Genomic DNA, 288,358 nt, shown 5'->3' on the forward strand with positions numbered 1-288,358 from the left:
CAAAAAAGATAAGCTGTACCTAATGACTAGCCAGGAATTAGTAGGGAAAGAGATGAATGGAGGCAAGTAGTAGTAATTTGTATCTTTATCTTTGGCACATTGTGACAACTGTGTACAATAAAGAACTTTACCAAACACTACGTATTTAGTGATGAGAGAGAAGTAATTTGGCTATTTAGTGTTTGGATTAAATGTGCCAAGTTTGCTGATCAGTTTGAGATGCTTCTGATATCTTTCATTGGTGGGTGCATTTTGGCCCGTTTTGACCTCCTTTTGCATTTGACCACTTAAAGGATCACTAAAGGAATTTATTTATTTTTTGCTGAAATTACTGTTTACAGGGTATAGAGACATAATAGTTAACTGATTCCTTTTAAAAATGATTAAAAATAAATAGATAAAAACTAATCATATAATGTACCTGCAGTTTAGTTTCATTTTTGCTGTTGTTTCCTGGTTCTCTGATGTACAGAGACAAAAAGCCAATAGAGGGCAGTGATGCTTTGTAAAACGAAACTGGATTGGTGCTGACACACAGTAATCACACCTCCTTGGTTAGTCACCACAGTGAGAAATCTCCCAGTACTGTGGTGATCAGGAAACAGACAACCAGGAAGTGTCCAGAACACAGAGGAATTACAGCAACATCAAAGCAAAAACGAACAATGAGGGCATGAAACCAGGACTGCAGTAAGGTAAAGAAAGCCATTTAGCTAAAAAAAAATTCCTTTAGTGACCCTTTAAGCTGTACCAATGCTGATCAATGCATTGACTTGTATGGGCAGAGCAGCAAATCTGACACAAGCAAAATCCCATCACCAGTCAAGTCCACCAGTTAAAGCCCACCACAAGTCTTAAAGGTGTCAAAAATGATTCACCATAAAGCTAAACAGTTAGGGGTAGAGTTCTTAAGTAAATTAAGTATTTATTCATTACTGGGGCTTTGATTTTCCTTTAAATGGGCATCATAAAACCTATAGAAAATCACGTTAGGAGACACAAAAGTAGACTATGATTCGGCTGCCAACAATACAAATCCTACCGGTTCTTTCTTTGGAGTCCAGCAGATAGTAATAAAGATTGATTGAAATAGATGTACATCACACTATGTAGTGTCATAATTTAACACCACATTCCTAGTTATTTACACACCTTCAAGCAGAGCAGTATGGAAAGATTAGTACAAAGTGCTATATATTCAATCAAACTTGAAATAGAAAAATAACACTTTTAATCCAGTTTTCTTTACACATTTGCAGCGATACATAAATGAGCGTGTTACTGAAAAATACATTTTAATTTCTACAATGGCATGGGAGGATTCACTCCTGATAAAATAAAAATCTGTGTGAATCTGTAAAGACTCTGTTCAATTTTGTGAAAAAAAATAAAATAGTTCTTGGGACAGGAGTCATGGTCGGAGTGTTAGATTTCCTTAGGTCAGAACACAATAAAACACAAATGCATTTTTAATGTTTTCATATTATACTAAGATGTTTGCAATTACATATGCAGTAAAGTAGAAAAGGACTCTGAAGTCCTTATTTAATAGGGCAATAAAAAATGTTCTCACAGTGCAGTAACCCACAGCAACCAATCAGTATCTTTCACTACTGGCTGTATTAATGGGATCAAAAACAAAATTAGACTGGATGCTTGCTATAGATTACTGCACATCATTGACCTTTTCCTACTACACAAACCAGCTTACTACTTCTTTAGCCTTACTGCACATCACAGCTGACCATATTTATACGATCTTGTTTAAAAAAAAGTCAGCTCTCTGTACGCTTGTATAAAAGCAAACACGGCAAGGCAATTTTATTCCATGTCATGGATCCATGTATGGCAAGGAGCACTCTTACAGATCTAGAAATTCTACTTAGCTAGTGAAGCTAGATTGTTATGAAAGCATGGATAGTAATATTAATTGGATGTTTACTGGTTGTTACTGAAAAGAAAATATAATCATTCCACTATACATGAATTCCAACAAGGGCTCTTTGAAAACAACATGTCAACGGATATTTGTGTTAATTAAAAAAAAAAAAATTGGCAAAAAACTGCCAACTAGATTGTGTTCTGTATGGACTACAGCACACAGGGCCACATTTAGTATTCCTACATGTGGCCCTGTAACTTTATTGATTTGACTTGATTCATGGTTCTCTAACTGGCCACTTAATTTCCACGTTCCAGTGGCAGGATTATTGAACATAAGCACAATTTTCCCTGAGCTTGTGTAGGGTTTCCATTCATGTGAGTGTAATATGAAGAATCTGTTACAGAAAATCAAAGAACAAGGAAACTGACAATAAATACACCCCAATGCAGTTTGTGTACAGTCACAAACTGAACATTATTATACTGACAGCAGGCTCAACAAGTGTAAGTAAGCCATTGAAATAATTTGTCTGCATTAAGAAACTTCTACTGGAGCAAGATGGGAGGGGAAGATAGATGGCAAGCCGACCTCAAACATACACATGGGTGCATACACTCAGAAATCTCAATCATTAACATATAAAACAAAGACTCATCCAAAGATCTGGATAATAAATAAACTTGCGTTTCCTAAGAAACCTTTTGCCTTATTAAATAGGCTGTTCCAAGCTTGGACAGGATAAAAGCAGTTTGATCAGACTGTTCAAAGAATAGATATCATTTCTAAAGATGGAGGAAATGAAAGAGCATAAAACTACAAAGTTATTTTTTTTTTCTCTTTTAGAATGGCGATGTGATGTCTATCAGCAGCTGTCATGGTACCGATGATGCTTCTCTTCGTGCGCCTGGCATTATGTGGAGTGGAGTGTAAGGGTATTCCATTAGACACTTGAATGGCTTGTAAACAGAGTATGTAAGGAATTCTAAGGCTGGTTGTGTTTAGACTGTAAGGAGTACTCGCCTCCCCAATAAGCTGCAGCTCTGTGAGTCATCCAGCACAAACAAGGACCAAAAATGTCTCTTGTTTTAGGGACCAAAGTCCTTTCTTCCCTCAAACGTTTCCACTTTCCACAAAATTCACCAACTCAAGTCAACTGAGATTAGGTCATCAACAATCTCCATCTGTTGTCATGACTAGCATCATTTCGCTCTTGCCCATCTCTTCCAAGGCACTGGCAAGAGTGTTGAGATCACCGTCATCTTGGTGTAAGGCTTCCCATAAGTCCAAGATTACCCCCGTTGGACTGGCTTTGGTGGCAAAATAGTTTAGATATCTAGGAATGGAGAAAAAATACCAAAAATCATAACTCTTTTTAAGGCCATTTACAGAATTTTTGCATAGATTTATATTGATTTATAACATTAAGGAATAAAGAAAATATTATTTTCATCCCCTTTTAACCAGGTATATATGAAATAATTCATATGAATATTTTATATTCACCACATGCTGTCAGAAGGTGGTGAGTGAGGAAACTCCCTAATCACCCAGCTGACTTGCTACTATGTTGTAAATAGCATGAGTTGTAAATAGACCTATGCAATAAAGTATCAGATTACAGAGACATTGTCAAATGGACCATTTGAAGCAGGGGTAGGCAACCTCGGCCCTCCAGCTGTGGTGAAACTACAAGTCCCATGAGACATTGCAAGACCCTGACAATAACATGACTCCAAGGGGCAGAGGTATGATGGGATGTGTAGTTTCACCACAGCTGGAGTGCTGAGGCTGCCTACCCTGCCTTAAAACCTAGTACACATGTGCATAGTGCAGCTGGTTGGACAGAAGCTGGCCGTTGGGCAGGCTTCTTTGAATGGGGCATGACCCAAAAAAGTCTGCCGATCGGCTCCCGATCAGCACTCTCAATGGCTGAGAGCGCTGACCGGAGTGTTCTGGTGCCGTGCGTCCCCCTGTCAGAACACAATAGCACAGCAGGGGAGATTGTTGTACTAATATCGCATGGTTAGTACAGCGGCTCCTCCTGAGCTGTCAGTTTTTTTTCATTCACCCTGCTGGGTAAAAAAAAAAAAAAAAAAAGAAGATTAGCGTGTACTAAGCTTAAGGGACACACTTATGGTCTAGGGGCATACATTTCCAATAGTCAACAAGAGCAGAGCTAGTTCTGGGGTTTCTTAATATAACTTAAATGTATTAGAAGCACGAATACAGGAAATACAGTGCTTTGAAAAAGTATTCATACCCCTTGAAATGTTCCACATTTTGTTACAACCAAAAACGTAAATGTATTTTTATTGGGATTTTATCTGATAGACCAGCATAAAGCGGTCTGTCTCCCGGAAATTGGGAAGGGGACCTGTCATAAATGGGTCCCCGATCCCCCCTGAAAGGTGCCAAGTGTGACACCGGAGGGGGGGGGGGGAAGCATATAAGCGGAAGTTCCACTTTTGGGTGTAAAACAACTGCTATTTAAAACACATTTATAATTCCATAGCAGTTCACAAATGAATTTTTTCGAAACAAACATTTTTCATTTGTATTTTAATGGTCAAGTCTATAGACTACAATATAAATTTCCATTTATGATAGACAAAAAAATGAAATGTGAAAAGGAAAATGACAGACTTACCGATCCATGCTGAGCTTTTGTGCTAGAAGCCTCCAGTCATTTCCTCTAGTATTTGGGGCATCCAGGCTATTGCAAATTTTCTGCCGGATGGTTAAGGGAATCTTAAAGGCATATGGTCCTAACTGGGTTGTCACATTACTTCCGGGATGTGAACAGAAAGGATCAAATGATTTGGCATTCTGTTAAAACATAATAAAAATTATAATGTTGGATGAAATTTTGTGACAAATTGTATATGTATACACAATAACGTTCAGCTTCCTGAAAGATTAAATACCCTAAACGGTGGTAAGCCTCATCCTTCTCACTTGCAGCTGTTTCTATAACTATAACTATGGAAATTGGAGGATAAGTGTGGGAAGCCACGTTTTATACCCTTGTTCTTTTTTCCTGGTGTTCAGAAAAGAAAGACAGCTATAAGGCAGGAAGCTGAACTGAGGAAACTGCCTCTGTGTTAAGTAAAAATAACAAATGATTCTGTGTACACAGGCAATTTTGTTTTTATATTAAGTGTTCTTTAAAATGGAGTTCCACCCACTCTTACAACTTGGTCTTAAAAGGAAAGACCGTCCCCCCCCCCCCCTCCTTTTTTTATATACATTTTTTTTTTGTACTTCCATCCTAGCTCGGCTGCTGCCCAGTGCGTAATTTCCTCCTGCCCCCCCCCCCCCGCTGCCTTCTGGGACCTCTGCACGACTCTCGCATGCACAGTAGGAAACTGGCTGTGAAGCCGGAAAGCTCCACTGCTGGTTTCCCTTAGTTACAGTGGCGTTGCCTGCACCCGATCAGATGGACCGATCGGCTTCGGGCGGCTGACATTGTGGGCTCCCTGGATAGGTAAATGTCCTTATTAAAAGTCGACAACTACATTGTTTGTAGTTGCGGACTTAAAAAAAATAGCGTCTGGAAGTCCGCTTTAATGTATACTGACAGAGTACCAACAATAAACATAGGGCCAGATTCACAGAAGAAATACGCCGGAGTATCTACTGATACTCCGGCGTATTTTCAAATTTGCCACGTCGTATCTTTAGTTTGAATCCTCAAACCAAGATACGACGGCTTCTGGCTTCGATCCGACAGGCGTACGGCTTCGTATGCCTTCGGATTGTAGGTGCAATACTTCGGCGCCCACTGGGTGGAGTTCGCGTCGTTTTCCGCGTCGGGTATGCTAATTAGCTGTTTACGGCGATTCACAAAGGTACGCACGGCCGACACATTCTCTTACGTCGTCGCTAGACGGCTTTTCCCGGCGTATAGTTAGTGCTGCTATTTTGTGGCCTATCTTTAGACTTGCCATGTTGGTATGGTCGTCGTTCCCACGTCGAATTTAAATTTTTTTTTTTTTTGCGCAAGTCGTCCGTGAATAGAAAAAGGACATAACTCACGTCGACGTTCAAAAAATGACGCCGGTGCGACGTCATTTCATGCGAAGCACGGCGGGAAATTTCAAAACGGAGCATGCGCAGTACGTTCGGCGCGGGAACGCGCCTAATTTAAATGATCCACGCCCCATTTGAATTAGGCGGGCTTGCGCCGGAGGGATTTCTGCTACGCCGCCGCAACTTTACAGGCAAGTGCTTTGTGAATCAAGCACTTGCCCATAAAACTTGCGGCGGTGTAACGTAAACGCGATACATTACGCCGCCGTAAATGTCTGTGAATCTGGCCCATACTGTATAACAGTTGTCCTCTACTTTGTCTATAATATTTTACTACTGTACAATATTTTACATCAAACAGTTAGTCCACTGAAAACCCTTCAATGACTTTTCCATAGATGCTCACAAGGTGAATTACCCATTAGCCTACAATATCTCTCAGGAATATTTGTGCTGGGATCTCCCATAATAGTTTCTGTGTCTACCTCTCCCATCCCAAAGACACACACAAACCCTATAATAAAAATCTAACAGGGAAAGCGTGATTTTACTACAATTGATGCGACACTGGTCTTCATCAATTGCACTAGTATGGCCTATATCAGGGGTGTCAAACTTATTTTCATCACGGCACTATAGTCGCCCTAAAAGGGCCGGTTGCATCTGTAAGACTATATAAAGTTATCCAAGGGTTTGTTTGATCGTAAAGGGGAAATAAGTACCAGAAGTGTGTTATGTGTGGAGTTCAGAGTGCAATTTCAGGGGTGCCCTATGCACACACAGCTTTGACCTCTGCACCACTCTCCCTTATTCCCCACCTCTGCACACATCTCCCTCCACAGCAATCACATTATCCCCCTCTCCCCCCCAAAAAAACTTCCTTTTACCTCACCCACCTAAGGCCTGGCTACCTCCCAACAGTGTAGGCATCTCTGTCTCTCTCTCTCTCACTTGTATGTAGATCATTGGACGGCATCTATGCACCCGATGGAATCTCCCTTGTCCCCGCTGTGGGTGGAGGGCAGGCAGGGATTTGTGAGAGCTTCCGAGAGAGTAATTGTCCTTGTAAACACAGAAGGCTTCTCTGTTTACAAGTGACAATGGAGACCGGAGGGCGTGAGCCAAAAGTGGTGAAAAGGAGTATTGCCACATTCGAACTGAAAAAAAGCACTGGGTGCAAAGGCCACATGAAATATCCTGGCGGGCCACATTTGACCCACAGGCCATGTGTTTGACTCATGTGGCCCATATTAATAGAGACAATGAGATGGTAGAGATCTATCATAAGGTATTTTAAAGTGCAAGGAATAAAAATATTTCACCTTGAGTGGATTTTCCCCATTAAATCTGGGCTTCACTTTAACACCCCGTTAAAATCACTATTAGGAGCTTACAGTTTTCAATGTACTTATTCTTTAAATCAGTTCCTACATGCTATGCTGGCTAAAACTGGTTTATTGTTACGGGAAATAGGAGGATCAGTAATAGCACATTTACAAATCTACATTAAGGAAGGAGTATGTTTTATAGCACAATGAGTGGTTGCACGCTTTACGTCATGTTTTATGGAGATGTTGGTTTTAAAAAAGCCAAGATTTTGTTCTTCTGCAATGCTTACTGTTTCAGAATAGGCATTTGATGTTCACACACTAGAGAATGGCCAGCCACTTAAATATTTCCACAGCTAGGCAAATCCTGAATAAATTATATTTTCTGCTCATTACTCTATCCAAATATCATTAAACATCTATAGATAGAATTGTCATTAAAGAAACATCAACACTCAAAATATAAAAAAGCTAAAAAAATAAAAAGCTTAACACTGAATGTCTGTTTGAAATCTTTACCACAGAGTGTCTATAAATGGAATTTTATGATAAAGAAGTTTCTCTGATTTACATACACCAGTAAAAGTTTAAAATGCCTTTCTTTGACTTCTACTTTTTTTTTTTTATAAAAATATATTTGGAAATAAACTGCAAAATAAATGTTGAAATACAATATTTAAATAACATGGTACAGAGATATAATACAAGTTACAAATATAACAAAGCAAAAACATACAATAGAGGAAAATACAAGGAAACATTTTGGAGCTTGCACTGGCAAGCAATATATAATTAAGCCTTGGCTGAAAAAATAAATGACTAGTGTATTTAAAATGTTAAAAAAAATTGGCAAAGTAGGTTTTCAAAAAACAGTAACTTGTAGCAACTAATCAGAATGCATTCTTCATTACTCATTCTATTACATGTTGCTGTAAGCTTGAATTAGGTTGGGGCTTACAGCTTACATTTGGGGCCTTGCTTAACCTCTTCCATACCGGGCAGTTATACACACTTCCATACCAGGCCTATTCCGGCACTTCTCTCCTACATGTACAAATCATAATTTTTTTGCTAGAAAATTACGCAGAACCCCCAAACATTATATATGTTTTTTTAGCAGACACCCTAGGGAATAAAACGACGGTCATTGAAACCTTTTATCTTGCACGGTATTTGCGCAATAATTTTTCAAGCGCCTTTTTTTTGGGAACCGCCGCTATGATCGTTCTTACGTTGTGCAGAATCGCCGACACAAGAAAAGGATATCTGAATGATGCCTCTATCTGCAGGCATCATTCAGATATCCACCCCACAAACCCAGGACGTCATATGACGTCCACTCTGAACGGCAGAGGTTCTTTGTGGACGTCATTTCACTATGGGCCGGTAGGGAAGTGGTTAAAAAAAAATGGGCCCTGCAAAGATGATATCAAAGGCCACGGTTTTCTTCTTTATTTATAAGAAAAACTTCCATTTAAGACTCCTCTGAATTCAAATTCAACACTTATGAAAGTGTTAAATTCCTGGTCACTCACCACCCACTGTGGTTCCTCCCACAAGAAAGTGTTAAATTCCTGGTCACCCAGGAGTACAACGCCCTCACTTCCTGTCCTAGTGATTATGGTTACAAACTATTTTTTTATCATGTCGTCTATTTTTTTATTGTGCTTTGCATTACTGTTTGGTGACTGGAATTACTGGAGTCCCATAAACAGAAAAAAAAAACAGCCATTTTAAGTGTTCCTCACTTTATTCACAATTTTAAAAGTGGAGTTATACTTTAAAAACCATTGATATGTGATTTCATACTTGTCATTCAAAAATGTTATGACAGTGTGCTAAATTCTTAAGGGGGATTTCAAACTATTTAGCATTCCTCATATAATTGAGGCCAGATAGACAAGACCTCACCCTTCTGTAATTCAGCCATCTAGGAATAAACGCAAGCCCTGGTATACATAGAAAGCTAGCACATATGTGAAAAACAGAATACGGGGTACAGCTAATGCTTTCAGGGGCGCACCCCCTTCGTCAGAGCCAGCCTAGCTCTGAGGAAAGGAGTTCACCCCCGAAACACGTTAGTGTACCCCGTGTTCTATACATGGTCATGCACTGTGTTTATGGCATATTGTCAGTTGCATTTTGTGAGTACACACTTGTATACAACATTTTTTTATTATTAAATCATCTCTGGTAATGCACTAGGTGTGCGCGCTATTTCTGTTTTTCTTGTAGTTCCTTTCGGATTACCGCATCTGAGGAAGGCAGCATCCACCTAGTTTTGGGATACCATATATACCTTTCACACCACCATTTGATCTGACATCTGTTACGTCACACCTTGGAAAACCTATCAGCGCTGAAAGTGACTGTGTTTTTTGTATAGCTAGCACATACATGCTTGTGGAGCTGAAATGCCTCTGAATTCATGTTGATGTACACTCAGAATATCTTGGGCAAATTGTATTATCTACAGGTTGCAGAGAGTTTTTTTTTATATATTAAATTGTGAGGTAAAACAACCCATCAATGCTTGCTTATTTCCAAATGCATTTAGGGGTTGGTGCATGATTGGTACCATTTTCTGCTGTTCTTCAAGGCCCCCAGAAAAAACGAGGTCCACTTAAACAGCAGCAAATGTCATTAAAATGTCCAAAAACAATGTTAAGAGAATCATCTGACCATCAGAATGAGACTACTAGATTTATTAATGCTATTAGGATGGGGCTGTGATTAATTAATTTAAGTACATGGCATTCATGGGTGAAGTTTTACAAGGAAAACAAAAACTCTAAAGCCCCGTACACACGATCGGAATTTTTCCATCGGAAATTCAGACCGTCTTTATGCCCCCTCGGAGTAATTCCTTTGGAAATTCCGATTAATTCCATTGGAGTTTAGATAGAAAACATGTTCTCTTTTACTCCGATGGAATTCCGTCGGAATTCCGATGTGATTTTGGTCAAACAAAGGTCCGATCGTGTGTACGGGGCTTAAGTATTACACACTTATGGTTATTCAGACATGTAAATCCTTAAAATGGACCTGAACTCATGTTATAGGGGGCATGTAGGACTATTACTTTTGTCTAAGCAGCACCAAACAAAAATCTATCTTTTTGTTTAGAATTACTCATGAATTATATCACTTCCTAGTTACATCTGTCCCTACAGCTTCATAAATGTGTCTCTGCAGAGTGAGATCTATGGCACTGCCACATCTGACTGCTAGTCTCAGGAGAGTTGGAGTGAGATTTGGTCACTATTGTGCTCCTCACTGTTCTGCTTGCTAGAGGCTCTGACATGAAGAAACAAAGCCCTGGCTCTGCTAAGATGGCCACCACCACACAGAGACACAGGACAGAACAGGGCATGGCAAGTCAGCATCAGGGAAAAGATCAGCTGCAGGGAGACCACAAAGCTTTTTCTGGGCACAACTCCCAGGTTTAATTTCCTCTTTAAAGCCCTGTTCCAAATAATGCACCAATTATTTGTGTCCGTGCTTCAGTACTAGTTTACAGACTGATGAGGGGAGAAAACAAAGAAAACTTTTGAGATTAAAGAATGGGGTGCAGGAAAGACAGTCTGAAGAAATGAAACATAAAGAACACATTTCAATCCTTAACAGTAACTCCATACCTCTTCCAGCATTGTGTGCAACTGGAAAATCTGTCCTTCTCCTTCCACCTGCCTTACGCAGATTTTGCATGTTAGTTCTGTTGAAGCTAGGCTGTACCGCTCCATAGTGAATGTACAATGCAGCGCCCTCTGGCTTCCACTCCAGATATGATAAAAAGGAATCTCCTAAAAAGGCACAACACATATACTTTCAGACAATAATAAAATGTCCCCTTGCAGTGAGTGGCACACAGTAGTACCCAGACATTTCAGAAATAGTAGTTCAAATATGTTTGCAAAATATAGCCAAAACATGCAAAACCACAGTGATCAGGGTTGTGGCATCAGGGGAAACGGGTACAGGCAAGTTTGACATAATTGTATATAGCCAAAACATGTTTTCCATAGAATGGGTAAGAGTCAGAACATCTTTCAATTTTATTGTTGTCTGTATCATTACTGGGAAAAATTTCCCTTACTTCCTGTTTCTGTGGTACATGCTCAAGGAATGGGATGTGCGGGTGACACAGGGACAGAAAAAGCACAGACAGCAATAAAAAACAGTGTTAGAAGTTCTATCCTTATCTCACTCACTAAAAATGTGTTTCTGTTTGTGTCTCCATTGGAGAGATTTACTATATTGTAGCTTCCAGTCCTGACAGGAATTGAAGGGAAACCTCTCTAATAGGGAAATAGATATCAGAGGTTCTGACCCTCCCTTGCTCAGCCCAAAACAAACTAAAAGGTTTTGGCTGGAGTTGGATTAATAAATGAATACTCCAGCAAACATGACAGGAAATGACAGTGGAAGTCTGCCTAAAGGGAAGAGAAGTCCAAATCTTAAGCAGGTCTCTGTATCATCACATGTCAGATTAAACCTACTGACCTGAAATTTGGCGAGTAATTTGCTCCTCCACAGCGAATGAGGAATATCATGGATAGACAGACGCAGGTTGTGATAGCTGTCTTTAAACATCAGTGGCTTTGGTTCCTCTATGAGATAGCCTCCTAACGTCTTCTCCAGTTCCAGAACTTCCTGAAAACAAGACAAAGCAAACACGATTTAGGTTATGTCTTCATTATGAAAAGGACTTGTCAACTTGATACAGTGCATATTTGTAGACATGGTTTTACAGCTTTAAGAAAACTTATTTTTATCAAAATCACTTGATTTTCATATATCTCTAAAGTATTTCAAAGTTACTAAAATATATTAAAAGGACATTTTTGGTAAACTTCATACACAGGAAACATCAGTCCAAACTTTGACTACCATCTTCATATTGTAAGTGTCAAACTTCCCCCTTGGCCTTACAGCTTTGTAATTGGTTGTCTCTACTGTCTGTCAGCAGAGCCCATCCAAGCATAAGGATGGAGGAAAAAAAAAGAAAAACACAACTGTGCAGATGTCTCCATGCACTTTGCTTATCGCATAAGCCAACATAAACCTAACTTTAACTCAAACTTTTTTTTCCCTTGTATCATTTTCCTCTTGTTATTCCTTCCCTCCGTTTTTCCTTTGAGAGAGAGAGAGAGAGGAGAGGGGAAAGGAGAAAAGTAAAAAAAAAAACAAAAAAAATAATAGAGATGTTTGCGCTTTATGTAGATGATAATGTATGTTACATGCATGTTTGATACATGACCATACCAAAAGTAAATGTTGGTTTTGTGAGCTACATGTTTAAAAGAGGTGTGATTTACTATGGGGATAGAATAGATAATAAATAAGTATTAAAAAAAGAAACATTAACTTAATAGTCAACAAACCAAGACAGTTAACATATCAGTTTGCACAAGATAAACTTTCTTTAGTACAATTATACTGGATTGGACTATTACCATCGTTAATTGCAACTACTTAGAAGGAGATGGGCCTGTTGAGAGGTTCTAGAGTATCTAAAGCACAGGAAGCTACAAAACACAGCCTGAATTTTTAACTAATTATTATGTAACGTCCCAGTTAGTTTGTTTTCTGAAATTATCTGTTGAGATAATGAGGTATTTAGGAAGACATTCGCTCACTTGCGTGCACAACTGAGAAATAGTAAAAATAATTACTTTATTTTGCCCTTTAAACACTGAGGAAGCTCTCTGAGTACATTAATTACCTGAGCGCTATAAGGTTAGACAAGTATATGTTGCCTTAATGTGAATCATTTGAATATTTAAAACGGTAAAATAGGAAACAGTTTTCTACTTTTAATTAGCTTGCTCTTTTTAAGACTGAAAGACTGTTTCAGCTTCTGCATTACAGAAAGGTCTGCTAATTAATGTTCCAGAATAAACCCAATTTTGAGACCGATTTATGCAGTTAATAGCTAGATTTCCAGGTTACACAGGTTTAGGCTAACAGCTGAAAAAACACCTTTATTTTATTAACCAGAAGTGCCACAAAATCGTCTCAAGTTAATGTAATTTGCAGATAATGTAAAGTCCATCATCAACAAGCATTACAAATGTTTAGTCTCTACAGTACAAGTCTACTTTAAAAAGTAGTTTGAGAAAAAATATCAACATAAATAAAAAAATAGCTCATTAAAATATAAAATAACAAAACCAGCGTTTGCTGTAATATTTAGTAACATGAGATGCCCTCAGTTTGATGGTCAGCATCGCTAAGCCTACTTCCGCTAAACTCAGGTTGTCCTGAACACACCCCAAATTTGTGACTTGACAGTGAAGAAAGAAGCAGCACAGTGATGAGTTCATCTCGCTGTCACTCTGTTTTTCCTCCCTATTAGCATGCTTTTTGTCAGAACATGAATATATTGGGTTTTTGAGCTGCTTCTTCCTTTTACTCTCCCTGCCCTGTTGTACAGAGACTGCAAAGGCTTACATTAGGTTTCATTTGTGTAACTACAATCCTTTAATTTAAAAATACATTTATTGATGTACAGTATTAATGATTATAGAGCTGCATCAATTTATGTATTTTATATTAGCCTAAAGTTCAGATTTAATCCCATGTAATGCTCCCTCTAAAGTTTTTTTTTTTTTGGCAACAACAGTTAAACTAGGGAAGGGCTGGTAGCTAGCATAAAAAAAAACATTTGGAAAATTATCCCAAATTTAACAGTTTTACCAGACAGTACTAAGAATAAGAAATGCTACTTAACAGCTACCTATCCTTGAACTGTCCACCAGGGGCATTTACAGGATGGTCTCCCAGGAGGTCCCCTTGGGGCTATTTTGACATAAGAAAACATCCATTTAATCTACCCATATGCTTACTTACTGCAAATTAACTTACAGCTACCCACAATTGATTGAATATATCCACACACGGTGGTGCCTTGGACTGTATAGACCAGATGATTTTATCCTGTTGTACAAATGCATTTTCGATTTGTATATAAAAAATATTATTTACTGGAATCTTAATTGCTGCAACAAAGGTCAATGGGAGATACTTATTTGTTTGTGGATAAGCTATCCCTTCAAAAATTATACCTGGGAGATGGATACATTTCCTCTAGAGATCCAAGACCCACCAAAAATTGCTGTGAAACTAAGGCCCCGTACACACGACCCAGTTTCTCGGCAGAATTCAGCCAGAAACTCGATTGGAGCTGAATTCTGCCGAGAAACCCGGCGTGTGTACACTTTCGGCCGAGGAAGCCAACGAGTTCCTCGTCGAGCCAAATAGAGAACATGTTCTCTATTTCCTCGTTGTTCAATGAGGAAAGTTGGCTCGCCGAGATCCTCGGCGGCTTCACACAGAACTCGACGAGCAAAACGATGAGTTTTGCCCGTCGAGTTCCTCGGACGTGTGTACGAGGCCTAAAGCAGACCATATAAGGAGCAAGTTTCTTTTCTGCTCGATTTCCCCATCAACGGTGTTACCAGGCAAATCCCTCCCACCGAGCCATTGTATTCTCACAGTGGGGGAACAGGGGAAGCTGTCCCTGTCGGAAGAAGATGGTGATTATTGCAAGCAGCTATAGCAGCCACTAGTAATAATTGTATGTAAAGGCTAGTTGTACCCAAGTTGATTGATTAACTTGGGTACATTCAGCCTGTCCATACATACTTCGAATCTCAGACGATTCCTGCTGAACCGGCCAAGATTTGAACCATCTATGGCCAGCCTAAGCTGATAGGGTCAATAAAGAGCAATACGTTCTCTTTTTTTGCTGTAAATAATAATGTGATTTGGTTATTCTAATAAACTCTCTATTGATTCAGATCAAGTTGAAATGTTATTGATTTGAACATACACTTACACTTGAACCTAGCTCTTAACACATACATGTGCCTTGTGATGTTGTTATGGTTAGCAAATCAGAACAAAGAAAAGCCCAAGAAAAACAAAACTGATTTTTAGCCTTCTACCTTTAATGCATCTGGTGTATCCTCTAAGCAGTAAACTTTGAGGTTGTATTCCAGCGAAGTGCAAAGAAGAGGTGCAAATATTGCCAGCTGAAGCCGCTTTATAGCAGATCTGGAGTAAGACTCTCCGACAAAGGCATAGGTACCCAGCTGGTCAAGTAAAATATGGCAGGACTGACATTCCAGCTGACAATAACATGGTGTGTTAAGAGTCTCTTCATTTATTGTCACAACTTCCTGAAAAACAGTAAAAAAAACAATAGTTTAGCAAACAAGTAGGCTAATGTTAAATTGATATTTACATATATTCAACTACAGCACACTGTGAGATTTATCATTATCTTGATTGTGAAGTCTCAAGGTTTTTCACTTTAATGAATTCTATGCTGCAGCTGCCCCCAGACCCCCCCCCCCTTTCTTACCTGAGCCAAATTCAATCCAGCAACAGGCACATGCTCAGTGGCTCCAGCCCTGTCTATCTCCTCATTGGACAGATTAATAGCAGCAGGAGCCATCGGCTCCCACTGCTGACAATCAAATCTAGTGATACGAGCACGGGGGTCTGGGCCGAGCCCTGCTGTCTGTGTAAATGGGCCAGGAGCAAGCCCCCATGGGTGCCCCCATGAAAAGTATCTTTCTGTGGGGGCACCCGATATAAAGGGGAGGTGCCAGGAGTGCCAGCGGGAACCCCAAAAGAGGATTGGGGCTGCTCTGTGAAAAACCCTTCCACAGAGGAGGTAAGTGTAACATGTTTGCTATTTAAAAAAAAAAAAAATTACCTTTACAACCCCTTTAAATAGAGGGATTGCCAGTCCACACCCTAGAGTGTTTTAGGGCTTCCTGTTCATTTTTATTCATAAGGCCCCTTTCACACTAGGGCGGGAGGTGCGGTGGCTCCGCTAAAAACACTCACCCGCTTGAGAACGTTGACAATGCTTAAATAGACTATATATATATATATATATATATTCTATTTATTTATTGTTTTTGGACTTACCACATTTTCATGGTGACAAATGTTTTTTCTGTCATAATACATAGTATAGCTAGTTTTATCATTTTACCACCAGAAAGGAAGTAGGGGGTATATAATAGAAAACATTTAAAGGAAACATCGCCTTTGGATGGATTTTGAACTAGAGAAAACCTGGTGTCTAAAAGTAATGTTCAGTATTTATTATTTCCCAAATAAAAAAAATAGTTTTTAAGGGCAATAATCAAGGTGTTGTGCACTCCAAGAGCTGCAGGAAAGTTACAACTGAACATTTTTTTGCCATTATCTTACCTCCCAGCTTCCTTGATGAGACTGAGTCTTCAACTGTAAAATCCAGTCAGATGTGGTGACATCAGCACAATGAGGAATAGTCAGAATGACTGGTCGACACAACAGAAGTCCAGTGGGGCCACAAGTTACAATGGGACTTAAAATTGTCTGTGTACCTTCCGAAGGTGGTCTACAAGAGAAGTTGCAAGAATATTACTTTTAGGTTTGACAAGGCATAAATAATTTCAGCAGTTTATAACCATAAGATGTACAATCATTGCCTTTTCATAGCAGGTAAAGCCATTATAGACCCAATCTACCACCACGGATTAAACATTAAGCATTAAATTAAAATGAAATGCTATGAAAAACAAATGAAGTCATGCATTTGTAAGCGTGTGTGGCACACAACGATTACATGGCCACTTTCCACAAATTAATCTCAGTGTGCAGCTTTAATCCTGAACATCTAACTCCTTCAGATTTAAAACTGCTATAATGCATCAGAAATACGTTTTATTTCTTCAAAGTATCCTTTTCAAAGCAAAAATACACACTCAACTGAATATAGGCCATACGCAAATATGTGAATAATGCTTAAAAACATGGACACAGCAGAAAAAAGCAACATATCTACAAATGCAACTAATATTACTAAGCCATTGTTAGTCCACAGGAGGGATTGTTTACTTACACAGTGTTTTCTCTTTTGTTTATCATCAAATACATTTCATAGTATTTTCCTTGTGGAATGGCTCCATGTGGTATCAGTAAACTCACCCCTGAAAAAATTAATATATTAGTATCAAGTTTCAAGCATGTAACATTGCAGACATTTTGAACTGTATAACACTTAAAGTAGAACTATAGGCAAATCTTTTGTTTGTCCATTTTGGATAGAGTAAGGGAAGGTTAACCCATGTCAGTTTATTTTTTTGCCATCTATGTCCCATTGGGGAGATTTCCCTTGACTTCCTGTTCCATAGCCAAACAGGAAGTTAGAGGAAATTGTTAAAACTAAGGGAAATTCCTCGGACTAGTGTCCCCATTGGAATATTTCCCCTATATTACTTTTCTGGGGACAACAATGTGTAATTTTACTTTACTTTCAATGATAATGGTAAAGAGAACAAATAGAGAGGGTGAATCTCTCTAACAGGGGTACAGACAGCAATACATAATTGAAAGGTGTTATAATCCATCTCCACTCCATCCAAAACTAAAAATAGGTTTTGCCTTTAGCTGTACTTTAAAGACTTTTAGGATGATTATAAAATGTAACATATTCAAGGTGTTATGGCATCAGATTTCATAGATTTTAAAACTGAAATTAAATGTGATGATTCAAACTAAGCAAACAATAACAAAAAAAAGCACAAGCATAGGTTTTCCACTGTGAAAACTATACAAGAAGATCCAGAGATACAGGTATGACCTCTCCCCTCCTACTGGTCCTATTGGTTGTTTAATAAGATGGATGGCCTCACTGATCAATCAGGAAGCTCAGGAGGTGGGACCAAATTCAACATTTAATGGTAAAGTCAAGATTTGTATTAATGTGGTTGTAAAAGCAGTTTTTTTTTTCAACCTTAATGCATTCTCTAAAATACGTACCTAAGCCCAGTTGCAATGCCTTGCTGTGTCTGAGAGCACCGTCTCTTTCTCTTTCCTAACTGGACATAGAGGCAGCAGCAGGAGCAATTGGCTCCTGTTGCTGTTTGTGAGGAGAAAGTGGGGGCAGGGCCGAGACAGACAGTAGGTATCAATGGACACACAGAGCATGGCTTGGGATCAAGCGCGCACAAGTACCCTCATAGGAAACGTCAGGTAACTAGAACATGTTTTTTTATAAAATATATATATATATATATATATATATATATATATATACACCTTTACAATGACTTTAAGCATATCTCTGAATCTACTGATATTTTGGCTGTGTGGTTTTTACAAAAAGGTTATCTATTTTGTAATTTACTTATATCGTCTTAGTTTGTACTTTTGTGATAGGTTTAAAAGAGACACTGAATGCAATTTATGTTATTTTTATAAACTGTTATATTCCAAAAAGATTGTAATAATATTCATGGATTAGTATGTGATCTTAAAGGCAAAAATGTTTAAAAAAAATAAAAATGATATACTTAGCTACTATGTACAATTGTTTTGCACAGAGCATCCCCGATCCTCTTTTTTTTGGGTCCCTTGCTGGCACTCCTGGCCCTCCATCCTTTCGAGTGCCCCCAGAGCAAGCAGCTGGCAATGGGGGTACCCAAGCAAGCTCTCCCCTGAGCTGCTGCTCTGCATGTCTATTCAGACATGGAGGCGTGTTAGTAGAGGCTGCCTCCTCTCTACAAATACTCACCTTCCCTGTGCTCCACAGCTACCCTAATCACTGCAGCCCCATGTAGAAAGTCCTGTGTAAGCCTCATATCAGAGAGCATTAGCAAGTGGCGGTTGGCCACTTAGACGCTGTGCATTGCACGGCAGCAGGAAGGTAAGAAATTCATATGTCCCCCCTTACCCCACCTGGAAGTACTTAATATTTGAAAGGTTTTGGGTTGGTAAAGAGGGTGAATAGGAAGTGCATGTTAATAGTAGTTCACATAATATAACACATTTATGTTAGCTTTCTTCTGATTTGCAAAAATGTAGTAGAATATAATTTTAGACCACTATCGTTTGAGCTGTTTTTTGCAGTGGTTGGGTCTATTGGTATAATTTACCAGCAGTTACTGTATCACCACATGTAGCTGTTGAACTCTAAATGTGCAAGAGAAGACTAAAATTATGACTGCATGCAATTAACCAACATTCCGGGTTATTAGGAGCCATAATTGCAGTTTTTAGTCAATGCGTGTTATTTTCAGTCCTAATTGTGTTGAAGTGCATAATATCAAATCAACAATATTGCTACAGCATTTAATATAATTTCATGCACAAATATGTACCCGAATCATATTTTAGATATGAATGAAATTCATTTGAAAGGCTTTTGTCTGGGAAACATAAACATCCGCTCTCTAGTTATACAACAAGGAAAAGAGCACAACAGTAATTACAATGTTTATTTAAAATAATAACTTTAATTAGATATTGATGTAACCTGGAAAATGTAAGCTTAGGCAACATATAAATGTTTTTGGTATTTTGTTGTCTATTGTACATTATTTCAGTAGTGGCTTGCTTCAAAAAAAATATTATTTGTTGCATTACACAGATTCAAGTTTTACTTCAGCTGTCCAGGGGATGTGTAAAAATTTTTGATAAGGTATGGCGAGCCTGGATTGACTCAACATCCACTGTGGGGTAGGGAGATCTTTTGTCCTCTAAAATGTTCAGGGAATCCTGGATGGGAGTCCTTCTGGTCCTGAATGGTCAAAACATTAGATGGCTACATATCTGATGCATATATTATCCTGGTATAGAAATGTATTGGATGCTGGTTGTGCTGCTGGTTGGGGGCTTGAGGGGGGAACTGGGGGATGGGGAATTGTAGTGGTTTTCTTTTAGCACAGTCAGTTGAACTATGTTAGTTCTGTTAGCTATGTTTTAGATTTACTGGCCCTGTGCGGCTATCTGGGCGAAGCTGGTGTTGTGCTGGCGCCATCCTATTGTTTATTGTTTGTTCTGTGTTTAAAATCAATAAAAATAATTAACAAAAAAAAAAACATCTCTCTCTAGTTAGTCTAGATAGAGTGAAGAGTATAGCTTCAGTCTGGTTTTTATTGCTTGAGAAACAAGCAGGGTTGTGAAGTGATGAGCTAGGTAGGTGGCCAGTTGGATATGCCTTCTGTGGTCACATATGGTCCTGATATGGTTGACATCATTAGGAACATTTCATTAATAACTAATAATTCTAATTACCGTATTTATCGGCATATAACACGCACAGGCGTATAACACGCACCCTAACTTTAAGAGGGAAGTTTCGGGAAAAAAAAAAACTTTCCACAGCCCCCTGTGTATAACACGCAGGCACAGTTTACCCTCTATTTTCAGGGTAAAAAAGTGAGTGTTATATGCCAATAAATACAGTATATGGAAGCAGTTAGGATTCACCATCACAGTACAGATATGAATTTACGAATCATAAGAAATGGGTCATGGTTACACTCGGTTTTGTATGGATATATTATTTTAATTAAATTTCCTAATAAATGTTGTAAATCTAATGAAAGTTGCCATTTTTTTTGATGCACCCTTTAAAGTACCATGAAATCCCCTTTTTCATTTTCTGTTGTGCAAAGCTTTTGGAAGGCTGCTCTCTGGTATAAAATAGAAAAAGCTCTGGGGCAAATTCCCATGCAAAATTAACAGCCTATCTGCGTTTATTAAATCACCACAGTGTGTTTCAGGCTTTCTAAGGCTAGAAGGCTAGAAAATGACAGTTGTCACCCATACCTGAGTAGAGGAAAAGATCTCCTACTGTTAACTGCCAAATATGGATTTCCCCTCGCTTTGGGGATATTTTTTTTCAATTCTTCTGCTATGCTATGTGTGCAGAGAAAAAAAGGCGGAAAACTCCCAATAGAGGACTTAGGCAGCAATACAAATTCTTCACCTTTAATCATATGGTGTTACTTCAAATACAGAAATAATTAAGCAACTTAGAAATGAAGAAATCACCTGTGTTTGGAAATGTTAGTCTTCCACCTAGAGCTCCGAATGTGCCCGTCACACTGTTACTGGAGTCTCGGGGTAAAGTCAGCAAGTGTTGGCTACTCATGGTTTTATTCCTTGCATTAATGAGGTTAGTGTCTGAAGGATATGATACTACAGATTTTGGACCAAGCAGGTCGTCTTGTATACCAGGAGATGATCCCACCGGAGATGAATTGTAGACTTTAATCTTTAGGTTTGGAAGGGGATCCAGCAATGGAGAATTGGTCATGGGGATTTTGTCAGCAGAGTCTTGCAAGGCGTACATGTGCCCTCGATATATGCCAGCATTGGCTGTCAGATCTGGCTGCATCGATGGATGTAGTAAATGAGAATTGTCTGGAAAAAAAAGCATGTTTTGATTAATTTGCATTAAAGCATGAGGCTTGCCTAAAAAATGTTAAGGAGGCATGATCCTGTTATTTTGTGTGTTTATATTGGATAGTGTATATTTTTTCCAGAGAGGTAACAAAATTACACAAAATGAGCATGTCTGGAAATAAAAAGACCATAATGTTCAGTCAGTAGTAATTTACAGCACTAAACATGCTATAAAAATTTCAGATGATTCTTGCTTTTTGCCTGGGTGCATAGGTGGCTAACACATTACATATGTTACATTTCATTCTTCTACGGAGGGAGAATATCTATCCTAACATTAAATTTTTTCTTTCTTTTACATGTATGTCACAGATCTGTATACTGTAATTACAAAAATATAAAAGGTGTAATTTATACTCCCCAAATGGAATACTGTCATTATAAGCCTCATCTGTTTTGTTATTGTGACCATCTGGCAGCATCTCAGAAGACAACAGTTAATGAGCGTGCACGGTAATGCATAGGTGAGGGTGTCAAGCACATTAGCCATACCGTGCCTGGAAGTCTTAAAGTTCACCGGATGAAAGCCTCCTGTAAGGGCTGCTGAGGAATCTGTGATGTCCGTGTCGAAATCTCGGCAGTTGCGTCTGTACACAACTATGCCAACAGCCATGAGTATAACAATGAAGATGAAAATGGCAACAACCAGTCCAGCATAGAGAGCAACGTCTCCCGTTGAGTCCAACACTAAGAAAGAGAAAACAAGAAATTAGTGAACAATCAAAATTATTTGTGAGCAACTGGACATGCGTACAAAATCTTATCTTGCCAGCTAACAGAGTTAAGCATAAATATGGGTCATCCAAGCATTCAGGTTTATAATATGGGGCAAAAGGTAAAGAAACATGCAAGAATAGTTGGTAAAGGCCTACATCACAGCAAGCCATCAGACAAGCTTCTCCAAACAGTCCCATCACTAGATTATTGAAGACTTATTGGCCAGCAGTGTACACAGTTTGCTATAAGCCTTGGATCATTGCACTGGCCAATTTTATCTGATCAGTTGATAGCCAACAGAGGGTTTGCCATTGGCATACAATTACATTTCAGAAATCACAAGTCACTTTCCTAGATTTGGTTAGGCTCCCACCCGAATATTAGCATAAGGTAACATTCATTTTCCTAAATCAATAATAATAAAGATAAAAAAAACGGCTGCATAAAAAAGAACACTAGATGGTGTTCTTTGTTAAACAACAAATAGCGCATACACAGAAATAAAAAAGTAACACTGACCAAGGCTGAATGTGCCGATATTGTATAAAAAATAACTGGATCAACACAACAGTGCTAACATTAAAACAATCAAATTTGATCCCTTCTTTGTACTGTATAAAACGAAAGGAAAACTATTATACTGATACTAAACACAGTGTTAATTAAAACCAGAACTTAAATTCAAATCTTCTATAGGCTAAATACATACAGTATGTTTTTTTATTACAAAGATCATCAATTTATTTTATGACTTCTGGCATTATGCAATAAGTGCTTAATTTCTCCCTCTCTCTCTATATATACACACACATACACAATATATATATATATATATATATATATATATATATATATATTACCCATTCTATCAGTGTTCAATTTTCATATTCTACAACACAAAATTCCCACATCTGTCATTCACAAATCATCCTTCTTTATTGTACTACCTTGAATCCTCAGTCTATAGCATTCCCTATGGTCAGGTTCAAGAACTTAGCAAAAAGCATCTGCTTGATCAACATATGGCTACTTCCCTTTCTAAAAGAAGCTTCAAGGACAATTGTTCCCACAGTAAATGAGGCATGGATTTATTTTGTGTACAATTTTATAAATGTTTATCTTAATTGTAATATGCAACTATATACAATTTTTTGGGTTATATGGAAGTGATTAGTAAATGTATTTTGTACTTCTAAAGAACATAGCTTGTCGTTTACAGAACGCTATAAAATGTAATTATGGGAGCTGCCATGGCACAACTTATTTTAAAACCTTTAGACTTCTACGTTGTCGTGTTCATTCTTCTTGAATTAAGTACAGAGCCACTGAAGTTGTAAGGTTATGCTATATAATTTAAAAAAAAATAAAATAACAGTATGCAGTACATATTCTATTTCCCCAAATGTGTCCTACAGGTACAATTTCATCATTTATTCATAAATCTAGCCCGTTACTTTCCAAATCCTACTCCACAGAAAACAATTTATATAACTTGCACTAGTGATAACCAGAAAGCTTAAAAACAACTGTATCCAAGATGTTAGACTGCATCTTTGTTATAAAATCATGAATCCAGATGTGTGTTTGTTATTCATTTGTTTTTTAGCACAGATATTTTATTGCAGGTGTTCACTTTTCGTTACGTTTAGGCATTGAGGTGCAAGTTATGTTAAATTATTAGGTTTAGGATTAAGCTACTAGCATAAGTATTAAGTGTTAGAGCAAATGGATGTTTGTCCCCTAGCGGTTAATCTGCTCATGATGTATTCCCCAGATACAAAACTTCCCAGCGTTTTCCCGTGCCCAGGAAGTAGCATGTGGAGTGTATAGCTGGCTTTTACTTGTAAACACAGAAGTTTTGCACTTGGGAAATACTTCATACCAACATGCATGGGTAAACGTTTATGAAAAAGAGCATTGGTGCATGAACCCTTAGGGTTTACATAGAGGGAGGGTTTGAGGAGAGGGGTGGTTAACTACTAGGGCTGGAGTTGAGGGAGGCTTAAAAGCTAGGGTTTGAGTAGAGGGAAAGATAAGTGTTACAGTTTGACTAAAGCAAGAGTAAGGCTCCTTTCACACGGGCAGACTGTTGAGGTCAGTTTTTTAGGCGGACCTGAACGGACGTTCCATGCACTTCTATAGAGCCACGGATGTCAGCGGTGATATACCTGCTGACATCCGACCCGCCAAAGTGTGACAGATGGAAACCCTGTTTTCCATCCATCTGGCGGATCGGATCGGATGAAGGCAGACTCTACAGTCAGTCTTTATCTGATCCCCCATAGGGGAGAGTGGCTCTCTGACAGGTCAGTCCCTGCACAGTGTGCAGAGACTGACCTGTCATCTGCCTGCTCAGTGGGGATCGCGAGCAAAGCAGAGCCCGTACACAGACACATCCGTGTGAAAGGGCCCTAAAGGATTAGGCCCCGTACACATGGGCCCAATGTCGGGCGTCATCAGCCAGTTCAATAGAAATCAACCGACATTGTGCCCATGTGTACTGCAGCTGCTCTGACAGAAGCCATCCATTCAGATGGCTTCTGTCACAGGGGCGTGACCAAAAAAGGTCTGCCAATTGGCTCCCGATCAGCACTCTTAGCCAATAGCTGGGAGCGCTGACCAGTGTGTTCTGGAGGGGGGAGCCAGGCAACACACTGATCAGCCCACATTGCTCAAAAAGAAACTAAAACACCTTGTGTAAAGGGAACAACATACATAAGTATAAAGATAGGCTCCCTTTTTTTACAGTTATTTTTATACTAGTGAAGGTCACAGATCAGTGGTCATGCAAAATATGGTAACAGAACTCAAAAGATGAAATAAAATGAGTGATGAAATGAAACTTACAATGACTTTTTGGTTCACCTAAAACTCTTTTGTCTGTTAGAAACAAAAACCAAAATGAAATTAGTTACTCTGGTAAAAAATGGTAATAAATACAATGGATGACAATAAAAACAAGAAATTAAAAGCAAATGCGTTGATTACATGGTAATGGATTGTGATTGAAACTGTCATGGAATGAGACCGTGAAAATCTGTCAGCTGGCATTCACTACAAAAAATATAACCAGCAATCTCTCCCCTGCATCATTCATATTATTAACTTTGTATTTTGTCGACATCTCATCAGCATGCAAATGAAAATATGACTGTAGTTCATGTGCAAAATTTATGTTTGGCATAACATAATAATAATGTCACACCAGCCAAAATTCACAGAACGGTTGTGGGGACCAAGTGGGATCAATCATGGAACTGCAAATGCTCTTTAGGAATTCCTGTATTTGTTGTAAACGCTAATCGTCCACTGAATTTACCAAATTCACTGAAACCATATTTTAGCGATGCACCGATACCTGTATTGGTATCAGTGCCGATACTAAGCATTTGCACGTGTACAAGTACTCATGCAAATGCTCTGATACTAAAATTGATACCTTCAAGTCCCCAGACTGTAACCTTTGCCTTTAAAATGGGTTCACATATATGTGGTGCCGGTTTTAGTGCGATTTATAAAGGAATCCTGGTAGAATTTAGTTCAGCGGTTCAGGTACAAATTTTTTAAATGTATAACACTGAAAATCGTACCTGACTCTTTTTAAAATCACATTGTGGCCGGCCTGCACATATGTAAGCCAGCACCATAGAAAGCCGGTTTGGTTCACAGGTCAAGCGAATAGGATGCGGTTCAAAACGCAATATAGAATAATAATTTAATAATAAAATAAACAGAACCACATAACATGTATTTAGTATTACATTAATATACAAGCTCATTTAATGAGTCTCAAGACACTAAAAATAGGTATTAGTAATTGGTATCTGCGAATACTTGAGAAAAAGTATCGTTACTCTTCTTAAAAAAAACTGGTGCCTCTGTACTGTATGAAACAGGTGTGTGGGTCCCCTTCCTGCATCTTTACTGTGAAACTCTCTCAACTTTAATGCTTCATGCACACAGGATACTTAAAAAATGCCAGCGCTGCTGCCAGGAAAAAGCAGCGTTAAAAACGCGCTGTTAGCAGCGTTTTTGAATAGCGTTTATGGGATTTTTTTCTGCATTTTTTGGGGGTTAGCGTTTTTTGCCTTTTTTTCAGTAAAAACACTCCATATAACGTAAAAAAAGCCTAAAACTGGCAAATGTGGCTAACAGCTTGTTATAGTGTTTAGGGGCATTTTCGTTTTTACAGCTCAACAGTCTCTGCTCCTGGATGCACAGGCTATTGTTCTTTTCTACTGCTCCTAAACACCTCTGACAGTTTATGTGTGCATGTACACATAGGCTAACATAGAGGCAGTTAAAAAAAAAAAACGTCAGATGCCCCTAAGACCCGGTTCACACTGGGGCGACTCGTCAGGCGACGCAGCCGCCTGACAAGTCGCGTCCCATTCTAGTGAATAGAACCGTTGTAATAGGAGCGACGCAAGTCGCTCCGACTTAGAAAAAGGTTCTTGTACTACTTCGGGGGCGACTCGGGGCGACCTGCATTGACTTCTATACAGAAGTCATTTTGCAAGTCGCCTTAGATGTCGTCTTCATGTCGCCTGGCCGAGTCGCCCCCGAAGTCGTGCCGCCCCTGTGTGAACCGGCTCTAACAGCAGCTGTAAAAACATTCTGTGTGCCAGAGCCCCAAGTGTCACCAATAATATTTAAACATCTGTTACAATGAAAACCTAATTGTAAATGATATAACATTTCTTATAATTAATGAGTTTGGAAATAGGACTTCTACATTCAAAATAGGGGTTCCCAGAACACCAACAAAACACTGGGTGGACTGGTGCACTACTACAATGCCTGAATGATAAATAGAAGCCCATAGCAAGCATACAGGGTTCTCTGAAAGCATATTAAGGCTTTACTTCTCAGTGTGACTTAAAGCAGAGTTCCAACCACAATTAGCATTTTTTAAATGTATGTCCTTTCATCCTGCGTTTTTATAATATAAATCCGGTCACTTACTAGTTTACAATCCGCCGCCGATCCGCATAGATATTCAAAAAAGATAGTTTATAAAACTATATCTACAACGTTGTCATTTTGCTTGTGGGCAATGTAAAGCCTACAGGCACTTACTTCCTGGAAGTCTTGGATGGGGAGTGATAATTGGACAGCGCACTGCATCCTGGGAAATGATGACACACATTTCCCAGGAGCATTAGAGGGAGATGTCAGAATCCTAGGTGCTTTCAAAGGCAGATTTCGTGGGACCGCATAGCAACAGGCATTTCCAGATGAGTAAAAAAACATTTTTTTTTCTTTTTTAGTCATAAGCTACAGTTTAAAGAAAATTGTTTTTTTTTAATGGAACCTCCACAAGAAAAATCAACAGAAAATCTACAATCACAAAAGGAATTATCAAGATTAATCCTAATATAAAAGCTAAATTTGTCAGAGCTAATAAATCCAAAAACTAAGAAGGTCTATTTTAGGAGGCTGCTGACACATATAAAATAATGACATTTCTTTCCAGTCCACCCTATCAATCCTCCTGAAACACACTAGTGACAGCATCTGCTTGGTTCAAATTACTGGTAATTTGAGTCAATATGCTGTACTCAAGAAATGGAAGCTTTTATATACTGTACATTACTACAACTTAGGACATGGCAGCTTGTTTTATTTAAAGTGGTATGTTAAAAAAGGTATATTAGAGTGCTGACAATTATCATCAATGATATATTATTACTGTATTGTAATGTTGGATATACTATACGTGAAACTTTAAAGTACAGGTGTATCTAAACTTCGCCTCTCAGGCTGAACTACACTAACTCTCCTCCACCACTGCATACTTACCATAGTCCAAGAGTTGTGGCCTCCACCATTGTTTACAGTCCAATTAACAGAAATCTCTTTAGCACTGTCCCTACCTACCCACTAAGTCCCAATAGGCTTGAATGGAACCATATATCAAGTCTTGATATAAAGCCTATTCAACTCAAGTCATTCAAATTGTCAAAATATTTTCTATATATGTGTATTTCTACCTCACTTCATCTTCTTATCTGTACTGTGATAGTCCAATTGCCTGCCTCCCCCTTGTTTTTTCGGAGTGTTGATTTGGGGACCAACCTTCCGATCTCTCTATACTCAAGTCATTCAAAAGTAAGCAGACACGGATGCAGCTGAACAGACTTTCTCTGAAAAAGCGGCAAGCAATCAAGGAGGCCACTTCTCTGGAAAATAAGGAATCATACGCATGTGGGAAAGGGAGGTTAGTGTAGTTTAAATCCAGGAGAGGGTGGCTAGGTAAAAATTTAGGGGTGGCTTAGTAAAAGTTTAGAAAAACATACACATGTCCTTTAATGGAAAGATTTTAATGCTGTTGGTCTTAATTCGAATAATAGGGTACAAGCAGGGGAAGGGAGCCCTCTGGCTAATGTTAAACACCAATAATTTAAATATTCTTTATGGTTTAAAATTTCATTCAACTCCTGAAACTTACTCTGCATACACAAGCCATCCGTGCAGTTTTTGGAATCTAAGGGCACACCATTGCAATCTTTGCCACCATTTTTAGGACTGGGCGCGTTACATTCCCTGCTCCGCCAATGCGTGCATTCAGTGCTGCAAGCTGACCACTTGCTCCACTCAGTCCATCCACCGTCCGCTAAATCCCAAAATATAGCAAAGCAGAAGATTAATACAATAAAGCGAAGTGAAGAAGCCGGTTATGAAAATAGTCTTTACAAAGCAAATAACAAAAACTGTGTACACTGCCTCATAAGTTTAAATCTGTAGTGGAAAACGACAGCTAAAATATGACTGGGCTCTTAAACAGCAACACAGACTATGCAATTTTGTTTCATTCTACTATTGTGAAGGGGAAATCAATTGCTAATTTCTTCAATTAATACAGTCAGTGTTGATAGAGGAATCCCTCCTGCAGTGCTATTGTGTGAAGGCTCCCCGCTGGTAGAACACAATCGTTTGGGAAACAACCGACAGGTTGGTTAGGATAGATTAACTTGTGTACAGCTAGGGTGCCCTAATGCCTAGTACACATGGGCAGAATGTCAGGAAACATCGGCAGCTTCAATAAAAACTGCCCGACATTGGGTCCGTGTGCATGGATGCGCATGCTAAAAAAACAGCAGCTGACCAGCTCCCAATTTGCGCTGTCAGCCAATGGACTGTTATTGCAGTGGCTCCTACCGGAGCTGTCAGTTCTACATGTGTAAACACAGAGATCCACATCCTGTCAGGGAGAGGAGACCGATGGTGTGTCCCTTGTACATAGGGACACAGATCGGTCACCTCCCCCAGTCAGTCCCCTCCCCCTACAGTTAGAATCAGTGACTAGGGTACACATTTAACCCCTTGATCGCCCCCTAGTGTTAACCTCTTGCCTGCCAGTCACATTTACACAGTAACAGTGCATTTTTATAGCACTGTTCGCTGTATAAATGTGAATGGTCCCAAAATAGTGTCAAAAGTGTCCGATGCGTCCACCACAATATTGCAGTCACGATAAAAATCGCAGATTGCCATCATTACTAGTAAAAAAAAAAATGCTACAAATCTATCCCCTATTTTGTAGCAGCTATAGCTTTTGCGCAAACCAATCAATATATGCTTATTGCGATTTAATTTACAAAAAATATGTAGAAGAATACGTATCGGCTAAAACTAAGGAAACATTTTTTTTTTTTTATATATTTTTGGGGGATATTTATTATAGCAAAAAGTAAAAAATATTGTTTTTTTTCCTACATTGTCAGTATTCTTTTGTTTATAGCACAAAACATAAAAACCACAGAGGTGATCAAATACCACCAAAGGAAAGCTCTATTTGTGGGGAAAGAATTATAAACATTTCAGTTCGGTACAGTGTTGCATAATTCATTCATTCAAAGTGTGACAGCGCTGAAAGCTGAAAAATGGCTTGGCCAGGAAGGGGGTGAAAGTGCCCAGTATTGAGGTGGTTAATTACTGTAAGATCATTTGCACCAGACTTGCAAAGTACACAAGACAATACTCCAAGAACATTACACATTACAAATGACAGGTCAGTAAATTAATAGACTGCGCAGAAACTAGAATGCTTTCATACTGCCCAGAATAATGTGAGGCAAGCAAAATCTCTACATGGCTCAATTCAGAATATTGTATTTTAACAGCATACAAAGTATGAGCTGAAAGTATTATTATGAGAGGACAACCTTGAAAAAAAAATCCATACCTGGGCACATAGTTGTGCAAGCGAGTTTCTGAAGTGGTTGACCATCGCAAAAGGCCCCACCATTGAGTGGCGTTGGATTAGTACACATTCGCGTCCTCTTTTGAATACCTCGACCACAGGGGTTGTTACACGATGACCATTCTGACCAAGATGACCAGCCTCCATTGACTACAATAGAAAATGAAAATGCAGTTTACCATAACAAGGAGGCCATTTTGTCTTCCAGTTTCATTAGGAAAAAATGGATGCGGCATGGACTAATGACTTCTGAAACATATCAGAGCTAATGGCATGCAGAGAAGAAAAATCAGCAGCGAAAAATAACAATTGTCTTAACTAATGACTTGAAAATATTTATAACCATCTGGTAAGCCACTGTCCAGCCTGGAAAAATCTATGCCACCCACTGTCGGCTGGGTAGAGTTGGCACACAAACCCCATTAACAGGTGCTATGGTTATTATAAGCAGATGTAATTAATTTAGTATGTTGAGAGTTGCTAAGCGGTACTTAGTTTTATTTTCTAGACATCTGCTACTTGAATTGCAAGCTTTGCTGTGCACAAAAACATTAAACCTCATCAGTCAATGTACTGTAATTACTTTGGCTCTATGACTGGTAATAACTTAGCCCAGATATATTGACTTTTAAGCGGGTTTTTGTTCCAAACTAGCTGTCAAGTGTCATGGTTAATCAACAGGGACCAATTGGTCAACAGAAGAGTACAACATTAGGAGGCAAAATGCAAAACGAAGGAATAGAATTGTTAACCAAACTCACACATTCTTTAATATACGAGAGGGCTGTTAATATAATTTCTTTGCTCAAGTGCTGGAGGGGGGTTATTAGTCTTCAACAGGTAGGTGCAAAGGGCAACAATTAAGTGCAGAAACCAATAGTAACAAGTCATACCAGAATTGAGTCATTCGCTTAAAGCGTTACTAAACCCACAACAGTAAAATCAGTCTGTAATTGCAGTAAAATATGCTTGTTATTCTCACTGTAGAACCTAAGGCCTCGTACACACGACCAAGTTCCTCGGCAAAAACCAGCAAGAAACTTGCTGGGAGATATTTTTTTGCCGAGGAAACCGGTCGTGTGTACATTTTCGTCGAGGAAACTGTCGAGAAACTCGACGAGCCAAAAAGAGAGCATGTTCTCTATTTCCTTGACGGAAATGGAGAAAATTGGCTTGTCGAGTTACTCGACAGCCTAACAAGGAACTCGACGAGAAAAACGATGCGTTTCGCCCGTCAAGTTTCTCGGTCGTGTGCACGAGGCTTAAGGGGTTAATCATCTGCCTAAAAATGCGGTTTGATAGTGTCTTCTCTGATCCTCCTCTTCTTCCACTGTCCCCAAACTATCTCCTGATAGAACAGACGCTAGGGGACAAGCTGCACATGCTCGGTTTGGTCTGTAGTGGGAGAGAGAGTTGTTGTTTTTTTTCTTAGAGGAGAGTGCATGTAATCGGCACTGTCCAGACAGAGGGTCAGGGGTCATGCAGCCTCATAGGACAGTCAAATGAAAATGAATCCTACAAACTTTAACCAGACACTGACAGAAGTCACAAGACTGATATATACTGTTGAGGAGAAAATGTATTTAACAGTTTATATTTAATAAAATAATTGCATTTCCATGTTCTGTGTACTGTGGGAGACCAGATATAGTAAATGCAGGTTCTGGGTTTAGTAACACTTTAACAACTTGCCGACCTGCCGCCGTCATTATACTGCGGCAGGTCTGCACATTCCCGCGAGTTGTCGTAGCTCTACGTCAGCTCCTTTAAGCGGAATAGCAGGCTGGCGCGGGTGCCGATGCTCGTGGCCGGAGGTTGCGATGACCACCGGCCACGCACGATCAAGGGCACGAGAGGAAGAACAGGGAGGTGTGTGTGTAAAAATCCCTGTCCTGTGAGGAGAGAAAAGACAGATCGTGAGTTCCTAATAGCTGGGAACCACGATCTGCCATCTCCTATAGTCAGTCCCCTCCCCCCACAGTTAGAACACACACATACTGAACACAGTTAACCCCTTGACCGCCCCTAGTGTTAACCCCTTCCATGCCAGTGATAGTTACACAGTAATCAGTGTATTTTTATAGCACCGATCGCTGTATAATTGTCAATGGTTTCAAAAATGTGTCAAAAGTGATCCGATTTGTCCGCCATAATGTCGCAGTCCCAATAAAAATCACAGATCACCGCCATTACTAGCCAAAAAAAAAAAAAAATTATAAAAATTTCCTAAATCTATCCCCTATTTTGTAGACGCTTTAACTTGTGCGCAAACCAATTAACACTTATTGTGATTTTTATTACCAAAAATATGTAGAATACGTATCGGCCTAAACTGTGGAAAGCATTTGCTTTTTTTTATAGCATTAACTATAGCAAAAAGTTTATAGCGCAAAAAATAAAAACCGCATAGGTAATCAAATAACACCAAAGGAAAGCTCTATTTGTGGGGAAAAAAAAACGTAAATTTTGATTGGGAAAATCTTCGCACAACCGCGCAATTGTCCGTTAAAGCGACACAGTGCCGTATTGCAAAAAGCGCCTGGTCATTGAGCAGCCAAAATTTCTGAGGCTGAAGTGTTTAAAACAGAAATACGTTTTACTGCTATCGATTCTTGTGCTTTGTACATCACCACTGCTTTTTGTACTGCCTTACTGAACTGTCTATATGACTCACATAAGAAAAGCGCAAGAGTATTACACAGCTCTGCTGTGTTTTTTCCGATATGTACCTGCCAGTAAAAAAATATATCTACTTCTATTCTTATCATATAGCTCTAACACAACAAAACTAGATTATGCTGGAGTTCCTGTTCCTACTTTTTACTCTTTTGTCCCAGAACAATCACGTCTCAGGAAAGCTGAACAACAGTCAGTATAAACTCTTCATGCTGTTCACTTATCTTGGCTGAACGAATATACCTTTTCCTTTTCTCAAATGTTCTGAGATTTGGAGATTGCTGAAAATAGGCACGACTTTGCCAAAATATTGTGCATTTCAGCAGTTACGGATTAGTAAATTCTCATTTTCTAACCCAATTCAAAATAAAGGTAAAACAAACCACGTATTTCACTTTGTATTGTGGCATCGCTTTGAATTAAACTAATATTCCTGCATTCTATTTTTATATTAATGTATTTAACCACTTGCCTACAGGGCACTTTCACTCCCTTCCTGCCCAGGCCAATTTTCAGCTTTTAGCACTGTCACACTTTGAATGACAATTAGGCGGTCATGCAACACTGTACCCAATGAAATTTTAATATTTTTTTCCCCACAAAAAGAGCTTTCTTTTGGTGGTGTTTGATCACCTCTGTGGTTTTTATTTCTTGCGCTATAAACAAAAGAAGAGGGACAAGTTTGAAATAAAACACAATGGCCCAGATTCTCAAAGGACTTACGACGGCGCAGCGCCATGTACGCCGTCGTAAGTACTAATCTGACCCGTCGTATCTATGCGACTGATTCTTAGAATCAGTTACGCATAGATATCCATTAAATCCGACAGGCGCAAGTCTCTTACGCCGTCGGATCTAAACTGCAATTTTTTTTTTGCCCGCTAGGTGGCGCTTCCGTCGAATTCCACGTTGAGTATGCAAATTAGCTAGATACGCAAATTCCCGAACGTACGCGCGGCCGACGCAGTAAAGTTACGACGTTTGCGTTAGGCTTTTTCCGGCGTAATGTTGCCCCTGCTATATGGTGGCATAAGTGCGGCGCAACAATGTTAAGTATGGCCGTCGTTCCCGCGTCAAAATTTTAAAAAGTTACGTCGTTTGCGTAAGTCGTCCGTGAATGGGGCTGGACGTCATTTGGAGCAATGCACATTGGGATATTTTACGGACGGCGCATGCGCCGTTAGTTCGGCGCGGGGACGCGCTTGATTTAAATGATACACGCCCCCTACCCGCCGAATTTGAATTCTGCCGGGTGATTTACGCTACGCCGCCGCAACTTACGGAGCAAGTGCTTAGAGAATACAGCACTTGCCCGTGTAAGTTGCGGAGGCGTAACGTAAATCAGATACGTTACACCCGCACAATTTTGCGCAGCTGTACGTGAATCTGCCCCAATATTTTTTATTTTTAGCTATAATAAATATAAATTTTTTATTTTTTAAAACAAATGTTTTCCTTAGTTTAGGCCGATACGTATTCTTCTACATATTTTTGGTATAAAAAAAAAAATTGCGATAAGCATTTATTGATTGGTTTGCGCAAAAGTTATAGCATCTACAAAATAGGGGATAGATTGATAGCATTTTTATTATTATTTTTTTTACTAGTAATGGCGGCGATCAGCGATTTTTATCGTGACTGCGATATTGCGGCAGACGCATCGGACACTTTTGACACATTTTTGGGACCATTCACATTTATACAGCGATCCCTGCTATAAAAATGCATTGATTACTGTATAAATGTGACTGGCAGGGAAGGGGTCAACACTAGGGGGCGAGGAAGGGGTTAATGTATTCCCTAATTCGTGATTCTTACTGTGGGGGGAGGGGAGTGACTGGGGGAGGTGACCAATGGTTGTCTCTATGTACAAGGGACACACCATCGGTCCCCTCTCCCTGACAAGACGTGGATCTGTGTGTTTACACACACAGATCCACTTTCCTGCTCAGTTGCTGAGCAATCGCGGGTGCCCGGCGGCCATCCCAGCCACCGGGCACGCTCACCGGGTTCTCAGTGACGTGCCGGTGGCGCGCGCACGCCCCCTAGTGGTTTTTAAAGGCGCAATGTCATATGACATCAACCCAGGATAACACAGTCTTTTGACGGCGGGCGGATGACTAGTGGTTAAAGCGGAGTTCCACCCTAAAAACAAACTTTTTATGAACAGCTTGACTTTAATGTAAAAAATAAATAAATTCTTATATATTTTTTTTTTTTACTCACTTTCTATATGGCTGTTACTAGGCAGATTTCGTAATCTGAGTGAGTGAGAAACTTGTATAGCGCAACACATGCGAACTGAATCGCCTCTGGGCGCTTAGTATCCATTTCCTAAGTATAATTAGACAGTATAATTATGACACTCATTTCCCAGGAGTCTCTGGGCATTACTGTGCCTAAAAATCCCAGCATGCACCTCTCTCGGAAAATCCAGGAAGAAACATGAACTGGGCTTCATAATGCCCACAGCTATGATGGAAACGGCCACAAGATCCCTGAGATAATGATAGGTACGTTTTTGCAACCGTTTATGTATCGATCGTGCTTTATTAATATGTTTTAATGATTATTCGAAATAATGTAATTGAGATTGCAAAAAATAAATAAAAAAAAATGTTAAGCCCGGAACCCCGCTTTAATGGGGATTGTGTCTAATTATTAAAAACAAAAGGAAAATATTCAGAAAGTCCTAATCCCAAAAGCTAACCTCAAATGTTTCCAAACTTCTACTATCACACAGTAATAAAAGTCCCTAGTGCAGATATTACGTATTTTTAGCTCAATACCCAGGAAAGCTTATTTTAGAGAAATAGAATTGCTTTGGCAGCTTGTTTTGGGTAATTGCAACACAGAATGAAACTGACTGCAGATTTTAGACATGACAGCTACGGGTTTGAGATTACAGACAAGATATATTTCTGTGCTAGACATTCACAGTTATTTCCCAAGACACAGACGTGGGGCCATCATATTTATGAGAAATTGGTTACCTAAATGTGACGGTCTTTCTCTGAAGACTTTGCATGTGGAAGCATAAGGAAATTCCATAACTGCCTTCCATTGTCTTCGCACAGCTAAATCAAACCAACTCACCTTTACAGACAGATGGTTCACTATGCTGCACTGAAATACCATTAATATTTAAAGGACTGTGTATTGGGTTTACACATATTTGCACATTGCATGTCTCTTCTGCAATAAAAATCCTGCCTGTTCCTAATCTTTTAGTTTTTAACTTAAAATGGTTGTAAAGGCACAAGGTTTTTTACCTTCATGCATTCTGTGCATGAAGGTAAAAAACCTTCTGTGTGGATCAGTCCCCCTAGCCCCCCCTAATGCCTACCAGAGCCCCCTCTCATTCCAGCGTTGTCCACGAGAGCTGTGACTCGCACTCCTGATTGGCTTTTGGCAGCAGCAGGAGCCATTGGCTCCTGTTGCTATAAATAACAGCCAATGAGCCAATCAGGAGATGGAGCCGAGCCGTGGCTTCTTGTGTGAATGGACACACAGAGCCGCTGCTCGGGAGCGCACCAGTTTGGGTGCCCCCATAGCAAGCTGCTTGCTGTGGGGGCAATCGGCAAGAGGGAGGGGCCACGAGCATGTGCGTGGGACCCCAGAAGAGGACCATTGCACAAAGCAGGTAAGTATAACATGTTTGTTATAAAAAAAACAAGACATTAATATCACTTTAAAGTGTTACTAAGCCCACAACAGTAAAATCATTCTGTATATGCAGTAAAGCATGCTTGTTATACCCACTGTGGAACCTAAGGGGTTAATCCTCCGCATTGTATTAAAAGGCTGTTTGATCCTGCTTTTTCTGATCCTCTCCTTTTTTCACGGTCCCCAAACGCATCTCCTGATAGAACAGAGCCTTGAGGGCACTCTGCACATGGTTTGTATTGCTAGAGGTTTTATTTTTGTTGGGAGGGCACATATGATCGGCACGGGGCCAATCAGCACTAACCAGACAGAGGGTCAAGGGTCCTGCCGCCTCATGGAACAGTCAGAGTAGAATGAAAACTACAAGCTTTAATCAAATAATAATTGCATTTCCTTGTTCGGTGTACTGTGAGAGACCAGATATAGTGAATGCCGGGTCCTGGGCTTAGTAACACTTTAAGTTCTGCTTTAAAGGCCATGTAAATAACTGTTGTAAAGGGTGACCAACCGCTGAAGGATTTTGCTTCTGAAGGACCCTGCTTCTAAATTTAGAGGGTGTCTGAGCCAATAGTGGGCTCAGACTTTGTTGAATTTCATTGAAATTAGCCTCTGTTCTGGCTATGGTTGTGCTTGATAGGATTTTCCCCTGTTGCCTGTAGGTGGCGTTACCACCTCAGGCCCATGTTGGAACACAAGCAAACCATAGTGTGTTAAGTGATCCTTCTCGGCAGCAGCCCAGTGGGAGTGGTGCCCCGCTGTGCATGCCAGGAAGGGATACTTAAGGGGCAGACGCCGTTTTTCGGGGTCTTTCGCCTCGTGGCCCTCCTGGCGCGAGGCACGTGTGTGTGTGCTCTCGACCTGGGGACCACTTTGGCCTGAGGTCGCATCTCCATGAAGTAGGCCCAGTTATGCTGGCTGGGGCCTACGATTCAAAAGGGGATCTCAAGCTGTCCATCCAAGTGGGAAGGAAACGAAGGAAACCGGGGGAGGTCATGCCCTGGAGGAGACCAAGCAAAGCAAGCTAAAGTCTCAGGATAGGCCTGGTGACTTTGTTATAAAGGGATCCACTAGTTTATTTGTCTTACAGTCCGCCGGGTCGGCTTTTAAAGCTCTTTTTCTGTAAGGCTGGAAGTTCGGGACTTAAAGCGGGGGTTCACCCTGTTAAAAAAAAAAAAAAAGTTTTTTTTTATTATTCCATTACTTTCGGCATCGTAGCGCGAGCTACGGTATGCCGGTCCTAAATTTTTAATCCCCGTACTCACTGTGCTATCGTTGATTGAAGAATCCGGGGAATGGGCGTTCCTATGGTGAGAGAAGGTGATTGACGGCCGGCCCTGGCACGTCACGCTTCTCCGGAAATAGCCGAAATAGGCTTGGCTATTCACGGCGCCTGCGCATAGCCTGTGCGCAGGCGCTGTGAATAGCCGAGACCTACTCCGGCTGTCTTCGGGGAGCGTGACGTGCCAGAGCCGGCCGTCAATCATCCTCCCTCTCCATAGGCACGCCCATTCCCCGCGGGAGTCGGATTCTTCAATCAACAATAGCACAGTGAGTACGGGGATTAAAAATTTAGGACCGGCATACCGTAGCTCGCGCTACGATGCCGAAAGTAATGGAATAATGGGGTGAAGGAGGGTGAACTACCGCTTTAAATCCAGTGGCAGAGGATCCCTGACTATCCATCTTTTGTTCTCAGACGGTCTGTGGCAAAAACTGTTCCGGCTGCTAGGCCATGAGGGGTCTATCTGGGTGAGCAATACCCACTCAAGAGGGGAGTGGTGACTGACTGATTGGAACTTTTCGATATTTTTGTGCATTCTGTACCGTGAACCTGAACCTTCCCCTTCTCTCTATACTCTCCGCTTTCTTCACAAGTTTGTGCAGCAAAAATAAAACCCAACAGTTGAAGGATTTACATCTTGTCTGGACATTTCAATTTCTACAGACTTTCTTCTCTGGACAACGAACTTAGAGGTAACGTGCAAAACCCCAAATCTAAACCAGCAGCTCCTACGGGGGTAGTGCTACACTCCTGTAATGTTATAAAAACTCACCATAAACGATAACTGTCGCTGTTGTACTTCTGCGCCTAGCAACTATATTCTTAGCAACGCAGGTGTAGTTGGCTGTGTCCGAGAGCCGGGCCTGCTTAATGATGAGATTGTGGTCAATTGTTATGAGGTAATTGGTGTCTTGTGTAGGGTCAATGATGTCTTCATTTTTTAGCCATTCCACCTATTGAGTAAGGAGGGGGAAGAAAAGAGACGGACGTTTAAATGACAAATAATTAAAACGAGAACACATCACTGGCTGAAATATCAACAGCAATTAGTCATCTTTGAACTGCAGAAGCTTGGGGATTATTGCAAATGATTGAAAAGGTTAAACATGTCGCAAAGCAATCCACATTAATTTTCCATTAAGAGCAGCTTTCAATACAGAAGACAAATATGCATATATTGTGTGCAATAACCCTTAAAATAGGAAACTAATGGCTTCTCTAATTCAGTTTTAACAGTTACACACAGGGTTTGGAATCTCTTAAGCAGTTTCGGAGTTTAACATAAAAAGAGAAATACACAGCATAAGATAAGCCAGAGAGAAAGGAAGTACAGTTGAACCTCGGATTACGAGCATATTCCGTTCCAGGAGTATGCTCGTAATCCAAAGTACTCGCATATCAAAGCGAGTTTTCCCATTGAAGTCAAATGGGAACGAAAATAATTTGTTCCGCATTGACTTCAATGGGATGCAATACCGAATGCAGCCAGAGGTGGGGGGCACCAGAGAGCGCCGAAAACAGCCGAAAAGGCCCAAGGACACTTTAGCTCATTTCCTGCGCCCCCATACCTCAGGCCAAATGAGGAACTGCAGGCCAATGTTCAGCTTTTCTCGGCTCCTGCGCCCCCGTACCTCAGGCCAAATGAGGTACTGTAGGCCTATTTTCGTCTCTGCTCCGCTTCTGCGCCCCCGTACCTCAGGCCAAAGAGATACTGCAGGCCTATTTAGCTTGAATTCTGCTCCTCTTGCAAGTCAACACTCGCAAACCGAGTCAGAATTAAAAAAAAAAGGTGTTCGCAAATCAAAACGCTCTCAAACCAAGTTACTCTTAAACCTAAGTTCTACTGTAAGAGGTTCACTTAAAACTCGTACTGTAGTTATGTGATGCAAGTGGACTGAATCAGAAATCACCCTCCTGTATGACTTAGACCCCTTTCACACTGGGGCATTTTTCCGGCGCTTTAGCGCAAAAAAAAAGCGCATGTAAAGCGCCTGAAAGAAGCCTCATCTGCAATCCCAATGTGAAAGCCTGAGTGCTTTTAGAGCCCTTTCACACTGCCAGCGCCCATAAAACGCTGGTAAATTGCTGCTAAAACTAGCATCGCTTTGCCGGCGTTTTTCGAGTGCCCACAAAGCGCCACAGCCAAGGCATTTAGCAGGCGTCTTGCATTGTTTCCAATATGAAAAAAAAAGTAGTAGTTCTACTTAAGGTAATTTGAAGTCATAGACCTGTAACAAGCATGCTGTATTCTTTCAATCAATATGTGTTTGGGGGTCTGTGACTTGGACACTATTGAAGGCATCATGTCAGCCAGGAAACTAGGATAATGTAAAGAAAAGTTCAGCAATTGCAATCTCCCTTATTCTCTCATGACATCTTCTCTTTAGTCATCTTCCGTTTATAGTCCTAACACTCTGTTCCACATCCAGAGGCAATGAGAAATATCTTTTATCTTTTCCTCTTGGTATTGGGGTGGGGGGGGGGGGGCATGAAATTCTTTCTCAGGGGTGACAGCCCTTGTGCTTGGCAACTGGCAGGAGAAAGCTCTTAGCCCTGTGTAAGCTCCAAGCACAGGTTCACTTTAAAGGCAGTTTAGCAGCAAAATGTCTAATGTCTGTTTTCGCTGGAGAACATTGTGTAAACGTCTTCTGTCAAACTCTTAGTAAATGGATAGCTGTGAAAAGTATCAGTGCAATTAGATAAACTCATTAGTGGCTGCATACAAATAATTCTACTGAGCATTAAAAAAAATGGGCTAACATTGAGAATTAATTCATCAAAACTAAAGTAGCTGCTCACCTGGATGTGGCTCATTTATCTTTCTTATCTTTACTGTTATTTATCTACCAAGGCTTTGCAGGTGGCAGCTTCTGTAGGATAGCGACATTATTTCCATCATTTCTGCTTTTAAAATGGGAGTAAACTCCCCATGCATAATTGTTACCTACAGGTAAGCCTATAATAAGGCTTACCTATAGGTAGTGTAAATATCTCCTATATGTGCGCCGTTTAGAAGATATTTACTGCACATGCAGCCAGTGATGTCAGCGGCTCATGCGATCTGAAGGAACGGCCATCCGGGCGATTCCTTCAGAGTCCCATAATAGGTAGCTCATCGCGGCTCCAGCACTCACACACAGCTGGAGTCCGTGAACCCAGAAGGAAGACCGGGTGAAGATGGAAGCCTTGTCAGCGGTGACAGTGTGCCACTCAAAGGCTTTGTTTTAAGGTAGGTTTTACATAATGTGCTAGTATGCTGGCGCATTATTGCTTTACCTTGCAGGATGCAAAAAAACACAATGGCTTACTATCGCTTTAATATAACAGCAAAACTTTCCCATTTGAGAAGCAACTATTGCCAAAATTGCAGCCATTTTATTTTTATTTTTTAGCTATATTTCCTTAAATTTTATATGTTAAAAACATCCTAAATATAGGACCACCAGCAGCTTTCTTATAGACTTAGGCCCCTTTCACACGATCGCACCGTTCAGGTCCGCCTGTCAGTTTTGACAGCGGACCTGAACGGCCGCTCCATGCAGTCCTATGGAGAGTCGGATGTCAGTGGAGACATGTCCGCTGACATCCGACCTGATCCGATCCGCCAAAATCGTATGGATGGCGATACGTCCCCATCCGTCCATGGCGGATCGGATGAGGTCTGATGAAAAACGGACATGCTGTGTGTTTTCATCAGATCTCCCCATAGGAGACAGCGGCGCTGCACAAGCCCCTCCCCGCTCAGTGAGCAGAGAGGGAGTCGTCATCCGCCGGCTCAGCAGAGAGATCTCCACTTCGTAGTGACTGTGTGGAAGAGGCGTTATACGCATTCTATAATGCAAAACAAAACCCAAAGCTATATTACCTTTTGACAAGCTAGTTCCTTTTTTAGAATTGAAAAGGGTAGCAATTATAATTTACAAAACAAAATTAAGACTGCTGGGAGGTCAGCAGAGAAGAAGTTCATGAACAAAGCAAACCATTGTTATATCAGAGCGAAATAAATCTAAAAACACAATAAAACATCAAACCTCAGCAGGCGGAATGCCTTCAGGTGGACGACACTGAAGTAATACTTCTTGTTCAAGAGGTACTTCTTTACCCAACGGTTCCTGGTCGAAGTTCTTTCTCAGATCTGAATATATATAAAAATATATATATATAAATGAACTTATAAGAAATAGCACCTGCTATATAAACCAAGAGTGGAATACTTGTATATAAAAAGAGGAATATTCTATAATCAACCTGTATGAATGAGATGCCATTATATATTTAAACAATATGCAAATATTGTTTAAATATAAGCGATCAATACTATCCTTGGTTATCAGAACTCTTACATTTATAACTTCACTACTGATTTAGAGATGAATCAGCTGCAAGGCTGAACTTTGCAAATATCACCACAAGATGGCAATGTTGTCAACATAGCTGGTAACCGGCATTCAGTGATTGTGCTAGACTTAGACACACCGTTCTCCAGTAGAACTATACATGGATTAAACTTACAGGCTATTCGGACGTAGGACCGACGGCTCTTGGTGGTTCCAGCTGAGCTCCATGCCACGCACTGACACCAGAAATCCTCCAAACCAAACAGTTCTTCTACCTGCTGCCTGGACACTTCGATTTGGACCTCCCGAACCACAAGACCTGGAAGAAGATCTAGAATGTTAACACTTATGCCCCATACACACAATCCGAATATCGTACGACAGATTGTACAACTTTTTTCGCTTAATAGTCACAAGTAGAAATTAAATAGGTTACTAAAGTCACGAAAATTCTCCTACGACAGAAAAAACAAATCGGAAGTGATGTCATGGGTTGTGATGTATTTGTATTGTATTTTCGGACGACAATTATACCGACTAAACGAAAATCGTATGATCTGGCATCCTATGAGGAAAATTTTCATGCTTGTCCGATCGAATAATATCAGATGAACTGTCGTGATCGGCTCTCGAAAGTAGTGTACACACGATCCGGAAATCGTACGATTCTTCCTCGGACGATCGTTTTCGTCCGATATTCGGATCGTGTGTATGGCCCATTAAACTGCTTCCTAATGAGCAGTCAACAAAACACCGTGGGGTAGATTCAGATAGAATTTATGCCGGCGTATCCATAGATACGCCGCGTAAATTCAAATCTGCGCCAGCGTATCTACTTTCTGTATTCAGAAAGCTAGATACGCCGACATTTGCCTAAGATACGACTGGCATAAGTCTCTTACGCCGTCGTATCTTAGGGTGCATTCTCACGCTGGCCGCTAGGTGGCGCTCCCGTAGTTTTCAGCGTAGAGTATGCAAATTACCTACTTACGCCGATTCACAAACGTACGTGCGCCCGGCGGTAGTTTTTTATGTCGTTTGCGTTAAGTCGTTTTCGTCGTAACGTTGCTCCTGCTATTAGGAGGCGCAGCCAGTGTTAAGTATGGACGTCGTTCCCGCGCCGAGTTTTGCATTTTTACGTCATTTGCGCAAGTCGGTCGCGAATATGGATGGACGTAATTTACGTTGACGCCAAAACCAATGACGCCCTAGCGACGTCATTTGGAGCAATGCACGCTGGGAAATTTAGCTGGCGGCGCATGCTTATTTAAATCGGCGCGGGGTCGCGCCTGATTTAAATACTACACTCCCCCTAGCTGCGGAATTTGAATTCCGCCGGGGGATTTCCGATCCGCCGGCGCAAGTTTCGAGGTAAGTGCTTTCTGAATACTGCACTAGCCTCTCAAATTTGCGCCGGCGGATCGTAAATCAGATAGATTACGCGGATCTAAAGATCCGCTAATCTATCTGAATCTACCCCCATGTATGTGGCAATATGTCAAAAGGCAGGAAAAAACACCGATATAAAAAAATATCTACTAACTCCGTTTTAAAGGGTAATGAAAAACAATACATTTCACAAACAGCTTTCCCTAAAATAAAGAGGGTTTGGTAGAAGGTATTTATTAGGTGTCTCAAAGAAAGAGCTGCAGCCCAAAGTCATGTTTGGTGATGTCAGATGGAACAAAAAGGGAAGAATCTACTTAGTGGGGACACAGATTGCATTTAACCACCCGACAGAGGTTCTAACCCTTCCTCACACTATCCAAGTTATTTTGATAGTCCTTTAACATTTAGGATACATTCACACTAGACTGCGCTGTAAAATGCAGCATTTTACATTCAAGCTAGCGCAGTGTCAGCTCTGGCAGAGAGAAGTGTGATGCGTGTTTCAGCTTGTTTTCTTTTCTCAACTTTATCTGAAGTGTCACACGGTGACACTTCATTCGTGTCACTGCACAGGAGTACAGTATGTTATTCTGTTGTGCGGTGATATGGTGCCATCTACTGCGACGCGGAAAAATAAAGACATGTTGGTTTAGACTGGTTTTCTACTTTCAAGAAATGAAAAGAAAAAAAACTCAACATGCTCCCTGCTGCTGGCTGATGGGGGTTCTCCCTGTACATAACCGGAAAGCCTCACTACTGCGCAGCTCCGATACCAAAGCCTTCATCTGCCTGGCTTTCTCCAGCACAATGCAGCCCTGATTTCCAAGGCTGGATTGCCAAGGTGGTAGCTTCAGAAAAGGTGAGCAGTAAGGATGAACTCTGGCGTGTTCGCAAAGACCACGTGCAGTGCCCTCCAGGAAGTCGGCACTGCGCTAATTACAGGCAGTGAGACATTGGGGTTGATTTACTAAAGGCAAATGGACTGTGCACTTTTGAAAGTGCAGTTGCACGCTGCAAGGGTTGTTGCTTAGCTTCGTAAATGATGGAGAGAGCTCTGCTGACTTCCATCATCCAATCACGTGCAAGGAAAATTGCAAAAACAGCATTTTTTCTGACACGTGATTGGATGATGGAAGTCAGCAGAGCTCTCTCCATCATTTACTAAGCTCTGGAGCAACTGCCCTTGCAGAGTGCAACTGCACTTTCAAAAGTGCACAGTCCATTTGCCTTTAGTAAATCAACCCCATTGTCTCGATGCACGGCTCCAGAGATTGGGAAATGTCTCACTGCCTGTGATTAGCGCCTCCACCGATCAGCAGCGGTAGGTAGGTGTAGGTCAATATAATTTCTCCATTTTGTCTCAAAGTGGAAACGTTTTTGAAATCTAGGTTTTTGTCAGATGTAATTATGGGGTCTAAATTATTATATGTATAGTTTTGTCTAAAAGTTGAATTAAAGTAGTTGTAAACCCTTTACAACCACTTTAGCCTACAGGTAAGCCTAGATTAAGGCTTACCTGTAGGTGTTTGCACGGTCTAGGAGATATTTGAAAATCGCGATTTCCCCTGCGCATGCGCCGGAGTTAGAAAGGGCATGCTGTACTGTATCTCTCTCTCATCTCGGGACATGCCGTTAAAGGCGGCTCCCACACGCATGTGCAGGAGCGACGTCACGCGACTCCAGCCAATCTCAGTGCCGGAGTTCGTGGCCCCGGAAGGAAGAGGGGTGAAGAATGGCTGCTCGCTACTAGCGAGGAAGACGGGGACATCGCAGGCTTCTCCTGCAGGTAAGTGTCACATAATGGGCTACTATGCGATGCATAGTAGCCAATTATACTTTACCTTTTCAGGGAAACAAAGAGGAAGTAACACCCATCAGGGTTTACTTCCTCTTTAACATGTTGAGGAGGGAAAGTGGGAGGAACCAACTTTAAGTGGTGAACATTTTAGTTACAGGTGACTTTTTGGATAGAAACAAAACTCGCTAGACATAGCAGTCACAAGTGGGACTATATATCATACCACCAGTTAGCAGTGCCTTAGCATTTGGCACCTTTTTTTTCTTTACAACTGCATGTTTTACTAAACGTTTAGCCACATTAATTGAAGCCATGCACAAATATTCCCTTGAAAGATGTAGATACCTTGGAGACTTGTTTCCTGACATGGACTTTTGTTGCTGTGGATGTTCCAGTTAATCCCAGTGCATGTTTGTTAGATTATATTAACTCTTTGCTTGTTTCATTTAGACAACAATTCTGCTTTTTTTCCCTTTTCAAAGGCAGCGTACAATAACAGAAGTACATTTATATCAAGGTAAAGTTACAGCAATTTGGTAGACGAATGAATGTCACAGATTGGACCTCATGTCCCCCCCCATATTTTTTGTATTAGTAAAATCTGGTATTCTTTTTTGACCAACATCAATAGGAAAATAGACTGCATGGATAGGCCACTGGACGGAGCTGATGATCTCAAAGTGGATGTAAACCCAAAATATATATATTTGTTTTATGTCAGAATGTACAGTATAAGATTTCCTGTCATCTGTGCCCAGTCTTGCCACACAGAGTGAATCCAGCTCTGAGCGATTCTCTTTCATTGTTCAGTGAAATAAAACAGACTTACAGAGAAAAACCTTAGTCCGTTCCGCCCCCTTGCTGTGAGTGACAGGTTATTAACATATCTCATGCACAAGCCTGGAGACAGGCATTATTTTTTAATTCCCACCCTTACTCCTTTTCTGAAGTCATGTGGTTACTTTTCTGGATTTTGACTGGATGTTAGTGATCATAGCAGAATTTAGTGTAAGGAATACTTTGGAAAAAATGCATGTTGACAAGGGGAGTGTAGAGGAGGGCGGGGAGTCTACTGACATCACGACTCCACCCACAGAGCTCCAGACAACAGACCCACCCACAGAATCTGCAGTTTTTATAACAGACAGAGGGGAAACATTTGACAGGTAAGGATACATGCAGGAGGCATCTATATCCCTATAGATCAGCACTATGGCAGGAGTTTATAAAGGATGAGAGTGGCTTTACATCCATTTTAAGAATTCATCTAGTACAGAAAATATTGGGGGAAATTAATTTGCAAAGGTGTGAAATTCGTCCAATTAATGTTTTCATAGATAGACCCCCTATGAGTGTGACAGAGCTTGAATCATTGTGAATATATTTGTTGCTGTACTGAGGCTGAAGAATGTACCTTATGAGGTTGTGACCAACTTTTAAAGCAGGCGAGTAGGGGCATGGGCATTTTAGGGAGTACAAAGGGGGTCAGGCAGCTAAAGGGCCTGGACTTGCAGTAAAAAGGAATGTTCGGCTAACAATTCAGTTTTTTAGCTGCTATTTAGAATGTTTACTTGGGAAAACAGAACATACTCACCAGTTAGATCATCCACCCTCTCCTTAGTAATGTGATCGTTCTGATTGACCCACTCCCCGTTGCATTTAAAGTAGATCTGTATGGCTGGGTTAGCTTTGCACACAAGCTCTACTGGCTTGTTTTTTACTATGTAGGCATCTTCTGGTTCCAAGAGGAAATGCGGTAGCGATTCTGCTGGAGCTGAAGGGAAGGAGTCCGGTAGAACATCACTGTACTCCACTCCTGCAAAGGAAAGAAACCACAGGTAAGAACAAAATACGAAAATGTCAAGATTTATCATTACTATCACAAACTACTAGCAAATTCTATTAATGGTTGTCACCGGTTTACTTAGGCCCCATTCACACCTGAGCATAGCGTTTTCGTGCAGAAAGTGGCGCAAATTTTGCGACTTTTTTTTTACTGCGTTTTTGCCGCGATTTTGTACAGGTCAAAAGGTTACCAATGTAAAAAGCAGAAAAACGTACAAATCTGCCTAAAAAAAAGTCCCAGAACTTGTTTGAGCTTCAGGCGTTTTAGAGCTTCTGGCTTCAGGCGTTTTGAAGTGGAGATGTGAACCATCTCCATAGAGAATAATAGATTTTTTTCCCCTCCAGCGTTTTGTAGCTTCAGGCTTCAAGCTACAAAACGCTCAGGTGTGAATGGGGTCTTGACATTCAGACGATCAGAATTTCCGACAAGAACTTTTCCCATCTGAAAATTTGAGAACCAGCTCTCAAATTTTCCTTGGCGGAAATTCCGACAGAAAAATTCCGATGGAGCCTAAACACGGTCGGAATTTCCGACCAAAAGCTCACATCAGACTTTTCTTTTCGGAATTTCAGATATTGTGTACGCGGCATAACTCCATCAAAACCACCATAATTATGGATGAGGATTCTCTTCAATATTTGTGACCACGGAGGTTCCCAATTCTGTGCCTATCACTGAACAAGACCATATCCTAATCATTCACTGCAAAAAGCTTTTAATATCCCCAGTTAGAGCATTTTCATACAATGGCCAGCCAATACTCAAGGTTTAATAAAAGAAAAACAACAGAAATAAGCCAAAGCAACCAGAAAACGACTTACAAAAGTTTTTTCAAAACCATCTATAGATTTGAGTTCATCAGATGACAATCTCATGTTTAAGGGTGGCCCAAGACCTAGCCAAATGACCACTATCTGGAATTCTCACAGACCTGAAATATCAGCTCTATAGAACTTTATGCAGTGGTCTGGCCTGACGGCAAAGGTGTCATGTCCACATGGCTGACCACTATTTTTGAAGCCTAGAGGGGAGGATTCCTCCATTTACATCAAATGTGTAAATGGCGGAATTGGGCGTGTTTTTTTGTTCAACTCGCTGGTTGAATAAAAAAAAACTGAGCCATGTATAGCCAGCTTTACAGTCCTGGCTCTAGACAAGTTTTCTGAGCAGGTTGATTGCTCTCTGACCTCAGCCACTGATTAAAATGCCATAAGGTGCTCAAGCACCTCCACAGTGGATCACCTTTTAGAGGGGTGAACTTGTGTCAGTGTGAATGATCCCTAAACGGCATAAAGGTATGCAGAGAATACTACAATACCAAAATGTCAACAATTTACATTAAAATTGTTTGTTTTTGAGGTGTAAGCATACTTTTGCAAATATATGTAAAAACCATGCTGTTTTGTCAGGGCCCCTTTGTGAAGTGTGGTCCCTAACTCTATTCTGATAGAGGACTCCCAACTTAGGACATATATAGCAATTATTAAATTGAGGATAGGTATGCCTGGAGGTAGGAGGTAGCCCATTTTTTCTTAAAGCTGAACTCCGGAGAAAACAAAAATCCTCCCTTGCAGTGGGGCTGTTCTTGAATGGCAAGGGTTAATGCTTAATTCTAAGGTACCGCAGGCTCTTTTCCCATATGTTCTGGAGGTCCCAAGTTCTATGATGTCATCAAGTACAATGCAGGACCCATAGCTGTGCACTGGCGATGAGGACAACAGGTGGTGGAATTCCCCCAGAGTGTAGGGGGGAAGAAAATATTGCGGGGGGAAAAGGGGAATTGGGTAAACATAACTGCCTTTTCTGGTACCCTAGACCTAAATGAGCATCTAATCCTGGAAGGTGGGGATTTTTTTTCTTTCCCTAGGATATAGCCTTTAAAAGAAGCAGACCCAAATAATGCCAGTGCAGCTCATTGGCATCTGAAGATTTCCAGAGTGTCTCTGCACCAAATCCAGCAAGTAAAACAAACATTCTAAAGTTTATAATAAACTGATTAAAAAAAAATTGTGGAATTTTAAATCAAATAAACCTACATATTCACCTAGGTCGATTAGATGTTGCATGTGTTCCCAGCTGGCTCTACACCAAGGACTGAGCAATGAAAGACCACTGACTGCTCAGTTTTCGGGTCTGCTCTGAGTACAGAGTGGTGACTAAGTCACTGCTCTCTGCTCTGCCCCTCCAGTGCTCGCTGGAACACCAAACTGAGCATGGGGCAGGAAGCAGCTAGCTCAGGCTTTCAACTGCAAAATTGTCGGACTCCCTGCAGAGCATGGACCGGCTCTGATGTCAGCTGACAGCGGGCTAATCTGAATCTGGGTAATAGGAGTGCAGAAGTAAGTACCCACAGGAGAAGTATGGCCAAAAGAGCTTTGTCCATACTTCTCCTTTAAAGCCTCGTACACACGCCTCCCTAGCAGTTTTCCCATCAGAAAAACAGACGGGAATCCCGATGGGAAAATAGAGAAACCCTGCTCTCTATTTTCACATTGGGCTTCCCGGGCAGAGTGTTTCCTGCCGAGAAAACCGGTCGTCTGTATGCTGTGAAAAACCGTGCATGCTCGATAACACTTAGACGCATGCGTGGTAGCATACAAGGTTAGTGTGGGGTGTAGCAAGGTGGCGGTGACGGCATCGAATGTGACGAGACACCGGCTCGTCGTAGTCAATGACGTCACCGCGTTCTTGTAATTCAAAAGAACGACGGTTCTTTTGAGTGCCAGTTTGTATACACGGCTTTGCAAGGCAAGCTCGACAGGAATCCCGTCAGGAAAACCAACCTTTTTTTTTTCCTAACGGGATTCCCGGCCGTGTGTACAGGGCTTTGCTATGTTGCCATTTTCTATTTACATTTAATCGCACCTCATTACCCTCAACCCCTTACAAAATTATTTGATTGCATTTCAGTTCATGTTTGGTCACTCAGTGCAAAAAAAAAATATAGTAATAAAATGAAATCAGTTCCACTAAAAATACAGTTCAAATAAAACATAGATCTCATAAATAAAGGATATTTTTCTTTTTGTTTCATTGAGGGAGAAAATTGAGGCATCATTAGACCATCTAAATCACATAAAATGGAAAATAATAATGGTACTTGAGCATTGTTTGTTCCTGTTTACAATGAACAGGGAAAAAAAAGGAAAATTTTTACTTTAAAGAATCAAAAAGGATGAGAGCGGAGACGCTTGCTGGCTCGTTTAAAATCCATTTAGGGAAAACTGACTTTTCATTTCCAGTTTTTACACGGCACTAAGAGAAAGCGGCAGGACATTTGTCATAATCCATTAACTGCTCTTTTGGAAATCATGAATTAAACTCCAGGCTAATTTCTTCATCTATCTATGTCTTTCTTTCACTTGCTGTCACCATATCACCCTACCATTGACTGCCAGAGAATATTCAACCTGACTTCATTTTAAGACTGTAATTTTCCCAGCAGCCTCTCAATTGTACGCAATCCTAAAGTAACAAGGGAGTGCAGAGTATCCCACTGTCCCTGACATGTACGTGGGCGAGTTTGGAATAGAAGGTTACCCACAGCGGGACATTTTAATCAAAGGTAGGTACAACACAGGTACCCATTTCTGAAACTTTAAATTACAAATGTGCCAAGATTTTCTCAATACCTGGCAATAAAATTGTAACAATTTAATTACTTCACTCTGTAAACTGTGATTATAAAAAATTCTGGTTTCAAAACTGACTCTATTCTTTTCAAAGTTACAGACTAAATTAGAAGCCATTATACAAATTAAAGTAATACTATTTTCAAGATTTAAAGTCAAACTCCAGTGAATTTTTATTTTTTATATAGTAATAGTTATTGAAATTAAATTCTAACGTTTATCCAGTTTTCCCATCACAGAGTCAACTGCAATATGCACTCTGCTGGGGCAAGGGGTAGGAAGACCCACAAAAGGCATTTCTGCTGGAAAGAATGTCAAAATTCAATGATATAGTTTACGATTGTGTATATTCTCAATGTCATTCGCCCAAAGGAGCCTACAGATATCTAGAGATGTAGACCAGAGACACAGGAATTCCTGGCCAGGATGCAGCACTGGCATTAAGAGCAGGCGATTGAGAAGTGTTAAAAAGGCCCCTCATATTTCTATGCACAAGATACAATAGACAGCACATAGTGCGTTAGCGGCACGTCAAAATTTGAAGCCTTTCAACGCCTCCTATTCAAGTCTACGTTAATGTTTTGCAAATGCTCTGGCATGCAGTTGCACGGCATTGGGATTAGTTCCTTTACTGTAATGGAATAGGCATTTGTGGAGCAGTTTTAACGCTCATCAAATTCTTCAAAACTGCGTTTAGGGAGCATTTTTAACTCTTCATTAATGCTTGTAAAACGCCTGTCTAATGCCCATACTAAAGCTCATTGGGTTTACACATATGCAAATTGGAAGTGGGTTTCCTTGCATCTAATTCACACAGGCAAGTGTGTCCAGCTCACAATGGAACTGGTTTACACATGTCCGGATCGGCGCAGTCCAGACTAAAAAGGGTCCTGTGCGTGCTTGGGTTCGATTCAGGTGCAAATTCAGGCACAAATTTGGACCAGATTTCCACCTAAAACAGACACTCACCAGCCCCCAGGCACGAACCAGGCCTAAAACTTGTTGTTCGGGGGTCTCTTTTTAGCGTACAGAACTTTCTTGAAGTCTTCCACTTTTTTTTGCCAAGTCAGGCACCTCGTACATCTGAGCCATGCATATTTCTACTACATTCCCTAGGGCAGGGGTCTCCAAACTTTTCAAACAAAGGGCCACTTTATTGCCCTTCAGACTTTAGGAGGGCCGAATTGGGGCCAGCAAGGGAAGAAAAAGTCACAGGCCCGGCATCAGTGAGAACATATATGGCCTCAGGGTTGGTGGTCAATAGGAAGAGGAGTATTCCCCCTATTAGTAGGAGGAATAGTATCCCATCATTGGTAGCAGTGGATAATATAGTGCCCCATTGTTGGTGTCAATGGGAGGAATAGTGCCTCATGTCAGTGGGAGGAATAGTGCCTCATGTCAGTGGGAGGAATTGTGCCCCAAGGGCCGGATAAAGGCTAGCAAAGGGCCACATCTGGCCCTCGGGCTGCAGTTTGGAGACCTCTGCCCTAGGGCAAACCCCAACAAGAACTGAAACATGTTGCTCCTTCACCCTGCACAAGCTTCCCCAGCAATTTTTTTTCTTTCTTTTGGACAGAACAGGAAGGGGTTAGGACCACTGATGAGTTTTTACTGCTGTCTGTGAATACATTCGGAAGATCTAAGCTTTCTCCCTGTCCACATGACACTAGGTCAAGGAGCCTGGATAATTTGGTTGACAAGGATTAAGCTCAAGGATAGCCAATAAAAGGAATTAGTCCAGTCACTAGCTTTGTTTACCATTTCTTTGTCCATTTTATTAAAAATGAAAACTCTCTATACATCAGGGTGTCTCCTGTAGTTTTTTTTTCAGCATCACACCAAACAGGAACCCTTTCAGCCTCCTGGCTGTCTAGGTATATTCATGCTATGTGTCTGGTTCCATGCCAAACAAAACTCAGACGTCGGCCTGGTCAATACACAGGCAAACGTACCTCTACTGTGTGTACACACTTGTTGCTTCCTTGTAACCAGAAATACTCCTGGGGGAGGGAAGCCTTGAACAGTAGTCAGTACCCATACTAACCCAAATAGCATGGATTACTTGCCACAAATTTGTGACCGTGTTGAATTGTAAGTCTGTAAACTTGCTGCACATTTTCACTGACAAGTTGTACACTTGCAGAGCACTTTAAGTTGACACTTTTCCAATTTGTAGAAAATTTGACTGGCAAGTCTCTAGCAAGAGCAAAGTTGCAGTTTTGAGTCTACAGCAAGATCTCTGCAAGTCTTCAGCATTAAAATTCAGCCACAGTGACCCCTGTGGCGGGATGACTATTGCACAACATAACTGACCCAGAATTTGCAAAATACTTGCTGAATGTTTGCAAAGCAAATTGATCTGGAGTCATGCAATGCAGACTTGCTGTAATTGTGCAACAAACTTGTGAAGCCTGGCAAGTCTAACAATAGCTTAGCAAGTCATTTTCAAACTTGCAGCACTATTGCTTGCTATCTGGGAAAAGGGCCCTGCACATCAGCACCACCAGAATTATTGGTTGTGGGCAAAATGTGGATACAAAGTAGGAGGGCTTCATCCCACCCAACACTCTACAACGTCTCCAGGCTCCAGGACCCAATCCAAGATTTACTAATCCTGGAGAAATAGGACAATCCTATCTCCTCTATATAAGACAAGCACCTCAGTCTGCCTAGGTAAGAATTCTCTGTGCCAACTAACCCTTCCCAAACCACAAGGAGCAGCACTGTTATGACAGACATTTTTTAAAAACCTGATAAAAATATGAACCAAAAACAAAAACAGATTCCTGCCCCATTGTTTAGCTTGGATTTACCACTGATGCCCAATGTTGTCATCCAAAATGAGAAATCTACTGCTACCAGTATCTGTGGTTCTCCTATTTAGCCTAAAGGAATACACTGAGAATAAACAGTTGTTAGCCAATGGACATTTAAGTATGTTTTTCCCTCGCATACACAGTTAATTTGTTTCCCTGATTTAAGTACCCAGGGACTTCTAAACAGATGGTAGCAATGCATATGAAAACCTATTTAGGCCCGGTGAAGGGGCTGCATTGCCTTTGAGACACTGTGGGGTTTATTTAAACACTGCTTTTGTAGTCACAATGCAAAACACTGTCAAAACTATTAGATTGTAATTGTAGGTCTTTAATTAGCACTAATGAAAATGGCATACACTCCAGTAAGTTAATGGATAAATCAATAGAGACAGATATGTATAGATATCATTTTTCATTTTAAGAACCATCAGCGAGGCTAAGTACTTTAAAGTAAACTTGTTGCATGAAAAAAAAAAAGTATTGAAGCTGACCAAATGCAAGAGCCGTCTGTACATACATTTATCTTCCTGCCTGCCCCCGAAGTCCCATAACGCATGGCACGCAATATGCCACTGCTGATTTCCAGCTAAGAAATAGAATTACCGGCCCACCCTGTCTGCAGTGCTGGATGGCAAGGCTGACTGCAAATGTTTTAAAGAATATAGGGGAGGACGTGCCATCTGCAAAGGAGACCTTTAGTTTTGAGGCTCTCTGAGTGTTCATGCAGACTAAAGGCTCATACACACGGTTAGACATCCAACAAAATTTCCCTTGGATTTTTTTCCTAATTGATTTGTCCGGCCACACCCATAGCATACACACAGTCAGACTTTTCTGCAAACTTTTCTCAAACTTTCCTAACATCATGTGTTTTTTTTGCTCTTTTCTGCTCTTTACTGCCACCCTTTGGTTAACTTCCGCTGTTTGTTGCTTTTAACATTGGTTCTGAGAATGCGTATTTGCACTTTGTCCAAAAGTTGGTTGGATTGCTGTACACACGGTCAGACAAGGAACCATCGGACTTTTGTTGCCGAAAAGTTGGTCCGTTTGCAGACCCAACTTTTTGTCGGATGAAACCCGAAAAAGTTGGTCCGATGGAGCGTACACACGGTCGGACAAATTCGAAAAGTTGCAGATTTTGAAGTTGGTTGGCCAAAAGTCCGACCGTGTGTATGGGGCTTTAGGTAAGTTCAGGTACTTCTTTGCGCCTGCTTTTAAGTTTTGATTTCAGCTTTTATGTGACAGGCTTGCTTTAAATGTAAGCTTTAGTTTTACCCATGTAAATCCAAAGCGCAATGTTAAAACAGTCCTGTCATTACAACAGTTAGTCGTGGTGGTGTTTTAAACAGTGCTCAGCAATGATTATTTGAATAGCTCTAAAATGGCTCATGCTCATAGCCACAAGGGGGTACAGCAAGCATGAGCATTCAGAACCCCCCGAAAATTACCCCGGGAACCACAGCTGCTACAGACAGCCGTCCATAGACAGCAATTACATGATGTGGCTCTATGCACCAGTGGCTCTTGCCTCATACAAATACAGTCTGTGTTTAGGGCATACAATTCTTTTTTATGGAAATACCACCACATGCCCATGTACAGCTACATCTTGTAATTGCTGTCTATGTATGCAAGTTGTATGTAGCAGCTGCGGGTCCTGGAGAAGTTTTTACGGCGGTTCTAGATGCTCATACACACTGTACGGCCCCTTGAGTTCATGTGCATGAACCCTTATGTTATAACATTGTTGACACTGTATGCATGACTTTATTGGTTAAAAAGTGATGCCCCCCACCTAAAGTTTTGCCCAAACCTTAAGATGGGGTTCATTCTCTGGAATGTCTGCTTGTGTGCTGCAAGCAGGTCTCATAAGATGTAATAAGACTAAGGCAGGCCATAGATGTTGCAATTTTCTTCAGCTTGATTCCCCATTAACACACTCAGTGTTGATGGGGGAAACCCTCCCGCAGGGCTGTTTTGTTCTCAACCCCCATCGTAAACAAGTTTGTTACATGTATTTCAATGTATTTCCAATAGCTCCCTGCTATAGCAAGTAAAAAAAATACAATTTGGAACAGTGTTTCTCCAAAGTGAGTAGTTCTCTTCCCTGTCTGGTTCCTATGACAACTCCAGATTTTTTAATTTCCCCTCACTTTTTTATTACCCAATGGCCATCAGGACAAGTAGTGAAGGTTAGGACGGCCATATGCAATTCAAACCATTAATAGGCAGGCTGGAGGGCTGTGTTGATGGGGAAATCGTGCAAATTTGCACCATGTATGGCCGGCCTAAATCTATCCAGCGGGCTAAGACAGCAATAAAAAACAAATAGAAGGTCTAACCCTTCTTTATTATATTCACTAAAAAGAGCGTTTTGACTTTACAAACACTTCCACATGTAAGAATATGGTTTTAACACAATGTCATTCATTTGTATATTTACAAGCAAGCTGGCAACATCCAAAATTTGCATACATTGAAGCTAAGGTACAAAAGGGCATTGCTGCCCACCCAACAGAAAAATGCCTTCTAGAAGAGATGCGCAATGCAAAGCTTTGTCCCATTAAAAAATACCACTTGAATCAGTATATACCACCTGTTTTTATCAGAGACTGTACCTTTCTCATTACAGATCAGTAGTAGGTATCAAAATTAGTACACATCGGCTGCCTGAACCAGGTCATAGCGAAGTTTTGATGTGGGCATGGTGAGGGCTTATAATGCATTGAGCATGCCAGTGTTTGTTCTAAGCCCTCCTTAGCCCTGGACCATATGAACACTGAGTGGGCTAGTATGGCAGTAGTCCCGCCACTGATGGATTGTTGGCAACTGGCAGAGCTGAACTTGAATGCACTCATCGCCTGGCTGTCCACAGCCCAACAGATTAATTAGGGCTGGCAGCAAGGAGACGCTGTCCAGAGTGCAAACAGGATAACTTGAAGAGGGACTCAATATCACACTGGATAAAAAGACAAAACACAAATCTGCGCTCCTTGTGACATTAAAGTAGGAGGCTCATCAAACTCTAGATAAAACAGTTCTCTTTCTGGTACCTCGCTGAAAAACAAGCACAGATCCCATAGTAAAACAGCTCTTGCAGGGTCATCAAGCACAGTGTGTTTTATCTATTTTTTTCTTTCTATTTTACTTTAATTAATTCCATCTGTTGGGAGAACTTGAGAGTCACAAGAATGCAAATTTATGAAATCATCTTTATAATAAAGTCAGGCAAAAAACTGCTTATCTGCACTTGAAAAGATCTCAGGCAATAAATTTGCTTAGAGGACGCTCGACAGGAAAAACAATGCCTTTACTCTGAATAAAATCCAAACTGGCAATGATTCTGTCCCGTTCCACTTCAAGTATAAATCATTTTTATCCTTTTATTTACCATGTTTTGGGGCCAAGCTAAATCTATTCCTAAGCATTTACTATTTTGAAGATATGCCATAAAAGTGGAGGATAAGAGAAATCCTGTTGAAAACAAGTGCCAATCTGTTAAGAAATATTGACAGATAGAATTTGCTGGTTATTGGGGCGTAACATTACCATTGAAATTATTGTAGTAGTTAGCACTACTGCCTTATATTGGAATACATGAGTGCTGGATACCATTAGTTATTATTGGCCAACCACATGTGAAGCCTCATACACACGACCGAGGAACTCGACGGGCGAAACACATCGTTTTCCTCGTCGAGTTCCTTGTTAGGCTGTCGAGGAACTCGACAAGGCAAGTTTCTCCATTCCCGTCGAGAAAATAGAGAACTTGCTCTCTTTTTGGCTCGTCGAGTTTCTCAACAGTTTCCTCAACGAAAATGTACACACGACCGGTTTCCTCGGCAAAAAAATATCTCCCAGCAAGTTTCTTGCTGGTTTTTGCCGAGAAACACAGTCGTGTGTACGAGGCTTATGTCTATACTGAGCCACAGAGGTGTTCACAATTTCATGGAAGTAGCTCAGAGGAGTACTTTAACATGGTCATAAGTGTGCTTTCTTAAGGCACTTTTTAGGGTCTAGTATGCAAGGTCTTAAACCTCAAACCCATCAACTTCTGTACTGCATAGTACACACAACAATCTTGTTAGTTTCATTTCAAATCCATTGTGGTGGTATATAGAGCCAAAAAGATTAGAATTGTGTCAATGTCCCAATATTTATGGACCTGTCTGTATTTCAGTGATAAGGAGATGTTCTAATTAAAAAAAATAACATTTATAAAAAAGAAAAATAGGTGCCAATGTTAGCTATGCAATCTGTCTACTGTGATTTGTCCTACCTGCAATCACACTGCAGTACAAGAGGCCAACATAGGATATGCCTAAAGTACACCAATACAACTGGAAGCATACAATAAGATAATGAGACCATTAGTCTAAAAAAGGAAATCTGTATGCTAAATGGGGCCCCACCACTTCCTAAAATGTTTCAGCGTTCTGCAGAAAATGATTCCCTCAACACTGCCTCGCTTTAGGAACTTGATAAATAAGCCCTGCTGTCTACAGAAATGAGCCATTTTTCATCCCCCGCTCTTTATAAATAAAAATAAGCAGTGAAAAATCGACCTCCCTGAATTACACCTAACTTTGCTTGGCAATAAAGAACTGTTTAGATAAAATAGTGTGAGAGTTGCTATTTTTTCAGTATGGATTTTTATTCCACTGCTGCAGAAAATGATAGAGCAGCCTAGTTAGAAAAGCTTGATAATGATTTTCCCTAGAAACTGGGCCGAGGACGAATGTTTCACCAAATTGGTGTCAAGGTGAGATGGCTGCGGCAGTTCCTGTGTGCTGGGAACCAGTCCTGCTTCAAATTATATGACAAAATGCAGAGCACATCTTACGGCACATGTTTCCTAAACCCCAATTAGAATAGGCTAAACAGAAACCATAGGCTCCTTTTTGAGAGATTTTTTGGAAAATATTAACCGTGGAACACAACTTTAGAGTATAATGTGACTTAAAGCAGCTCTGCCACATGCATGTATCCGCAACTGCCATTTTGGAAAATGCTGGTCTTTTCTATAGGGCAAAGCTTTGGCACTTCCTGTTAGTGTTTGGACTTGCTTGCCACCTCTCACACAATTTTTTGGCCATTGTGTCGGAGAGTGCTGTGCCCTTGCAAAATTTATTATGGCATTACATGTTTCAAAGAGCCCTGAACATTTTTGGTATAGCAGCTAGGGGAATTTTTTTTTTGTATTTTTTTTTTAATACTGTTTATTTAACTTTTTTCCTAAGACAAGTCATAAACAACATACAGAGAAAATAAAATCATAGTAAAAACTAGGGTCCGACAAAAGCATAACATGTTGTACTAGAGTAATACAAATCGTTAACAAAAAAAAATATGGACATCCAAGCAAGCCATATTCAGGTTGACTTTAACGGTAACAATCCAAACAATGTTACAATTTTGTATACATTTTATTTAAGACATATATACACGACGAGACATGGGTATGCAAGTCATCAAACCAATAAAAACAGAATGAATGTGGTAGGTTCCCGTGTGATGATCCAGAAGGCCCAACACGTTTCAGGACAGAGCACGTCCTTTCGTCAGGGAACTTATCACAGAAGGATCACACTATTCTATAATAAATCAGCATATCAGTCAGAAACATGCAATGAAGAATACATTAGAAGTCATTACAACATTTTTAATATCTAAAACATATTGAGTATATACAGCATAGCATACCAAGAGCAACAGTCGTCAATCATGGGGGTTCGCGGTTAAACCAATGGCAGCAGCCACATCATGGAGGGACACCCGGTGTCCCTCATTCATTCTGTTTTTATCGGTTTGATGACTTACATATCCACGTCTTGTTGTATATATATCGTAAATAAAATGTATACAAAATTTTAACATTGTTTGGATTGTTCTTGTTAAAGTCCCAATAGTACTGGGGGGTACTTTTTTCTTTATATACAAATCATTAACATCACAAAATAAAAGTAAATATTTAGATAAAACTTATTAAATTGCTCTCAAAGGGGGGTATGTTTCTCGCTCCAGGGATGCCTCCATGCCAAGCAAGAACTGGTGGCAATCCATGATATTATAGAAGCGTGGATGAAAACATTAAAAAGGGAATCACCAAAAACATATCATGCACATGATAGCTTTTTTTTTTTTTTTTACTAAACCCCCTACTCCCCTGTCTAAACTGTCATTTAGCCTAGGCCAGAATAACGTGTCACTGGTCCTGCAGGATCATCGGGATTTGCCTGCCTGAACCTGAAAGACAGTCAGCTGATAAGGACCAAGATGATGGAGCGGGACAAGAGCTATGTCACCCAAAAAGAGCATCACAGAAGGACAACACCAGATTCACTGTGCACGCGAGTATGTATTTTGAAGATGATCCAGCACAATAAAGGTAAAGGGGGAAGAAAAACATGGGAAGTGTTAAAGGGGTCGTAAAGGTACATTTTTTTTCCTAAATAGCTTCCTTTACCTTAGTGCAGTCCTCCTTCACTTACCTCATCCTTCGATTTTGCTTTTAAATGTCCTTATTTCTTCTGAGAAATCCTCACTTCCTGTTCTTCTGTCTGTAACTCCACACAGTAATGCAAGGCTTTCTCCCTGGTGTGGAGTGTCGTGCTCGCCCCTTCCTGACTCTCCTGTAGTTCAAGGGAGGGGGCGAGCACGACACTCCACACCAGGGAGAAAGCCTTGCATTACTGTGTGGAGTTACAGACAGAAGAACAGGAAGTGAGGATTTCTCAGAAGAAATAAGGACATTTAAAAGCAAAATCAAAGTATGAGGTAAGTGAAGGAGGACTGTACTAAGGTAAAGGAAGCCATTTAGGAAAAAAAAATTGTACCTTTACAACCCCTTTAAGTTCCTCTTTAAGGTTTGCTGAAGAGTGATAATAGGTGCTTGCACACATGAGAAGTGCACACAGATTTTGAAAAAAAACACTAATGTTTTGGTGTCACTAAATGTTGAGATTTCTCTTTTCGAAGAAGAGAAAAGACAAGACTTGTATCACACATGCACTATATGCACACACAGGCTGAGCTGGGGAGAAAATCACAGCTTTTCCAAAAAAAGCATCAAAAGATATCTCACCACACCATAGTCTTAGAAAAACCTCTCTGCAGATTTAGAAGACAGGCAACGCTTCACTTACTGTGACATTCAATTCCAAGCAGTTAGTTGGTGCCACAGGTTACCTCGTATACTTCTTCACTAAGCCATAATTTTGCACCGCGGCTTAACAGACAATGGCGATTCATACCCTTCATTTTTCCCATCCCCGGATACTCCTTGAAACATTCCACGGCCTCTGCAGTATGTCATTATCAGTATAACAAGAACTGACAGACAATCATGCATTTTTAACATATTTATGTCCCATCCCATAAAATTCCTAGACAATGTGAATTCTAGTTATCTGTGTGAAAAGAGTAAAGCGGCTTTTACAGGAAAAGCGTCTACGGTCTTGCCAAGCTTTAGAAAATACAGATTTAGCTTTACTATCCCTTCTTAATTGGCCAAGTCCCTCCTCTTTGGCAACCACAGGGTTAAGCATTAGCTCCATTACTGGATGGAAAAATGGCCTTTCTGGCAGACTGTCCACAGATTTTATATGATACTCTCTAGCTTACAGTGCATAGTCACTACTTCTAGCAACATTGGCTATTCCAAATACATTACCCACTTACTGCTGTGTGATTCAGTACAATTGGTTATATATTGGCAAAAAAAGCAGGGTGGTTGTATTTTGGAAAAAACAAATGGGTGTAAAATGTCGAATTATCCTCTCGGCTCATCCTCCAAAAAAACAAGATACTGCAGTATAGCATTATTAGATTATCAGAGCAGCGTTGATATTCTTGCTAATAACTGTTTTGGTATAAATTAGAACAGTGTTCTTTGTTCCTTGCTTTTATCTGGCCTTTGGGGCACAGTTTCATCCACTAATTTCAACAATAGGACATATTTCCCCCCCACTGACACCAAAGAATAGACACAATTCCTCCAAATTACACAAACGACGGGGCACTATTCTTCCCAATGACACCAACAATGGGGCACAATTTCTACCAATGGGGCCCAGTGACAACAATTACTCCCAGTGACACCAACAATGAGGCACAAGTGGCACAACTCCCACTGATAACAAAGATGGGGCATAATTACTCCTACTGTAAACAAATGGTGGGGCATTATTTTTTCCCCACTGACGTCAGGACCTTTTCTACTCCCAAATGCCCACAGTCCGGGCCCCGTAAAGTCTAAAGAACAGTAAACTAGGCCTTTGTTTAGAAAGTATGAAGCCCCCTGGGTTAGAGAATGAAATAATGACCAGATTTACTGTACAGATATGAAGCTCCAGCAGTTTATTGTAGTCACACAGGATTATTTTTGAAGAAATACTAAAGAGCTATTAGCACCATAATTAACACCAACGCACTTTTTTTTTTTCCGTGACACCTTCAGGTGTTCTCTTAAATTTGTTAGGGTAAAGCTAGTAACAGATGTTGTCCTTTAAGATACACTGGTTCTCTAATGCCTCGTACACACGATCGGGCTTTTGCCCGGCCAAATCACATCGGAATTCCATCGGAAAAAAAATAGAACATGTTCTATATCTAAACTCCGATGGAATTCATCTGAATTTTCAATGAAAAAACTCCGATGGGGCTACACACGATGGGAGAATCTAATGGAAAAAGTCCATTGTGTGTACGTGGCATAAGAGTCATTTTATATATGAAGAAACTTTGCAAGACAGCATCAGCAGCAGGATATCATATTAGTAAAGCCTACAAGGGATGACAAGTGGGACACTCAGCTCGGATTCATACAACCTCAAGAACTTAACCACCATAACGTGCACTTAAGTCACTTAAAGCTTCGACATCTAAGCATACCTTTAGTGTCATTGCAGCTGGATGAATCACAGCCGAGTTGTATTACACATTTTCAAAACCATTTAAAAAATAATAATGTCTGGTTGGGCTTAATTAAAATGGAAATGCAACTATTGTGTAAAAGGTAGTAAACCATGACAAGTAGATTGTATAGTGGCCATACATCAGTAGGACATAGCATCAGCCTTAGTCTTGATTAACTAATGTGTGAAGTGAGGTTCTATACAAAGTACTGTATATGTGAATAACCACAATGAATGTCTCTTATTTACTCCCTTATACCATTGGAAGGTTTGTGTTAGTTCTTTTATTTTTGTGCAAACAAAAAAACCTGCTAATCTTGTCAAAATGTCAGATTTTCAGAGCCCTCCTTCTTATTTTGGACTCCAAAATGATTATCCTTTATAATATGAACATATGAGAGTGGGAGTATTTGGGTGGTTTAGCAAAAAACACTGGGCAGGATCGAACGGGGTGTCCCCGAGTCGATCCCCTCACCCATCCCACTTATACCGAGAGGATCCACGTAGTGAATAGGGGACGTAGTACAAGTAGACAAGGGTTTTGGGTTAGCTGTTGTCCTTAGAAGGACATAGAGGCCTATTGAATGGCTGCAAGTAGATATATTGCCTCTAGATCGATTTACTATGCACCTTCCCTACGAAGTATATGTGGATGAGGTAATTTAAACGGAATATGTCAATGTTCTATGATACTTGTCTCACTTGCTTAATCTGTACCGTTCCCCCCTCATGTGAACACTTTGCTGTGAATCCTCTTGTGAGGACATGTTATGTTTGTTGACGTTAAGGTTGTATATGCAACATTGTCCATACCTTTTTACTCTTAATAAAATCTTTATGGAATAAAAAAAAAAAAAAAACACTGGGCAAGCCTAACACCACTAAAGCCCTGTACACACGGCCGGGAATCCCATCAGGAAAAAAGTCGGTTTTCCTGACGGGATTCCTGGCAAACTTGCCGTGCATACAGACGGCCATTCAAAAGAACTGCCGTTCTTTTAAATGGCAAGAAGGCATGGTGTCATCAAATATGATGAGCCTGCGCTCGTCACATTCGATGCTGTCGCCGCCATCTTGCTACACCCCACACTAACCTTGTATTCTACCGTGCATGCTTCAAAGTCTCATCGAGCGTGCACATGTTTACCTGGGGACAGGTAAGCATATTGACGTACGGTTTTCTCGGCAGGAAACACTCTGCCAAGAATCCCAACAAGAAAATAGAGAGCAGGTTCTCTATTTTTCTCGTCAGGGTTCCTGGCAGTTTTCTCAACGAGAAAACATACACGCACAGTTTTCACGGCAAAAAGCTCTACCAGCAGTTTTCTTGCCTGTGTACGAGGCTTTAGTCTACAAAAATGCTGTGTGTTGTCTGCCCACAACAGGGCAGATGAGAGTATTTTTGGTAGGTCAATGGGTATTGTACTGTACCTGCAGATTCTTTAAAAGGATAGAGCACAAGGAAATGTACATGTTTTCCTTTTGACTTGACATATACTTTCAATCAACTCATCTCGCTCAGGTAAAGAAAAACTGTACCCCGAAAGCTTCTACAAAAACAGAAACGTTGAGTGCTCATCTTTAGGTACCGCTTCACTTGACAATTCTTCCATGTTACTACTGTGTCCTGTAGTGAGATGGAGGTCAGCAGAAGGAACCACAGTGTGCGGAAGGCCCTTCCTGGCCTTTGGGACCTGCCAGAAACCAGTGGCACATCTTCAAACGCACCGAGTTTTCCCATGCATGCACAGGCAACCTGAGATGCAGGACCTCCACAATTTTAGTGTCTTTAAACATGCAAAACCCTAGTGCTTGTGCAGATGTGACAAAAGCTGGACAGAGCTCTTTTGCACATCTGCACAATTGGGGAATTCACCATGAAGAACCAGAATGTCCTTCTCACCATGGCTATGCCCAAGCACAAAACCACAAAAAGCATTACAATAACAAACAATTGTGGGCGAGAAGAGGGCTAGAATTAGAAGAAGGTCCGCTTACTGAAAAAAAAACAAAAGGCTGGTATTTTTTCCCAGAAAAGGTGAAAACCTTAGTTGGTAAAAAGGTACATTTTCGCGCCAAAAGAAAAATAATAATAATAGGTGTATAACCACAAAGAATGAAAACCTTAGTTGCCATAGTAAAACAGACATATTAAATGGACAGCTGAACTGAAGCTCTCTAGCAAAAATACAAAACCTAAATGCACATACATTCTGGGCTGCCAGTTAAGAGGGCAATGTGCAGATACAGAGTCGTAGTAAATTATGGTTCATTGAGTTAGGTTTGCGTGAAACATGTACAACGTAAATGGCAAGGCCATGCTAGATAAATATCTGAGGTAGTAATTTATGTGTTGAGACAAGATCTCTTCACAAAACTGTTATTTTCTTTTTCTTCATGCTGCAGCAAAGTAATTATAGTGTTTTCATTAGTCATTTAGTCATTACCGTACATGATAAGTATTACAATTTTTCTCATAGACTCGAGAATTTCCCACTAATTACCGGGTGTCTGGAAACACAGCCAACTTATGTTAGTGCTGAGTGTTCTGCCATACCTTGCCCACGCTGAGAAAAACTACATCCCCCCCTTTCTACAAGGACAGTCTATATTAAAGGAAAACTCTAATTACAAAGCAATTACATTTAAACTTAAAAACCCTTAAAACACAACCTATCAACACTTGACTTACAGTGGAAGAGCATGCTACAAGGAATTGAAAAGCTCTCTGATAACTATACCCAGCACCAAAAAGCTCATTTTACAGGCATTTGATCTAGTATTTCAGCTTGAAGAAGCTTGTGCTTTTTTGTGCTCTTGTGCACATTTTTATTGAGCTTCTTCAAGCTTGTTCAAGCTCCTTAAGCTTCTTTAAGCTTTGAGTATAAGCGTTTGTTTTTCACAAACCCAAAACAAAAAGCTGGAACAAACATTGTTGAACATTTTTGAGCTTCTTTGAGCTCTTTGGGGCACTAGCTCCTCTCAAAAATGGGTGTTTTGCCGGGATTTTTTCTGCCTATAGGAGCATATGCCTGATAACGCCTGAAAAAGCAATAGCATGCATGGACACATTGGCCAACATGGAGGGGAGTTTCCATGCAGAAAAAACAAGCGCTAAAAGAGCTAAAAAGCCTGTATGAGCCGCTTCTTTGAGCTCTTAAACTGTTTATGGGCATGCCTTCACTATATGGGGCAAAGTTACAGCAGAACTCTGCAAAAAGCACAGTAAATAAAAATTCTCAAGATGCGCGCAACACAAGTAGCCACACAGGGAAACCTAAATGTAAATTTCTGTGCATGGGACTCCAAGGAGAACCCATATATTGTTTTCACCAAAGAGAATTGGAAAAATCTGTATATCACTAGGGATACGTGATCCCTAGTTAGAGGGAAACTGATTTTGCAGTGAACATTTGTCTCCACAGAAAATTACTGAGATTTGCTTGAAAAAAAATTATAATGACTTTTTTTAAATTTATAATTTCTTTACATAGAGGGGTGCATTTAGAGTAGGTTAGTTGTTTCTTTAACTTAATGTTCTCTTTTTACTTTTTTTATTCCCCTTTCTTTTATGTAATTATTTTTGTACTGTTCCTTTTATTTTATATTATTGTCTGTTTTTACTTCTTTTGAAATAAAGAACCCTTCCATATAACCACACAGCACACAGGAACCAGTGTTGCCAACCGCCAGTATTGTTACTGGCAGCCAGTAAAAAATGGGCACTTTTCTGCTGCCAGTAAATGCTAGTTAGGCCTCGTACACAGGACCGGGTTTCTCTGCAAAAAACAGCAAGAAAACTGATTCTTGCCGAGATTCCCGTTCATGTGTACGAGGCATTCAGGTTTCTCGTCAGGAAATCTGGCCAGAAACTCGACGAGAAAAAAAAGAGAACCTGCTCTCTTTTCTCGTCGAGATTCTTGTTGGCCTGTTTCCTGACGAGAAACCCGAGCGTGTCGTACTTACCTGTCGCCGTGAAAACCCGCGCATGCGTCAAAGTAATTTCGAGCATGCGCAGGTTTTCACGGCATAGGTAGGGTGAAGCAAGATGGCGGCGACGGCATCGAATGTGACGAGCGCATGCTCGTCATACGCGATGACGTCACTGCGTTCTTTCCTTTCAAGAGAACCACGGTTCTTTTGAAATGACAGTTAGGACACTCCTTCGGCAAGAGTTTCTTGCCAAGAATCTCGTCGGGGAAAATGACTGTTTTTTCCTGACGAGCTTCTCGGACGAGTGTACTAGGCCTAAGAGGAAAAGGTTGCCAGTAAAAAATATGGCTGTGACGCTCGGCAATGTGCATATGCAGCTTGGGTCCGGGGCCGGTTGAGACCATCAAAGTGCCTTCTACAGTATGTTTGGGCTGTGCCGGCGGGGGGTCTGGTGGAGGCGGTGTCTGAGCGTGTCATATGATGTCATAATGCAAGGGAGCCGAGTGGAATGGCCAGAGCCTCATGTGTGGGTCAGCTGGACGGGAGTAAAGCAAGCCAAAAGCGGGACTGTCAGGACTGGAGGGGACTGTCGGGACCACCTGGCATGGAAAAAGACTGTCACTGTGACAGGAGGGGACGTGTTGTGTTGGTGAGGTGTCAGCATCATCTGTGCTGCTGCACACTGCCGTCAGTATCACTGTAAGAGTCAGTTTCATGAGTGCATCGCTCATTCCAATGTATAATAAAATAAATGAATTTTTACTTGCACATGATTGGATGATGGAAGTCTGCAGCGCTCTCTATCATTTACTAAGCCCTAGAGCGGGGAAATGCAAATAGCGTACCTCCATCTGTTGCAGAACTACAAGTCCTATGAGGCATCGCAAGACTCTGACAGCCACAAGCATGACACCCAGAGGCATGATGGGATTTGTAATTAGCCAATTGAAAATCCCTGCCCTAGAGCAACTGCACTTTGCAAAACGCACAGTCTATTTGCACTTAGTAAATCAACCCCCTAGTGTTCTGGATTGAGACAAGTACACACTATAAAGGGATATGCTTTGTTCATATATTATGTCAGAGGTTTACAACCACTCACTCCAATGCAAGTCCCTAAAATGGTGAAATTTCCCAACTATTTCAGGGAAATAAAAAGAAAGAAAAGAAAGAAACTAAAATTCCATTCTTCCACCACACACTTTGGAATGCAATCTGGTGTATTCAAAAGATTGGCAACCTGCCTGATCCTTATTTGTTTCAATTTTAAAAATAAAAAAAATTAAAATAAAAAAAAGACAACTGAATAGAACTCTCACACTTTTATTTTTCCTCAAAGAAGACCGTAATACGGAACAACAGGATGGATTAAACAATCAGACGGTACCATGCCCGTGTACCCTCATGTCTGGAGAACAATTCCCCCCTAGAGGTGACTAAACTTTCTAATAATTACATACACTGGTGTGGATAAAGATCTATTGCTGTGCTGAAGCTTGTCATAACATTCACCCGCGGTGAGTTTTCAAACTTCTCTTTCTTGTGCAATCATATATTTTTTTACAATAATTATTTTTGTAATCCATGTTTAGCTGGAGGGTTCTACAACAGTTACTAAGCTCTGCACTTCTGACCTTTTTAGAAATAGCTATAGAGGTGAGGCCTGTTTCTTCTAAAGTCTCTGCAATCCAAAACTGTTGGGGAAACAACTTCCATACTGTTAAAGGTTCTAGATAAATTTAGTAAGCATAGAGAGTGTTCATTTTTAAAATTCCTCCAAGAAATTACAGAGGTAAAAAAGGAGCACTTAGAAATGCTAATCCAACAAGGAAAGTTTTACGAAATCACATCCAAGTTTCAGAAGGTTTAGTAGAATCAATAAGGCTCTTCTGTGTGAAAGGCATTAATTTTTTAAACTGCTGATATATGAATGCCATTTGGTTTTACTAAACCCTCAAATGCTTGAATGTGACCAACCGTGCAGACCTTCTTTGCTTAAACTGTGTATTTTTCAGCTGAGCAGAGGTCCTGCAGCACACATCGGTGGACATTAGGGATGAGCCGAACACCCCCCCCCCCCCCCCCCGGTTTGGTTCACACCAGAATCTTCGAACGGACCGAACGTTCGCGAAAACATTTAGAACCCTATTGACGTCTATGGGACTCGAACGTTCGAATTCAAAAGTGCTAATTTTAAAGCCTAATATGCAAGTTATTGTTGTAAAACGTCTTTGAGAACCCGGGTCTTGCCCCAGGGGACATGTATCCCTGGGGCAAAAAAAAACGACAGTTTTTAAAACTTTTTTTCCATTGATACATGTTCCCTCGGGCAAGACCCGGGTTCTCAAAGACGTTTTCACAGCCATACTATAGACACCCAGCAGGTACAATATTTAAAGGAATTTTTCAATTTTTTTTTTTTATTTAAGCATCATTAAAATCTGCTCCTGAATCTTTAGGTGCAAACTACAGAGCACACTGCCAGTACACACCAAGTAGCTTTAGGTGCAAACTACAGAACACACCACCAGTACACACCAAGTAGCTTTAGGTGCAAACTACAGAGGATACAGGCAATAAACCACGTAAGAATACTGCAGCTAGCACAATCACCTGCCTGCCAGTAAATTAGGAAGAACTGATCTAGCTAAACTATACAGTGTATAAATATATGTACAACACCTGGGATGTATATATATCCTCTACACACTGTAACATTAACTGACTAGCCTGCCTGCTCTATCTACATGCAAAAAAATGACACTCTCTCTGTCCTATCTTAGCCACTGCAACACATTACACAAGGCCAAACTGCAGGCGGCCTTTTATAGTGTGGGGGTGTACTTAACCCCCTGAGCCATAATTGGCCAAAGCCACCCTGGCTTTGGCCAATTATGGCTCTCCGTTTTTTGCAAGCTGTGATTGGCCAAGCATGCGACCCGTTTTGTTCGTATTTCGACGAACGATCGAACATACGAAGCTCATCCCTAGTGGACATCATACTATTCCTGCAGTTTATTATTTGTATGTACTACACGGCCCCATAAAACACTACCACATCATCATTAATAACAGATCTACTTCCTACCCCTTAAAATTGTCATTGTACACAGGACCGGTTTTCCCAGCAAAGCATTTGGCCGGGAATCCCAGGCGTGTGTATGCACCATAGCAGTTTTCCCGTCAGGAAAACAGCCGGAAAACCTGACAGGAAAATAGAGAACTTGGCTCTCTATTTTCTTCTCAGTTTCCTGCCGTGAAAGCCGGTCATCTGTATGCTTACCTGTCCATGGTAAACCGTGCATGCTCGATACGACTTTGCCGCATGCGCGGTAGCATATAATGATAGCATGGAGTGGAACAAGATGGTAGCGACGGGATCGAATGTGATGAGCGTCGGCTTGTGGTAGTCGATGACATCACCGCGTTCTTGCCATTCAAAATTTATTTATTCTCTAAATTAAGCCTAATATACACCAATAATTACTCCTATATCCAGAAATTGAAGATCCTTTCTTATTTCTCAATTATATTTAGGAAGGGGAAAAGGAAGAATAAGAAATAACAGCTAGCAATCTTGGTTAGCATCACAGTCAGAAGCTTCCATGTCCCTCCGGCTGTTGAAGGAATAAATGAGCACCATTAACCTATGCTCTTGGACTTTCACAGCTGTAAATCTATTCAGGCTCTGTCTTGGCCTATGGCAGGCACAAAGCTTCTCCGTCCCCTACGTCTCATTACAAAACAAATAAATGACAACTCTCAAAAACAAGACGACAGTTTGGGAATCAAGATTGCCAAAGCTAAAAGTAACCAAAAGAAACATTTCGTACGAGATGCTGTACAAGATATACGCCAAGTAAAACTGAAGCAAGAAGCAAACAAATCCAATGCAAAACAGGCAACAGCCTGACTTGTAGGACTTAAAGTAGTATTAAATTCTCAGCATTTTTAGTTTAACACATTGAGCACAATAAAATAGATATGCCTCAGTGAATTATTTGTTCAAATTCCTATGTCAGCATAGGCCACGTAACGTAAAGGGGCACTGTGATGTAAAGGGGCACTGTGATATAAAGGGGACTGCAATGTAAAGGGGCATTGTAATACCATATTAAAGTGGCCCCCAATCCTGTGGAAAAAAAGTTCTTTTGTTTTTTTTGTACTTACAGTTTTGGTGTCTTGCGCGGCGTCCATCGGCGGCCTCGTCGGGTCCGGCGTCCTTCTGCGGCTTCGGGTGTCGTCTTCGGCGGGTCCGGCGTCCGTCTTCGGCGGGTCCGGCGTCCGTCTTCGGCGGGTCCGGCGTCCGTCTTCGGCGGGTCCGGCGTCCGTCTTCGGCGGGTCCGGCGTCCGTCTTCGGCGGGTCCGGCGTCCGTCTTCGGCGGGTCCGGCGTCCGTCTTCGGCGGGTCCGGCGTCCTCTTCGGCGGGTCGGGCGTCCTCTTCGGCGGGTCGGGCGTCCTCTTCGGCGGGTCGGGCGTCCTCTTCGGCGGGTCGGGCGTCCTCTTCGGCGGGTCGGGCGTCCTTCTGCGGCGTCCTCGCGTCCTCCCCGCTCGTTTCCCGCGCCGAGTTTGAATACTGCGTTGACATATACAGAGCGCAGTACACTCGTGTATTGTCGGCAATGCTCGGCTACCCGCGCTGACATCCTGTACGTCCAGGACGTGAGCGCGGAAGGAGCCGAGACTGCCCGACTATACCCGAGTGTACTGCGCTCGGTATATGTCGGCGCAGTATTTAAAACTCGGCGCGGGAAAGCGGGTATCGGCGTATACCGCGCACCCACGATTTTGCCCTGATTTTCAGGGCAAAAAAGTGCGCGGTATACGCCGATAAATACGGGTAATTACAGTGCCCCTTACTTGCTGTCCTCTTTATAACTAAGTGCCCCTTTACATTACAGTGCAGGGGACAGACTCCATGAATATCCAGTCACCAACTGCGCCTGCGGACACCCGCCCCCCGTTCCCTGGAAAAAATGGCTACTCTGTCTAAAATATGCCCGGGCCTGTCCACCAGCCATGTAACTTCTCTTTGCTCATCACCTGAATGCTGAGATGAGAGACTTTACAGAAGAAATATCATTAATCCCTTCAATTATTTGATGTTTGTGCCTCCAATAGTGAAAACCGGCGACGTTGAAGGAGATCCAACAAAAATGTTTGCACCAGGGCTTCGTGGTTTTTCAATGACATAAGTCATAATACAAACAAATACCTTTGTAAAGGTCTTTCTTGAACTGTTCGTAAAAGAGTAAAGAAAAAATACAAGCAAGTCAAGCATTCCCACAGCTTTTCTGATCTTCTTGCTCCAGTAACAAACAGTGTATGTTGTGGCATGGAATAAGAAGCAGAGGCTGTTGGGTAAGCAGAAGCAATGGCTTACAGATAGCAGGGGCAGGCTACCATGCTGGGCACATTTATCATAAGCAATCAAAACATCCTTTCATACAGGGCCCAACACTTTCCGAATCCATGCCAGACAGGCCCACCCACCGCATGGGAACTAACTTATATTGTCTCTACTCAGCTGATACTCGCAGTGGGGAGAAAGGAAAAATCCATTTAAAGGAAGATCTCTCCTTTTATGTAGAAATTCATTGTGAACAGTAGGATTGATGGGGTTGGTGTTTAAATAATGCTAGGTTGGTGAATTTAAAGAGAAGAAGTTTTTTTTTTTTATAGAAGTAACATGGATACTTGTAGAGTGGCATAGCTTAATATAAATGATGCAGGCACTTTACCATAAGCATATAGCTTAATAGTGGATGACCAGCTCCTACAACATTTAACTCATAATGTGTTTAATAAGGCATTGCAAACAGCAACACTAATGTGCAAGCTTCTGTTATCCGCAACACCCAGATTTCACCTTTCATTACTAAAGGATAATTATTACTGATTGGCTGCTATGTATTATTCTATTATGCACATTGATCTCAGCTGATATTGTTTTTTTATTTACTCATCTGTACTAGGAAAATTACGGCTAAATGCCAATTATTAATATGGGTAACACAATCCAAACCTACACTGAAGACTTAATGTGATTTTTATATAACAAAGTCAGAGGGTCAGCAAGACAGTTGAGCAATATTTTTTTACGTAAAAGTTTATTTTAAATATAATCCTTTGCAATATGCATTAATTCCTTATGTATGCTTAAAGTAACATTTACCAGAACAGAATGCTTTTTGTTGTTTTAAAATTGTTACAAGCTTGTTACCCTATAGTGGCAAATTTGTAAAGTTGGCCATGCCCCTGGCAATCAGCCGTCAATTTGAATCAGCAATATCCCACCTGCTATTTCAAATCGACTCCCGGTATCTGGTTGGTTGTGAAGTGGAAATGGAAAATAGATTGATTTAAGGACAAGCAGCCTACCAATAGATGGATCGAAAATTCAAATTTCAATCCATCTATGGCCAGCTTAAAGAGGAGACCCCCCCCCCATGAAAAAAATTCAAAGTCAGCAGCTACAAATACTGTAGCTGCTGACTTTTAATATTAGGACACTTACCTGTCCAGGGTTCCCTCGATGTCAGCACCCCAGCTGATTTTTGGATTGGTATTGGTTCTCGGGGGCTGCTGCTGCCATTCATGGTAAGGGAAACCGGCAGTGAACTTTCTCCTGTACCCTACAGTGCATGCTATTCTTTCTAACTGGCCTGGCAGCGGAGGAAAGAGGAGGGGGGCCGAACTTTGTTAAGAATAAGCAAAGAAATTCCAAATAAACTTTAGGCCCAGTGTCCCAAAAATCCACCGTTACATGAGAGTCCCTCCTTAGATCAGGATCATCATCTCAGTCTTCCCTTACATCTAAAGCCGAATTAACACAGCCATTTCAAAACAAACCAGCCAACATTTGGGCCGTGTGTAAGGTAGCCAGTCCGACAGAAACCGACCAAACATCCAGCTTCTGTTGAAGGGACATGACCTAAATGTTCTGGTGGAGGGGCTTTCCCCTTGTCAGAAAACAATAGCTTATTGGGGGAGCTCACCTCTTGAGCTCTTCATTTTTTTTTCTCTTCAGCTTGCTTGGTGGAACGAAAAGAAATACTAGTGTGTACCAGGCTTTAGTCCCCATCAGAGTGCCTCCTGGGGAACCTGTGCTGGATATGGGGTTTGGGGATGTTGGGGGGGAAGGGATAACCAAAGGCTGACCTAAGGACCTGTGTAAAAGGCCAATGACCCTAGCTTTGGGCTGGATCTTGACCAGCGGCCAGTAGTTTGGAGACCCCTGTGTTAGATAATACAGAGTTATAGGTGAAATATGGCAGCGTGCTGGACTTGACCCACAGGCTGTAGTTTGGAGACCCCTATGCTAGATAATACAGTTAGAGGCCATGCAGTATGCATACACTATTTCATTCAAAAGTGTATGCCACTGGAATTGAATGTGGCTATGAATCTCTCCATTTCAATAAATGTAGCTTTTGACCAGACCACAGATTTTCAATGACAAGAGTGGAAGAGCCACTCTATATCTATATCTCGATATAGATATATATATATATATATATATATATATATATATATATATATATGCATACACACAGTGGGGAAAATTATTTGATCCCTTAGAGATCTGCCCACCTACAAATAAATGAAGGGTCTGCAGAATATCAACCAAAAACATGTGATTCAAATGTTATAAATTGAGTTGCAGTTCATTGAGAAAAATAAGTATTTAATCCTCTACCAACCAATAATTATTTCTGGCTCCCACAGACTGGCTACAGTATGTGTTCATGTGGTACACAGATTAGTCATGTCAATCTAAGAAGGTGTTCCTAACGGCAATTCATTATGTGTATAAATGACACCTGTTCACAGAATCTTTCTTCTATTCAAACCTCACCATCATGGGCCAAGGAGCTGTCAAAGGATGTCAGGGACAAGACTGTGGGACCTGCACAAGGCTGGAATGGTCCACAAGATCATCAGCAAGAAGCTTGGTGTGAAGATGACAACTGTTGGAGCGATTATTCACAAATGGAAGAAATACAAAAAAAACATCAATTGCCCTTGGTTTGGAGCTCAATGCAAGATTTTGCCTCATTGGGGTCAGGATGATCATGAGAAAAGTAAGGGATGAGACCAGAACTACACGGGAGGCTCTTGAGAATGTTATTAAGGCAGTTGGGACCACAGTCACCAAACAAACTATTGTTAACACAATACGGTGCCATGGATTGAAATCCTGCAGTGCCCGCAAGGTCCCCCTCCTAAAGAAGGCACATGAACAGGTCCATCTGACATTTGACAATGAACATCTAAATAATTCAGAGGAGACCAAAATTAAGCTCTTTGGCATTAACGCGACTCGCCCTGTTTGGAGGAAGAAAAATGCTGACTATGACCCGAAGAACACCAACCCTACAGTCAAGCATGGAGGTGGAAACATTTTGTTTTAGGGCTGTTTCTCTGCTAAAGGTACAGTCCGACTTTGCTGCATTGAGGATGGGCCATGTATTGTAAAATCTTGGATGAGAACCTTCTTTCCTCAGCCAGAACTCTGAAGATGGGTCGTGAAATAGTCTTCCAGCATTATTAAAATGACCCACAACATACCTCCAAGGCAACAAAGGAATGGCTCAAGAAGCAGCACATTAAGGTCATGGAGTGGCCTAGCCAGTCTCCAGACCTTAATCCTTCACAAAATTTATGAAGGGAGCTAAAACTTCAAGTTGCCAAAGCGACACCCCTAGGAAAAAACTTAGAGATTTAGAGAAGATCTGTAAATAAGAAGAGTGGACCAAAATCTCTCCTGAGATGTGTGCAAACCTGGTCACCAACTACAAGAAATGTCTTACCTCTATGCTTGCCAACAAGGGTTTCTCCACCAAGTTGCTTGGGGATCAAATACTTATTTTACTCACTGAACTGCAACTCAATTTATAACATTTGATTTGACATAGTGATTTTTTTTCTGGATTTATGGTTGACATAACTTAAAATACACCTATGATAAAAAAATATAGACCCTTTATTTCTTTGTAAGTGGGCAAACTTACAAAATCTGCAGGGGGTCAAATAATTATTTTTCCCCACTGTATATACACATGTAAATGAGAAAATATGAATTCCCTAAATAGCTTCTGGGACCAGGTTAAAAAATCTCCGTGCAATTATAAGTGCATTACATATATTTCTTCTGACCCTGTACTTATACAGAAAAACAAGCAGTTCATTATTATTCTGCTTTTCTATAAAGCAGCAACTTGTATTCCCAGCACAGCGCAGCCTTAAATGAGAACATTAATATGAAAACAACCTTCTCTTAGCAGCAGTGTCTTATTGCAAATTTAAACATAATCCATCATTAGAAGGGACGCTCCCAATTAAAGAGCTGTTCTTTTATAACCCCTTCCCCATAGCTATGCGATTAGTGGCATTGAAAAGGAAGGTGTAAGAAAAAGGAGCTAAAGCAGGGCAGATCCTGATAATCTACTCTGAGAGTCATGTATAAGCTGGAAAATAGAGGAAACTCCTTTAAACCCATTTTTGCTGTAGGGGCTGCACAGCAATTCTCCTGTCTGATCTCACAATTGTGCTGAACTGAAGCCTTCAAACAATTTACAGTTGCTGATGCTGAGAGACTGGAGGCTGCACCGAACCTATTCATGTACAAGACCTTTTTTTTTCATGGATACTGAAAATGCTGCGCTTGTGCATTTCTCCGGATATTTCAATTGACTTTCTAAACTTGTTTTACGGTCTTCCTTCTTAAATTGAGGGTTAAGTTAGACTATCAGTTTTCTATTGCTCTAAATATGATTGCATAATATCCACTTCTTTGCTGAAGCAAGCAACTGAACCTTTTCGGTTAAAGTGTAATCTAAACCCAAGAACGAAAATGTTATACTGTATATTGGAGCTTACCGGTTCTTCGATGTGGTGGCCGCTTTTCTTTTTTTCACTTGGTGATTCTGACATTGGCAGACTTCCTGTTCTAGAGGGACAACACTCACTTAAAGCGGAGGTTCACCCTAAAAACATGTATATACCATTCCATTCAGCATACTGCCGACATGTACAGTATGCTTTTTTTGGGGCTTTTTCGCTGTACATACCGCCGTATAGCCATTCCCCCCCCCCCCCCCGGCTTCCGGGTAGTGGATCCCGCGGGAGTGGGCGTTCCTATTCAGAGACTAAGTGATTGACATGATGACAAAAGCTTCCCCCCGGCGCATAAGCGCGTCACCAGTTTACGAAAGAAGCCGAACTGCGCCTGCGCACCGACGTTCAGCTTCTTTAAAAAAATGGTGACGTGCATTATGCGCCGGAGGGAAGCTTTTGTCATCATGTCAAAAGCTTCCCGGGGGGGGGGGGGGGAATAGCTATACAGCGAAAAAAAAAACAACAGCATACTGTACATGTCGGCAGTATGCTGGATGGAATGGTATATACATGTTTTTAGGGTGAACCTCCGCTTTAACCCTCCGTTTCTTTAGAAGAGCAGCACACTGGACAGAAGTGTGTAAGGAAGCCTCTCTCAACCTTATTAACATGGAGGAACCCTAAAATAACTTTCCAGGCTCAAGGAACCCCGACAAATAATAATTACTATATCTACAGCTTACATGGAGGAACCCCAAACAGAGAGGAACCCTAAAATAACGTTCCAGGCTCAAGGAACCCCGACAAATAATTACTATATCTACAGCTCACAGTATATTATGTGTGATGGTCAGTGGGAAGGATGCTCCCTACATGTGTGGTCATTGGGGATCTTCCCTCCTTACAGATATATAAAGATATACTTGATGTCAGAGGTTACTTATCTAAGAGGTAGGAATTACCCATAGCTCATGAAACCCCTGACAACCTCTGGAGGAACCCTGGTTAAGAAAGGCTGGTGTAAGGACTACAGAACACCTCACACCCTCCCCCATATGGCCTCATGCACACTTTGGGGTATATTTACTAAAACTGGTGCACCCAGAATCTGGTGCAGTTGTGCATGGTAGCCAATCAGCTTTTAACTTCACCTTTAACAATATAATCCATACACCGTTTAGGAGATATTCACCCTGAGTTAAACCGGTGAAGTCACGAGGGTTTGCATTCTGAGGTACACAGTATGCCGGTGTTCTATCAGAATAGCGCTACCCATCAGAAAATGCGACGGAAGTGATGTTGCGAACAAAATTGATTATTGCACATGCGCTATGCGTTCCAGCATGGTCGCTATGTGTTTCAATAGGTTTCCTAATGTGACAGAACACGGAGCCAGCAGCGGACATCTTCTTACACCCGGGCAAGTCTTCAATTTCACACTTATTTTAGCAGTTTACTCACCTTATATACTTAAATAGAGAGAGTCAAATAGTCTATTTCAGTATATAATCAGTTTGCCGCTGAGCAGTGCGGGGTGTACCAAGATGGTAGTTGCCACCTTCTTCCTGCTTGCCTGGGTGTAAGAAGATGTCCGCTGCTGTTCTAAAAGATTAGGAAACCTATTGGAACGCATAGCGTCCATGTTTAAAGGCATGGCAGTGCGTGGTAAGTATTTTTTGCTTAGAATGTCACTACCATTACAATTTCTGATGGGTAGCGGTATTCTGACAGGACATCGGACCTTCAGAGCTTTGTGCCCATGTCAAGGACTCCCACACACATGCTCATACAGCCAGAGCCCGTGAACCCAGAAGGAAAATGAAAGCCCTGTCAGCGGTGACAGTGGGGGGCTTCAATCTAAAGGTAAGTATTTCATAATATGCTAGTATGAGATACTAGAACATTATGCAATTGCTTTACAGGTGTTTTTGTTTTGTTTTTAAATAAAGAGAATGCATTAAGGTACTAAAACCTTTAGCGTGTACAACCATTTTAAAAACACTTTCAAATACAAAGTAGCAGGGACCCTAAAATATAAATAAAGCCTAAACTTCTCTTTTTATTTTTTTATTTTGGATGCATTAAAAATGATGTCTTTTTTTTTTCTCTTTGTTTTGTTTTTTTCATCTGTGTACCTTTGCTTCCTGTTCTGCAGACGCAACAGGAAGTGAGAGAAAAACTCTTCAAAGACAAGGAAATGCCCTCTTACACAGTTGTCACTGTAACAAGTGCCCCCATTTGGAAGATTTCCCATCCATTACCCTTCTGGTGGCAACCCAAAATGTTGGTTTCTCCCTCACTTTCAGTGCCAGTGGTAGTGGTCAATGGAACAAATCAAGAGTGCATCTCTCAAGAGATATAATTAAAAACCTGACCAGGGTTTTAACCCATCGCTACTCCATCCATATCTAAAATAAATGCTTTGACTTTAGATACACTTTAACTAAGCATGATTGGGGCAATTTCACAACTGGGAGTGATTATGTCTGTATATAGACCACCTCTTGCTCCGTTCCAGGTTTTCCCGATGCAGTAGCCGATGCATCAGGACAGTGTTGTACCTTTCGGGCCAAGTACATGCCATTTCTCAGGCCTCATACACACGACCGAGAAACTTGACGGGCGAAACACATAGTTTTCCTCGTCGAGTTCCTTGTCAGGCTGTCGAGGAACTCGACAAGCCAATTTTCTCCATTCCCGTCTAGGAAATAGAGAACATGCTCTCTTTTTGGCTCGTCGAGTTTCTCGACAGTTTCCTCGACGAAAATGTACACACGACCAGTTTCCTCTGCAAAAAAATATTTCCATTCCCATCTAGGAAATAGAGAACTTGCTCTCTTTTTGGCTCGTCGAGTTTCTCGACAGTTTCCTCTACGAAAATGTACACACGACCAGTTTCCTCGGCAAAAAAATATTTCCCAGCAAGTTTCTTGCTGGTTTTTGCCGAGAAACTTGGTCGTGTGTACAAGGCCATAGAGCACTGGCTCCTGTCGTTCATAAAAAAAGAAAAAAAGCACAATTACAGCTCACAGCTGTCATAAACATGGAAAGACTGTCAACCAATCTGGCTGATTTTGGCCAGATCAAGTGACCTGTTTTAGGTTTCTGGGCACAGAACACATTCCAGGCTATGCCATGGATAAAGATTGATTGGACATGCACCTTCCCCAACTGGTGGACTTGAGGTTGCATGTCAGACTATAATGTAATGTCTATGGTCATATGAATCCCTTTTTCACTAGATATGTGACCAATTTTAGTATGGTTAGGGACAACCAGATAATGGTTAACCAGTTACCAAGAGATCAAATGCCATCAGTTGTAGAAACTATTCAGCATACTGAAAAATAAACTCTTGTAAATATGTCAACATAATGTAAATAAGGATAAAACTTATGGTCGTTTTAGGTGCTCAGCAATTCCTATAAACATGGGCAGATTGTGTTGCCAACAGAAAATTGATTTAGTCATTCCCCAATCAAACCAGCTTCAACCACTTTTGCAATTATATGTTTATGTTTGTAGAAGTCACATTTCAAAACCACTATAAAAGTTTAATAGCAAGGCCTTGCAGCAAGTACTTAGTGCAATTGTTATTATAGCTGATCCAGGACTGCAAACACGGCACGTCTGTTGTAAAAACACTAGAGTACAGCTGGACATTTAGCTTAGGTGATTTTGATCTGATTTTCAAGGCGATTTAGTAGTGCAGCTTTAGTGTGACTGGGTGAATTTTTGATATGTTTTAAAATTTGTGTTTTACTATTGAGATTCATCCTGCTGTCAGAAGCAAGGATGAGTCATCAGTTGCTAAGGAGACAGCACCCGCCTGCATCCTAACAACAATGAGTCATCCCTGCTGTCATGTAAATGTCAATGTAAACAAAAGAGCCAACATAAATAAAACACTTTTTTTTCTTTAAAAACGCTGTGCGGGTCCCCTCAATCCATACCAGGCCCTTCAGTTCTGGTCTGAATTTTAAAGGGGACCCCACACCAAAAAAGATAACGAAAAAATGCATTGGGGCTCCTCCAAAATCTTTACCAGGCCCTTCGGTCTGGTATGGAGTTTAAAAGGAACCACACTCCAAAAAAAAAAACGTGGTCCCACCCAAAATCCATATCAGACACACAAGAAAGAAGGGGAGTGAGCATGCAACCAAACCATACCAGTCCACATGCCCTCAACATGGGGGGGACATTGCCAGGTTGCATACAAGTTGAGGACAAGGGCCTTTTCCCCACAACCCTGGTCTGGTGGTTGTGGAGGTGCGGGGGTTAGCTTATCAGAATCTGAAAGCACAGATCTCGGCACCCGCGTAAAAGAATGAGTATGGCCTAGTCACCCACCAAAAAAAATTCAAAAGTGAATAAAAACACGTTCGAAAAGTAATAAAAAAAAAATGAACCAGATGTAAATTTATTGTTAATCACGATGAATGCAGGCCGCCGACCGTTCGCCAGACCGGCTTCTGTTGGACAGACTGCTGTACACACTGACCAAAAGTCAGACTGTTCCTACTGAAACTGCCAATTTTCTGGCAGTGTGTATGCAGTTTAACCTGCCATTGCAGACCTTGCCTTTTCAGAATGTTGGTTCTCTGGCTCTTTTCACTGATTTGGAACATGCACAGAGATTAGGAATTCTGTCAATCTTTTACATGTTATAACTCAAAACAGACACAGCCAAGCAGCTAGCATTTTTTTCACAGCAAGGCAACAATGGCAGAGATTATACTTCTCTCATGATAGGCTGGATAAGCAAACATCCAACAGTATTTATTGGAGCTGCTAAGTGTGCATAGACCTCCCAATCATCTCTTGATATGACAAAAATCTCATTATCCTCATACGATATCAATTAGATAGAACGTAAGGCAGAGCATAGGTACATGCAATCAGAGGGAAACTGTCAGGCAGGGGCAGACTGACCATTGAGGCACTCGGGCACTGCCCGCGGGCCCCATCAGGGTTGCCAGGCTCAGTAAAACCAGGGACAGTATGTAAAAATCAGTGTTTTTTTTTACATCTGCCCCTGATATGTCCGAAAACCGACATGCTTTTGATGTGAAAATCCCGAGATTTTAGCTGCCCCGCCTCTGCACTGCCTCCTGGCGTGGTGGCCAATCTGTAAGCCCAGGGGCCCCATAATCTTCTATTGCCCGGGGGCCCCATGAGTTGTCAGTCCGCCCCTGCTGTCAGGTGACACACCAAAGAGAGGTTGTGTAAACCTGAAATAAAAATTATTAATGATCCGAATCCAATAGGATACAAAAGGCTGTAAGAAATTTACTTGTATGTAAATATGTATCAATGGCGAGGAAGGGGAAACTTTAGGCAAAAAAAAAAGAAAAATAATAGTTATCCTTCAAATCTGCATCAGTGCTAAAAGATGCTGGAATTAATATTGTGTCTCTCAAATTGCAGTGTAAGAAGCGCACGCTGTAATCTGCTGTGTCTGATTCCAGATTATGGGGAACATCTGCTCTCCAGTAGCCCCTCCGCAGATGTTTGCAGCCAGCAAAACACATCAAGATAGACAACCTCGGAATAATGATCCCTTAATGATTCTTTCAGTGATAATTACCTGTGTGAAGTGGCTGAAAGTGATGGAGAAAAATAGCCGTGAGTGAAATCCCCTTCCAGCATTAACAGTATGTCAGAAATGTCTAATGGCGCTCCTTGCAGAAGAAAACAGATACGCATTCTAGAAATAGTTTGGACAGCTCCACCAATAAAAGGTAAGAAATATACACACACACACACTATTAAAAAAAAATCGCCATCAGGTTAATATATGAAATTTGAGTGTTTTGGTTTGAAACCGAAAAATCTAATTTTCTGACCCTTTATTAATTGTACACTATTTTTTTTTTTAATTAATTATTTATTTAAATGCTATTTAATATATACAAAAAGTATTAACATTATACATTAGATTGCAGTCAAGATGGTAGTTACCAAAGTATATAGGAGAGATACACTTAACTACGATTTTCTAATTAATGTATGATGTTAATGCTTTTTGTATATATTAAATAGCATTAAAAAAAAAAATGCTGTTGATAATTTCCCCTTATTTAGGTATTAAAATGTATTTAAAGTAGTTGTAAAAACTCAAAAAGTTCTATGATGCGCCGTCGTATCTTTGTTTTGTATTAACAAAACAAGATACGCCTGAATGTGGGCTAGATCCGACTGACGTACGTCTTAGTACGCCGTCGGATCTTAGGTGCATATTTACGCTGGCCGCTAGGTGGCGCTTCCATTGATTTCCGCGTAGAGTATGCAAATTAGCTAGATACGCCGATTCTCAAACGTACGTCTGCCCGGTGCATTTTTTTACGTCGTTTACGTAAGGCTTTTTTCGGCGTAACATTACCCCTGCCTCTATGAGGTGTACGCAATGTTAGGTATGGACGTCGGGACAGCGTTGAATTTTCCGGCGTTTACGTAGTTTGCGTAAATCGTTCGCAAATAGGGCTTTGCGCAAGTTACGCTCACGTCGAAAGCATTGACTATTTGCGACGTGATTTCGCGCACTGGGATACGTCCACGGACGGCGCATGCGCCATTCGTAAAAAGCGTCAATTACGTGGGGTCATACCAGATTACCATACAACATGCCCACTCCAAGCCTACTTTAAATTACGCGGGCTTACGCCGGCAGATTTACGTTACGCCGGCCCGCATATGGGAGCAAGTTCTTTGTGGATACCCTAGGAGCCACTCTGATTTACGGCAGGGTAGCGCATATGAGATACGCTACGCCCGCCTAAATATACGCCCGTTTTTGTGGATCTGGCCCAAGGTCTTTTTACCTTCATGCATTCAGTGCATGAAGTTAAAAAACCCTCTGTGTGCAGCAGTCCCCCCAGCTCCCTTATACTTACCTAAGCTTCATTGAGATCCAGCAATGTGCATGAGAGCCTCGGCACTCTGGGGACTCTCCCTCCTCATTGGCTGAGACAGCAGCCGGAACCATTGGCTCCCGTTGCTCTCAATCATAGCCAGTGAGCCAAAGAGAGAGAGGGGGCAGGGCCGAGACGTGCTCCATGTGTGAATGGACACACAGAGCAGTCGCTCTGGAGCAAGCCTCCTTGGGTGCTTAGTAGGATGATTGCTCTGGGGGCAGGAGGGAGGAACCAGAAGCGTCAGCGAGTGACCCAAGAAGAGGAGGATTCGGGCTGTTATGTGCAAAACCACTGCGCAGGGGAGGCAAGTATGGCCTCTTTCACACGGGGCAGATCAGTAATGATCCGCCCCGTGAACCTCCGCTTGCTCAGGGGGGATCGCTCCGTTGATCCCCACTGAGCCGGCGGATGACAAGGCGGTCCCCGCACACTGTGCAGGGACCGCCCTGTCTTTTCTCCGCTCTCCCCTATGGGGGGATCGGATGAACACGGACCGTATGTCCGTGTTCACCCGATCCGATCCGCCAGACGGATGGAAAAGTAGGTTTTTCCTCCGTCACACTTTGGCGGATCGGAGTGGGTCGGATGTCAGCAGGCATGTCACCGCTGACATCCGCGGCTCCATAGAGGAGCACGGAGCGCCCGTTCAGGTCCGCCTAAAAAACTGGCAGGCGGACCTGAATGGGCCGCCCATGTGAAAGAGCCCCATGAATTTTTTTCCCAGAGAGGTTAGTGTTCTAATCAGGTTTTTGAAAGCGAGGGTCAGTCACTCCAGTAGAGGTGCAAACAACAATAAAACCTTTTTTATACATAAAGGAAAATGTTTAGCAATCTAATGGAAACACAAATCATTTTAAACATAGTGGAAAAGTTCATTGTCCCATGCTGGGTTATTATTGCTCTGTGTAACTACTGAGCAAGTTTTCCCAGTTTATGATCTGGTGTCCTCACAGCAAGTAAGAGGGAAGGATGCAGATAACAATAAAAATAAAATAAAAAAAAGTTACACAAAAAAAAAAAAAATGCTTTTACTCTAAAACGGCTATAAATTCTCTTTCATGAAAAAGACATAAATCTGAAAATGGAATGTTAGGATTGTCCAGGCATTATCACAAAGAGTGACATATGGCGGGATCTGAAGCAGAGATCGCTTTACCTTTCTAAATAGAGTGCTTTGATGAGAGCCTCTAAGTAAACAGAAGGGATATGAAATCATATTTAATGTGTACAATTGTTTCAAAGTGTAGACAAGCAAATGTTTACACGCCCTTAACAAGTGAAGACTTTCCCTGGATCATCTAACAACACCCATAAAGAAACACCTATTAAAATAACAGGTTTATGGCACGACACTGATAGGAATGTAGGCTGGAAACTATTTATTGTGATGTAAAGAGAACCTAAGGTACATGCTTTGAGTTATTAGATTATATATATTAAAGTCATTTTAAACTGATTTCCAGGTATATAGCGACTTATACATAGTTTGGAGCAATGTTGTATGTGCCATAGCTGTGGAAGCTGGAAATCACTGTATTAGACACACCACTACTATACTGATTGCAGCTGCCTTCCATACTCAGCATGCACTGCTGCTTAATGAACACAGGAGGTCGCCCACTTGGTATGGATCCCATTTCAAAGAGCATTTTCCATTTCCTCAATGAATGCAAAGGCCCAGATTCTCATAGAATGGCGTAAATGTCGGCGGGCGTAGCGTATCTCATTTACGGTACGCCGCCGCAAGTTTTACAGGCAAGTGCTTTATTCACGTGTAAAGTTGCGGCGGCATAGCGTAAATCACCAGGCGCAAGCCCGCCTAATTCAAATTAGGCGGGTAGGGGGCGTGTAACATTTAAATTAAGCGGGTTCCCGCGCCGAAAATATCCCAGGGTGCATTGCTCCAAATGACGTCGCAAGGACGCCATTGGTTTCGACGTGAACGTAAATGGCGTCCAGCCCCATTCACGGACGACTTACGCAAACTACGCAAATTTATAAATTTTGACGTGGGAACGACGGCAATACATAACATTGGTTGCCCCTCATATAGCAGGGGCAACTTTACGCCGGAAAAACCTAACGTAAACGTCGTAACTTCACTGCGTCGGTCGCGCGTACGTTCGGGAATTCGCGTATCTAGCTAATTTACATACTCGAGGGGGAAAACGACGGAGGCGACACCTAGCGGACAAAAAAAAAAATTGCATTTAAGATCCGACAGCGTAAGAGCCTTACGCCTGTCGGATCTAATGGATATCTATGCGTAACTGATTCTAAGAATCAGTCGCATAGATTTGACGGCCCAGATTAGGACTTACGACGGCGTACATTGCGATTGTCCCTGTGCTGATCACATGCATCCTCCAAAAAAAAAAAAAAACATCTCTAGCAATACACACCAAACTGAGCATGTGCAGCCTGACTCCATAGACTCTGTGTTATCAGGAAATTATTAGGAGTCAGTGAAAGAAGGGGAGGATCAGAGAAGCCTTTTTACACAAGGCGGAGGATTAAAGTGGTTGTAAACCCTAGGACAAAAGAAAAAAAACCCTGCAAGACAAAGGTATAATGAGCTAGTATGCATAGTAGCTCATTATGAATTACTTACCTGAGATCGAAGACCCCACAGCGCTCCTCGTACACCGCTCCGGCGGCTGACATCGCTCCCGGAGTTAGGCATCGTACACACGCACGGTTTTCTCGGCCAGAAACAGCAAGAAAACTGCTGGCAGATCCTTCTTGCCGAGTAAACTGAACGTGTGTACGAGGCTTTGAGATTTCTCGTCGAGAAAACTGCCCGTTATCATCGGACATGTTCGAGCGTGTGTACATGGCCTTAGGTTTCACTGTGAGTATAACAAGCATGCTTTACTGCATATGTCCCCTGTAAGACATTTCTTTTGTATATCCATGTCAATATTCCATATATTGTCATCCAATCCAAAAATCCAGATATTACCTTGTAAAAGAAGCAGTGCTGTACATAGCATGTGAAGACAGCAGAGCTGTGGAAGGGGACAGCAGGCCCCATCCACTGCCAGCTATCTGCATAAATCTATGCGGGGGGCGGAGACAAGACCAGTCACCCTGCACAAGGAGAGAGAGCACCAGTGACCTGTCTTTATCACAGGGAGCTCCTGCATGGGGACAATGTTTCACACTGGTTTACTTCAAATAAAAATATGCAGGATTCTTGAATTTAGACAATATTTACTTATCATGGAGTTCACCTTTAAATTTGATGTGCAGCAATTAAATGTTTTAGAAACCTTTAAATAAAAGTGACATTCCCCTTTAAATGAAAAGCACGAAGCCTGGGCCAAGGCCAAGCAAATACGCCGAGGTAGTGTGCGAGGAGCAGCACAGAGGACCTTATTTGTTTGTGTGACACTCGGGGGAATGCAGAATTTCGCTGTATCTCTGCTCTCTGGCTTCAAGGATCTCCACCCATCTGAGCACATCTCCAGGGGAGCGATCGGCAGACAGCAACGCGGCTACAATGATCTGAACTGCACATCATGTAGACGAAGACACATGAAATCGAACATATTGTAGCTGAGCAATTACAAAATAAAAAAACTGTCAAGACAATTTGTGCATCATGTCTTGGCATAAGAAATAATTAAAAATTGTGCCGAACGTTTGAACGCGCAGACAAAAGAGGCTGAACATCCGTTGACTCATCCCGACAGTTCCAGAGAAAGCAGACATTGAGTGCGCAGCTGAAACCTCATCACACGTTCTAAACAAAACCATTCTGTCATTAACAACTTCCTGTTTGTGTCAGGACTGCGATGAAACATGAGGAACGCGAGTCATGTGACCCGCATCGCTAACTCCACTGAACGATGGCTTGCATCAGATGCAATGTAGGGGTTTGCCTCTCGTTTCCCAAATAATAAATAATTAGTAGACTCGGGAGGGTACACAGGCTTCAATAGACAGCGAGCAGCCATACACTTAAAGCGGTAGTATTTCACTTTGTTATTTTTTTGTTGTTAAACCTGCAAGTCATAATGTGCTAGTATGCATCGCATCGCATACCAGCACACTATGTGAAACTTACCCTAAAATTAAGCCTTCCAGCCGAAAGCACTTAAATGTTCACCCAGTCTTCCTTCTGAGTTCACGGACTACGGCTGTGTGCAGGGCCGCCATCAGGGGGGTACAGGCATTACACCTATAAGGGGCCCGATGGTCCCCCGGCGCCCCTCCATTTTTTTTCCGTCTGACTTTAGCAACTCGTGGCAGGGGAGAAGAGAAGACTTGACTTGACTTTGTTCGTCAGTGATGGCTGCCCTGGCTGTGTAATTGGCCGGAGCCGCAATTACATCATTTCCGTGTGCGCAGGGGGCGCTGACGTTTATGGCACAGGACTATAAACGGCATGGTATGTGGCTCCTTTACAGCACCTGGACCGGTGACGGCCCCTGGCTTCATCCACAGTAAATACAGTGCACATTTAGGAGATATTTACAGTACCTATAGGTAAGCCTTATTTTAGGCGTACAAATGGGTAAAATTCATGCATGGGAGTTTACTCCCACTTAAATAGCCAGCCAATCATAATGCCTGGAACTGACAATAACGCTGTAGATGGTCACTAGTTCCTCATACACTGATTGGCTGCGCAGGTAAGAACATGTCACAATGTACTTAAAGGGTAACTCCACTTTTGTGGGTGGAAATAATATTATAGCTACACAAGTCATATTGTAGGCACTGATGTTGGACAAGAAGCTCCGGCTCGCAGTCTGCATCTCAAAGGTGTTCTATTGGGTTGAGATCAGGACTCTGTGCAGGCCATTCAAGTTCCTCTACCCCAAACTCGCTCATCCATGTCTTTATGGACCTTGTTTTGTGCACTGGTCCAAATCATTTGGTGGAAGGGGGATTATAGTGTGGGGTTGTTTTGGCCCCTTAGTTCCAGTGAAATCTTAAAGCGGAGCTCCACCCAAAAATGTTGCTTCCGCTTTTCATAACCCCACCCTCCGGTGTCACATTTGGCACCTTTCAGGGGGGAGGGGGTGCAGATACCTGTCTAAGAAAGGTATTTGCACCCACTTCTGGGAACAACTCGTACGGCAGACACGTCCCTACCCACACACACACCCCCCCCCCCCCCCCGTCTCCTGGGAAATACACTGTTCCCAGGAGAGAGCGGGACCAGTGTTGGTGCGGCGCGCAAAATAGAACGTGCGCAGTAGGGAACCCGGCAGTGACGCTTCAGGATGACAGCAGGTGCAGCCGAGGGACGAGCGGTTGCTCGTCCTTGGCTGACGACATCGCGGGCACGCTGGACAGGTAAGTGTCCATTTTCTAAAAGTCAGCAGCTGCAGGATTTATAGCTGCTGGCTTTTAAAAAAAAAATGGCGGAACCTCTGCTTTAAGGCATCAGCATACCAAGACATTTTGGACAATTCCATACTTTGTGGAAAACAGTTTGAGGATGGCTCCTTCCTGTTCCAACGTGACTGCGCACAGGCGTTTGACTGTTTTTTTTTTTTTTTCCAGCCTGTAAGACGCCTCTCTCTACTTCCCAGCAACATATAAACTTTCTACACCAGGTACTTCTGGGTACGGAGGATCATGTGGCATCACCTGGCCAATGAGCACTCTGCTGTAATGAATACAGCCCAATTTGTAAAAAAGAAAACGCTGTGTCCATCTTTTTTCAGAGCAGTTAAAAGTTCTTTTTAGCAATGCAAGCAACTATGAAGTTCAGGGTCTGCTACTGGGAATAACTCTTTTCTACAAACAACAAGCAAGCACATTATAGGGATACAAGGTTACAGATCATCAAGTTTATGGCTTTGTTTCCGCTCCTGGAATAGTTTTATTAAAACTTTTGCAACTCATTTCGGAGATGTTCCTTAGAGAGCCGGCACTGGCAAGCTACAGTACTTATCGGCACCCCCCCTCCCCACTTCTGTAAACATTTCCAGGTAATTATATAAGGTTTCGGCTCCTGTGTTTATTGACTCTTATGCAGGTTTTTGCTTACCCACAGATCAACACAGCTTGTCGCATTCAGTCAGAGGATGATTACAATCAATTGGCTTAGTTCAATAAACTGGCTAGCTCTTCCTACCCCACTAGGTTTTTTTTTTCCTATTAAATATCAACAGTCGGTAAACACAGAACATTGCATTGGGGCTCTTGCACCCATTTAGATGAAGTTCAAATTACTTTGAAACATGACAGTTCGATTTGTAACTGTTTCATTCTGCCAAATGTCTGTAGAAGCTTCTATAAAGCTGGCCATAGACCAGTAGTGTCCCCCCTTCCCCCCCCAAACTAAGAAATCCCCCCATCAACACAAACTAGGTGGATGGAAGAATCCCCCCAGCCGGGACATTGTATTCTGACAGCGGGGCTTGCCACTGATTGACAAAGGTTTCCCAGGATGTCCCTTCAACAGAAGTCGGTCAAGGGATCATCTTGAGCCAAGCTGAGACGGCCACACGCTGATCGAAATTTGGATGGTTTCTGATGAACCGCCCAAATTTCAATCACTGACCAGCTTAAGGCAGCCAGGTCAGGATAGAAGGAAGAATGAATAGGGGGAAAAATACCATGAAATTCTTGAGGAAAATCTGCTGCCCTCTTCCAGAAAGTGGTCAATGGGAAGAAGGTTTACCTTCCAACATGACAAAGACCCAAAGCACATCGCAATGACCACACAGTGGTTGAAGGAACAGAAGGTGAATGTCTTTGCATGGCCTAGTCAGAACCTAGACTTAAACCCCATTGTAAATCTGTGGAATGACTTGAAGGCTCCAGTCCACAAACGGTCACTATCAAATTTAACTGAACTTGTGAAGTTCTGCAAAGAAGAGAGCGCAAATATTGCAAAGTCTAGATTTGCAAAGTTAGTAGAGACAGATATAAAATAAAAAAAGGAGGTAGGGGGCAAAAGTAGCCCACAGGTTGGAATTTAAGGGCACAAAGAACAGTGAAAAATATACAAAATTAATTCAATATTTATTTATAATAATACATGATACAAAAAAGTTTAAAGAGTAAGAGCCGGTTCACACAGGGGCAACCCGACTTACAGCGCGACAATGCAAGACAACTTTTGCGCAACTTACAACGCGACTTAAAGTTGCCTCCAGGACAGGCGACTTTGGCCAATCACAGAATAATCAGCTCTGTGGGAGGGAGGGGTTTTCCTGAGTAAACTATTTTCTCTTCCTGTAAAGTTGCTTCAGTTAAGATGGTGATCTGACTTTGGAGGCAACTTCCATTGAAATCAATGGATACAAGTCGCCTAGAAGTCGGATTGAAGTAGTACAGGAACCTTTTCTGAAGTCGGAGCGACTTCAGTAGTGTACATTAAGACGGCTCTCATTCACTTCAATTGAATTTCTCATGCCGCGCGACTGCGGGCCAAACAAGTTGGATCCCAAGTCGCGGTAGTGTGAACCGGCACTTAAAAAAGCTTGTGAGCACAAGGGCTCACTTTCTGTCATATATTTTTATATATGCATTTTAAACTCTTAAAACATTTTTGTATCATGTATTGTTATAAATAATATTTTATTACTTTTGTATATTTTTCACTGTTCATTGTGCCCTGAAAGTCTGACCTGTGGCCTACTTTTGCCCCCCCCCTTTTTTCTTTCTTTCCAAACTTTCATACGGATGTAGGCTATAGGAGTGTTTTTCCTGTATTTTCATTAGTAGAGACAGAGTAGAAGACTGTAATTAAAGCAAAATGTGGTCCAACAAAATACTGACACAAGGGGGTGATCCTTTTTCCAACTCAGTGATTCTTTATTTTATTTTTCTGACATGGTGTTATATCTTTCGCTTGGGTGTTATAAGTTGCACTAGTAAATACAGCTGGATAAAATAAAAACTGTGTCTGTCTTCATTTAAGGCTGCAAAAGCATCAAAAATGTATTATTTTAAGGGTTATTTTCTATAGCCACTGTACATACTCTGTTGTGCTCTCCTTAAGCCCTGGTTCACATTGTGATTTCAGATGCGTCCAAGAATGCACGGGAGAGCAGGACACATGAAATAATATCCTAATGCGATGCGATGTTAAAAAGGGTCCTGTGCATGTTTGGTGTGGTGCGATTTTAGGGGCCATATAGTTTAATGGAAACTGCATGCAGAACAGAGAGACCCCAAGCCATTAATCCAATGTGCATGCTGTGGGGTCAATGTATTTTATATAAATCCAATCAAATTTACCGCTTTAGATAGATGTAGCTATGATGATGGGTGCTGTAGCTATGATTTCAGGCATTCTGGAGCCAACAGAGGGAGATAGTATCTATCAATTAACAGAATGATCACATTAGGCCAGGCTTCTTCCAGTCCTATTATGAGGGGACAGTAGTCATGTCATTGATATAAAACATAAATAGAAAGTTTGCCAATTGCCAATTCCTTTACAAAAGAACTGTCAAGAGATCGCACGCCTCCTCGTCACAGAAAACATTGCATTCACCCAGGTCCATTTTTCAGACAGATATTTTCATCTGTGTGGCACAGAGCGCCATTGTTCTCTCCGTCTACCCTCTTAGGTCTGTCAGATTGTGAACTGGGAAACGTCAACAAAAGGAAACCAGAAGGACAGATGCCATACAGGGAAATATCATATTTCTGTCTGAGTGCGTTAATGGCTTGCTTTTTTTTTTGTTTAAGCATCTGTGTTGCAATTACAAAATACAGGTCGGAAAAGAATGACTAATTTAAAATAAACTAGCTGTACATGTTCTTGTGTTTCCTCTGTGTCCATGGCTTCCCTCACACAACAAAAAATAAATAAAAAAATTATGTTTTAAATACCTAATCCATACGATCTTTCTATGGATGTGAATAGCTAAAGTGTATGTAAAGCCAAACTTTTGTTTTCAGTTTTAAGTACATTGTGTTTCAATTGAAAGATTTTATTTCACTTCCTGTCTTGGAGACACAACAGGAAATGAGCCAAAAACTCAAAAGCATGTAGAATGTTAAACCCAAACTAGCAGGAGAAAAGTTCAAAACGAATCTTAGGAAGTATTATTTTACCAAAAGGGTAGTTGATGCTTGGAATAGACTTTCAGCAGAGGTGGTGAGCCAGTTAACAGTAAGTGGATTCAAATAGGCTTGGGACAAACATAAATCTGTACTCACACAAAAAAAGTTTATATATATATATATATATATATATATATATATATATATATATATATAAAAAAAATATATATATATATATATATATATATATATATATATATATATATATATATATATTTTTTTTTTTTTTTTTTTTTCTTTCCTGTTGTTACTCTAATTCTGATCTAAGAAGGAACATTTCCCCATTGCAAGGTTTTCTCGTACTTCTTGCTCTGGTGACAACTCAAAATTGCTGCTCAATTTATATCTCAGTAATAATGGCCACCATGACAAGTAAGTAGAGTTGCACTGATACTAAGCATTTGCACGAATGTCGGTACTCGTGCAAACGCTCCAATGCCTAAAACTGATACTTTCTGTCCCAGGTGCGGCCCCTTACAACTGACCCTCCTGCCTTGGTGGCCTCTCCGGGGTGTGCAGGGGAAAAGTCAATCCGCCGCGATCCTGGGAAAAGACCGCGAGGCCGCCCTTCGGGGACTAGGCCGAAGCCGCGGCCTCGCCTAAAAAATCCTGCCTGCAGCTCCTTAGGACCGGCACTAGAGTCCTCTGGGTACTACTGGGTTCGAACCCTCACAACTGACCCTCCTGTGTCCCTCCTGCCTTGGTGGCCTCTCCAGGGTGTAGAGGGGAGAAGTCAATCTGCCGCGATCTTGGGAAAAGGCTGCAAGTCCGGACACTGTGGACTAGGCCGAGGCCGTGGCCTCGCCTAAAAACTCCTGCCTGCAGCTCCTCAGGACCGGCACGGTGTCCATCAAAAAAAATTGTTTAGAATCTTAAATTGAGTTTTTTATAAAAAATAAAATAAAATAAATCGCAGATTTTTTTTTAGGGGAGAAAAAAAATCGCCCAGCTCTTTATTTATATATATATATATATATATATATATATATATATATATATATATATATATATATACACACACACACACACACACACACACACACACACACACACACACACACACACATATATATATGTATATATATATATATATATATATATATATATATATATATATATATATATATATATATATATATATATATATATACTTCTTCAGCTGTTTTTTTTTTTTCTCTTTCAACCAGAGTTCACCATACTTTAACAATCACAAAAATATCTTAACCAACAGTAATGTATTTTAAAGGGGCAAAGATCACTTACTAATGCATTAAAGATAAATATGTCCCTTAGCACCGATTCTTAGTCTCCATGTCCTTTTAGCATTACTATGAATAAATCAGGATGTCCCTTTTCTTTAAGCTGCCACCAATATGTGGCACTGCCATTATCCGCCAGGTGCAATGCTCCTTACACTTCTTGAATAAAATATGTGGTGTAGGGTTTCTCAGTCATTGATGCTGATCCCCTCTGTCACTGGCTGGTATCGGAGACAGTGATGTGACAACAGATGTTGCCTGTCACAGATCAACAGAAGGAAAGATGTAAAGGAAAAATGTTAAGATACAAAAAACAGACCCTTGGGGTATAATGCGAGCAGACCTTTGAGCCCCAGCTGAGAGCAACAGCAAAATGCCTTCAGAAGAGGGTCCGTCAAATACACCAGGAAACTTGTCATTTTCAAACACTGGAAGATATTTTTATATCAGCACCTAAAAATTGGAAGATATGTCCAAAACAACATATGAAGCAATGACTTTCTGAACAGTATAAAGAGTTATAAATGGCCTTATTCATTAAAAAATTATAATTCTTGAAGTTGTTCAAGCCAAAAATAACACAATAAAAAACGAATAGCCCATTATAACATAAGAGGGTCAAAGAGATAAATACTGCGTGAATTTTTGTGTTAAATGCGGTATTTATCAAAAAAATAGTAAATTTAAAAATAAAAAAAGTCGCTATTTACGTTAAACATTTATGTTTTGCGATAGCACTTACATTTTGTGTTATTTTTTTATGTTTTTTCACAATTATTTTTTTTGCAGGCTAACACTGCACTAGAAGGCACACAACAATATTGTGAAACTATGAAAACATTTTAATGTGCTTTCATTAACAAAACAATCTCCCATTGAAGAAATGTTACAATTTATTTTCATTGCTGAGCTCAGGGTAGAACATGTTCACTGAAAATTGGGGGTTATATACGAAAGGCAAATCCACACTGCACTGGAAGTGCAAAGTGCATTTGAAAGTGCACTTGGAAGTGCAGTCGCTGTAAATCTGAGGGGTAGATCTGAAATGAGGGGAAGCTCTGCTGATTTTATCATCCAATCATGTGCAAGCTAAAATGCTGTTTTTGATTTTCCTTGCATGTCCCCCTCGGATCTACAGGGACTTCCCTTCCAAGTGCACTTTGCACTTGTAGTGCAAAGTGGATTTGCCTTTCATAAATAGCCCCCATTGTATACTGGCCTAGCCAGTGCAGAGTTCTTCTCATTGGTATTTTGTACATTTATAAAAAAAAAAAACACCAGCGAACACCAGGTGATAAATAACAAATGTGTGCGTTTTTTAGTGAATTGAATTGAATAATTAATCCCTTTTTTTTTTTTGCGGTTGTTATCTCACTATTTTAACAAATGTGCGGTATTTACCTCACATTCGATATTTGATTTTGATGAATTAGTGACCTTCATATGGCATGAAGCAACCTTTAATGAATTGACTCCAATGTAACAAAACCAGCTTTTGCTTTTACCTGGTCTCCCACAGTACACAGAACATGGAAATGCAATTATTTTAGTAAATAGAAACTGCTATGGTAATAACTTTTCTTATCATATAGTCTTGTGACTATCAGTATCCAGCCAAGCACTGGTTTAAGCTTGTAGGAAGAGTTTTTCTTCTGCGCTGACTGTCCTATGAGGCTGCATGACTTCTGCCTTTCTGTCTGGACAGTGCTGATTGGCCCTGTGCTGATCACATGCACTCTCCAAAAAAATAAAATCTCTAGCCACACACACCAAACTGAGCATGTGCAGATTGCCCCCAAGGCTCTGTACTATCAGATTAATTTGGGACAGTGGAAGCAGGGGGAGGATCAGAGAAGACAGGATCAAATAGCCTTTTTACACAATGTGGAGGAATAACCCCCTTAGGTTCCACAGTGAGTATGGCAAGCATGAGAAAATTGAGACTCCCGACGAGAAAAAAGAGAACTTGTTCTCTTTTTTTCTCGTCGAGGACCACAACAGTTTTCTCGCCGAAAAACATACACACGACCATTTTCCTCTGCCACCAAGTTTTTTAATGGATTTTGTCGAGGAAAATGGTCGTGTGTACGAGGCCTCAGTTGTCCATATCTTTACGCTTTCTCCAGGTCAGGGACTCATAGTATTAGAGCAAAAGGGTCAGAAGGACAGCCAGGTAACTAGCAATTTCAGAAGGAGAGCACAGCCTCCATGGTTCTAATGTGACATGTTTCCTTGAATAATTAGCACTCTTCATCAAATAAGGTTAGTCTGTAAATGTATGCAATATTCGATGACGGTCCTAGCTTTGTTCACCAATGGCTGATTTGTGTGTAAAAAAAAAATGTCCATAGAAAATGTCACTAGGTCAGTGAAACAGATACAGCACCTAGAATGGGCACCTCAGAAACTTCTGATTCTTTAAATCCTAAAAGCCCATTAAAATGTTAGTAATATGTTATGTAAAAGTTTACCCCATTGTGCAAGAGGTAAAAACGAGCCAAGAAGCAGCTAATTACTTCTCTCCAGGAAGTGAGGCCAGAGGTTAAACAGTTCTTGGCTTCCCGTCTAGTCACAGTGGAGAACCTACAAATCATGTTGGGTGAACAAGATATATACATTCCATACATAAACATACATGTTACTCTGCACTGCTTACATTGTACTATTATTATGAAAATGTTACAAGAACTGCCATACACCCCCCCTGGGGACTACAGCTAATGGGAAAAAAATCAGAGGTTCCGAAGTCTATTGAACTAGCCTGATGGAGAAGAGGAAGCTGTGAACATATGCTCCAAAGCTTTTTACAAAGAGCGTAATTGAGACCTGAGGAACTCGACCTCGACACAGATGGCTCCAGTCCGTACTTCTAGAGACTCCCCCTACTGAAGACAGTTCAAAATATATGAACTGAAAGCAGACCTTCATTCCTACACATTACAATCTGACCAATCTCTGTGCAATCAACTTTATCGATCCAAACTATCTGATCAAACCGAATCCAATCAGGCCAGCCCTTGCGTTACATACCTGTTGATGGATCTAAAGAAGATTGTACAATGAGATTTCAATGCGTGGGATGAGCTTTAAGCCTCGTACACACAATGAGATTATCGGACGAACGACCGTCAGTTTTATTTATTTTTGCATACTAGTCTCATATCAAAAATGAAGAGATTACTAGTAGAATTCACGCACAACAGAATACAATTTCAAAATTGATATATTGTATTGGAATGTATTCTTTCATTTCCAATAGGGTTGTCCCCATACCGATACTAGTATTTGTGCGAGTACTTATACTCACACAAATTCTCCCGATGCCTGACCCGATACTTGGTCGGCAGCGAGCGGACTCAGTGGGCGGGTGATGCCACTTAGGCGGATCGGGTGGCCTCAGTGGGTGGAGAGGACGAGCGGATTCAGTGGGCAGAGAGGGCAGACGGCGTCAGTAGGCGGGCGGCCTAAGTGGGCGGAGCAGTCGCCGTCAGCTTGGACATCCCGACGCCCATCTTGGTACACACTGCACTTGGCCACAGCAAGCCAGCAGCTGACATCTTGTTACACCCAGCCCATATAATTCTCTGCAAAGAAACTCACAACTGTAAAATCCCTAGCTGAACTGGGGACATGGACAGAGGGGGGAAACAGCAGGATCAACCAGGTTTTTTACAGAATACAAATCTCAGTGACTGGGTAAATATGAACAGCATGTAACACAGCATTTATTGATAGCTTACTATGACAGTGTTTCTCAACTCCAGTCATCAAGGTGCCCCAACAGGTCATATTTTCAGGATTTCCCTCCGATGAAAGAGCTGTGGTAATTACTAAGCCAGAGAAACAAATCAAATCACCTGTGCAAAATAATGGAAAGCCTGAAAACATGACCTGTTGGAGCCAGTAGTGTATTTAGGGTTTGTACTGCCCTAGGCCTGACTAAACTCGTGCACCCCCCCCAATTTAAATATGACCCACCCCTTCCTGCCAAGGCCACACCCCTTTCTGTAAAAGACCCATCCTGAATTTTTTTGAGTGGGGACACAAGTTCTTAGGACCTAGGGGGAGCATTGGATTTCCTTAATTTGCATAGATTTCCTCTAACTTCCTGTTTGGCTATGGGGCAGGAAGTGAAGGAAAATCTCTGCAATGGGACAGGGATGTTTTCTATAGGAATTGTTGTCTATAGTTCTACTTTAAGCACACATTTCTGATAATTTTATGGAGAGGACTAAGAAGATATTACCATGCCAATGGTGCAGCAGAAAACATAGCACAGTGAGGAAGGTTTGTGGTCCAGGAGGATAGGACAGTCAAAATTAGAAGCAGCTTATGTTAAACGAACAGGGTATCGCAAACCGGCGGGGACTCTTTTCGTGCTGCCCACCTGCAAAGTTCTGCCCTAGGCCTGGGCTTGTTGGCCTAGGCCAGGATTCAGCGTTGGTTGGAGCACCTTGAGGACTGGAGTTAAGAAACACTGCTCTATGATGTGGGTTCAGTGACACTTTAACAGACCGAAAGGGAGCAAATAAATGTATTGTTGGAGTTTAAATACACGTTGAGGGCCCAATCACACTAGTACGGTCAGTTGCAGTGCATATAGATATATAGCACAAGAAAACTGGGTGAGATCACTTTCACTTTACAAATTCATGTTGTTGCTGCTGAGTAACCAGCAGTGGAAAACTGGCAGTTGTGTTTGTTTAACCCATTAAAACCTTTGCAGAAAGAAACCTGCATACAGGCAGCTCGCATTATGTAACATTGAGAGCCAATTTTGTATTACATAGCAACTTTACACAGACTTGCTGAAAAGAATTTCCCAGACTTGATTGCTAGTAGAGAAGATCCCGGGTATCTTGCAGAATCCTGATGAAATGATGACAAGTAGATTTCTGTACTGGAGAAGTTTGTTCTAGGACGGAGGAGCCTGTCGGCCCGCTGATGACACAAAGGTGCAAAAAAATAAAAAAAGGCTGATGCAAGCTGGAAAGAGCCAGTGAAATAGAGCAATGGAGATTATGGGAGCAAGCTTAACTTGTCATTGGCTTCCCCAGAGAGTGATGGCTTCCTACAGCAGACAGTTTACAGGCTGCTGATGTAACGAATAAACCTCATTAAATCAGTGGATGCATTAACATTTATCATAGAAGCAGAGCAAAAAAAGCCTCAACTGTATAAGCAGTTCTACCCACATGACTGAGAATAGAGATCTACTACAAAGAGAGTCATTGCTGCATGCCACCCATCAACCTAAGCAGCTAAAAGGGCACCTCTGCCTACGGGGTTAAAACGAGAGACCGATTATAGAAAAAAATAAAAAAAATAAGGGAAAATAAATCTATCTATACCTATAGATATATCTATAAACAAATAAATGTTATATATATATATATATATATATATATATATATATATATATATATATATATATATATATATATATACATATATATAAATAAATAAATCTATATATATATATATATATATATATATATATATATATATATATATATATATATATATAAATCTATAAATAAATAAATCTATATCTATCTATCCACACACATACATACATACATACATACACACACACACATACATACATACACACACACATACATACATACATACATGCATACATACATATACACACACACATACATGCATGCATACATACATACATACATACACACACACACACACACATACATATACACACATGCATACATACATACATGCATACATATACACACACACCTACATACATACATATACACACACACACACACACACATACATATACACACATGCATACATATACACACACACCTACATACATACATATACACACACACACACACACACATACATACATACATATACACACACACACATATACATATATATACACACACATACATACACACACACACACACACACACACTGGCATCTAAAAGCATCTCTGGTGCAAAAATCACACTTTAAAAAATAAAAATAAATTGTGGTAACACTTTTATGTTATAAAAAAAATTGTAATAAATAATAAAGATGACCACATTAACAGGCAACCAGCCATGATTTATATAACACAATTCAAATCTCTCTACATTGCAGCTAAAGATGGAGTAGTGAAAAAGGATCCCTAGACTTTTCGCCCTTCCAATCCTATTAATGGCTGCAAACCCTTACATATACTCTGTGAAGTGACTGACCTCAAGTGATACACAGAGATAAAACAAATCCTCCTACAGAAGTTGTATCTGTTTATCTGCGGTCTTCTCTTCTTTACATCTATTCAATATCCAGAATCTATAAAGCTTGTCTGAGCTGTCAGGAAACGGGATGGAGAGCTAAAATCAAACTCTGCAGGGCTCAGTGAGGAGAGCTGATTGGAGAGAAAAGACACACCCCCTCCCAAAACAGGAACAGAGCCGAGGCTATCACTCACAGGCTGAGTGCTGGAGCTCCCTTCCCAGTCACTTTTTCTGTCTTGGTGTCAGGAAAACTTGAAGATAGCAGAGGAACAAGGCAGCAGATAGAAATGATACCAAGTACTCTGGATTGAGACAAGTACACACTATAGAGTGACATGCTTACTCAAGGTTGGTGCAAGGATTTTTGACACCCTAGGCAAAATCTCATTTTGACACCCCCCCCCCCCCCGGCTCCACCACCTTTGCCCTGCCCATGTATACCCAAAATTTTTATTGAAGCGCCCATCAAATGCAGCTTCACCATGCCCATCAAATGCAGTCTGACCAGTGCCCATCAAATGCAGCCTCACCAGTGCCCATCAAATACAGCCTCACCAGCGCCCATCAAATACAGCCTCACCAGCGCCCATCAAATACAGCCTTACCAGCGCCCATCAAATACAGCCTACCAGCGCCCATCAAATACAGCCTACCAGCGCCCATCAAATACAGCCTACCAGCGCCCATCAAATACAGCCTACCAGCGCCCATCAAATACAGCCTACCAGCGCCCATCAAATACAGCCTACCAGCGCCCATCAAATACAGCCTACCAGCGCCCATCAAATACAGCCTACCAGCGCCCATCAAATACAGCCTACCAGCGCCCATCAAATACAGCCTACCAGCGCCCATCAAATACAGCCTACCAGCGCCCATCAAATACAGCCTACCAGCGCCCATCAAATACAGCCTACCAGCGCCCATCAAATACAGCCTACCAGCGCCCATCAAATACAGCCTACCAGCGCCCATCAAATACAGCCTACCAGCGCCCATCAGTAAATGTTTGCTTTCTTCCATTGATTCGGGAGTCAGGACAACGACACAGTCCTCCACCGCCGCTGCGCCTCTGACACTATGTGCGAACAGAGCAGCGACTGCCTGCTGATGAGTAGGAACACCAGTGGCCATGCGCCCTAGGCAGCAGTGCGCCCTAGGCGGCTACCTAGTTTGCCCTAGTGGTAACACCGGCCCTGTGCTTACTTCATATTTCATGTCTAAACTCTACAACCACTTTAACAGAAAATTATTAAGCCCCATTAAAACCTTTGAATTTCAGGAAGTCCAGTAGCAAAAAGTGAATCAGAGAGGCTTCGAAAAAGAAGGTCATATGTTATAATGATTAAAAGAGATGGCCATCCAATTGCGAACGCCCAAAACAGGATGTCGCTTTGTGTGAATCCACAATTGTGCGTTTCTAAAGCCATCTATGTAATCAGCTCCAACAACAGAACTAATATTACAGCTTGTCCTCCATCCATGTATACTGGAAGCACATACTGTACCCGCTTCAACTTTGGATAAATCATCAGTGACAACTCTGATAATTCCCTCGCTATTGCTGCCTTAACAAGACTACAAATGACGCTTAGCAGTATGCGCCTAAACCCACCTGGGCCCCTCTTGTTATTGGCTGTGCTAGGCTGCTGCTGGCCTCGGGAACATTTAGTTCTGCCACAACACAATCCTCGGAGAAAGACTTCCATTATCTGAACAATCACAGCGACTGAAAACCTTTAAAACTAAGATTTGCATCTTTTTACATCAAGCACAAAATAAATTAGAGTCCTTTTGAATGATTTGGGAGATAAAAAATTGGGCATAAAGGAGTTGGGAGAATTTTTTTTTTTATATCGGTCTGCAAAACAAATTAAATGGCTGCTGTCACCTTGCTTATTCAGGGCAAATTGACAAGGTCTATGCAAAGCCCCCCTCCAATCTACCAATACTCATGTGGCCGGCACTTTATTGCCACACTGATCAAAGTATGATCAAAGTATGCAATAAAAAAATAAAAGGATACACATTCTACTTCAATGGACCATTCGTAAGGCAAAAGCTACTGAAGTCATCTTCTCCAAACTCATTCAAATCAAATCTAAAAACATTTTTCTTTGGACAGGCTTTCATTTAAAGCGGAGTTCCTCCCAAAAATGGAAGTTCCGCTTTAAGGACTCCTGACCCCCTGACAAGCCACTTTTGGCAAGTCCTTTTTTTTGGGGGGGAGAAGAGGGTAACCTGTTTTTACAGGTGTTCCGTCAGTTTAGGCGACCTGTCAGAGTGTGTAACGGAATTGACATTCCATCGCCGCCATCTTGCTACACCCAGCACCCGTCCATAGTCAGGATACACTGAGAAGGGGGCAACTGGACATCTTGTTACCCCCACCGGAGTTTTGCATTTTACACTTATTTATAATAGTAAACTGAGGTTATATAGTAAAATACTGTACTTAGAACTCCGTCTGACTGCTTTGCTGTTGAATCAGGTCCCAGAAAACTGCAGGAATATTCACAATGTGCAGCGCGGCACGCCAGGCAAGGCAGAGTGGACAGCCAGCTGTGAAGCTGAAAGCTGTCACAGTCGGTTGCCCACAGTTAAGCATTGTACACACGATCAGTCCATCCGATGAGAACGGTCTGATGGACAGTTTTCATTGGTTAACCGATGAAGCTGATTGATGGTCCGTCGTTAAAAAAAACGATTGTGTCAGAACGCGGTGACGTAAAACACAACGTGCTGAAAAAAACGAAGTTCAATGCTTCCAAGCATGCGTTGACTTGATTCTGAGCATGCGTGGATTTTTAAAGGGGTGGTTCCCCCTAAAACAAATTTCTAACAATACATTCGTAGGACTGCTTACACTGCGGGTAGGCTGGCTTTGGTTTTGTTTTTTTAGTACATACCTCGATATCGTCGTTACGTCCCTTGGCGTTGGGCGTTCCTAGTTGATTGACGTTCCTCCGACGGGCGCATACTGCGCGTCACGACTTTCCGACAGAAGCCGAACGTCATTGCGCAGGCGCCGTATAGAGTCGGCTCTATACGGCGCCTGCGCAGCGACGTTCTGCTTCTTTCGGAAAGTCGTGACGTCACGTATGTGCCCGTCGGAGGAACGTCAATCAACTAGGAACGCCCAACGCCAAGGGACGTAACGACGATATCGAGGTATGTACTAAAAAAACAAAACAAAAGCCAGCCTACCCGCAGTGTAAGCAGTCCTACGAATGTATTGTTAGAAATTTGTTTTAGGGGGAACCACCCCTTTAACCGATGGTTGTGCCTACCAACGATCGGTTTTGACCTATCGGTTAAATTTAAAGCAAGTTGGCTTTTTTTTAACCGATGGTTAAATAACCTATGGGTCCCACACACGATCGGTTTTGACCGATGAAAACGGTCCATCAGACCGTTGTCCTCTGTTTAACCTATTGTGTGTACAAGGCCTTATGATGCTAGGGATCTGAAGACCGGTAAAGAATGTGGCCAGGTGAGGTCGGTGGGTGTAACAAGATGTCTGATTGCCCCTTTCTCATTGAATCCTTACTGTGGAGTAGTGCGGTGAGTAGCAAGATGGCGGCGAGGAAACGTTACTTCCCTTACAGATTCTGATGGGTCACGTAATCTTCCAGGAACCCAGGCACCCAGCTCCCACTTCCTCCCCTGGCTCCGCGGCACAGAAAGTAAGTTCCCCTCTCCCCCCTCCCTCCCTGCAATCTTCTGTGACACGTCACAGGTCCCAGAAGATTGCCCGTCATTTACAGCGCGGCTCGCAAATGCCCAGTTCACGCCCAGCTGTGAAGCCACAGACGGGCTTCACCAAAGCATGCTAGGTATACGACAAATGTAGAAAAAGCTAAAAGTAGGTTCTACCAGGAAGAAGAATAAAAAAAATGCCAAAAACTTGTCTTTAGATGGCATTTGAGCAAGCAAACGGTAATCATTAAATAAAAGTAGTGGTAGCTTTCATGACATCATAGCCCCTAGCAGATGTGACAAGTTCCAGCACTATTCACCCAGCCAGCTGGCAAGCTCAGTAGGACTACAGACTGAATTAGCAAGTAAAATGAGCTCCTTTCTCACTTCCACGGCCTCGCCACAATACAACTGGAGCGGTGCCGTGTGGATACAGGAAGGATTGGGTTTCCCATATGCATTTCACAACCCAAATTTACAACAATGCACACAATGGAATAATAAAGCAGACTGTCGTGTGTTTCTGAAAGGAGGATGCATTGTTTATAACAGTCACGTTAAGTCTGTAATAGACCGTTCAGCCAAGTTCAATGTCAATCTGTCTTGCGAGCAGGTTTTGTACAGGAGTTAACCTCTGTGCGCCATTATTTGGCTACGTAATTCAAGTTAAAAGGCTTCAATAGGGGTTACGATGAATTAAAGCTTCTAATCAATCACCCGTTTCACTGTGCTTTCATACATCGTCTACATAAGTGCACATAATTTCCCACAGGAACTGTACTGAAGTATTGTGCTAGACTTTTTCCAGATACATTAGAAGAATATTCTTATGTATGCCCCTGCTTCATGGGTACTTGTTTCATCTGCAGTGCTTGGAAACATTTGCATAGCATAAAAGGTTCGGGGACTGCAAGTATGGTAGCTTCAGTCAGCTTGTGGTGCCTGCTTTTCAGAAAAAACTTGTTCCTTTGCCTAATAAAGCGCTAGCAAACCGCTGTGTTTTTGTTTTTTGCAACTTGCAAGGTAACAAAGTCTTCCAGCGGCGCGCTGTCACCGCTGACAAGGCTTCCATCTTCACCTAGTCTTCCTTCCAGGTTCCGCATGTGCGTGTTTACAGCACAGGACTCTGAAGGAATTGCCCGGGTGGTCGTTCCTTCAGAGCACATGCATCAGTGATGTCACCGGCTGCATGTACAGGAAAAATCCCCTAAACAGTGCATGTTTAGGAGATATTTACAGCAGTGGTGGGCATCCAATCATAGCAGAGGACTGGAAGAGAGTACGGGAGAAGACATAGAGAAGCGTGGAGGACATTGTCGTGACCCGCTGCCCCACCGAGACAAGGTAAGTGCCTGGCGGGCGGGGGATGCACACTGGTAGCAATTGATGGGCACAGTAGCGGCAATTGATGGGCACACTGGCAGCAATTGGTGGGCACACTGGCAGCAATTGGTCGGAACAGTAGCGGCAATTGATGGGCACACTGGCAGCAGTTGATGTGCACAGTAGAGGCAGTTGATGGGAACACTGGCAGCAGTTGATGGGCACAGTAGCAGCAGTTGATGGACACACTGGCACAAGTTGATGGGCACACTGGCAGCAGTTGATGGGCACACTGGCAGCAGTTGATGGGCACACTGGCAGCAGTTGATGGGCACACTGGCAGCAGTTGATGGGCACACTGGCAGCAGTTGATGGGCACACTGGCAGCAGTTGATGGGCACACTGGCAGCAGTTGATGGGCACACTGGCGGCAGTTGATGGGCACACTGGCGGCAGTTGATGGGCACACTGGCGGCAGTTGATGGGCACACTGGCGGCAGTTGATGGGCACACTGGCGGCAGTTGATGGGCACACTGGCGGCAGTTGATGGGCACACTGGCGGCAGTTGATGGGCACACTGGCGGCAGTTGATAGGCACAGTAGCGGCAGTTGATGGGCACACTGGCAGCAATTGATGGGCACACTGGCAGCAATTGATGGGCACAGTAGCTGCCTTTGATGGGCACAGTGGTTGCAATTTATGGGTACAGTGGCTGTGTTTGATAGGTACAGTGACTGTGTTTGATGGGCACAGTAGGTGCAATTAATGTTTTTTTTTTTTTTCCCCCCCATTTCATTTTTTTGCACCCATTTTGAGTACCAGCCACCACTGATTTACAGTACCTATAGGTAAGCCTTATTATAGGTTACCTATAGGTAAACATTATGCCTGGGAGTTTACTAGCACTTTAATTATTAATTTCAGGTTCATATTTAGGCCTCATACACACTGGACATTACAAAAAAACACTAGTATTTTTAGCTGTAGAATGGTGCGTTAATGCAAGTTTTGCCACGTTTTGCAGCATTTTTGCATTGGCGCTTTTTAGCATTTTTTTTTTTTAGCAAAACTATACCCCCCATCAAAGCTTATAGGCCAAAAATGCACATAAACACCAAATAGCAGCGTTTTTCAGAGTTAGACTTTTTTCTACAGCTAAAAAACTCCTCTTCACTAGTTGGGTTTTTCTTTTCCAGCCTGAATATGCCTCTGCCAAAAAACGTTGATAAAGGCCTATGTGTGCATGGACACATACAGCCAAAAACAGCATACAGCTAAAAACGTCCAGTGTGCATGAGGCCTAAAGTGGAACTTCACTCTCCCAAACATTGATTATTTTTAATCCTCATGCTGCTAGCATTAGGCCCCTTTCACATCAGTGGACCGATTGAGTGCCTGTCCATTTTTCAGGTGGGCCCGAAAACAGGGACACATCGGACCCCTGATACGAGCCACATCCGGCAGCAGTGTGAACCCAGACTGAAAAATGTATTATATTGTATTTTTGGTTTGTGGTGTTCAGATGCAGTGAAAATCCGCTTTAAGCAATGCAGTTGGATCAAGGACCTGTTCCAGCCTGTGACTGGATAATGCACCTATTGATGAGGTCACCCATTTGCTCCCTCCTTCTGAAAGAATGTTCAATGTATTAGACTGACAGAAATGTATGTAGCACTACCCCTGAAGGAGCTGCTGGTTTGTTTTGGGTGGCACGTTACCTCTGTATATCCGCCGTCTAGGGTACTTGATGAGAGCTGTAATAAAGGGAAGGTAGTTTTGGTCAAATTCGCAAATGAGAGGCGACCAACATCCAGCCTCTCAGAACCAAGGTAGTCCTCCGATGAATAGACAGGCCTCTCCTGGAACACCAGCCTCGTGCTTGGTATCCTTCAGACAGCTCAGGAGCAACTTCAGATTGGGGACCCAGTCGATCACTGGATCCGCACAGCATATCAATCGCTCCGGGCCAATGTGGTCCCGGAACCAAAAACACTGCGACACACGCACACCCCGGCCAGGAGGGCCATTTGTGGGGGTGTCGTGGCACGGCTACCCCAATGGTGGACGCCACACAAGGAAGAACCCAGAGGAAATGGCGTCTACCCCCTAAATACCCCTCCCCAGCATGCTCAGCGAGGTGGCCCACTCTCCTGATAGGCTGCTGAGTGATACTCAAACACACTTGAATAAGGAAGGAAGTAAGGAAGGAATAATACCATGTCATTGCTGTTAGCAGGAGGAATAGTGCCCTGTCATTGCTGTTAGCGGTTGGAATAGTGTCCCATCATTGATAATAGTTGGAGGAATAGTGCCCCGTCATTGGTGTTAGTTGGAGAAATTGTGCCCCGTCACTGATGCTGTCTGGAGGAAAAGTACCCCATCATTGGTGTCAGTAGAAGGACTAGTGCCCCATTGTTGATATCCGTGGGAGGAATAGTGTCCCATCATTGGCATTAGTGGGAGCAATAGTGACCTAAGGGCCAAATAAAGGCTAGCAAAGGACCATCTGGCTTGTGGGCCACATTTTGGAGACCACCACACTAGACCAATGTCTTACTAGCAGGAGCTTGTCCAGCTTTAGTTAGTTAGTTACCATTAGTTAGTTTAGCTGGTTTTCAAGACTAGGCAGTGGGAAGAAAGTCGAGAAGAGGTTGGACAGCAGTGGCCTCCATGGTACACACATTTGCAATCCTCACTTACTTCATGCAGATCTTAAAAATCAAACAGCTGCCTGGCATTTTACAATTGTGCTTTCCTCCAAGTATAACTAACCCTACAGCAGTATATAACACTTCTTTCAAACACAAACCATTCACGTTCATAGGCTACAAACCAAGGTTTCTGAAATATTATCTTGCACATTATAGCATGTCAAGCCATAAACATTTAATATTTATAGTGCACTTTTGTTACCAGACATACTTCTCGCCCGAGGGAAAAATAAGCTGGCAGTTTAGCAAAGAGCCGTGTCACAACACAAATTCGACATGCTCCATCATTTTAAATGTTTCTCTCTATCGTCACCTGGAACGGCAGTCATTAGTATTTGTAACTTTTAAAAAGCCAGAAAAACTGTCTGAGGCCCCCGACGAGAAGTCAATCAGTGCCGAAAAACTGGTTCTCGGGCTTAGTCGGTGAGGCTCAAATAAGACATGAGCATGGATGGGCATGCGTGCACAAATTAAAAAATACCACGATAATAAGCTTTTCAAGTAACAATTACATCAAAAGACTCATCCCTGCTCCACATAATCACTTTTCAAGAACACTTAATTCCAAATACTGCGGATATTTAATTCTCAACAAATATTTAACCCATTCCTGAGCACAGCCAGTGATGTCAGTATGACTATGTCTATATAGAAGCTGTGCTTTCTCAGGCTTTTATGTTGGCATACTAAAACTGAGCAGATATTTGTTACTTTTTTCTTTTTTGCACTTTATAATAGCTTTTTTGTTTTTCTTGCTTTTATCTGTTTAAAGTGCATCTGAAACAAATTTGTTTTTAGTTTGAAATAGAATAATTAATATGAAAAACTCGTATTTGTTATTTTTTATTTGCCAATCTCCCCCCTGAACTATTGTGTTCTGACAGGAGGATCGCTCCTACCCCCAATAGAACACAACGCTCAGCGCTCAACGCTCGCAGCCATTAGCTGTGAGCGCTGATCGGATGGCCATCAGCAGATGGTTTTATGGCATGCACTTTCTACAAAAGCCAGATTAACGGCTGGCTTCTGTCAGACAGGCTGTGGTACACACCATTGAACCAGCCAATACAAGCTGATATTCGGTCCTTGAGTACCAGACAGTTCTCACCAGAGCATGTTACTAGATTTATTTTCCTGTTCCGACAACTCCTCAAAATTGTGGATTTCACTTTCATTTCAATCCCGAAGCCAATGGTAATCAGGGTGGAGTTGCACTTAAGGGTGGGATATGTAGTTAGCCATTAAAGCGGACCTCCACCCAAAAAGGGAAGCTCCGCTTGCTCATACCCTCACCCCCTCCACTGCCACATTTGGCACTTTTTGGGGGGTAGGGGGAAGCGGGTTTTGACAGGTACCTGCTTCCATTTCTAGGTAAGATCGCCATACAGCCATCTGTGTCCTGTCCCTCCTACTCCCCCCGGCAGCCTTCTAGGACCTGTAAAAAAATGACTGCGCTAACTGAATAAAAGGAACACAGCAGCAGCTCTGTTCATGTGATAAACATAAATAGATAAATAAAGAAACAATAGAGCTGTGCTTCAGCGTGAAGGACCAATGATGTGGCCAGTCCATCATAAACCAAGTGCATATACAACAAATAAACCATATGACCCTAAAAAAATTGATAATGGGATCAAATTTAAAACACTATAGAAGGCTAACAATGAAACTATTGAGAGAAAGCAAAAAGAATGTAAGCACATCCAATAGATAAGAAATGACAAACAGTCCCAATTTCTCAAAATCAAAAGAAATCTGTGATAAAAGTGAATCCTTGGTAAAAGTATTGATGAAATTATTGAGGGATGAAACTCCAAATAATCATGCAAACACCCGTGGTCCACCACCAGCCGAAAAAAACGCTTACCAGAGGCAAGAGGATAACAAGCCTGTCATGCAGTCTGTAACCCTTCAATGGATATGCGAAGTACAATTCAATGGCAAACAATGCATATCAACTCCCGGGGAGCCTCAAAAAGTAAGAACACTCAATAGTGTATTACCGTACAAAGAGTTTTATTTAAAAGGTATATGGTACACTTACAAAAAAGAAGATATTCGTCTCCATAAAAAGCCAGCCGGCCTGCCTGCAGACGCCTGTCTCTTGGTGATGACATCAGTACATTCACTTCCCGACGTACGTTTCGTGTCAAGTACACGTCGTCAATGGGGAAACCTTCTAGGACCTGTGTATGTCCCCAAAGATTATGGGACCATTCAGAAAGTGCAGCGATTCGCGGATTTACAGTGGGAGATTGGCTGTGAAGCCTTCACTGCCGGATCCCCTTACTTGCAATGCCGGTGCCTGCAACCAAAGCCGATGGATGAATTGGCTTGGAGTGCCGACATTGTGGGATCCCTAGACAAGTGTCCTTATAGTAAAAGTTAGCAGCTACAGTATTTGTAGCTGCTGACTTTTCTTTCATTTTTTTTTTTTTTTTTACGGGCTGGAACTTCACTTTAATTTAATATTCCCATTAAAGTGGTCCTACACCCTCCACACCCACTTTCTCTTTTTCCCCTCCAACTCTCCTCCTTTCACGTGAGTGGATACTTTTATTTACTTTGTTTTGTTTTTTTAGGGAAAAACATCCTGGCGCTTCATTGTTTCTCACCTAGGCAAATATGATGTATTTATTTCCTGCAGCCTCCACGTCACATATTCCAGAAGGCTTTGAAGTACTGCACAGTGGCTAAGTGGTTAGCACTTCCGCCTAGTAGCAATAGAGTTGTTGGTTTGAATCCCAAACATGGCACAACCTGCTTGGAGTTTGTATGTTCTCGCAGTCCCTGTGCCTGTGTGGGTTTCCTTCGGGTACTTTGGTTTCCCACTCCCCAAAGACATGCTGGTCGGTTAATTCCTGTCTCCTGTTTTAAATTGGCCCTAGTCTGTGTACTGTATGTATGAATGCGATTCAGGGATCTTAGATTGTAAGCTCCTTGAGGACAGGAACTGATGTGAATGTACAATATACTGTATATGTAAAGGGTTGCGTAGATTGTCAGTGTAATCCAAGTACCTGTAACAAATACATTTTCTACTGTCATCAGAGGGGCCAGCTGTCTGTTTTTTGCTGCCAGACCCCTGATGATACATCGCCACATCTTCGCAGACCCATCCGAAAGAACCTGGAAGAGACAGCTGCCTCTCCAATGATGTCATAAGAAGATGGCGGTGTTGGACAAGGTGTATGGTGGCAGATCCCTAGTGAACACTACTGGATCACTGAGTGTGCAGAATCCAACTATAGAGGTAAGAGGGCTAAAAAAATAAAAAATAAAAAGGTAGGGAGGGAGTGAAGTTCCTCCAAGTACTGAAAAAACTTTACCATTCATAGACAGAAATGGTTTCTATTCTAGACATGCCCACAGGCTGTGCCCAGGAAAAACAAACACATAATTTAAAGGCTCGCGAGTACAAGCCCAACAATTCTTCTATTAATGCTCCAGGATGCTGTGGTGTGGCAATGCATGCATGCCATTTGTGGCATTTGCATTCCCTGAGGGATGGTAGGCTGACTTTATACTACAGGCTGAATATAAATACTGCCATACTCATTAGGGGAAGGAGACTCTAGATGCTGCGACCCAATTCGGAAGTAGGCCGATATACACCACTCCAGACCTGAACCTACATGACTTGCCTGACTTACTAAAACTTAGTCAAATATATTTCCTAAAAGATTCTTTTGCCTGTGAGCCCAAACATTGCTTAGGCTAGAGAAACATGAGAAAAATATCCTGGCAGCCTCACGTCCGCATTCCTATACAGTACTTTCTTGCCACAGCTCTCTCATTAATGGTTGCGGGTTCCTCAATAGTCCAGCTTTTCCAGCCTAAAAGGCCTATATGATTGCATGGGAATGTGAAGCCCTAAAACCACATTTGTGACAACTGAAAACATATGCAAGTCTGTAAAACGTACAGCTATCCTTCTCCCTCCCGTCTCACCTCACCACAAATACCACCCTCTGTAATTATACTTCTGGAAGATGCAGCATTCTTTCCAGTCACTGATAATGAGAGGGTGCTGCAAGCCAGAAAGTAATTACAAACTTTAAAATATGTAGGCGCCTTCTCCGAGCAAAATTAAAGGGCTGTTGTATGCTGGTCTCCTGCACCATACACCTTATTAAAGAGGGAGACTCCGACGGATGGCACGTCAAGATGAAAAGGTCTGAGGAATACTGTGCTATTAAAGACAGTGGCAGGAGGGGCTGGTGCCCATGGGCATCTTGTTATTTTCCTAGCATTTATAAAGACCTCCCACGCTTTCCCAGAAAAACAATGCACGGACTGTATATTCAGGAAGCTGACAAATGCCCCATAATCCTTTGCTGTCACCATGAAATGCAAAATGACAACATATTCTGTATTTCAGGTCCAAGCACAGACACTCGCTAATAGCCATTTAAATGGGAAAATGTATCTTCAGAAAAGTTTGTTGTATTTATATTTGATTCGTAAAAGTAAGACCTGACAACATGGGGGACGCAGTGACAGCCGTCATTGAGTTTGCCATATTGTAAGCTGCGTGCATGCTTGTTTGCAGTAATGTAACTTCCAGCTGTGTTTAAAATGAAACCCTGAGACACCAATATTTGAGTGTGTGCATTTCCCTATAATATAAAAATAAACTGTGCTTCTGCCAATAAGAAAAAAATAAAAAACAAGGGGCGCAGAAGCAGGAGATGATCACTGATAACATACTGTGAAAAAGCTGGGATAGTAAATAATGCCCCTTTAAAGTAAAACCCAATCACTGAAATCTCATACCAATTAAGTTATGTCATTTTGAATCTTTTTAAATTTTCAGCTTCTCTGTCATGAATGGTTTTGGTCAGGAATTTCCTGTTCTAGGGTGTCCCCATCTCTCCTGGATTGTAGCATGAACTTCCAAAGGACATTACAAAGGGTCACATCAACACACACGCAAAGGCATGGTCCACTGTTGCCCCGAAGAAATGCCTTGCAGGGATTAAAGTGATTATTAATGTTTGCTTTTTTTTTTTTTTTTAAACAACAAACATATCATACTTCCCTGCTTTGTGCAAGGGTTTTGCACAGAGTGTCCCCAATCCTCTTTTTCTGGGGTTCCCCCGGCGATGCTCCTGGCTAATCCTCCCCATCGAGTGCCCCCACGGTGAGAAAAAATGTCAAAGCTTCTGGAAGCAAAAGCTGCAGAATGCTCATAGTGGCTTGTATTACACAAGTGTGTATGTGAGTTTATGGGCATTGCTTTTATAAGCGTTTACCAAAACCTTCTGCTCTTTTCACTATAAGCAATGTACACTAAACGCTGAACGTCCTGAATGCCGCAAATATGCCTGTAAACTCCCTAAGGTGCATGGACAAATAGACAAACATAGAGCTGCTTATACAGGCTGAGGAAAAAGTGTAGAGAGCCTGTATAATCAGTATTTTTTATGCCCAGTGTGCATGAACAGTTTTTGTAGCCACTGACTTAGTTTTTACAGAACTGACACTCCTCTTTAAATGCCATTTAGTTTGGGCTTACATCTATTTTAACAGCAGGCATCCTGTTTTTGACAGCATTGTATATATATATTGGGACATTTTTGTCTCACATTTTTCTCACAAAGGAACCCTGAAATAATTTTTAGGTCTCGGGAAGCCCCTGCTAAAATCAATTTATTTGGGGTCAGTGGGAAAAATGTACCTTACATTGGTAGTCAGAAGTAAGAATATCCATCACATTGGGGGCTAGTGGGAGGAATGCTTGTTACATTGGTGGCCAGTGGGAAGAAAGCCCATTACGTTGGTGGCCAGTGGGAAGAATGTCCCTTACATTGGTGGCCAGCGGAAAGAATGTCCCTTACATTGGTGGCCAGTGGAAAGAATGCCCATTACTTTGGTGGCCAGCGGAAAGAATGCCCATTACGTTGGTGGCCAGTGAGAAGAATGTCCCTTACATTGGTGGCCAGTGGAAATAATGCCCATTACTTTGGTGGCCAGTGGGAAGAGTACCCGTTATATTGGTGGCCATTAGGAAGAATGCCAATAACATTGGAGACCACGCTGAAGAATTTCTGTTACATTGGTGGCCAGTTGGGAAAATGTCAATTCCACTGGTGGGCAGTGGGAAAAAAATCCTGTTACATTGGTGGCCAATGGGAAGAATTCCCCTTTACAGCGATAGTCAGAATGCTACCCTTACAGATAATTGGTTTGATCCAGCTGGCTCAGCCAAATGGAATAGGCCCCAGAACTATGCAGACACCATCCAATGCAAGGTCAATTAGCCCTTAGCTCAATGAACCCCTAACAACCTCTGGAGGAACCCTAAGGTTCCACAGAATTCTATTTGAGAATAGCTGATCTATAGGTACCTTCTCAATTCACTAGATGTAAATATGTACATAACATCCATTTTGTATACTAGAAAAAAAAGGCACCCACCCACTTGGAGCTCATGACTCACTAAAAAGAAGTCTGAGAACACAAAAGTCACCAACAAATCAAGCCCAGATAAAGATAAGGATCCTGGCAAACCTGTCCTATAATTTTCATGATTACGAGCACACTTTTTAATTGATTTACAACAGCATTCCTTGAAAGGTTATACTACTTACAATTCCTTTACAGCAGCGGTGCTTTACCGCAGCATAATCCTGCAAAGAAAATGTATGCCAATCCATCAAGATGAGATTCTCTAACTTTGTATTAATTACTTTCTCTAATTAAATACATTGTAAAAGTTAAATGTCAGCTAAAGTCTCCCCACAGAGACCTGGTGACAGAAACATCATTGGATTGCAGTAACATGCAAATTAGAGCAAAAGGACATAATTAATGGCAAAGTTCTTAAAGTTCTACTCCAGCCAAAACCTTTTCTTTTGTTTATGCTGCCTGAGACCTCCAGGGGGAGACAGGACAAGAGAGGAGTAGAGAGACTGCTATGTTGTTGGCCGGTTATTTTGTGTTCTACTATCTGGTAATCACTGTACCTTATTGTCAAAAAAATAAATAAAAAAAGTTTGCATGGTTAACTTCATGGTTGTGTATGCTCAGTCAATGTTCTACCTGAACAAAACACAACTATTAATCTCAACTACTGAATCACTTAGGGCAGTGATAGCGAACCTTGGCATCCCCGAGGTTTTGGAACTACATGTCCCATGTTGCTCATGCACTCTGCAGTGTAGTTAAACATCATGGGAATCGTAGTTCCAAAACACCTGGGGTGCCAAGGTTTGCCATCACACTAGGCATGTTTGTCTTGCACCGTGCCCAAGTTTGATTGTCCCCGCTGGCCTGTGTTTGCATTGTGCTGGGTCCGAGTATGCTTACTATGCTCACATTGTGTTGAGCCTGATTACTCTTAAGCCCTGTATACAAGGAAATAATATTGGGCGGTATCGGCCAGTTTCTACTGAACCGGCCCATGTGTAAGGCAGCCGGTTCGACAGAAGCCGACCGAACGTCTATTTTCTGTCGAAGGGGCATGAACGAAAAAGGTCCGACAATCGTCATGCGATCAGTGCTCTCAGCCAATGGCTCACAGGAAGTGTACTCTGACCAGGCACAATGTGTTTACAGGAAGTGTACTCTGACCAGGCACAATGTGATCACAGGAAGTGTACTCTGGCCAGGCACAATGTGATCACAGGAAGTGTACTCTGGCCAGGCACAATGTGATCACAGGAAGTGTACTCTGACCAGGCACAATGTGTTTACAGGAAGGAAGTGTACTCTGGCCAGGCACAATATGATCACAGGAAGTGTACTCTGGCCAGGCACAATGTGATCACAGGAAGTGTACTCTGGCCAGGCACAATGTGATCACAGGAAGTTTCCTCAGGCCAGGCACACAAAGTGATCACAGGAAGTGTACTCTGGTCAGGCACACAAAGTGATCACAGGAAGTGTGCTCAGGCCAGGCACACAAAGTGATCACAGGAAGTGTACTCTGGTCAGGCACACAAAGTGATCACAGGAAGTGTACTCTGGCCAGGCACACAAAGTGATCACAGGAAGTGTACTCTGGTCAGGCACAATGTGATCACAGCAAATGTACTCTGGCAGGCACAGGAAGTGATCACAGGAAGTGTACTCTGACCAGGCAAAATATATGCACATGCCAGCAAGGAAGGACTTTCATGCGCAGATACAGTACAAGCAAACTGCGCTGTAAGTGACAGCAGACACCTCTGATTGGAAAGGAGGATAGTCTGCCAGTTGGGACAATAGTATTTGCACACTGGAGCACATATTTTTTTTCAGATTAAAACAGAAAAAAAAAAATCCTGATACTGTGTATTGCATTTTTACATCATCATACTAACGTGACACTCCTTTACAGCCTTTTAGTTTACTGACCTAGCTGATAGGCATATATTAAGGAGACAAAACAAACATGTCGTATGATAAAATGCTATATCATTATAGCAATATCAATACAAAGTTGGCGGGTTGGAATGTACCTTTGATCCGTCTGACCGCATATACAGCTTCTCCACAATAGTGAATCTTCTGTTTGATTCAACAACTATTAATGCACACATTGATCAGGTCTGATCAATGGCTGCCCTTTGATTTTCGCTCTCTGTCTCAGAATCCCAAGTCATTATCTGTTATTGTATTGTGCAAGGACGCCGTCAGCCTTTGCTTTCTTCAAGACACAGTTAGTCTGCCTCCATCGCCTCTCTGTACTGTCTAGGTCACCATTCATTCTACAGATTTAAGACACATCTTACAAGCAGGGTCAAGAAAGGCTTTAGTGTTCATTTGACATTATTTACTCTGAACTAATCAATCAGCAAAGAATGAATGTTCAATACCTGGAGTGATGGGAGAGTTTAAACAACCTGCACAGTGCTTGCCGCTGTAAATCTGTGTCCAATACAGCTGACTAGGTGTCTCAAACAGACAAAACAGATTGCTGTATGTTGCTTGGGAGCTATAAATGTCTTAAAGGAAAACTCCTAAAGTAATATTTAGGTCTTCCTATAAAATTCAGTACCGCCTAAAGTGAAAAGGTGATTTATTTGGGTTTGCCTTTATATTTTCTCTCCAGGTGTCTGCACATACCACTAGTTTGATGAAAAATTGCTGCACTGAAACTGAATTTTAAGGGTATGTCTGGTAAGAAAAAAACATATGCAGTACAACACACCTACCAGACATGCACATCACCTAAATTTCATCTATTAATAAACCTGCAGGTACAGTAAAATACCTATAGAACTAAGGCCTCTTGCACACATATGTAATCATTTACTGATGCAGGCTCTTGCATGAAAAAAGTTATGTTCCATAAATCATATAAACATGCATAAATAAAACATACACCATATATACCCGAATATAAGCCGAGGCCCTAATTTTACCACAAAAAATGGGAAAACGCATTGACTCGAGTATAAGCCTAGGGTGAGAATGCAAAAGCTATGGTAAGCGGAAAAGAGGGTCAACAATGCCCATTTGCAGCTTCACTGTGCCCATTTGCATGCCTTACTGTGCCCATTTGAAACCTTACTGTGCCCATTGCAGCCTTACTGTGACCATTCTGACTGTGCCCATTCTCACTGTGCCCATTGCAGCCTTACTGTGACCATTCTGACTGTGCCCATTCTCACTGTGCCCATTGCAGCCTCAGTGTACCTGTATTCTTGACAGGCTGCGGGCATCCATTTTGCAAAAGTCGCGGCTTCCTCCTGGTTCTGTTCCGTGATAGTCAGTGTACCTCTCGGGTCGCGGGCGTCCATTTTTCAAAAGTCACTGCTTCCTCCTGGTCCGTGATAGGCGTTTGACACTGTGTTCTGCTACCGCCTATCACGGAGGTCCTCTCATCCTCAGACTCAGTTTCCCAGCAGACAGTGTGTTCAGTGTTCCGTCAATCATGGACCTTCTTTGATCCTTGGACAAGAGGACGTCCATGATAGGCGGAAGACTGAACGCAGTGTCTGCTGGGAAAGTCCAAGGATGAGAGGACCTCCGTGATAGGCGGTAGCAGAACACAGTGTCAAACGCCTATCACGGACCAGGAGGAAGCCGTGACTTTTGAAAAATGGATGCCCGCGACCCGAGAGGTACACCAACTCGAGTATAATGCGAGGGGGGCATTTTCAGCCCTAAAAAAAGGGCTGAAAAACTTGGCTTATACTCGAGTATATAACACACACAGGCACGCAAACAGGCGTGTGTGCATATACACGTGTAAAATTATTTTTCACCCTAACAGTGTTTAAATTTACAGTAAAAGATTGCGTGTACTTGTGTTCAAAACTTTACATGTTCTCTTTTTTTTTTTTCTTCTAAAACTCATAATGCAGTGCTGCAATCCAGATCTTTACATGTGGCACCACATCCATAGACATACAAAAATAACAAGAATAAAGAAAAAAACTTTAAGGTGCCATTGTTAATCCCCACAAAATGGATGCTCAGTTAGTTAAAATACAAAAACAATTTGATTAACCTACAAAAATTCCTTAAAGATATCCATAAAAACATTTCAGTTCCGTTACATATGCCTCTGCAGAGGCGCATTGCGGGCGGTATTACCGCTGTTTCCCATTGTTTTAAATGGGAAGGAGCGGTGAAGGAGTTCCTCTCACCACTCCAAAGATGCTGCTTGCAGGAGATTTTTTTCTCTCCCGTCCTGCTGGGCAGGAGTTTTTCAGGTGGTATTTAGGTGCTAGTTTTAGCGCTAAACCCCCTAAAAAACTCCTCAGTGTGAAAGGGGCCTAAATCCACTATTGCCTGTTTTACAAGAGTCATTTGTATTCTTCTTTGAATCTTGGAATGCTTTGTGTACTTCTTCCCGGGTAATTCAGTTTGAAACATCCCTCTGTGCCTCCTGCAGTAAAGACTGGTCACTGCTGCTCTGTCTTTGTGCAGAGTGACTGGTCATGTCTACGCCCCCTGCTGTAGTGGGTGGGGCCTGCTGGGTCTCTCCCTCAACTCTCGTCTCCGCATAGGCTATATCCAGCACAGTGATGATGTCACGTGAAATATTCTTTAGTAAATGCAGATATATTATTACTGCAGAACAATACCCATTAGCAGTCATCCTTCAAGTTAAGAGTCATGGCAGCTCAATGGTTAAAAGACACCACTTTTCTAAATAATGAGTCTCTCTAAAATCCTTTACAGTGAGATCCCGGGGTTGTCTTGTATTAGAAACTGACAGTGAACTTTCCAGATATGATCTCAAAGTCAAACCGCCATGTTTACAAGACTGCTTTCTGCTCTGATTCTGGAATGCTTTAAAGCAGACAGTTACTGGTTTATCGCATATTAAAAAGACAAGAACTACTTAAAGAGACAGCCGGGCTTAAGAGCCTTTATCTCAAACTTCAATTTCAATCTATAAGGATCCACATTTTATACAAATCAGAAGCCTGCAAAAACAAACCTTCGTTTCCTGGAGGTATAATATGCCATGCTGCCCAGACATTTCATTAGGTTTACTTAAAGGATAAGCTCACCTTTTAGAAATAATAAATGCACATCTCTTTGTAGGTAAAAAATTTTCATTTATAAAGTTTTTTACACCGAAGCCTGTAAAGCATTTCACCCGCGATCAGCAGATCATGGGTGTAATGCCAGGAACCCGCAAACAGTACACGGTCTGCCCACACTGCCGATACGGGCAGGCAGTTACTGGGTTGCAGGAAAAATCGATGAACTATGAGAGCGCTCAACAGCACCCTTGCAGCTTAGTGAGAACATACAGTGTCCATATATACACTATATTGTCAAAATATGGCATCCCAATCTTAGTCTGTAGGGTTCAATATTGAGTTGGCCCTCCCTTTGTAGCTATAACGGCTTCAGCTCTTCTGCAAAGTCTGTCCTCAAGGTTTAGGAGTGTATCTATGGGAATGTTTGGCCATGGCCCATTTCCTGTTCCAACATGACTGCGCACCAGTGCACAAAGCAAGGTCCATAAAGACATGGAAGAGCGAGTTTGGGGTGGAGGAACTTGACTGGCCTGCACACACAGAGTCCTGACCTCAACCAGATTGAACACCTTTGGGATGAATTAGAGCAGAAACTGTGAGCCAGGGCTTCTCGTCCAACATCAGTGCCTGACCTCACAAATGCGCTTCTGGAAGAATGGTCAAACATTCCCATAGACACTCCTAAACCTTGTGGACAGCCTTCCCAGAACAGTTGAAGCTGTTATAGCTGCAAAGGGTGGGCCAACTCAATACTATACCGTGCAGACATGGGATGCCATTAAGGTTCATGTGCATGTAAAGGCAGACGTCCCAATACTTTTGAATAGTGCCATAAATTTACGCAGCGCTTTACATATACATTGCACATTCACATCAGTCCCTGCCCTCATGCAGCCTACAATCCAAGGTCCTTAACTCATTCATACATACACATACTAGGGTCAATTTAAACAGGAACCAATTAACCTACAAGCATGTATATGGCGTGTGGAAGGAAACTGGAGTAACCCAGAGAAAACCCAGGAAGGCACAGGGAGAACATGCAAGCTCCAGGCAGGTAGTGTCATGGATAGATATATATCTATCTATGTGTATGTGTATGTGTATGTGTATATATATATATATATATTGCAGCTAATCCTTAGATTTGGTAACTGCATTACTTTATTTTTTTCAAGCTTCTTTTATTGTTATCTGTGATCCTGCCAGGAACACGCTTCCTGTCCTAGGATGACACTGAGTACTGTATCTATAGAGGAGCAGTGTTGTCATCCAAAGACAGCAAATGTATTAGACTACAGAATGAACAGATCCCCTTGTCTTTAGAACAGGGCTCGACAAAATCCGGGCACCCGGTCGCAATTGCGACAAGAGATTGTGACCTGGCGCCGCCGGTAATTGAGGCCGCGGCTTTGCGGCCTTGTAGGCCGCAAAGCCGCAGCCTCAATTACCGGCCGTTGGGGGCCCGCCGCGATCGTGCGGCGGGGGAGGTGGGGGCGCACGGAGGCATGACGGCCTGTAATTGAGGCCGCGGCTTTGCAGCCCTGTGAAGGCCCAAGCTTACTTCTGTGACCTGGCGCCATCTGGTGGTGGCCGTTGGCATTACAAGTAAAACAACAGTTCTTAAAGTGTTTTTTCACTGTCTTCACTGCCATCTCCTTCCCTATAATTAGAACCCCTAAACTTTATATATATATTTTTTTATTCTAACACACTAGAGAATAAAATGGCGATCGTTGCAATACTTTGACACACCGTATTTGCGCAGCGGTCTTACAAGCGCACTTTTTTTGGGAAAAAATACACTTTTTTATTAAAAAATAAGACAACAGTAAAAGTCATCCCAATTTTTTTTTACATTGTGAAAGATAATGTTACGCCGAGTAAATTGATACCCAACATGTCACGCTTTAAAATTGCGTCTGCTCGTGGAATGCCGTCAAACTTTTACCCTTTAAAATCTCCATTGGCGACATTTAAAAAATTCTACAGGTTGCATGTTTTGAGTTACAGAGGAGGTCTAGGGCTAGAATTATTTCTCTTGCTCTAACGATCGCGGTGATACCTCACATGTGTGGTTTGAATACAGTTTACATATGCGGGCGCTACTCAAGTATGTGTTTGCTTCTGCGCGCGAGCTCGGCAGGACGGGCGCGTTTTCTGGCTCCTAACTATTTTAGCTGGCTCCTAGATTCCAAGCAAACTCTGCTTTAGAACATAGTGAGAGGGTTTTCTCTAGTTTACAGTGATAATTGGAAATAATACTATAGGCTGAGTGCACAGAAAGTAATCAGCTGGATTTCTGGCAGGATCAACAGTTATTTATTTTTTAACTTATAGAACAGATTCAAATAAAACCCATTTAACGGTACACTGTATATTAGCAGAACAAAAAAGGGACCCAACAAGGGAAGTTCATTGTTAGGGTTTACAAATACGTAAATTAATACCAATTGTGAAAAACAATTACGTACAAGTGGTACACCAGAATCCAAGAAATCAGGATGTACTGCTGAGGTAAATACAAGCTAATAAACCAAACAGGAAGTGATGCCACTTCCATTCTGCTATCTATGTATGCCATGTAAACTTGTTCACCGAGTCCACCTGTTGACAGCTCCCAGCCTGTATATTGTTTGTGTGGGAATTCTGAGGACAGATCTGGATACGGCACTCCGACGGCAAAGGAAGCATAACAATCAAACCGCACAGCCTAGTAAAACAAAGCATAGAAAAGCTTGTCGCTTGCTGTTTTTCCAATCAATTGTAAACCATCTAATCATTCCCTCTTTTATTTTTATTAGTTTAAAACTCTCTCTTCCATTTTCACAATTCACAGCGGCTGCCTATTGTCTGCTTCCTCTGGGAGTTTCCATGAATTGTTTGCATGGAGGAGCCGATCTTTTAGCTAAAGTCCAGAATCTTTCAATCTTCGGTACCCATACATTTTTTACCAGCAGCACCAGCCTACACATTTACAGAACAGGAACTCAACCCAGGTGACGCAACTACCTCACAATAAAGACTATGAAGTGGCTGTATGGAAACTATCTCTACTGCAGGGTGTTGTCAACGTCCTGCACTGCAGGGTGCTGCTAATGTCCTGCACTGCAGGGTGCTGCCAATGTCCTGCACTGCAGGGTGCTGCCAATGTCCTGCACTGCAGGGTGCTGCCAATGTCCTGCACTGCAGGGTGCTGCCAATGTCCTGCACTGCAGGGTGCTGCCAATGTCCTGCACTGCAGGGTGCTGCCAATGTCCTGCACTGCAGGGTGCTGCCAATGTCCTGCACTGCAGGGTGCTGCCAATGTCCTGCACTGCAGGGTGCTGCCAATGTCCTGCACTGCAGGGTGCTGCCAATGTCCTGCACTGCAGGGTGCTGCCAATGTCCTGCACTGCAGGGTGCTGCCAATGTCCTGCACTGAAGGGTGCTGCCAATGTCCTGCACTGCAGGGTGCTGCCAATGTCCTACACTACTTGGTGCTGCCAATGTCCTGCACTGCAGGGTGCTGCCAATGTCCTACACTACTTGGTGCTGCCAATGTCCTACACTACTTGGTGCTGCCAATGTCCTACACTACTTGGTGCTGCCAATGTCCTACACTACTTGGTGCTGCCAATGTCCTACACTACTTGGTGCTGCCAATGTCCTACACTACTTGGTGCTGCCAATGTCCTACACTACTTGGTGCTGCCAATGTCCTACACTACTTGGTGCTGCCAATGTCCTACACTACTTGGTGCTGCCAATGTCCTACACTACGTGGTGCTGCCAATGTCCTGCACTGCAGTGGTGCTGCCAATGTCCTGCACTGCAGTGGTGCTGCCAATGTCCTGCACTGCAGTGGTGCTGCCAATGTCCTGCACTGCAGTGGTGCTGCCAATGACCTGCGCTGCTGGGTGCTGCCAATGTCCTGCGCTGCTGGGTGCTGCCAATGTCCTGCGCTGCTGCCAATGTCCTGCGCTGCTGGGTGCTGCCAATGTCCTCTAGTTTTCTTTAATATTTGTAAGTAATCCCGGCACTTCTCGCTATAGTACAAAGCAATGGGAAGTTATTTATACAGCATGGGAAAGGAAGTAGGGGGAAATAAACCTAACAATAATAATTCATTAGACTGATATAAGGACAACCATCCAATTCCCACAGTCCATAAATTTCAAGACTATCTTACGACTATCCACATACATTTCCTTTATTTTGTTGCCAAGTTTAAATAAATAAAAAAGGCTTTGTTTTCTTTTGTTTTTGTGTTTACATTTACATAAAACCATTCCTTCCAAGGACACAATTTAAGATAGATACATTTGGTGTTATAAAAGCAACTCATTTAAGCAAGTAAATAAAATGAGAACTATTGTCTGAACGGTTAATGCCGCGTACACACGGTCGTTTTTCGGCATGAAAAAAAAAACGAAATATTTTAAAATGTCATTTAAAATGATTGTGTGTGGGCTTCACATCGTTTTTCGGGTTCTAAAAAACGACAAAAAAAAATTCAAACATGCTGCATTTTTTAATGTTGTTTTTTAAAATGTCGTTTTTTGTGATGTAAAAAATTATCGTGTGTGGGCAAAAACAATGTTTTAAACCCACGCATGCCCAGAAGCAAGTTATGAGACAGGAGCACTCGTTCTGGTAAAACTACCATTCATAATGGAGTAAGCACATTCATCACGCTGTAATAGACAAAAAAGCGCGAATCGTCTTTTGCTAACAAGGAATCAGCTAAAAGCAGCCCAAAGGCGAATAGAACTCCCCCTTTAGAGTTCCGTCGTACGTGTTGTACGCCACTGTTCGCTTTGTTCATCATTTTTTTTAAAACGATGGTGTGTGGGCAACGTCGTTTTTAATGATGAAGTTGGGAAAACGTCGTTTTTTTTCATGATGAAAAACGACCGTGTGTACGCGGCATTAGAGCTCCAGTTGTGCTAAAACCAATCCACATCCATGTCTATCCAGAAATTCAGCTTGATGTTTGTTGCACTATACACAATTTTTTTACTTTTATAAACTGTGGTTAATATCCAGGGGTCTCCAAACTGCGGGCCAGATGTGGCCCTTTGCTTGCCTTTATCCGGCCCTAGGGGCACAATTTTTTCCTCCTTTAAAAAGACCATTACTATTCCTCCCACTGACACTATCAAGGGGGTGCTATTCCTCCCACTGACACCAGAGATGGGGAACTAATATTCGATTACTCCCACTAAAACCAATGATGCAATTTTTTTTTTTATTACCACTGACCACCAAGCTTATAGCATTCTGTACTACCACTGATGCCACTGCATTTTCTACTCCCTTTGGCAACAGTCCGGCCTGCCTAAAGTTTGAAGGGCAGTAAATTGGCCCTTTGTTTTAGGCCGAGTACTCACGAGCAGACATGTCCGATGAAACCGGTCCGCGGACCGTTTTCATCGGACATGTCTGCCCGGGGACTTCTGTTCGATGGCTGTACACACCATCGAACAGAAGTCCACGCGTAAACAATACGTGGGGCGTGTCCGCGGTGTCGCCGCGTCGATGACGCGGCGTCGCCGCGACAATGACACGGCGACGTGGGCGGCCTGCCTTTAAAATGCTTCCACGCATGCGTCAAAGTCATTCGACGCATGCGAGGGATGGCGGGCGGCAGGACATGTACGGTAGGTCTGTACAGACGTCCGGGCGGACAGGTTTCCAGCAGACTGTTTTAAAGCAAGTCCAGGAAACAGTTGTCCGCTGGAAACCTGTCCGATCCGCCCGAAAATGGTCCGCTCGGGCCTACACACGGCCAAACATGTCTGCTGAAACTGGTCTGCGGACCAGTTTCAGCAGACATGTTTGGTCGTGAGTACGGGGCCTTCAAAGTTTGGAGACCCCCCCCGGAATGGACAAAGGAAAGTCATCTATAAACCCCAATCTTACATAATAAAAATTGGATTGGCTGCATTTAATGGACATACCTATCAGCTACTCCAAGGATAAAGCATAAAGAAATATATGTCAATACAACAATACAGGCTGTGGTTCTCCAATCTCCTAAGAAAGAACAGGTCAAAGCATGCATAGTTAAGCAGTCTGCCTTTTCCGTAACAACAATATAATGAGTCAACAGCGTCGGGCAATTACATTAGCGATCTAGGCCCCTCTGTTGGCTCAGGATTATTCAGCGACTAACTAGTCTCTGTACTGTAACTCATTCCAGAACTAGAACAGAACTAGACAGGACTACCAAGACGTGCCAAAAGCATAAAGCAGTCTTAATGGGACTTCTTTAAATCAGGACAGACGACACTAAATTTCCTAGTAAACACAGGAAGCAGGTGGATTGGAAAGGTAGGCCTTGTACTTGGTTGTTCCAATGTTGATGGTTTACATCAGTCCTAGGAGGCGTCATGCTTCAAAGGTAGGCAAGTGTACATCTCCAATCTATCAAATGCACCCATAGCAGAGTGCAAGGGTAGCTTCAGTATACAAACTTATTACCAGGAGGCAGCAGGCCATAGTGCTACGCCGTGCTTATCACAAACAGAACTTCTTTTCTATTCAGCAGAATTTTTGCTAAAAATCACATTGGGGTTAAGATAGTACTGTGTGTCCACATACAGCATCTGTATTATCATATCACTGCTAGCCATTGAAACAATTAAAGCGATATTAAACCCAAAACAAAAAAATTTAATATATTGCAGCTTACCAATCATTAGATGTGGCAGCTGCATTTGTTTGCTTTATTTTTTTGTCTTTTTTCCCCTCTGTTTTCACATGATGACCTGGCCAGTAACACACCTTCTGTATTACAGTGCCTACACTCTGGATGAGGGAGCGACAGAGACATCTTTGGATAGCAGCAATGTCAGTCTGGGGGGAGAGTAGTGTCAGTAGTGTTAGGTTGGTCATAGACGGTTCGAATCTTAGCTAGTTCAGCAGGAAAAGGCTGAGATGTGAACCGTGTGGGCAAGCTGAATATACCAAGTTGATTGATCAGTCAACTTGGATACAACCAGCCTGTCGGATGCACTTGCGATTATCGCTAGTGGCTGCTATAGCTGCTAGCAATAATCACTGTCTTCTCCCGGCAGGGATGGCTTCCCCCACCCCGCTGCCGGGAGCCGACAATTGCTTGGCAGGATGGATGAAGGAATTGTACACATTTCTTTTCTGCAACCCTGTGGCATTTATGGCCTGCCTTAGACAGAATAGCAGATTTTGATACATTAAAAAAATTGAAGCCAAACTCCAATTAACACTTTATATTCCGTTAGAGCAAACAACTTTTCTCCTTTAGGGAGAGAGGTTTTGTCTCATTCTTCTAACTGCTACACTTGCAGGACAGCTTGTTCTGTTGAAAAACAGACTTACTGGCTAGGTAAAAATAAAAGAAAGAAAAAGCCTAAAAAAGAAACTGTAATATAATAAAAGTTAATTTTTTTGGCTTAATACCATTTTAAGCAACACAGGCTCGGCTGTCATTTCCCATCACTGTGATACCAAAAGCTTTAAATTACAACACCAAACAGGACCAGGACCCACCTTCCCTGTGTATCTCCTTTAAAGCACATTCATTTAATCTCAACAACCTTCTGACAGCTAATTCTGCTGAATCCAGGCACTGGACTGGTTGCCATTGGCCCATGAAGCGTGTGGAAGAACCCTATAACTGTACTTTCCTGCCGTCCTATTCAATGGAACCACTCAGACATCCTGCTATTGACAGCCCCAGACAATAGTAGGCTACACTAGACCATTGTTAGAGTGGGGTCTCACAAAGTTTCTTTCTTGCAGTGTTTTTTTTTTTTTTTCAACAGGAAAATCATTTTACTTTTCTAAATTTACTTGAAAACAATGATTTAATACAGAATATTTTACCGAACATCAAATCTTCATGATGTTAAACTGCATTATTCCCTCTCTGAAAACACAAACTCTGTTGAATACAATACTGACAATCACTTATAGCTGACAATAGTTTAAAATGCATTTAAATGTCTAAAATTGCAACGCGGATAAAAGTGATAAAATATTGCACCTGGAGGGAATTTAGTTTGTAAAGAAAACAAGCTGGAGATTTTTAACTTAATACATATGGGATGCCATGTCTCCAGGGCAATAGCAGGTGTTCAGCGATAATGTGATGCGAGATGTACAAGAAATTGGCAATTTTATTTTACTTCCACTTGCAATATTGATGTAAGCACTGGATAAAATACAAATTTGAAGATCGAATGGTAACCGTTTATGCATCCAGGTATTCCTAACTAAATATGTTCCCTAGATAAAACTGCACTATACACTCGGGAACCTAGATACAAATATGGCTTTAAGGTTCCAAAAAGGGTTTAGTTAGGCCCCTTTTACACTGTGGTGGGAGGTGCACTGACGGTATAGCGGCGCTATTTTTAGCGGCGCTATACCGTCGGAATTGCGGCAGTATTTGGCCGCTAGCGGTATGGTTTTAACCCCCGCTAGCGGACAAAAAAGGGTTAAAACCGCCCACAATGTGCCTCTGCAGAGGCGCATTGACGGCGGTATAGCCACGGTGTCCCATTGTTTTCAATGGGAAGGAGCGGTGGAGGAGCGGTAAACACACCGCTCCAAAGATGCGGCTAGCAGGACTTTTGGAGCGGTCCTGCTAGCGCACTGCCTCAGTGTGAAAGCACTCGGCTTTCACACTGAGACTGCAGGGCAGGAGTTTTTAGGCGCTATTTTTAGCGCTAAGCCGCCTCAGTGTGAAAGGGGTCTTAGGGCAAGTTAAATTATATCTGGTCTCAAATATTAGCATAATGCAATAAAAAATGGAAGGAGCAAAAAACCCCTCCTGGAAAAAAAAATCTTTGATCAGCGTTCATTCAGTTCTTCACCTGTGTGATGGCCTAGGCATTCTGACTTCATCATGTAATCTCTTCTGGAGGGCAATATAAACACTAAGGCTCCGTACACACGAGGACATGTCTCCTGGGAGATTTTGGTCTGATGTGTGTACACACCATCAGACCAAAATCCCCGCGGACAGAGAACGCGGTGACGTAGAAGACACCGACGTTCGCAAAAACGGAAATGCAATGTTTCCACGCATGCGTCGAATCAATTCGACGCATGCGCGGGATTTCGGGACGCTGGTTACACGTTATAACCAGCGGACATGTCCGATTAGGTGTACTAACCATCGGACATGTCCGACGGACATGTTTCCAGCGGACAAGTTTCTGAGCTTGCTAAGAAACTTTTGTCCGCTGGAAACCTGTCCGCTAGGCCGTACACACGGTCGCACATGTCTGCGGAAACTGGTCCGTGGACAAGTTTCAGCGGACATGTTCGACCGTGTGTACGCGGCCTTAGATTTACTGATCCTTGCAGTGGTTAGTTATATCAGTAGATGCCATAGAGGCAGGCCATAGATACATTTTTTTTCCTTCCACCCCTGAAAATGCTCAATTCCCCCATCAACACAGTAAGTGTTGATGGGGAAATACCTCCCATGGAGCTATTGTGTTTTTGTGAATCTTCCCTGCCAGCAGAACATAATGATTTATGCTGGTGGCTATCGCAGCTGGCAGTAATCGCATGCTAAAAATCCGTTTGTACTGAAGTCGATCAATGGATTGACTTCAGTACAACCAGCCTGCCTATAGATGGATCGGATCTCAGGTGGTCCCTGCTGAACCAGCTAAGAACCATCCATCTATGGCCGGCTTTATACACGTCAATGCTGCCTCTCAAGCTGCACTTGACAGCCGGACCTTTACGATGTTCAGGTCCCAAACAAACCTTAACAGGATCTTTACTCAAACATAAGTCCTGAAGAAGGGGGAGTCCCTTGGTTCCCCAAAACGCATTGGCTTTGTTCTTATTACCTGTACCCTCAATAAAGCGGTTTATTTCTCAACTATTGCACTTTGGCCGCTCCTTTACCTCCTCTGATCACTATGGGAGCGACCATCTGACGGCATCCTGAGGTAGCAGCCCAGGCCCACAACAGGGCCCAATATTTTTGCACAACAGCCAGGCATCAAACTCTGGAAATACATTTTTCCTATTCTGCCCATCTGACCCTCTGTCTACAACCAGTGACCAATAAAGTCAGTCCAGCGCGATCCTGACCATCCAAAAACAAGGCTTTATACACGTGGCCACTACTAAAAGGAACCTGAATCAGCATTTTCTCTATTTTTTTTTTATAATGTATTCATCGGGTGTCACTAATCTGATCATAGTAATAATAAATTAATCTAGAGATTAAAAAAAAAAAAAACACGCTATATTCGCATAACTGTAAAAAGCAAAGAAAGGTAATAACATTTATTAAGCAATAATTTTAATATACTCCTTGAAACTAGTCATGGGCAGTACATATGTATGTCTACTATCAATCCCGACGAAGCTGACTATACCCAACTTCTACATCTTGAAATATGTGACCTTTAAAACAGAAACCCTCATTTATTCAATTGTACTGACTATTGCCATAACAGACACCATAAGCTTTCACTTATTGTATTTGTTTTACCTTGGAGAGACGCTGCGGTTTTATCTATGGATTATAGTGCTGTCAGCGGCTCATTTTTCTCCTAGGAGGGGCTGCACCATTAGTCTGTCATATAGCATTGCGGGGAGTGTTAAAAAGCACAGTCTAGCAGGCCGCAGTATGGCTTAGGCAGCACTCGTGTGGAGTTCCTTACTGGAATGGAACGACAAAGCACCAGGGACCATTCTCCTACCAGGCTGCCTCTTCATCAGCAAGGAAAAACACTTTTGCGCACCATATGTGCCTCTAGGGCACAGGCAGATCTACGTGTATATTTGTAGAGGATCGCACTCTTGAGAGCGAGACAGAATGAGAAATACACACAGCAGCTCCCGCCTTGAAGACTTATAATCAGCATCTGTAAGGATAATAATATAGCTGGACCATAAATCTCACATTTCTAAAGCTCACTGAGTATTTGATGGAGAGTGCAGAGACTGTGGACCGTGCTGGTAGCAATGTCAGCACTGCTGTATGTAGAAAACCAGCTACGGTTAAAACGATCGCCCCCGTCCCACCCACCGCAAAACAAAAACATATGTTGTTAGTATAAACAGTCTCTGCTTCATAATTGGTAAAGTTCCGTTTACTTAGGAGGAAAAAAACAATCACACGTTGCATCCTGCACATTATTATTTTGTTTCGAAAGATTCCCTTTGAAAGCAACCTTTGGAAATTGGGGAAACCGCATTTTTCATAAATAAGGAAAATGTTTTGGTAGCAACAATTAAAGCCCTGTACACACGGCCCAGAATCTCGTCAGGGAAAAAAACGTTGTTTTTCCTGACGAGATTCTTGGCAAGAATCTCTTGCCGGCCGAGTGTACAGACACTCCATTCAAAAGAACCGCCGTTCTTTTGAATGGCACGAACGCGGTGACGTCATCGACTACGACGAGCATGCGCTTGTCACATTCGATGCCGTCGCCGCCATCTTGCTACACCCTACCTATGCCTTGGAAGCTACCGCGCATGCGTCAAAGTCATTTCGAGCATTGCGCGGGCTTCCATGGAGAGGTAAGTATACAGACGCTCGAGTTTCTCGGCAGGAAATCTCACAACGAGAAAATAGAGAGCAGGTTCTCTATTTTTCTCGTCTAGATTCTGGGCAGTTTTCTTGATGAGAAACCTTTTAAGCCTCGTACACTCAGGCCCCGTACACACGACCGAGTTTCTCGGCAGAATTCAGCCAGAAACTCGATCGGAGCCGTATTCTGCCGAGAAACCCGGTCGTGTGTACACTTTTGGCCGAGGAAGCCGACGAGGATCTCGTCGGGCCGAATAGAGAACATGTTCTTTATTTCCTCGTTGTGCAATGGGAAATTTCGGCTCGCCGAGACCCTCGGCGGCTTCACTAGGAACTCGACGAGCAAAACGATGTGTTTTGCCCGTCGAGTTTCTCGGACGTGTGTACGGGGCCTCACTCGGTTTACTCGGCAAGAAAGCTCTGCCAGCAGTTTTCTTGCGGTTTCTTGCCGAGAAAATCGAACGTGTGTACGAGGCTTTAAGACCTTATTTTTGACAAACAAGGAATCTGGTCAATGCAGGCAAGTTCTCTACTTTTTGTGGTGGTAGGCTTGCATGGGCTGCAAAAAAAAAATTGTCTTTGAAAGCTACCTTTAAATATTGGGGAAACCAAACTGTTCATAAAGAAGGAAACTTTTTTGGTAGCAACTAATAAGACCTCTTTTAGGTAATAAAGGCAAATTCTCTACTTTTTGTGGTGGTAGGCTTGCATGGGCTGCCAAAAAAGGCAGAAAAAATAGAAGAAATACGAGGGACTAAAGCCGGCCATAGATGGTACGAAAACCGTCCGAGATTCAACCAATGTATGGTCCTTTTCGGTAACTCTGGAGTATCTACTGAATGGAATTGTGTTTATAATAATGGTATAATAATGGTATGCAATTTAAAGTGTATGTAAACCCGCAGTCTGTATTTTAGTATGTTTGGCATCAGTTTATAGAGCTTTCTTAGAAAAATGATGTTTGTGAAACTCTTGGATGGAGATCCAGCGAGTAAAAGCCATGCAAGCTCTTTTAGTTGGCTGATGGTCTGCCTCCTATCGAACTGACAGGCATCCCAATGGCCAACTAAAGGGGTAGGCAAGATAGGCTAACAACGGCACTGTTAATTGCAAGGCAGTGGCTTAGTGCCATCAGAGGTTGCAAAGGTACAATTTTTTTCCCTAAATAGCTTCCTTTACCGTAGTGCAGTCCACCTTCACTTACCTCATCCTTCGATTTTGCTTTTTAAATGTCCTTATTTCTTCTGAGAAATCCTCACTTCCTGTTCTTCTGTCTGTAACTACACACGCAGTAATGCAAGGCTTTCTTCCTGGTGTGGAGTGTCGTGCTCGCCCCCTCCCTTGAGGGGGGAGGGGGCGAGCAAGAGAGTGAAAACGCTCTCTACTTCGCAGGTAGAGAAAGGAGCTGTGTGTTAGTGGGCATCCAGGCTCTCCTGCTCGCCCCCTCAAGGGAGGGGGCGAGTACGACACTCCACACAAGGGAGAAAGCCTTGCATTACTGTGTGGAGTTACAGACAGAAGAACAGGAAGTGAGGATTTCTCAGAAGAAATAAGGATATTTAAAAGCAAAATCGAAGGATGAGGTAAGTGAAGGAGAACTGCACTAAGGTAAAGAAAGCTATTTAGGGGGAAAAAAATTACCTTTACAAACCCTTTAAACAGGAAGAGCTGTTACTGGCAGGATCTTCAGGCAAGAAACTCTGCAAAAGAGGGCCAAGTAATGATTTTCATAGGAAATCATTATACAATGAGGCACAATGCCAAGCTTACTTGTGTTAGCATACACTTTAAACATGCCGATTACAGGATACAGATACTGCATATGAAGACAACACAAATCCACAGTGACGTGGAATACTATAGAAGAAAACAATTTGCAGGAATCCAGATTATACATACATCTGAGAATTGTTGATCCATGACAGAATCATGATTTCTACCTTTGAATGCCTCTAGGAAGAACATTTCACACATGACAAGCTCCCATGCTTTCATAGTGTCTGATTTTCAATGAATCGGCCATAAGGAATAAAGGAGAAAGGTCACTTACCTACAAGAAAGAAAAAAAGGAAAGGTTAATACAGCGTTATATGCAAGGAAATCCATATCAGAAAAAAATAGAACCTCAAACAGCAATAGAAATACAATGCAACAAGTCAATATTAATGAGTTCTAACAATGACCGATTCAAATTAGAGATACTGCTATAAAGAATCGGAGCTTTGTGTTAAAGTCAAACGCGTTAGCGTTAAAGATCATCAAATGTGTGCTACATGAGTGGCGAACACAACCATCACAGCCTGTGCTCTTTCTTCTGAATCCATCAACCTCGTTTTGAGGAATGGATCATTTATGAATACAAAGTCTATTTCTTGATCGGTTATCTTTAAATAGGTTTTCTGATATATCAGGGGTAAATATATGAATATGAAGTCCATGGAAAGTCATTACTATTGAGAAGTTTTCAAGTTTGCAATGGTAAGAAGAATAGACTAACAGTGAAATGTGGGATGAGTTTTTAAGGCACATGGGTTAAATGGCCTCCAACCACAACGGACACCATGCAATTTGAAAGGCTGTAGGACATCCCAAACTGTGATGTCAAACTGGAGAGCTCAAAGGGATCACTGCCCCCTTAAGGTGTCCATCCTCTGTTACTACGAGTTGTGTCTTAAGACCTCAAAATGGGCTTTCATTGTATCTCTAACATACCTCAGACTTTAATTTTGCCCATCAATGATACAAACTAGCCTATTATCAGGCCTCGGCACAAATGAGCTTACTGTATCCAGCATGTATAGGCCTAAAGCTCTAAACCTGGAACACTTTATGCCAGAGGTGCCCAACCAGTGGCCAGCGGAGCCCTCTGATGTGGCCCGCGACCTCCTGCTCTGGGATGGCTGGTTGGCAAGCCCAGATAGCAGGTTGCCGACCTGCCATCCAAGAGCATCAGTGTTGTAAATGAAGCCGAAGAAGCAAGCAGCTTTTCAGAAAGTGCTCCGCACCTGCAGGATATAATAGACGTCTATGGCAAAGTGCAGATAACCGGCGGGAAAACTGCAGGTACACTGCACCGCAATAGACTGCAGACCATCAGTGTAAAAGCAGCCTTAGGCCCCTTTCGCACGATCGGTCTGACTCAATCGGACCCTCCATTCACCTCTATGGAGTGGCAGATGTAAACAGACTTTTGTTCTGTTACACCTGCCTACCTCCAATCCGATCTGCTAAAAAAAAGTGGATCTGTCCCCTTCCATCTGATTGGATCAGAGGGCCCGTAGAGTAGATTGGGCTGTGCCTGTGTCTGCTTTGCATATGCAGACTGGACACAGACCTGTCACCTGCCCACTCCGCTCATTGTGGCCCACGACCGGTTACTAAGTCGATTAAGGTTGGGCACCCCTGCTTTATGCTATACATGTTTTCCTGAATACATGCTCATCTATATTACAAGACAACACGCTCAGAAAGCTCTCACTAACACTACACATACAGGCTGTCACATGCAGCAAATCCCCACCACTAATCCAGGTTAGCCATTTGTGTTTGCTTGCCTTTCCTGACAAAGATTTGAATATTGAGATTACTTCTCTAATCTGTGTGTAACATCAGCAAGAGACATAGGCAAATAAGAAAACTATGGCAGCTGAGACTTTGAAAACCCCAAACAAATCAGAAAAGCATCTGGAGAACTAGATCAGCAACAGAGTCTCAAAATCCAATTATAATAGTGAACCCCTTTCACTGGTGGGACATACTACACAATGCAATTATCAGTATCAAGAGCATTGCTCTACTTAAATAGAGACACTACTGAAGATGCTGACCATTACAGATTACGTGAATATAAATCGAAATCTTGGAACAGCCTTGAAAGCACAGTTGGATGTGTGACCGCTCCCAGGACATGTTTTTGCAAGTGCATTCTATTAGCTCCTGACTATGCTTAAAAATATCTGGAGAGGGGAGGAGGGCAGAGTTGGGTGATGATAATGATATCAATCAGGATAGAACCCAAATGACTTCAATCTTTATTCAACAGTGAATGGATGGACACCTTGGGGGATATGATATGAGATCATTGTCGGATCTGGTTGTTTGACTGTTTTCTTATATCTATAAATACCCCAATACCCTTTATCCGGTGCATTGCCATGAAATGAGATTTGCCATGGAATGAGATGGTCCGCCTCCATCTCATCCTATTGGCTCACTCATGTCACGTGACAAAACATCAGTCACAGCTAGGCTATCATAGGGAGAGGATCTCCTCTCCCTGTGATAGCCCGAAAGCACTGTCAGCAGCGTGCCTCCCGCCAGCGCTAAGTACACCCCGCGCCCGCAGCTCTACTCCCCGATTAAGTACACCCCGCGCCCGCAGCTCTACTCCCCTAACCAACGTAGCCAACGCTAGGTCTACGCTAATAGCGTAGACTCGCCCCGTTCCCTGGGCCTTAACGGGGGACGGGGAGTAGAGCTGCGGGCGCGGGGTGTACTTAGCGCTGGCGGGAGGCACGCTGCTGACAGTGCTATCGGGCTATCACAGGGAGAGGAGATCCTCTCCCTATGATAGCCTAGCTGTGACTGATGTTTTGTCACGTGACATGAGTGAGCCAATAGGATGAGATGGAGGCGGACCATCTCATTCCATGGCAAATCTCATTTCATGGCAATGCACCGGCCCTTGGGGCACTATTTCTCCCACTGATATGAGACACTATTCTGACATCTGACATCAAATATGAGGCAGCATGTCTCCCACTGACACCAATAATGGGGCACTATTCTCCCTATAATACCAATAATGGGGCACTATTCTCCCTATAATACCAATGATGGGGCACTATTCCTCCCTCCTAATACCAAATATGCCAATGTTTACTCCCACTGATGCTGGGAAAATTTCCACTCCCGCTGGCCCCCCTAAAACCTGAAGGACAATAAACTGGCCCTTTGTTTAGAAAGTTTGGTGACCCCTGTCCAAATATACAGTATTGCACACACAATTTTTTTTTAGTTTTGGATAGAGGGGAGATGGATTACAAACAGTTTTAATTGCTGTCTGTGTCCTCATTAGGGAGTATCACCCCCTCTATTTGTCCAGTTTACCATCATCATGGAACGTAAAAGTAAAAGAAAATACCCAAACTTGGGTTGTCCCCAGAAACGTAACAGAGGGGAAATCTTCCAATGGGGACACTAGTTTTGGTGACCCCTCAAAAGTTTCCCTTAAAAGAAGTACAGCCAAAGCTCATTTGGCTGTACTTCTCCTGTGACCCATTTTCAGCAGATTGAAGCCCGCAGTCGGTTGATGTCACAGAGCCGGTCCAGGCTCGGGAAGGATCGCGGACATATGCCTGGACCGGCATGCGGCTCAGGCTCTCAGCGAGATTCTGAGAGCCTGAGCAGGTTGCTCCCGCCCCGTCTGCAACACATCGCTCCACTGAGTGTGGGAGGGCAGAGCATAGAGGCAGTGTCACCAGCTCTCTGCTCACAGAGCACCGAGCAATCGCCGGCGTTTGATCTCTCCGTTCTCAGTGTTGAACGGTGGGGGACAGATGCAACATCAGACTGACGCTTCATCCAGCTAGGCAAGTATGATTAAAGACAAATAAAAAATAAATAAAAAAACCTCTTTTAATTTGCAGGGATTTCCTCTGAAGCCCTGTACACACGGCCGGTAACCCCGTCAGGGAAAAAAACATTCTCGAACGGGATTTCTGGCAAGCTTATCGTGCATACAGACGCCATTCCAAAGAACCGCCGTTCTTTTGAATAGCAAAAATGCGGTGATGTCATCGACTACGACGAGCCGCCGCTCGTCACATTCGATGTCGTTGCCGCCATCTTGCTACACCCCACACTAAACTTGTATGCTACCACGCATGCGTCAAACTCGTATCGAGCACACGTGGGTTTCCAATGGAACAGGTAATCCCGACGGGAAAATAGAGAGCAGGTTCTCTATTTTTCCCGGGCAATTTTCCTGTCGGGAAAACGGCTAGGGAGCATACACATGGCCGGGATTCCCGGCCAAATGCTCTCCTGGTAGTTTTCCTGCCGGGAAAACCGGTCGTGTGTACGAGGCTTCACTTTTTGTTTTGGCATCTGGATCTGATCAGGTATGTTGGCTACTCAACTTCTGCAGTTAGTCCTGTTCTCCAGTCTCAATGAAGGGATATCAATTTCTGATGCTGCCTACAAGTTGTTTTCCAAATCAAGTGATTTATTCTTATTTTGTGCAAATGATACAAATATTGTTGACATTTCTATAGGAAAATTATACTTAAAAGGTCAGGGCAACTCGCTAATCTGAGAGGGGCATCCTTTTAAATAAAACACTTTTTTTTTTTTTACATCACTTAGTTCCTTGTGGCACTAGCAAATACGGAAAACGCTTTAAAATGTACTTATTTATGAGAAAAAGTGATCCAGCGCTTAATGGGAAAGCTATTAAACCACTATTAAATCATGAGGAGACGTTGTGAAGTGACAGCGCTGAGTTTGTAGTGAGTGTAACCTGGCTGGTATCCCAGTGTTAGCTCTATATGACAGCAAGTCGCTTAACATAGAAACCGCAATAGATAGCAAAGCCTGCTCAGTTCCTGTAAATTGTTGAAAATACTGCAATGATTTATATATAAAAAAAAAAAATTACCAACTGAAACAATATCTAGGAATGCGTCTTGTCTTCTTAAATACAAAGCAGTCTGCGCTACCTTATATCCAGAAATAAACACATAGACAGGTATAAATACACGTACATGAAAATGAGTGGATAGCCCAACAACAATATCCATGCACTTATTAAAAATGCAGAAGATTAATGTATTTTTTCTATTTTAAGCACTTCAGTTGTGGAAGGTTTTATCCCCTTCCTGACCAGGCCATTTTTTTGCGATACGGCAATTGCACCATCGTGCGGCGCTGTACCAAAATAAAACGTAGGTCCTTTTTTTTCCCACAAATACAACTTTCCTTTGGTGGTATTTTTTGCGCTATAAACAAAAAAAAAAAAGACTTACAATGAAAAAAAAAATATGTTTTACTTTCTGCTATAAAACATTGCGGCGGACAAATCTGACACTAATTGACACTTTTTGGGGACCAGTGACACCAATATAATAATCAGTTCTAAATAAAGTGCACTGGTACTGTATAAATGACACTGGCAAAGAAGGGGTTAACATCAGGTGCAATCAAAGGGTTAAATGTGTTCCCTAGATGTGTTTTCTTACTGTGTGGGGGATGGACTGACTCGAGGAAAAGCAGGAGTCACAGATCTCTCTCCCCCTCACTGACAGAACTATGGTCTGCTTTGTTTACATAGCCAGACCGGCGTTCTGTCAATCCCCCAAACGATTGTGGGTGGCCAGCAGCCATCGTGGCCACCAGTTCCGCTGATTGGCTCCCGCAGTGTCCAATCACAGTGGGAGCGAGGTTCCGGCAGCGCGCATGCTGCCCCCAGAGCCGATGGAGGAGATCACGTACAGGTACCTAATTTTGCGCTAAAGGGCTGCCCTGCCACAGTATGTGTACGTAGGCCGTTCCTTAAGTGGTTAATGTGATCCTTCCTCCCGGCTAGAATTAGTTGTCATTGCAGGACTGTGGGGGATATAAAGTGCCCTATGAAGCTACTTCACTCACATGACTTATGAAGAGCTGCTGCAGGGGTGGGTGACAACTTTGCTGCAAATTGAGACATGGTTTTGCAGCATTGACAGCCCTCCAGAAAGTGATGCAGAAAGGGGCATATTGGCAGGAACAATGGGTAAGAACTGAGGGATCGAAGGGCAACAAAAATCCATAAATTTAAAAAAAAGAAAATTTCACATTGAGGAATACCCTACTGTTTTTGACACATCTCTAGGCCCATGTGAAAGAGGCCTACAGCTTTTCCTAGGCCAGTTTTGAAATATAATCCCAGCAGATTAGCAGGAAAGCCCTTACAGGTAATCCAGAAAAATTAACTAAACACCGGGTACATCTCAGTTTACAGGAGACTCCACTTCAAGGTTCCCACAGAATTCTATTCATTTTCACATTATCATACTTCGTTGTGTAACCTGTAGCTCATGAGCAAAGATGAGAATGGGGACATATTTTGATCGGTAAACATCATTGGAACAGCCGCTGAGGGACCCCAGAAGACGTGGATCGGGGCCACTCTGTGCAAAACGAGCTGCACAGTGGAGGTAAGTATAACATGTTTGTTATTTAGAAATAAAATACAAATTTGCCTTTACAACCCCTTTAAAGACAGATCAACAACATCTACAGATAGCATTAAAGTCACACCAGGACCCCTATACCCATGGGCGTCCGCTCCATAGGGCAAGGGGGGTCAATTGCCCCCCCCTGGAAGTCAGAGTGGACTGCACTTTTCAGGCTCCACATGGATGCATTCCACACACACACACACCACTATACCAGCTGCTCACAACTACAATGTTGATATGCAAACTATGAATATCACAAGTGTGGGTGGATACAAAACCACTTTGATGGAACCCAACCCTTATCTTATATGGATTCAGTTTAATGGTGAGTACACCAAAATCTTATTTCTCTGCTAGTAATTTAGATATACCAGGTGTTCAGCTTCAACCTTAAAGTTCCACCCTAAAAATAAACTATTAACAGCTTGCCTTTAATATAAAAAAAATAAAATAAATTGTACTCACTTCTATCTGGCTGTTACTAGGCAGATTATATAATCTGCCTACTTCCTATTCCTAGGTGGTTCAACTTCCTGTCTTAAGACCCCATTGTGATGACACTCATTTCCCAGGAGTCTCTGGGCATTACTGTGCCTAAAAATCGCCCAACATGCACCTCTCCCTGAAAATCAGGAAGAAAAGGGAACTGGGCTTCACATGCCCACACATATGATGGATACACTTCCAAGTCCTGTCATGGGCTAACAGCATTTTTGTGGACCTAGTGGTGTCAGCCCTGTTTAGTGTCTTTTTTTAAGCTACTGTGCAAACTGTTGGCACTACAGTATATAAATCATAATAGTAATAATAATAATAATAATAATAATAATAATAATAATAATAATATCACTGTAGTCCTAACTGCCTGTTTGAGCTGACAACACATTGCATTTACTGCAGCATAATCACCAACAGCGTTGTCAGCTGTGTCTGCTGGACTTCATAGCTTCACCTATCTCAGCCTCACTTTGCTTCACTCTACATGCATACGCCGATTTATTTCTCAGCAAAACAATGCTGCTTCCTTGACATCAGGATTTATGCTTTGAGTGGGATCTGGACCGGCAGTTATTCCTGGATTCTAATTCTTCGTAAACAGTGGTTAGAAGCTTTCTCAGTTAAATTGTCTGGCAGTCAGACTTCTTTCCTGAGTAAGCTTCTAACCATGGTTTACGGAGAAATAATATCTAGGAAAACCACCCCATATGCACTCAATGGACCACTTGGTCTTTTTCTAATCCTATTTGTTTCTTTCTAAGTTTCTATAATAAATCTAAAGACCTGATGAAGGGGGTTTCGTGTATAATCCCTGAAACTTGTCAACTCTTTTTAGACCCTTTTATTTTGACCCAAAAAAATTAAAATCATAAAAAAAAGGACCTATCCATACAGGTTGATGCTTTAATTTATTTTCACCATACATTATACAGAATATACACTCTTTTCAATGCTTGTTAACCATACATGCAAACGAGATCAACTAGAAGTAAATGATCTATATAACATGTGTTAACGTTTGGTAAAGAATGTACTAATGTTTAAATTGGATGTAAACCCGATTCATGAAATTTGAGCCGGGCACATATATCTGCAGTATTTTGTTATCTCTTTTCAATGAGCCAAGTCTTATAGCTCTCTTCTGAACGGTTCCTCTTTTATCAGCCTGAAAACTCTTGACATATTTTGTTGACTTTTTAGACAAAAGCAGCCAGAATCTTTTGTCAAAGGAGGTTGCTAAAAATAGATTAGCAGAGAGCAGCTCCTATTATAAAACAGCTCTGAGAGTCTCTGCCTATGGGGAGAGGGGGTGTGTGCCTTTCCTCCAATCAGCAATGTTAGCCATCTTGGCTGTACGCCCAGACATCACACTCTGTGTTAACCAGGAAGATAAAATCTCCTAGCAAGATCTCAACTTTCTAAACAGTATATAAAATGTGAACACAGCAGATATACATATAAAAGGGAGATTTGGTTAATCTCTGTATCATCTGAGGCTGTTCACCTCACTGGGTGTTGGGAGGGTTTACATCCACTTTAATTTGTAAGTACTGTACATATGTACTTTGGGGAGCTATATTTGCCCAAATGTGGTGGTATCAGGTCTTAAACATTGTTAGGCAGGGAGGATGAATGAATGCAGTGAATTACAGTGCTCCCTCTAGTGGCTAACCTGCAAATGCCCACAGTCTATACAATAAATACTGTATAGAGAAGAGCAAGTGTGTACAATTGTAGCAGCCACGTCACAAATTATTTGAAGGAAAAGACTGAAATTATACTGGATTTTCCTTTTTAAAAATAATTTCTATTTCAAGAGTACACATGCTTGGAAACCAAATTCTCATTGCAACAAAGTTATAAAATAATACAAGTGAATTTCAAGTGCCATTATAAATTAAAACGTGTGATCGCGCCCCTTTTCAGCAGTTCCAGGCAATCAAGCTCATGGCTCATTTCTTAACTGGGCAACTATTTAGTGTCCCATAAGGTCATTATGAATATATGATCCTTAACTTTATGAGCATTACAGTAATGTGCTCGGAATGTTTAGGTTACAGATAAAAAGTCAATCGTGGTAAGGCACAAGACATCCCTACCCAACCATGAAACCCAACTGAATACATACAGTATATTAATTAGCAATGTGAATGAAGGGCAGACACATGGTATGTGCAGCACAATATCGATCATTCCTCGAAACGAAAGAATGTACAACCTGTGATGTGAGAACTATACAGGCTACCACTGCTAACCGCCTTCCGAAAATGCTAGTTTTCTGTCATGCTATATCTTTGACTGCAATCAATTCTCTGTCACTGACCTAGAACACCGTTTGCAACAAATTAAGTTAGAACTATTTATGATCATGTTGGTTTTCCAGGTCAGTGGCTTAGAAAGCACTGAAGAAGTTAAATCTGTATGACAGCCAGGCAGCTAGAATTTTAAGTAGTCTCTATATTTCTTTTTTCATAGGTTTCTTTCTGAAATACAGAACAAAGTAAAAGTGCCTCCTAATAGCATACAGGGTGCACCTGTGACAAAGGATCTCCAGAGCACTGTGGATCGATGCAAGCTTGGACCAATGTAAGCATGCATATACTAGAAAACTCCTCTATTGGTTGGCGCTACTACATCGTTAGCCCCAATCTTTTAGGTCCTGTGCCAAGCAGTTTTTCTGCACACTGACCACAAGGGGGTCACTCACTACTGCTGCCATTCAACTAAATGTATTTTTCCAATGAGTACAAGGTGTTGTCTAAATGGATGAGCTGTATAGCAGGGCGTTTTATGAATGGTGTTAGTGGAAAGCAAGCGAACCCCTCTGGTCAATGTACAGAGGGGAAGCCACTTGACACCGGACCCAGATAATCACGGCTGTCGCTGTAGTAGCGCTAACTACTCCCTACTATGGCGATTGTCAGCTTCACGGTGGTCCCTCAGCTATAAAATCTGCATACTTATATTGGTCCAAGGTGGACCAATGCAACTATATAAATGTATACCATGCCTGGAATTCTTCTTTAACCATAAAAGGTAGATAAATCACTACACATGCTCCCTTTAACTTGAAATGGGCATCATAAAAGAAAAAAAAAAAACTGGCGGTGAAGGAGCAAACGGAATATTACAGCTGTCCAATTTTACAAAAAGTAGCTTAGTTCCTTTGAGGAGAGCGAACAGGAAAGATTGGCAAAGCTACAGACAGCAGGCAGAGAAGAACAGAGGAAACCTGTGTGACAAAGAGTTCTATGTGTGAGCCTTGGCTGAATGATGTGTGGCCAACTATTCATCTCATATATCTTCATACATGGTTTCCTTCTAACGTTCCTTGGGTAAAATTTAATCCAATTCTTACATATTACTAGAAGTTAGAGGAGCTCTGTCCAGCCATCACAGTATGTCAAATTGCAAGGTCATTAATGTCAATTTTATGTACTTTGTCTAAGGTATGCCAATGCTATCAGAACCTAATCAGGAAAAATATGCCCATTTTAATGCACAGCATAAGCACGGGCTCAGCATGCTTTTTTCCTGAGCCTGATGGCTTCAGATTATTAAAATAAACTATATTGTTCATCCATAAAAAAAAAAGGTACATGCAAGCCTTGTATCCAAAGCAGCAGTGATTACTAGGAGCACTCATTCCTCCTATAAAAAAGGCTTTCAAATCCCGAGAACACGGTTTAGGTATGAAAGGTAACCAATATTTTTAGCCGTGGTGGATCATTAGGATAACAAAAATATCTGTCATAGGTACAACCCACACAAACATTATTTTGTGCCTGCTGCACTATGCTTGGCATCCATATTTATACTAATTGCTGATGTCTGCATTGCTTCACTAATCCGGATGCCAATGTAGTCGCTGGTCTTTCTCCACAACACAGGCCGTCTGATCTGGTCTGCTAGCTAGGAACAGCTCAATGAAAGCAAGCCATATAGAGCTTTAAGCCCCTCACACATACGCCGAATGTCGGGCGGTTCAATAGAAACTGCCCGACATTCGGCCCGTGTGTACTGCAGCCGGTCCGACAGACGTCGAAGGGCCATGACCGAAAAATGTCTGCCCCATGAGCGCGCTCAACCAATGGCTGAAAGGGCTGACCATAGTGTTCTTGTGGGGGCCATCCTGGACAGCAGGGGAGATCGCTTTACTAACATCGGCTTGTCAGTTTATTCCTTTTATTCAGCCCGCTAGCGTTGATTGAAAAAAGTAGTAGTGTGTAATAGCCTTTAGTATAGGTACTTCCTGTCATTTTTGGCCCACCATCAATGGCCACCCTATGCTCCATCATTGGCCTGATTGTCGTCAGATTAATTATCATCAAATGTGTACAACAAAATTGCATTCACAAGGTACTCAGATACCGTATTTATCGGCGTATACCGTGCACTTTTTTCCCCTTAAAATCAGCAGAAAACCGTGGGTGCGCGATATACGCCGATACCCGCGCTGAGATTGAACCGGCCGCCGACATATACTGAGCACAGTACACTCGGGTACACTCGGCCAGGCTCGGCTACGCTCGCGGTCACACCCTGTGCCGCCTCCTAGCCTTTATGCGAGAGGCGGCGTTCAAACACAGCGCGGGGATCGGCTCAACAACAGCGCGGGAGAAGCGGGGAGGACACCACCAGGGCCGCAGACAGACGCCGGACCGGAGAAGGCCGCCGATGGACACCGGACAAGACACCAAAACTGTAAGTAATTACATTTTTTTTTCAGGAATTTCCCTTCTACATTAGGGGGTACGTGCTATACGCCAGTGCACGCTATAGGCAGATAAATACAGTAATTGGATGTCAAATGACAGTAGTATAATTTAAAGGGGTTGTAAAGGTTAGTTTTTTATTTTCTAAATAGGTTCCTTTAAGCCAGTGCATTGTTGGTCCACTTACCTTTTCCTTACATTTCCCTTCTAAATGTTTTTTTTCTTTGTTTGAATTTCTCACTTCCTGTTCCTCCTCAGTAAGCTTGCCCCCATCATCCGAGCCGTTCTGGCAGGGGGTTAGTCAGCGTGCTCGCCCCCTCCCTTGGTGTCTACATCCCTGCGGGGAGACCCTGTGAACGTTCACAGCATCTCCCCACACAGATGTAGTCCCAAGGGAGGGGGCAAGCACGCTGACTAACCCCCCGCCAGAACGGCTCGGATGATGGGGGCAAGCTTACTGAGGGTAAACAGGAAGTGAGAAATTCAAACAAAGAAAAAAAACATTTAGAAGGTAAATCGAAGGAAAAGGTAAGTGAACCAACAATGCGCTAGCTTAAAGGAACCTATTTAGAAAATAAAAAACAAACCTTTACAACCCCTTTAAAGGGGTATAAGTGAACAAGGGCCATAGTGGTAAGCGGTAGTAAAAGAGTGGGGTTGATTTACTAAAACTGAAATGCACAGAATCGGGTGCAGCCGACATAGAAACCAGCTTCCAGATTTTATTGTCAAAGCTTAATCGAACAAGCCGAAGTTAGAAGCTGATTGGTTACGGTGCACAGCTGCTCCAAATTCTGTGTGCTCCAGTTTTATTAAATCTCTCCCAATATGTCATGCTGATCTTCTTTTCAACTTCTCTTCAACATCTATTATATCTCAGAATCCAATCCTGTTAAGTACTTCACATGTACATACTTCACTTTCACAAATAATTACCATGTCCCTTTCCTAAAGGAGCAATCTAAGAAAGAATATTGTTCATTTATTCCGAGCTCTTAAAAATACAGAAAAGTTTTTTTTTTTAAATAAAATGTTACATGGGTAAAATTGGGCTTCGGGAAAAGAGGCTACAAAGCTGAAATACACATGCATGAATTATTATACCTGCCTAAAGATTTGCAGGTGAAGGACTTTACGTCTGTAATGCAGTTGATCAATACAGCGTGGTCACCAAACTGTCACCACACATGAAGGAGAAGCAGCACACTGACAAGATCATCACTCACACTTTCCTCCTCTAAGGCCGCGTACACACGATAGGATCGCCAGAGGAGAACGGTCTGAAGGACCGTTTACATCAGTCCAAACCGATCGTGTGTAGGCCCCATAGGTTATTTCAACTTCAGTCAAAAAAAAGAGAACTTGCTTTAAAATTGAACCGATGGACTGGTAACCGATAGGTCAAAACCGATCGTTAGTATGCAAAAGCATCGGTTAAAAACCCGCACATGCTCAGAATCAAGTCGACGCATGCTTGGAAGCATCGAACTTTGTTTTTTTTCAGCACATCGTTGTGTTTTACGTCACCACGTTCTGACACGATCGTTTTTTTAACCGATGGTGTGTAGGCGCGACGGACCATCAGTCAGGTTCATCGGACCGCTCTCATCGGATGGACTGATCGTGTGTACGCGGCCTAAGTTCCATCTGTTGACTGACAGCACCATGCAAAGCAACAGAATCTTGATGGTGGACCGGTTTACACCACAAAAACGCACACAAGATGTGTTTTTGCTTACAGTTCACAACACAAAAACGCACTCTGAATATGTATCTGCGTGTGCATTTTTGATACATTTTCAATGCACTCCAGTGTATTTGTTTCCCCTCTTGTTGGCTTCCCTTGGGTTTTGGCGTAACGTAACGTTTTACATTATACAAAAAAATTGGGCTAACTTTACTGTTTTTTTTTTGTTTTTTTTATTCATTGAAGTGTATTTTTGCCCCAAAAATTGCTTTTGAAGGACCACTGCACACATACAGTGTGACATAAAATATTGCACCGACCGCTATTTTATTCTCTAGGGCAGGGGTCTTAAACTGGTGGCCCTCCAGCTGTTGCAATGCCTCATAGGACTTGGCAGCCCTCCAGCTGTTGGAAACTACAATTTGTGACCCCTGCTCCAGGGTCTTTGCTAAAATTATATATATATATATATATATATATATATATATATATATATATATATATAATGTAATTTTCTAGCAAAAAATCTAGATGTTTAACTTGTAAGCAACAAGTGTCAGAAAAAGGCTAAGGTTAAAGCGGAGTTCCACCCAAAAGTGAAGCTTCCGCTTTAAGGACTCCTGACCCCCTGGCATGCCACATTTTTTTTTGGGGGGGGGCAGGTACTCAGCTCCCACTTCCGTTTCGGCCGTCTGGGTGGCTGGAGTGGAAATTTTCCTCTCCCCCGCCCTCCCTGCAATCTTCTGGGATACGTCTTAGGTCACAAAAAAATGCTCGGTCACTGGCAGCACGACTAACGAGCCAGGTGCCCACAGTGATGCTGGCGGAGAGGCGAGGGAAAGAACCGAGGCTTCGGGCGGCTGCATCACTGGATCGTGGGACAGGTGAGTGTGTGTTTAAAGTCAGCAGCTACACTTTTTGTAGCTGCTGACTTTTAATAAACACGTAAACGTCTCGAACTCTGCTTTAAAGGAGTTGTAAATAAAAAAAAAAAGTTTTTTTTGAAAATAACAAACATGTTATACTTACCTCCACTGTGCAGTTAGTTTTGCACACAGTGGCCCCGATCCACGTCTTCTGGGGTCCCTCGGCGGCTGTCGCGGCTCCTCCCCGCAACAACTGCACACAGACATGCGAGCTCGCATTGTGTGTAGCTGTTGCGGGCGCGCTTCCATAATACAACGCCGCATCATTGGATGTGATTGACAGCAGCGCCAGCCAATGGCTGCGCTGCTCTCAATCCATCCACTGCAGCCAATCAACGGCCGGGCTTCAGCTCGTGGACGATGACGGGGGCAAACGCGGGACATTCGAAGGATCAGGTAAGTAAAACAGGGGCTCGGGCGGGGGGTGGCACCATCTGATTTATTTTTTCAATTTTTTTTTACCTTTACAACCCCTTTAAACTCCCCTCATTTGCAGACCGAAGTTCATCCCTTTGATCTAAAAGAACCAAATGCTACTTTTTTTTTATCTCAGCGCTGAGCAATGTTTTGATAAACGTTGCCAGTTGCCTTTTTTATTTATTTTTCGACAGCTCTGAGCAGAGAACGGCTCTGCACTTGTTACATGAATCGTGGAAATGCTGGATTAAGGACGTGAGGGGGTGTTAAATTGAGATCGTAATTTTTTAACGATTAATCGTGCAGTTCTAGTGTGTATATCTATTTATATAGATATGCGTACACACACACACACACACACATATATAATTTGTGTATTTTGTGTATAGTGTGTGTGTATATATATATATATATATATATATATATATATATATATATATATATATATATATATATATATATATATATATATATATATATATATATACACACATACATATATACACACACACACACACACACACACACACACTCACACATTAAACATACACACATATACACACACACACACATCCACCCTAAATGTGCCTACAGTTCCGCTTTAAATGTAAAAAATTAAATCTTTTTTCAGCAAGCTCCTGACAGTACCTTTCTTCCTTCACAGCAACTACACTCCAGACAGTATTTGTTGCTACTCAGCAGACTCTCGACTCACTATAAATAGATATTTTGACAGATTAAGACAGATCTGTGAATAGAATTCATACAGTTCATTGATACTGTTGATAAATGAATAGATACTGTGCTGAGAATTATAAAAGAGTTTCTGTACTGGAAGACAGAAAACACAGCAAAGCATCTCTAAAAATCAATTTTTGTTTGCGTTATTATCAGTTCTTGACTTCCCACAGGCGAGCCGGAGCCCATATTAATGGGTGCCCTTGTATAACTGACATGAGATAAACTTCTCAATTCATACATATGAACATTTTTGTCATTTGGTAGAATTGCTAGTGCATGATGCATAGGTAACTTCTACTTTAAAATCAATGTGGTATACTTTAATCTGCGCAGAATACAGAACAAAACTAAATAACCAAAGATGCTTCTAGGAAACAAGATATTAATTCCTTTGTGTGATTGGAGAGTGTGAAGTGCTTTGAAAAAAGTGGCCAAACGTGGCTCATTTTCAGCAAAGGATGGGTCATATTTGAGTATTGGCAGCTATCAGTCATGTTGTGGTTTACTCCAGCGCTTAAGCTATTTGAAGCTATGGTTATGGCACACAGATCAGAGAGAATGGGCAACACCCAAAATGGGAGCAAGACTTTTGTGTCACAGGTGCCAAATTTCTTCATTAGTCAGTTTAAAGAACAAGCTGGGTTTTGGTACTTCAAAAAAGCAATGGTCACCAAGCGCCCAGAGGCGATTCAGTTCGCATGTGCTGTGCTATATAAGTTACTCACTCACTCATTGCAATAGGTTGAGGGCAGAAGTTCATTACTCTAGGAAATGGGTGCTTAACCTGTGGCCCTCCAGCTGTTGCAAAAGTCTCATGTCTTTTCCTTTGGGGGTCATGCCTGTACCCATCCGCCTTGCAATGCTTCATGGGACTTGTAGTTCTGCAACAGCTGGAGGGCCACAGGTTGAGTACCAATGCTCTATAAAAGTGATCTCCAAACTGTGGCTCTTTGCTTGTCTTTATCTGGCACTTGGAACACTTTTCCTTCCACCTAATACAAGACACGATTTCCTTCCACTAACACCAACAATGGAGTATAATTCCTGCTACTGACACCAATGATAGGGCACTATTCCTCCCACTGACACCAACAATAGGGCATAATTCCTACTATCGACACCAATGATGTGGCACTATTCCCCCCACTGGCACCAAGAATAGGGCACTATTCCTCCCACTGACACCATCGATGGGGCACTATTCCTCTCATTGACACCAACGATGGGGCACCATTCTTCCCACTGACTCCAATTATTGGGCACGTTTCCTTCCCCTAATATCGAAGACGCATTGTTTACTTCCACTGACGTCAAGACAACTTCTACTCCCACTGGCCATATTTGCCCACCCTAAAGTCTGAAGGACAGTAAACTGGCTCTATGTTTAGAAAGTTTGGAGACCTCTGCTCTAAGACATCAGGGTTTAAGAGCAGGAGTAGAGACACTACTATTATCTGCATACTTGTTCCAAATCAGTGGTTCATAAATTATTATTACAACAGTTGGGTTAAAGTGGGTCACCATACCAACTCAATTTTTTTGGAGTTCAATAATGGTATCCTCCATGTTTTTACCATGTTTTGATGGTATACTCGTGAAAGGTTTACTTAAATGCAACCAAATCAGTGTAAAATATCATCCTTAAAGTGGAGGTTCCATCAAAAAAACTATTTTGCTTTAAACTGTAGCTTACGACTAAAAAAGAAAGTTTTTTTTTTTACTTATCTGGAAATGCCTGTTGCTATGCGGTCCCACGAAATCTGCCTTTGAATCCACCTAGGATTCTGACATCTCCCTCTAATGCTCCTGGGAAATATGTGTTATCATTTCCCAGGATGCAGTTACCCAATTATCACTCCCCATCCAAGACTTCCAGGAAGTAAGTGCCTGTAGGCTTCACATTGCCCACAAGCAAAATGACAACGGTGTAGATATAGTTTTATAAACTATCTTTTTTGAATATCTATGCGGATCGGCGACGGATTGTAAAATAGTAAGTGACCAGATTTATATTATAAAAACGCAGGATGAAAGGACATACATTTAAAAAATGCTAATTGTGGTTGAAACCCCGCTTTAATCGAACGAACGTGCTCCAAATTAAGATTTTACACCTCTGAGGGGCTTTGATGTTATAATCTTCCCTTTTGACAGGGAGCAGTCCTCTTTGTACCAACTCTTATTGGTTTTACAAATGATGGGAGCCCTCAATGTTATTCATCAACTTTTTAAGCAAAAGTCAAGATAAACATATCAGGGTACCCCCAGAGTAGTGGCTCCTGACGAGCTGAAGATGTTCCAGAAATCTGAAAACAACTGAAGGTTCCTGCACTACTTACATATGCTACTTTAGGTTGGTCTTGGAAAAGAATGGGTTACCTAACTCTGCACATACTTAGAAGAGTAACACCAAGCCAAATAACATCAAAATGATAATCTCTTTCGACTGACCACGCAAGCAGATGGAAGCTGTGAGATTTATGGACAAATTGTGCACTGCTAAATAAGATGCATGCATATCAATATACATTTAGAAACGTAAAACATTATCTGAAACATACAAATCGTAAAACAAAACAAAAATTGAATATTCCAGGAACAGGTCATACCTATGTGGATTTCTCAATTCCACGGGGTGCTGTTGCAATAACTGCATGTCCATTTAGCCTGATGTATAAATTGCTAATGTAAATTAATGGATACGTGAAGTCCTTTTGTCCTAAATATTTAAATTATTAAACAAGCAATTATGAAAAAGTGGCTACAAAGGCGTTGAAGAATGATCAAAGGAGAAATGTACATACATAAAGAAAAGGAAATGTTTGGGTAGGGAATCAACTGGGACTTTTTTTGGCTGGCACCAATTCCTTCTGTTTAGTCATTTTGTCGATGCTTCTGGGCAGCATAGGCCACACTTACTATTCCCCAAAAATGTGGAATAGCACATTACTGGGCAGCCAAACTACCAAAAGAAAAGCGTGAGAGGGAGGTATGAATTACAAAACCATTTTAAACCAACCAGTGCTTTATTAAAACTAATTGGCATCGAAAGAGCACAGGTTGGTATGAAATGGTGTGGACGACAGTTACTACCTCCCCATCTTATTTTTGCAATTTTTTTTAAGTATGATGGCCTAGATTTTTGAAACATTGTCTTAAAACTCTGAACTTTAAGAACAGAGTTGGTAATAAAGAAGTGCCCAACTATCACCTTCAATGATAGAAGTTGTGAAACTTAGTTGGCATCTAGCAATACTTGATGTGGACCATACAAGGCTTTAAGATTTCCAGGACAGTTGAAACATCTATTATTGCCACACCAATGCTTGTCATACATTGTTGGTTCAAAAACAAAAGAAAAAAAAAAGAATGAACTGTAGTGGTGGGAAAAGTGAGCCGAAATTAAAGTTCATCTAAAGTCCAAACTTTTTACTTTGTTTTAGATGTGTATGGAAGGATTTCAATTCTTGTCAGGTTTTAGTTATTGTCTGTGTACCCTCTGGAAACATTCACTCTACTTATGTGTCCTGGTGACTACTGTCATTAGGGCTGAAAGCAATTGAAAATTCAATATTTAATTCAATATTTTGAGTTGTCACTAGGACAGTAATAGAAGGGAAATCTTCAAAGGGGACCACATGTTCTGGAGGCAACTAGAGATAAGTTTAGACATGCTCTGAACTCATCTCTAAATTGAACCTCTGCTTTTTGTACTTCAGTGTGTACAATGAAAGTTCAGAGTTTGGGTTAAATAAGAGTCTGAAGGACATCCAAGCTCATCTCAAGAGACAACTTTTTTTTACAACGGCATTTTACTAAGAGATAATCTCACTTCCTAGTGTGTCTATTGGGCAGGAAATAAAAGGGAAACCTACCCAATGGGACATAAATGACAAAAAAAAAAAAAAAAAACTTAACAGAGGTTTTAGTCATTCTCTTCTCTGTCCAAAAGAAAAAAAAAGTGTTGGTATTATTCTGTGCATCCCTGTCACATAAAACTATCTGCAGAATTAAAAAGACACTTAGAAAGTCAGCAGAAAATTCCTAAAACTTAATTTTAGTCAGTGCCGGCACATAAACTATAGACTTCTTTTTTTTAAAGCCAATATTATGTTCATCCTCTATACTTCTTGTAAAATGGTTGTTTAAAAGCTGAAGTGCTGAAAATATAACTATGCTGAATTTAGGTTCTGCCAACTGAAACATGCTTTTGTATGTATGATCACTGAGGTTGCCTATATCCAGACTCAGGGTATGAATTATGATATTTTTTCAGCTGCAAAAAAATACATTTCAATCTTCAACCATAACTGCTGCTGTAGCCCTTCTTTCCATTTCAACAGCAAGCATTTGTATTTCCAATGTCAGTCTTATCTGAAATATCACGTGTGGCTGAAGACTGGATTTGAAAGTGTAAGTGAAGACAAACCACTAAATTCCCTATTGAAGAAATACATGTGCACTGCCATACCTGCCAAAAAATACTTGTATCTCTGATCAGCCAGTTCTCTCAGATTTCCCAGCCTGAAACTATACAAGGTCCCAACCAGTTAAGCCACATACACACGATCAGTCGATCCGATGAGAACGGTCATCACCGATGAAGCTGACCGATGGTCCGTCGCGCCTACACACCATTGGTTAAAAAAACGATCGTGTCAGAACGCGGTGACGTAAAACACAACGACGTGCTGAAAAAAACTAAGTTCAATGCTTCCAAGCATGCGTTGACTTGATTCTGAGCATGCGTGGATTTTTAACCGATGGTTGTGCCTACCAACGATCGGTTTTGACCTATCGGTTAGGAATCCATTGGTTAAATTTAAAGCAAGTTGGCTTTTTTTTAAACCGATGGTTAAATAACCTATGGGCCCCACACACGATCGGTTTTGACCGATGAAAACGGTCCATCAGACCGTTGTCCTCTGTTTAACATATCCTGTGTATGAGGCCTTACTTTTCTTCACTGCAGTCAAAGCAATATAGGTCAAGACTGTGATTGGATAGTGAAGGAGCAGACGTTTGATGATGACTTCCTCTCTATGCTCTCCCTTCCAATCAGCTATCTCCACTTGCTAGATCAATAGCATTATGTAATGTCTAATTGGCTTACAGTGCTGCTTTCTGAAAAAACAAAATGATGCTTTGAAAAACACATAAGGCTAACACAAAGACAGATTGATATAGCATTTATGTTTTATGAATATATATATATATATATATATATATATATATATATATATATATATATATATATATATATATATATATATATATATATATATATATATATATATATATATATTCCTGCGATTACAGTTAAATTAGGGTGGCCTGTTATGCCACCAAACACTTTTGTTTTTAAATTCATGGCCAAAATGCACACTTTTACACTAGTCCTGGGTATATCAAAGCTCCATATCTGACACAAGGGCATAATCTAGATCAGCCTTTCTCAACCAGTGTGCCGCGGCACACTGGTGTGCCGTCAGAGGTTCTCAGGTGTGCCGCGGGGTCAGTGGAGAGAAGGCTGTCAGATGAGCTCTCCTGCCGAACTGTGAGAAGCTCTGTCGGCTTCAAAAATGAAAGTGAAGTGCAGAGGAGTGTGCTGTGCTCTCTGCTTCCCCCTAGAGTGCAGTACCCGGCTAAAGAGAAATCTGAAAAGGTACTGAGCTAGAAGCTACATTATTTTTTTTAAAAATGGCTTTATACATTTGTCTGTGTGTGTGTGCACATGTGACTGTCTCTGTGTGTGTGTGTGTGTGTGTGCACATGTGACTGTCTGTGTGTGTGTGTGTGTGCACATGTGACTGTCTGTGTGTGTGTGCACATGTGTCTGTATGTGTGTGTGCGTGTGTGTGTGTGCACATGTGTCTGTATGTGTGTGTGTGCACATGTGACTGTCTATATGTGTGTGTGCGTGTGTGTGTGCACATGTGACTGTCTGTCTATATGTGTGTGTGTGCATGTAGACTGTCTGTCTGTATGTTTGTGTGCTCATGTGACTGTCTGTCTGTATGTGTGTGTGTGCGCATGTGACTGTGTCTATATGTGTGTGTGTGTGTGTGTGTGCGCATGCATGTAGTCTGTCTGTCTGTCTGTCTGTATGTGTGTGTGTGTGTGCGCACATGTGACTGTGTGTGTGTGCGCACACACTGTGACTGTGAGACAGACATGTGACTGTGTGTGTGTGCACACATGTGACTGTGTGTGTGTGCACACATGTGACTGTGTGTGTGTGCGCACATGTGACTGTGTGTGTGTGCGCACATGTGACTGTGTGTGTGTGCGCACATGTGACTGTGTGTGTGTGTGTGCGCACATGTGACTGTGTGTGTGTGTGTGCGCACATGTGACTGTGTGTGTGTGTGCGCACATGTGACTGTGTGTGTGTGTGCGCACATGTGACTGTGTGTGTGTGTGCGCGCATGTGACTGTGTCTATGTGTGTGTGTGTGTGTGCGCGCACATGTGACTCTGTCTGTGTGTGTGTGTGTGTGTCTGTCTGTATGTGTGTGTGTGTGCACATGTGACTGTCTGTCTGTGTGCGTGTATGTATCAGGTTTGCCAACTTTCAGTAAATTTACAAAGAGTTTGTAAAATCCATACTTTTTGCATTTGTCCATGAATGTCAGTTACAGACATGCAGCCTACATGTCCGCAATGGACATTCAAGGACAGATGAAAAAAGTACGGATTTTACAAACTTCGTAAATTTACTGAAAGTTGGCAACCCTGGTATGTATGTGTATGCATGTGTAAGCCTGTGTCTGTAGTCTGTATGTATGTTACTTTTAATCCTGCCCCCCCCCCCCCCATTCCTGTACCATGACAATGGATTTTGTAGGGCTTGTTTGATAGCAAGGACTGCTGCTTCTCTGAAAAGCAATCCATGCACAGATCGCTTTTCAGAGGCATTTGACAGGCCGTAAAGAGGCATTATGTTGCCTCTTTACTACCTGTTTTAAGCCCGTAAATGCAGCATCACTACACCGCAACTGTGCAATGCACACAGTTGCGGGGTAGTTGCAGTGGAGACCCATTCACCCTCGGTATACCTCCAGTTGCAGCCACAGCATGTGAACACCCCAGCTGCTGCCTCTGCAGCTAAAGGTAGAGAAGTTGGGGGTGGTAAAAACGTCTCAACCATGTGGTTTTACCGCCCCTTTGACATGTTAACAAGCCCTTGGTTCACATCTGTGCAGCTGCATGTAGGGCAGACCATTCATTTCAATGGGCTTCTGTACCCACAAAAATGCAGGGAAACAAGTCCCCAACCTTCTTCTTTTTTTTTTTTAATTGCACTGCAGCAAAAGCACCCCACATTTTCCAATGTGTGGGTGTACCATTAAGAATTAATGGTACCTCTAAAGAGCAGAGCATTATTCTGTGTGTCAGGAATGAGCGCGATTTTGCGCGTGTTCTGCGACACACCATAATGTGAACCAAGCCTTGGACTGGGGTGCCTCAAGACTGAAAATACTTTTTAAGGGTGCCCCGACTGGAAAAAGGTTGAGAAACACTGATCTAGATGACTGTCATATCCATTTTACCAAAATACTACACTCAAATGAAGTAAATAGCTCTTTATGGTTTATCCTAATTAGAAAAACAAAATAGCAATGATGGTATAATAAACTTGAGAAACAAATAAAACATATTTCGACTTAACAAATCTTCCTATTTATACAATGTATCTACATAGAAGAAAGCCTTCCCTGAAAATTTATTTCGGTTTTATTACGGATCCCTTTGGAATAATATAATCTTCCTTTGTTTAGCAGCAACTCGTAAATCAAAATATTTTATTATACACACCATTATGTGGGAGCTGAGTAATTTGGCCCCAGTTGCTTAGGAAATTTACTAGTTTAATCACCAAAGGAACTTGATTTTTTTTCTTCTATCAAGTTATCAGCATAGAAGCATATAAAAAAATAAGAAAAACTGCCAGCAACTATCACTACCACTGTGATCTTTAAAGCTGCACTCCAAGCAAATAAAAAATAAAAAACAGGATTAAATTCAGTTAGGTTTGCATCACACATATTTGAAGTATCCCTGTTGCTAGCATATAAAATCTCCAGTGGCTTCAAAGCCCTATTGAAGAGTAAGTTATATGCTCGCCAGTCAAGAGAATTCTTTGCTTTTTTGATGAACGTCAGGCACTGTGGCAAACTCTAAGGCCGCGTACACACGACCGGTTCATCGGATGAAAATGGTCCGACGGACCGTTTTCATCGGTTTACCGCTGAAGTGGCCTGATGGTCTGATGTGTGTACACACCATCAGTTCAAAATCCGATCGGGTCAGAACCCGGTGACGTAAAACACACACACGACGTGCTGAAAAAAACGAAGTTCGATGCTTCCAAGCATGCGTCGACTTGATTCTGAGCATGCGCGGGTTTTGAACCAATGCTTTTGTGTACTAACCATCGGTTTGGACCGATCAGTCAGCGGTCCATCGGTTCGATTTTAAAGCAAGTTTTAAAATTTTGGTCCGAATGACCAAAGACTGATGGGCCGTACACACGGTCGGTTTGGACCGATGAAACTGAACTTTGGTCCATTCTCATCGGTTTTGACCGACTGTGTGTACGCGGCCTAAGTGTGTAAGATAGTGTGTCTTACCAGCATTCCATGGTTTCTTCTGCTGACCCCTACTTAACTACAGAATGCAGTAGTGAAGCAGGGGTCAGTGGGTGGAACCACAACACCAAGTGGTGGATTGGGCATCGGAAACACCCAGAAATGTTTGATATCAGTGGTACCTGGAACTCCATCAAGAGTGAAGAATTCCCTAGCTGGTGATTGTGTACTAAAAATAGTGTCACTTTAAATGCAATTGTAAACACCGCTAGTATAAATACATGGTTTGTCTTTGTATTAGCTTACTGTAAACCCCTGTACATCAAGCTAAGTGCAAAGTAGGGTCCATGTACAAATAACCAAAAAAAGGCCTTTTTTAAGTTCTGAAAGGAATGGAGAAGGGTTAGAACTTCTCTTTGGTTATAACTGCTGTCTGTGACTCCAATGGGGAGACTACCCATCACTTTTTAGATCCCAAGACACGAGGCACCAGGAAAATGCACAAAAAGTTTTAGCCTCTCCACTCTCCTAAAATTATACTAGAAAAAAAAAGGGGGGAGTATGGTCGGAAGAGAGATTAGACCGTCATTCCATGTAATGGAAATAGAAAAAGGAAAGAACCCTCCTAAATGGACTTTAAAGGCCAAAAATTGTGTGTCAATCTATAAATAAAGATTTACAATTTGTAATGAAAGTATAAAATCTTACATGTCTGCCGCACCACTATAGGTATATCAGACAAGGAGACCATGGAAACATGCCTGGGGGAGACCGGAGTCACCCAACGGGATACAATTAAGTCCTTAAAGGAGAGTGCCAAATTTTGGGGCCAAAACGGCTTTCCTAGAGCCCAGCTATTGCCCATTGCTTCCAGTCAGTCTGACGCCCTGATACTGGGAACTGCAATAAAGGGAATTTTCCATATGGCTGCACAAACACCACAAAACGTAGAGTTGAGCTTAATATACTTTATTTAGCACATCTAGACACATAGCAGCTCACAAGACATTCATATTTATACTCATCATCCAATCATTGCTGACCCTCATTTGGACAAAATAGGAAAAAAACTTGGAAAACATCATGGCCAGAGGTGACATCACAGCAAAAAGGTGCATACATTTGGTATCAGTGATAGAGGCTGAAGGGGATGTCTTTCCCACTGGCCTCAAAGTCCAAGAATCAAATCAAATATTGAAAAGCAGAATCTATAAACTTCCCCTTTAGTTGCTGTTCATTTACAGACACGTTTACCTCGACATATTTAGATACCACTTGCTTCTCCCACTTGTGTGATCTATGGCTCAGCTGGGATGAAACTACCCAGAAAATGCTCTCTAATATTCAGTCAATATCCAAGGGTGCTTGCCTAATAGCATTATTATGCCAGTAATGTCAACATATTTAGTATATAACATTATGACTGACTCCTGTATTTTCCAATCCTCCAAATGCAAAAGAGTGCCAGAATTTCAAAATAATCCGCTTTTACACAAAGCATCTTATTAGTGAATTATAAGACACTAATTCATTTTTCATCAGTATTCAATGGTAATTACTGCAACAATATTAGAATATTTGCTGCTCTGTACAGGATAGATTTTGGAAATGTATTTTGAGACACAAGAAGAGAATTCAAAATGTTAAATTACATGTGATATGGAAAATAAATAAGCCAATAAATTGCCTTTCAGAGGTATTCTTCCGTGTGCACAAGCTTATCCTGCCTACAAGGCAGAGTTTTTCTAACTAATTACAACTTTAAATACCTTTCCACCAGCCAGAGATTATGTATGTGCTGACACAAGGATTCACTTATCTCAAGAGGAAAACACTTAACATTCATGGGCTTCTTCCACCGAAAACTGCACAGGGCCTATTATGTCATAATCTAACCGACGACTCAAGCCACATTAGAATGCATTGATGTTTGTGGTTGCAAATAAACTAGAGTGCAGGTATCTCAGTAGCTTCATATGATGGGCAGACGGCAACAAAACAGATAAAAAAAAATCTAATTTATGGTAACTAATAGAAAAAGTATTCTAACAAAATAGGTAACCTACATGACTCCTTGTAGAAATGTTATCCTATCGAATTCTCTGCTTACTGAAAAGTCTTGAAAAATACTATATGCAGCCCAATTTTTAAGTTTGAATGAACACATTTACATTTGATTCCAATAAGCAGTAACGGAATTTCAGAGAACCTGCACATAAACATAGTAGTGGAATCTGTTTAGCTAGACCTGCATGCACATACTGTACTAGTGTGAATATCTATGCAGTGAGCAGACACCTTCTTCATCTCAGTTAAACATTAGTGATTGGTACACCATCTCAGAACTAAAAATGATATCAAGGTACCATTAAGCATGGTGACTGTAACCCAGTTCAGATGATTTGACAACCACCAATAAAATATCTATTTGTGGCTAGCGAACTATGGGGCCCATGTGGTGTCCAATAGAGTCTTTATTACATCCTCACATGCTATGCTGGTAACATGAAAGGCACAAACTAAATGCCATATCAACAATGTAAATTTCTCGATTTAGACATTTACATTAAGAGTTTAAAATGCCACTATGAAGGGCAATCACCAAAGGCCAACTTAGATTATCCCTTCAACTCTTTACTTTAGAACGTTTTCTACCCGAGTATATCGGAAATGTTTTGAGTAAAGGCAATATGGTAGCGATATATATATGTATTTACATTTGCTACATCAATAAGAGCTATCACTGTGAAATTTTTCTAGTAACAAACTTTTCTCCATATGTTTCTACCTGCAAATTAAGATTTGTGGAAAGACCCTGGTCTCAACCTTCGGAGGCAACAAACTGTTCCTTATTTAAATTTTTTTTATTTGATATTCTTTGATTCCATATTGCATCTAACTGCAGAATGATCTTAAAACAGTCTTATTTCCTTTTTTAAAACATACAAAGAATTGAGTGGTGTCAAGGAATTGGCATAGAGAGGTGCATAATAAAAATCCATTGTCAAAGGACCCTTCTTTGGAGTCTTGAGAGGACAATAGACAACATTACTTAAAAAAGAAAAAAAAGGAATTCTTCTTTGAAAAAATAATGTACATGGAGCAGAAAGGCTAGTAAATTGCAGTCAAAAATATCTTGTTGCGGTTCAGAGACCATTTCTAGGTAACACCATACATACTGACCTAATCTTGTCTGGGCACCACTTGCACGGCACTCTAGTCGCTGACATGGGCTCTGTTAGGAAAGGGATTAACCTACAAAGCAGGTGCTGTATGAGCAGCAACCATGTAATCTCTCAAGAGCTGTACAATCAATAAACACATAATCCTGAAAAGACACCTTATTATATTTTGCTAGGGCACTTGAAGGAACAAAGCACTGCTTTACGAAAGCCCTCTTTCATTGCACATAAATTCCCATGCTTTGCACATGTATGAATTTCAATAAAGAAGCCATGATTAAATGAAAGCTCATTAAAAATATGGAGTGACTGTAAAAGAGAAAACACAATCCAACCTCTAACAGTATTGCGTCATTTCCATTATAACAGTCACATTAGAATGTTTAATTATGTCATCAACTCTGCTATTACATTCCATGATTCAACCTAGACATGAGATTTTCTCTGAGATGAAAAGGGCACCTTTGGATTTGTTCGGGTGACTTTGTTACTTCACCCAGGCATAGGCTGCCAGTGATCAAATCACACTCACACTCCTGGCCACATTTTAATGCCTGCAGTCAGCTCAAAAGATGTTGAAATTATCCTAAAATCTGCCACTTGCAGAGGGCTTCAGCTCCGGGCTTTCTTGTCAACGTATCTGTTCATTCACAAATCATCTTCAATTGCTAAAAGATTAATATTCTAATTTGTAAAGTATGTTATACAGTCACTGTATCTACATTTAAATGTACCTATAAAAGTGTATGGAGATGCACGTAACACCTGTGCGTCCCCGTGCCAGTAAGACATGGCACTGCACGGGGCACAGATCAAAACAGCCCAAGTGCTGTGAAATGTGGAACAGACTCCCTCCAGAGGTGGTTCTGGCCAGCTCAGTAGATTGCTTTAAGAAAGGCCTGGATATTTTCCTAAATGTACATAATATAACTGGGTACTAAGATTTGTAGGTAAAGTTGATCCAGGGAAAATCCAATTGCCTCTCGGGGGATCAGAAAGGATTTTTTTTCCCCTGCTGTAGCAAATTGGATCGTGCTCTGCTGGGGTTTTTTGCCTTCCTCTGGATCAACTGTGGGTATAGAATTGGGTATATGGGATTGTACAATATTTTTTATTTTACTTATTTTTTTATGGTTGAAACTAGATGGACTTTTTTCAACCTAACTATGTAACTATATATGTGAACGAGGCCTAAAAGCTCAAACTCCGATGTTAAATTCTCAAGCGATGACCTGAAGAAAATTTTTACTCTTGAACACAAATCCGGTGTCTCTGCGGCCATCCAGGAGAGGAATTACAAGATTCTTACACAACAGTATCGCTGTCCTACCTAGCACCACAGAATCTATGTGTCTGTCCCACCTGTATGAAGTGTGGACATTTGCAGGGTTCTATGCTACACATCTGATGGGCATGTACCGGAAAACAACATTTCTGCACAAGCATTTTCCACATATGACTCTGCCACAGACACACCATCTGCCTGTCCCCATTCGTCGCCTTCCTCTCTCTTGTATCAGACTTCATCCCCTCAGCTAAAAATGGCTTACTAGCTGCCAGAAATATAATAGCTAGGCATTGGAAGTCAGTGGATGTCCCAACAATGTTGGAGCAATATCACAATATTTTTTTTTTACATACATGGCTACCTGGTGTATCTGAATATTCTTTTCGGACGCTCCTCAGTTCCAAACCATTTTCTCCTGACTTCAGGAATTCTTTAGCACTATGCTTGAGCGAGGCCTTTCCCAAAGCGAACACCTCCCCTCCCTCCTCTCCTTTTCCTCTCTTCTTTCACATTACACTTTGTTAGCAAGTCCATTTTTTAGTCCAATCAACTTCCCCCTTTGAATTAAAAAAATCAAACAAGGATATTAACCCACAATAGCGACACCCTCATTATGTTTTTCATACAATGCATTGCAAGATGCAGGTGGAGACCCCAGCGACACACCCAACACATGTCATTAGACCTCAAGCTCCAACATGCTTACTCTCCACAGATCCCTGACAAAAGGTCTATGTCAGATACACTTTGATATTTATAAAATCTCTAGATGTTCCCTCCTCCTAGTATTGTTGTCTGGAATTGACATAATGAAGCTTTTCCTGTGTCTTCACTGTATACTTGAAATTAACGAAATCTTATTTTTTAACCACTTCAATACAGGGCTTTAAAACCCACCTCCATACCGGGCCAATTCTGGCACTTCTCTCCTACGTGTACAAATCATCATTCTTTTGCTAGAAAATTACTCAGAACCCCCAAACATTATATATGTTTTTTTAGCAGACACCCCAGGGAATAAAATGGCAGTCATTCTAACTTTTTATCTTGCACGGTATTTGCGCAATAATTTTTCAAACGCCTTTTTTTTGTCAAAAAAATGGTTTCATGAATTAAAAAAATAACAAAACAGTAAAGTTAGCCCAATTGTTTTGTAAAATATGAAAGATGATCTTACGCCGAGTAAATAGATACCCAACATGTCATGCTTTAAAATTGCACACACTCATGCAACGGTGCTAAACTTCGTTACTTAAAAATCTCCATAGGCGACGCTTTAACATTTTTACAGGTTACCAGTTTAGAGTTACAGAGGAGAATTGTTGCACACGCTCTAACGCACGTGGCGACATCTCACATGTGTGGTTTGAAGGACGTTTACATATGTGGGCGGGACTTACGCGTGCCTTCGCTTCTGAGCACGAGCTACTGGGGACAGGGGCGTTTTAATTTAATTTATTTTATTTTTATTTTACTTATTTATTTTTTACACTTTAAATTTACATTTTTTTTTCGATCGCTTTTATTCCTATTACAAGGAATGTAAATATCCGTTGTAATAGGAATAGTGTGTGACAGGTCCTCTTTAAGGAGAGATGCGGGGTCAATAAGACCCCACATCTCTCCTCCAGGCTGGAAAGAATGAGATTGTGAAAAAAATTCACAGATCTCATTCTTACTAGCCGGAATTGCGGTTTGTCTACTTAAGGGTACCCGGGCGTGACGTCATCACATCGCGTCCGGGCCTCCGACGGTCATAAAGATGACTGGTAACCATCTGATCACCAGTCATCTCTATGCCTCCCATCTGGCGCACGGCGATCATCTCTCCGGGCCCCCGATGGCACGGGAGAGCCCGGAGAAGCACCGGATGGCGGCGGGATGTCCCCTCCCGCCGCCTATAAGAACGATCAAGTGGCGGAACCGCCGCTATGATCATTCTTATGGTGCGCAGGATTGCTGCCGGAACAAAATGATATCTGAATGATGCCTCTAGGTGCAGGCATCATTCAGATATGACCGCACAAAGTACAGGACGTCATATGACGTCCACCCGGGATGAGAGATCCCCTTTTTGGACGTCATATGACGGCGTGCGGTTTTGAAGTGGTTAAGAGCTGAACTCCACAAATTCAGCTAATTTATACAATGTGTTGTATTTCTAGGGGGTGAAGTCCAACGAGTTGTGCACCACCTCATGAGCTTGCATGAAGGTGGAAAGTTCTTGTGGTGGAGGGAGCCGAGACTGCCGCCGAGGGACCCCATAAAACCAGGTTCAGGCCACTCTGTGTAAAACGAGCTGCACAGTGGAGGTAAGTATAACATGTTTGTTATTTAAAAAAAAAAAAAAAAAAATCCTCTTTAGTGATCCTTTAATAAAAAAACAGGTATAAAAACTCACACAATCAGTATAAGTATAAGGTCATCAGGGTCAACACTCTGGCCAATCACAGCGCCCGGAGTCTCAATACTCGGAAGTAACCCACAGGAGAGATGTCGGCCAGCCGGATCGGTGTACGAGGACGGCTGCGGGAGCTTCGATCTGAGGGGAGTATTACATAATAAGCTAGTATGCTATGCATACTAGCTCATTATGCCTTTGTGTTGCAGGTGTTTTTTTTTTAAGTGGGTTTACACCCACTTTAACTCATAGTATGCCAGCAAATTGTATAAAGTGGCTGTATTCTTGGAGATTTGTTTTAATCAGAGTTTCTTTTATAAGGAGACTGCTCTTTTGCCTATAAATATGGAGTTGAAACAACATATGGTATGATTCCTAAACCTGTGAAAAATGTTTAACATTACTGAGATTTAACACATACTCATTCACACTCCATGTACCATAACTCACCTTCATCGTTACTGCCTGCTTTTTATTTTAACCAAGTTAGCAGTGCAAAAATTTGTACTTGGAAGACACTGGGACCTAAGCATGTACCATTTGATCCCAACATTAAACATCACCTGGATCTAAATGCATCTCCAGCCAATTATTAAACTCCCTTTCAGACCATCGAACATCTGGTTCTAGGTTGTTCACTTGTTAATGCTGTACATATGGAAGTAAATGTTAGTGCAGCATATTGGCTCCCGTGTAGAGGAGGGAGCACTTAACAGTCAAAACATCTTGCTGCTGAGAGTCGGGTATACATTACAGGGAAGCCTCTTGAGGAAGAAAAGTGATCCTCTTGAAAGCAGCCTAAGTAAAGCCAGAGATTCACCAATAAAAAACGGAAGGGACTTCAAAAGGCAACAGAAACAGCAAGGTTCAGTTTTATGTCTAGGTCTCCTCTGACCTGTAGCCTTAATGAGCAGCTATGAAAAATAGGACTTCATGATCATTTTAATGCCCAATAAAAGTACACAAAAAAAATTTATGGCACTGTCAGAGCAAGAAAAAAAGAGACAAGGAGTGCTGGCTTTATAGATGACCTTTCAGAATTTGACAGCAAGGAATAACGTTATACTGTGGTTTACTTGGGGACAACATAGCAATATTCCCTGATAGCCTTGTTCTCGTGCCTATGGCTTAATCATGGTAATAACTTAAGATTTATGTGGTACGTTTAAAAAGTTGCATCATGTTCTTTTTCGAAATTACTCTTTTTCCAAAATACAGGTTTGTAAATGTTTCCGCTTAGTGATCATCTCTGTATTATTAAATCAGTATTCCCTAATTACAGGGTAACCTACAATTCCTCCATATATTAACCCCTTACTCTTCTGAACAAGCCACAGATGTACTTACCGAAGATATCACTTTCTGTTGATTGCCTCTGTCCACTGGACAGTATAATTTGAAATAATCGTCCTAGCTCTACTGCATCTGCTGAAAATGTATAGCAATCTTATCCAGGGAGACAAGGGATAGTCCTTTTATTTGCACACACAGATGGAGTACAGGTAATCAAGGGAAGGGGCTGTTCTAGAAAAGTATATATATATATATATATATATATATATATATATATATATATATATATTATATTACACACACACACACACACACACACACACACATATATATATATATATACACACACACACACGCGCGACGGACCCGTTTCAGCGGACATGTTCGGTCGTGTGTACAAGGCCTTAGAGTTTGCTAATGTAATCAGTAAAAATGGCTGCCACATATATATTTATCATCCTCCCAGAGAAGAAGAGGTTTTTAAGACATGACTGATCATTGAATTTTTTCCAGTGAACTCATGCCCACATCAGTTGTAAACCAGGTTACAGAGCACAACAGCTCAAGCTGAAATGTGCAGCCACATTGTAATTAAACACAAAAAAAAACTATAAGCTTAAAAAACAAAACAAAAATACAGACCCTCTATAAACCCATCTAGGTTTCACTTTATTTTGGGTATCCTACTTTTTACTAAGTACTGTATTTATTTTCGTATAACACTCACTTTTTTACCCTGAAAATAGAGGGTAAACTGTGCCTGCGTGTTAGGGGGTTGTGGAACGTTTTTTTTCTGAAACTCACCTCTTAAAGTTAGGGTGCGTGTTATACGCCTGTGCGTGTTATACGCCAATAAATACGGTATACTCTTCTATAGGTTAGCAATTGTTCTAATAAGCATTCTACCTACCCTTGTACTTTGTATCTATGGATTGTAAGCTCCTTGAGGGCTCCCCGAGGGCAGGGACTGATGTGAATTGGGTTGCACCGCTTTTTTTACCGGCGAGTACAGATACTTTCTGTCAAGTGCTCACTGATACCGAGCACCATAACCTTTGCAGTGCGATTTGAGCCCATTCAAAATGAATGAACTCACACTGCAAAGTTATCGGATGGGGTATTGGAGCATTTGCATCAGTACAAGTACTTGTGCAAATGCTTAGTATCTAATCTGAATGTACAATAAATAATATGTAATGTGCTGCATAAATTGATGGCACTATATAAGTATCTGTAATAAATAACGGTAAATAAAAATTAATAAATCTATCGTGCATGATATTAATATCTTTAAAAAAAAAAAATTGGACCACTGAACCTTTTCCAGGGGAAAAGGTTTAACATTTGTAGTTGCTCCTCACAACTAATTTGTTTAACTGTCTTTGTCTGAACTCTGTACAGTTCAAAGGACAACCTTTCTGAGGATTGGTGACCAAAGCTGAACTGCATACTGCATACTGAACTGCATACTCAAGATGAGGCTGAACCAGTGGTAGAACTATAGTTTAAAACACTTACGTAAAAACCCTTTGTAATGCATGACAGTAGTCAGTTATTGCCGAACCTGGTATAAAAGGACCCCTGATGCTTTTCCATCTTCGACTCCCCAAAAATGACCCCAGCGAGTACCTTGCATGCATATTTTTAACTCCTGAGTGAATTACTAAAAACATATTTAATTTAAACCTCATTTGTCATATAGCTGCACACCCGTCTATTTTGTCAAGGTATTCTTGTACGGTTGCTATATACAGATGCTAAAGTTTTTGGAATCTTGTTTCCTGCTGCCCCTGGCTTCTTCAAACTGCCCTTATCTCCTAGGTCAATCTAAACGTGCATTGAACTTTTTAATGCGTCATAGCCATCAGAAGCCATCGATACAAATTACGACATGTGGGAGGGGTCAAATGACACAGGTGTCCAAATAGAATATGCCAAATAACTACGGCTCCCATTTCAAACCACAAGTTGAATAATTCTTATTCTAAGCCCCACCTTGTTACATGAATCAGCACTAGACTATCAAAGCAATAAATCCTGACTATGGAAGCTGTGTTGCCGAAGGGATGAGAACAAAAAATAAAATGGTTAAGCAAAATGTTTATGAAAAATATCAAGGCCACAATGTGGTTATCAAATAATTTTTCATTAGCAATTATGGCTTATTTCCTCTTGTGGCCTCTGGCTGTTGGGTGACTTGATGGACAATAGGAACATGCTAGCAAGTATTTCATTTCACACTAGGCTTTTTCTCTGTTGGAAGTGGAACGCATACATTTGTTTCTTTCTCATTTCCTAGTCATCCCACCAGTATTTTCCTTCTCGCAAGATATTAGTTCATACATTGGAGATGGAATTTTACCCTAAGGTGTACTTCAAGTAATATAGCTTTTGGAGAACAGAGCACGTAAACTAATTACAAATGGCTCTGTAGGGGAACATTGGAGTGCAAACCCATAGCCGTAAATGCAGTGTATCCAGATTGTACGAGTTGTCACTGTGAAGTTCCCCCTAACAACAACGTTTGTAAAACAATTTATCAGCTCCCCTACTTCCAAACTGACTTCCCCACCCTCCGCTTGAAACCTTAATTCACAGGAGCAGATTTCTGAGCTGACAGGTGATTTGAATCTTCTCTTAATTCTAAAGGCGGTAGATTAATCTCTGAGAGCCCCCTATGGGGATATTCAAGCTTCAGAGAATAAGGACTTCAAATTCTCCCTAACTGCACAGAGAAAAACTAAATTGAACATTCTTTCCTGGAACAAAAGAAAGCCGTGGAAGACAGGCTTCTGCATTCATATCCTATTCTATTCCTCCACGGCCCAGGGGGTCAGCAGGGATATAAGAAAGGTGACATTATCTCAATGGCCTACAAATCCACTGGTTCATTCCACAATAATTGTTCAGTCAGTCATCGAGCAGGAAACCCATTACAAATGGGGAGATGATACCAGAACTCCCAGTAAATAAAGCGACCTTCAAAGTGAGTAAAACAGAGGCCAGCAGCTTTCCAACTAAGAGGACATCCCCACACGAGACATCAAAACAGATGGCTTTGTCAAAAAACAAATACATAGCGGGGATATTTTATATAATAGCAGACAGGAGCAATTGTGGTGCTGCTTATCCCATAGCAACTAACATACTTTCCATTGGATTAAATATAAAAGTTGAAATTTGATTGGCTATGACAACAAACATTTACGTTTGCTTTCCTTCAAGTACAAGTATTTGTAAGTATTATACTTACTTGTATTTATTATTATACAGGATATATTTAGCGTCAACAGTTTACGTAGTGCCTTACAATATAAGGGCAGACAGTGCTATTGCAATTCAATTTAATAAAGTAGGGCCTTGTTAGAGCTTACAATCTAGGCTGTTAGAAATGTTTAATTAAAAATCATAAAAAAGTGGGGGCATTTTAACACCAGTTTTAAAAGAATATGTAAACTTTATCAATGACCTACTTTTATTTAGTCCTTTTGGTCTCTTATACATACCATTGAAATTTTTTCATTTTATCTGTTTAATACATTTCAAAACATGTCTGTTAATCTTTATCTAAGGCCCGGTTCACACTGGTGCGACATGCACCCCGACTTTGAGAGACTTTGAGAGCACAAATCACACCCAATTAAGTGCAATGGAACCATTCTAATAGAAGCAACTTAGAAAAGGTTCCTGCACTACTTTTGGTCCGACTTCAGCAAGACTTGCATTGACTTCTGTTAAAGAAGTCATATGCAAGTCATGCCGAAGTCGAGCTAGGATGTCGACTTTGTAGTCACTGCAGTATGAACTGGGCCTTAATATGGTTAGCGGATAGCTTCCTGTGCTGATTGTTATCAATTATATTGTTCTCGGAAGATGACAGAACCACACCACACCATGTTATGTAGAATAGGAGAGGGGCAGGGTTACTCAAGCCTTGTTAATGAGTCGTTACTAAGCCAATGTTAGTACAGTGATCTCCTCTGCTGTGCTATTGCGTTCTGGCAGTGGTACAACCCCTTGCCAGAACATTGCGGTCAGTGCTCGCAGCCATTGGCTGAGATCGCTAACCGGGTGCCGGTCGCACAGACCTTTTACGGTTATGACCCTTCGACAGAGGCCAGCCAAATGACCGGATTCTGTTGGAACCAGCTGCCGTACACCCAGGCCAAATGTAAGTCGGTGTCCATTGAACCAGCCAATGCCGCCCAACAATCCGCTCGTGTGGAGGCTTTAGCCATACCTTGTTTCTGTTGTCCCGATACAGAAAGGCAGGTGAGCGGCATCCTCCACAGACTGCAAAAGTGTTACTGCGTGAAAAAAAACCAAATGCAGTATTTTATCAGTCTTGCATACACACTATCAGACTAAATTCTGTTTGTGCCAAAACGCAGTGCCCAAAAAAACGAAGTTCAATGCTTCCGAGCATGCGTCGACTTGATTCTGAGCATGCGTGGATTTTTCTCCGATAGTAAATTCCGATCGTCTGTGTGGAACTCGATCGGTATTTTTTGTCATTGAAAAAATTTAAAACACGTTTTACACCGTTGGAAAAAAGACAGATGGGGCCCACACACGATCGGTTTGTCTGATGAAAAAAGTCCATCGGACTGTTTTCTTTGGATAAACCGATCGTGTGTGCACGGCATTCGTTTCCCTACTAGAAGGTTGCTATTAATGAAAAAGGAGACCTGTTTGCAATGTGGAGCAATAAATATATCTATTAGTGACTGAAGTTTGTAAGATATGAAGCTTACCAAATCAAAAGAAAGACTTTAGAGAGAGTGCTCTTTTAATAAACATATTTAAATAAAAAAATAAATGATCACAAGAGTCATACGAGTTACCTTTTAAAAGAGCAGAAGAGAAATCGTTTGCCTGCACGGAGACAGCAACTCCAGCAGGGTATGCTTAAAGCTCTATAGGAGAAAGCCTTTACATCTGCTAAAGTTAAAACTCTTATCCGTAGCTAAAGAGATGGAGACTTGTGACATCAAACGGCACAAAAAGTGTACCTGGGCTGTGCATTGTCTACAAAAAGCCACACAGAATGTTTTCATAAAACAGAGGCAAGTGTCACTGTTTCCCCCAAAGACAATATGTTACTCTAACACATTTCCCCAAGATAGTCTAAAATGAATTAAAACTTAGTTGGAAATGCTGTTTTAATATTGGAACCCACTTACATTACTGCACACAATGTCCAAAGCACAATTTATTATAGTTAGGTAAACTTCAACAAAATGCAGCTAAATGTCATACTTCTCAAAAGACATTAATTCTGTTCAGTCAGTGTTGCGATTAAGGAATCCCCATCAGACAGCATACAAAGCTGGATTGGCAACTTAATTTATTTTGACTTTTACAGCTTTGTCTCCCAGCCTGCTGATTGGATTTTGGCAATTACTGTGCTCTCCTCCCAAGGATTACTTAGGGCATGGATCTTCAAACTACGGCCCTCCAGTTGTTCGGGAACTACAATTCCCATCATGCTTTGTTATGTCTGTGAATGTCAGAGTTTTACAATGCCTCATGGGATGTGTAGTTCCGCAACAGCTGGAGGGCCGTAGTTTGAGGATCCCTGACTTAGGGTTACTACGAAACTGCTGCCCAATGCAGTAGAGCCTGCAGTGTGGCCCCTTCTCCCAGTCTTACTGTGCAGGGGAGTACAGGAAGGTTTTATAAAGACAGATTCATGTACCATACACTAGCTGAATTTAAAATGCATTTCTTGCCATATTCATAATTGTTCAATTCTGTATCGATCTTTGTACCATACTAACTGCCAGTATAATTCAAACTGGTTATAACAGGATGAAATAAAAACTGTGGAACACTATGTACTATGCAAAAAAAATTGTAATAGCAAATATGCAAGAAGTGGTGATAGCCAGAGAATGTCGTAAAGCTGGAAAAAATATGCCAAACTTGTGCCAAATTTCTTATCCAGCTTTCTCCCACTGAGAACAATGGATAACAGCTGGTAGCCACTAAAGGACTCTTATTGGACAGGGAAAAGGAAACATGGCAGTCACTAAAAATTGAACACTTGGTAACAAAGGGATAGAAGTTTTAAAGTGGCATACATCGTTTGTTGGCTAAAGCTGGCTATACAACAGAAGATTTTTGAATGAGCGGGATACCCATACAACAATTTTTGTACATTTGATGACGTAAGGGAAATGGAATAAGGGAGTAAGGGAAAGTCAGAGTCTAATGTGTCGTTCAATAGTACTCCAAAATTTGTTTTCTTTTAACATTTGATTTTGGAATGAATATAAATTTCCTGAACAAAAAAACAACATACACGGTCAGAAATTAGCTAGCTCACCCTGTTCCATATAACAGGACGCAAAGTTGGCATTATTACATTGCCCGATTCCCAGCTTTTAAGCACCCAAGCAGAAGCTGGCTACTTCTCTTTTTATTTCTGCTAAACGACCATAGCCCAAGGCCTGGTGGACCCCGCGTGTTGCCTTTCAAGGGATGAAGTCACGTATGACTGCTTTAATGCTCAATGAGCATCATGAACAACTCACATCCTAAATTTCTCAAAGTCTGGGAACCATGGATTTCCTATGAGTTTCCCTCACTTCAACCGGCTTGTTCGGGCCTTCTCTCACTGCTTCCGGCGGCGTATCTGAGTCTTAGTTTTTTCCCTTTCTTTTTCGCCTTCCTTCTCTAGACTCTGACTTTCCCTTACTCCATCCTACTTTCTTTCTGGTTCTTCTTTTTTCTTGTTCTTACAGATGCCATGCTTTGGGGTTGGTCTCAGGATTTGGGCCACCCCTGGGATGACCGAGTAGGCTATGGCGTGTGACCTTTGACTTTTTTGTTTGTTCCCCTTTTCTTTCCACTTTGCATTTATTATCCTTCAATATCTTTCCAATTGCATAAATGTTCTTAACTACGATTGTTCTGTCCGTATTCTTTTGGATTCCTCTGTAATACCTGATCATTCTTTAGCCCCTGCGCGGGCGACCTATATGCTTGCTTCTGATTTCTTACGGTGCATCATAAAACCAATAAATACATTGAAACAGAAATGAGTTAGTTCAAGAACATTTTCAATCCTGCTTCTCCTAATTATCTTATCACTGTATTTAAAAAAAAGATTGTCGATTTGACCCTGCAAACTATTAGAAAATCCAATTAAATCTAGTTTAAAATCTTTCATTTTAAAAATGTTAACTAGTAAATAGCCAGCTTAAAAAAAAGTATTAGCAGGAACTTGTGACACTTGTTGTTTAAAAATAAAAACATTATTTAAAGTTTAAAATGAGTGACAGGTACACTTTAAAGAAATTAAACCATTGACTCTTCTATCCTTTCACAATTAAGAGCCTATTAACGTGTGACCCTTTTAAGCAGTGAAACATTTAACTGCCTTGGCTTCTTCTTGAACTGATTTATGCATGGCCTTGGATCTACGAACTGTTACCCACCATAAACCACAGCTTCTCAATCCAAATGGGTAGGAACCACACCCTAACCTGACATGGGCCTTCACATTTCCTCCTCTTCTGCATCAGAGCTTTCAAAGCCCAAGTCTATTTGCAGTTAACTTAATGAGGTGACTAGGAGCTGGAAGCCCTGTCCTTGATGCCTTTCTTCCTTCTCATATCAGATGTTAAATGAGCACTGTGTTTAATTACATAGGAGAACTATAAACATTGGCCTTCTCTAAAATCAGGGTCCCGTTAATAGTGAGATCCTCGCAGTTTGCCCATTACTCGCTCTTTGAAGCTCCAACAGCAATTAGAACATTGCTAATCTAATTTAGGAACTTCCTGGCTATGTCCTACCTGACAAAGGTTAGTTTAGCAAATGATTATGGGGCAAAAAGTCAAAACCGTAGAGCCTTGCTTGTGGTAATTTATAATATATATATATATATATATATATATATATATATATATATATATATATATATATATATATATATATATATATATATATATATATATATATATATATATATATATATATATATATATATCATTTTTAAGCCACAGTTTTAAATGAAGTCCACTGTCCACAAACTGATTGTGTCAAAGTCCAGATTTGTTTTAGGTGCTTAGACATAGCATCTAGAATTAACATTTAAAGAGACCCTCTCACTAAATGTATAAAATGCATGTAAAAGCACAGAGTATCAAATGGTTACTTGCAGCATTTTCCCTTCCCATTATTTAATTTTATTCACTTACCATGTGCCTTTAAACTTGCTAGAATATTACACAACTCCAGGAGAGTCAAATTCACTAGCACAGCCTCTTTCCACCTTGCATGTCATAGCCCTCTTCTCTTCTGAGAGTATCTAATTACTGTCTGTGTTGTCCCAGCTCCTGCACCCCTCCCCTCCCTAAGGATCTATGTAGAAGTTGGGGGGAAGCAAACGAGAACAATATAGCGTGTCATTTGAGTGACAGCTCTGAGTCTGCTGGGGTTGCTAACATCTCATCCAAACTGGCAGCGCCCAGCGGCAGTATCCAGGCTTGTGAATTTCTACACAAGGGAAGATTGTACAGGTAAAACAGTTTGTATAGAATATGTTATATGGACTGATGATCTTATGCAAAGAAATGCATGTAAAAACAAAGAGGGGCTATTTGATCTTAAAGAAAATATTTGTGTACATACATTGAGAAAACACTAAATAAAATATAGACTGATACAAAATATAGACGGATACAGAAAAAGTCACTATAAGCTACTGTGCTTCAACTTCTCTCCTCCGCACCTGCGTGGTACACACCTACCCAAGACTCTTCGCTTGTTAGTTTAATGCCCTCCTTCCCCTTTCGCAACAGCTATGGCTTATATTATTATAAGTCATGGATGAGCACTTCGAGACGAAGAAGACGAAGAAGACGAAGAAGACGAAGCTTATTAAAGTGAGGGGGTGAAAATATGGGCATTTCTCCTACATTCTTTGAAACCAGTACACCCTCAGCTTGTAATATACTACCTTTCAGAAGAGCTCTGTAGTCTTACAAAGTTTTTCAAACAACCCGTCCATTATAGCGGCCTTTCTTAAACTTTTTGGCAAGGAGGATTACTTTAAATAACTTTCTGGTCTCAGGGAAAACACCTGCTTGTGATTACTCTATCTACAGCTCATTGTGGTATTGTCACTTGGAAGGATGCTCTTTACATTTGTGGTCATTGGGAAGAATCCCTCCTTACAGCTAAAAAGATCAATGCTGTTAGTGCTTACTTATCCAAGAGGCAGAAATTGCTTACTGCTCAAGGAACCCCTAACAATCTTTGGAGGAACCCTAGGGTTCTCTACGGAACCCTAGTTGAGAAAGGCTGCATTCTAGTTTTGAACAGCATATGTCTTTGCATTTATACATAAACACTCATCCGAGAAGAGTAAAAATGTATTATGAGTGTTGTGACTAATCCAGCAAAGACATGGGCCACTGAGCTCATTTACATTGGCCATTTTAAAGATCTAATACAAAACTTGGAGCCTGACTTTTATATTTTTTTCCTAACTGTAAGGGCTCCCTGGTGTCTAACCAAAGCAGTTTGAAATCATTCACCTTCACTGAATGTCGGAACAATTACTTTACATTAAAGCAATAGTCTCACCTCCTTCCCAGAGTTAACTCCCCCCAGATTCAGCAGGTGATCATTCTTCTCTCTGAAAGCATTCCTGCTCATACTATACTTTACACGGACATGCACTTTAACCATTAACTCACAAAAACAAACTATTGCACAGTGATCAAACCTTTCAGATTTTTTTTTACAGCAAGTGTTACATTTTACAACCTTAACACATACGCACATGCATGTATGTGTATTTTAATTCAGTTTCCATACACTGTACACATAAAGTACCACACATTTTTTGCAACAATTTTTTAGCATGATAACAATTCATGAACCCCAAAAAAGAACACAACAAGTGAGTGACACAAACAAGTTTGTAGTAAATGAAAGGGTTTGTAAAGGAATTTTTTTTTTATCTTAATAGCTTCCTTTACCCTAATGCAGTGCTGTTTTCATGTCCTCATTGTTCGTTTTTGCTCTCAAGTTGCTGTAATTCTTCTCTGATCTCCACACTTCCTGGTTGTCTGTTTTCTGATAACCACAGTACTGGGAGCTTTCTCTCTGTGGTCACTAACTTCAAGGAGGTGTGATTACTGTGTGTCTAGTTTCGTTTTCCAAACCATCACTGCTCTATGGCTCTGTATAGCACAGAGGCAGGAAATAACATGCAAAAACTAAACTAGATGCAAAAACGAAACTAGAAACTACAGGTACATTATATGATTGATTTGTATCTATTTTTAATCGTTTTTAAAAGGAATCAGTTAACCATTATGTCTCTATACCCTGTAAACAGTCATTTCAGCAAAAAAAAAAAAATTCCTTTACAACTCCTTTAAGTCAGATTTTTGTTACATTTGTACAGCCAAGTACTGAAGGCAAACGATCTGCATGACAGACAGGGAACAAGATTTTTTCGAAAGGTGGGTTACGAATGGCAGTCTGGAAATGTTATCAAACTGTATGTTTGATTTACTGTATAAAAGCTTTAGAAAACCAATCACGGACAAACACTTACTACCCAACATTTCTCAGCCTGAAAGACATGGTCAGAAATATGGTCTTGCAGCTGCAGTTGAATTTTACATTTACTGCAGTGGTCAGTCAAGCACGGTGTTTGTAACCATGCCACTCAATATTTAGTCAAGACGTGCATTACAAACTGCAGATCGGCAGTCTAGAAAACCAGTAAGTTATTCAATATCTGACACCCCCCCCCCACACTCCCAGTCCACCCAAAACCAAGCTATAAGCTTTGGGTAGACCTGGGTGGTATTGAGTAGATTAAATGGTTGAATTTTTGTGGTCTCAGATGTCGACTTTGTATGCATCTTAACTCTAAAATATTGATTGCTCTTACTTATTCTAAGATTTATAGAGGAAGCACTTTGCTACATGTTAATTTTAGGAGACCTTCTACAATTTGGTATATAATAATAAGGTCATAGACTGCCATTCCGTTGGATAGAAGGCAAACAAGATGACACAATTATTCTTCAAGATAATTGTATTTGAGGTTATTGGCCTGTTTTGATTTTGAAAGTCCTAAAAGAAGACCAAATTACATCTGGCGAATCTGAGCTGGAAGGATGAACCTAATTTAAGATATGCTTGTAGCAATCTCCAGCTTTTCCTGATAGCATCCACTGCATCACGCGGTTAATGTGCCTTTTCCTTCAATTACAAGAATCTTAGTATCTGAAATCCCAGCACCCAGCGGTTAGATGGAGAGTTGAAATGTCCGCTAATAGACATTGTTTTTTACGACCTATCCTGGAAGCATTCCGACGGATTTATGCCCTTTGCTTTTCGAAGCTAATGGCTTTATATTTACGATCTGAAAGGGAAGAGATGGAGGCAGACAGCCATGGAGCTGGGCCCACGTTTTCTTGCACCTTCCTCTTCAGCTTGGATACAAGAGCTCCAGGAAGACATAAAAAGCAATCCTATTCAGTGCTTTAGTTTAATGCATACCCAAGGAATACATGAAATATTTATTGTATCTCCCCCACCCTGAATGAAAAACTGAAGGGACGCATAAATACTTATTTCCTGATGGCTGCCTGGTCTTACAGATCTTTGGAAGTGGCCTGTCACTTGCTCATCAAATGTAATTGCTGACCTAAACTCAAACAATATTATCACAAGTTGACTTGTCTTTCAGAATGATGAAGCAAAAGTTGTATTAATTACTATTTTGCAAACTCTTTAAAACTTAGTTATAACACACCAACATTTCCAGTATACCGATACAAGGCAAAATTCCTGTATACTTCTTTAAATTCTAATAAGGCAATTGTACCCTTATAGAGAAAACATTTGAAAGGTTAAATATTTGGCTTCTGTCCAGCCTTGGCCAATGGTTATTTGACAATAGTAAATCATCATGAGAAATGTGTCAACTAAGCTTTTCATATTCCACTGGTATGCACGCTCAAGTACCTAGGCTAAAAAAACAGGTACGTTAAACTCAGGCCTAAAGGATGGGTCACACTTTGATAGATATAATATAAATAGTAACCAGAGATTTTTATATACAAACTTTTATGTACTCAAATTTACTTGAATTCACTATGCAGCTCCTTCTTTAACTCACTGCGCAGTAAACAGTAAATGTGTCTTCTATTTCTGGTTGGGGAAGGAGATGGTATTTCATAAAGCAGCACAGATTCACTCACACCCATGTGCAGGATTCACTCCTTCACCCATGCCTACAGAGTAAACACCTCCCTCTTGATTTTTTGGGCTGGCTTTCTTTCACTGCACTTCTGTTTTTCTCCTCTGCAACAGATAGGCTTGCATAAAGGCCAATAGAAATGCAGAAGGAGAGATCAGCAAACAAAGCGAAGGAAAGATTACCCAGGATGGATCTCCTCTGCCTGCTGAAGGTGTGGGCTGGTAACCCCTCATGTTTGACATCACTAGTCTAGTGTCAGAGCATAGGTTGCGGTCATTGTAGTAGACATTGAGAACCACATCCACTTTTCTGTATTTGGTATCTCAAACTTATCTATCTAACTTGCTATATGTACTACAGGCACCATTCAGTTGATTCCATATTTTTCAGAATTACTGGAAAAGTTAAAAAACTGTATGGCAATCCTTTGAATTAAAATAACAAAGTCGATGGCTCAATTTTTCAAACCCCAGGAGACCTGCATAAGTAGCTGTATTGGGTAAGAAACTGGACTAGATATGCACAAACACTGTAGTTGTGAGGATGACAACCCCTGTGGAATACATTGGCGTAAAATGAAGGATGGATGGCCGCACTCCAAACCAAACAGGTTTTCTTTATTTAAACGAACAGCAAAAACATACCGGATCACAGCAACAGAAACAGGAGGATAACCGACGTTTCGCACTGACTTAGTGCTTATTCATGGCTGGAATCATGGAATACAGGTCCACGCCGGCAGGACTGTGTTTAGAATATGGTCATATAGCATATATTCATTGACCTGGTTAACCAGCAAGTCTGTTTAACCATTATGGTCTCTCAGGTATATTATTTGTAAATTTTTATTCGACAGATTTCTTCTTCATAATCTTAAATCCATATTAGCAATATTTTGTTCCAGTACCTGACAATACAGGTCTATGCCTTTGAATGCTAATTTAGTAACTGTGGCAGCCTTAGGGAGCTGATTTCACAGTTCTTTAGTAGCAGCATATCGACTCCTGAGCTCTTTGCAGTAAGCAGAAGGATAAATAGAAGGAGGCACTAAGGCCTATTCAGCTGTAATAGATTAACTTGTAATTATGAGCAATGGTGGGTAATGTTGTAGATGTGCGACCCAATGTGATAATTTCTAAAGCTTGGATGTACTGCGAAGTCCATTGATTGCAATTAGCTCAACTGCTTTATGGAAAAAAAAAAAAAAAATCACTAGGTGCAATTTCATTACTCCACATTTTAAAGATTTCTGAAACAGATCTTGAAGAATGAAAATACTGATTTAGAACCTCAATAGTTACCCATTTGGATGGATTTCAGGAAGACTAATCATTTTTATTCTGGAAAGAAGTTCACATTAGATAAGGGATGCTAAAGAAAAATTCCTGGCCAAGCCGACTGACTAACATCCCATCTACAACAACTGAGTCGTCGTCTCATATACCGTATTAGAAATTGCCAAGTCTGCCATTTTTTTTTTATTAACTTTGACAACAGATAAAAGTCAAGCTTTAAAAACATCCCCATTAATGATCAACATTAAAGTAGTATGGTCATTTTTATTTATTACCGGTATACTATACTGTATATAGCCCCATCAATTTACACAGCACTTTAAATATATACTGTACAATCACATTGCCCTCAATGAGTTTAGAATCTAAAAAGGTCCCTAACTCACATTCATACACATAATCGGGCCAATTTGGACAGGTGCCAATTAACCTACCAGCATGTCTTTGGAGTGTGGGAGGAAACAGGAGTACCCGCAGGAAACCCACACATTTGTTGTCCTGTTATAGCAGGGGTGCCCAATCTTTTGAAGAGCAAGGGCCACTTAAGCGACTTGGTAAGGAGTCGCGGGCCACAATGAGCGGAGCAGATGGATGGTAGCCCACTCTACTTTCAGCACACCAAACTTGCAGGTAATAGGAGTCTATGGCTCAGTGCAGGTAAACCACAGGTGCACTTCTCTGCACCTGTGGATCAGTTTGAAAGCAGCCCAGTTACCACTGCAGAACAGATATGCCCATATATACACTGTGATTTTAGGTATAAACTTACCTATAATAACAGTATTATATTCAATTTTATTTCATCCCAGAGATGGAGGTCACGGGCCACATCAGAGGGCTCCGCTTGCCACCCCTGCGTTATATAGCTTACAGAACATAATTCTAATATCATTCAGTAAAAAGGCCATGGAACTTTTTAGCGATGCCGTCACATTGTCCATGTAGGGCAAAGTTAGATTGTATCTAGAAAGGGCATCCCACAACCACCATGTGCCAGTGCTGACCAATGCCTGCTCGTTTTTGCGAGCACTATGATGCTACACAGCCTCTGACTATGTACTGCATTTTTCAGATACACCGGCTGGCATGAGTGGCAGAAAATAACCATTCAAGAAGATCAGTGCAATAGGGAGTGAGGGGAGGCTGTAGTGAGTTAGTTCCCCTTTTCAATTTCTGCCTTTAAGGCAATGCTGACTCTGACAGCTAGTTTCGGAAGGTTTTGTTATGTCACTACTGTGTTGCTTTATGGTTTGCCTTGCTGGAGGCTCTGACATGAATAAGTCCTGCCTCTACCAAGATGGCTTCCTCTACACCAGTGGTTCTCAACCTGGGGGTCAAATGAGGATTTGCCAGGGGTCACCGAATCCTGGGCTGTTCCTGAAGCCCACACCGCTCTCCCTGCCTTTTGCGGCCCCCGAGCATGGCTGTCCATGGAGCCTGTGGCTGCCCAGCTGGGCTGTTCCTGTGGCTCCCCACCAAGGAGTAAGTGAAGGAATAAAAATAGAGAATACATGGAAGGGAGAGGAAAAAGGGGAGGAACCAAGAAAAAGGGAGAGAAGGAATAAGAGAAATAACAAGAAAGACGGCTAGAGAGGGATGGGGAAAAAAACTAGGATAGAGATAGATACAAGGGAAAGAAAGGAGAACAAAGAGAAAGAGGGGTATATCCTAAAATGTACCAAAGGGGGTTTTAACACTGTATGAGTGGAAGGTACTCAGGGAGCGCTAAATGTCTGTGGGTTAGGAACGCAAATTTCTTGTCTTGCCACGCAAATAATTTGACTGTTAAAATTTCCCAAGTTGTGGGGACCCCTATCAAGGGGTCATGGCGCCAGAGGGTTGAGAACCACTGCTCTACACAGAGGCATAGCACAGAACAAGGCTTAGTAGGTCAGTAATGAGAAGATCAGCAGCAAGGAGACCACAGGCAATACAGACGACTAATCTTTTGCCATCTACCTGTTTATGGGCACAACTGCCAGAACTCAGTCCCTCGTTAAAACGGATGCTGAGCATCCAAATGCAAAAATCTGTGATAAATAAGGATTTGAGCTGCTTAGTTATTACTGAATCGTATGTTTTGTTTGCAGTTGGTAGAAATTAGCTTTTAAATGTACTATTCTTCAATATCATACATCCCTGGCTATAGACATTAAAACAATCTTTTGGTATATGTTACCAAGCAATTTCCGGGATTTGTGGTAATCTATCCACTTTGTGGTGATGAGGAGCAGTGCTAAGCCGGTCAGACTGGGTATTTTGGGATGGGAGCTAGCCATCAGTCTCTTCCTCTTTACAGAGTAGCCTGGGGCACTGGTAGCAGGGCGTCTGCTGATAATCAGGTAGCAGCTCCGAGTCCCAGGCGCCAGACATGGATTCTTATCAGCCTGTCAGGAGGAATGTTGAATCAGAGCAAGAAGCACAACATTTTGAGAGAAGGAACTCACAATAAACAAAAGAGAAATGAAAGGACACGACGGGGTAGCAGAGGCAGGAGACACAAGTACATGCTTTCTTCTAGAACACAAGGTTAAAATCACTTTGAACTGAGAAAATAAAGACTGACTCTGTGAATCTCAGAAGGAAGATAATAGGAGGGTTTTACTTTTAAACACACTTTTTCATATCGTTATCTCTGCAGGAGCATTATCCTCCCTCCACGCTGCTGTTATTTTGTGACACACTGACCTGGCAGCTAAGAGGCACGCCAAAAGTTGTCCACGTAAATAAGAGAATTGTTGCCTGACCTGCTTAGTTACCGCCATCAAATTGGGAAATCATATTTCTATGAATACTCGGTAAAACTTAGTTTACATTTCCACTAAACCAAGACCCCTTTCACACTGAGGAGTTTTTCAGGCGGTATAGCGATAAAAATAGCGCCTAAATACCACCTAAAAAAAACTCCTGCCCTGCAGTCTCAGTGTGAAAGCCCGAGTGCTTTCACACTGAGGAGATGCGCTGGCGAGCCGCTCCAAAAGTCCTGCCAGCAGCATCTTTGGAGCGGTGAGAGGAGAGGTGTGTTTACCACTCCTCCACCGCTCCTTCCCATTGAAAACAATGCAGAGGTAACTCTGCAGAGGCGCATTTTGGGCGGTATTAACCCTTTTTTGGCCGCTAGCGGGGGTTAAAACCGAACCGCTAGCGGCCGAATATCGCCACAATTCCGCGGCGCCACCGCACCTCCTACCCCGGTGTGAAAGGGGCCTAATGCCGCGTACACACGACCGTTTTTCATGTCATGGAAAAAATTCCTCTCAAGCCTGCCTTGCATACACACACACACGATCATGATAAAAAATGCTCGAGCAAAGCGTGGTGACGTACAACGGCACTATAAAGAGGAAGTTCCATTAGAATAGCGCCACCCTTTGGGCGGATTATGCAAATGTCCCTTCTCATAACTTGCTTCTGAGCATGCGCGTTTTTTCCCCTGTCGTTAAAGCCTACACACGACCATTTTTCACAACGAAAAAAACAACACCGTGAAAAAGGGTCGTAAAAAAAATAGAGCAGGTTGCAGTACTGTAAACTTACAACAGGCAGTGAGGAGGAAACATAACACCACCTCACATGTCAAATGCCCTCGGAAGATCAAGCCAACACAGAGGGCCAATGCAAATGCGTTTGAACGCAAAAAAAACCTCTGCAGATACCGTTTGGTCAACTGATGCCAACTGATCAGTTGCCAAAAGCCGACTATACAGGGCTTAAAATTCAGCTGATTCTTGATGAATCACAAAATTTAAGCCATGGATGACCCTGCTGGTACCACCAAGCTTGACATACAAAAGCCATAATGTGTGAGTGTCCAAAGCAGGTTTTATTCCAAACATACCACAGGTGCTACAGCCAATGCGTTTCGGGGACCACACAAAGTTTAAAGCAGGATCCTAGACAAATAATCTTTTCCCGTGCAGTGGGGTTGTGCCCGCACTGCACAGGTTACTCCTCATTTTGTTAGTGGAGATATACTTACCTGACTTGCCGATCCTCCCCACACAAGACCGGTCCAATACCCATGTGCTCCAGCGGTCTTGAAAATGGACTGTTCCCGACCCAGCATGCTCCATTACAGGACAGTCCACTGATGGACCGTGAGAAGTGCAGTTTTCCAGAAGATTGGTGGATCAGGCGAGTATGAACCTTGTGCTCATCCCTAGAAAAAAGCGAGTAGTTGACCCATGTAGTGCGGGCAAAGCCCAAATGCATAAGGATAAAAAAAAAAAAAAAATGCCTGGAGTTGGGCTTTAAAATGTTACTAAACTCAGGACCCTGAACTATATCTGCCTTCAAGGCTCCTTTCTAGCAGGAGATGGATTGGGGACTGTGGAAGAAGGGGGAGGGGGGTTCAGAGAAGACAGGATCAAACAGCTTTTTTTACACAATGCAGAGGATTAACCTCTTAGGTTCCACAGCGAGTATAACAAGCATGCTTTACTGCATATACAGACATATTTTACTGTCGTGGGTATAGCAACACTTTAGGCACTTTGTGGTAGGGACTGAAAATAATAATTAAAAATCCTGGTTGCACGCACTCAGCACTGGCTCGGCAGCTGATGAGATAAATACATGAAAACAATTTCTGACACAAAGGTTCCTTCATCTATGCCGTTTAGTGTGGATAGAGGAGTCTATTAGGTTTCCTGTAGATTAAAATAGATACATCTATGCATGTATAGCTATCAAAACCCCACACCATAATCCCCCCTCCACCAAATGGTTTGGACCAGTGCACAATGCAAGGTCCATAAAAACATGGATGAGCGAGTTTGGGGTGGAGGAACTTGACTGGCCTGCACAGAGTCCTGTCCTCAACCCGATAGAACACCTTTGGGATTAATTATAGGGGAGTCTGCGAGCCAGGCCTTTTCAGTACCTCAACAATGGTCAAACATTCCCATAGACACACTCCTAAACCTTGTGGAGAGCCTTCCCAGAAGAGTTGAAGCTGTTATAGCTGCAAAGGGAGGGCCAACTCAATATTGAACCCTATGGACTAAGACTGGGGTGCCATTAAAGTTCATGTGTGTGTGTGTAAAGGCAGGTGTCCCAATACTTTTGACAATATAGTGAATCTCTAAAACAAAGCATACCTTTTCCTGGCCTATAAAAAGCATTGGCCCTGCTAAAAGTCAGGACAGGTGTATGGCAGTTCCCAGGATATTCAACAGTCCTTATCAGCCAACAAATCAGTCATGTTTCCTTCATTTAAACAAAAAATTCTTTGTGTCCATACCACTCGACATATTTTTTTTTTTATGTTTATTTTTTGTAGTTCCTAAAAGGGCTGCATGATTATCTCACAGCAAGCAACTGTTTGACTGCAGATCCATTAGAGAAGTATAATATGACTTCCATGAGTAATCAGCAAAATAAACAGAACAACCATGCCGACATTTGCTAATGTGTTTTTCCCCTGCTAGTCCTTTGACCTGAAATGTAGAAATGAAGAGAGGATATTAAAAGACCACAGGCATTGCTAAATCATCGAGTGCTTGCTTCAACTTGTACAGGCAAGACTAGGAGCAGCGCTAAACAGCGGCATGCTGGAGGTTCGGCAGTCAGGAGTGCCATAGTGAAATTCTTCAAGTGGAAGAAGCTGATTAAATGAGGTCTGCATGGTTGAGCTCATTGACTGTGAATATATAAATAAGCGTAAAAAAAAAAAAAAAAAAAAAAGGCGCAGCATGTGTGTCATCGCATGATTGTTCAATTTCTCCGCACTACGCAAGAGAAAATGCTATCAGCCTCTGCACTTTGCAAGCCATCCACTTATATACACATAGGGCTAGATTCAGATAGCCCGCCGTAACTTTGTGCGGGCGTAGCGTATCTCAGATACGCTACGCCGCCGTAACTTAGCGAGGCAGGTTCTGTATTCACCAAGAACCTGCACCCTAAGTTACGGCAGGGTAGTGTAAATCTGCCGGCGTAAGCGTGCCTAATTCAAATTGTGAAGAGGAGGGCGTGTTTTATGTAAATAAAACATGACCCCACGTAAATGACGTCTCTAACGAACGGCGCATGCGCCGTCCGTGAACGTATCCCAGTGCGCATGCTCCTAATCACGTCGCAAATAGTCAATGCTTTCGACGTGAACGTAATTTACGCTAAGCCCTATTCGCGAACGACTTACCCAAACGACGTAAAATTCGACGCTGTCCCGACGTTCATACTTAACATTGGCTATGCCTCATATAGCAGGCATAACTTTACGCCGGAAAATGCCTTACGTAAAAAAATCCGCCGGGCGCACGTACGTTTCTGAATCGGCGTATCTAGCTCATTTGCATATTCTACGCGGAAATCAGCGGAAGCGCCACCTAGCGGCCAGCGTAAATATGCACCCTAAGATACAACGGCGTAGGAGACTTACGCCGGTCGTATCTTAGCAACATTTAAGCGTATCTCAGTTTGAGCATACACTTAAAGTTGCGACAACGTGGATTCGGACTTACGACGGCGTATCAACGGATACGCCCGTCGTAAGTGTTACTGAATCTAGCCCATATTTTTGTTCTGTCCACAGGTTGAGCAAAAATAATTTAGTAGATCCCCCCCAAAAATATCCCGCTTGAGCTATTGTATTCTAGCAGTTAGTACCTATCAAAATTCCCAAACAGCAGCTGCATCTGATTGGTTGTCAGAATCTATATACACACATACAATGAGTGCACAGCCACACAAATAGAAAAGTCTAATTGGACGCAGCGGTTGTTTGGCGGACAATTTTTCCGTCGTTGTCGGTTTTTTTAATCCAAGGATGTCAGGCCCTCCCATGTATTTTTGTGTCCCCCAGCTGTAATGAAATGCTCTACTGCCTTTAGAGCCGATTCACACAGGTGCAACCAGTCTTACAGCGCGACTTTGCAAGGCGACTTCAGCACGACTTAAAGTTGCCTCCAGGACAGGCGACTTTGGCTGTGGCCAATCACAGAATAATCCGCTCTGTGGGAGGGAGGGGTTTGCCTGAGTAAACTAATTTTCCTTTCCTGTAAAGTTGCTTCAGTTAAGACAGTGATCCGACTTTGGAGGCAACTTCCATTGAAATCAATGGGCTAGATTAAGCAAGGATTTACGCCGGCGTATCTATAGATACGCCGCGTAAATTCAAAGCTGCACCGGCGTATCTTCTTTCTGTATTCAGAAAGCAAGATACGCTAAAATTAGGCTTAGATCCGACTGGCGTAAGTCTCTTACTCTGTCATATCTAAGGGTGCATATTTACGCTGGCCGCTAGGTGGCGCTTCCATAGTTTTCAGCGTAGAATATGCAAATGACCTAGATACGCCGATTCACAAACGTACGTGCGCCCGGCGGAATTTTTTACACCGTTTGCAAAAGGCTTTTCCGGCGTAACGTTGCTCTTGCTTCTAAGAGGCGTACGCAATGTTAAGTATGGACGTCGTTCCCGCGTCAAATTTTGAATTTTTTACGTCGTTTGCGTAAGTCGTTCGCGAATAGGGCTGGACGTAATTTACGTTCACGTCGAAAGCAATGACGATTTGTGGCGGAATTTCAAGCATGCGCACTGGGATTCTTTCACGAACGGCGCATGGGGGTCAACAATAATTTAAATAAAATACGCCCACATCATCCCCATTTGATTTAAGGCGGGCTTACGCCGGCCCACATACGTTACGCCGCCGTAACTTAGGGCGCAAGTTCTTTATGAATACGGAACTTGCGCCCTAATTTATGGCGGCCACACTAAATTACGCAGGGCTTCCTGAATCTAGCCCAGAGGGTACAAGTTGCCTAGAAGTTGCCTTAAAGAAGTACAGGAACCTTTTCTGAAGTTGGAGCGACTTCAGTAGTGTACATTAAGACGGCTTCATTCACTTCAATGGACTTTCTCATGTCGCGCAACTTGAGGGCGACACAAGCTGGATCCCAAGTCGCTGTAGTGTGAACCGGCACTCATTGTTCCCCGTAAATGAACATTTTGATGCAATATGCCCATCCCTAATCGTCCTTACATTGATCGATGTACAACCGTTCTGCAGAATGATTGTGGCATAAAGACTTGCGCTTTAATTGCAATGAGGAAGCAGGCATGTTCACGTCCTCCAAAGCTGGCCACGTTGACATCAAAAGCAAAATGCGGAATATTAAACACCAGTTTCCCTTTGAAGTCAAGCAAACAAATGAAATTAATGCTCTGGCTGTTTTTCACCTTTGATGACGGTTATGGATTTTATTATAAAACAATATCTACAAAATGAAATATCAATGTGACATTATTATTTTCGGATGCTTTATAAATCAAATATCCAAGTTTATTAAAACCAAAATGTTGTGTTTGCTTTGGACAAAGCAGAAAACCGTCTGTCACTTTTTTTTGGCGGTGTCCAGTCGGAGACTTTCCTTTTACTTCCTGTCTCAGAGACACGGCAGGAAGAGGAGATCTGTCTATAGTGAAGGGATATCACCTCTAAATGGTTGGCACCTGAAACAGCTTAACCCATTGGCAGATTTCCCCTCAATTCTTGTTCCTGTGGCAATTTAAATTTTTTGGATATCTTTTGACTTTCTGTTGCTGAGACAATGGTTAGCAGGACCAATAAAGAGGGTGAATCCTGCCAGTAAGGACAAAGAGAACAATAAAAACCTGCCCGGGGTTTTAAAGCCTCGTACACACTACTAGTTCTTATCTTTTTCATTTAACCCAGTGGGTGGAATGGAAAAAAAAAAACAGCTCAGTTTGGAGCAGCTGTACTAACAATCTGATGTTGGTACAGTGATCTCCCCTGCTGAGCTATTGTGTTCTGACAGGTGGACCGCCCTCCGCTAGAACACTTCAGTAAGTGCGCTGAGCCAATGGGAGCCGGTTGGCAGACCTTTTTTTCGGTCATGACTTTTTGACAGAAGCCAGGCGAATACACATGGGCCAAATGTCGGACAGTTTCTATTGAACAGGGCAATATTTATATTAGATAGATAGAGATATAGATAGATAGAGATATAGATAGATAGAGATATATATCTATCTCTCTATGTATCTATCTATCTATATATACACACACATGGGAGATATACCGTGTTTCCCCGAAAATAAGCCCGGGTCTTATATTAATTATGCCAACAAAAGACACAGTAGGGCTTATTTTCGGGGTAGGTCTTACCATGTAATGTGCCGTCTTTTCTCTCCCCCTCTCTCTCCCTGCCTGTCAGGAATCCCCAGTGTGAACCGAGTTAAAATGCTTGTACAATCCTATAATCCACTCTATTACAGTATTACATAATGTACAATGTGTGCGTTTCTGTAATATAATTGTGCCAAATACATTTGTTATAGCGCCGCTCTGCACTTCTGTTACCCGCCGGAGCTCTCTTCCCCGCAATTATATTACAGAAACACACAACTTGTACATTATAAACTACTGTAATTTAGTGGATTATAGGATTTTACAAGCATTTTTAACTAGGGCTTATTTTCGGGGTAGGGCTTATATTGCAGCCCTCCTGGAAAATAACCCTAGGTCTTATTTTTAGGGTAGGTCTTATTTTTGGGGAAACGGGGTATATATAAATATATCTATATCTCTCCATTTCTCGATCTATTCTCTCTCTCTCTCTCTCTCTATGACACTGACACACACATTTTGTGTACAGCAGGTATTTTCTTCCCCAAAAAAAACTGCACGCTAAGCTGCGAATGTAATGATTTTTACAAAAGAATTTCAGCAGTTTGCAATGACAATGTGTATCCTCCTTTCCACTCCTGTCCGTCGGCTGGCCATGCATAAGCATCTTATCACACATTGCTTGCTCTTTCGACCCGTCTGGTCCAGCTGACACTCCGCTAAGCTGGAATTACATTAAGCCCCTTACACGGGCAAGCAATATCTATGCAGCATTAGAAATGCCAATATTAGGATATGATTCAAACATTCAGTGCCGCCGATGCTTTCAACTTTAAGTTAACAAAAACTTTGACTAAAGCTCTGTCGGGATCACATGGTTTCATCACTGCCAAACCCCATGCATATTAGGGAGCTCAAATCAGATGTATAAATAATTCATATCCAGATGTGTGGCGAGGAGGACTGCACTGGTACCACCAAGCGACAATGCTCACGTGGGTTTACTTCCGAGCCATAACATTATTAGAACATTGTTTTGTGTGTGCGCTGAATGTGATTATATAACTTCTGGTGAGAACAACAGATGGCTGTTTTGTTCCAAAGCCATTAGCCTCATAGCGGCCTTGTAAAGGGTTCTGGCAGAGCAGTGTGGGAGTCACAGTGGTCTGTGATCTACACTAATAGGCTACAATGTACATCCACTTATGCATTAACCTCCACGTTTACTGGTAAAAACCAATCAAGCATTTACTTTCATTTTAGAAACTGCACTACAAAATAAAATATCATTTTCTGATCTCATGAAGGACCCGTAAATTATAATTAGACCATCTAAGACAATCAAAGGTGGCCATACACAGCCAATAACGATGCTGATCTGCCATTATTCACTAGCTGGAATAGATAATATTCACCTCAAAAAATGGCAACTGGATTTACTGACTTTCAGTGGAGCTCATCATTTTTTTCTTTTTTATCCCACAAAGGAAACAGAAGTACAGTGGCAAAATCATAGACCCTTCCATCCAAGAGGGATTCACAATTTAATTATCACCTTCTTTAACTCAATGGACTATGGCCCAAGGGCCTAAGGGATGATAGGAGTGTCCAGGCACCACACCTATCCCTGCCTCCTTCATCCACACCTCCTTTTGTTTACCTTATGACAACCCTTCTTAATAGCTGTCCCTACCCTTCTTTATTAAAGGTCCAGCATGAGTGTCTCCTCTGGGTCACAGGAGTGAAATTCGTTTTGCACTCCTGTGACCTGTTTTCAGCAAAGAGCGTCACACAGATAAGTCCAGGCACCGCGTCATCCTTACGTCAGAAGTCTGGATGCGCCAGGTGGCTGGACTGATTGGTAGTCTCAGCCTCTCAACAAGCCGATGAGATGGCCGCTTTCCCCCCTCCACAGCTCAGCACTCAGAGCAGAGCAGGAGAGATGCTGACTGACAGGCAGTAGCTCTCCGCTCGGGGAGGTGAGAGAACTTGTAAGCATCAGATGTTTTTTCATAGGATGCATTAAGGTGAAAAAACGCAAAGCTTTACAACCCCTTTAAGGGAAAACCATTTTTTCCCCATTTTGGATAGAACAAGGGAGGATTATAAAACCTGGCAGTTCCTTTTTAGTCATATGCATCCCATTGGGGAGACTTCCTTTAACTTCCCGCCCCATAACCAAAAGAGCAAGTGATAGGTAATCCCTCTAAAGCAGGGGTCTCCAAACTGCGGCCCAGGGGCCAGATACGGTCCCTTGCTTGCATTTATTCGCCCCTTGGGGCATTATTCATCCGACTGATATGAGACCCTATTTTGCCCTCTGACTCCGGAACTGGAGAATAATTCCTGCCACTGACATCACCAATGGGACATTATTTCTCCCCCTAATACCAAAGGTGGGGAACGGTTTACTCCCACTGATGCCGGGGAGAAAAAAATGATATTCCTGCTGGCCACAGTCCGGCCCCCCCTAAAGTCTGAAGGACAGTAAACTGGCCCTTTGTTTAGAAAGTTTGGAGACCCCTGCTCTAAAGCAAGGAAATCCACATTGGAAGATTTTCCCTCTATTCTCGTCTTGGTGACAACCCAAATTTTGAGATTTTCTTTCACTTCTACTCTCAATAATAATTGTAAACAGGACAAATAGAGAAGAGAGGGTGAATCTCCCTAATGGGGGGCACAGGCAGCAATACAAACTCGCATTCTTTTAATCTCTCTCCACACCATCCAAAAATAGCCAGCCATCAGAAGGTGGTCAAACCACTCTCAGGCATCGGAATCTTCTTCCCTAAACAGAAATGGCTGCTATGAAACAGGCCGAGATAATGCATATCAGACTCCTATGGTGCCAGCTTACCAGAGAGTAAACAAAGGCAACTGAACAAAGATTTAATCTGCCCAAAAACTTCTCCCCACCCCTGTCTACCCCTCTGCCCTGACAAGCCTTATCAGGCAACTCTGTTAGTGTTAGGTTGTTACCAGGCTGAAAATGGCTCTTTGAATGTATTCTAATGTCTATGGGCTACAACTATCATGTCAGCTTAGATCAGGATAGGACAAGGAGATTGAAGGTCCACTCACATCGTTATCAGTGCAAGTAAGCAAAGCTTTATCATACAGATAAAAACACATATGCATTAAAAGATTAGCCATTTGCTACCATATCTGGAGTGTAGCATTCCAAACATTAAACAGACATTTTCAGTGACTCCTCTACCTCTGGTGTCCCCAGGAGCTGAACAGATTTACAGTAACTAGTGGAATCTGCAGATATAACTGTCCCCTATTCGTACGATTCAACAGTAACCCAATAAATGCCTCGTACACACAATCGGAATTTCCGATGGAAAAAGTCAGACGGAATTTTTTCATTGGCTATTCCGACCGTGTGTGTGCCCCATCGGACTTTTTCTGTCGGAAATTCCGGCGGAGTTAGAAAGAGAACATGTTCTCTTTTTTTTCCCGATGGAAATTCCGTTCGTCTGTATGAAACTCAGACGGAGAAAAAAATCACGCATGCTCGGAAACAATTCGATGCATGCTTGGAAGCATTTAACTTTTTCTAGGCTCATCGTAGTGTTGTACGTCACCACGTTTTTGACAGTCGGAATTTGATGCGTCTGTGTGTATGCAAGACAGCTTGAATGGAATTCCGTCTGAAAAACCCGTCTGAGTTTATTCCGACGGAAACTCCGATCCTGTGTACGAGGCATAAGAAAGATTTTTCAGAAAGCCTTCTGTAGGAGGTGTTTCAGTTGAACGGTCCATATTTATTGCAATTGGGAATAGTAAATACTTCTGTTAAAGTGGTTCTAAGGCCAGAAGGTTTTTTACGTTAAATGCATTACCTGCCCTAAGGTAAAAAAAAACTTCCACTAGTTGTCCCCCCCCCAAATACTTACCTGAGCCTTGGATTGATTCAGTGTTGTGCCCATCTGAAGCAGCACTGCTTCTCTCTTTCCCCTCTCACAGACTCAGACAGCAGTGGAAGCCATTGGCTCCCGCTGCTGTCAATCAAATGCTGTAAAAAGGGAGTGGGGGGCGGGTTGAGCCACGCTGTGTGTGTCAACAGAGGCACACAGCCAGGCTCAAGAGGTGCACCACCATAGAAAACAGTTTCCTGGGGCGCATCAACATCTTACAGGTTTTAAGTCATCCCTATTTAACTAAAATAAAATAAATCAGAGGATATTAGTCTTCATCAAGCCTTAACACAGGTGCTCAAGCCCTGACAATGGGAAGCTTTTTCCCAAAAATTGCATTGTTTTATTTGATGTTCCTAACCATTAAATGTTTAAAAAGTGAGAGTAACTTTTATACCAGGTGCACCTGTATGCACATTAAAGAATTGACCATCTGGTAAGCACTACCTTTGTCACCATCAGAGAATTAACAGACAAGGAGCATCTATGTTACATTTCATCCATGCATCTGTGTATTTGAAGGAAAAAAAAAATCAGTTTACGGTAGATTAATGGGAGCCAGCTTTCACTTCTATCGGCCCAGCGCCATCACACACATCAGGTATAGACACAAAAAGGAAGTGAGAAGCCAGGGAAATCCTCTTTTAGAGAGTTGTCACCAGAACAAGTGTTCTCATTGGATGGTTTTTACCATCTCCATGTGCTTATAAATTTTGGATTTCCTATTTCTAAAGCCTCATACACACGATCGGTCTATTCAGTACTATGTGTAAATTGATTCCTTTTATGTGAACTAGACTATACAGTTTGCATTTGGAAGCTCACATAACAAGTTGGTGGCCGTGAGGAGGAAGCAAAGATAACAGCCCCGAGGCAGATGGGTCTAATAAGCATTAAACTTCCAAAAATGCGATTCTTCATGGTCCTTCCAGTGTAACAATTCATGTGTCCCTTTCTCATCCAAGGAGCTCTGTGTGTGCTGGGTGGAACAAAGGCTGTCTGGGTGGGGGGTAATGAAGGCTCTTTAAAAACTACACTGGTGACCATTTCACAGCATGCGATGGCACTAAAATTGCTGAACATCTCCTGAAACACTACTGGGGTGTTCATCACTTTGCCTGGCAGGGAAGAGACCAAAGAAATGCTTTTGATGTTAATAGCATTATGTCAAATAGCAGGGTGTTAGAAACGCAACTTGCGTCGGATATCTCTTGAAGTTTATTAACATGACAGTATTGATTTATGGGTTCAAAAAGATATGACTGGTGGAACTTTCACTAAAAGCATACCATGTGCGCAAATCACAAGGCGGGAAAACATAAATTATTTGGAGGTACAACAAATTAATATATCAACATAGCAAACCGTATCTATACCCAAAGCTATAAAATATGCTGGTTACCGAATTGTTTATGTCATTGCCAATATATATCAATGATCTGAGGCCATACATCAGTTACCCCCAAAGTTAGAGCTTGGTGGATTCGCCACCCCCCCCCCCCCTTCCCCCAGAATTCCAGAGTTTTTTGCCACCTTTGAGGTTTGCGTGTTATAACAGTTCCTGTTGTATGGGATAGCAGACAGCAGACTTGACACAAATATTAAAACCACTACTACCTTATTTGTAAAAATGTTTGGCCGCTGACTTTATTATTGGCTTTAATAAATAAATAATAAGTTAAACTTTAATAAACACGTAAATAACAGCTCAGCCACTAAGGCTCAAGCTAAATCATCAAAATAAAGGGAAACTCCCCATATACACACATCATTTTGTTTAACTTATACACAAAAACTGTCCCCCTTTTCAGGTGACACTAGCCACATAGTAAAGTTGAAAGCCTGCGACAAAGGGAGGGCGGGAGGGAGGAAACACCACAGCTGATGCTACTGAGGTGATAGAGCCTTTAGGGCTCTGAATCCCTATTTTTATTTCCAAATTTCTCACAGTATGCCCAATAATAAGTTAGCAATCCCTTGAACTGCCTAGCTACAGATACCCTCATCTCCAGCTGTCCAGGATCCAATGGGAACCTCTCCCTCCATTTCTGATCTGAGAGGAAAATAGAAAACCCTGCTGCCGCAATCCCATGAGGCAAGGGGGGCTTAAACTGTATTCCTCCCTTTTCCTTACATTCCCAGAACAGTGGTTCAAAATTTGATCAGCCTTTTGCTTGCTTTTTTTTAGGCCTTTGGGGCACTAATCCTCCCATTGATATTAGGTCCAATTGCCTTTCACTGATACCAACAATGAGGCCCCATTCCTTCTACGGACACCAAAAGTTGGGCACTATTCTTCCCACCAACACCAAAGATGGCGCACTATTCCCCCCACGGACACCAACGATGGGGTACTATTCCCTCCACTGACACCAACCATGGGGCACTAATCCTTCCACTAAAACCAATGATGAGGAACTTTAACTTCTACTAACCACAGGTGCTATATCATTTTTTTTACTCCCACAGAGACACAGTGTACTCCCACTGACACCGGGGCATTTTCTAGTCCTACTGGTCACAGTCTGCCCATCAAAAGTCTGAAGGACAGTAACCTAGCCCTTTGTTCAGAAAGTTTTGAGACCCCTATTCCATAATTTAAAATACATAAAAAAAAATACCCATCAACACTAGGGCCAGTCACAATGGCCACAGCAGGTGCGTAGACTCAAGAGGCAAGCACAGACATCATACCAACAGACTGGTTCCTGAGAGATATAAGATACTGTGAGAAGGCTTTATCATCTAGCATCTCACTTGGATTAAAGCTTTAAAGCAGTAGTAAACGGCAAAAAAAAAAAAAAAATGGTCCACTGCAGGATAATAGCATAATGTGCATCGCATACTAGCACATTATGAAAGACTTCCTGAGAATGAAGCCCTCCAGCAGTGCGCTGTCACCGTTGACATGGCTTCCATCTTCACGCGGTTTTCCTTCTGGGTTTGCGTGCTTCGGCTTTTTGAATGGCCGAGCCGCGATCATGTCAATCTTGCGCATGCTTGCAGCAGTCACAGCTGCAGCATAGCTCTCTCAATGGATGGCATGCTGTCAATTGAGAGTACTGTGCGCAGGCAGTGGTCAGGTCACCGGCTGCTACTTTGGTAAATGTCTCCGAAATGGTGCACGTTTAGGAGATATTTACTGTACCAACAAGTGAGCCGCCTTATAGGTTTACCTGTAGGTACAACTAAACAAGGGGGGCTTTACTACCATTTTAAAAGGTATAACCAGTTAACTATAATGCCTTTTCACACCTATTAAAGAACAAGATGTCCACTGGTGTTGGAAAACTGTCCGTACACAAAGAAAAATACCTAAAGCTTCATACACAATACTCATTTTTTTAATTCAACCCATTGGCCGAGAGTGCTGATCAGCAGATCTTTTCCGGTCATAAGCCTTCGATAGAAGGCGATTTCTGTTGGACGGGCTACCGTACACATGGCCAAATGTCGGCGGGTTCTATAGAAACCGGACGAAATTGGGCTTGTGTGTACTAGGCTTCAGACTAACGACCCTCTGTTATTGTCTGGAATAAATTCAGCACTGCTGAAAGGCTTGTACATCTTTAGGAGTGGCCATAAATGGGTAGAGAACCCTTTGAGAAGGATGGATGCAGACATATTTGCCTCACTTCAAACAAGTAGTCGTATGGTTACCTGCCACAATCCTCATCCAGTGTAGAGGGTGGCACACAACTGTCAACTATTTCAGGTATTTATATACCAATAAACCTCAGCATGTCTTAAGGGTGACGAAGGAAACCCTACGCAAGCACAGGGAGAACATGCAAACTCCATGCAGGGTTGGGACTGTCCTGGTTGGAACTTGAACCAGGCATTCTAGTGCTGCAAGGCAAAAGTTCTAACCACAAAGCCAAATTTGATTCTTTCCTCTGCTCCACAGCAAAGAAAAGGGCCAAGACAGTGCTTGCTACATGGGTTGCAAGGATCTGTGACGAGTGTGAATATCAAGGTACGGTCTTTTAAATGCAAACTGCCTATAGTTGAGCCCTACTTGAATTTAGGAAAACTGTCTAACGTCCTAAGCAACTAATCAAATTTTTTTAGGGACCACCAGGACAGCTGATGATTAGTTGCTGCTGGCAAAACAGAGCTCTCCTTTCAGATACTACTAAAGTAAAGGTTCTTGCCGTGGTTATGCTATGTACTGATACCCAATCGTATAACATGACTGACACAGCTCTTATTTCCTGCAGTCAGTGGAGGTATTCTCTCGAGATATGGCATTTGCTGAGCTCTCCCCACAGAGGTTTTGTGTTTTCTCTTTTACAGAAGCCAAGAAACTCCCAAAACGAATTACAGCAGAGAGTAAAGCCAGTCCAATGAATCATTTGCTCTTTATTCCTACTAGTGTCAGGGTCAGCACAGCAGGGCAGAAGGTCCCTGCCTGGGCCAGTCTCTAGGAACAGACTTTTGTTCTATTTAACAACCTGGGGGGAAGTTTTTTTTAATGAAGTCTTTGCAAACTCTTCCGCCTTAAAACAGGTCAGCCGAGATACGTATGAAAATCCTACTCATTTGCACATTAAGGAAATCTAAAATTATAGGTGTAAAAATAATTCTTACGTAGGTTATATATTTAGCGTCTCAAAAAGAAGGCAATCACTATGCAGAGACAAAGAAAACCTATCGCCCCCTATAATGACTGAAGAAAGTATTTATTTCGGCAGGACTGGGTGGAGCTGGATGTCTATATGGGCTATAAAGCCATAAGCAGCTGCCCCAGATCATTGATCTTATTAGAAAGGGTTGTTGGTCGGGCTGGTTTCTCGACTCCAGGTGCCATTACTTCCTTTAAGTGGGTCTGGGGAGCTGACTAAGTGCATAGATAAAATTCCATATGACTAGACTGTCATCTTTTTAGGGCCAGTTAGCACCAGGATCGCACAGGATTCAGTGGCTCATTGGATGCGATTCCTGAGCGTTTCTCAACAGTGCAATTTTTATTTGAATGGGCTAAAATTGTACAAAAAGTAGTGTAAGTGCTACTTCTGAAAACGCACCGTATGAAAATGCATTGTACTGCGTTACCATGTACTGTGTTTGCGATCTGCGTTTGGAGTGCCATTAAAGAGGAGTTCCACCCCAAAAATGGACCTCCGCTTAACCCACTCCTCGCCCCCTTACATGCCACATTTGGCATGTAATTTTTTTGGGGGGGGGAGTGGGGGCTTCAGGAGAAGGGGACTTCCTGTCCCACTTCCTCCTTCCGCCGAGGGGCTGGAAAGGCGATTAGCTTAATCACCTTTTCACAGCCCCTCCCTGTAGGCGAGCGCCTGTCCAATCGGACGGCGCCGCGGCGCTCACGCATGCGCACCGCCGTTCGCGCATGCGCAGTGGGTGCCCGGCCGTGAAGCCGAAAGCTGTCACTGCCGGGTGCCCACAGTAAGAATGAAGACGCCGGCCGGCGAGGGGGGGCGAGGAGCGGAGCCACGGCCGGCTCGTCGCTGGAGCCGTGGAGCAGGTAAGTGTCAGTTTATTAAAAGCCAGCAGCTACACTTTTTGTAGCTGCTGACTTTTAATAAACTCAAAAAATGGCTGGAAAACCCCTTTAAGATTGTATTGGCACCTGCAGCAGATTGCAAAGGTAGTGCTTTCTGAATGCATTGCTGGAAATGCACCATGTTCTGGTGTGAACCAGCCGTTGGAGTGCTTGCATGGTAGGGAGCCCAAACACGGATACCAATAATAAAGCATATATTTTGGCAAAAGTAAAAATAACACATTCAGCACATCTCTACAATACATGCGCACTTCCCTGTGTTTTATCAAACAGGTTCAGGTTCATTTTAATGGCAGCTGAATACCCATCTTCACTTCATTCCCTGATGGCCCATTTGGTTGCACACAGCAGTGAAGGCACCATTGACCCACACTCAGGGTTCTCCCAGGGATTCACTAAAATTGGTAGCCCATCATCCTATATCTATGGTCACCATTACATTTTCAGTAACATGTATAATATCCTCTAACAATATGACAGAAATTGTTTATGAAGTGTCAGGGCAACCTTCTAGAACTGTCTGTGATGTTCAATGAAAGTAGTGATAAACAGCAGGCACTGGACTATAGAGCACTTGACTCGAAACATCAAATAGTATGCCAGGAAAGGCCATGTGCATTTCATTACCCACAAACCCCTGCAGCAGAGGAAGCGGTAAAGATAAATTTTCTTGATACATTGCAAAGTAAAGCATTTGTGTTGTAATGAAACATACAAAGTATTGAGTTTCAATGCACAAGGAACAAACAAGAAGTTTTGTTAAAGTGGGAGCAAACCTTATTAGGTAAGCCACTGTTCCTTCAGAGCCATGCCGTACACAGTGACTCTCGCGCGGGAGAAAAAACAAAATAAAAAATGTTGATTTTTGTCAAAATCTGAATCGAGTTGCCCTCGCAACTCGATTCAAGATTCAGATTGATTTTTTCCCAGCCCTAGTTGGCGCTATATAAATCCTGTATAATAATAATAATAATAATAATAATAATAATAATAATAATAATAATAATAATGTACTTTTTGAGCAATAGGCATTTTGCTTCAGGTGACAGAATGCTCTGATGTAAACAGAGGCCATTGAAATGAATAGGGCTTTGCTTGTTGCGTGTTTTAGAGCTACAAGCTGTAGCCTAATACATATGAATCAATCACTAAACGGTTCTGAAGTACAAAGATGGTGTCCATTCTGCAGCAATATGTATGGATAAATCTCTGAATTTATCTGACAAAGTTATACTACAACCTGACTAGCTGCCAGGGGACATTGTACATCATCCCTTCTCTTTATACTGCCTCATACAATAAGTCCTGAAGGGTACACATGGATTCATTACTTTTTTTTGTTTTTCATATCCTTGTTCTCTCAGCCTCATTAAAAAAATATAATCAAAAAAAAAAAAAAAGTGATGGGGGAAAAAAAAAAAAAAATCTAAAGTTAATATTAATAAGCAATGAAGAATGAATTGCTTAAAAGAGCGTTCAGAAGAAATACAAAGTGTGACAAAGAATAAAGGGCTCCTGCTGTGTCCAAAAGAAGGGGAGAGAAAACCACCAACTTTCCATGAATAACCGAAGTGCATTAAATCCACATAGCTAAAGAGATGCTAATGAATCTCCTTTGTTGTCATGAGTCACATATGAGCTTGTACAGGCCTCTGTGCTGTTAAAATGAAGTGTAGTGTGAGGGAGACAACAAAAAACTCTTTACTAGAGAAGTGAAGGGGCCGAGATGACATGAGATAGCTGGGGGAGAGAAGGGCCCATGGTGATTTACTACACCGCCCCCAGTAAATGTTTTCACTCACTTTACCACTGCTGTAATCCAGAGGATGTGGGGGGCTGATAAACAGCAGGGACCCCTGACTTTATAGCCGTAACATCTGCTCTAATGAACTCATCATGGTTGTACTCTGCATTGTAACATGTCTGAGGCTTCATCTGCCTCCTGCAATTCCCATACTCTGCTTGTAAACTGTCTGCCACACCGTGCATCCAGCAGGACGTTTGTCCAAAGCAAGACATTTTATATGTCCCTCCTGAGGGTTGGAGCAGCTTTATGCCCGGTAGTTCATGTTGCGTGATAAAGTAACTAGTGTCCATGTCTTTGAAGACAGCAGAATATGAGCAATGAGAGGCCAAAGTGGTTCAGAGTAATTCCCAAGATACAATTTTCTTGACATTACCATCTATTTTTAAATGCCCCAAACTGCTGGCTTGACCACCTGTGTTCAAGCATTATTGTACTTTCATCTGGCCTTAATTAACCCTGGGGATTTGATTTAAGGACCTAGGAGAAATGCTTGACCTATAGATACTTTAAAATGGCAGAATTCTGCTACTGTAATCAGAAAGTTTATGAGCTGTGGGAAACAAAAATAATAATTAAACAACGGGACAGAGGGACTCCCTATAAAGGAGTGAGAGGATCTAGCCCGCTCAACCAGCCCTGTTAGTCCTTCGCCTCTCTTTTTAGAGAAAAAGGAAAAGTCTTATGCCGCGTACACACGATAATTTTTCAGCATGAAAAAAAAAACATTGTTTTTCAAAAATGCCATTTAAAATGATCATGTGTGGGCTTCATATCATTTTTCAGGTTCTGAAAAAGGACAAAAAAAAATTCGAACATGCTGCATTTTTTAACGTCGTTTTAAACAATGTCGTTTTTCGGGTTGTAAAAAATGATCGTGTGTCGGCTAAAACGACGTAAAAAATCTGTGCATGCTCAGAAGCAAGTTATGAGACGGGAGCGCTCGTTCTGGTAAAACTACCGTTCATAATGGAGTAAGCACATTCATCACGCTGTAACAGACAAAAAAGCGCGAATCGTCTTTTACTAACATGGAATCAGCTAAAGCAGCCCAAAGGCGAATGGAACTTCCCCTTTATAGTGCCGTCGTACGTGTTGTACGTCACCGCGCTTTGCTAGATCATTTTTTTAAAACGATGGTGTGTAGGCAACATCGTTTTAATGATGAAGTTGGGAAAACGTTGTTTTTTCGACATGCTGAAAAAGGATTGTGTGTACGCAGGAAAATAAATGCGAAAATTCACAGAACAATCAAATTTCATTTGAAAGATTTTGTTCGCTTTTAACATTTGATTTTGAAAGGATTGAACTTTATCAAACAAAAACCATATACACTGTTAGAAATTTGTTCATTCAACAAACTTTGTTAAAACTTTTCCTAAGAATTTTTTTTCAAAATTCTACCTATCTATTGCCAGCTTTGGAGTAAGGCCAATTTACAAGTATGGTAAGTTACTGCAGAGGGCCAGATACAATTTAGGGCTTTAAAACACTATAAGGGTCAACTGCTTGTTTTTGTCAAGAGCAGGGGTCTCCAAACTTTCTAAGTAAAGGGCAGTTAACCGTCCTTCAAGCTTTAGGGGAGCAATACTGTGGCCAGTGAGATTAGAAAATGCCCTGGAATCAGTGGGAGTAAACAATTCCCTATAATCTGTTTTAGTGGTAGAAATGTTGCCCCATTGGTGGTATCAGTGGGAGGAATGGTGCTCCATTGTTGCTATTCAGGGGAGGGATAGTTCCCCAATGCTGGCGTCAGTGGAAGAAAAGTGACTTAAGGGCTAGATAACGGCAAGCAATGGGCCACATTTGGCCCATGTGCCACAGTTTTAGAGACTACTGGTGTAGGGGATTGGACAAAATATATATTTACCTGATCCTCCACCCCACCAGCAAAATTGCTCCCAAACTATCCAACAGCGGACTGTTCCTGACACACTCACATCCAGAGCAGGTCTATAGGCATGATGGCATCAGACACAGTCCACTGCACAAGGCCACTAGGCTGTCGGGGGGGGGGCAGGAGAAATAGGGGCTGGTCTTGTGTGGGGAGGATCTTAGGATTAGGTAAGTGTGTCTCCGTTCTCCAATCCCCTAGACCAGTGTTTCTCAACTCCAGTCCTCAAGGCGCACCAACAGGTCATGTTTTCAGGATTTCCCTCAATTGAAACAGCTGTGGTAATTACTAAGGCAGTGAAACTGATCGAATCACCTGTGCAAAATAATGGAAAGCCTGAAAACATGACCTGTTGGGGCGCCTTGAGGACTGGAGTTGAGAAACACTGCCCTAGACAAAAACAAGCAGTTAACCCATGCAGTGTGGACAGACACAGCCCCACTGCAAGAGAAAAGGTTTTTTTTTGCTCGGAATTGGGCTTTAAGCAGCCCGTAGATGATTCTTTTTTTTTTTTCTTTTTTTCAACTAGCGAGTTGCAAAATTACTGTTTTAAAAAAATATTTTTATACATTTTAAATAAAATTTAATAATACATTTTAATATATAAATTTTTATATAACACATTCCTAATAGTATTAGTAACATTTCCATGTGGTGCACCTCTAGCCGATATGATGCAGGAGATGGTCAGAGACTGCAGACATAATACAGGAGATGGTCAGAGACTTGTGACATGGTACAGGAGATGGTCAGAAAATGGGGACATGGTACAGGAGATGGTCAGAAACTGGGGACATGGTACAGGAGATGGTCAGAAACTGGGGACATGGTACAGGAGATGGTCAGAAACTGGGGACATGGTACAGGAGATGGTCAGAAACTGGGGACATGGTACAGGAGATGGTCAGAAACTGGGGACATGGTACAGGAGATGGTCAGAAACTGGGGACATGGTACAGGAGATGGTCAGAAACTGGGGACATGGTACAGGAGATGGTCAGAAACTGGGGACATGGTACAGGAGATGGTCAGAAACTGGGGACATGGTACAGGAGATGGTCAGAAACTGGGGACATGGTACAGGTAAGTATGTAAGCCCAGGGGGACATGGGGTTGTGGTTCAGTGCAAAATAAAGTTGTGAGGGTCACAGGTCAGCACTAGGCACAGCTCACACCCCCCAGGCCGCCTCCCACCGTTTTCTTCCCGGACGCATCCAGCCTCCTCTATTGCTTCACATTGAAAGTGGCACCAACAGGAGCCCAGCCGGTACTGACAGAGCGATGGCCGGATGCCCTCCGGACCTGCCGGGACAGGCTGTATTGGAGGCGCCGCAGGGACAGCATGCTGCCTGATGACACCCGGCTCTGGGTGACCCGCTAGAGGGGAGGAGGAACCGCGGCCATGTGACCAGGGTGAGAGCTGACGTTGTGGTACCATGTGACCTCCGGAGAGAGGGCGGGAATGACGAATGTGTGGTGGGGAGGGAGGACAGGACAGGGTGCACAGACACTCATTGTGATAGTGGAGGAGAAGAGGATTGCCCGAAGGACACTCTTGTAATGGGCGGATGCCCCCTTTTCGGCTCAATTAATCGCCAAGATTTCTTTCAGCAAATTGCCAGAAAGGCAATTTTCGGCCGATATGTTTCGGCGGCCGAAATTTCGGTGCATCCTTAATTGGTAGGTCTAGGCCTTTGTCGGACATGTGTGTGCCTATGTAAACAGCAAGTGTGGGGCAGCACAGTGGCTCAGGAGGTAGCAACTCTGCCTTGCAGCACCAGGGACCTGGTTTGTATCATGGTCAGGACACTACATGGAGTTTGCAGGGTATCCCTGTGCTTACGTGGGTTTCCTACCACACATAAGACATGCTGGTAGGATAACTGGCTCCTGTCTAAATTGGTCCTAGTATATGCGAGCGTGCATGTGAAATAGGGACTTTTGACTGTAAGCTCCTTAAGGGTATAGACTGATGTGATCGTATAGTAGGTAAAGCACTGCATAAATTGTCGGCACTACCTGTAATAAATAAACAAATAATGAATCAATAAATGCATTAGCTGGTTCAAGAAAGTACCAGCACCTGACCTAGAGGTTCAGCAACAAGAGGTATGTGCTGACAGCTTCTGTAGTCAATCATCAGCTACTAATGTTATTTTATTCACAAGTCCATTTCCCTGTAAGCTGTAGTTCTAAGCCTAGTAACATGTCTTCCAAGGTGCTATTGACTCAGCGGTAAAAATAGTTACTGTGATAAATCCATACACCCAAGGTGACTGCGCGTACAGTCATGTCAGCATGGACCATGTCAGAAAAATAAGCTAGCCCTGTGTCTTTCCTCTTTAATTAGAGCGTAGCGAGTCACACTGATGCTGAAAGTCACAGAAGAACGACGAAGAAAAAAAAATAGCAGTACTTAGAAATCAAGCCATAGGGGACTCGGGTCGGTAGGGATCCTGGTATAAACCATCCATCAACAAATCAGTGGAAGTTATGTGATGTCAAGGACAACCTAGATTTTATTTGGCTGCTTTAGTGGAACTTATGCAAGGCTGCCTTTCTATGGCACTTAATGTCGAGTGTGTAAAACTCGTTGTGGTTTTAATAACGCATTTGTGGGCCTCTCCGGCAGTGAGGGGGAATAAAATGAAATGACATCAGTTTAGGTCACCGGGTCTCACCATAGATCTAATCATGGTGCAGTGTTCCACCACCTCATAAAACACTTCATCACTCCGCACCCTGCCACCCGACGCTTAGTAGTGCTGCTCAAATCCTGACAGACGCAAGAAAAGAGAAAAAAAATGCTGTCATACTTCTATAGCACTCAGTATTTAGGATATTTACCGTACAGAAGACTAAAAGAATGCGTATGTCAATCCTAAAGATGTAATGTGCAACAAGCCTTTCAAACGGACATGTTATTTATTTAATGCCACAATATCTTACCAGCATAGAGAAAAGCTTGTTTCTGTTATTGGTTCTTACTAAAGTCCTCGTCGTTTACCGTCTTCTTGCCCATGTAATGCATATGCAGAGCAGCAGAGATGGGCTTAAAGCGGGGGTTCACCCAAAAAAAAAAAAAAAAAAAAAATGTAATATTACATCTAGCAGAGCCAGCATAGTAAGGGTATTTACTTTCGGCGTTTTTTTTTTTTTTTTCGTACATACCTTTATATTCTGTTTTTGTCCAGGGCTTCCATGTTCCGATGACTGCGGGACTGGGCGTTCCTATCCTTCCGTTCGATGATTGAAGGCTTGTGAAACAGGTGACCTGCCGCACAACGTGCGTCACCAGATGTCGGGAAATAGCCAAGCTGCGAGTCGGCACTATATGGCGCCTGCGCAGTCAGCTCTACACGGCGGGCGCAGGCGCCGTATAGTGCCGACTCGCAGCTCGGCTATTTCCAGAAATCTATTGACGCGCGTTGTGCGACAGGTCACCTGTTTCACAAGCCGTCAATCATCGAACCGAAGGATAGGAACGCCTAGTCCCGCAGTTATTGGAACCCTGAGGCAGGGATAGGAACGCCCAGTCCCGGAGTCATGAGAACGCGGAAGCCCTGGACCAAATCAAAATATAAAAAGGTATGTACGGAGAAAAAAAAAAAAAAAAATGCCGAAAGTAAATGCCCTTACTATGCTGGCTCTAATGTTAAAAATTAGTTTTTAGGGTGAACCTCCACTTTAAGACCCCTTTCACACTGAGGAGTTTTTTAGGCGGTTTAGCGATAAAAATAGCGCCTAAATACCACATGAAAAACTCCAGAGGGCTTTCACACTGAGGCGATGCGCTGGCGGGACCGCTCCAAAAGTCCTGCTAGCAGCATCTTTGGAGCAGTGAGAGGAACGGTGTGTTTACCGCTCCTCCACCACTCCTTCCCATAGAAAACAATGGGACACCGCGGCTATACCACCAGCAATGCGCCTCTACAAAGGAGCATTGCCGGCGATATTAATCCTTTTTCGGCCTCTAGCAGGGGTTAAAACTGCACCGCTAGCGGCCGAATACCGCGGCAATTCTGACGGTATACCGCCACCTCACCTCCCGCCCCAGTGTGAAAGGGGCCTAACCACGAGCCATGGGCAGCTGAGGTTTCCATGCCGAAAAGTGCACTCCCAACACAACGACTGACCTAGAATAGACAGCTCCAGGTCCTTCCCATCAGATGACAACCAATCACAGTGATTAGGCAGTCCTCGCCACTTGGGTACTAAATGCACTATGCCATTTAATTTTTGGCATGGCGATGGCATACCGTGGGTATAGAAAAGAATCGCCTCCTTTAACATAATCACATTTTGTTGCTTTGCAACCCGAAATGAAGACAGACAGTTTTTTTTTTATCCAGCTGTACTTACAACACCCAAGTGAAAGATATAAAACGCCAACATGTCAGAAAAAAATAATTAAAAAACAGAATCACTGAGTTGGAAAAAGCTTAACCGCCTGATTTTACCGCCCTCTGGTTAATTCCGTATAATACAGCCCAGGTGGTGCGAGTCGTCTATTAGTGGTGCAATGGAATGCATTTTGACTTTTACATTTTTTTAAATTAAATTCTGTGTGCCGCAGCTAGATGCGATTCACAGTGATGCAGTGATATGTAGTTCCCACAATCAAAACCAATAGAACTTCACTCTAGGGCTAAAAAATAAATAAAAAACACCTAAAAAGCCACTGACACACTACTCTGATACAAAGTATAACAAAATAATAAGTGCAGAGCTTAAAAAAAATAAAAACCTTATATTCTCTCCGGTAATTCCTACACCTACCGCTATCCTTGCTACAAAGTTATTATTTTTATGGTGATATGTAGTTGCACTGCATAAAAATGGTGTGACCAGGGCACATAGAAAATAGTTTATGTGCCTCTGTATTTTTTAATGGAGATTATTGCAGCTCAACAGCGTAGGTCGTTTTTTTCCGGCGTTTTTTTCCGGCATTTTGTTGCACATATTCATGCTTATTTGCGCGTTTGCATACAGCGTCGTCCGACGTTTTTGTACTTCGACGGTTTTTATTTTAGCCAATAGGAAAAATTATCATCTTTTCATCACTTGTTGCTATGTTGGTAGAATTTTTTATCTTCTGCCTGGGTGAAATGTTCTATTGATGATTAAAGCGACAAAACGCCCGTAGCAAACGCTCGTTGTCGCGCTAGTCGCTTGAATCGAGCGTTTCCATTACTTTCTATGGGAAATAGAAATGCTCAAAAACGCCCAAACCGCCCGATTCGCGCAACAAAAAAGGGTCCGGAACTTTTTTTGAGCTTCAGGCGTTCGGCGTCAGGCGTTTGAGTGGAGATGTGAACCATCTCTATAGGGAATAATGTATTTTTTCCCCCTGTAGCGTTTTTGAGCGTCGCGCTTCAGGCAACAAAATGCTCAGGTGTGAACGCAGCCTTAGTGTGAACGAGCCCGAATGCCCTGTACACACGATCGGAATTTACGATGGGATAAAATCCTATGGAATTTTCCGTCGGAATTCCGTTCAAACTGTCTTGCATACACACTGCCAGACCAAATTCCAACCGTCCAAAACGCGGTGATGTAAAACACTACGGCGAGCCGAGAAAAATTAAGTTCAATGCTTCTGAGCATGCGTCGACTTGATTCTGAGCATGCATGTTTTTTTCTCCATCGGAGTTCCACACAGACGATCGGAAAAGAATAAAACATGTTCTATTTCTAAACTCCGAAAGAAAAAAAGTCCGATGGGGCCCACACACGGTCGGAATATCCAATGAAAAAATTTCGTCTGACTTAAATTCCGATCGTATGTACAAGGCATTAGAGAGAGAAAAAAAACAAAAGGATATTTTAAAGAGTTTCCAAGCAAACATCCATCACATATCATAGCATGGAGGGGAACAAAATTATAAACAAAAGAAAAAGATTTGAGATTTAGGTTTGAACATTTTTGGCTACTGTATTAGGCGTCAGCAATAGAGTGGCCATTAGCGCAAGGCATGCAGGTTGATACAGCATTGGGATTGCTTCCAGCATTATCATTGTAAGCACCGCATTAAACTGAATCCATTTCAATTCACGCTGTACATGGATCAATAGAGTACATCTCCGCATTACTGAATCACAGAAAAAAAAAAGGAACTTTGTCTTGCAATGAATTAAAAAAAAAATCCTCTTGAGCTTCTGTAACATTGAAATCTGGACAAAAGATCAGATGGTCTTTTATTGCCAAGAGCACTGTGGATGTTTCAGGTCATTAGAGATTGCAGCGGGTCTACTTTTTTACGCCAGGTACACACGCTGGGTTGCACACACAAAAAAAAAAAACACTTAGGCCCAGATTCACAAAGCACTTACGCCGACGTATAACAAGTTACGCAGATGTAAGTGCAAATGTGCGCCGTCGTATCTGTGCGCCAGACCCACAAACTTGATGCGCCTAAAAACAGGCTTCACCCTACCAACGTAACTTGCCTACGCCGGCGTAGGATGGGCGCACATTTAGGCTGGACGCATGGTGGCGCTCCCATTGATCAGCCATTCAAATATGCAAATGAGGAAAATACGGCGATTCGCGAACGTACGTGCGCCCGACGCAGGCTACGTGAGGTGCGTGTAAGATGTACGTCCGGCGTAAAGTTATGCCCCATAAAGGAGGTGCAACCCAGCAGCAGACATGCAAAGGTCTGCACCAGGGAACACAAGCCGGCGTATTTTACGTTGGACGTGTGTCAGGCTGGGCGTAGGTTACGTTCACGCCGTACACAGTGATCCGGTGTAGTTTAGGCAGTTGTTCCGACGTGGTTGTGAGCAGGCGCAGGGGGATGCGTCCACGTCACGGCGCATGTGCAGTTCGTGATACGTATCTGTCTGACGCTCGGCCCATCATTTGCATGGGATCACGCCCACTTTCCACCTACGCCGGTGTACGCCTTCGAAACCCAGGCCACGCTGGCGCAACGTTGGGAGAACTGGCTTGCTGAATTCCATGCTTGCCCCTCTGCTCTGCGTTGGCGTAGCGTACAGTGATTACTCTACGGCGGCGTAATGTGCGCCGTGCTCTCTGTGAATCTGGGCCTTACAGCTCCGGTCAGAGCCACTGTACTAACCATGCAAGATTAGTCCAGCAATCTCCCCTGCTGAGCTGTTTTATTCTGACTCCCACCCACCAAATTGCTAATCAACCAATCACATGGCAGCAATTTAATGCATTTAGGCATCTAGACGTAGTGAAGATGACTTGCTAAAGTTCAAACCGAGCATCAGAATGCTCGAGACTACAACCCCGAGACTACATTTCCCCCGCCCGCCCTCATATTTTTTTTTTGGGGGGGGGGGGGGTGAGAGAGGGGGATGTGTCCCTGAATGGCAGTTTGAAAATGTGGTCACCCTATTTACAACACCTTGTTGAATCTATGCCATGAAAAATTAAAATGCAGTTCTTAAGACAAAAGGGGTTGTAACCAGGGGCGGACTGACAACTCATGGGGCCCCCGGGCAATAGAAGATTATGGGGCCCCCGGGTTTACAGATGGCCACCATGCCAGGAGGTAGTGCAGAGGCGGGGCAGCTAAAATCTCTGGATTTTCACATCAAAAGCATGTCGGTTTCATACATATCAGGGACAGATGTAAAAAAAAAATTTTTTTACATACTGTCTCTGGTTTTACTGAGCCTGGCAACCGTGATGGGGCCCCCTAGTGGCATGGGGCCCTAGGGCAGTGCCCGAGTGCCTCAATGGTCAGTCCGCCCCTGGGTGTAACCCAGTACTAGCAAGGGGTACCTAATAAAAGTGGCCGGTGAGTTCATATCTTTGTATCCTTTGCAATATTGCAGCATGGGGAACAGTGCACAATAACAAAGCAAATGGCTGTGAGGACACTGACACAAGCTAGGCCCTTGCCCAGGATGGGTAATAAAGCACGGCAATATAAACCAGGTCCAGAAACACTCAGTGAAATGGCCGTGTGTCTGAGGAATGTGTTTCTGTGGAAATAACTAATATTTTCCTCCATACATTATTCACTACAAAACATTACAGTCTCAGAAGTAGGAAAAGGAGGTTGGAGCCAGAAAGTAAAATGTGACTACCGAGGAGAGCCGTATTCTGCTGGACTGGGCAATGCCCGCAGCCTGGCAGAGCACTCATGTTTTATAGTTACTGCTGAGCTATACAGAACACGCAATGCCAACTTCAGCCGTGAAAGCGTAATGGTTCTGAAAGGGAGGCTTGCCCTTCACGTAAATGTAAATCCCTCTGTTTAATAGGTTGCAGAACTTATGTATTACAATATTACACTGGGCTCTGCACCAAGGGCTGCTGGAAATCTCCTCCACCCAGACTATTTACACACACAATAAAAATGGCCATACACAGACACAGCGAGAGAAAAGTAATGTGCCAGGTGATCTTCCCCCGCCAACGTACTGGAATACGCCTTTATCATAGCGCTTACAAGGCTGCTGATATGACTGGATTAAATACGGGAACCATAGGCCAAACGATAAAAAACTTCCAACCCCTTTCACTGGTAGGTATAGCAGTCTTGTGACTTCTATAAGTGTCTAGTTACAGCTTGTAGGAGAAGTTTTCATTGACTGCAGGACCCCCGACCCTTTGTCTGGACACTGCTGATCACATGCACCCTCCCAAAAAAAAAAAATACTTTCTAGCAATACACACCAAACAGAGCATGTGCAGAGTGCATCTAAGACTCTGTTCTATCAGCAGATTGATTGGTGACAGTAAAAGAAGGGGAGGATCAGAAAATACAGAAGAAAACAGCCTTTTTTGCACAATGCAGAGGATTAACCCCCTTAGGCTCTACAGCAGGGATATGCAATTATCGGACCTCCAGCTGTTGCAAAACTACAAATCCCATCATACCTCTGCCTCTGGGTGTCATGCTTGTGGCTGTCAGAGTCTTGCTATGCTTCATGGGACTTGTAGTTCTGCAACAACTGGACGTCCGCCAATTGCATAACCCTGCTCTACAGTGAGCATAACAAACATGCTTTACTGCATATACAGACTGATGTTACTGTTTAGGGTTTAGTAACACTTTAAAGAGACTCCTGTCTTTTTCATGCGGTCTAAAGTTACATTGTCGTTCAAAAATTGCCCCAAACCCCCCCTCACTGTCCCTTTCTTCATCAAAACCAGCTACACTATCCTGCCCTTCCAGGTATGGTGTGTGATCTACTCCTCTGTGACAATTCATGGGCCTAGCAGACAATCACAAGCCTTAGGTGACAACGCTGCTCCTCCATAGAAGCAGTGAGTGAATGTTGTCATCCGAGAACAGTGTGTTACTGGCAGGATCACCATCTGAAAATAAAAGGAAAATTATCCTGAAAAAACAAACAAAAACAAAACCAATGCAGCCACCACATCTAAGAACAGTAAGCTGCATTATGTTAAAGTCTTGTTTTTGGATTTAAATACACTTCTGAAAAGTAGATAATCGGTGAAGCGTGACAAAATATCGCACAACACCCGAGCGTGGTTTATTTATTTATTTATTTTTTCCTGAAATCAGCGCAATAAAATATACGAACGCTCAGACTGAATGTAAATAATGTCACATATATGTCAGCAAAAACACACACACACAGATTTCATGGCTCACAAAGCTCGGCATCATGAATATGATTAATGTATGGGGGCCTGCATTCATTTCCTCTGATGTAAGATTACTGAGCCATACACTGAAGCCAGAATATCACACAGCTGTCACTCCATACAACATAGGACACAAAATTAGAGAAATGCATACACCACCACCTATACAATTCATCATTAGAATGTACGACCCTGGAAGGGCAGCTTAGACCGACAAGTCCGCATTGCTAACAATTTCTAAGCTCTTGATAATACTAAATCCAATGAAGTGACACTAAAGGTTCACTTTTTTTTTTTTTTTAATGACAAACACACTCCACCGTGCAGTTCGTTTTGAACAGAGTGACCCCGATCGTCCTTTTCTGGGGTACCCCGGCGGTTCTCTCGGCTCCTCCCCACAAGAGCTAACCACCTCTGGGAAGCTCTCTCCTGAGGGGGTTACCTTGTAGGCGCGCTTTCGTGTCATACAGTTGGCATCCATAGCCGCCGACTGTATGACTCTGCCCCGCCTCCCATGCAGCCGCGTCATTGGATTTGATTGACAGTAGCAGGAGTCAATGGCAGCGCTGCTATCAATCAATCCAATGAAGAGCCGATCCGCCATGGTGAGAACAACGTGGGATTGCGCCCTCGGAAATTCGGGGCTCAGGTAAGGGGGGGGGGGGCAGACACTGCAAGGTGTTTTCCAGGAAGTACCATATTTATCGGCGTATACCGCGCACTTTTTTGCCCTGAAAATCAGGGCAAAATCATGGGTGCGCGATATACGCCGATACCCGCGCTCAGTTTGAACGCCTGCGCCGACATATACAGAGTGCAGTACACTCGGCTACATTTGGCCAGTCTCGACTTCGCTCGTGCTCACGCATAAACGTCACAGAGCGTGAGCACGAGCGAAGCCGAGCCTGGCCGAATGTAGCCGAGTGTACTGCACTCGGTATATGTCGGTGGAGGCGTTCAAACTGAGCGCGGGAAGCGGCGATTAGACGGGGAGACAGCGCGGGAGAAGCTGGGAGGACACCACCGAAGCCGCAGACGGACGCCGGACCCGACAAGGCCGCCGATGGACGCCGCGCATGACACCAAAACTGTAAGTACTAAAATATTTTTTTTACAGGAATGCGGGTCCACATTAGGGGTGCGCCCTATACGCCGGAGCGTGCAATACCCCGATAAATACGGTACATTCTACATTAATCGCCTGCCCTTATTCAAGATGGGCACGGACAGAAATGCTAGGGGGGGGGGGAGTTTTTCAAAGTGATTTCTCAACAAAATAAAACATGGAGGCATGATTGGATGGAGGCGTTTGAATAGTAAAAATGTATTAAATAGCATTTTTTTGGTTGGTGGCGCTCAGATGAAGTGTAGTTCCACTTTAGGTTTAATAGTATTTTAGCAGCTTACAAGATAATCACCATTTATACAAGAAAACCTCATTCAAAATAAAATTCAGGTGTGATTCGCACCAAGTGGAAAAAGGCATTGCGCCGTATGAGACGTGAATTGGCCCCGTTCTCCATATTGCCATTGAATAATTATTTTCCAAGGCAATAAAGAAAATTGACAGAGACCCAAGTGTTACTGTCAGCATAGAACGCATATAAAATATCTGATCTCTGCAGGTGTAAAACAAAAAGGAACTATTACTGCAAATGTAATATATTACTCAATTCAATTTCTCTACATACACAAATACGCCCCGGCATTATTCAGGGCCTGCTAAGTGCAGCGAGCTTATTTCCGTAATTCCATGTTGTGCTGAACCAGGGAAGGAGGAATTAATGGAACACCACAAGCAGGACACACTGCTTATCATATTATACTGGAATCAACAAACAGATCTGGGTTTTCCCTGGGCCTAATGGGAAAATAATTACATCTCACTGATGGATACGGCGGATCTTGTGAAAAAAAAGGCGCCCAAAGAAGAAACAACTACGTTGCCTACAGCAACCAATTTCCTTTCTCTAACCTCCACTGCCAGCATGACAGGAAGAAAATGACTGGCCGTCATAAATGAGAACACAGCGAAGGCCGGACATACACGGAGCAAATTTCCTTCCTTTCACGATTCTTGGCATAACATCATCTTTCACATTATACAAAAAAAAATTGGGCTAACTTTACCGGTTTATTTTTATTTTTTTAATTCATTGAATTGTATTTTTTCCCCAAAAACTACCCTAATTTTATTCTCTAGGGTCTCTGCTAAAATTATATATATATGTATATATATATATATATATATATATATATATATATATATATATATATATATATATATATATATATATATATATATATATATATATATATATATATATATATATATATATATATATATATATATATATATATATATACATACATATAGAGAGAGAGAGAGATGACTGTTGGTGTTGGTGTCAGTGGGAGGAATAGCACCCCATTGTTGGTGTCAGTGGGAGGAATAGCACCCCATTGTTGGTGTCAGTGGGAGGAATAGCACCCCATTGTTGGTGTCAGTGGGAGGAATAGCACCCCATTGTTGGTGTCAGTGGGAGGAATAGCACCCCATTGTTGGTGTCAGTGGGAGGAATAGCACCCCATTGTTGGTGTCAGTGGGAGGAATAGCACCCCATTGTTGGTGTCAGTGGGAGGAATAGCACCCCATCGTTGGTGTCAGTGGGAGGAATAGCACCCCATCGTTGGTGTCAGTGGGAGAAATAGTGTCTTATTGTTGGTGTCGGTATCAGTGGAAGGAATAGTGCCTCATATTTGTGGGCCAGATAAAGGCCGCGGGCCACAGTTTGGAGACCACTGATCTAGAAAACATTTTACTACTTCGGTAGCCGGTGACAACACAGGCGCATACACACTGCACTCTAAAGGGACAGCATGCCACCCTTTCAGAGCACTGTGCCATGGCTCCCCCATGCACATGGGCAAGCGTAACGTCATCGCAGCTCAGCCTTTAAAACAGCTGGAGCCCGCAAACCCGGGAGGAAAAATGGGTGAAGATGGAAGCGCTGTGAAGATGGAGGGCTTCGTTTTAAGAGAAGTCTTTCATAATGTGCTAGTATGCAATGCATACTAGCACATTATGACATTCATTTTCAGAGGGAAGAGAGATTATATATATATATATATATATATATATATATATATATATATATATATATATATATATATTTTTTTTTTTTAATGACCTTTAGTACCACTTTAATAAGAGGAAACTTTGTCTGGGGACAGACTCACTTTGAAAATGTTTGAAATAGCTAGAGGCCGGCTCCAAAGAAAACATCTAAAAACTAAAATAAAAATCTTGAATTATTTTTGGAAATTCTATTCTGTATGGAAAGAGTAAAAGCAGAGCTTGTCCTAGTACAAGAGAAAAAAGAATAATAATACTCTTGTACAGTGTGACCGACAACTTGTAACAAGCGACTTTCCCAGAGACAGCCATGTACAGAAATTGCTGCAAATATCTATATATGTTTTATTTGGTTCCAACCCTATTATTTCGCCATGAATGAATCTTTGTTCTCAGAATGAGTAATCTTCAGTCCTAGCAGTCAGATTTCTCTATTAAACTTGATTGTATTCTTAGTGTAACCAAAGCATCTCACAGGGGGCAGCCAAGTGAGGGAGATTGGGGCAAACTGTTAGAGGGCACGTCAATGATTGTCTCCCAGCTCAGTAAAAGAACAAAAGAGGTCATTTATGAGTGATCCGGATTGGGATTTTCTAGAATTCCACAATACAACAAAAGGACGACAAGGGACGGCTCCAAACGCAAGTCATACAAGAGGGTCAGTAGTATCCGACGCAATTTGCCACATTTCAAAACATACTAATAGAGAAAAATGATGCGTTTTTGTCCTTCTCAAAACTGCGTTGAATTATCTGCTTGGATAAACTTGTAACAGATTTATTATTATACACGATTTATTTAGCGCCAACAGTTTACACGGCGTTTCACAATGTATAGGGGGGACATCTCACACCTAGTACATCAGAGTAAGGCCCCGTTCACATCTCAGCGTTTCGGAGCTTGAAGCTCCAATACGCTGGAGGAGAAAAAAAAACAAAAAATCGGTTATTCTCTATGGAGTTTGTTCACATCTCCACTCCAAGTCACCTGAAGCCAAATGCCTGAAGCTCCAAAAAGTTCTGGAACTTTTTTTGTAGCTCAAATTGGGCAGATTTGCGCATTTGTATTCCCATGCAAATAAATGGAAACGTGCCATTAGTGCATTCACATGTTTTTTTGGGGCGATTTCCTGCTCAAATGAAAAAAAAAAAAAAAAAAAGTATCTATAATTACATTCACACACACACATAAATATATATAAAATAATTAAAATCATCATAAATAAAATGCATATGTAATAATACATAAATTGTTAATAACCTTAAAAATATATATTAATTATTATTAAAGTGGTTGTAAAGTAGGCTTGTTTTTTTCCTGGGCTTTTGTTGGTATCTTTACAACCACTTTAACCTACAGGTGAGTCTAGATTAAGGCTTACCTGTAGGTGCTTGAAATATCTCCCAGACCTGCACGGTTTAGGAGATATTTGCAAATCGCCGTACAGCGATTTCTTCTGAGCATGCCGTGAGTGGAGGCTCCTGAGCGCATGCGCGGGAATGACGTCACACGATGTCACGCAGCTTTGGCCACCCACAGAGCCAAAGTTTCCGGCCCCGGAAGGAAGAATGGTGAAGAATGGACGCTTGCTACTCGCGAGTTAGACGGGGACATTGCGGGCTTCTCCTGCAGGTAAGTGTGACATAATGGGCTACTATGCGATGCATAGTAACCCATTATGCTTTACCTTTGCAGGGAAACAAAGAGGAAGTAACACCCATCAGGGTTTACTTCCTCTTTAATAATAATAAAAAATATACATAAATACCACCCAAACCCAACCAAGCACATGCGCGGCTTAGTGATTAAAACAGTCGGAGCCTGCAAACCAGGAGGAAGACTGGGTGAAGACGGAAGCACTGTGAAGATGCCGGGCTTCGTTTTAAGGTAAGTCTTTCATAATGTGCTAGTATGCAATGAATACTAGCACATTATGACATAAAAAAAAACAGACCAAAAAAAAAACTATTAGGCGCCTTTCACACTGGGGTGTTTTTCGAGCGTTATTCGAGCGAAGCCTCATCTGCAATCCCAATGTGCTGGTAAAGCACCGCTAAGACCCTAAAGTTTTAGGGTGTTTTGCAGTGCCTCAGTGTGAAAGGGTAAGGTGTTTTGACAGCGCTTTCAATTCATTTCAATGGAGAGGGGCGTTTTTGAAGCTGCTCCAAAGATGCTGCTGGCAGGACTCAGTGTGAAAGGGTCCATTGAGATGCATGGAGAGCATTTTATGAGCGTTTTAACACTAAAACGCTGTAAAAATGCTTCAGTGTGAAAGGGGTCTTAATAATAGAAATAATATTAGTTGATCCCATTGGGGGTGTCGAAGAGGTTGAAGTTTTCCAGAAATGTATCCTTTAATTGATCTCAATAATTAGATCTGGTACACGCATTGTATTTTTTGATGTATTGGGTGGTATTGATAGATCTCGGAATTCCTTAATATAGAAGGTCATTCTTTTTTCTTTTAAACATAACTTATTACTTTAGATTAATTTTTTCTTTATGCTTATTTATACTGCCTTTCTCTTATTACCTGGTAATGAGCATATGGAATTGCTAGATATAAAAGGCAGTTAGTAGGAAAGGAATGTTTAATATGAATTATCTTTAATTGATTATATTTCTGTATGCCAATGACATATATCCCGCTATTTTAATTGAATTGTATATTCTTCTTTTATGAAAAATAAACGTAACATTTGAATAAAAAAAAAAAAAAATATTAATACATGATTGTTATTATTCTTAATAATAATTTATTTATTTTGGGTTAGGGTGTTTAGTGATTTTATTTTGCTAAGGTTAGGGGTTAAATATTATTACATAGTAGTCATGTATTATTTTTGTTATGATTATTTTTATGTATTTGTGTATTTATTTTACAATTAATTAATCATATATTAGTAGTAGTAGTAACACCCTAACAAAAACAAATAAATAAATAACCCCAACAAAATATTAATAATAAACAAATAAAAAGCTGATGGAAAAGCTAAAAAGCGGAAAACTAGCACCAAATGAAGCAACAGATAATAGTTTTCTCTTTTGACTAAAAACGCCCAAAAACTCCACCAGAAAACCGCTCAGATTGGGAATGCACCCTTTTATCACTAGTACTACAACACAGTGCACTCGGACTGCCTTTGACAGATGATGCCACTGAACCACACAAAGTATGTCTGATTAGTTAGGCTGGCCATACACTAGTAGATTTCATAATAAACGTGATGAATCTCATTTAAAAGTACTTTACTTTTAACATTAGATTTTGAAATGAATCGACTGAAAAAAATTGTGAACAACGCAGAGCTCTGAATGCTGACAGGAGATCTTGCTGATTTTTATTCCCTGCAAAGCAGAGAAAAATACAGCAGGATTGCTTAGTAAAAGCACCACATAACACACAGTAAACATTGTTAGGCACACATTTAACCCCTTGATCGCTCCTAGATGTTAACCCCTTCCCAGCCAGAGTCATTGGTACAGTGACAGTGTATAGTGTTAGCACTGATCACTATATATTAGTGTCACTATTGACGATGCTCGTGCCCGGCGACCGCGATGTCCTGTCAGAGGTGAGGAGATCGATGTGTGTTCCCAGTACAGAGGAACACCAATCGGTCTCTTCCCCTTGTGAGTCCCCTCCCCTACAGTTAGAATCAATCATTGGAAACATATTTAACCCCTTCAGCGCCCCCTAGTGTTAACCCCTTTCCTGCCAGTCACATTTATACAGTAAGCAGTGCAGTTTTATAGCACTAATCGCTGTAAAAATGTGAATGGTCCCAAAAATTTGTCAAAGGTGTCCGATATGTCCATCGCAATACAAAATTGCAAATTGCCGCCATTACTAGTAAAAAAAAAAAAAAATGCAATAAGTCTATCCCCTATTTTGTCCACCAAAATACCCCCCTTTTCTAGGCGATTGTTATTGGTTTAGGCGGTACTAGCAGCCGCCACCATACCATCGCCTGGCCCAATTCCCCTATTTTGTAGACGCTATAACTTTTGCGCAAACCAAAAATATGTAGAAGAATACGTATCGGCCTAAACTGAGGAAAATTTTTGATTTTTTTTATAGATTTTTTGGGGTATTTATTAGAGCAACAAAGTTAAAATTATTGCATTTTTTTAAAAATTGTCGCTCTTTTTTTGTTTATAGCGCAAAAAATAAAAATCGCAGAGGTGATCGAATACCAGCAAAAGAAAGCTCTATTTGTGAGGAAAAAGGGACGTAAATTTTGTTTGGGAGCCACGTCGCACGACCGCGCAATTGTCAGTTAAAGCGACACAGTGCCGAAATGCAAAAAGTGCTCTGGTAAGGAAGGGGGTATATTCTTCCGGGGCTGAAGTGGTTAATCAAAACTCCAACACACTAAGGGGGTCAGAAACCCCTTTCTGTGCTGAAGAATGAAAGAACATAAAATTCCATGAAAAAGGTAAAAAAAAAATATACAATCTAATATTAATGTAAAGATTTTAATCATATATACTTGTACGTTATATATACTATATCGTTCATTAAAATGTAGTACATACAAAGCCCGCTCTTGGTCAATGGGCTAACATTCCATTTTACAGATGACAGTTCTCTATGGTGCCCTATTCTGGCTCGTCTCGTTCTCCCATTGCTCATCCTATTGCTGAAAAAAACAAGCCAAGAGGGACAGAGAACAAAATGACCACGAGGACAAACGAGAGTCCCTGTATCAAGAGATTACTCCCTAAAGTAAACGTGTATGTACTCTGGAGATCTCAATCACAATTACAGCCATTTGTCACAGCTAAACCGTGCCATACATTACACAACACCAGCCCCAAGTTAATTGTTTTTACTCCACATCATACTAGTACTAGTTAGAGACAAGCATCAGCAACACTGCTAAATAGCTATAGCAACTAATCCACAATAATTACCAGGTTTACCGTCATGATTTTTTTTTAAACAGCTAATAACTGCCACTGGCCTATTGGGTATTGAACAGAGTGAGTGATAAAGAATGAAAGAATAATCTGCTAGAAAGTAGGAACACCAAAAGTTAAATGAATCATAGGTTTCATTGGAGGGACGCAATGCTGCCCACCGTGCATGATTCATGGATGTTCCGAAATGTTAAAGTGTAACTACAGCTTCTGGGCAGGGACGTACGTAGAATCACAAATGAAATGCCAATGTCAGAAGATAAATTTATTCTCCATCCCTGGTCTGTTTTCTGTTTTAGCCCTCTAGATAAGCCTTTTTCAACCAGGATGCCTTGAGGTTTCTCATGTGGTGCCTTGGCAAAATGCCCAAAAATTCTACACAAGTCAGCCTTTTTCAACCAGGGTGCCTTGGCAAAATGCCCAAAAATTGTATACAAGTCGGCCTATTTCAACCAGGGTGCCTTGATGTTTCTCATTGGGTGCCTTGGCAAAATGCCCAAAAATTGTATACAAGTCGGCCTTTTTCAACCAGGGTGCCTTGAGGTTTCTCATGGGGTGCCTTGGCAAAATGCCCAAAAATTGTATACAAGTCGGTCTTTTTAAACCAGGGTGCCTTGAGGTTTCTCATGTGGTGCCTTGGCAAAATGCCCAAAAATTGTATACAAGTCGGCCTTTTTCAACCAGGGTGCCTTGAGGTTTCTCATGGGGTGCCTTGGCAAAATGCCCAAAAATTGTATACAAGTCGGCCTTTTTCAACCAGGGTGCCTTGAGGTTTCTCATGGGGTGCCTTGGCAAAATGCCCAAAAATTGTATACAAGTCGGCCTTTTTCAACCAGGGTGCCTTGAGGTTTCTCATGGGGTGCCTTGGCAAAATGCCCAAAAATTGTATACAAGTCGGTCTTTTTCAACCAGGGTGCCTTGAGGTTTCTCATGGGGTGCCTTGGCAAAATGCCCAAAAATTGTATACAAGTCGGTCTTTTTAAACCAGGGTGCCTTGAGGTTTCTCATGTGGTGCCTTGGCAAAATGCCCAAAAATTGTATACAAGTCGGCCTTTTTCAACCAGGGTGCCTTGAGGTTTCTCATGGGGTGCCTTGGCAAAATGCCCAAAAATTGTATACAAGTCGGCCTTTTTCAACCAGGGTGCCTTGAGGTTTCTCATGGGGTGCCTTGGCAAAATGCCCAAAAATTGTATACAAGTCGGCCTTTTTCAACCAGGGTGCCTTGAGGTTTCTCATGGGGTGCCTTGGCAAAATGCCCAAAAATTGTATACAAGTCGGTCTTTTTCAACCAGGGTGCCTTGAGGTTTCTCATGGGGTGCCTTGGCAAAATGCCCAAAAATTGTATACAAGTCGGCCTTTTTCAACCAGGGTGCCTTGAGGTTTCTCATGGGGTGCCTTGGCAAAATGCCCAAAAATTGTATACAAGTTGGCCTTTTTCAACAAGGGTGCCTTGAGGTTTCTCATGGGGTGCCTTGGCAAAATGTCCAAAAATTGTATACAAGTCGGCCTTTTTAAACCAGGGTGCCTTGAGGTTTCTCATGGGGTCCCTTGGCAAAATGCCCAAAAATTGTATACAAGTCGGTCTTTTTCAACCAGGCTGCCTTGGCAAAATGCCTAAAAATTAAATACAAGTCGGCATGTGGATGAAGGCTTCCTTTTAGTTACACTAAGCCACATGTTTTCATTGTACACTATTACAACCATCTAAATGCCAGCATCCCAATGACCAAAGGCGTCATCAGTTGATAAGGAGGATGTCAGTTGCCTGCATAGCATCCTTGTTTGACCCTCCCCTGCCTCTCTCCATCAGCTTTGGGGTCACATTAGTTGAGTGATGGAGAAAAACCGAGGAAGAAGAGAAAAAGTATATTTGCTTTGGAAGTATAAGACACCTCCAACGTTGGGTGTCCTACTTGTACTTGTGGATGTTGCTGCATTAGAATAGTTTTTACATTTTAGATGTTGGTGCCTCAAAGCTGTCCATAATTTTTAAAGAGTGCCTCGAAATTGTCCATAATTTTAAAGGGTACCTTGACTTAAAAAAAAGGTTGAAAAACACTGCTCTAGATATCCCTCACCTTCTCCAAACCTCGAACGTAGGTGATCAACATGGCGTCCTGATCAAAACTCTGGCCTATCCCCTGTTTTATCAAACCAACCAAATAGCTTGGAGGCTGCCATCGCTTGGAGCTGCTCAGATCCCATTAGCTGCCCTTGGAAACCCTTTTTCTTTTTTTTTGTGGTTTGCAAGGTCAGACAGAGGCTTAAGACTGTATTGGCAATCAATGCTTTTTTTTTTTTAAGTCAGACTGTTACAAAGATAGCTGGGAAATGTTGCCAAGCTAATGTAGACTCTCTGCCCTGCAGCACTAGTAGGAGAGAAAATAAACTATCTCCAGGCCAATTACATACATGGCAAGGGTTGCAGCACCCATCATAGCAGATTGTTACCTGCATCTGTCTTGTACATAGCCAAAAGTAGGCCATTATAGTGGTTTCCTCAACTCACTGCTAGGTAAAGCAGTAGAAAAGAAGAGGAAGGCATTTAGTGCCGGTTCACACAAGGGCAACCCGTCTTTCAGCGCGACTTGGAGCAACTTACAACGTGACTTAAAGTTGCCTCCAGGACAGGCTGTAGCCAATCACAGAATAATCAGCTCTGTGGGAGGGAGGGGTTTGCCTGAGTAAACTTTTATTTTCCTGTAAAGATGCTTCAGTTAAGACAGTGATCAGACTTTGGTGGCAACTTCCATTGAAATCAATGGGTACAAGTTACCTAGAAGTCGTCTTGAAGTAGTACAAGAGCCTTTAAATATCGCAGCCTAGCGGTCCATCCACTGGGATACAATGTGGCATCTGTACAGTATGTTATGAATACATGCATTATGTGGAACAAACTGTTCCAGAATATATTGTACATAATTTATTCATAACATACTGTACAGATGCCACATTGTAGCCCAGTGGATGGACCGCTAGGCTGCGATATTTGTTGGCTTTTAACTAATATGTTTTACTATTGTCTTAAATAAAATATTGAATGTTTTAAATATACTAATTATAGTGAGCACCTTAAAAGTCCAAGAGGGGTAATCTTTTGAAATGCTAGTTAAAGTAGGCAAAACTTTTATTTTTTGGATAGAGAAACTGAGGGTTAGAACCCCTGTCAGGTTGTTGTTTTTGTTGTTGCCATCTGTGTCCCATTGCACAGATTTTCCTTTACTTCCTGTCCCATAGCCAAATAGAATCTCAAATAGAATGAAAGAATATTTATAAAATGTAAAATCAAAAAGAACGTGAAAGGTTATAGTAAAAGGAATATAAAATGAGTATATGGAAGAGGAGAGGGGGTTATGGGTTTTTCTTTTCTTTTGGGGGGGGGGGGATGTGAGGCTGATGAATGAGAAGGCAAGATAGTAGAATATATGGAGGCACATATGGTAAAAAAATATTGATAAATGTGGTTTATAGATATTGATCAGATTATGTACATTGAATAATGAGTAGGAATAGATATATAATGTGATAGTATCTTGTTTAATTGTACATTTTTTGAATTTAAGAAAAGAAACAATAAAAATAAATTGAAAACAAAGAGTCCACAGTGAACTAATCCACTACAGCAGGGGTCTCCAAACTGCGACCCTGGGGCCGGATGTGGCCCTTTGCGTGCCTTGGGGCATTTTTCCATCCAATTTAAATGGGGCATACTTCTTGTTGCTGACACCAATGGGGCACTATTCCTCCAACTGACACCATCAATTCTTTCCATTAACACCAACGATGGGGCACAAGTCCTCCCACTGTCACCAAAGATATGGTATTATTTACTTCCACTGGACACCTGGACATTTTTTACTCCCAATGGCCCTAGTCTGGCCCCCCTAAAGTCTGAAGGACCGTAAACTGGCCCTTTGTTTAGAAAGTTAGGAGACCCCTGCACTACAGCAATGCTGACATGAAAGGCAATCTACAGGTAGTCTGTATCCAACATAGGTCTTTGAAGGCTTTGTTTTCTAGAGTACCTTAAAAAAAAAAAAAAAAGATTTACACTGCATTTAAATGTGTCCAAACAGTTTTTCCCCTGTCTGTGGTAGTCAGATGAGTTGTCACAGGAAAAGACACCAATTCCTACACTACAGGAATGGATATCCCCTGCAGTAACCTCACCCTTCTGTAGAACCTCTCATTGTAAAGAAAATGTTGCCAATTTCTAGGAAAATGTATCTATTAGAACAGAAGCAGGTTGGAATCAGTAACATTTACTCAACTTTTGCAACATGTGCAGCAGAATTGAGGAGATGCTTTTTACATGGACATTGGGGCTTTTTTCACTTATATTGATTTCAAAGCAGCAGCTCCCTTGTCCTGCATATGGGTAGTAATTATCCAATCAAATACATATTGACAGCAAATGATTAATATGCAGTGAGTCTTTATTATGGCCATGCTCATTAGTCATGTTGGGTGGTTTAGTGCAGCACACACATTGATTATACCACATGATACATACACAGAGCGACATGTCTCTGGAGATTGCATTCCAATGTTTCCAATAGTGCCTTTGTCATATTAGATATTTATGAAGTATGAGATACACTTGGTAGACATGTGTGCAAGATTACCTTGAGACTACTTTGAGTAATGCAGCTCTGTAATCAATATTACATAACTAAAAACATTGGAGAAAATTATTATTTGATCCCCTGCAGATTTTGTAAGTTTGAGGGAAGAAAAATGCCGACGATGACCCTAATGCCGCGTACACACGATAATTTTTCAGCATGAAAAAAAAGTTGTTTTTCAAAAATGTCATTTAAAATGATCGTGTGTGGGCTTCACATAATTTTTTAGGTTCTTAAAAACGAAAAAAAATGTTTTCGAACATGCTGCATTTTTTAACGACGTTTTAAACAATGTCGTTTTTCAGGTTGTAAAAAATTATCGCGTGTGAGCTTTACCGACGTTAAAAACCTGCGCATGTTCAGAAGCAAGTTATGAGACGGGAGCGCTCGTTCTGGTAAAACTACAGTTCGTAATGGAGTAAGCACATTCATCACGCTGTACGAGACAAAAAAGCGCGAATCGTCTTTTACCAACAGGAAATCAGCTAATGCAGCCCCAAGGGTGGCGTCATCCGCATGGATCTTCCCCTTTATAGTGCCGTCGTACGTGTTGTACGTCACCGCGCTTTGCTCAAGCATTTTTTAAAAACGACAGTGTGTGGGCAACGTCGTTTTAATAATGAAGTTGGAAAAAACAAAGTTTTTTCTAAATGCCAAAAAACATTGTTTTTTTCATGCCGAAAAATGATCGTGTATACGCGGCATTAGGGTTTCTTGGCTGTCTCTTGGCAACTCAAAGTTTCAGCTTTCTCCATAAATTTTCTATAGGATTAAGGTCTGGGGACCGAGTAGGACCAGGGGCGGAGGGAAAACTCATGGGGCCCCTGGGAAATAGGAGATTATGGGGCCCCCAGGCAATAGATTATGGGGCCACACAGTACACACACACATACAGTATACATACACAGTATACACACACACAGACACACAATATACACATTCTGCTGCTTCCCCTTTTACCATTTAGTCACAGGCTCAAGAACAGGGGTCTCAAACTGGCGGCACTCCAGCTGTTGTGAAACTACAAGTCCCATCATGCCTCTGCTTATGGAAGTCATGCTTGTAACTGTGAGCCGTGCAATGTCTAGTTTTGTAACAGCTGGAGGGCCGCCAGTTTGAGACCCCTGCTCCAGAACAACCCGGGCTCACAGGAAATGGGTAAAATAATTCTGGCTCTCATACTGAGGCCATCTAGTGGCATAAAACAGTAATGCACTGGAAATCTCTGACTATTGCAGCAAAAGCAGGTTTTGCTGTTTCATATTTTATTGGCAAATTCATATTTTTACATTTTGGCTGCTCTATAACTTGCTGAACATATTTAATCCAATTTACTCACTGTACAGTACCTACACTGGGATACATTTTTCCAGAGACAAGCTTATCTATAAAGGCAAAAAAGGTGCCCATGACATCTAATTTATTAATTAATAAATCTTAATAAATAAATAATATATTTGACTTCAACAAACAAAAATCTGATGCCGTGCTGCACATCAATGGACCAAGAACTGTTTAATTAAATACAGCAAATTTGGGGGAGCCAATATATTGAAAAAAAAAAAAACACATTTCCAGAACGTGAAGTATATACACCTGCTTATCTCATTTGCTTGGAGCCCAAACTAGCAGAAAGTCATTGGTCGATGATTTGCATTGAAAGAAGTTGCAGACGTTTTCCATCCGCTTATGAAAATGCTGCAGGATAAACTAGAAAAATCCCTGAGAGTTCCACAGACAGTCAGTAAATAATATTAATAATAGTAGGGACCCCAAGCTTTCGCGTGGAAGCCGGCGCTTATTTACATCTTATGCAAAGCGATCGTTCTCCTTCCAGAAAGCAGACTCTGTTTTTTGACAGCAGATATTGCATAAAGCGAGTGTCGGGTACGCCGACATGCAAAACATTTGGTAAGTTAAGACGACTGCCAGTCCTGTCCTCATCCCTAAAGTGATCAGAACAGCCAGTTGTGGTCGGGTATATAGGGATCTCTTAAAGGGCGCCTTGCTTGCTTTGCTAATCAATTCTTTTTTTTTTTAAAGCATTTGCATTTCTTTTTAATCATCATCTCTGCCTCGAAACAAAGAACTTATTTTAGAAATAATTTGGTTACTGTATCTTCCAAATGTAATATATGTGATATTATACAGGGCTGTACACATGCCATGGCAATTTGATGGTGCTGTCCAATCCATCAATCTCAATGCAACTGCAAGCCAAGCGCCTGGCTCGTGGCTGAGTCCATAAAAAATTGTTGTCTTAAAAAAAAAAAGCAGCCACGCATTGTAGGTGATAGTACATATGGTAATATGGCCTCTTTCAATACCCCTACAAATAATGAACAATTAACTCTTGCATTGCAGGGGGACCCCAATGCTGTGTTTTTTTTGTAGGGGGACCCCCAATGCTGTGTGTTTTTTGTAGGGGGACCCCCAATGCTGTGTGTTTTTTGTAGGGGGACCCCAATGCTGTTTTTTTGTTGTAGGGGGATCCCAATGCTGCGTTTTTGGTGTTTTAATAGGTTCCTATGTTTAGAGTTAGCGCAATTTAGGTTTTTTTCACATTTTTTCCTTGTACTTGTTTTTTTTTGTTGTAGGGGGACCCCACTGCTGTGTTTTTTTTGTTGTAGGGGGACCCCACTGCTGTGTTTTTTTTTGTAGGGGGACCCCACTGATGTGTTTTTTTTTGTTGTAGGGGGACCCCACTGCTGTGTTTTTTTTTTAATCCCTCTGTTCAGCTTGAAGGGCTCATGAACATGGCCATAAAAAATAACTTTTTTTTTTTTAAATAGAACTTTTTACTTTTAATAGAACTTTTTTTTTCTACCGTCCTGACCATAGTTCTAATATCTTCCACAGGTCAATAAACACAGTGCGTAAAGATCAGTACACTTGAGCTGCATTTAGTGGTTTCATTACAGCCATAAGCATGCACCGTTAAACTGTAAAAAAGTAAAAAAAAAAATAGGTTGTGACGATCGACTTTTAATTTTTCTTTTTTTTTTTTTACAAACCTACTTAGAATTACCAAAAATAGAGCTTAATAAATTAAACTGGAATGATTTGCAATGAAGACATATACACAACTGAGCCTATAGATCTATAGTCAGGTTGAAAAAGACCATCAAGTTTAACCCACAGAGAAAAAAATAAATAAGTAAATAAATAAAATAAAATACACACAGACCTCCATATACACAATCCTATACCCACAGAGAAAAAATAAGTAAATGAATAAATAAAATACACACAGACCTCCATATACACAATCCTATACCCACAGAGAAAAAATAAGTAAATTAATAAATAAAATAAAATACACCCAAACCTCCATATACACAATCCTAAATAAGTAAATAAATTAAAATAAAAAAATAACACACAACACACACAAACCTCCAGTTGATCCAGAGGGTATGTTTAAAGTTCTATCAGAAAACATTAAAACACACTTGAATAGGCAATTTAATTATGTGATGAAATAAAACAGAATACATTTATATTAAATGATATATGGAACCTAAGTCAGAGCAAACCATGCAACTGCATCTGCAGGATTAACACAAAGCACAGAGAAGTGATCAGTAGTCACCCACAGCAACCGGTTTACTTATTAACCATGTGTAGCAATAAGAATAACCAGCCTGAGTGGTTACTATGGGTTACCGCCGCTCGACTCATTAAACTAGCTATCCGATTGGCAGCCATTAGGACTCCAGCCGACGCACAGCTATGTTGTGACAATACCCCACCAGCACAGAGATGCTTGTCGAGCCGGAGGGATAGGCAGGCCTGACAAACTCCAACATAACCACAGTGGGATCCTGATCGTCTCTGCTTTCCACATGACCAGTCAGTGCAGAGCACTGCAGGAACCAGCAATGTGAAGGGCAAATGGCATAATTAGTTCAATTACTGTTTTCCCACCACATAGCAACTTTATTCATCCAGACATACAAAATGAACTCTAATTAGACGCGCCCAGGAGTTTGTAAATCAGGGAAAACTGCCTCATAACGAGAAACAATTCTTACTGCACTTTTTCCAGGGCAACAATTATTTTCCTGTAGCTGAGCAATGAATCAAAAATCTTGAACCAAAAGTATATATATATATATGTATATATATATATATATATATATATATATATACACACACACACATATACACACACACACATACATATATACACACACACACACACACACACACACACACACACACACACACACACACACATATATATATATATATATATATATATATATATATATATATACACACACACATATATATATATATATATATATATATATATATATATATATATATATATATATATATATATACACACACACACACACACACACACACACACACACACACACACACACACACACATATATATATATATATATATATATATATATATATATATATACACACACACACACACACATAATATATATATATATATATATATATATATATATATATATATATATATATATATATATATATATATATATATATATATATATATATATATATATATATATATATATATATATATATATATATATATATATATATATATATATTTATTATAAAAAATAAATAAACAAACACACACACACACACACACACAGTTTAATCCGACGCTCTTCGATTCTATGGGCCAACTCTCTTGGCACCATGACTGATACCCTTGAAAGCCTTTTCCATAGAACTTTCTTGGTGAATCTTTTACGAGGTAGGCCACCAGGTCTTCCCTCCACCCTCTCCAACTACTGACAACATGTGCAAAGCCAAGTAGTACACAGACTAGGGCCAATATACAGGAGATAGGGCCAATCTACCAGCATGTTTTGTTGAGGGTGGAAGGAAACTGGAGCACTCAAAGAAAACCCAAGAGAACATGCAAACTCCATGTAAATGGTGCCTTGTCTTTTTATGCGTTAGGTTGCCATGTCTTTCCTCAACTCTCCCCTCCATTGCTCAACTTGGGCCTGGCCTGCAGAATGTCCTAATACATGAAGAGCCAAGTAGTACACATATACTAGGGCCAATTTAGACATAAGTCAAATAAATTACAGCCAGTCTCCGGGTTACAAACAAGATTCTGAAGGTTTGTTCTCATGTAGAATTTGTATGCAAGTTAGAAAAGATAACATTTTTAAGTGCAAGTCCTGCCAACATTTTTTTTTACTTTTTTTGGATAGCATAGAGAAGGAACCTGTAAGGGCTCTTTCACACGGGCGGACCTGAACGGCGCTCCGTGCTCCTCTATGGAGCCACGGATGTCAGCGGTGACATTCCCGCTGACATCCGACCCTTTCCAATCCGCCAAAGTGTGACGGAGGAAAAATCTACTTTTCCATCCTTCTGGCAGATCGGGTGAACATGGACAGACGGTCCGTGTTCATCCGATCCCTCCATAGGGGAGAGCGGAGAAAAGACAGGGCGGTCCCAGCACAGTGTGTAGGGACCGCCCTGTCATCCGCCGGCTCAGCGGGGATCAACGGAGCGATCCCCGCTGAGCAAGCGGAGGTTCACACCCCGCCCCGTGTGAATGGGGCCTAACACTTCTTTTGCTGTCTCTGCCCCATTTCTGAATATTTCATCTCACTTTCTGTGATAAAGTTTCAATGGAGACACCTTTTTCCCATAACTTACAGGAGTGAATTTCCTTTCCTAGGGGCAGATTTCTTCTCACTCCCTGTTGTCTTTTTCTGTTTGTAAGTATGAGACGGATGTCCTGAATTATGGATGGAAACCCACGTAAACACATGGAGAACATGCAAACTCAATACAGATAATGTCCTTGTCTTGGAGAATAATTCCCCGACCCTCCCCAACTGCTCGGCTTGGGAATGGCATGCAGAATGTGATTAAAGTGGTTGTAAACCCTGTCTGACATGTTTTACCTACAGGTAAGCCTAGATTACACAGTTTAGGAGATATTTGCCAAAAAGAATGCACCGATGTCTACAACGCCACAGGTGCACTGAGAATCCTGGTTTTGTGAATGGCTAATGCCGGCTTTGACGGGTCCCGCACGCATGCGCAGAGTGACGTCTTCGCCGGAGCGCCGATACCCCGAAGTAACCTTTTAGAGAGTTGACTGCGGCTGGAGGGGGAGACGAAGACGGCTTTGTGGGCTTCGATCTAAGGGAAGTAATTCATAATGAGCTAGTAGGCTAGTCATACTAGCTCATTATGCCTTTGTCTTGCAGGTTTTTGCTTTTAATGTTTTGGGTTTACAACCGCTTTAATACATGCATTGAAGTGGTAGTACATGGGTGGGTACCAAGGGCCAGTAAAAAATAGGAGCCAATTAACCTACCAGCATGTCTTTAGAGTGTCAGAGGAAACCCACACAAACACAGAGAGAACATGCAAACTCCATGCAGCATTTTCCTCAACCCTCCCAAATTGCTCCGCTTATAAATGCGATGCAGAATGCAATAACTTGTGTGCATAGACACACACACACACACACACACGTAAATTAAAAGAGAAGTCAATGAATTGACTTGGAGTGTACTTGCTAACACAGGGAGAACATGCAAACTGCATGCAGACAGTGCCTGTCCGAGATTCAAACAATTCAAGGAGCCAAGTGCTGCAAAATGTGAACAAAACCACTGTGCTGCCCAGCCCAACACATATAAGCAACATTAACTCCTTCAATGAGTTTGAAAAGACTTGTGTTCTTCTGACTAGGTCACACATGTAGCTTATCTGTCACCCAGATCATTCCCTGAGCCCTACAGGGAGAAAGCCAGACACTTCCAAACTCCCCATCAATGGCCTTGTTTACACAACACATACTCTGCTATTGTGGATGTTTTAAGTTCACCAAAGACAATCTTGTTTATTTCTAGGCATGATCCCTGTAACCATGAAGAGACAACAGAAACAAACAGACTAGCAAGTGATGTCTATGATGAGCTCTGTAATCCTCTGTGTACACTTGAGCTAGAACGGGCTCACTGCAGCCAAGCATATGCCTCCTGGAGGTCCTCGAGGTATGCTAGGTTATGTGTAGACCCATAGGAGGAGTACAAGGACTCATCTCATACAGCAAAGGGCAATCTGCAACAACCCAGACTGACCAGAAATCATGGAGAAACTTCTATAGAAGATGACAGATAAAAGAGTGATTGGCATCTGGTTTGGACTAAGCCAGGTAGATTCAACTCCATGGATGTAGAGGTAAATCCATAGAAACCCAACCCAGATATCTCCTCACTTCCTAATTTGAGGCCTTCAGAAAGGTAACCCAGATACTTCATCTGCTCCTAACTTCAGACCATGAGGAAGGTACCCCAGATTCTCCATCACCACCCAACTTCAGACCATGAGGAAGGTACACCATATTCTTAATCACCACCCAACTTCATTCCATGAGGAAGGTACCCCAGATTCTCCATCACCACCCAACTTCAGACCATGAGGAAGGTACACCAGATTCTCCATCACCACCCAACTTTAGACCATGAGGAAGGTACCCCAGAGTATCCATCACCTCCTAACCAGATAATGAGGAAGGTACCACGGATACTCCATCGCCTCCTAATCAGATCACAAGGAAAGTACCCCAGATACTTCATCACCCCCGAACTTCAGATCATGAGGAAGGTACCCTAGATTCTCCATCACCCCCTAACTTCAGATTATGAGGAAGGTGCCCCAGATACTCCATCACCCCCTACCTTCAGATCATGAGGAACGTACTCCTAACCAGATAATGAGAAAGGTACCCCAGACCCTCCATTACCATTTGACTTTAGACCATGAGGAAGGTAACCCAGATACTCTATCAGCTCATAATTACAGATAAAGAGAAAGACATCCCAGATACTCCATCACCACCTAACTAAAGATCATCTGAAAAAGGTACCCCAATGTTTCAATATCTCCTAAATTCAGAAAACAAGAAAGGTAACCCAGATACTCCATCACCACCTAACTAAAGATCATGTAAAGGTGACCCAATGTTTCCATTATCTCCTAATTTCAGATAACAAGAAAGGTAACCCAGATACTCCATCACCTCCTAATTTCCGATCATGAGGAAGGTAACCCAGATCATCATCACCTCCTTATTTCAGATCAGTAAAAAAAAAAAGATACCCCCGAAACTCCATCACCTCCTAACCAGGTCATGAGGAAGGTACCCCAGATTTTCCGTCACATCCTAAGTTTAAATCACGAGTAAGGTACCCCAGATACTCCACATCTTATTACTTCAGATCACGGGAAAGGTACTCCAGATACTCCATCACCTCCTAATATGAGATCAGTAGTTGTACCCCAGATACTCCATCACCTCCTAACATCAGATCTGTAGAGGTGTACCCCAGATACTCCATCACCTCCTAACATCAGATCTGTAGAGGTGTACCCCAGATACTCCATCACCTCCTAACATCAGATCTGTAGAGGTGTACCCCAGATACTCCATCACCTAACATCAGATCTGTAGAGGTGTACCCCAGATACTCCATCACCTAATATCAGATCTGTAGAGGTGTACCCCAGATACTCTTATAACTTCAGATCACAACTTCTGCTTGCTGGGGTGTGCTCCTCCAGTCCTTTACCTGCTACAGACGATCCCGAGTCGGAGGCGACCAGCAGAAGGAGGATGGTGGTGATCAGAGTTCTGGGTATCCGTATGGCAGTCATGGTGCCCCGGGCACACTTCGCTATCACCTTCCAGCAATCAGCCGCTCTTCCAGGGTACAAGAGACAAGGATCGGAGCCCTGTGCCCCCCTCCTCGGCTTCTAATCGCCTGCCACAGCTTGGCTACACGGTGCCAGGCGCTGCAGTGCACAGTCCAAGAGCAGCAAGCCGTCCGCTACTTTACACTCTCCTCATCCACTTCCCACGACTTTCCCCGACACGGAGCATGTGAGATCCCGAGAGAGCAGAGAGGCGCCTAGTGGTGTCCGAGCATCCTCCCCCTGCCCTGTCTACTGCCACAATGCCAAGGTGTCCCGACAGCGCCAGCACTGGCAGCCAGCAGGGGGGACAACTGACTCTCTGCAAGGGAAGAGACCGGCCACAGGCGGGGCTGAGGTACGGGAGAGGCGTGGCCGAGGCACTGGAGACGCAGCCTGATAGGCTCTTCTAGCCGACACACCCCTCCCAGAGGCAGCCCGGGGAGTCAGAGCGCAGCTCTGTAGAGAAGATCACAAACAGTGTGCATGTGCTCGGCTATAGAGAGGAGGTGTATGGGATCGGCTCATTGTACTCTCTATATACCTGACTGTCATCTCACTGATACTCCCCGAGGAGGACACCAGCCCCGGGGAAGAGAGAGAGGGAGGGAGCTCTGCTCAACAGTGTGTGTGCTGCCAGCTCCGGGGATTGTGGGCACCCCTACCTACACAACACAGGGCAACCTGCCAGCAGGCGTGCTGGGACATGTAGTGCCACCGCTCATCCTCACACACCTTATTACCTGCTGCTGGGACATGTAGTGCTTCATCTGATCTTCAATTATATTACTTTTCTTAGTTATTTTGGGCCATGTAGATCATCACCTTCCGCATGTAGTGCCTCATTTGAGATTCTGTGCCCATGTATGCTGGGACATGTAGTGCCACTCCTGCTCACTCTGACTTTTTTCTAGTCAATGCCACATCTGTTTTTTTTTTTCATGAACATATAATGCCACATCTGACCATCATCTCCTTCCACATGTAATGCCACATCAGATAGTCATCTCCCTTTCACATGTAATGCCACATCTGACCATCATCCCTTTCCACATGTAATGCCATGCCACAGCTGACCATCATCCCCTTCCACCTGTAATGCCACAGCTGACCATCTTCCCCTTACATGTGTAATGCCACATCTGACCATCATCCCCTTCCACATGTAGTGCCATCTGATCATCATCCCCCTTCCGCATGTAATGCTACAGCTGACCATCTTCCCCTTTCGCATGTAATGCCACATCCGACAATTATCCCCTTCCCCATGTATAGCCACATCTGTCATCCCCTTTAAAATGTAGTGCCACAGCTGGTCATCATCCCCTTCCACATGTAGTGCCACAGATGACTATCATCCCCTTCCACATGTAGTGCCACAGCTGACTATCATCCCCTTTAACATGTAATGCCACAGCTGGCCATCATCCCCCTTCCGCATCTAATGCCACTGCTGACCATCACCCCCTTCCACCTGTAATACCACAGCTGACCATCTTCCCCTTACATGTGTAATGCCACATCTGACCATCATCCCCTTCCACATGTAGTGCCACATCTGACCATCATCCCCCTTCCGCATGTAATGCCACATCTGATCATTATCCCCCTTCCGCATGTAATGCCACAGCTGACCATCATCCCCTTCCACCTGTAATGCCACAGCTGACCATCTTCCCTTACATGTGTAATGCCACAGCTGACTATCATCCCCTTCCACATGTAATTCCACAGTTGACCATCATCCCCTTTAACATGTAATGCCACAGCTGGCGATCATCACCTTCCGCATGTAGTGCCACATCTAGCCATCATCCCCTTTCACATGTAGTGCCACAGCTGGCCATCATCCCCTTCTGCATGTAGTGCCACAGCTGACCATCATCCCCTTCCGCTTGCAGTGCCACAGCTGACTATCATTCCCATCCACATGTACTGCCACATTTGACCATCATCCCTTTTCCCATGTAGTGCCACATTTGACCATCATACCCTTCTGCATTGAGTGCCACATCTGACCATCACTCTCTTCCACATGTAGTGCCACAGCCAATCATAATTCCCTTCCACATGTATTGCCACAGCTGACCCTTATCCCCTTCCGCATGTAGTGCCACAGCTGGCCATCATTTCCTTCTGCATTTAGTGCCACATCTGACCATCATTCCCCTCCACATGTAGTGCCACATCTGACCATCATCCCCTTCCGCATGTAGTGCCACAGCTGACCATTAGGGATGAGCTTCGTGTTGGAGTCGAACTCATGTTCGCCTCGAACATCGTATGTTTGACCATTCGTCGAATTACGAACGTTATGGGCCGTTCGCGCCAAATTGGAGTGGCGTGTCACGGCCCATAATTCAATGCAGCATTGCATTGCTAGCTGATGATTGGCCAAGCATGCACTATGACCCGCATGCTTTGGCCAATCACAGCGTGCAAAAAACGGAGAGCCATAATTGGCCAAACCCAGGGTGGCTTTGGTCAACTTTGTCTCAGGGGGTTTAGTACACGCCCCACACTATATAAGGCCGCCTCCGTGGCAGCCTTGTGTAGTGTGTAGCGGTGGTTTAAGACAGATAGAGTGTCATTTATTTTGAGTTAGAGCAGGCAGGCAGGTGATTCAGTTACAGTTACAATGTGAAGAGGATATATATACATCCCAGGTTTTGTATATATATATTTATACACTGTATTGAGTTTAGATAGATCCGTTGCTGTATGCTCTTCCTAATATAGGCAGGCAGGTGATTGTGCTATCTGCAGTATTTTCACTTGGTGTACTGTGTCCTCTGCACAGTGTGCACCTAAAACTACGCTAATACAATTGCTGGTGTTCTCATATTAATACCACAGGCAGTGACTGATCAGCAAGTATTCTCACTTGGTGTACTGTCCTCTGCACAGTGTGCACCTAAAGCTACGTGAATACAGTTGCTGGTGTTCTCATATTAATACCACAGGCAGTGACTGATCAGCAAGTATTTTCACTTGGTGTACTGCGTCCTCTGCACAGTGTGCACCTAAAGCTACGTGAATACATTTTCTGGTGTTCTCATATGAATACCACAGGCATGGATCTGCAAGTATTTTCACTTGGTGTACTGTGTCCTCTGCACAGTGTGCACCTAAAGCTACATGAATACAATTGCTGGTGTTCTCATATTAATACCACAGGCAGTGACTGATCAGCAAGTATTCTCACTTGGTGTACTGTAAGGGTGCAACGGATCAAAAACTCATGGTTCGGATTGTTCCTCGGATCAGAGTCACGGATCGGATAATTTTTCGGATCAGCAAAAAAAAAAAAAAATCCCCCCCACTGTAATATCCACATCTCCCTCCCCCACTGTTATATCCACATCTCCCCCCCCCCCACTGTAATATCCACATCTCCCTCCCCCACTGTAATATCCACATCCCCCCCCCCACTGTAATATCCACATCTCCCTCCCCCCACCGTAATATCCACATCTCCCTCCCCCCACTGTAATATCCACCTCTCCCTCCCCCACTGTAATATCCAAATACCCCCCCACTGTAATATCCACATCCACATCTCCCCCCCATAATATCCACATCTCCCCCCCCCACTGTAATATCCACATCCCCCCACTGTAATATCCACATCTCCCCCACTGCAGTGACGTCACTAGGGTTGGTGTCACCCGGTGCAAAAAAAAAAAAAAATTGTGCCACCTGCTATGGTCCCCCCTCAGTACAGACCCCCCCCCAGTACAGGAAGTGAGGGGAAATCTACCCCTAGGAAGGGAAATTCTCTTCCGTAAGAGGTGTCTCCTGTCCACTGATGCTTTATCACCAATCCTTGTTTCACTAAAAAACCCACATTTTCAAAAAAACATTCATCATTGGGACAGAAAGTGAATTGCAATCTTCTGAACAGATGCAGACAGACAGCAAAACAAATGTTACAGGGGTGATAACCCTTCTCTATGTTTTCCAAAAAGTTTAAAAATCGATTTTTTGGCTGGAGCCACACTTTAAAAATTGACCATTTCAAAATTACAAACAGATTCTACTTAAAAACAAACCTGCAGCCACTGTCTTGTTTGCACCGGCTGTATACTGCTGTTTAAAGTATATAGGGCCAAAGGGGCTGGTAATGACCTGGGGGGAGAGGGGCCGGGAAACTCATGCTATTTTTCTTAATGATTTTCATCCATATTGCAGGGACCAGACATTACATTAAAGCCGCAAGCAGTTTTAAATGACTTTTTTCCTATATAAATGTCATTTTGTGCAGGGACAGTTCTAAACACGTGCCACTTCACAGGCATACTATAGACACCCAGCAGGTACCATATTAAAAGCAAGATTAAATGTTTTTTTTTCACTTTAAGCATCAATAAAATCACTGCTCCTAAAAAAATGGCCATTTTTAAAACTTTTTTTTTGCATTAATACATGTACCCTGTGCAAGTCCCGGGTCCCCAAACCCGTTTTAGGCTTGAATATTAGCCTTTAAAATGAGCACTTTTGATTTTGAATGTTCGAGTCCCATAGACTTCAATAGTGTTCTAAAGTTCGCACGGATGTTCGCATCGAAGGTTCTGATGCGAACCGAACCCGGGGGTGTTCGGCTCATCCCTACTAGCCATCATAACCTTCCGCATGCAATGCCACAGCTGACCATAATCTCCTTCCACATGTAGTGCCACATTTGACTGTCATCCCCTTCCGCATGTAATGCCACATTTGACCATCATCCCCTTCCGCATGTAGTACCACAGCTCACCATCATCCTTTTCCACATGTAATGCCACAGCTGACTATCTTCCCCTTACACGTGTAATGCCACAGCGCACCACCATCCCCTTCCACATGTAATGCCACAGCTGACCATCATCCCCTTCCACATGTAGTGCCACAGCTGACCATCATCCCCCTTCCACATGTGATGTCACAGCTGACCATCATCCCTTTCTGCATGTAGTGCCACATCTCACAATCATCCCCTTCCGCATGTAATGCCACAGCCGACAATCACCCCCTTCCGCAGATTGTGCCACAGCTCAGTTCTTTCTGGGGTATCCCAGATACTCCACCTCCTAAAGTCAGATCACCAAAAACTTACCCCCTCCCCCACCCCAATATTCCTTTAGATCTGGCATGCATTGTCACATCTGAACTCAAGTCACAGTGCTTCCTTAGTTGCTGGGACATGTAGTGCCATATCTGATTTTCACTCCTTTTCCTTAGTTGCTGGAATATGTAGTGCCTCAGATGACAGTAACTCACTCACACTCCTTATCCTCACATGCTGGGACATGTAGTGCCACAATCTGATAATCATTCCTTTCCTTAGTTGCTGGGACATGTAGTGCCACATCTGATTGTCACTCATTTTCCTTAGTTGCTGGGACATGTAGTGCCATATCTGATGGTCACTCATTTTCCTTATGTAGCGCTACCCCCGCAGGAGCTGCTGATTTGTTGTTGGGATCGGCATATTAAGTTACCTTGGTGTTGTCTAGGGGTGCAGTTGTAGAAACAAGGCAGTGAGCGAATGTCCAGACAGTGAATAAAGGGTTTTCCAATGCTTTATTTCCAGGCCAACACGGCCAACATCAACATCAATTAGGAAAGGACAAGTTGATGAAAAGAGAAAGGAGAACCTTGCGGTATCAGGCCTGGATATGAACAGAGCAGTTCTGCTCTTAGTAGTACCAATTTTGCTATTCGTCGCCACTCTAGCTGGAGTGGGTGAAGTGCCCCCCGGACCTTACGAGCCTGGCAGCCAAGGTGTCACTTTGGATTTTTGGGAGGAACAGGCCTCTCTCACAGACCTGGCTCTAGAGCCTCTGCCACAGGCCAATTACTTTAAGTAAGCTAAATGGTCGAATGGAGCGAATCCTCCCAGTAGATTTCTGCATAGGTCACTGGATGACAGCAAAACGTACCTGTCAGCATTCCGGTCACCAGATCCCCGATTGGTTCGCTCAAGCCCTGTTGGACAACCTGCCTCCGGGTTCTCCTCAAGCTGACCCCCCAATCGAACGGCACCCAGCCTGGGATCCTTTCAATAGAACCGGGGACCCAGTAAGTCACTGGGGTACCCCTGTACCTCCGGATGAGGTTTTGTGTAGCCTGCAATTCTGGCCAGGTGGGCCTCAAAGATTTTAGAACACATGACACCTGTCACAGATATACCCTTCCCCAGCATGCCTTGCGAGGGAGAAACTTCTCTAATTGCCTGCTGGGGAAAACTTGCTCTGCCAGAACCCCTCTAGCGCCAACTGCCTGCCAGGGATGGTACTGCATCCCTGGAGTACAGATTGACCCAGTGGACATTTTTGGAATGACAGAAGTCCCAATTTAGCAAATTGTGAATGGGAGCAAAGTAACTCTCCCATTCCCCACTAACTTTAGCGTAGTGACCATACTGAAAGTAAGGGGGCGCTACACCTAGTTGCTGGGACATGTAGTGCCATATCTGCTGGTCACTCATTTTCCGTAGTTGCTGGGACATGTAGTGCCATATCCGATGGTCAATCCTTTCCTTAGTTGCTGGGACATGTAGTGCCATATCTGATGGTTAGTCCTTTCCTTAGTTGCTGGGACATGTAGTGCCATATCTGCTGGTCACTCATTTTCCGTAGTTGCTGGGACATGTAGTGCCATATCCGATGGTCAATCCTTTCCTTAGTTGCTGGGACATGTAGTGCCATATCTGATGGTTAGTCCTTTCCTTAGTTGCTGGGACATGTAGTGCCATATCTGATGGTCAGTCCTTTCCTCAGTTGCTGGGACATGTAGTGCCATATCTGATGGTCAGTCCTTTCCTCAGTTGCTGGGACATGTAGTGCTATATCTGATGGTCACTCATTTTCCTTAGTTGCTGGGACATGTAGTGCCATATCTGATGGTCACTCATTTTCCTTAGTTGCTGGGACATGTAGTGCCATATCTGATGGTCAATCCTTTCCTTAGTTGCTGGGACATATATTGCTATATCTGATAGTCACTCCTTTTCGTTAGTTGTGCCATATCTGATTGATGGTCACTACTTGGCTGCCGGGGGGTTTGTAGTGCCATATCGGATTGCCACTCCTTTTCCTTAGTTGCTGGGACATGTAGTGCCACATTGGATGGCCACTCCTTTACTTAGCTGCTGGGACATATAGTGCCATATCGGATGGTCACTGCTTTTCCTTAGTTGCTGGGACATGTAGTCTCTCATCTGATGATCACTCCTTTACTAAGTTGCTGGGACATGTAGTGCCACATCTGATGGTCACTCCTTTTCCTTAGTTGCTGGGATATGCAGTGTCACATCTGATGGTCACTCCTTTTCCTTAGTTGCTGTGACATGTAGTGCCATATCCGATGGTCAATCCTTTCCTTAGTTGCTGGGATATATATTGATATATCTGATGGTAACTCATTTTCCTTAGTTGCTGGGACATGTAGTGTCACTTCTGATGTTCACTCCTTTTTCATAGTTGCTGGGACATGTAGTGTCACATCTGATGGTCACTCCTTTTCCTTAGTTGCTGGGACATGTAGTGTCACATCTGATGGTCACTCCTTTTCCTTAGTTGCTGGGACATGTAGTGTCACATCTGATGGTCACTTATTTTTCTTAGTTGCTGGGACATGTAGTGCCACATCTGATGGTCACTCCTTTTCCTTAGTTGCTGGGACATGTAGTGCCACATCTGATGGTCACTCCTTTTCCTTAGTTGCTGGGACATGTAGTGCCACATCTGATGGTCACTCCTTTTCCTTAGTTGCAAGGCATTTTGCAGCCTCAGTCCATTTCTTTCATCAAACTGTCACCGGTGTTGTTTTCTTTTTTTAGTCTAATTGTGTTTCTGAAATCATAAAAACACTTCTAAAGATTGGATTCCTGTCCCCTAATGACACATGTGACACCGTCACTGAAAGAAGAAATGCACCCAGCGTCCACATTGCTAAGTGCATGACTGATATTGATTTGTAAATTATACTCATAACTGCCACCACCCCTCAGCCTCTATGCCAGCAATCAATACAAGCTTTATGTTGGTGATCAACTAGCTGCCTCTTCAGCCTTTATACTCAGTTCCTATTTTATGTCAGATCTTTAAACCATGTCCCTAACAGCTCCTAATTGACTATTCTCCATCCATATACATTACAGCTGCAGCGGAGTTCAGTGCTCAGTGACTGGGACACGACTCCGGTAGGCTTTTTACTCTGAACAATAGTGCTGGCATTTAAGTTGAAAGGGACATAGTTTTTCGTAAAGTGTGTAGAGCGCCTTATACCATGTCATCGTCTTTTACAGGTCGGTGTATTCGGAAAAAAAAAGAAAAAGGAAATGGACGGCTACGAGAATAGCTGTGGGCCATGCGTATGTGATTGGGAGACTGATTGCTGTTTGTATGGATGGTCTGCTACCATTGTACTGCACACCTATAGATATTGCCCAAATTCAAGTAGATTTGCGCTTTATTTGCGCAGGCACAGGGCAACGATTTTGCCCTGCGCCCACGCAAATATTTTACGCTGCCCTCGATTCACGGAGCAGTAGCTCCGTAAATTGCAAGGGCGTGCCGGCAAAATTGCCCGGCGTAAGCGCGCGCAATGTAAATGATCCCGCCGGGGTCGGGAATCATTTAAATTAGGCGCGCTCCCGCGCCGAGCGTAGAGCGCATGCTCCGTCGGGAAACTTTCCCGACGTGCATTGCGGCAAATGACGTCGCAAGGACATCATTTGCTTCAGAGTGAACGTGAATGGCGTCCAGCGCCATTCACGAATCACTTACGCAAACGACGTAGATTTTAAATCTCGCGACGCGGGAACGTGGGTATCCTATAGCATTGGCTGAAACCCGACGTACGCAAACTACGTAATTTGCGTACGCAGGGCTCGCGCAACGTTGTGAATCGGTGTTAGTATGCAATTTGCATACTATACACAGATCACAATGGGAGCGCCCCCTAGCGGTCATCGCTAGAATGCAGCCTAAAATCTGCGTGGCATAAGAGCCTTATGCCACGCAGATTTTAGGCTGCAGTCGGCGTAGCGATGTTCCTGAATCAGGAGCATTCGCTACGCCGGAGCAAGTAAGCAATTGCGCTGTGTAACCTATGGAATCTGGGCCATTGATAACAGACCATTTTTTTTAATAACGTTTAAAAAAATAATAATAATAATAATAATAATAATATATATATATATATATATATATATATATATATATATATATATATATATATATATATATATAATTTTATTAATGTTTTTAACTTTTAAAGTTTTATAATACTTTTACATTTCTGTTTATTTTTGACAAAGCCCCCCCATCTTTTTTTTTTTTTTTTAATCATAATTATCAGTAGTTCAGTAGGCATGCATAAATAAAACTAGTCACAGATCCGATCAAGCTGATAACATTTAATTCAGAAGCATCCAAAGACACATCATCGGATATTTTCCATTTGGGATTAATAAAGTATTCTGAACCTGCACCCCCTGCAGCAGTGCGGTGATTATCTAGTATCCAGGGCGAAGATGCCAATCTGTGCCCACGCTCCCCAAAGATATATGAGCTTTATGTGCCAGCAAAAACCCCCCCACACAATAAAAATGTAAAAAAAAAAACAAGCACAACTTTGCATGCTGACCCCCAAATATTCCCTTTGCCAGCCAACATATTCCCCAAATGAAAACTCCCCCGCATCCCAGCACAAATCTTTGACCCCCCCCCCCCTCCGATCTAAAATCTCTCCGGTCCCCCAAATTTCTCCCAGCACAATTCCCCCCCTCCTTTCTTCTCCCATCATCTATCCTAGCACAAATCCTCTACCCTTCGAGCACAAGCCCCCCCCCCAAAAAAAAAATGCCCTTCCTAGCACAAAGCCCCCCCCAATCCCTCCTCCTGGACCAAACTCTCCTCCCCAAATTTCCCCATGAGAATAAATCTTTCCCGCAACACAAATCCCCCTCCCCCAATTGCTCCTCATAGTACAGATCCCTCTGCCCAAAACAAAGTTCCCCTCCTAGCACAAACCCCCCCCCCCCCAAAACCCCCCTTCCTAACAAAAATACCCCCTCCAAAAATGTTTTCATTACTAGCACAAAAGCTCAGTATATAAGCATACATGTTATGCTGAAATTATTGCGCTTAGTGGCAGTTTGATAACATGATTGTCATCTCCCTTCTTTTTTTTTTTGGACAGACACTATAAAATGCAGGAACTTATAGCAACCATTAAGAGTTTAAAGTTAGACTGACCATAGTAAGGAACATTTTACAGCAAAGTCAAGGCCCACCATTCAGTAAAAAAATGTAAAAAAATAAATAAACATACGAAAAAGTAAAAAAAAAAGTAATAAAGTAAAGCACTGGAAGTAGCACATAGATATACATTTTAAATGGTGCAAACAGCTTGAAAAGACTTCCACCATGGCAAAGGAGCTTTCAAAAGATTTAATGTAAGAGACTTCCCAAAATTATGGACATGATTGTGACCAGCTACATCACACAACATACACTTAAAGCAGAGTTCCAACGACATATAGCTTTTTTTTTCAAAATCCATCTATTATCATCATATTATTGTAATGCTGCACTCACTATTCTTCTTAATTGCACCGCTATAGTTAATATTTTATTTTAAAACTAAGGGCCAGATTCTCGTAGATCAGCATATCTTTGTGCGGGCGTAACGTATCCTATTTATGTTACGCCTCCGCAACTTAGACGGGCAAGTGCTGTATTCTCGCGGGAACGACGGCCATACTTAACATTGGTACGCCGCATGTACGCCTCATATAGCAGGGGCAACTTTACGCCCGGAAAAGCCTAATGTAAACGGCGTATCTGTACTGCATCGGCCGGGCGTACGTTCGTGAATTCGCGTATCTAGCTGTTTTACATATTTCTAGGCGTAAATCAGCGTACACGCCCCTAGCGGCCAGCGTAAATATGCAGTTAAGCTCCGACGGCGTAAGAGACTTACGCCGGTCGGATCTAATACAAATCTATGCATAACTGATTCTAAGAATCAGGCGCATTGATACGACGGCTCTCATTCGGACTTACGACGGCGTACATGGCGCTACGCCGTCGTAAGTCCTTTGAGAATCTGGGCCTAACTTTATATTTCTCCTTGTTGTGCGGTCCCATCTTGCTTGTGGGCAGACAAAGCGCTGCTTTTTTACATGTGTGGGGGTGCCATACAGAGTAAATTGAAGGCCGGCGTGTTTTCTCACAGCAGAGCGTATTTTCTTCGAGTGGTTATGGGTATCGCTGCAATTCCCGCACCCACAGCCACACAAATAGGTGTAAACTACCACATTCATACCTGTTTGACTTTGCCCAACACAGTCCCAATGCATAAACTGTGTAGGTGAGCCAAGGTATCAGTGAGTACACAATCAAAAGACACTTGGGGCCAGATTCACATAGAAGAGCGGCGGCGTAACGTATCGTAGATACGTTACACCGCCGCAATTTTTCATCGCAAGTGCCTGATTCACCAAGCACTTGCGATGAAAACCTCCGGCGCAAGGCGGGCCAATTTAAATGGGCGTGTGCCATTTAAATTAGGCGCGCTCCCGCACCGGACCTACCGCGCATGCTCCGTTTCCGAACTCCCGTCGTGCATTGCGCGCCATGATGTCATTTTTTCGAACGGCGACGCGCGTACCGTAATTCCGTATTCCCGGACGGCTTACGCAAACAACGTTGATTTTTAAATTTTGACGCGGGAACGACGCCCATACTTTAGACAGCAATACGCTTGCTGACTAAAGTTAGGGCACCTAAAACAACAACTAACTTTGCGACGGGAAACTAGACTAGCGGCGACGTAGCGAACGCGAAAATCCGTTGTGAATCGCCGTAACTCCCAATTTGCATACCCGACGCTGGTTTACGACGCAAACTCCCCCCAGCGGCGGCCGCGGTATTGCATCCTAAGATTCGACAGTGTAAAACAATTACACCTGTTGGATCTTCTGGCTATCTATGCGTAACTGATTCTATGAATCAGGCGCATAGATAGAAACAGAGATATGCCGTTGTATCTCCACTGTGAATCTGGCCCTTGGAAACTGTAGGAACACAGATCTAGCAGGCCCAAAGTCACACCAGAATCAAAAGAAACATTTCTGAGGGTTAAAACAAATGTGCTAGTAGATATACAATATCTCACAAAAGTGAGTACATACAGTGGGTTCAGAAAGTATTCAGACCCCCTTACATTTTTCACTCTTTGTTATATTGCAGCCATTTGCTAAGATAATTTAAGTTAATTTTTTTCTGTGACACTGATATATTTGCTATCCTTCGGGGAATGGGCGTTTCTAAGCGAAGAGGAGTTGATTGACGGCTGCTAAGGTGCGTCACTCCTTCCGAAAATACCCGAAGTGACAGTCGGGCGTTTACGGCGCCTGCGCCTGCCGTGTAGAGCTGACTGCACAGGCGCCGTAAACACCCGAGTGTGACTTTGGGTATTTTCGGAAGGCGTGACGCGCTTTAGCAGCCCGTCAATCAACTCCTCTTCGCTTAGGAACGCCTATACCGGGAAAGTAATCCCCGCTCGGAGCCCGATAACAAGGGCTCGTATAACGATAAGTACAAAAAAAAAAAACAGCATACTGCAGATGTTAGCAGTATGCTGGAGGGATGTAGCTATTGTCAGAAAGTTTATTTTTGGGTGAACCCCCGCTTTAATGATCGAGCTGAAAAAAACATAGGGCTAGATTCAGGTAGGGGGACGTAAGTTTGTGCGGGCGTAGCGTATTTTATTTACGCTACGCCGCCACAATTTAGAGAGGCAAGTGCAGTATTCACAAAGCACTTGCTCCGTAAGTTGCGGCGGCGTAGCGTAAATTGAGTAAATAGCGTAAATTGCGCCGAATTCAAATTGTCAAGAGGAGGGCGTGTTTTATGTAAATAAAACATGACCCCACTTAAATGACGTTTCTCAAGAACGGCGCATGCGCCAGCCATGAACGTATCCCAGTGCGCATCACGTCGCAAATAGTCAATGCTTTCGACGTGAACGTAATTTACGCAAAGCCCTATTTGCGAACGACTTACGCAAACAATGTAAAATTTTCGAAATTCGACGCGGGAACGACGTCCATACTTAACATTGGCTATGCTTCATATAGCAGGAGTAACGTTACGCCGGAAAAAGCCTTACGCAAACGACGTAAAAAAATCCGCCGGGCGCACGTACGTTTCTGAATCGACGTTTCCAGCTCATTTGCATATTCTACGCTGAAATCGACGGAAGCGCCACCTAGCGGCCAGCGTAAATATGCAACTAAGATACGACGGCGTAAGAGACTTTTTTGGTGTATCTTGCTTTCTGAATACAGAAAGAAGATACGCCGGCGCAGCTTTAAATTTACGCGGCGTATCAATAGATACACCGTCGTAAATTCTTGCTGAATCTAGCCCATAGTTTTTTCTAGACCCTTAATAACGTCATTTATTAGAACCCGTCGTGTGTATGCGGCATTAGACACGCCATTTATCACACTGAACCTGCGGTGCACTAGACACAAATCACGGCATTTAATACAGGAAAAACCCGCCCGCAATAGCGTTCTCCCTCCGCTTTATGCATAGCGTCGGATAATGCCTTCGACGATGTGCGCATGCGCCTTGTTGACATCACGCCAGCTGATCAATATATCAGCTGGAGTGACGTTTCTTACTGCGCAATCGCAGACCCATCTGATGCATTTTTCGACGGGGGGCATTTCTCGTTAGAACACCGGAAAGCCGAGGCTCCCGTGCACATCGCTGGATCACGATGGGGCTCAGGTAAGTTTTAGGGGGAGCTGCTGCACACAGAAGTTTTTTTTTACTATGCATGCAGGTAAAAAACCTTGAGCCCTTACAACTACTTTAACCGCCTGGCGTCCGCGCTATAGCCGAATGACGGCTACAGCGCAGACCTGAAAATCCAAGTGGATGTCAATTGACGTCCGCCCCTTTGCTCGCTCCCGAGCGCGCAGCGGGGAAACTCTGTGTTGGCCGTGTCCCTTGGACACAGCCAATCACAGATCGCGGCGAACGGCCAATCAGAGTGGCCGTTTGCTATGCGATCTGTGCGGCCAATGAGAGATGATCTCAAATGTAAACATTTGAGATCATCTCTCATTGCCGGCTCACACAGAGACAGCGTCCTGTCTCTGGAGAGGAGACCGATCTGTGTCTCTTGTACATAGGGACACAGATCAGTCACCTCCCCCACCTACAGTTAGAACACTATATAGGGAACATATTTAACCCCTTCCTCACCCCCTAGTGTTAACCCCTTCAATGCCAGTCACATTTATACAGTAATTAGTGCATATTTATAGCAATGATCGCAGTAAAAATGTGAATGGCGCCAAAAATGTGTCCGATGTGTCCGCCATAATGTCACCGTCCCAATAAAAATCGCAGATCGCCGCCATTACTAATAAAAAACAACAAAAAAAAACAAAAAAAATTCTGTCCCCTATTTTGTAGGCGCTCTAACTTTTGCGCAAACCAGTCGCTTATTGCGATTTTTTTTTTTTTTTTACCAAAAATATGTAGAATACGTATCGGCCTAAACTGAGAATTATTTTTTTTTTAAATTGGGCTATTTATTATAGCAACAAGTAAAAAATATTGTATTTTTTTTCAAAATTGTCGCTCTTTTTTGTTTATAGCGCAAAAAATAAAAAACGCACAGGCGATCAAATACCACCGAAAGAAAGCTCTACTTGTGGGGAAAAAAGGACGTCAATTTTGTTTGGGAACAACGTCGCACGACCGCGCAATTGTCAGTTAAAGCGACGCAGTGCCGGAAGCTGAAATTTCACCTGGGCAGGAGGGGGGTATATGTGCCCAGTAAGCAAGTGGTTAAACACCCCGTGTGCGGTTTAGCTCTCAAACTGTTAATCAGTAATAAGATGAACATTGTTTTACTACCACAAAGGAAATTTGACATTCCACACAGATTAAACATTTAAATTGGTCTGTGAGTAAATGTTTCCGAATCCTCCTCTGTATTGGGGCAATGAATTGTGTGTCAGAGGAGCAGCTAAGTAAAAGGATTGTGCTGGCTGTTCTCATGAAAAGTGGGGAGAAGCTCTTGTCTTCTTTCCTTTTTTGTGTCTGCCAATAGAAAGATGAAAGGTAAAGGGAGAAGGATGGGAAGAAAGGGACAGTGACAGACGCTAGTGTCTTCATTGTCATCCCCACCCTGGCAAGATAGCAGAGTTTCTCTTTCGGCCTCTTGTGGCTAGAGTTGTAAACATAAGGTGTAGCAGAAGTGGAGCTTATCAGACATCAGAGTCCTGTCCCTTTTATTGTTTTACTACAAGACACAGTGATAGAGCTGGCGCCTGAGAGGTAGAGACCGAGGACAGGCGGAACTAACTACCCTGAGCTGTGCCAGTCACAGCAAGGTCACAAACTGGGAAAGTTTTACTTTGTAACACAAGTGGCATTACAAGCGGAATTAGGAGCTACTGCTGAACCCATCTTCTGCAGGGGCACACAATGCAAGCTAAGAAACACTGGCCCTCTTTGTTAAAGCAGGAATAAACTCAAAAGCAAGCATTTATTATATTGCAGCTTACCAATTCTTAGATGTATCACGGAGGTATAGAGCAGGGAGATGCTTGTGTAAACAAGCATCTCCTTGCTCTGCCTAGTGACAATGACACTGATCTCGGCTCCGTGTACTCGGAGCGGAGATCAGTGCAGGGTCGGTGCAAGGATTTTTTCCAACTAAGGCGAAGGTGCATTTTGACGCCCCCCCAGCACGCACCATACATTATATCTGTGCTCCATTAACCTTTAAAGGAGTTCTCCAAGCTAAAACTTTTAACCCCCGCTGTGCCCGGGCTGTAAAACTATACAAAATAAACTTTCACTTACCTGCCTACGATCCCCTGTTGTTCCGATATCGCCGTCCCGTTCTCCGGTCCCGGTCTCTTCCACTTCCTGCGGGTCGGTGACTCACAGTGCGCTCAGCCTATCAGCGGCCGCGACGGGACATTGCTGCGGCCGCTGATAGGCTGAGCGCACTGTGAGTCACCGACCCGCAGGAAGTGGAAGAGACCGGGACCGGAGAACGGGACGGCGATATCGGAACAACGGGGGATCGTAGGCAGGTAAGTGAAAGTTTATTTTGTATAGTTTTACAGCCCGGGCACAGCGGGGGTTAAAAGTTTTAGCTTGGAGAACTCCTTTAATGGTTATGATGCTTAAAGTGATTGTTTAACTTATTTATCTTTTACAGAGAAAGATAGCGTAGATGGCGTTATTCTGCATTGCGCTGTATAATGTACTATTGCTGGGATTTGTAGTCTTCTATAGCTGGTGGTATTCTCCATTGCGCTGTATAATGATTATACTGCGCAATGCAGATTACCACTGACCAGTTATAGAGGAACTACAAATCCCAGCAATAATACATTATACAGCGCAATGGAGAATACCAGCAGCTATAGAGGAACAACAAATCCCAGCAATACATTATATAAAACGCAATGCAGAATACCAGCAGTTACAGAGGACTACAAATCCCAGCAATGATACAGTATATAAAACGCAATGCAGAATACCAGCTATAGAGAACTACAAATCCCAGCAATAATACATGATATAAAACGCAATGCAGAATACCAGCAGTTACAGAGGACTACAAATCCCAGCAATAGTACATTATATAAAATGCAATGCAGAATACCAGCAGTTACAGAGGACTACAAATCCCAGCAATAATACATTATACAGGCTGCTTAATATATTATTGCAGGGATTTTTTTTTTTTTTTTAAACAGGAAACTTTAAAACAGGTCCCCCTTACCTGTTTCTGAAGCCTTGCAAGTCGCGGCGGTGGCACTGCGGGCGTGTGTCTGGCCTGTGTGATGAGCGCGGTGTGGTCTGGACTCATCCTTCAGATGCCGCCCCGAAGTGGCAGCCCACACACACTGCTGCCCCCCAGGACAAACCACCCCCCCTCCATTAGTACAGATCCCCCCTCAGGACAAACCTCCCGCTTCAATTAGTACAGAACCCCCTCATAAACCACCCCCCATTAGTAGAGACCCCCCCATCCATTAGTACAGACCCCCGGACAAACCACCCCTCCATTTGTACAGACTCCCACCACAAGCCATCCCCCACAATTAGTACAGAACCCCCCACAATTAGTACAGAGCCCCCCACAAGCCACCCCCCACAATTAGTACAGACCCCCCCCACAATTAGTACAGAGCCCCCCACAAGCCATCCCCCACAATTAGTACAGACCCCCCACAATTAGTACAGAGCCCCCCACAAGCCATCCCCCACAATTTGAACAGAGCACCCCACAATTAGTACAGAGCCCCCCACAAGCCATCCCCCACAATTAGTACATACCCCCCACAATTAGTACAGAGCCCCCCACATGCCATCCCCCACAATTAGTACAGAGACCCCCACAATTAGTACAGAGACCCCCACAAGCCATCCCCCACAATTAGTACAGAGCCCCCCACAATTAGTACAGAGCCCCCCACAAGCCATCCCCCACAATTAGTACAGAGCCCCCCACAAGTCATCCCCCACAATTAGTACAGAGCCCCCCACGGCCACAAGCCATCCCCCACAATTAGTACAGAACCCCCCCCCCCCACAAACCCCTCTATTAGTACTTCCAGACCCCCCCTCAGGAGAAACCCCACCTGGGCGGCAGCTGGAGAGGACAGTATGCAGCTGCGCCGCTGGGGTGGAGAAGATGAAGATCGTGACACAGGACTTAGGAGGGAGGACTTGGAGAAGAAAACACTGTGGCGGTGGGGGAGAGCGGCCTCAGGAAAGGAGAGGAGGAAGGAGAGGCGCGTTCTGACGCCTGAGCGCCTCCACCTCTGTGGCGCCGGGGTGAACTGCACCCCGCGCGGCACACTCAGTCTCAGACGCTTTTTTTGCGCCCTGTTCCTCGACTGGCGCCGTAAGGCAAGTGCCAAAGTTGACTTGCGCTAGCGCCAGGCCCTGGATCAGTGTCATGTGACACAGAGCCCATCCCCCCTACAGTAAGAAACACTATGCAGGGAACATTTAACCCCTACAGCGCCACCTAGTGGTTAACCCCTTCACTGCCAGTGTAATTTTCACAGTAACCAGTGCATTTTTATAGCACTGTTCGCTGTGAAAATGACAATGGTCCCAAAAATGTGTCAAAATGTTTCCATGTGTCTGCCATAATGTCGCAGTCACGAAAAAAATCACTGATCGCCGCCATTACTAGTAAAAAATTTTTTTTTATAAAAATACCATAAAACTATCCCCAATTTTGTAAACACTATAACTTTTGCGCAAACCAATCAATAAAGGATTATTGCGATTTTTTTTTACCAAAAATATGTAGAAGAATACGTATCGGCCTAAACTGAGGAAAACATTTTTTTTTTATATTTTTGGGGAAAATGTATTATAACAAAAAGTAAGAATTATTGCATTATTTTCAAATTTGACGCTCTATTTTTCTTTATAGCGCAAAAAATAAAAACCGCAGAGGTGATCAAATACCACCAAAAAGAAAGCTCTATTTCTGGGGAAAAAAATACGTCAATTTTGTTTGGGAGCCACGTCGCACGACCGCGCAATTTTCAGTTAAAGCAAGGCAGTGCCGAATCGCAAAAAGTGGCCTGGTCTTTGACCACCCAAATGGTCCGGGGCTTAAGTGGTTAAAGGAGAATTGTACAAAACACAAGATTGGTTAAACCCACAAGTTCTTTTTTTACCACTACTATTCCTTTATATTGGCTTTTGGAATTTACAAATCAGATGAAAGGTTTAGCACTGGGAAACACTTTTTGATAATAAGTGAATTTTATATACAACTATATAGATCAGACCAAAATGACACAACACAATGCACGCTCCAGAAAGAAGGCGTAAGGTACCATGTCACTGATGGCGCCCTAGCTGTGACTGACCAGTTTGGTGATCTCATTGGCACCATTGTCGCACACCACTTTACAAACTGTCAAATTGAACGGTGATAGCCACTGATCTGCCTGTGAACGCAAAGCTGAAAGGAGTGCAGGACCAGTGTGGCTCTTGTCTTCCAGGCAAAACAGACACAGCACAGCATGGCAACGTCTCACCTGGCATGTCGAATAGGTTCTGGGGATCTTTGGCGGCGCAGCAGAAGAGACGGTAGCATTGGAAAATAAGGAGTCAGCCGAGGAGGAGAGGGAGGATGGAGTGGGAGGAGGAGGAGAAGAAGAAGAGGCAGGCCTGCATGCAATCCGTGGCGGTAAAACCAAATCTACATGGGTGCCACGGGTCACATGCTTGACGGCCGTCAAAAGGTTCACCCAGTGGGCAGTAAAAGTTATATACCTTTCCTGCCTGTGTTTGCTAGACCACGTGTCTGTGGTCAGATGTATCTTGGCACTGTCACTGTGTGCCAGAGATACATTCACTTGCCGCTGAACATGGCCATATAGCTCTGGGATGCCCTTCTGTGAGAAATATTTCCTTCCTGGGACCTTCCATTGTGGTGTTCCAATGGCCACAAATTTTCGAATGGCCTCCGACTCCACCAGTTTATATGGCAGTAGTAGGCGGGCTATCAGTTCCGACAAGCCAGCGGTCAACCGCTGGGCAAGAGGGTTATCCGACAACATCATTTTTTTACGATCGAACATTTGGGCCACAGAAGCCTGCCTTTTTGCAGAAAAACGTGAGGAAGGCATGATGGAAGGTGGAGTGGAGGACAATTGTGAGCATAGAGGGGAAGGAGAAGGAGAAGGAGAAGAGGCTGGACGGTGAGAGCCTGGAGTGTGGCTTTGTGGGTTCTGATGGCGTTGCTCCCACTGGGCTCGGTGATGGGAGGCCAGGTGCCTTCTTAAGGCGGTCGTCCCTAGGTGAGTGTTGGGCTTACCGCGACTTATGCGTTGACTGCAAAGGCTGCAGATGGCAACACTATTGTCTGTAGCGGACACGTTAAAACAAGCCCACACCGCGGAGCCATGGGCCGGCGTTCTGGGAGCGCCAGATGCGCCAGATGTGACCGTACATGGTTGATGGCGCGCTCCTGATACATTAGTCTGCTTTGTCCCTCCTGTGCAATGTAAGTTCGGCCTGCTTCTCCTCCCTATCTGCTGGTCCACCTATCCCTCTGAACTCCCCTACTCTTCCTCTCTTGTGGGCACCCACGTGATGTCTGTAGACACGTCATCATCGACGTCACCTTCCCCATCACTAACAATAGAGATCTCGGAGTAGGCAGCAACAGCGGGCACCAACCTCCTTGAGCTGATCTGAGTACTGTCGTCAGACTGCTGTTGCCGGCTGTTTCTACCTCCTCTTCCTGATCCAATGCCAAGAATGGCTGTGCATCCGAAATGTCTTCTGATGGATCGGAAAATAATTCCTGTGACTCAAGCGGAGGGTATATGGTGGTGGTGGTGGTGTTGGTGGCGAGCCACTCAACCAATTCTGGTGCGTCCTTTGACATAATCGAACAAACATTGTGCCACTTCCCACTTTGGCTCTGGCCTGGTGCTCCTGCCCTACCCCTACCACCCCTGCTGAAGGGCCTGCCTCTTCCTCTGCCTGTCAATTTTTAAATGACCCTGTGACAACAAAAGAGAAGCGCAGTATATGTGGAAGAAGGTATATAACAAAATCTGTCCTTTTGGGGGGCCGCTGGTTTATCGCACCAGTTTGGGTACAGTGTTGCAACCTGTGGTTGAAGGAAAGAAATCACTCAGTCTATGGCCAACTTTAGAATTAGGGGGAGGATAAATTATGTGGAGGGTTATTGGAAGGGTTATGAAGTAGGGAAGGTAATGTAAATGTAGGATGGTTAGCAGTAATATGGAATTAGGGTAAAGGTGGCTCCCAAATTTCTATAGGTTTCCTTTGACTTGCTAAATGTTATTAAATTAGCAATGCAGTTAAGTGCCTAATAGAGCCAGTTTACTTCTGGTCAATACAAAGCTCAAATGCAAATGGAATTAATGCCAAGAATTTAAAAACAAGCTGGGCTCCCTTTCGGCCATCTTGGAGTTGTGGATTGGATTTTTAATAAAAAAATGCATGCTGACACCCAATAAAAATCTGCAGAAGAAAAGTGACATTCATTTTTACTGCTACTGGTCACTAAAGAATAGGTATATTTTTATATGTGCATTATGTTACTGGGCATCTAAAACAGGTAAACGTATTATGTGGATAATGCTTAAATTAAGAGTTGGGCAGTAAGTTGGGTACAATGAGAGAAGGTTGGTCCAAAATGTGCTCTTTGGCCCATGGAGCTTTAGTCACACCCTCGTTGACACACCTAGGGTTGCCCCTTTTCTATTAAAATACCAGCATTACTAGTTTGAACTGATTTCCCTAATAATAACATTAAAAATTATTTCTATTGTTTCTGGCTGGTACAACATCATCGACAACTCTGATACATTGAAGTATATTCAAGACTGCCTGCCTGGAATTTGATTTTCCCAAAGCTTCCTGCTTCCTTACAGTTCTCTCAATCAGTTGTTATTAATGCAATTGCTTCAATATTCTGATAGGATCTACAGTAAAACCTTGGTTTGAGAGTAACTTGGTTTAAGAGCGTTTTGCAAGAGAAGCAAAATGTTTTAATAAATTTTGCCTTGATATACAAGCAATGTCTTGATATAAGAGTAGCGTCATGTCACAACTGGGTATAAAATAGAAGAGAGGAGCCTCTAAGGCCCTGTACACACGATAGGATAACCAGAGGACACCGGTCTGATGGACCGTTTTCATCGGTCAAAACCGATCGTGTGTGGGCCCCATAGGTTATTTAACCATCGGTTAAAAAAAAGCCAACTTGCTTTAAATTTAACTGATGGATTCCTAACCGATGGGAAAAAAAACGACCGTTAGTAGGCACAACCATCGGTTAAAAATCCACGCATGCTCAGAATCAAGTCGACGCATGCTTGGAAGCATTGAACTTCGCTTTTTTCAGCACGTCGTTGTGTTTTACGTCACCGCGTTCTGACACGATCGTTTTTTTAACCGATGGTGTGTAGGCGCGACGGACCATCAGTCGGCTTCATCGGTTAACCGACGACAACGGTCCATCAGACCGTTCTCATCAGATGGACTGATCGTGTGTACGAGGCTTAAGTGTAGCAATATAGTTACATTTAATGAAGGTACAACATTTAGCAACTCATTTCTACACTTAGAGGTGCCTCTCTTCTCTTTTATACCCTGTAAAAAAAATGCTTTGATATACAAGTGCTTTGGATTACAAGCATGTTTCTGGAACGAATTATGCTCGCAAATCAAGGTTTTACTGTATTTAATAAATAAAAAAATAACAACTTGGGGACATGTTCAGCACCCTTTAATTTAAGCTTTTGTGGCGGAATTGAAAGGGTAGTAACCAGACAAAATATTTTTAGTAATTTTTAAGTTGGGCTATAACAAGGTTGCCCAACATTTTGAAGAGCAAGAGTCACTTATGCGACTTGTTAACCGGTCCAATCCACCCAGACAGAAGGGGACAGATTTTTTTTAGGTAGGCGGGTGTAAACAGACATGTTCATTTACATCTGCCGCTCCATAGAGATGAATGGTGGGTCTAATTTGGTCGAACCGTGTGGAAGGGCCTAAGGCTGCTTTCACACTGATGCTCTGCGATTTACCCATACCGTGTGGAATTCCTGCGAGTTAGCTGCATTTTGCCATAGACGTCCACTATATCCTGCAGGTGTGGTGCACTTTCTGAAAGCACACCAAACCTGCAGGTAATAACAGAAGTCTATGGCTCAGTGGAGGTAACCTTCAGGTGAACTGTGCTGCACCCGTGGATCAGTTTGAAAGCAGCCCAGTAACCACTGCAGAACAGATATGCCCATATATACCCATATATACACTGTGATTTTAGTAATAAACTTACCTTTAATAACAGTCTTCTATTCTGGTATCGCCGGCTCTTGCTGTCCCAGGGGGAATGTATTTGGTATCACTCCGCCTGTGACAGGAGCCGGCGCTATTCCGGAAGCATCGGCTTATGTAGCTCTGCTCCTCATCTGCTTGCTTCCTCCACCGCCTGCTTCATTCACAACACTGCTGCTCTGGGATGGTGGGTCGACAACCCACGATCTGGGCTTGCCAACCTGCCATTGCAGAGCAGGAGGTCGAAGGCCACATCAAAAGGCTCTGTGGGCTACATGTGTACCCTGGGCCACTGGTTGGGAACCCCTAGGCTATAAGATGTGTGGATAATAAATGAGAAATATGTGGCAGTTCAAAAACTTATAAAAAATCAAAATACAATTTTATTTTTATTTATTGTATTGCGAAAAGAAAATGTGTATTTCAAAATTGATAAAAAATTCAGCCAACTAAATATTTTGATTTTAGAGAGAATATTTAATTCTTGTGTGGCCACCATATGGCATATTAACAAAATATTGTGACTTTGCCTCTACGCTCCTTTATATACATTGCTATAAACTCTATATATGTCATCCAGTGCCCTGTAGAACATGAATGTATGTAACAGAGTACGGAGTGCTTCCCTGGATGGAAAATGAAACATACCTAATGTGACCACAAGAGGGCTCCCCTTTAACCACTTCAAGCACATAGGTTGACCACTGTTAAATGTTTGTGAGATTTGAAACCCGTCTATGAAAAGCTTTTTAACCCCTTGTTGTCCATTTTATTTGCAGTATTCTGCTTTTAATCAAGGCATTCAAAATTTTGGGTTAAAATTGAACTCTAGGTCGACATTAGAAAGCACCAATGATTTATTAAGAAAAATAATTAAACGTTGTTTCAAAAGCAAGTAGGGTAAATACCTGAATTTGATTTCAGCTCACCTGTACAACACTCAGACTGGGAAAGCAAGATACAGCACATGGGATCAATCAGGTCTCCTGCATCCACATATTGACAAGAAGGAGAAAGCAGAGACATTGTCAATCTGTTGATGCTCCTTCACTGACCAATCACAGGCTGGCATTAGGGAAGAGACCTAGCTGTGTTTACCTGCAGAAGAGAAAAATCAGGTCTTCAGGCTGGTTGTCTTGTCTATCAAGGCTGTGTAAATCCTAGGAGAAAGTACAAACAGGTATATACTATTTATGTGTTTCAGTTGGCCTGGAGTGCTTCTTTACATATATTAAAATCCTTTCCTTAGGAAAAAGACCCGAGCACCTGATTGGCTGAGAGGCGGGTCAGTGTTAGGAAAGCGATTTATTCGCTTCCCTAACACAACACTAAGTAAACAGCGAACACACAGGCCCAGATTCTCAAAGGAGATACGACGGCGTATCTCCAGATACGCCATCGTATCTCTGAGTCTGAGCGGTCGTATCTATGCGCCTGATTCTTAGAATCAGTTACGCATAGATTTCTATTAGATCCGACAGATGTAAGTCTCTTACGCCGTCGGATCTTAAATGCATATTTACGCTGGCCGCTAGTGGCGTGTACGCTGATTTACGCCTAGAAATATGTAAATCAGCTAGATACGCGAATTCACGAACGTACGCCCGGCCGACGCAGTACAGATACGCCCTTTACGTTAGGCTTTTCCCGGCGTAAAATTACCCCTGCTATATGAGGCGTACATGCGGCGTACCAATGTTAAGTATGGACGTCGTTCCGGCGTCGAATTTTGAATATTTTACGTTGTTTGCGTAAGTCGTCCGTGAATGGGGCTGGACGTCATTTACGTTCACATCGAAACCAATACGTCCTTGCGGCGTACTTTGGAGCAATGCACACTGGGATATTCCACGGACGGCGCATGCGCCGTTCGTGAAAAACGTCAAGCACGTCGGGTCACAAGTTATTTACATAAAATACGCCCCCCTGTTCCAAAATGAATTAGGCGGGCTTACGCCGGCCTATTTACGCTACGCCGACGCAACTTACGGAGCAAGTGCTTTGAGAATACAGCACTTGACCGTCTAAGTTGCGGAGGCGTAACTTAAATAGGATACGTTACGCCCGCACAAAAATACGCCGATCTACGAGAATCTGGCCCACAGAATTGTGCCCACTGTTTACCAATTTGGAAGTGTATTTGAGCCTATGGCTCTAATCAGGCGCTTCCAAAAAAAAAATGCATCTGTAATTCAGATGCCTGGCGCCCCCCAAAAGTAGACGGACACCTGAATAGGGGGTGGCAGCGGCAACAATAGATAGATTGATGCAATGCATGAATCTATCTATTGGTGATAGATATGCGGCAGTAGAGAGGGGGCGGCACTCCTTCACCCTTTATGGACGCACCGCCACTGCTTGTGTCACACCACTCCCTTCTGTACTTCAACGCCATAGGCCAAAAGGAACAACAAAATATAACAATGTCCTTATAGTAAGGGAATTATTAACTATTAAACACTTAAACCCTCTCTTTCAACAAATAGAGTCCTGAGTGTGGGCACTTGTACAGGATATGTTGTAGTTTTTCAGAGAAGAAAGAAGCCTTTGGTCTTCAGCTAGCTCTTTTGAACAAAGTAATTGAGATATCCTGGTTTTTGGGAGAAGGTGAAGTAGCCTGGTGACACCTTAACTGGCAATGTGTAGCAAAGGGTACTTATGGTGTCCTGGGGAAAGGGAGCACTGCTGATGCCCTGCAGGTTGTTAGTATAGAACCAGATCCTAGTGGCTTAGGCAAAGGAACACACAGTGATGTATGCATGCAGTGTGCAGTGTCTCTGTGATAGAAGAATAGGCAAGTGCCCGCTCACCAGTCCCACCAGTCTGAGCAGGGCCGATCCTCCCTATAGGCTCACTATGCAAGGCGCTTAGGGCCCCGCAAAGCTGCGAATGGCCCCCCAAATTACTAGAGGCCCCGCCTGGTGAGAAGTCATTTTCGCCCCCTCACCCCGCTTCTCAACTCGCTGGCTGCATGGGAGAAGAGGTAAGAAGTCAGCACCCCCTGCTTCTCAATTTAATGCAAGATGTAATTTCCGACAGCAGAACACCCCCTCCCCCCGCTTCTCAACTTTCTTTAATGTGACATGTCACTGTCGTCAGCGCCCCCCGCTTCTCATTTTTAATGTGCCATGGCATTTTGAGGGACAGTGAACTGGCCATCTGTTTAAAAAGTTTGAGGGCTCCTGATCTATGGAGTATAGTGATTAGAAATGACATATAATGATTAAAAAGTGCTAAAATCATAGGGCCAGATTCACGTAGAATCGCGGCGGCGTAACGTATCGTAGATGGTTACACCGCCGCAAGTTTTCATCGCAAGTGCCTGATTCACAAAGCACTTGCGATGAAAACTACGCCCGCGGCCTCCGGCGCAAGGCGGGCCAATTCAAATGGGCGTGTGCCATTTAAATTAGGCGCGCTCCCGCGCCGTACCTACTGCGCATGCTCCGTTTCCTAACTCCTGCCGTGCTTTGCACGCCGTGACGTCATTTTTTTGAACGGCGACGCGCGTAGCGTACTTCCGCATTCCCGGACGGCTAACGCAAACGACGTTAAATTTTGAATTTATACACGGGAACGACGGCCATACTTTAGACAGCAATACACTTGCTGACTAAAGTTAGGGCACCAAAAAAACGACTAATTTTGTGACGGGAAACTTGACTACGGACGACGTAGCGAACGCGAAAAACCGTCGTGGATCGGCCGTAACTCCTAATTTGCATACCCGACGCTGGTTTACGACGCGAACTCCCCCCAGTGGCGGCCGCGGTACTGCATCCTAAGATCCGACAGTGTAAGACAATTACACCTGTCGGATCTTAGGGATATCTATGCGTAACTGATTCTATGAATCAGTCGCATAGATAGAAACAGATACGACGGCGTATCAGGAGAAACATCGTTGTATCTCATTTGTGAATCTGGCCCATAGTACTTAACACTTGAAGGTAGTTTTAGAGCTCCGGCAGCTGCTGAACCACGTGCTGCTCCTTTTTATTGAGAGAATAGCAAGGACAAAACAGCAGAACTGATTTCTGTACTGAGCAGTTAAGAGTCAGAAAACAAGAACAACATCTATAAACCCAGGAAAAAATCTTTTTCATTTCACTCTAGAAATATTTTAGATGAAAGCATCAAATAAGAAACTGAAATAACAGAACAAAATAGATAGATGTATTACACCTATGGTGTTTACTTTCAAGAAAATTACAGTCTGTGGTTTATATTCATGTTCAGTTGAGAAAGCAGAGTAAATGGTCAGACAGCAAGCATTGTACTATAAGACAATGACATTCAGGATGCATTCATACAGACACTCTTCTTGTGAATGGGAGTGCAAAGCAGCATGAAGAATGGTGTTTACTTAACTTTCTTTGGCTTCATGCTCAATTGCCTCTAAATTACCCCCAAAAATCTACACGGACAAAGGATATATCCATCTTTAAAACTTATTTTTTGGTTTGTTTCCTGAATTAGACTGTGCATACTTAAACCAGTATGAGAGCAATGTGAATAAGAGTACCCATAGACATGAGTTTTGTATCTCAGTAATATTATTAGTATTATTATCCAGGATTCATGTACTGTAGTACAGTTTGTCCAAAATAAAGGGAGAGAGTACAGTTACAATACAGTTCAGTACTAAAAGGACCTTGCTTGTAGAGTTTACAATCTAAAAGAGTCTTATTGGTCTGTCCTAATAATAATGTTCTCTTTTGAAGCTGGTACCACCCATCTGTATCCCGCTTCATCCCCCATATTACTTAATAGAAAATGCTTGCAAGTTTGGCTAAGCCAAGCTTATACCTTAATGCAATGCTCAGTAGCTATCCAGCAAGGGTTCACCCAATAGGAGATACTGTGGGGGACATAGGTGTGTGCACAGGGTGTGCCAGGTGTGCCTAGGCACACGCTAATCACCTATAGTTGCCAACTGTCTTGAATGAGATGCACATTATTGGGACAAATCTCCCCCCCCAGCAGTTTTAGGTGCTCCTGGCTCTTAGTGAGCCGTAGGAACATCCCTAAGTTGGACCTTATCTCCTCCTTGCTTTATTTTAATACTGCAATTAAGTTTGAGTGGGCAGAATGGGGATGTGCCCAGCCTCCGAGATTGCGCCTGGCCCGTCTTATTCTGGTGGTTTGTCACTGAGCAGAAGAAGTCAGAGGGAATATGTGCTAAAATTATATATATATATATATATATATATATATATATATATATATATATATATATATATATATAGCTCCAAAAATTTAAGGAACACTTTTTAATCAGAGTATAGCATCAAGTCAATTCAACTGGGGTATTGATTGGGTCAGTTAAGTAGCAGAAGGGGTTGTTAATCAGTTTCGGCTGATTTGGTGTTAATAAAATTACCAACAGGTGCACTAGATGGGCAACAATGAGACTTCCTCCAAAACAGGAATGGTTTTACAGGTGGAGGCCACTGTTTTTCCCCCCCTACTTTTCAGACTGTTTTTCACTAGATTTGCATTTGGCTATGGTCAGTATCACTACTAAGGATGAGCTCAGGCGTGTTCGCAAACCCGCACATGCAGAGCCCGCCCTTTTCCCGATTTACGGCTGCAAAGATCGAGAAATTTTCCAGATTTACGGCTGGAGAGATCGAGAAACTTCACACTGCCTGTGGCTAGCACTGTGCAGTGCGGATTTCAAAAATACCTCAGCTCATCCTTAGTCACTACTGGTAGCATGAGGCAAAACCTGGACCCTATAAAATTTGCACAGGCAGTCCAACTTCTCCAGGGGGGCACATCAATATGTATCATTGCATGAAGGTTTTCTGTGTTTACCAGCACAGTCTTAAGAGCATGGAGGAGATTCCAGGAGACAGGTAGTTAGTTACTCTAGGAAAGCTGGACAGGGCCATAGACGGTCCTTAACCCATCAGCAGGAATGATATCTAATCCTTTGTGCAAGAAGGAACAGGATGAGCACTGCCAGAGCCCTACAAAATGACCTCCAGCAGACCACTGATGTGAATGTGTCTGACCAAACAATCAGAAACAGACTTTATGAGGGTGGTCTGAGGGTCCGACGGCTTCCAGTGGGCTCTGTGCCCACTGGCTGGCGATGTGGAGCTTGATTGACATTGGCCATTGAACACCAGAATTGGCAGGTCTGCCACTGGCGCCCTGTGCTTTTCACAGATGAGAGCAGGTTCACCCTGAGCACATGTGACAATCATGAAAGGGTCTGGAGAAGCCATAGAAAATGTTATGCTGCCTGTAACATCGTTCAGCATGACTGGTTTGGTGGTTGGTCAGTGATGGTCTGGGAAGGTATATCCATGGAAGGACACAGACCTCTACAGGCTAGACAATGGCACCCTGACTACCATTAGATATTGGGATGAAATCCTTGGATCCTTTGTCTGACCCTACGCTGGTGCAGTGGGTCATGGGTTCCTCCTGGTGCACGACAATGCCTGGCCTCATGTGGCAAGAGTATGCAGCCAGATCATGGAGGAGGAAGGAATTGATACCATTGAATGGCCCCCACGCTCGCCTGACCTAAATCCAAAAGGGCACCTTTGGGACATTATGTTTCGGTCCATACAACGCCACCAGGTTGCACCTCAGTCTGTTCAGGAGCTCAGTGATGCACTGGTCCAGATCTGGGAGGAAATACGCCAGGACACCATCCGTCGTCTCATTAGGAGCATGCCCTGATGTTGTCAGGCATGCATACAAGCACATGGGGGGGCCATACAAACTACTGAGTACCATTTTGCTTTGCTGCAATGAAATTAAGCAAAATGGATTAGCCTGCTGCATCATTTTTTCACTTTGATTTTCGGGGGAATCTTTGAATTCAGCCCTCTGTAGGTTGATCATTTTAATTTACATATATGTGTACCCCAAAATTGGGGTTGTGTTTCCTCTGTGGGACTTTTAGATTGGGAGACTGGTTGTAAATAAAGTGAAAAATTGATTGGTAAATAATGATATTGTCACAAAGTATCAAATTTTATTCAGTGTTGTTAAGGTCAACAACACATCAAGGCCAAAGTTACAGAATGTAGTAAAAGCATCCAATATGACCAAGAAAAGGGGCAAGCATCAACCAATGTGGGATCCTTTCATTCCTAATGCATTACCCAGTCCATATCAGTATAGATATCCAGCGTGATATGTGTTTTTTAAAGTGTTCCTTTAATTTTTTAGGCAGTTTACAAATATATATATATATATATATATATATATATACACACATACATACACACATATATATATATACACAGTTTTGTTTAGCTTTGGGATGCACACCCTAATAGGCTGAAGCACACAGAATCTGATGCTGCTGTGCATAGTAACCAATCGGCTTCTAGATTTTATTGTCAAAACACAATGAACAAGCTGAAGTTAGAAGCTGATTGGCTACAATGCACAGCTGCACCATATTCTGTGTGCACCAGTTTTAGTAAATCCTCCCTGAGTGGTTGTAGTAAAAAAAACAAAAAAACAAAAACAAAAAGAGAATAATTGAAGCCACCTCTCTTAATGACTGGTAGGATGCAATATATTACATTTTTTTGTGTGTGAGGTTGCAGAGGCAGGGGGCCAGATTCAAGAAGCTATTGCGCCCGCGCAACCATAGTCGCAATGCAATGCAATGCACGTCGGGAAAGTTTCCCGACGGAGCATGCGCTTTTCGCTCGGCGCGGGAGCGCGCCTAATTTAAATGATTCCCGCCCCCGGCGGGATCATTTACATTAGGCGCCCTTACGCCGGGCTATTTAGCATAGCGCCCGCGCAATTTACGGAGCTACTGCTCCGTGAATCGCGGGCATCTCAAAATATTTGCGTGGGCGCAGAGCAAAAATCGTTGCCCTTTGCCCACGCAAATATTGCGCGGATCTACCTGAATCTGGCCCAGGGGGTTTAGAAAGGTGTTAACACCCGCTGACAGTCATTGTTGCCCAGGCTTTTTTTAAGCAATACATGCCAACACAGGTCCCAGTACCTCTGGCAGGCACAGGTTTTGGCTGTATACAATATAAGTACTGGCAGATGGGGTATTTGAGTCTAATAATGTGCCCCTAAAAATTCTCCAAACAGCAGCAACCAAAAAAAATTATTTAACTGCAATACAATTCAACAATACGTGCCATTTCAGTGAAATAGTGGGATTTATTATTGTTGCTGGGAGATTGATTGTTGCTGGTAGGGGACTTATCTTTGCTGGAGGGGGGATTTATTATTGCTGCTAGAGAATTTTTTGTTGCTTGAGGGGGATTTATTGTTGCTGGAGGGGGATTTAAAGTGTTACTAAGCCCAGGACCCGGCATTCACTATATATGGTCTCCCACAGTACACAGGAAATGTAATTATTTTAGTAAATATAAACTGCTAAATACCTTTTCTTATCAGCAGTATATAGCAGTCTTGTGACTTCTATTAGTGTAAAAGGCTTTAACTGAGGGAAACAAGTTAAGGATTCAGTATATTATTGAACTACACAACAATTGTATAGATGTTTTCAAACCAGATTAATTAATTAAATTCATTAATTTTATTCCAATATAGTTGTCTAATGTTTTACTACCAGGGCCGCAGAGTAGTCACATGCGCTGCTGTGGCTGGTGCCTGACAAGGGAGTGCGCATGCCCAGAACCGGATTTGTGCAGATTTAGAAATGCATCGTGATCTCCCTCCCTTCGGTGGCTTCATCTGCACGCGCTGCGGTCCACGCCATGGTCCAGCTTAATCCCCTCTGCTTGGCTTTATACCTGAGGACTTCCGCCTGGCCTCCTCCACGTAGCAGTGGACTCCGGTGGTCAAAATCGTGGATATTCAGCGCTAACATTCTGGACTTCTCTTCCCAATGAACATGTTTTATTTCACTCAATGTGAGTTGCCTCTTGTGTTTTATTGCACCTAATAAACCTGTAAACTATCTGCACTTAGAGGGTTTTTTCTTTACTCCCCTTGATGCTGTGGCTATGTATTACAGCCTTATATTTTTAACATGCTGTTTATTTATTTTTTAAACTTGTAATACAATACAATTTTTACAAAAAGTACGAAAAATATTATAAAATACAAAGGAAACATTACAGTCCATGTTGACTTGGGTGTTATTAGGTGGGTTGTACATGAACATTTGCAAAGGTGCTGCTTTGAATTATGAACAGCACCAAGGTTTTGAAACAATTTGTGTGCAAAAATAGCTCTTTTTTATTTTAGTCTCTAAGTTTATTAAAGTGTCTCAATGATAGTACTTCAAAAAGTACCTGTATTGAAAAAAGTTATATTTTACCATATTTTTCCGTGTATAAGATGCCCCTGTGTATGAGACAACCCCCACTTTTCCAAACCAAAATTAAGAAATTAATATTTTAAACATAAAACAGAATACATTTTTATTTAGTAGTTTGGTAACATTTACAGTACAGGTACATGCCAGTACTATGATATTATGTATCACACTTAGCTTTGAGCATATTTTTTTAGCACACTTTACGCAGTCTCTGTTGCATCACTGCTTTCTTCTTTGTCACTATTAGGTCCAGGCATATCCGTTTCTTCAACTTCTATTGCATCACTGTTGTCTTCTGAGTCACTGTCTATATATGTGAGATAAAAGGAAATAGCCGCTCCAGGTGGGAACCCAGAAGAATATCCTACGCTGCAGACAATTCAGGTGCAGGCAATGCACTTAGCAAAGCAGGAACAAAAATTGTCTCTGGACAGCCGCACTCTGAACAAAACTTGTTCAGAGTGCGGCTGCCCAGAGACAATTTTTGTTCCTATATATGTTAGATCATCCTCATCTGCACACTGCCTACACACTCTCCACATCCATTGGGATGTGTTCCAATTGGTTTGTTCAGCATCAGTTACATAAGGCGTATGATTGGAGGAAGCCTGTTTGCAGAGACAAGCTATCGGCAGTTTCATTCGTGATTGGAGGCTAGCGATTGGAGAAAGCCTGTTTGCAGAGACAAGGTATGGGCAGTTGCACTTGTGATTGGAGGCTAGTGATTGGAGAAAGCCTGTTTGCAGAGACAAGGTATGGGCAGTTTCACTTGTGATTGGAGGCTAGTGATTGGAGAAAGCCTGTTTGCAGAGACAAGGTATGGGCAGTTCCACTCGTGATTGGAGGCTAGTGATTGGAGGAAGCCTGTTTGCAGAGACAAGGTATGGGCAGTTTCACTCATGATTGGAGGCTAGTGATTGGAGGAAGCCTGTTTGCAGAGACAAAGTATGGGCAGTTTCACTCGTGATTGGAGAAAGCCTGTTTGCAAAGACAAGATATGGGCAGTTTCACTTGTGATTGGAGGCTAGTGATTGGAGGAAGCCTGTTTGCAGAGACAAGGTATGGGCAGTTTCGCAACCCTGCGGTTCTCTACTCAGCTTACTTCTGTGTATAGGACGACCCTCAATTTTTAGTCTATTGATTTTAGACAAAAAGCATTGTCTTCTACACGGAAAAACTTGGTATATTTACCTTACCACTGGCTTTTGCGTGTCATGACTAGGTGAGCGGGGACACCACCAGCCTCCCTGCAAAATGTAGAGCAGCCCAATTCTCAGGAGAAGATGCCTTTGCACTAGACTGGAGTGTCTTCTCATGAGACCCAGTCTTCTCTGCATTTCCCAGAAATCTGTCTGGAAGGATATTGATGTCACATCCTGTGTGATTTTTATAGGGGGAGAATACCCGAATATAAAAAATGGACCTTGCATTTTACGGCACTGACCAGGAGAGAATCATCAACTTAAACACTCTACTACTCTTCAAACCATCTCGTGGCATATGTCCAATACTGTAAACACATACATTTACAAAGCAAGGTCAAAGAAGCAAACTGTACGCCAAGAATAACGGCAATTTAAAGAAAGTTATAGAGACTATATAACTGTAGGATAATATTTTCAGTTAAACCACCTGTAACGGATAACCTTCTTAACATGAAGGTCATCATTGTTAGTTAGATGTACTCAGGCATTCCTTCATGAATAGCTGTTTAGTTGTATGATACAAAGTGACAAACTCTCCAGACCAATTAGATCGGGTGATAACCTCTGGGGTTTTAGTAAAAACATTGCGCTCATACAGAATACAGGCATACACAGTACAAAAACAGAACATGGAAAAACAGACAGGATATCAAACCAAAGTTCAGACAAGGTGACTTAAGGGTACTCTCCAAGTAGATTCTGTCACTGCCATGCTTGGCAACTTAGCTTTCTGAATGACCATATTGTTGAAGTAATGGCTATATAAATTTGTCATTTTGTGACTGTAGAAACAGTGTTTAACAGTAAAAAAACAAAAAACAAAAACATTATTAGTCTCATTATTAGGAAGAGGCACAAAAATGATTATATATTGATCATAAGGCACACATTTATAATATATTGTGATAGCTCGCATGTAGTGTTTTCTCAAGTGTCTGTTTTTTTTTAATAGAATGCATATAAAGTGCACAGTTACTATTTGGTAAATTAAATAACCACCAAAATGCATATATACTGTATATATTTAATAGAGCATGCATGTTTTAAATGCTTCAATGTGTTTTAAGTCACTGCTGCTACTTTGACCAGTGTCATATAGGGAAAGCAGAGGGAAAATGGGATATAAAGACTAAATGGAAATCTACTGTATTTGCATGAGATCCCTCTAATATGGAGGTATCCCCCTCCCATGTTCCTGTCACCAACTTAAATTTTTTTAAAGTAAAAACACAGATAAGTCAAGCATTTTACATGCCTATTTTCAGCGTTTTTTTTTTTCTTTCCACAAATTGTACATTTATTTATGTGCCTTTGAATTTGCTAGTAAATTTAACTACTCCAGGACAGTCAATCCACAGCACATCCGTCTCCCTCCATGCTCAACGTAGCCCACTCCCTATGAAGAAGTGCTTAAAGCTGGCCATACACAGATCGAAATTTGGCAATTTAGCATAGACCAGCTGAGATTCCATCTATGTGTAGGCAGGCTGATTGTACCCAAGTTAAAGCGGAGTTCCACCCAAAAATGGAACTTCAGCTTATTCAGTTCCTCCCCCCCCTCTGGTTTCATATTTGCCACCTTACAGGGGGAGGAGGAGCAGATACCTGTCTAATACAGGTATTTGCTCCCACTTCCGGCAAAAGATTGCTGCAGTTTCTGCGGCGATTTACGCCATGTCCAGCCCCTCCTCTGTCCCATCCCCCCTGCAGGCATCCCAATACTTGAAAATATAGTGTATGTGTAAGCCACAGTGCCCACATCAAGGCTCCACTGTGTACCGTGGTCCTAACTATAGTTTTGGTAGTCTCAAAATTGGCGCACATGTTTTTTTGCTACATTGTAAAAAGGTAAAGTTCTCTGGCAGCTGTCTGTTCTAGTGTGGATTAAGGCAAGCAGGTAATTTCCCTCCCCAAGCCTGTGACTTAGCAGTGAAATAAGAGTGAGCAGATCAATTAGCTCATCTCTCTTTAACCACTTCAATACCGGGCCATAGTCATATGACGTCCGCAGATGGGATCTCATCCTGGGCGGGTGTTATATGATATCCTCTGCTTCTCGCCTTACCTGCGGCGATCGGGGACAAGGCATGTCCCTCGGACACAGCCCATCCCAGATCCGTGTAAGCAAGTAAAAAAATGTGTCCAATCACAGCCGGCCACATGCACTAGGGGGTGCACAGAGCGCGATCGGGGATAAGGCTTGTCACCCTGACACAGCCCAACCCCGATCGCGGTAAAGAGCCAATGTAATCACTGGTCACTGAATGTCAACAAAAAAGGGGTAGAGAAAGGAAGCGCCACCTAAGTGCAGTATTAAAGAGGTTCTTTTAATGACACATTGTAAAAAACACACTTACAAGAAGGTAAGGAAAGAAAGCTCATCTGTAACATCCTGTAGTCCTCATCCCGGATCCATGGGCTGCTTTAGAAGTGAAGAAAGCAGATTGTGTGGAGTCTTCAGGCCTGTCCTGTGGCCTTCAGGATGTAGTCTGTTCCAGCCTCACAGGTCACGTGACAGGTCACGTGATTACTTCCCAGGAACACTTCCGGGAGGAGGGTCAAACAGGGAGAACAAAGGCTGATTGGGCTACGCTAACCTCCATTGAAGAGCACAAACATGTTACCTTGGAGGAATTTTTTGCTCTATTCCCTAATAGCTTTTTTAAAATTAACTACCCTATGTCGGGTTCCAAGGTCCCTATCCCTAATCTATGTACACATTTCCGTAAACTTGAAGACCTTATCTCATCCGCTAGCCAACAGTGGTGGGATAAGTTCTTTCTTCAATCATATGTGTCACACAAAATTTCCCCCAGAGGTCTTAGAATCCTAAAACAGTGCGCCTTCCTTGACTCAGATCTCCAGAAAGAATGGACATATATATCTGAGTTCTGCACTGCAAAATGGATGAATATTATCACCCAACAGAGGGATAGGAAATATATAGCTCTAAAAGATAGGATTATTACCCTCTGCAAAACCATTTGCGATAGTATTCCACACCTACCGTCCACCTGGCTTAGTATGCTCAAACGGAACACTATCCGAAATGAGGATAACATTATTGCCAACAAACTTGGCAAATTTAGAAGGGACCTATTTGACTACAACACTAACAGAGTTTTTAATTGGAAACAGACCCATCCTCCCCACTATGGCAACTATCCTGGCCCCCGCCCACTTATGTCTATTCTGCCACATGAGATTCTTCCCAGACCAAGTCAAACATCCAGACCTATGACCCCACGTCCATCTCAGGACACATTCAAGCCGTGGCTGTTGCCCTGGCACACCCCCCAGTCTGCCATGAGATCAAAACCCTTTACTCCCAAACCCAAACGCACTAGGAATAGACCTAGGAAAGCCTCCATGGGCCCTACTAAGGTAACATCTGCCTCCATAGAAGACCATTCCATTCAACCTTCCATGTCTTCCCAGGGAACAGATTCAATAGATACATCCAAATGTATACCAGTATCCGCTTCCACTTCAAATACAGTCATTCTAGATGGCCTAACCAGTACCCTAGTTGAACAGTTTGAATCTACTCAAGTACAGCCATCTTTGGCCTGGATAGATAATCTGCCCCTGATGCAATTGCATAAACCTAAATCTCCCAGAAATATAGTTACTCCAAACAACCCTCTGATCCCAAGCTTAGACAGTGATTTTTTAGGAGCTACCCCCCCACCGATCCTCACCAAAAGAAAGCACGGAGAAGAAGAGGACGGAGGGGGGGCAGAGGTAGAAGTAGGAAGAATGGGGAAAATGCGAAAACTATAAAAATCTATAATCTGTCATGTACTGAACTGACTCCTTATGATATCTCTCTCCTTAGTAAGGGACTTACCTTTGCTCCCACTGTGCAGCCTAATCCGTTTACACTATTTAAGGATCTCAATAAGTTTATTAGAAATCTTACGGTTCAGAGACATTTTAATATACAAGCTTCTAAAAATGTACCACCGTTGGACACAGCTAATTTGACTTCACCCACGATTGACAACTGTACCCTTGATGATACAGATCTGCCTGCACTGGCTTTATTAGAGGAACTATATGCTGATAATGCCTATGCTGATCTGGAGTGGCTTACTCAGCACTGTCCTACTTCACCCCCAGTCAGACATACTACATTGCGGGCAAAATCGACTTTTAATCCCACATACCACAAAGGCCCGTATCTGCAAACCTTTTACCAAGTTGTATATGCAGACCTTATTAAAATGTGTAAAGCTGATTCCCAACATGCCTATTCTAAATCCAATCTCTCACCATTAGAACTTAAGGCTCTCGAACATCTGACTCAGAATGAATTAATAGTCATTAAACCTGCCGATAAGGGGGGCAGCATAGTGATTCAGGATAGAACTGACTATGCCCGTGAATCACATAGATTATTGTCTGACACTAAGACATATTCAGCACTTCCTAGTGACCCCACCTCTCAGTTTGCCCTTGAAGCTACGAACCTTGCTGACCGAGCTCTCAAGGACAATATTATTTCAAAATCTGAAGCCACATTTTTAATTAAGAATTTTTATAAAGTCCCTTATTTTTATCATTTACCCAAAGTCCATAAAGATCTTACCAACCCCCCTGGCCGCCCTATAGTAGCGGCCATGGATAGTGTCACTAGTGGCTTTTCTATTTATATCGATCAATTTCTCCAGCCCTTGGCACAAGATCTTCCCTCTTACATACGGGATGGTTCTCATTTGCTTGAGATGCTTAAACATTACACCTGGGAAGAAAACTATTGGTGGCTTTCTCTTGATGTGTCATCTCTATACACATCAATTCCCCATGAGATAGGCTTGAGGGCCGCCGAACATTTTTTGGCCAAAGATCCCCTAATTAATTCCAGACAAATAAATTTTATACTAGAATCCCTAATGTTCTGTTTAAAACATAACTACTTTGAGTCAGATGGAACACATTATCTACAAGTCCATGGCACAGCTATGGGGGCAAACTTTGCCCCCAGCTATGCCAACCTCACAATGGGGTTTTGGGAGAGCATGTACCTTGCAGCTGACCACCCCTTTGCCGCCCAGGTGGTGTACTATGGTCGATATATTGACGACATAGTGATCATCTGGGATGGCACAGCTGATGATATCGCTGGCTTTGTGCAATATTGCAATTTAAACACTTTGGGCCTATCTTTTACCCACGTGGCCGACCCACATACCCTAGCATTCTTAGACCTTGAACTTTGCCACGAGAAAGGTACTATCTATGCAAACAACTTCAACAAACCTACAGCAGGGAACCCATTCATTCATTACAAGAGTTGTCACCATCCTAGATGGGTTAATAACATCCCCCGCAGTCAGTTCTGTCGCCTACGTAGGAATTGCACCAAAGATTCCGATTTTGAGGCCCATGGCCAATTGCTCTCCCAGAAGTTTTTAGAGAAAGGTTATCCCAACGCACTTATTAGTGATGCTTTTAACAATTATCGCAACCCAACTACAGGCCCACGAATTCCACCACCTGTTACTAAGCCTCCCACACGTTTTATTACACAGTTCCATGACAAGTACAAAAACATGGAAAAGATTTTAGCGGCACACTGGCCCATTCTAGTTGAGGACCCTCATTTGATAACTACCATTGAAACAAAACCCAAAGTTGCATACAGAAAATGTAGAAATATAAAGAGCAAAATCGCACCCAGTAAAAGTAAAAATAAGTTAGTCCAACCCATCTCATCACGACTAGTACTCATACCCCTTAGAGGGATGTACCAGTGTAAAAAACCACTCTGTTTGACTTGTCAGTTTATACACCATGGTCAAAAAACTTTTTCCGTTAAAGGGAAAAGTTATACCCTTAAGGAATTTTATAATTGTTCTACAGAGTTTGTTGTGTACTGCCTCACCTGTCCATGCGGGCTCTTTTATGTCGGCAGGACAATTAGGGCACTTAGGGCGCGTTTCGGCGAGCACAGGCGGTTTATCAAAAAGGGCCGTGACCACCACAGTGTTCCTAAGCACTTCCTCACCCACCATGACCAATCTACAGCTGGTCTCAAGGTGTGGGTGGTTGAGTCCATCCCTGCCATCTACACTGCCGCTGAACGGTACAAACGCCTGTGTCAGCAAGAAACTTATTGGATATATTCCCTGGGCACTCTTGCCCCTGGGGGGTTGAACGAGGAGATTGAGGTTCACACATTGTTGTGAACTCAATTTTTATTTTGTGTAGATATGTCTTACCCTCCTTCCTTCCCTTATATGCTAATGTGTGTATTTTGTGTATGTAAGTGTGCATCTATCGCGCCTCTTCTACACATTTAGATGCATACCTATATGTGTACACGTGCATGCATATGTGTATGCACACCCACTATGTGTATCCCTTGCACAGCGTAGTGTATTGTTTGTGTGTGTATATATATATATATATGTATGTATGTATGTATATGTATATATGTATATATATATATATATATATATATATATATATATATATATATATATATATATATATATGTGTGCATATATCTATGTGTGGCAAATCACCTAATTACCCCATGTCCCTTACCTGTACTGAGTTCTTCTGTCCGATTTGCTACCATAGTAAGTATCATAATAATTAGCTGTAATAATTACAACTACGGTTTTAGCATTTCTTCTTTTAACTAATTTTGCCTATATTTTATAATCCTTTGGTGTTACCCAATTATAGTGATATTTTGTCCGTTTTCTAGCTGATCTTAATCATGTATTAATTGGGTACGTGATCACCCATGGCTACATCACCCTGAAAGCGCCTGATCTCGAAAGCTAAGCAGGGTCAGCTCTGGTTAGTACCTGGATGGGAGACCGCCTGGGAATACCAGGTGCTGTAGGCTTCTGAGCATCCTCCCCATGTGTTATAAAAATATATATATATATATATATATTCTTGAATAGGTCCCTTCTAATAATCCATATAAATATGTTTTTATTCTTTTTTTTTATTTTATTTATTTATTTTTTGCATTTTTAATATATACTTAATGTTTATATATATATTCATTTTACATATATTCTCTGTTGGCCCCATGTTTTATATATTGTGTATATGTATATATATATGTGTATATTCTCTATAGTTTTATGACATACATATGTTTAATTATACTGGTTCTTATACACCCCAGTTTTTTTTTTTTTTTACGTCTTTTATAGTATTTTATCCAGCTTTTCTACTTATGCCATCATATTTATTTGTTAGTTTGCTGCTATCTTGGGCCATGCTGGGACCTGTAGTCCCACTGCACCGACATAAGCATAAAAGCACCAGCCTCTATAGCTCACCATCAGGCCAATAGAAGGAGCAGTGGCTCCGAGCGCGTAGCCCAATCAGCCTTTGTTCTCCCTGTTTGACCCTCCTCCCGGAAGTGTTCCTGGGAAGTAATCACGTGACCTGTCACGTGACCTGTGAGGCTGGAACAGACTACATCCTGAAGGCCACAGGACAGGCCTGAAGACTCCACACAATCTGCTTTCTTCACTTCTAAAGCAGCCCATGGATCCGGGATGAGGACTACAGGATGTTACAGATGAGCTTTCTTTCCTTACCTTCTTGTAAGTGTGTTTTTTACAATGTGTCATTAAAAGAACCTCTTTAATACTGCACTTAGGTGGCGCTTCCTTTCTCTACCCCTTTTTTGTTTACCACAGAGTCAGCTCTCTGAGGACAGCAGCCGCCATTGAACAGCCACATCACCTGCATTTTTAACCATTGAACTGCCTGTTACTACTATTTCCAATGGACTAATCACCATACTCCTACCCATATATGTACTTTGTATCTGCGCTGACAGTTACCTCTCCTATTGTATACTGAATGTCAACAAACCGTGGTAACGAGATGTTACCGGGCTCTCCTCCTCACACACCGATCGTGTGAGAAGGAGATTGCCTTAACAGCTCGTTACCGCTTACAGTGCACACCAATCCCCCCCCCCCCAATGAAGAGGACCTGTCACCAGCCATCAAAGTACCTGAGTACCTGTCACAGCCCATCTGAGTACCTGTCACAGCCCACCTGAGTACCCGAGTACATGTCACAGTCCACCTTAGTACCTGTCACAGTCAATCTGAGTACCTGTCACAACACACCTGAGTACCTGAGTACCTGTCACAGTCTACCCAAGTACCTGTCAGAGTCTATCTTAGTACCTGTTACAGTTCATCTGATTACCTGAGTATCTGTCACAGCTCATCTTAGTACCTGTCACAGTCCATATGAGTACTTGAGTACCTATCACAGTTCATCTGAGTATCTGTCACAGCCCATCTGAGTACCCAAAGTACCTGAGTACCTGTCACAGTTCATCTAAGTACCTGTCACAGCCCATCTGAGTAGCTGAGTACCTGTCACAGCCCATCTAAGTACCTGTCACAGCCCATCTAAGTACCTGTCACAGCCCATCTGAGTACCTGTCACAGCCCCTCTGAGTACCTGTCACTGCCCTTCAGAGTACCAGTCACCAACCCATCAGAGTACCTATCTGCAGCCCATCAGAGTACCCAAGTGCCTGTTACCAGCCCATCAGAGTATCTGAGTACCTGTCACTAACCCATCAGAGTAACAGAGTATCTGTCATCAGCCCATCAGAGTACCAATCTGCAGCTCATCAAGTTACCAGAATATCTGTCTCCAGCCCATCGGAGTACCTGAGTACCTATCTGCAGCCCATGCCTCATGCCATGGGGTGTTTGTTTTCCAAAACTGGGTCATTTTGTGAGTAATTCCACTGTCCTGGTGCCCCAGGACCTTCAAAAGTGTGAGATGTAATTTATGCTCCTAGAACGCCTGAAGGTACTACTTAAATGTTAGACCTCTCTATGTGGCCAGGCTGTGTAAAAGTCTCACACATGTGATATCGCTATACTCGAGTAGCAGAATATATTTTGGAGTGTAATTTTTGCTATATACACTGTACATGCTATGTGTTAGAAATATCTTATAAACTGACAACTTTGTGTAATAAAAAAAAAAAAAAAAAATAGGTTTTCATTTCCTTTCCATGTTTTCCGAAGACTTGTGGAAAAAACGAACTGTTCAAAAGACACATAATGCCTCATAGAATATACGTTGGGGTGTTTGCTTTCCAAAATGGGGTAATTTTGTGGGTGATTCCATTGTTCTGGTGTGCCAGGGCCTTCAAAAGTGTAATAGGTCATTAGGAAATTAGAGCTGTAATTTATGCTCCTAGAACAACTGATGGTGCTCCCTGCATGTTGGACCTCTCTATGTGGCCAGGCAGTGTAAAAGTCTCACACATGTGGTATCGCCATACTCAGGAGTAGTAGAATAATGTATTTTGGAGTGTAATTTTGCTATATACTGTACATGCTATGAATTAGAAATATTGTATAAATTGAAAATTTTTGGAAAAAAAAATACGTTTTCATTTTCTTTTCACGTTTTCCAAAGACTTATGGAAAAAAAATGAACCATTTAAAATACTCATAATGCTTCATAGAATAGACGTTGGGGTGTTTTCTTTCCAAAATGGGGTAATTTTGTGGGTAATTCTATTGTCCTGGTGCTTCAGGGCCTTCAAAAATGTAATAGGTTGTTAGGAAACAAGAGGCATAATTTATGCTCCTAGAACCCCTGATGGTGCTCCCTGCATGTTGGACCACTCTGTGTGGCCAGGCTATGTAAAAGTCACACACATGTGGTATTGCCATACTCGGGAGGAGTAGCAGAATGTGTTTTGGGGTGTAAATAGAACAATGCATATGCTGTGTGTGAGAAATAACTTATGACAATTTTGTGAAAAAAAAAAACCAACAAAAAACTACAACTTCAAAAAACTCACCATGCCTCTTACAAAATGCATTGGATTGTCTACTTTTCAAATAGGGGTCATTTGTTTTTTTTTGTACTTTCCTGACATATCAGAGCCTCAAGAACTTAGATAGGCCCTCAGTGCATTACGTGTGATCAATTTTCAATGATTTGCACCATAGCTTGTAGACTCTATAACTTTCACACAGACCAAATAATACACACTAATTTGGGTTATTTTTAGAAAAGATATGTAGCAGATTAAAGTTTGGGCCAAATCTATGAACAAAAATTACTTATTTGCAAAATTTTATCGTAGAAACTAAAAAAAAGGAATTTTTTTTCACAATTTTTGCTCTTTTCTCGCTTATGTCGAAAAAAATTAAAAACCCAGTGGTGGTTAAAATACCACCAAAGAAAGCTCTATTTGTGTGAAACAAAAATTATAAAAATATTGTTTGGGCATTCAAAGTGTTACTAAACCCAGTAACAAAAATAGTTAATCTGCCACCCCCCCACAGTGCCCACAGCTTATAAATCTTCTTTTTACATTAAAATACTGCCACTATATACCTTTTTCGCTGATCTGTATACCACAATTACATGATAATAAACTGCAGAGTTTCTCCAGTCCTGAGAGTTCAGGTGGGAGGAGATTTCCCCTGCAGCCTGTAAACACGCCCACATGTGTGATGCCAATATCATGTGACCTGGCTATCTCTGAGAACAGGAAACTGTTCTCTCCAGCATAAAAGACACAACTACTACTACTCTGCCTGTGTGTTAGCTGGTCTTCCCAAGCTAGACATTGCAGGAGGGGGAGGATCTGTGCATTCAGGGTAAAACAGCGTTTTTACACAATGCAGGGGATTAACCCCTTAAGTTCCACAGTGAGTATAAGAAGCATGTTATGCTGCATATACAGACAGATTTTACTGTTGTGGGTTTAATAACACTTTAACTATAATCATGCTCCTTCTTAACGCATAAGCATTGCAGAGCAACCAATTGTCTTCTTGTGCTCCTCTCCCTCCCAATTTGAGCTTGCTGTTCACGGACTGCAAAAGGATGATTACAGGTCAGGTTCACGCACTTTATGCTGCTTGCATTTTAAAAATATTCAGAAATAATTTTTTATGAGTATTTTAAAGGTTTTATACAAATAGTCGAAAATAATACAAAACAACAGTTTAACTGAAAAAGTAAAACAAAATTGAACATTTTAGCCTTTCTTTTAAGTAGATGCACTTTGATTATAATTCAGTAATGGGTAAACATCAAAGTACGACTGGACCTGTCATGGTGTGTAGTATAATCATTATGAGGTCCTCGCTGAAACAAATGTAATCACAAATTAGCCAGCTGCGGTCATTTTGTGATCATATTCATGTGGACAAATTGGCAATAATAGGAAGCCGGTATTGTGCTGCAATTTTCTTTCTGATTTTAGAAATAATAAAAAAAAAGAATTTGAAACAGATCAAAGGTTAAAAGATGGCTTGTGCAAATGCCATAATGGTCCATTAACATATTTTCAGTGGCTATACCCAATAACCACAGCAAAAGCGCAGATATAATGTTTTACTTTTTGTTTTTAAAGATACGGTTAATATCCTTGTGTTTTATTTGTTTGTTTCTGACTGTAAGCTTATTTGCCTGTAAACTCTGGAAAACTCCTATAGCATGCATGGACACATGCTAACATGGAGGAGAGTTTCCAGGCAGAGAAGAATAAAAGTTCAACTGCCTGTAGGAGCAGCTTATTTGAGATTCTTTGAGCTACAGAGCCATAATATAGCATATTTCAAGGACTGATATTTTTTCATATACAGAACGGTACATGTTCCTGAATAGCATAATGTACCATCCAACCAAAAATGGTCAGTTGGGTACTGCTGACCAGTCGCTGGTCAGCCAATCAAAGAATACTGTAGGCCAATATTCAAATAAGATTGTGGGGCAGTCTGTGTATGGGGAACCTATTATGTAGTATGTTATGTTGTAATGGAGGAGATCTAGGTAGTTAGGCACTTTGGGCCAGATTCACAAAAGAGATACGACGGCGTATCTCCTGATACGCCGTCGTATCTCTGTTTTAGGGGCTTCCTAACTATGCGACTGATTCATAGAATCAGTTACGCATAGTTTGCCCTAAGATCCGACAGGTGTAATTGTTTTACACTGTCGGATCTTAGGATGCAATACCTCGGCCGCCGCTGGGGGGAGTTTGCGTCGTAAACCAGCGTTGGGTATGCAAATTAGTACTTACGGCGATCCACGACGGTTTTTCGCGTTCGCTACGTCGCTGCTAGTCTAGTTTCCCGTCGCAAAGTTAGTCGTCGTTTTAGCTGCCCTAACTTTACACAGCACATGTTGAAGTATGGTCGTCGTTCCCGCATCGAAATTCACAATTTTTTTTTCTTGCGTAAGACGTCCGGGAATACGAAAGTACGCTACGCACGTTGCCGTTCGAAAAAATGACTTCACTTTGCGCAAAGCACGGCGGGAAATTCAACAGTGAGCATGCGCAGTAGGTGCGGCGCGGGAGGGCGCCTAATTTAAATGGCACACGCCCCTTTGAATTACGTGGGCTTACGCCGGAGGTAGTTTTTCATTGCAAGTGCTTTGTGAATCAGGCACTTGCGATGAAAACTTGCGGCGGTGTAATGTATCTACGCCGCCGCACTTCTACATGAATCTGGCCCTTTGGCGCAAAGCTACCCGTGCTGGGGGGTGTAAGAAATTATTCTACCACTGACAGAACTTGGATAGTCTACACCCAAATTTAACAGGCTGGGGCTGAAATGACGCAATATTTGAAAGGAGGGCCAACTGTGATTATGTCACCCGCACACTCCACTAAAACTCCCACTTTAGAATCAAGCAAAAACCTAACACACCAGCCATGAATAGCCCACAGCCCATGTAGAATTCCATTTCCATATGGTGAGTCAAAATCCATCATTATTTCAAGATAAAACCCACCTCACTTCATTCACACCCTGCCTGCAATTGCATGAGAACCCCAGTACGGGTTCCTGCAATTAACTGTGTCTAGGCAGCCTCACTGATATCAATGGGAGGCTGCTGGTTCCCACATATAATCATGTTCACCCGCATGTAATCTTTCAAGCAGTGATCACATGCATGTGATTGGCCCTCGGTGCAGGCAGTCTGCTTCCAGGGCCAATCACTTGCATGTGATTGCTGTATGAACAGTTACACGCAATTGATTTGCTGTGAAAACGAGCAGCCACCTATTGCTCTTAAAGGGGTTGTAAAGGTAATTTATCTTTTCCTAAATAGCTTCCTTTACCCTAGTGCAGTCCTCCTTCACTTACCTCATCCTTCCATTTTGCTTTTAAATGTCCTTATTTCATCTGAGAAATCCTCACTTCCTGTTCTTCTGTCTGTAACTCCACACAGTAATGCAAGGCTTTCTCCCTGGTGTGGAGTGTCGTGCTCGCCCCCTCCCTTGGGCTACTGGAGAGTTAGGACGCTCTCTACATTGCAGATAGAGAAATGCGCTGTGTGTTAGTGGGCGTCCTGACTCTCCTGTAGTCCAAGGTAAAGGAAGCTATTTAGGAAAAAAAATTGTACCTTTACAACCCCGTTAATGGGGCTGCCTATTTACCTCTAATTGCGGGAAATGTAATCAAAGGCAGGGTGTATTTTCAAGTGTTAATGCACCCTATGAGTGAGAGGTGAGGTGGATTTTATCTTGAAATAACATTTATGTGAGAGACAGAGAGACAGTATCCACAAATATTGTTCAGTGGCTGTACAGTAGATAAAGCAGTTAGGCCACAATAAGAACGTGAGAGACTAGAGAAATATTGCGCAATGGGGTGACAGCTAAAAATCCTTGCCTATACAGATAAAGGATGTCTGTGGATGAAAGCAAGCTGTGCAGCTTTGACCAAAATTGAATAATGCCCTTGTTATAGACCATTTACATATCTCATGAAGCCTGACCTGAAAACTTCCAGGATATTGCTAGATGTTGCTATGTGAGGCCCAGCTATTACTTCTCACCTTTACCATTACAGTAGTGAGCTCTTTCTCATATTCATACCTCTTCATAAACCTGGGATGGTGGAGGTGAACAGTAATTGCTGTGCTTTGATTAGCAATGTCCTATGTCCTTAATAACATTCTGGGAATTTTAATGTCAGGCTACATGAGATACATACATGGGGCTAGATTCACAGAGAGATACGACTGTGTATCCCCTGATATGCCGTCGTATCTCTGACTTAGGCTGGTTGTATCTATGCGCCTGATTCCTAGAATCAGTTACGCATAGATATGCCTAAGATCCGACAGGTGTAACGGTGTTACACCGTCGGATCTTAACTGCAATTTAAAAATGGCCACGGGGGGCGTTCTCGCTGATTTACATTGAGAAATATGTAAATCAGCGAGATACGCCAATTTACGAACGTACGCGGGCCCGACGCAGTGTTGTTACGATGTTTCCGTAGCGGTTTTCCCGGCGTATACTTACCCCTGATTCTATGAGGCGCAGCCAATGTTAAGTATAGCCGTCGTTCTCAAATATGGATGGACGTCATTTACGTAAGCGTCGAAACCACTGACGTCCTAGCGACGTCATTGGGAGCAATGCACGCCGGGAAAATTCGCGGACGGCGCGTGCGCATTTAAATTGGCGCGGGAACGTGCCTGATTTAAATAGTACACTCCCCCTAGCCGCGGAATTTGCGCCGGGGAATTTACGATCCACCGCCGCAAGTTTGGAGGTAAGTGTTTAGTGAATTAGCCACTTGCCTCTCAAACTTGCGCCAGTGGATCTTAAATCACATAGATCACGCGGATCTAAAGATCCGCTGATCTATGTGAATCTAGCCCACGGCCTACACCTTTAGCAATGGCATTATTCAACTTAAGTCAAAGCTGCACAGTTTTAGGTAGATTCAGGTACAAGGGATTAACTTTAGGGCGGCGTAGCCTAGCCTGTTTAGGCTACACCGCCGTAAATTAGCTAGGCTAGTAATGATTCTCAATCTTCTTACCTGCTAATCTACGGCGGCGTAGCCTCAAACGAGCGGGCGTAAGGGTGCCTAATTCAAATGACTTGGAGGGGGGCATGTATCATGGTAATGAGGCTTGACCTCACGTTTTTGAAGTTTTTTGTCACTGCGCATGCGCCGGGCGACTACATTTCCCAGTGCGCATTGCGGCTAAGTACGCCGTACAGGCCTATTGATTTAGACGTGGACGTAAACGACGTAAATCCCGATTCGCGGACGACTTACGCAAACGACGTAAAAATGTTGAATTTCCCGGCGGGAACGCGGCGGCCATACTTAACATTACTATTCCACTAGAGCCTAGCACTAACTTTACGCAGCCTATCTCTTACGTAAACGGCGTAAAAGTACTGCATCGGCCTGGCGTTCGTTCGTGAATCGTCATATCCCCTCATTTACATAATCTACGCCGGCCGCAATGGAAGCGCCATCTAGCGGCCATCAGAAACCTTGCAATCTAAGATAGGACGGCGCAAGCCGTCGTATCTTAGATATGTTTAAGTGTATCTCTATTAGAGAATACACTTAAACTTGGTCGGTGCAGATACAGAGTTAGGTCGGCTTATCTGTAGATAAGCCGGCCTAACTCTTTCTGAATCTACCTATTTGTATTTACCTACAGATGCCTCTTATCTGCATTAACAGTTTTTTGGTAAGGGTGAACTAACCCTATAACAGACCCACCATTGCCTATAGATCCAACACTCTCTCCCTATGCAGTTTTTCAGAAGCACTTCCTATGCTTTCCCTATCACAGCTAAAGCACAATGTCAACCTCAGACAGGTCTGCCCCATAGCAGGGCTCTCCAAGGTAGGGGGTGTGCATACGTGCCACCAGCGTCTCACTCACAATGTGATCACACACAGTGAGAACTCAGCAGGGGGTTTCCTCACAATTGATGTTCACTGGCACCCGCCAATGATCAAGTCGAGAGGCAAAACGACAGTCTGCCTAGGTAAACAAGGCAGATTGGCCTTCTGACAGGAGGGAAGACACGGATCCTGTGTCTCTTCAAAGCAGGGACATGGATCCATGTCTTTCCTTAGTAAAAGCACCCCTATGCACTGTACTAAAACAGAGGCTAGGCACACAGTTAACCCTTTAAAACCCCCTGATGTTGGTCCCTTCCCAACCAGTGTCACCACTGATCACTACATTAGTGTCACTGGTCTCCAAGTCAGTTAGTGCAAAAACATCCACTGCAATATTGCAGTCCTGCTATTAGGTGGCTGATCGCCGCCATTACTAGTAAAATAAATACAAATATCCCATAGTTTGTAGATGCTATAACATTTGCGCAAACCAACCAATCAATATAAGCTTATTGCTATGTTTTGTTTTTACTAAAAATATGTAGCAGGATACATATTGGCCTAAATTTATGAAGAAATTCAAATTTTTCATATATTTTTTTTAAATTGTTGTTCTTTTTTGGGGTTATAATGCAAATAAAAAACAAAACAAAAAAAACAACGTAGAGGTGATCAAATACCACCAAAAGCATGCTCTATTTATTTGGGTACAGCGTCGCACGGCCATGCAGTTGTCAGTTAAATTAAGGCAGTGGTGTATTGCAAAAAATGACCTGGTCATGGAGGGGGGTAAACCTTCTGGGGTTTAAGTGGTTAACTACTTCAGCCCAGGACCATTTTGCTGGTCAATGACCGGGCCACTTTTTGCGATTTGGCACTGCGTCGCTTTAACTTTTTTTCCCCACAAATATAGCTTTCTTTTGGTGGTATTTGATCACCTCTGCGTTTTTTATTTTTTGCGCTATAAACAAAAATAGAGCGACAATTTTGAAGAAAAAAAAACGAATATTTTTTACTTTTTGCTATAATAAATATCCCCTAAAAATATATATAAAAAAAGTTTTTTTTTGCTCAGTTTAGGCAATAAGCTTTTATTTATTGGTTTGCGCAAAAGTTATAGCGTCTGCAAAATAGGGGATAGTTTTATGGCATTTTTATTAATATTTTTTTTTTTTACTAGTAATGGCGGCGATCTACAATTTTTATCGGTACTGCGACTTTATGGCGGACACTTTTGACACATTTTTGGGACCATTGGCATTTTTATAGCGATCAGTGTTTACTGTAAAAATGTCACTGGCATGGAAGGGGTTAACACTAGGGGGCGATCAAGGCGTTAATTATGTTCCCTCATCGTTTTCTAACTGAAGGAGGGGGTGGGACTGACTAGGGGAAATTATAGATCGCTGTTCATACATACATGCGATCAGTCATTTCTCCCCCTGAAAGGACCGGGAGCTGTGTGTTTACACACAACAGCTCCTGGTTCTCGCTCTGTCACGAGCGATTGCGGGTGCCCGGCGGTGAAGGTGCCCGCTGGGCAGTCGCATATGCACCAGGGGAGAGCAAGGGGCACAAAGCAAAATCACGTTATATTATGTGATTTTGCACAGCTGAGCCGACCTGCCGCCGTAAAACTACGGTGGGCGGTCGGCAAGCGGTTATTGTGGCTGCTGGGAACCCACCCTTTTATAGTGAGAGGGCTGGCTTATCTAAAAACCCTCTTATTGGCCCTTCTCTACCAGCTGATATACAAGAGTTGTAAGGCCAGGCAGTGTGTTATAGTTTATATGGCTTATCCACACATTTGTTTACAGGATCAGAAAACCTCAGACACACAAGATTCAACATGTACCCATGTAGTGGCAAGCCCTGAAATCTCACCCCCAATTAGATGCAACAAAGAATGAAATACCTAATTTTTAATAAAAATGATGCTGGTCTATGACATAAAGGGCCAGATTCACAGAAGAAGTACGCCGGAGTATCTACTGATACTCCGGCGTACTTTCAAATTTGCCGCGTTGTATCTTTATAAAAAACAGGGTGCAATCAGCGCAAATATATAGATCAAAAAATGATGATATTAAAGTGTATTTATGTGATACAGACCCCCAGGGTTCAGATCACTGGTAATGCCAGCTGAACACTAAGGGAAATTCGCAAAAATCCTAAACAAGTAAAAAATAAAATAGAAAAAGTGCAGCGCAAAACTCAAATATATAAATGATACTGGTATACTCAAACACCAATACCATAAGTGTGAATATGAATATGCAGAAAAAATGAAAAAAAAAAAAAAAAAATATTAAAAATTAAATACAATTCAAACAAACAGTCCAAAAGTCCATAAGTGTCAGAAGATGAGTGAATTAAACGAAAATAAATCTCCACCACGTGACAATCCACCAAAATTTTGAAGTGATCCCTCCACCGTTGTAGATGGCTACTCTCACCTTCATATATGGACCACTGAGTTAACAGATGGTCAGTAAAGCAAATCAAATAGGCAGGTCATGAACAGGAACCAGGCTGATGTATTAGATCCTCATACGACAACCAAACCGCAAAGGACAGGTGCATGTAAAGAGATAATCACAGACTAAGTGCTCACTGTTGCAATGTGTAGATTTATTCTTTAAAAGAAGCAAAAGTCAGGCTACTCACATTTGGCCAGACAAAAAACGGCATGAAGTAACAATCTTTAGGAATGAACAGCAGATGAGCGACGTGATGTTTCAGGCTCCTAAACCATCGGTGGTTTAGGAGCCTGAAACATCACGTCGCTCATCTGCTGTTCATTCCTAAAGATTGTTACTTCAAGCCGTTTTTTGTCTGGCCAAATGTGAGTAGCCTGACTTTTGCTTCTTTTAAAGAATAAATCCACACATTGCAACAGTGAGCACTTAGTCTGTGATTATCTCTTTACATGCACCTGTCCTTTGCGGTTTGGTTGTCTTATGAGGATCTAATACATCAGCCTGGTTCCTGTTCATGACCTGCCTATTTGATTTGCTTTACTGACCATCTGTTAACTCAGTGGTCCATATATGAAGGTGAGAGTAGCCATCTACAACGGTGGAGGGATCACTTCAAAATTTTGGTGGATTGTCACGTGGTGGAGATTTATTTTCGTTTAATTCACTCATCTTCTGACACTTATGGACTTTTGGATTGTTTTTTTTAATTGTTTTTAATTTTTAATATTTTTTTTTTTTTTTTTTTTTCATTTTTTCTGCATATTCATATTCACACTTATGGTATTGGTGTTTGAGTATACCAGTATCATTTATATATTTGAGTTTTGCGTTGTATCTTTAGTTTGAATCCTCAAACCAAGATACAACGGCTTTTGGCTTCGATCCGACAGGCGTACGACTTCGTACGCCTTCGAATCCTAGGTGCAATACTTCGGCGCCCGCTGGGTGGAGTTTGCGTCGTTTTCCGCGTCGGGTATGCTAATTAGCTTTTTCCGGCAAATCACGAATGTACGCGCGGCGGTCGCATTCTCTTACATCGTCGCTAGTCGGCTTTTCCCGGCGTATAGCTAAAGCTGCTATTTCGTGGCGTATAGATAGACCTGCCATGTTAAAGTATGGCCATCGTTCCCGCGTTGAATTTTGAATTTTTTTTTGCGTAAGTCGTCCATGAATAGGAAAGGACGTAACTCACGTCGACGTTCAAAAAATGACATCGATGCGACGTCATTTCGCGCAAAGCACGGCGGGAAATTTCAAAACGGAGCATGCGCAGTACGTTCGGCGCGGGAACGCGCCTAATTTAAATGATCCACGCCCCCTACCCGGATCATTTGAATTAGGCGGGCTTGCGTTGGAGGGATTTACGCTACGCCGCCGCAACTTTACAGGCAAGTGCTTTGTGAATCAAGCACTTGCCCGTAAAACTTGCGGCGGTGTAACGTAAATGCGATATGTTACGCCGCCGTAAATGTACCTGAATCTGGCCCAAAGTGCTTTAGCAAACAAATGTCAGTCCTGGTTTACATTAACTTTAATGTTACATATTCGGCCCCGTACACACCATAGAATCCATCCGCTGAAAAATCCCAGCAGATGGGTTTCAGCGGATAGATCCTATGGTGTGTACACGCCAGCGGATCTGTTTCCGCGGATATTTCTCCCCTGGGATGGATTCCAGCAGATCGAATATTTGCTGACATGCCAAGCAAATCCATCTGCTGGAATCCATCCCAACGGATGGATCCGCTGGTCTGTATAGACTCACCGGATCCATCCGTCCGAAGGGATCCCCCGCATGCGTCGTAATGATTCCACGCATGCGTGGAATTCCTTATATGACAGCGTCGCACACGTCATCGCCAGAGGATTTCGGCGCGGATTTCAATGCGATGGTGTGTACACTCCATCGCATAGAAATCCGCGGAAATCCTCGAGAGAATTTATCCGTGGAAACGGTCCGCTGGACCGTATTCGCGGATAAATTCTCTCGTGTGTGTATGGGGCCTTCCAGTGTCAGTAATGACATCTCCAATTTATATTTGTATCGTCTGGTTGCACATAATATTTATATGATACGGTATACAATAAACCCTTAGCATCTGTCAATAACGGCAATTTTATAAAACAAATATAATAGTAACGATGTTGCTGAACAGAAGAGAGGTTAGAACGAAGCATGAAAAGAAGACATCTGGTGGTCATCTCAGCATATCTTCCAATTTTTGATTAAAGAATGCACGTTAAATTCATTAATAGCAAAGTCACCAATCAATCTTATGACATTGCCAACTGTAAAGTAAAACAAGTGACTGAAATGGTTTAATGATACATTAGAAGCTAAATATCCTGAAGGTAACACTTCATTTCCCTTTGGACCGCTGTACATTTAACATCTGGCATAGCTCTTGAATTTAAAACAGAAGATCAAGAAATTCTACAAATTAATTGCACATTTTCTCCTTATCAGCTGCCCCACCTCTGTTCCCATAAGATCTCTAGCAGCCTGAGATAGCACTGCATAAAGGGAAATCACCACATTCTACAGCTCTCTTTACACAACAAGATAATAGATCAATATCCATTTATAATAAAGATTTGCAATTTGACGGTTTTTTTTTTGTGCTACTCATTCAGCATCTATCTGCTCCATCAGGGACACAATCAATGTCCTTTTAATAGTTTGACAATTTTTATGAGAGTCCATTGATTGGTTTATCATGAGCATATGTGAATAATTTAACTCCTTCGGAGAAAACATGTGCTTTGGTTTTACAATATCTTTAATGCGCGATAGTAAAAATCATCCATGTCCTAGGATGGGAAGTTTTTAGATTAGAATTTGCAGTTATAGATTTAGAGCTAGATTCAGCATTGTTTTACGTTGGCGTATCTATAGAAAGTAGAAAGATGCGCCGTCGTATCTATGTGTGCCATTCTGGGAGCTAGATATGTCTGAATTATTGCTTCCGCCGACCGACGTGTTAGTACGCCGTCGTATCTAGGGTGCATATTTACGCTGGCCGCTAGGGGCGCTTCCGTAGATTCACGCATAGAATATGTAAATGACCTAGATACGCCGATTCACGAACGTACTTGTGCTCGCTACGCCGTTTACGTAAGGCTTACGTCTGGCGTAACGTTACCCCTGCTATATGAGGCGCAGCCAATGTTAAAGTATGGACGTCAGAACAGTCGTCAAATTTTACATCATTTACGCAAGTGGTACGTGAATGGGGCTGTGCGTAGGTTACATTCACGTCGAAAGCATTGAGCCGACGTATCTTAGGGAGTATATGCGACGTGACTCTGAGCATGCGCACGCATGCGCCGTTCGTTCGTGAAAACATTTACATGGGGTCACGGCTAATTTGTATACAACACGCCCACTACCTTACACATTTAAATTAGGCGGGCTTACGTCTGCCTATGTACACTATGCCGGCGCAACGCACGGTGCCAGATCTTACAGAATACCGTTCTGGGCTCCCTGATTTACGCCGGCGTAGCGCATATGAGATGTGATACGCCGGCCAAAAGGTACGCCGAGCTACGTGAATCTAGCTCTTAGTTTCTTTTTAAGTGAAAAGTATCTGATGCAGCTCACTTTAAAAAGAAACTTGAAATTACAAACCACTTACTAAAACCACAGCAAGACAACTCTTTGCACTTGTCAAGTAAGAGCTAATTGCTGGTTTACCACATTTTGCCTGGTGTTGTAGATGGATAAACTGCCTTTTTTTTTAATATATATTAGCGCCCCCTAATATATGTTGCTGCAATGCTGGTGCTTTATCTTATAGTATTTACCTGTCTACAACTCTGGTAGGAAGATGGGATGTTTTTATAATACCTATTGTCAGAGGATGAATCACAGGAGAGCTGTCAACGACCAACAGGGGTGCAGATGATGTTTGTGGGTACCCAGGCGCGTGCCTGTGTAAATAGGTGTGCGTACGCCTGCGGACAGCTGTAAACCTTGGTGCACTCAATGCGTGGCAGATCCTGGCACTCAGTGACCTATTTAAGCCAGCAATCTGAACCACAAATTGCTGGATGATAGTCAGCCCCCCGTGATTTCTATGCTCCTGCTTATGCTATTATTGGATTCCCTGTTACGTCCTGGCTTGCCTTTGATCTGTCTTGTCTCCATCACTGGCTCTGACCCCTGGCTTGTTCTACTGACTTTGCTGTTGCCCCGATTATGACCTTGGGCTGTTCTCCTGACTCTGCTGCTGCCTGATCTCCTGTGTATGACCCAGCTTGTTCCTGATTCTGCTTCCTGCTTCAGCTCGTGGCCGACTTCCTGCGCATGACTACTGGCCTGTCTCCTGACCCTGCTTCCTGTCTCTCCCTGCTGCCAAGTATCGCCTGGTACTTCTGAGGGACTCTTGCCCCGCAGTGCATCCTGCTTGTCTTGCCATCATCTGGTTAACATCTTCTCAGCACTTCAGCCTAACAAAGCTGGAAACCCATGCTTCTTTGGGCATAGCATCTCCTGTTGTCACCTTCAGGTGTGCTCTGCTGCAAAAGGAGCCCTCTCAGCACTCCGGCCACCGATCAGGTACTTGATACCCATCTTTGTTGAAAATTAAGTCATTTCTCCCTTGGGACTCAAAGAAGTTTACCTGCTGCTGGGGCAGATGGTGAGGCAGCCATTGTGAATACCAGAATATCATACTAGGGCCATTCTTTTTTTTAGGCAGAAGCTTATTAACATACCAGCATGTCTTTGGAGTGTGGGAGGAAACCTATGCAAGCACAGGGAGAACTTGCAACTACATGCATTCCTGGCTGGGATTTGAAGCAAGAACACCAGTGCTGCAAGGCAGAAGTGCTAACCACGAAGCCACTGTCAAGGAAAACAATTGCTTTGGAGAGTTAGAACACCCTGATCAATACTCTGGGCTGTGGAGAAAAAAGGAGTGGCTGGTGGTGCTCTGAGAGGCTGAGTCAGCTGACGATCAGGCATCTGGTTGAATCATGACATTTTTGTCAGGATGCATCCAGAGACTGGAGCGGCTCTGTGACATCAGCTAACTGTGGGCTTTAGCCTCCTGTTAGCTGAATTTGGTTCACAGGATTGCAGAAATAAGTAAACCCCTGTGACCAAGAAGAGAAACATGGCCAAAAAGGCTGTATCCATACTTCTCTTTTAAATCTGAAGTCTGAGCAGTTACAGGCTTGCAGATATTTAAAGTGGTTGTAAATGCATTTTTAAAAATAAAATAAAAAAGATGGTATATGCTTTACCACTCTGTGCAATGGTATTGCACAGAGCAGTCCCTTACCTCCTCCAGCTCTGTCCACTTTTCCTTTCCTGCATTTGTCCCATCAGCAAGCCGTGTGCTGAGAGGGCACCTATGT

At 42.2% G+C, this 288,358-nt stretch overlaps 1 protein-coding gene across 2 annotated transcripts; it reads right to left on the bottom strand.

Annotated features, from left to right (window-relative positions):
* Positions 1 to 1,208: 1,208 nt before the first annotated feature.
* Positions 1,209 to 231,767, bottom strand: UNC5B (unc-5 netrin receptor B). 2 transcript variants are annotated; one of them, XM_040320488.1, is made up of 17 exons: positions 231,343 to 231,767; positions 47,164 to 47,385; positions 42,558 to 42,701; positions 42,077 to 42,180; positions 38,818 to 38,998; positions 30,404 to 30,571; positions 28,667 to 28,831; positions 25,063 to 25,095; positions 21,991 to 22,185; positions 21,085 to 21,456; positions 17,147 to 17,234; positions 16,474 to 16,642; positions 15,192 to 15,425; positions 11,746 to 11,895; positions 10,881 to 11,045; positions 4,533 to 4,711; positions 1,209 to 3,218 (listed from the first exon to the last, which is right to left on the bottom strand). In XM_040320488.1, exons 1-17 carry the CDS (start codon positions 231,425 to 231,427, stop codon positions 3,053 to 3,055), a joined length of 2,820 nt encoding a protein of 939 aa, XP_040176422.1. In that variant the 5' UTR covers positions 231,428 to 231,767; the 3' UTR covers positions 1,209 to 3,052. The 2 variants fall into 2 exon arrangements, with proteins under 2 accessions (XP_040176422.1, XP_040176424.1); XM_040320490.1 differs by lacking the exon at positions 25,063 to 25,095.
* Between the last annotated feature and the right edge of the window lie 56,591 nt (positions 231,768 to 288,358).

This window comes from Rana temporaria, chromosome 8 (genome assembly GCF_905171775.1).
Source record: "Rana temporaria chromosome 8, aRanTem1.1, whole genome shotgun sequence".
NCBI lineage: Eukaryota > Metazoa > Chordata > Amphibia > Anura > Ranidae > Rana > Rana temporaria.

What these genes read in the sequence shown, in the direction of transcription:
- UNC5B (XM_040320488.1), bottom strand. Translation starts at nt 231,427, where the DNA reads ATGACTGCCATACGGATACCCAGAACTCTGATCACCACCATCCTCCTT. An exon ending in GAGGGTGGATGATCTAACTG is followed by an intron (nt 42,702 to 47,163) that starts GTGAGTATGTTC and finishes ATCTTCTTCCAG; the next exon opens with GTCTTGTGGTTCGGGAGGTC. An exon ending in AACAAAAGAGAAAACACTGT is followed by an intron (nt 16,643 to 17,146) that starts GTAAGTAAACAA and finishes CTTCTCTTGTAG; the next exon opens with ACCACCTTCGGAAGGTACAC.